The following is a 243793-nucleotide window of genomic DNA, read 5'->3' on the forward strand; positions in this document are numbered from 1 at the left end:
AAGCAGGTTATGGGAGGGGGAGAACAGCAGTTCTGGTGAGAGGATTACTAGGGAGAATGAACGGGGCAGGGATCAGAAATGAACTTGTACATTATCCTGGGAGAGGGTCTGTTCAGGTGGGGGCTCATTCTCGGTCTTAAGAAAGGGGAAGAAAAAAACCATTGTTCCCTTTGGTGGATCTGGATCTTAGGCAGACAAAGGCTTTGGAAGAGATGGTGGCCGTGGGGAGGGCCAGAGAGACCACGAGGCTTCTTCAGCTCAGCATGTCCAAATGCCATATCTTAGGATATTGGTTTCTGAGCCCCAACACCCTGTTTATGGGGTGTGTGTATACATATTTATGTAATGTTTTCTGAACTATTTGAATGTAAGATATTGTAGACACCCGTAAACATTTCAGCACCTCCCAAGATTGAGCTATTGGCCAATATTCCGCAGATAGTTTTCTTTTTTTCTTTTCTTTTTTTGGAGACAGAGTTTCGCTCTTGTCACCCAGGCTGGAGTGCAATGGTGCAATCTCGGCTCACTGCAACTTTTGCCTCCCGGGTTCAAGCCATTCTCCTGCCTTAGCCTCCCAAGTAGCCGGGATTACAGGCATGCATGCCTGGCTAATTTTTGTATCATTAGTAGAGACAGGGTTTCACCATGTTGGCCAGGCTGGTCTCGAACTCCTGACCTCAGGTGATCCACTTGCACTGGCCTCCCAAAGTGCTGAGATAACAGGTGTGAGCCACCGCGCCCAGCCCCATGGATTATTTTCTAACATCCAGCTCATATTCAGATTTCCTCAGTTATCCTAATTTTTTTTTGTTTGAGTCGGAGTCTCTCTCTGTTGCCCAGGCTGGAGTGCAATGGCACGATCTCAGCTCACTGCAACCTCTGCCTCCCAGGTTCAGTCGATTCTTCTGCCTCCCGAGTAGCTGGAATTACAGGTGCCCGCCACCATGCCCAGCTAATGTTTGTATTTTTAGTAGAGACGGGGTTTCACTGTGTTGCCCAGGCTGGTCTCGAACTCGTGACCTCAGGTGATCCACCCACCTTGGCCTCCCAAAGTGCTGGGATTATAGGTGTGAGCCACCACACCCAGCCTTTTTCTCTTTTAAATATAAAGAAGGGGATCTTTCCTAACTTGATAAAGGGTATCTCCTTTTTTTTTTTTTTTTTTTGAGATGGGGGTCTCACTCTGTCACCCAGGCTGGAGTGTAGTGGCGCGATCTCAACTCACTGCAACCGCTACCTCCCAGGCTCAAGTTAGCTCAAGTTATCCTCCCACCTCAGCCTCCTGAGTAGTTGGAACTACAGGCGCATGCCACAACGCCCAGCTAATTTTTTATATTTTTGGTAGAGACGGAGTTTCACCATGTTGCCCAGGCTGGTCTCAAACTCCTGAACTCAAGCCTCCCAAAGTGCTGGGATTACAGGCATGAGCCATCGTGCCTGGCCTATCCTAATTTTTTAAAACAAGGATTCAATCAGTGTTCATGTGTTTGAGGCAGGTTGTAAGTGCCTTTGACTGAGTGGGAACCATTCATCATGGGAAGACTCTGAGGTCACCGTGGCGCTGCCACTCGCCAGGTGGTGAGCCAAGTGCGGGCGCCTTGGGGCTTACACTGAGGAGTTGGCTCTGCCACCGTGGTGAATCTGGAGCCAGGGAGTGTAGAAAATTGTGCCAGACACTCAGCAAAGGTCACTCTTGCTGTTGTTTAACAGACTCCCCCAGGCACCACGTCCTTCCCAGTCTCAGCCGAGGTTCAGGTTCTGGGGATACCCTGGGATAAGGCGGCCCCCTCTGGAGTCTGTCTAGCCTGCCCTCCTGCCTCTCTGTCTCTGTTCTTCCTCCCTCTGTCTCTCCCTCCCTCCTTTGCCCTTAAGAACTTAATCGGACCCACTGAAGAGCCTTCTGGGGGAGCAGCTGGCACTGGGGACAGAAATAGCACCAGCAGAAATCTTGTTTCTGCCAAAGCCTCCAGTCCTGACCAGAGTTGCGGGAAGTGAGGGGATGGGGAGGAGATGACTCAGAACACCCTCCTCCCCTGTGAGACCCTACACCTGGGCCAAAGAGGCTTAGAGCCCACAAAATTCAGGACTCAGGTGGGATCACTCCACTCAGCCCCTGCCATCTGGAGTTGGGGGAGGCGGGTCACAAAGCACCTTCTCTAGCGGCCAGCTCAGGTCGGGAGCCTTAAGCCCAGGGAAGCAGGACCCCATACAGGCTGCACCCCAGACTGTACTCGGGCTTGCTTCTGGCCTTACTCTGCCTTGAGGTGAAGTGTCTGGGGGTCCAGGAGACATGCCACCCTGTGGGCACTTCCCTTCGAGATCAGGCTTAGGGACTGAAATTAGAATTCCCTGCCAGACAGTCGCCCGCCCACTTCCCCACAGAAGGGGCCACTGAGCAGGGCAGACAGCACTGCCAGCGAGCAACCCTAAGTCAGAGGGTGGCAAAGAGGTGGCTGGTTGCAGGGGTGTGGCTTGGCCTTGGAGGTGAAAGCTGGGGTCCCCACACGTATTTGCAAGGCCCCTTACCATGTGGGATGAAGCGGAGGTGGGAAGAGAGGGAGGCAGGCTGAGGGCCGAGAGCAGTCCCAACCCACCTCCCTGTGCCAGAGAAGAACTCTGAGGAGTCCAAGAATGCTGTCTGAATCTCACCCTCCATGTTGTTAGGAAGGTATAGTTCACAAGGGAGGAAATGGAACATACTTTATTTAATAGTTTGTTAGCTTATGTGGCCATGGCATGGATATTCTGCAGTCAATTTGCCCTGGAGGCAAAAGTTTTCTTCAGTGTCTCCCATTTCTTCTCTCACATTTCTCCCGGCCACAGGAGAACCCTCTACTGCCAAGCCACTCTCTTGCTCTCTTCTTTCAGCTCAAATTCAAACCCAGATTAAGAAGAAAAAAAAGCTCCCTAAGCAGCTTTGGAAAATGCCTTCTTGTTCAGGATCAGGTCAGGTCAGGTCTGTGGGGCTTGTTCCTTGATCCAACTGTTATAGCTTCTCCATCATTTATTTGTTCCTTTGTTCGGGCATTCATTCATTCATTTGTTTGCTATTTATTAAGTGCCTACTGACTACATGTCCAGCCCCGGGGATGGAAAGGTGAATAAGGCACAGGCCCTGACCACATACCACACCCGGGGTCAGGGGAGGTAGGCAGTCACGTTCTGTAAAGTGCTCCTGAGCTCTGAAAAACACCTGTGCAGAGTGCAGTCAGGGGACAAGGTAGAGAGTGGCCACATCTACCTCGGAGATGGGAAGGACAAGAAAAGCTTCCGAGGGTGCTGACCCTAGACCTGGTCTCCATGCAGAATGGGCAGGCATTTCAGGCAGAGGGAGGAACACGACAAAGGCATGGAGCTGTGCAATAGCCTAGCACATTCAGTAGCCCTTGCAGGAACAGTGACTCCGCATGCTTGTAGTGCTCTTCAGTGGCTACACCATTCACTCTTTTGGTGCTAAGCATCAACCTAACCCATAGACTTTTAAAAATACAAACACTCCAGGGAAAGTGACACATTCAGTTACAGTTACAGTCCTTGTGCCTGAACTGATGGAATCCTTTAGCCTTAGGCGAGGCTCCTGATGCTCATGGCTCTCTGGCCATGACACCCCCACCCCTGCACTCCCACCCCCCAGTACACACAGTACTACCCAACCTCTTTATTCTGGGCACAAAAAGCAGGTAAGGGCTAAGAAGTAAACGTCCTAGCTGCTACTGACCCCAGGAGTAGGGTCTAATGGTTCGTCCTTTCGTCCCACTCTCCCAGGAAGCAGTCAGCTGTGTAATCCGAAGCCTCCATTGATGATAGGCTTAGGTTGCGTGGAGAATGAAAGTTCTCAGATTTCTTTTTTTTTTTTTTTTTGAGTTGGAGTCTCGCTCTGTCACCCAGGCTGGAATGCAGTGGCGCCATCTCAGCTCACTCCGCCTCCCCAGTTCAAGCGATTCTCCTGCCTCAGCCTCCTGAGTAGCTGGGACTACAGGCATGTGCCACCATGCCCAGCTAATTTTTGTATTCTTAGTAGAGACGGGGTTTCACCGTGTTGGCCAGGATGGTCTCAAACTCCTGGCTTCAAGTGAGCTGCCCTCCTCGGCCTCCCAAAGTGCTGGAATTACAGGCATGAGCCATCATGCCTGGCCTGTTTTCAAATTTCTTAATTCTGTTGGTTGCTAAAGGAGTTGGTCATTCAAGTCTCCATCGGTAAGTAGAGATTTAGCTGTGGCCTTCCAGAAGGCTGCTGCTACCCCATCATAATATTCTCCTTTGTGTCTGATTATCTACATTAACAATTCATTTCTCTGGGTTAAGCCCTGGGGTGCAGGGTGGTGGGAGGGTGGCCTAAAAATACATGTGTCCTCTGGAGGTGACACCTCCTTCATCACCATGCTGTTGAGACTGAGTTCATCTGACCTCTTTTCTCTGCATATGGAGGGTCTAAGCAGAAATGGGATCATTGGTGCATGGAAGGGGGAACGGCTTGGAGGGAGAAAGGTGCAGAAAGGTGAAGTGAGACCCCTCGAAGACCCACTTCAGGCTTTAGCTCGGGAATGTCATTTCCCTTCACTGTTGTCAGAAGCACAGACCACATCTGACAGGTCATGGAGTAGCTCATTCACCCATTCATTCATTCGTTCATTCATCTACTCGGTCTGTCCTTCACTAAATTTGTATTGAGCAGGCCTGTGTGGGGGCTCCATGATGAGTTAGGCTCGCTGCTGTCAGACCTCCACCTGTCTCACCTTGTTCTATGGCCGGATCCTCCCTCCACCTGGGACCCCTTCTCCATCAGCCCATGTGTCTGAAGCCCACACTCACCTCTCAGCCCACTCTGGCCCCTTTCACCACCTAGAGTCACTCCTTCCCTTCCCACATCAGTGCTGACTCTATGCTTCACCAGCAGAGTTCCCTCTCTCCATTGATGTTGCAGCGTTTACTCAACAAATCTTGCCTCTCCTGGAGAGCAGGATCCTGGCATCATCCTTTCATGTTTATGTCCCTCCACAGATGTGTACACAGTGCTTGATTAATGCTGAATGAATGAATGGTGGGTAAGTTGGTTTTTTTCAGGTTAATGTTAATCCATACAGTTTTTTTTTTTTCAGACGGAGTTTTGCTCTTTTTGTCCAGGCTGGAGTACAATGGTGTGATCTTGGCTCACCCCAACCTCCACCTCCCGGGTTCAGGCAATTCTCCTGCCTCAGCCTCCCGAGTAGCTGGGATTACAGGCATGCACCACCACACCTGGCTAATTTTGTATTTTTAGTAGAGACAGGGTTTCTCCATGTTGGTCAGGCTTGTCTTGATCTCCCAACCTCAGGTGATCTGCCCACCTTGGCCTCCCAAAGTATTGGGATTGCAGGTGTGAACCACCATGGCTGGCCAACCCCATAGAGTTCTAAGTGTCTTTCGTCAATAGGCTGGAGGCATTTAGAAACTGAGGATGTTTTCCTGGTAGACTGACATAGGATGTATCTGTTCTGAGTGTGTGTGTGTGTATGTGAGTGTGTGTGTGTGTGTGTGTTCCCCTTAAATCATAGGGAAAGCTTGTGCTCAGCCATAGTCCATGTGTTTCCAGCTTTGTTGGGAGTTAGTGGGGATTCAGGAGGCCCTTTCTCTGGGCACAATCCTGGGGATGCTTTAAGGATCATAATCACAAGAGTCTCTTACTTTTATGTGATGTTTACAGTGTACAAAGTTTATTCACAACTGCTTCTCACAACAGCCCTATCTTGTCTTACAGAATTAGAAATGATTGCTCAGGGAAATTAAGCCACCTACTTGAGGCCACTCAGCTGTTAGGGCAGAGCAGGTCTTCTCCCCTGGGTCCCAGCTCTCCTCTCTCCTCCTTGGGTTCCCAGGTTCCCCACCCTGACTAACAGAGGAGCCCAGGAAAGATGCACATCTGTCCTGTCTCAGCAGGGCCAGGGGCTATGTCTCTCATCTCACGGCTTCGGTGGAACGAGGCCCCATCCCGGCTGTCCACCAGGAGCCCTGCTGAGATGGTGCTGGAGACACTTATGATGGAGCTGACAGGGCAGATGCGAGAGGCTGAGAGGCAGCAGCGGGAGCGCAGCAATGCGGTCAGAAAGGTCTGCACCGGTGTGGACTACAGCTGGCTGGCCAGCACACCCCGGCCCACCTATGACCTCAGCCCTATTGAGCGGCTGCAGCTGGAGGATGTCTGCGTTAAGATCCACCCATCCTATTGTGGGCCTGCTATCCTCAGGTGAGCACTGGCATGGGGACCCTTGCTGGGCTGCAGGCTCCAGGAAAGGTGGCTGCAGTGGCAGGGGCCTGAGGCCACCAGGACTAGAGTCAGGGAGCCTGGATGACCTAGTTATCTGTTAGAAGGAGCAAGAGGGGAAAAGGAGTCTGAAAGAGACCATGAAACGCTGGGCTAGGGTTAGGGGTCCAGCGGGAGGCAGGAGGCAGCTCCTGGAGGCGTGTGAGTTTTGATTCAAGAGAACACAATACTTTTGAGTTTTCTCTTCTTCCTGCCCAGATTGTTATTGTCCTGGATTTTAACTTACCTGGCTTCTTTTCTTTTGTCAGTTTATCTTCAATATTACCTTCTTGGAGAAGTTTTCCAGACATTTCTCCAAAGTCAGATTCTTAATTATCCTAGCTTATGTTAGCTTTCATGCTAGTCTGACCACAGGTGAGTGTGTGTGTGTGTGTGTGTGTGTGTGTAGGAAGGGTTCAAACAAAACCCTGGGGCACTGCACATTTAGAGCTTGGGTGCAACAATGTTCCTTGAATATAAATGTAACCTTACTGAAGCTGTGACCACATGGTCCTGTCTCAGAAGGATCGGTGCTGATGTCAAAGAAGCATCGAGTAATTTCAAAATAACTCAAGTTCTTTGTCTACATTTCTCTTTGTAAAGGAATATAAATCCACAATAAAACATCTTAAAATTCCTGTTAGTCTCCCAAAATCTTCCCTCACCCATCCCTTTAACCAACATATGCATTTATTGTACACCTTTTTCTTTGAAATTCCCTTTAAAAGCTCCTCTCCTTCAGCCCCTTTCACCTTCTTCAGCCCCGTCCACACTCCTTGGTTTTTGCAGAGCTTTTACCACCCCTCCCCTTTCTTCCTCCAGACAGAGAACCTTACTCTCCCCCAGCTCTGATTCTGTACTGTGGAAGCCTCCAAAGTGTATCTATTCCAGAAGCACCTGGGGACAGGGGTGGGTCATGGGGTGGAGCTGCTGAAAAGGGAATCTGGGCTGGCAAATCAAACCTCAAAAGTGAGGGGGAAGGCTGGGTACACACAGGTCATGATTGTCCTGTCTCATTTCCGGTCTCATGTCACTGCTGGGAAGTCCTGACTCTCAACCTGGTGGAGGAAACCTGGTATTAAATAGACTTGCTAACATTAACTTGTGAGCTCTAAGCAAAGATAGCCTAGGCAGAGTAAACAGCTTGGGAAAACACACAGGGCCTTGGGAGAAGCTGGGACATGTCGGGGCCACAAGTGATTCTTCCCAGCTGATGTGCAGGGTCTTCCAGGGAAGTATCAGGGGACCCCTGTGCATGGCAAACAGCTCACCTGGAAGGAATATCACAGGGGCAGTGACATAATCAGATATAGGTTTCAGAAAGATCATGCTGGCCAGTGGGTGGAGAAGAGACAGGAGAGGCTTAGCCAGAAGGCTGCCACGGCAAAGGGCTCCCTTAATGCTTTGTCATCAACAACCTTAGGTAAGTGTCAGGATCTTTACATATCTTAGTTCATTATAGCTCACACAAAGGCCGCTGTCATCTCAGATTACAGACGAGGAGGCTGAGGCCAACCGAGGCCAGAAGTGGCAGAGCTGGGATTTGAACGCAGGATTGGTTGAAGCAGTAGCAGCGTGGGGTGGTTCCTGATTCGCTTCAGGAGCAGAGTAGAGTGGACTAATTGGCCATGAGGATGCACGGGCAGCCCCTCGGGGTTAGACGCCCGGGGTGCCAGACCCCCTGTTGTGGGTGAATGTCCCCAGCGCCCTCCCCTCCCGCCCAGGTTCCGGCAGCTGCTGGCGGAGCAGGAGCCCGAGGTGCAGGAGGTGTCCCAGCTCTTCCGCTCGGTGCTGCAGGAAGTCCTGGAGAGGATGAAGCAGGAAGAGGAGGCCCACAAGCTGACGCGCCAGTGGAGCCTGCGGCCCCGCGGCAGCCTGGCCACCTTCAAGACCCGCGCGCGCATCTCCCCCTTCGCCAGCGACATCAGGACCATCTCCGAGGACGTGGAGCGGGACACACCGCCGCCACTGCGGTCCTGGAGCATGCCCGAATTCCGGGCGCCCAAAGCCGACTGACCCCGGCGGCTTCCCTGCCCAGAAGCGGAGCCTTCTGCAGGGGGAATGATAGGCCGGTGACCGGAGCGCCGGGCCCTGGAACCTCCCCACCTAGGCCTGACGAGGAGACCCAAGAGGCGGCCCCATCCCAAGACGCTGCTATAAAATGAAGCAACTCCCTGCCCCATCCTCTTCCTCTGGCCACAAAGCTGAGTTAGGTCGTAGAGCGGCACCGCCCTCTCCCTCTCCTGCGCTAGTCTGCAGGAGCAGCCCCTTCCCTAACTGGCAGATTCAAGGTTTTGGAAGACAGACCATTGCCCCATCCTCATCTCCTGGTTCTGTCTAAAAGGGGACAGTTGCCCTGCCTTTTGGCAAGACCTAGGTTCTCACCCCAATTTCAGGGATGTCCCATTCACCCCCCTACCCCCATCCCCAATGAGAAGGGACCTGTTGGCTGGTATGCCTTCTTGCTAGTGACTGGCTGAGCTCACCACTGCAGGTGGGTCACACACAGCCTCATAGGCAGGCACAGCTGGAAGGGACCAGAGAGACAATTAGATCCACTCTCTTCAGCTAGTAAATGTGGAACTTGAGGCTCAGAGAGGGACACTTCTTCTGCCTTTAACTGCAGCCAGCTCCTCATGAACAGTGAGATTGTTCCTGCATGAATAGTGTCTGTTCCTGAGTTTGGAATCCTGGGCTATGAAGGGACAGGTCCAAAGGCTACATCTCTACCTACCTGTGGCCTGATCCATCTCTTACCTTGGCAGTGGGATGAGAATCTAAGCTGCTCTCCAAGAAGTGTAGCTAGGGGTGGAGGTAGGTTACTCATTATCCCACGCCACAATGTCATCGCATGGGCTGTGGCCAGTCCCTAACAGCTTCTTCCAGAGGCTCAGCTCCAAGGCCTTCAGATGCTGCCCTAAAGAGCCCAGGTTTCTCAATTCCAGGGTTCCGCTTTCTGCAGCTGGTCACACCTGCTCTCTGGCTTTCTCCAGAAAGTGATGCCCAAACCCCTGACTGACCTTGAGGCAGCTGAGTGAAATGTTCTAGAAGAGCTTCCTGCAGCTTCATTGTCCTTCCCTTTTCTAACATGGTTAGGCCTTGATGATGGGCATGTGGATTACCCAATGTGTGGATCACCCATGGAAAATCTGGAAGGCCGGGAGGCCTTCCCACACACTCTGGGGTTGAAGTGGGGTGTAAGGGGGATGGGTGGGGAAGTGTCTACCCTCAACTACCAGCGCACATGCAGAAAATGCAAGTGGACCTTAATAGTAGCCTAAATAAAATACTCGGAGGAGATATAATCAACAGGGGGGAAAAGTCTGTGTATTCCCTCAGTGGAAAAAAGTTTTTTTGGATGATTTGGTTTTGAACTTCCCTTTTGAAGTTTTTTTGGATTTTCACTTGAATCTGGACAGAGAATCATAGGATGGTGGAAAACCTCTGATCCAACACTATCAAGATGAAAGAGTTGATTGGCTTATTAATGTAATTGGTAGAAGTTGAGAATCACTTAAAATATACATCTTAAACATCTTACGTATTTTATTTGAAGACATAAAAAGTTCACTTGGTTGCCAAACTTTTTTTTTTTTTTTTTTTGAGACTGAGTCTCACTCTGTTACCCAGGCTGCAGTGCAGTGGCGTGATCTCGGCTCACCACAACCTCTGCCTCCCGGGTTCAAGTGATTCTTCTGCCTCAGCCTCCTAAGTAGCTGGGACTACAGGCACGTGCCACCACCCCAGCTAATTTTTGTATTTTTATTAGAGATGGGGTTTCACTATGTTGCCCAGAATGGTCTTGAACTCCTGACCTCGTGATCCACTCGCCTTGGCCTCCCAAAGTGCTGGGATTACAGGCATGAGCCACTGTGCCTGGCTGCCAAACTTTTGATGTGGGTCCAAGCTGTGCTTTTTTGTGACCTATATGTTTTGTCTGGTGGGAGTTCTACACTTAAGTTTTCTTGGTTTGCACTTTAATCATAACAATAAGAACAACTGGCGTAAAAGAGTTTTGGAACAAGCAGAAGTGACCCTTGGTAAGCAGACCGCTCAGCTGGTAGGGGCAACAGTGTTGGGGGAGGATTAGAAAAAGGCCTCCACATTGTGGGTTTTCCGGGTGCCCTGGATGTGGGTCAGCAAATGTTTTAGAGGAAGTAGTTAACCTGGAGGGAGATTCAAAGGAGGCTGGATAAGAGAATGTCTATTTTTCTCCTTCCCTATCACCTTACATGTACCTATTCTCCCCAAAGAGAAGGAAGACCTTAGGCTTTCAATGTGATGTTTTTCTTAAGTTTAAGTAACTGGCTGCCAATGAAAACCTTCCCTTCGAGCCGCAGGCATGTGGACAGAATCCACCACCCTCCTTAGACACTCCTCAGACTACTACAGGCTATCCCCAGCTGGTGGCTCTCAAATTCATGAGGGTCCAGAAGTTGTTCCTCTGGATTCAGGTTGTTAAAGGGACTAATGAGGTCTGCTTCCATTACTATTATTGAAATCTCAATAACCACAAATAAAAGAACAAAAAGTTTGAGAGTGTCCTTGTAAGTATGTGATGAGTGGCTGGTGGTATTTTGGAGGGGACAGGTTGAGTGTGTTCAAGACTACCACAGCCAGCCTGTTTGCACCCAGCTCAATACCACTAGCCACTAGAGGGCGTGGGTGGGAGGCTTGTACTACTTGGTGACTACATTTTTTTTTTTTAACTTATGAAAATCTTCAAACACAAAAACGTAGAGGGAAAAGTTTAAGAAGCCCCATATACCTACCATGAAAGTTTAATAGTTACTAACATTTGGCCATATTGTCTTTATTTTTGTGTGTGGAGTATTTTAAGATAAATCCCAAGGTGTTGTGACAATTCACCCCTGAATACTTCAGTATGCACTACATAGGAATAAAAACTTCTTCCTATATAACTATACTACCATTATCACTCCTAACAAAATTAACAGTGATTCTTTAATATTACCTAATGCCCTGTCCATATTCACATTTCCCTGTTCCCAAGAAATGATTCTTGCCATTTATTCCTTTGAACAAGGATCTAATCAAGTCCCACACTTGACAAGAAAGTTGCAGTTTATTTTTTTGTTGTTGTTATTTTATTATATTTTATTTGCAGTTTGTTTTACAGTGGTCATATAGTATTATGTAATTCCATAATGAAGCATTGCTTAAAGATAGAGTGCTTACGGAACACTCATGTTAACATGCAATAAGTTAGTGACTGAACACAAATGATAAAAATTCTGCAAATTAGCCTAATGATACGCTTTACTCAGATCCTCGTTATGTTATTTGATTAAAATTCTTCCATAGTTGGAACCAAGATTCCTTCATACTTTGAAACATAATGTTAAAAATTGGTAGTGGCCTGGGCATGGTGGCTCACACCTGTAATCCCAGCACTTTCGGAGGCCATGGCGGGGTGGGGGGGCAGATCACGTGAAGTCAGGAGTCCAAGACCAGCCTGGCCAATATGGTGAAACTGCATCTCTACTAAAAATACAAAAATTATCCGAGCATGGAGACACATGCCTGTAATCCCAGCTACTTAGGAGGCTGAGGCAGGAGAATCGCTTGAACCTGGGAGGTGGAGGTTGCAGTGAGCTGAGATGGTACCACTGCACTTCAGCTGGGCGACAGAGCCAGACTTTGTCCCAAAAAAAAAAAAAAATTGATAGTGACAATATATCTAGCCCAACTTTTCATTTGATGAAAATACTTGTCACATCATATGTTTTATTTACTAGGACATGCTTGCAAATAGCAACCTAAAACCTTCTCCCTTTTTCTTGCCATTTAGAAACAAAACACTAACATTTATCAAAATAACTCAGGGGAAATCTGAAGAATTCCAATAGCAGATAATGAAAAAAGTTTGTCTATTTTTGATGCCATTGTTCATCACATAGTTAAATTTCAGTCTATGTCTTAATATTCATATGGTCTCCCCAAAAAACACAATGTTACTTCAAAATTTATTCATAGACAAATTATTTTTAGAAAATTATTTTGATTTATTACCTTGACTCATTTGTTAAAAGGGGAAATTGACATCTATTTCCCTTTACAAATATTATTACATATTGCATCAAATTAGCATTATAATATTAAGGTGCTAAAGACAAAAACAAAAATTATTTCTTTATCATATTCAAGGCAAAAATAATAATTTAAGTTTCTAAAAATGTGCAAGTTTTTATATAACTGTAAAAGGTGTTCACAAGCCAATAGAGGTTGGGAAGTGTTTTCTAAAACATTTTATTGTATTGCATTCCAGTTACAATTCCCTTGTTGAAACAAACACAATATTCTTAAAGCTCGGCAGTAAAACTTGGAAGTTTTCCAGCTCAGTCTCCCAACTCAGCTAGGATTTGATTCAGGGAAAATTACATTCCAGGAACAAGCTGTTCCTCTCTAAGTGAACTGAGCACTGCAGCTAACTGCTTCGAAGCCACTTCTGGCACCTGCTCAGGGCCATAGGCCTCTCTAGAATCCAAGGCAAAGGGGGATACAGTTGAAGTTAGCCTCTCCTTAGTAGAAAAGAAATCAAGCCACTAGGGAAAAAAAAAAAAAGTCTCCAAACTGTAAAAGGAACAGGGGAAATGTGTACTTTATCCAAATAAGCCAGCCCAATAATATTGCTGTGGACAGAAAAGGCTTTGTCATCAAGAAACTCTTTTATTAACATTTTAATGACCCTTTACAGTTTACAAAGTGCTTTCACTCATGTCATCTCACTTGATCTTGACCAGGGATTGAGGTGCATTATGTTTTGTTTCAGATTGGGCATTATGTGGCTGCCTAGAACTGGAAGCCAGAGTTCCTTCCACATGCTGTCAGCATTATAGATCTTTCTGTGTTCTTGGAACAGTCCCCAACTACTCTATCACTGTACTTATCACAAAGTGATGTCAATGCACATGCTTTTGCTGTTGCTTCTTCCTCTCACTTTGCTGCTCCCCCCCTCCAGTAGTTTGTGAAATCCTTAAGTGCAGGAAGTAGGTCTTTTACTTCTGTGTCCCCATCTTCTGGGCACACAGTAGGTACTTTACAAATGCACTTAACAGATAGGTGAATAGGGACACCAACATAGAGAGCTTACCTAGGACAGAGGCAGAGTGAAGAGAGGAGTGAACACTGAGGCAATTATGATACATCTGTATCATTCATTAGATTATACATTCTTTGAGGCACTATGGTGCTCATGTCTCATTTCAGTTTATGTAACTCAAGATATGTCACTCAGACAGTAGTCAAAAACCTAAGAATGTATTCCTTTACTCATCAAATATTTACTGAACAACACCATGGGTAATAATTATAAAGGAAATGGGGCAGAGGTGTGGTTACCCATAAGCCTTCCAGCCAGATAAGACTCTTGCTGTCTTGAAATTATTAATGATTTTTTAACAAAGGTCTCCAAATTTAATTTTGCCCTTATGTAGCTGGTCCTGATGGCACCCATAATTGGGAAGTTCAGGGTTGTTACTGACCAAACCTGAGCGCAATGGAATGTGCTCTCTCTCCTCCTCCTCTTTTCCTCCTTCTCTCAGTCTCTTTTCTCTTCCTCCCCTTCTCCTTCTTTTTTTCCATCTCTTAGCTCTGTCTTCTTCTGGGTGGTAGTTGACTCTTTTTTTTTTTTTTTTTTTGAGACTCCAAGTCTTCCTCTGTCGCCCAGGCTGGAGTGCAGTGGCGCGATCTCAGCTCACTACAAGCTCCGCCTCCTGGGTTCACGCCATTCTCCTGCCTCAGCCTCCTGAGTAGCTGAGACTACAGGCACCCGCCACCACGCCCGGCTAATTTTTTGTATTTTTAGTAGAGACGGGGTTTCACCGTGTTAGCCAGGATGGTCTCGATCTCCTGACCTCGTGATCCGCCCGCCTCGGCCTCCCAAAGTGCTGGGATTACAGGCGTGAGCCACCGTGCCCGGCCAGTGGTTGACTCTTAATCACCTCTTTAGTGTGATCACATCCCTCCCTGCAACTAGAAAAGATGGCTGCTGGTAGTTCAGGCTGATGTGTCCCCAGTTTAGCACTCCCAACACCCATATACTAATCCCAGAGGAAGACCTTGTGGCAGAGCCTGGCGAGTTAGTCACCAAACCTGCTTTTCGTTCTGCTGAACTCACAACTACATGGCATTTCCAGCCTCCCTTTCCTTAGCAGTAGCCATGTGACCAAGTTTGGCCAATAGGATGTGAGCAGATATGAAAGCCTCCATTCCAGTTTGGCCCATTAAAAACCTTCCAAAAGTGATTCTCTGTTCTCTTTCCCCATTTGCTGGCTGAATGGAGAGGACTCTGAGACCTAAGAAGAGAGGGTAGTCACAAGATGAAAGGGGCCTGGGTCCCTGAATGACCACATGGAAGGCCATATTGGACTTATGTGAATTACAAATATACTTCTATTTGTTAAACCACTGAGATTTGAAGTTTATCTCTGCAGATGTTGGAGTAACTGATCTGTAACCAACATACACCTTGATTGCCCCTACTTGGGATGTCTACCACCCTTGGACCAGTTACTATTGCTGGGGAATGAGGTACTAAGAGTGACCTAGCCTGGATCATGTGCCCTTCTGGGAACCTAGGGCACCAGATCACAGCCCCACTAGGACCACATGAAGTGAAAGGGGGGTGTTGTTGCTACAAGAAAGTGGATGGGAAAATATATGAGATGCCCCTGCCGACCCTGAAATCAGCTCCCAAAGCTCTGCCTAAGAGAGCAACCTAAAATCTCAAAGGGTCAAAAGATGTACTCTTTGAAAATCTGAATAGCTTAATATTAAAATGACTGTTGTAATATCATCTCAGTTCTTCCAAAGACCTTAAAATTACCTTTAATCTCATATCAAGGTAATTCGCAGAAGCTTCCATCCTACTTTTATTCTTGCTTCAAAGATGACAAATAAGGTTCCAACTGAAGGTCTCATGGGTGGGAAAATGAGAAAGTTTTTTTGTCTAACTGTCCGTGGCCATATCAACCTTCTGCCCAGGTGTAGATATATACAGGAAGAAATGACAGTCACTCATTGTCCCTACTGTGAAGTCAGCTCACTATTATTGCTTTCTGAGAAACTTTTCGTTTTGTTTTTTTTTGTTTTTTCTCTGCCACTCCATCTTATCTTAAAAAGTTTCCTGTTTTTGTTGTTGTTTGGTTGGTTGGTTGGCTTGGTTTTTTAACCCATGAGCAGATTTTGCTCTTACTCAGGGGGACAAAAGGAATTTAACGGTCTAGATAAAATTGTTTGAATTTTGAGGCTATTGAACATTCTGGATTATAGTTCTGGTGAAATTATTCTGCCACTTACATCTTTGCAAATCATTCACTCTCTTGAGGCTCCTGTTCCTTATCTATTAGAGAAGCATAGATACCTTTCTACTGCCCAGGCTTGTGGTGAGGTTTAAATAAGATCAAATGCTTTCCCAACTATAAAAGAACTTTCAAGTTTAAGATCTTACAGTTGTCTGTGACAGTCTTCTCTTCAATTAGTATGGGTAACTGAAAGTCGATTGAACACACTGAAGAGCACTTTTCACCTTTCTTCCTCTGGAGTGTCCAGACCTGGCTCTTTAATCATTGCCCTTGAGCCCAATTTCCCTCATCTTTTAGATCTGTGGTTCTCAAGCTTGGCTGCACATTAGATTATCTGGCACCCAGGCCACATCTCAGGCCAGTTAAATCAGAAACTTGGGATGGGACTCAGGCATCAATTTTTCTAAAGTTTTCTAGGTGGTTCCATTGTGCAGCCAAGGCTGAAAACTATGGTTTTAGATTATTCTTTCTGGGGAAATCAGGAAATTCTCTGTTGGCACAACTGAATCTATTTAACTCTAACACATGCACAAATGATTTCATTTCAATAGATTAATGCGCTTTGGACCTATTACAATGGTTATGTGATCTTATGTTAGAGATAGATGGTTGCAAAGTAGTTTATCACATAGATGTTTATCAGCTGTGATCGATGTTTATCATCTCCTTAGCAGCATTCAGGAAATGCTTGAAGATGAGATGTATCTTTTTTTTTTTTTTTAGACAGAGTCTCGCTCTGTTGCCCAGCCTGGAGTGGAGTGCAGTGGCACGATCTTGGCTCATTGCAACCTCTGCCTTCCAGTTTAAGCGATTCTCCTGCCTCAGCCTCCCAAATAGCTGGGGTTGCAGGCTATTTTCATATTTTTTTTTACAAATAAAATACCACCATGCCCAGCTAATTTTTGTATTTTTAGTAGAAACAGGATTTCACCATATTGGCCAGGCTGGTCTCGAACTCCTGACCTCAGGTGATCTACCCACCTCAGTCTTCCAAAATGCTGGGATTACAGGTGTGAGCCACCATGCCTGGCCAAAATGTATCTTGTCAAGAGTGCTGCAAATACCATTTTATAACAACTAGAAGATGGAGAGGGTGATAAGATCTGAGCTTTTTTTATAAACCTGCAAGAATACAATTACATAGGATGAAAATTATCTGGTGTCTGTTATGGACACTATTCATAAGGGGTGAGAGAGAGAGAAGGAGAGAGAGAGAGAAAATGAGAAAGTTGTAATCCAGCAGGTAGAAATAGCTGTCTGGGAATGGGTTGTAGGGAACTCTTTCTTTCCTGCTTCTTGTGCCAAGTGGTAGAACTGGGAGGGAGGCAGCTGGAGCTAGTAAAGGTGAGTGGGAGGGTGCAGGTGCTGCCCTTGTCCTCAGAACAGGTAAAAGTGACATGTTTGACCGTTGGGCTTAAAGCCATCTTCAGATGCGAGCCGGTCCTGGGAATCAAGTTTGTTCTTATTTGCAGAGGTCCCGTGAAGGCCCCCTGGTGGTCATGGGCGGCTCAGCCAGAGAGTCCATTGTGCTGGCTGTGGGATCCCCATGGATCAGCGCCTGTACCAGAGCAGAGTGCGCTCTGAGTGCACCATTCTTCTCCAGCCGGAAGCAGCCTCCCTTTGCAGGTTTGCCCAGGATAGCCTTTGGCAGGACAAGAGACCTGCGCCATCACATCCTCTCTCAGCTGCAGACATGGAGCACCTGCTGTGACATCTACAAACAGTGTGACCTTGGCACAGCTACTTAACTTTGCTGAGTCTCAGTTTTCTCATTTGAGTAACAATATTTGCACGACAATGTGGTTGTGGAAATTAACTGATATCAAGGCATATAAAGCTCCTGGAACCAGAAGGGTGTTCAAAGGCTTCTTGCTGTGTTATGTGTGTGCTCTTATTTTCCACTTGCTCACTTGCCTCTGGGTCCTCAGTGACCTGTCCCCATGGTGTAGCCTCTGTTTCCTGAGGCTTAGCTTGGATGCCTCCCACCTACCACCACATCGCATTGCTTTCCTTCAGTTCATTTTCTCATTTGACCTCCACACTAACTCTGGGAGGTAGATGAGGAAGCAACATCCTTTCCAGTGTAGCCAGGAGCTAAGCAATTTGCCCACCATCAAACAGGAAATCACTGGCAAGAGTAGCAAGAAAATGACCCACCATTTTGGGACACTTACTATGTGAGTAAGGCACATGCTGAGCATGGTGCATGCATTATCTCATTTTATCCTCACAAACAACATGGTGAGGCAGGTATTTTTATCTCCATTTTACAGGTACAGAAGCAGAGGTTTAGATGGCTGACTTTTCAAAGTTGTAAAGAGAGTAGCAGGCATAGCCAGAATTTAAACCCATTTCTCATCAGCTGTAGAGGCCTCTCTGCCTCTCTGGCAGTAACTTGAACTTAGTTCTCTTGATTCCTAGAAAACTGCTTCTTTTGCAACATGATGTTGCTCTAGGAACAACTTAGCAAATCCACAGCTACCAAAAGCACAGTGCTTGATTTCTCTTCTCTTTTCCTGGAGACGTTTTTACTTAGGATAACTTACTGCCTAATGCTGAATAGCCAAAAATGTATGCCTCTCAGGACTCAGAATTTTGATGGCCACAATCAGTTGGTCCCCAGAAAAATATCAATCCCCGCTTTGTTCTCACAGGAGAGCTCCAAAAGAGAAGTATAATTCATTTTTTCTTCCTCTTTTCTATTTTCTTAGGTGTCATTCTCTGTTATTCTGTTGGCTGTCATTTTTGTCTTTTGTGGACCAGTTGATATAGACAAACCACCACTAACAACCCAGACAGCCTGAGAATGGATAATACATGTGGCTTGACTGCCTCCTGAGATATTTCATGTCCATTTACCCTGAATGACTAACACGTCTAAGAAAGAACACATACTTCTTTAGCTGAGGATGCTACCCTAACTTGACCCACATAGGAAGCAGATGTTTCCTCCTGGCCATTTGCCCACTCCATGTGACTTGGGCTTTTCACACATGGTGGCTGGGTTCTGAAGGACAGAGAGTGTGCCAAGAGCAAACGGTCCAGGCAGAAGCTACAGGCTTGTTAAAAGCTGGCTATGGACGTTTTAAGACATCATTTTTGCTTTGTCCTATTAATCAAGCAAGTCACTATAGTCAGCCTACTTTTTTGGGAGGGGAATCAGACTCCAGCAGGGAATTGGGGTAGCTGATCCCTCAGCAATATTGTTTTTTTTCTCTCTTTGCTAGTTTGGTAGGATAAAAATGTTATTTTAATTACATTTATTTCATTACAAGAAAGACTGAACATGAAAAGGGACATGTACTGGCAATTTGCATTATCATGTGAATTACCTAGTCAAATATTTTGGCTATCTCTTTCTCTAATTAATCTGTTAGGGTTTTGTCTTAGGACCTTTTGTGTTGCTATGTAGGAGCACCAGACACTGGGTAATTTCTAAAGATAAAAAGGTTTATTTGGCTCATGATTCTGATGACCGGAAAGTTCAAGACCTGGCATCTGCATCTAGTGAGGGGCTCAGGTTGTTTCCTCTCATGATGGAAGGCAAAGGGGAGCCTGTGTGTGCAGAAATCACATGGCAAGACAGAAAGCAAGAGAAGGGAGGACAGAGGCCAGGCTCTTTTTAACAACTAGCTTTCTCAGGAACTCAAAGAGTGAGAACTGACTCACTCCCAAGGGAGGACATTAATCTATTCATGAGGGGCTACCTGCATGACCCAAACATCTCCCATTGGGCCCCACCTTTAGCTTTGGAGATCAAATTTCAACATGAGGGTTGGAGTAAACAAACATCCAAACTATCGCAGACTGCAAATATTAAAAACATTAAATTTTGGTCTATTATATATATTGTGACTTTTTTTTCCAGTTTCAATTTACCTTTTAATTTTTAAAGTTTTTTCTTTCTTAATCAAGACAGGGTCTTGCTCTGTTACTCAGGCTGGAGAACAGTGTGTGATCCTACCTCACTGTGGCCTCAAACTCCTGGGTTCAAGTGACCATGCTGCCTCAGCCTCCTAAGTAGCTGGGACTACAGGCATGCACCACCACACCCAGTAAATTTTTTTAAAATTTTAAACTTTTGGTAGAGACAGGGTCTTGCTATGTTGTCCTGCCTTGGCCTCCCAAAGCACTGGGTTCTTTTAATATTTTACAGTGCTTTTAAAAAATTATCAATTATAAGCTGGGCGTGGTGGTCACACCTGTAATCCCAGAACTTTGGGAGGCTGAGGCAGGCGGGTCACTTGAGGTCAGGAGTTTGAGACCAGCCTAGCCAACATGGTAAAACCCCGTCTGTACTAAAAAAAAAATTAAAAAGTTAGCCAGGCGTGGTGGCGGATGCCTGTAATCCCAGCTACTTGGGTGGCTGAGGCAGGAGAATCGCTTGAACCCCAGAGGCAGAGGTTGCAGTGAGCCAAGATTGGGCCACTGAACTCCAACCTGGGTGACAGAAGGAGACTCTGTCTCAAAAAAAAAAAAAATTCAATTATTCCATTAGATTCCAGTTTCAAATTTTTTTTTCAGCTTCAATAATGTGTAGTTAACAAAAATTGTATATATTTGTAGTACACAATGAGATGTTTTAATATACGTTTAATTGTGAAATGATTAAATTAAGCCAATTAACTTATTCATCACCTGACATACTTATTTTTTGTGTGTGGTGAGAACATTTAAGATCTACTCTCTTAGCAGTTTTCAAGTATACCATGCATTATTAAGTACAGTCACCATGCTGTACAGTACATCTCCAGAACTTATTCATTCTGTCCAACTGAAACTTTATACCCTCTCTATTAGTCTGTTTTTATGCTGCTGATAAAGACATACCTGAGACCGGGAATAAAAAGAGGTGTAATTTGACTTACAGTTCCACATGGCTGGGGAGGCCTCAGAATCATGGCGGGAGGTGAAAGGCACTTCTTACATGGCAGCAGCAAGAGAACATGAGGAAGAAGCAAAAGTGGAAACCCCTGATAAAACCATCAGATCTCGTGAGACTTATTTACTATCATGAAAATAGCATGGGAAAGATCGGCCCCCATGATTCAATTACCTCCCCTTGGGTCCCTCCCACAACACATGGGAATTCTGGAAGATACAATTCAAGCTCTTGTAGGGCAGGCCTGGTGGTGACAAAATCTCTCAGCATTTGTTTGTCTGTAAATGATTTTATTTCTCCTTCACTTATGAAGCTTAGTTTGGCTGGATATGAAATTCTGGGTTGAAAATTCTTTCCTTTAAGAATGTTGAATATTGGCCCCCACTCTCTTCTGGCTTGTAGAGTTTTTGCCAAGAGATCTGCTGTTAGTCTGATGGGCTTCCCTTTGTGGGTAACCCAACCTTTCCCTCTGGCTGCCCTTAACATTTTTTCCTTCATTTCAACTTTGGTGAATCTGACAATTATGTGTCTTGGAGTTGCTTTTCTCGAAGAGTATCTTTGTGGTGTTCTCTGTATTTCCTGAATTTGAATGTTGGCCTGCCTTGCTAGATTGGGGAAGTTCTCCTGGATAATATCCTGCAGAGTGTTTTCCAACTTGGTTCCATTCATCCCATCACTTTCAGGTACACCAATCAGATGTAGATTTGGTCTTTTCACATAGTCCCATATTTCTTGGAGGCTTTGTTCGTTTCTTTGTATTCTTTTTTCTCTAAACTTCTCTTCTTGCTTCGTTTCACTCATTTGATCTTCAATCACTGATACCCTTTCTTCCAGTTGATCAAATCGGCTACTGAAGCTTGTGCATTCGTCACGTAGTTCTCGTGCCATATTTTTCAGCTCCATCAGGTCATTTAAGGACTTCTCTACATTGGTTATTCTAGTTAGCCATTCGTCTAATCTTTTTTCAAGGTTTTTATGTTCTTTGCGATGGGTTCAAACTTCCTCCTTTAGCTCAGAGAAGTTTGATCTTCTGAAGCCTTCTTCTCTCAACTCGTCAAAGTCATTCTCCATCCAGCTTTCTTCCATTGCTGGCGAGGAGCTGCATTCCTTTGGAGGGAGAGAAGCACTCTGATTTTTAGAATTTTCAGCTTTTCTGCTCTGTTTTTCCCCCGTCTTTGTGGTTTTTATCTACCTTTGGTCTTTTGGTGACTTACAGATGGGGTTTTGGTGTGGATGTCCTTTCTGTTTGTTAGTTTTCCTTCTAACAGTCAGGACCCTCAGCTGCAGGTCTGTTGGAGTTTGCTGGAGGTCCACTCCAGACCCTGTTTGCCTGGGTATCAGCAGTGGAGGCTGCAGAACAGCGAATGTTGCTGAACAGCAAATGTTGCTGCCTGATCATTCCTCTGGAAGCTTTGTCTCTGAGGGGTACCCAGCTGTGTGAGGTGTCACTCTGCCCCTACTGGAGGGTGCCTCCCAGTTGGGCTACTCTGGGGTCAGAGACCCACTTGAGGGGGCAGTCTGTCCTTTCTCAGATCTCAAACTCCATGCTGGGAGAGCCACTACTCACTTCAAAGCTGTCAGACAGGGACATTTAAGTCTGCAGAGGTTTCTGCTGCCTTTTGTTTGGCTATGCCCTGCCCTCAGAGGTGCAGTCTATAGAGGAAGGCAGGCCTCCTTGAGCTGTGGTGGGCTTCACCCAGTTCCAGCTTCCTGGCCGCTTTGTTTACCTACTCAAGCCTCAGCAATGGCGGGCGCCCCTCCCCCAGCCTCACTGTGGCCTTGCAGTTCAATCTCAGACTGCTGTGCCAGCAATGAGTGAGGCTCCATGGGCATAGGACCCTCTAAGCCAGGTGTGGGATATAATCTCCTGGTGTGCAGTTTGCTAAGACCATTGGAAAAGCACAATATTAGGGTGGGAGTGACCCGATTTTCCAGGTGCCATCCGTCGCCACTTCCCTTGGCTAGGAAAGGGAATTCCCTGACCCCTTGTGCTTTGACCTGACCGAGCATGCTTTGGTTCATGCTCAGTGGGCTGCACCGACTGTCCTGCCCCCACTGTCTGACAAGCCCCAGTGAGATGAACCTGGTACCTCAGTTGGAAATGCAGAAATCACCCGTCTTCTGCGTCACTCACGCTGGGAGCTGTAGACTGGAGCTGTTCCTATTCAGCCATCTTGGAACCCACCCGATTTTCTTACTTATTATTGGTCTGTTCAGGTTTTGGATTTCTTCCTGGTTCAATCTTGGTAGGTTGTATTTGTCTAGGAATTTGTCTCTGTCTTCTAGATTTTCCAATTTATTGCCATATGGTTATTCATAGTAAGTCATTAATGATCTTTTGAATTTTTGCAATATCAGTTGTAATGTCTCCTTTTTTGTTTCTGATTTTATTTGTATCTTCTCTGCTTTCTTCTTAGGTAATCTGATTAAAGGTTTGTCAATTTGGTTTAACTTTTCTTTCTTTTTTTTTTTTTCCTGAGACTAAGTCTCGATCTCGGCTCACTGCAACTTCCGCCTCCTGGGTTCAAACAATTCTCCTGCCTCAGCCTCCTGAGTAGCTGGGATTACAGGCACCTGCCACCACGCCCAGCTAATTTTTTTTGTATTTTTAGTAGAGACAGGGTTTCACCATGTTGGCCAGGCTGGTCTCAAACTCCTGACCTCAGGTGATCCACCTGCCTCGGTCTCCCGAAGTACTGGGATTACAGGCATGAGCCACCGTGCCCAGCCTGGTTTAACTTTTCAAAACAACAATATTTTGTTTCATTGATCTTTTGGGTTTTTTATCGCAATTTTATTTCTTTCTGCTCTGATCTTTATTATTGCTTTTCTTCTACTAATTTTAGGTTTGGTTTGCTCTTGCTCTTCTAGTTCTTTTTTTATTTTCTTAGCCTCCCTCATGCCCTGCCACCTTCTGGTTCTTTAAGATGCATTGTCAGATTGTTTATTTGAAGTTTTCCCAAAGTGCTGGGTGGCTCACACATGTAATCCCAGCACTTTGGGAGGCCAAGGTGGGCAGGTCACTTGAGCTCAGGAGTTTGAGACCAGCCTTGGAAACATGGCAAAGCCCTATCTCTACAAAAAATTAGCCAGGTGTGATGGCACACACCTGTAGTCCCAGCTCCTTGAGGGGCCTGAAGTGGGAGGATCACCTGAGCCTGGAAGGTCTCAGCTGCAGTGAGCTGTGATTGTGCCACTGCACTCCAGCCTGGGTGACAGGTGACAGAGTGAGACTCTGTCTCAAAACAAAAAAAAGAAAAGAAAAGAAAGAAAGAAAGAAAAGAAGAAAAGAAAGGAAAAAAAGAAAGAGAGAGAAAGAAAAGAAGGAAAGAAAGAAAGAGAAAGAAAGAAAGAAAGAGAAAGAAAGAAAGAAAGGGAAAGTCTTCCTCTTTTTTGATGTAGGCACTTGTAGCTATAAATTCCCTCTTAGTACTGCTTTTGCTGTATCCTATGTTTTGGTATGTGTGTTTCCACAATCATTTGTTTCAAGAAGCTTTTCAATTTCCTTCTAAATTTCTTCATTGACCCACTGGTCATTCAGGAGCATATTGTTTAATTTCCATATATTTGCATAGTTTCCAAGATTCCTCATGTTATTAATTTCTAGTTTTATTCCATTGTGGTCAGAGAAGATGCTTAAATTTTTTTGAATGTTTTAAGACTTGTTTCATAACCTAACATATGGTCTATCCTTGAGAATAATCATGTGTTAAGGAAAAGTATGTGTATTCTGCAGCTGTTGGATGAAATGTTCTGTAAATATCTATTAGATCCATTTGGTCTACAGTGTAGATTAAGTCTGATGTTTCTTTGTTGATTTTCTGTCTGGAAGATCTGTCTAATGCTGAAAGTGGGGTCCTGAAGTCTCCAGCTATTATCGTATCAAGGCCTATCTCTCTCTTTAGCTCCAATAATATTTGCTTTATATATGTGGGTGATCCAGTGTTGGGTGCATATATATTTAAAATTGTTATATTCTCTTGCTGAATTGACCCCTTTATCATTATATAGAGACCTTCTTTGCCTCTTCTTATAGTTTTGGTCTTGAAATTTATTTGTTTGATGTAAGTATACCAACTCCTGCTCTTTTTTGGTTTCCATTGGCATGGAATATCTTTTTCCATCTCTTTATTTTCAGTTTATGTGGGTCTTTATAGATGAAGTGTGTTTCTTATAGAAATAAATCAATGGGTCTTGTTTATTCATCTATTCTGCCACTCTACGCCTTTGACTTGAGAGTTTAGTCCATTTACATTTAATATTATTATTGATAAGTAAGGACTTACTCCTGCCATTTTGTTATTTGTTTTCTGGTTGTTTTGTGTTTTTTTCTTTCTTCTTTTTTATTTTTCTCTTTTTAAGGCTACTCAATCTTTCTTCTTTCCTTCTTGTCTTCCTTTAGTTATGATGATTTTCTTTGGTGATATGATTTAGTTTCTTGCTTTTTATTTTTGTGTCTCTATTGTATGTTTTTTGGTTTGAGGTTACCATGAGGCTTGCTGATACTATCTTATGATCCATCATTTTAACCTGATAACAAGTTAACACCGTTTGCATAAAGAAACAATCAAAAAGAAAGTGAATAAAAACTCTATGCCTTAACTTCATCCCCTTGCTTTTTAACTTTTTATTGTCTCTATTTATATCTTATTTTACCAGCTATGTCTTGAAAAGTTGTTGCAGTTATTTTTGATTGGCTCATCTTTTTTTTTTTTTTTTTTTTTTGAGAATGAGTCTCACTCTGTTGCCCAGGCTGGAGTGCAGTGGTGCAATCTCCGCTCACTGCAACCTCCACCTCCCATGTTCAAGTGATTCTCCTGCCTCATCTTCCTGAGTAGCAGGAATTACAGGTGCCCGGCACCACACCCAACTAACTTTTGTATTTTTTATAGAGATGGGGTTTTGCCATGTTGGCCAGGCTGGTCTTGAACTCTCGACCTCAAGTGATCCGCCCACCTCAGCCTTCCAAAGTGCTGGGATTACAGGTGTGAGCCACCGACTGCACCCAGCCTGGTTCATCATTTAGTCTTTCTACTTAGGATGAGTAGTTTACACACCACAGTTACAGCGTAATAATATTCTGTGTACTATTACCAGTGAGTTTTGTACCTTTGGGTGATCACTTATTGCTCATTAATGTCCTGAATGAAGTACTCCCTTTAGCATTTCTTGTAGAACAGCTGTGGTGTTGATGAAATCCCTCAGCTTTTGTTTGTTTGGGAAAGTCTTTATTTCTCCTTCATGCTTGAAGAATGTTTTTGCTGAATATACTATTCTAGGGTGAAAGATTTTTTCCTTCATCACTTCAAATATGTCATGACATTCTTTCCTGGCCACTGAAAAATCTGCTGCTAAATGTATTGGCACTCCAATGTATATTATCTGTTTCTTTTCTCTTGATGCTTTTACGGTCCTTTCTTTATCTTTGACCTTTGGGAGTTTGATTATTAAATGCCTTGAGATGGCATTCTTTGGGTTAAATCTGCTTGATGTTCTATAACCTTCTTGTACTTGGATACTGATACCTTTCTCTAGGTTTGGGGAGTTCTCTGTTATTATCCCTTTTCAATAAACTTTCTACCCCTATTTCTTCTCTACTTCCTCTTTAAGGCCAATAACACTTAGATTTGCCCTTTTTAAGCTATTTGCTAGATCCTGTAGGTACGTTTTTATTTTTTCTTTTGTCTCTTCTGTGTATTTTCAAATACACTGTCTTCCAGCTCACTAAGTCTTTCTTCTGCTTGATCAATGCTGCTAAAGGGCTCTGATGAATTTTTCAGTATGCCAACTGCATTTTTTTTTTCAGCCAGAGTTTCGCCGTTGTTACCCAGGCAGGAGTGCAATGGCGTGACCTTGGCTCACTGCAACCTCCGTCTCCCGGGTTCAAGCTATTCTCCTGCCTCAGCCTCCCAAGTAGCTGGGATTACAGGTGCCTGCCACCACATCCAGCTAATTTTTGTTTTTTAGTAGAGACGGGGTTTCACCATCTTGGCCAGGCTGGTCTCGAACTCCTGACCTCAGGTGATCTGCCCACCTCGGCCTCCCAAAGTGCTGGGATCACAGGTGTGAGCCATCTTGCTCGGCTGCCAACTGCATTTTTCAGCTCAAGAATTTCTGCTTGATTTTTAAAAATTATTTTAGTCTCTTTTAAAAATTTATCTGATAGAATTCTGAATTCCTTCTGTTATCTTAAATTTCTTAGAGTTTCCTCAACACAGCTATTTTAAATTATCCATCTGAAAGGTCACATATCTCTTACTCCAGGATTGGTACCTGGTGCCTTATTTAGTTCATTTGGTGAGGTCATGTTTTCCTAGATGGTGATAATGCTAGTAGATGTTCTTCAGTGTCTGGGCATTGAAGAATTATTTATTGTAGTCTTCACTGCCTGGGCTTATTTGTATCTATCCTTCTTGGGAAGGCTTTCCAGATATTTGAAAGGACCTAGGTGTTGTGATCTAAGCTGTATCTGCTTTAGGGAGCACCCCAAGGCCAGTAATGCTGTGGTTCTTGAAGACTCATGATGGTCTTGGACAAGATCTGGGAGAATTCTCTGGATTACCAGGAGAGACTCTTGTTCTCTTCCTTTACTTTACCCCAGAGTATTTCTCTTTGTTCTGAGCCACCTAAAGCTGGGTGTGGAGTGACATAAGCATCCCTGTGGCCACCACCACCATGACTGCACCACCACTATGACTGCTGACCTGAAGCCAGCACAGCACTTGGTCTTGCCCAAGGTCAGCTGTAACCACTCCCTGGCTACTGCCTATGTTCGTTCAAGGCCCTGGGGCTGTACAATCAGCAGGTGGCAAAGCCAGCCAGGCCTGTCTCCTTTCCTTTGGGGCAGCAAGGTCCTGCAGGCCCTGGATGAGTCCAGAGGTGCCAACCAAGAGTCAGGGACTAGAGTCGAAAATCTTAGAAGTCTACCTGGCATTATATTGTACTGTGGCTGAGCTGGCACTCAAATCACAAGACATAGTCCTTCCCACTCTTCCCTCCTCTCCAAAGGCAAAGGAGCATCACCCTGTAGCCACCGCCACCCCGGGCCATGAAGCGTACTGCTGGACTATGTCTGATGTTCTCTTAAAGACCAAAGGCTCTTAAGTCAGCTTGTGGTGAATGCTGCCTGGCCTGGGACTCACCCTTTATGGCAGTGGGCTCCCCTCTGGCCCACGGCATGTCCAGAAATACCATCCAAGAGTCAAGTCCTAGAATTAGGGTTTCCATGAGTCCACTTGATGCTCTATCCCCTGTGGCCATGCTGGTTCCTAAGGTGCAAAACAAAGACCCTTTTATTTTTCCCTCTGTTTTTCTCAAGCAGAAGGAGTTTTGCCTCATAGCCATCACAGCTGGTAATATGCTGAGTCTCCCCTGAAGCCAGCAAGTCTCAGAGGCTCACCAAGGCCCTCAATGCAGTACCTGGGTATCGCTGCTGGTTATTCAGGGGCCAAGGGCTCTTCATTAGAAAATGATGAATGCTGCAAGGACTGGGTTCTTTCCTTCAAGGCAGCAGATTCCCTTTTGGACCAAGGTGTGTCTAGAAATGTTGCCTAGGAGCTAGGGCCTGCATCAGGGGCCTCATGACTCTGACCGGTGCCCTATCCTGCTGTGGCTGAGCTGGTATATCCAAGATGCAAGACAAAGTCCTGCTCACTCTTCCCTCTCCTCTTCTCAAGCAGAAGGAAGGGGTTCCTTTTGGAGTGTGAGCTGTGCAGCATGGGACTAGGGGATGGATAATGCCAGCCCTCCCTTAGCTGCCCTAGCTGGTGTCTCAGTAGGTTGCATGGCCCCCCAGTCCACTGTCTCTGGGCCCAGTTCGGCACTAGGACACGCCTAAGAGTTGCAGTCCTTATGGCCTACACTGTCTTTCAAGTTTACTTGGAGACGCAGAGCACTGTAGCCCTCAGTGGTGAGGTCTGCAGGAACTCAAGTTCCAAACACTGTGATCTGTGATCCCCTTTGGCTAGGGCTGGTTTAAGTGTTCCCTCCATGGGCAGGTGTCACTGAGTCTGGTCCAGTTTTCCTTTCTGCTCTACCAGGACAGCACTGAGTTCACAGCCTCACAATTGCTGTGTTCTCCCTCCCCCAGTGCCCAGAGCAGCTCTCTGCACCATGCCACTGCTGCCAGGGGTGGGGAAGGGGTGGTGTTGGCAATTCGGGACTGTTTTTTCTATCTCTTCAGTGCCTCTTTCAGCGATATGGAGTTAAAACCAGGTACTATGAGTGTTCACCTGATTTTTGGTTCTTATGACGGTGTTCTTTTCTGTGTAGATAGTTGTAAAATTGGGCTCCTTGTGGTGGAGATGATTGGTGAAGCCTTCTATTCTGCCATCTTGCTCTGCCTCTCAAGAAAAATACTCTTGGTGAGGCAGTAAAAAGTAATAATTTTATTAAATCTCAAACCTTGAGTATACATCTTTGTAATATTCTGTGTGACAAAATGGGAAGTGTGTGTAAAGTACATCTGCATGCCAAAGTACAGTGGTTTCTCAAGGAAAACTACTCAAACTGATTGAGTTGCAAGCTGAAATAGCTGTTTTTCTCAGAGACCACAATTTTTATTTGAAAGAAAAACTGACAGAGAAATATGGTTATCCAGATGAGTATTTGGCAGAGATTTTCTCTAAAATGAATGAAATGAGCTTCTCATTTCAAGAAAAACATCTGACTGTATTTGTTGCCAATGATAAAACTCAAGGAAAAAATAATTTTGGAAAACACATCTGTAACTCTCATTTCCTTCTTCTCACATCATGAGTTTGACATTTTTCCAATACTTAATGACTTTTCTGAAAATACTGGTAGTGATATTGGTATACAATTTTTATGTTGTATAATTAAATGAGTTAATTTTTGGAAGCTCTGTATAACTCAGCAGACCAGTATTTTTCAGATTGTCCAATGCATGATGTTACAAAATCATGCATGGGTAAAAGAGCCAATTATAGTGCAAGATAGTTCAGTGAATTTTAATGTAACAAAGTATGAAAATCATTGATATAATTTCAGATTCCAACTAACTTCTTTTTGCAACTAACTTCTTTTTCTACCTCTGAATTGCGGGCAATTTAAAAAAATTGTAAAATATACCTAACTTAAAATTTACCATTTTAATTATTTTAAGTGTACAGTACAGTGGCATTAAGTATATTCATATTGGTGATTAAACCATCACCACTGTCCATTTCCAAAGCTTTTTCATCATTCCAAAGAGAAACTCTACCTATTAAACAACGTCCCATTACCCTCCCCTGAGTCCCTGGTAACTTGTATTATACTTTCCTTCTATATGCATTCTAGGTACCTTATATAGATGGAACACTACATTTGTCCTTTGTGTCTGGATTATTTCACTTAGCATAATGTTTTCAAGATTCATCCATATTGCAGCATGTATCAGAATTTCATTCCTTTTTGACTGAATAATTTTCCATTGTATGCGTATACCACATTTTGTTTATCCATTCATCTGTGATGGATATTTGAATAGTTTTCACCTTTGGCTATTGTGAATAATGCTGATATGAACATTGATGTGCAGGTATCTGATTCTGTTTTCAATTATTCTGGGTATATACCTAGCAGTGAACTTGCTAAATCATATGGAAGTTCTATGTTTTTTGTTTTGTTTTGTTTTGAGACAGAGTCTTACTCTGTCACCCACGCTAGAGCGCAGGGGTGCAATCTCAGCTCACTGCAAACTCCACTTCCTGGGTTCAAGCAATTCTCTTGCCTCAGCCTTCCGAATAGCTGGTATTACAAGTGTGTGCCACCATGCCCAGCTAATTTTTGTATTTTTAGTAGAGACGAGGTTTCATCATGTTGCCAGGCTGGTCTCGAACTCCTGACCTCAGGTGATCCGCCCGCCTCGGCCTCCCAAAAATTGCTGGGATTACAGGCATGAGCCACCGTGCCCAGCCTAACTTTTTAAGGAACCATCATGTTTTCCACGGTGGTTGCACCATTTTATTATACATTCCTACCAAGAATGCAGCAGAATTTCAATTTCTCCACATCCTCAACATTTTTTAAAAATTGTTTTGATAATAGTCATTCTAATGGCTGTGTACAAAGATATATCTCATCGTAGTTTTTTTAGTTTTCATGGTTTTTTATTTGCATTTTCTTAATTATTAGTGATGTGCATCTTTTCATGAGCTTATTGGTCAACTGTATGTCTTTTTTGTAAAAATGTCTATTGAAGTCTTTAGCCAATTTTTAAATTTGGGTTTTTTGTTTTTGTTGTTGAATGTTAGGAGTTCTTTATGCTATATTCTGGATATTTATCCCTTTTGAGGATATGTGACTTACAAATATTTTCTCCTTATTCTGTGGGTTACATTTTTACCTGTTGATAGTGTTCTTTAATGCACAAAAGTTTAAACTTTGAAGTTCGATTTGTTTGTTTTTCACAATTGTAGCCTGTGCTTTTGGGGTCATATTCAAGAATTCATTGCCAAACCCAATGTCATGAAGATTTCCCCCTATGTTTTATTCTAAGAATTGCATAGTCTAATCTCTTATGTTTAGGTCTTTGATCCATTAGTTAATTTTTGTGTATGGTGTTGTGTAAGGGTCTAACTTCATTCTTTTGCATGTGGATATCCAGTTTTCTCAGCACCATTTGTTGAAAAGACTGCCCTTTCCCCACTGAGTGATCTTGGCACCCTTGTTGAAAATTACTTGACCATATATGTGTTTGTTTCAGGACTCTCTATTCTATTCCATTGGGCTATATAGTATTTTACACCAGCACTATACTGTTTTGATTACTGTAGCTTTGTAATAAGTTTTGAAATAAAAAAGTGAGTCTTGCTAACTTTATTATTCTTTTCCAGGATTGTTTTGGCAATTTGCGGTCTCTTGATATTCCATGTGAATTTTAGCATGGATTTCCACATTTCTGCAAAAAAAAAGTCATTGGAATTTCAATAAAGATTGTATTGAATCTGTAGAGTACTTTGGGTAGTACTGACATCTTAACAGTATTAAGTCTTCCAATCCATGAACATGGGGTGGCTTTTCATTTATGTGTGTCCTCTTTAATTTCTCACAGCAATACTTACAGTTCTCAATCTACAAATCTTGTACCTTCTTGGTTAATTCCTAAGTATCTTATTCTTTTCAATGCTATTGTAAATGGAATTTTCTTAATTTCCTTTTCAGATTGTTCATTGTTATTGTATAGAAACACCAGTGATTTTTTGAGTGTTGATTTTGTATCCTGCCTTTTTGCTGACTTTGTGGTAACAATTTTGTGGAATCTTCATGGTTTTCTAAATATAAGATCATGTCATCTGTCAGCAGAGATAATTTTACTTTTCTTTCCAATTTGGACATTTTTCCAACTAACATTTAAGAAACTACAACCAGTTGAGTTTTGATGTAGTGCAAAGAAGACTATTCATGATAATCGTAAAAAGCCACTAAAATACAACCTCCCCTTTTCCAGCTACATAACTGATCTGTGTGAGGCTGGATTTTCTTTATGTACTTCAATTAAAACAACATGTTGCAATAGTTGAATGCAGAAGCCAATGTAAGAAGCCATATATAGCAGTTTTCTATTACTGTGTACAAATTATCACTTTAGCAGCTTAAGACAACACTCACTTATTATATCAGTTTTCCATGGGTTGGGAGTCTAGGTTCAGACGAGCTCCTCAGGGCTTTTTCTCAGGGTCTCACAATGCTAAAATCAAGGAGTTGGCCAGGGCTGCAATCTCATCTAAGGCTCAGATCCTTATCCAAGCTCGCTGGTTGTAGGCAGAATTCAGTGTCTTGTAGCACTGAAGGCCTTATTTAATGGCTAGCTGTTGGCTAAGGACTGCTCTAAGCAACCAGAGGTCATCCACAAGTCCTTGCCACATGGTCCTCTCACAACATGGCCACTTATTTCTTCAAAGCCAGCAGGGAAATCTCCCTCCAGTCAGCTATGATAGAGTCTTATATAACATAATATGATTATGGGAGTCACTATATCATCCCTTTTGCCATATTCTTTTGGCTAGAAGCAAGGCACAGATTTTCCTGCACTCACAAAACTCACTGGTAACACCTTAGGGTGTTTGTACCACTCCAGACATTAGATTTGAAAAGTGTAAAACAAAGCTACTGTTTGTTTTGTTGTTGTTGTTGTTTTATTTAAGACAGGGTCTCACTCTGTGTCCCAGGCTGGATGGAGTGCAGTGGTACGATCATGGTTCACTGCAGCCTCGATCTCCTAGGCTCAGGTGATCCTCCTATCTTAGCCTCCCAGGTAGCTGGGACTACAGGCACGTGCTACCATGCCTGTCTAATTTTTAGTAGAGATGGGGTTTCACCATGTTGCCTAGGCTGGTCTCAAAACTAAAGCAATCTGCACACTTCGCCCTCCCAAAGTGTTGAGATTACAGGTGTGAGCCACCACACCTGGCCTAATTATTATTTCATAAACATGTGTATTATTTATGCTAATATATGAGTTTCTAATTGTTATTTTTTTGAATGTTAGAAATTTCTTTATTATTACTTCTTATTAAGTGCCAGCTTAATACTGCAGAAAATTTCAAATAACCCTTGATAACCCACTTTCTTTGCTCCCACCCGAATTCTTGATCAAGAGTTTTTCAAGTAAAGACATGCTCTTCTGGTCTTCTCTCTTCTGTATAAAACTTTATGAAATAAAGGCAAAAGATTGTGTACATCTTGTTGGAAAATGCTGCTCAGGGCTCTGGAGATGGTGGCTGCCTGGGCTCCCTTCACTGTCCAGGTCCTGAAAGACTCTTGTTCATGAACTGTCTCTTCACAAAGCAAGTCCACCACGTGCTGGGTTGATCATTCTGAGGGTTGAAAACTTGCTCACAAAGTCTCAGTCCAGTCTCTTGCCTTAGCTGTTGTAAACAGGCTCTCATCACTTCATCTTCCTGTTTGCAGGTTTGGTATAAATTGCATTAAGTGGAAAACTAGGCTCTCCAGGAATAGGAAAATTATTGATTCCCTGTGTATACATTTCTTTCTCACCTTGGCTTCTGGAATTACACTTTTGGAGTTTCTTCAGACACTCAGAAATGTAGAGAGGTATATATATCAAGGTCCTGTCAGCTTCATTCTTAATTTCATAGTTTTTGAAGAAGACATTGGCCTTGAAGTAATAAATGGCTTCATCCACAATATCTGTATCTTTTGTCTCTCTAGGGGCAGGTCCTTTGAATTGACTTCTGATAGGTAAGAATGCCATGTTTCCAACGAGTTTGTTGTCAGGATCCATGAGAGAAGAGTGGTAAGCCGGCATCTTGGTGGCACCCGGGTTTCCTCTAATTGTTACGTTAAACGAATTAGTAATGAATTATATTTCTTAATTTCAATTTTAATTTCTAAAACAGAAATTAAACCTTTTTTGAGACAGAGTCTCTGTCACCCAGACTGTAGCGCAATGGTGCCATCATAGCTCATAATACAGTAGTTGTTGATAGACACTATTCAGATAAACAGCAGCTCTTTGGGCTTCTTAATAAATTTTAAGAGTATAAAGTGTCGGCTGGGCGCACTGGCTCATGCCTGTAATCCCAGCACTTTGGGAGGCTGAGGTGGGTGGATCACGAGGTCAGGAGATCGAGACCATCCTGGTTAACACGGTGAAACCCCGCCTCTACTAAAATTACAAAAAATTAGCCTGGTGTGGTGGCGGGCGCCTGTAGTCCCAGCTACTCAGGAGGCTGAGGCAGGAGAATGGTGTGAACCCAGGAGGCGGAGCTTGCAGTGAGCCAAGATCACGCCACTGCACTCCAGCCTGGGCGACAGAGCAAGACTCCGTCGCAAAAAAACAAAAAAAGAGTATAAAGTGTCAGAGGGGAGATGGAATGAGAACTATTAATATAATAACACCAAATAGTTGGAATTTTCCAAACATTTTTTGTGATCCATAGAAATGCATTTTACATTGTGACCTAGCACATACATATTACATGGATATATAACTGAGGCAAAGATTTCATGAAATAATGCTTTTTTTTTTTTTTTTTTTCTGAGATGGAGTTTCGCTCTTGTTGCACAGACTGGAGTGCAATGATGCGATTCCAGCTCACTGCAACCTCCGCCTCCCGGGTTCAAGCAATTCTCCTGCCTCAGCCTCCCAAAGAGCTGGGATTACAGTTGTGCACCACCACGCCCGGCTAATTTTGTATTTTTAGTAGAGGCAGGGTTTCACCATGTTGGTCAGGCTGTTTTCAAACTCCTGACCTGAAGTGATCCACCTGCCTCAGCCTCCCAAAGTGCTGGGATTGCAGGCATGAGCCACCACGCCCAGCCTGATTTCATGAAATAATACTTATTCTTATGTGAAGTGCACATTGATATTTTCTACTCTATTGCTTATCTTTTAAAATTTCTGGTCACAGTCTAAATCATTGATTTCATTAAAAACTAAGTAGGTCAGGACCTAAAGTCTGAAAATACCGATTGATCACTGGAACCAGTTGAAAAGCATTAAAAAATACATATTTCCAGGGCCTCAGAAACTGAGATTCTGGTTTTAATGGGTTGGAGTGGGGAACTAAAATCTCTGTTTATTCTGTTTCCCAAATGCTTTGATAACTTTGGAATCACTGCTGTAGTCTAGATTCTTGCTACTCAAAGGGTAGTTGTCAGACCACCATAAACGTTATCTGGTAGCTTGCTAGAAATGCAGAATCTTGAGCCTCATTTTGAGATCTATTAAATAAGAATCTGCATTTAACAAGATCCCGTAGATCAGCGGTTCGCAACCATTTTGGCACCAAGGACTGGTTTCATGGAGGATATTTTTTCCATGGACTGGCAGGGGATGGGGATGGTTTTGGGATGATTCAAGTACATTGTATTTATTGTGCACTTTTTTTTTTTTTTTTTGAGGCAGTCTCGCTCTGTTGCCCAGGCTGGAGTGCAGTTGTGCAATCTTGGCTCACTGCAACCACTGCCTCCTGAGTTTGAGAGATTCTCATGCCTCAGCCTCCAGAGTAGCAGGGACTACAGGCATGTGCCACCACACCCAGCTGATTTTTGTATTTTTTAGTAGAGATGGGGTTTCGTCATGTTGGTCAAGGCAGGTCTCAAACTCCTGGCCTCAAATGATCCACCTGCCTTGGCCTCCCAAAGTACTGGGATTATAGGTGTAAGCCACCATGTCTGGCCAGTGCACTTTACTTCTATTATTATTACATTGTAATATATAATGAAATAATTAATTATACAACTCACCATAATGTAGAATCAGTGGAAGCGCTGATATTGTTTTCCTGCAACTAGGCAGTCCCATCCGGGGGTGATGGGAGTCAGTGACAGATCATCAGGCATTAGATTCTCATAAGGAGCATGTAACCTAGATCCCTCACATGAACAGTTTGCAATAGGATTCGCGCTTCTATGAGAATCTAATGCTGCTGATGATGTGACAAGAGGCAGAGCTCAGGCTGTAATGAGAGTGATGGGGAGTGGGTGTAAATGTAGATGAATCTTCACTCACTTGCCCGCTGGTCACCTCCTGCTGTGCAGCCAGGTTCCTAACAGGCCACAGACCAGTACCAATCTGTGCCCCAGGGAGTGGGAACCCCCACACTAGATGATTAATATTTACATTGAATTTTGAGAAGCACTAGCTGGGCGCAGTGGTTCACACTTTGGGCGGCCAAGGCAGGCAGATCACTTGAGGCCAGGAGTTCGAGACCAGTCTGGCCAACACGGCAAAACCCTGTCTCTACTAAAAATACAAAAATTAGCCGGGTATGGTGGCCTCCCAGCTACTTGGGAGGCTGAGGGAGAAGAATCACTTCAACCCAGGAGGTGCCTTTGAGGCCTAGAGTTCAAGACCAGCCTGGCCAACATGGTGAAACCCCATCTCTACTAAAAATACAAAAAATTTAGCTGGGCATAGTGGTGCGTGCCTGTAGTCCCAGCTAACCGGGTGGCTGAGGCAGGAGAATCGCTTGAACCCAGGAGGCGATGTTGTGGTGAGCTGAGATCACACCACTGCACTCCAGCCTGAGCAACAAAGCAAGACTCTGTCTCAAAATAAATAAAATAGAGATGATAATATCAATAAACCCTTATCAGTGACATACTTGAGAGGTAAAGAGTGCTTCACTATACTTTTTGTAAAATTCCACACAAAGCATTTTAAAATCTAATATATGGGATGTCTTTTTAAAATGGTCACTTCTATAATGTATTTATATTTATAGCACAATTTGTATGCAATAAAAATATAAAATCTACAAATTATGGAATATGCCAGTGTCTCAGTCCATTCCTGCTACTATAACAAAATATCTTAGAGTGGGTAATTTATAAACAACAGAAATTTATTTCTCACAGTTCTGGAGGTTGGAAAATCCAAGATCAGCGCCAGCAGGTTCAGCGTCACTCCCTGCTTCCAAAATGGTGCTTTCTTGATGCATATTAACATGGTAGAAAGAGTGAAAAGGAACAAGCAGCTTCCTTGCACCTTTTGTAAGATCATTAATCCCATTCATAAGAGCTCTGCCCTCATGACTTAATTACTTTCTAAAGACCCCACCTCTTAATTGTAGCATATTGGCAATTATGTTTCAATATATGAATTTTGGGGGGTACATTTAGACCACAGCAGCCAATTTCCTAGTCCATGACATATATGTGAACATCCTGGAATACAGAGGGGTTGGGAGTATAAGTAACTCTCCATCTATGTATTTCCACAATCCCAATCACATTTTACACTCATACAGACACTCCAAATACTCTTTCTCCTCTTTCTGTGTTGGTTTCTAGTTTTCTGGTTAGCAATTGCCAAAGCAGGAAAATAAGAAAGCCCACAACAACGGAACTGTCCAGAGTTTCGTTTCTTTATGCAAGAGTATTGTGTCCTGGCTGGGCGCAGTGGCTCACGCCTGTAATCCCAGCACTTTGGGAGGCAGAGGCAGGTGGATCACTTGAGGCCAGGAGTTCGAGGCCAGGAGTTCAAGACCAGCCTGGCCAACACGGTGAAACCCCATCTCTACTAAGAATACAAAAATTAGCTGGGTGTGTTGGCACGTGCCTGTAATCCCAGCTACTTTGGAGGCTGAGGCAGGAGAATAGCTTGAACCCTGGAAGTGGAGGTTGCAGTGAGCTGAGATCATGCCACTGCACTCCAGCCTGGGCGACAGAGTGAGACTCTGTCTCAAAAAAGAAAAAAAAGAATATTGTGTCCCATTAGTTGAAGAATACAGTAATTTAGTTTTGTAGTTTTATTTATTTATTTAGAGACAAGAGTCTCACTCTGTTGTTCAGGCTGGAATGCAGTGGCTCAATATCGGCTCACTGCAGCCTCCGCCTCCCGGGTTCCAGTGAATCTCCTGCCTCAGCCTCCCAGGTAGCTGGGATTACAAGCGCCTGCCACCACATCCGGCTAATTTTTGTATTTTTAGTAGAGATGGGGTTTCACCATGTTGGCCAGGCTGCTCTTGAACTCCTGACCTCAGCTGATCTGCTTGCCTCGGCCTCCCAAAGTGCTAGGATTACAGGCGTGAGCCACCACACCTGGCCTTTATTATTTTTTTAGAGACAGGATCTGACTGTCATCCAGGCTGGAGTGCAATGGCATGATCATGGGTCACTCACTGCTGCCTCAAACTCCTGGGATCAAGTGATCCTACTGCCTCAGCCTCCCCAGTAGCTCGGACTACAGGTGTGTGCCACTATGCCCAGCTAATTTTTAAATTTTATTTTTGTAGAGACAGGGTTGCACTATGTTGCCCGGGCTTGTCATGAACTCCTGGCCTCAAGTGACCCTCCCACCTCAGCCTCCCAAAGAGCTAGGATTACAGCCATGAGCCACTTTACCTGGCTAGTCTTGTATTTTAATCAATATCTCCATAGAATTTGTACCTATGCTAACAAGGAAATATTATCAATTTGAGTTTTATCTATTTAACTAAAAACTAGGCATTTGGATCCAGGAACATCAGAAATTCAACCGTGATATTTCAGATCTCAGGGAGAGGTTTCTAACTTTATTTTTTAGAGGAAGAAACTAAAGCTTAGAGGGGTAATACGACTTTTCCACGTGAAAGGATAGGGTTTTCTCCCTCCTTTATCCCCTCCTTTGGAAGAGGTCTTTGATGAGGCATAGAAAAGAGAGACTGTTAGCATAACAACCCACTGGAATTATCACAGCAGAAAGTCAGAATTATTAAAAGTGTGTTAGTTTTATAGATATTTCACCCAAACATGATGGAATTATCTATATTGATATTTCAGGAATGAAATCATTTTCATGACTTCTTACTTCATTTTAATCCCTGAATATAATTTAACCTCTTCATTATACAACAAGCTGGGTAATACTAGGTTTTGTGGGGCCTAAAGCTTATACAATTTGAAGGACCCACTAAGAAAAAAGAATAAATACAAAGTCAGGTACTTTTTTTTTTTTTTTTTTTTTTTTTGAGACGGAGTCTCGTTCTGTCGCCCAGGCTGGAGTGCAGTGGTGCAATCTCGGCTCACTGCAAGCTCTGCCTCTTGGGTTCACGCCATTCTCCTGCCTCAGCCTCCCAAGTAGCTGGGACTACAGGCAGCCACCACAACGCCCGGCTAATTTTTTTGTATTTTTAGTAGAGACGGGGTTTCACTGTGTTAGCCAGGATGGTCTCCATCTCCTGACCTTGTGATCCACCCGCCTCAGCCTCCCAAAGTGCTGGGATTACAGGTGTGAGCCACCGCGCCCGGCCAAAGTCAGGTACTTTTAAATGTGAATATTTATGTGCAATGGTAACAGAAATTACAAATTATAAATTTTACTTGACACAGCAGAAATATAACAAAATCCAGAAAAATAACATTCTATTTTTATTAACTGCTTGACATATCTATATATTATTTTTTCCAACTTTTTTGGATGCATACTCTTTGTCACTTCACTGTATGAGTTTGTAATATCTTTTTTTATATATATAGAGAGAAATTCAGTCCTTCCTCTGGCATAGTTGATAATTTTTTTTAATTATAGGATACAAAATTCACAAGTATGTCTTTACACAGCTATGTAGGTACACTATTTGTATTACTGCTGCAGGGTTGTGCTAGGTATTGATGAGACCCAAATCCTCTGCTAACAATTTTTCCAATTTTTCGTATCTGATTATTTGACATTTTCTACAGATTACGTTCTACTAGGTACTTTTACTTTTTTTTTTTTTTTTTTTGAGACAGGGTCTCACTCTGTCACCCAGGCTGCAGGGCAGTGGCATGATCTCGGCTCACTGCAACCTCCACCTCTCAGGTTCAAGCAATTCTCCTATCTCAGCTTCCCAAGTAGCCAGGACTACAGGCGCACACCACCATGCCTGGCTAATTTTTGTATTTTTAGTAGAGACAGGGTTTCACCATGTTGGCCAGGCTGGTCTTGAATTGCTGACCTCAAGTGATCTGCCTGCCTCTGCCTCCCAAAGTGCTGGGTTTACAGGCATGAGCCACTGCGCCCGGCCAGCTCTATACATTTCAAACCCTGTTTTTCCTCTAATACCCATTTAACTTCCAATGCCAGGCAACCTAGGACAGATTCACATTGTGGTAAGACCTCTGGCCCTGCACCTTGGTGTTACGAAAGCATATGACCATGTAAGCCCCATGCTAGGGACCCTCCCAGGGCCTTGGCAGGGGCCCTGAAGCTTAAGCTTCATCAGCTTCCTGGTTTCAGGAAGCTCAGCTGATGAAGAAAATGGAGAGGAAAACAGCTTGGGAGGAACAAATTGGCATGAGAGCGCAGGTCTCCTTACTGTGGTCCACAGTGTTATCCACCAGAACATATTTTAAATCTTTTTAAAATTCTTCTCCATTAAATTACCTCTTGCTTTTGATTTTGTTTACATGATTCTTTCAGTAGATTTAACTTTTATCCCAGAAAGCATTATACCTCTCGAAAGTGAGAGTTTTATTCATAATTTGATCCATCAAAAGCACTATTCATATGGATAAATACAAGCTTGAAATTAAGAACAAATCCAGAGAAGTAATACACTACTTCAAACTTCATTTAGTCAAACTACTTCTGTTATTCTGTCTTCCAGAGGTATGGTTACTGTTTTAATTAATCTACAAATAACAAAAAACGATTTGAAATAATGTCTAATATCTACATTTTATTATGCCCTTTTGAAGAGACCACGGTTTTCCCATAATTATGAATATTAGTTTTCCTGGAAAAAAGAAACAGTCCATTTATAAACTAAAATGCCTTTATTTCTTCAGTAAATAAGAAAATGAAAAACAAACAAAAATCCCTGTATCCTCTGCTGGTACACTTCAGAAATGTCACCATTTCAAACATAAGGAAATAATTTTCTTGATACATAAATACTAGAAGCCCAAGAAAATATGAGGGGGAAATTATCTATAGTCATATGCTAAATATCTCTGTAATCAAAGATAAAGATGCTTAATTTATCTGCAATCCTATTATAATTTACCTTGAGTTAATATCCTTGGGGAAAAGAATCCTTTAAGGAATTCCATTCAGTAAAACACTACATTAGGATAATATGAACAACATATTGTTTTATTTTTAAAAATAGTTTTAGAGATAGGGTCTTGCTCTGTCACCCTGGCTGGAGTACAGTGGTGTAATCATAGTTCATTGCAGCCTCAAATTCCTGGGCTCAAGCGATCCTCCTACCTCAGCTTCCCAAGTAGCCAGGACTACAGGTTGGCATCATCATGTCTGGCTAATTTTTCTTTTTTTTTTTTTTTAGAGATGGGGGTCTCTTTATGTTGCCCAGGCTTGTCTTAAACTCCTGGGGGCTCAAGAGATCCTCCTGCTTTTGGTGTCCCAAAGTGCTGAGATTACAGGCGTGAGCTACTGAGCCTGGCCTACGAACAGCATATTAAATTCTAACATCGGCACAGAATGATACTCAAGATTATTTTTAAGTTGTCTGCCTCAGTGACAACGTAACAGTATCAAAATTTCCAATAAAAAAAAATCAATTAGGCACGGTGGCTCACACTTGTAATCTTCATTTTGGGAGGCCAAGGTGGGGCCATTGCTTGAGCCCTGGAGTACGAGACTAGCCGGGGCAACACAGAAAGACCATGTCTCTACAAAAAAAATCTAAAAATTAGCTGGACATGGTGGTGTGCACCTGTGGTCCCAGCTACTTGGGAGGCTGAAGTGGGAGCATCATTTGAATCCAAGAGGTCTAGGTTGCAGTGAGCCATGATCATACTCTCACACTCCAGCCTAGGTAACACAGCCAAGACCCTGAATACATAAATAAATGAATGAATGAATGAATGAATGAATGAATACAAAAAAAATCAACCTAGCCCTCTCTTTCAACATTTACTTCGAACAGGAGTTTGTTTTAAAAGCAAATGTCAAGTACACAGTTAGATGGGATACACATTCAATCATAAACCTAAGTGAGCAAAAATCCCAAGGATCTATAAAACTATCAAAGGCAACATAAAAGGCTTACCTGGCAAATTGCTGTTTTTGTTTGTTGTTTTTTGTAGACAGAGTCTTGCTCTGGCGCCCAGGCTGGAGTGCAGTGGTGTGATCTTGGCTCACCGCAGCCTCTGCCTCCCAAGCTCAAGCAATCCTCCCACCTCAGCCTCCCGAGTAGCTGGGACTACAGGCATGTGCCACCATGCCTGGCTAAATTTGTGTGTGTGTGTGTGTGTGTGTGTGTGTGTGTGTTTGTAGAGACAGAGTTTCACCGTGTGTGTGTGTGTGTGTGTGTGTGTGTTTGTAGAGACAGAGTTTCACTATTTCGGCCAGGCTGGTCTCAAACTCCTGAGCTCAAGCAATCCGCCTGCCTTGGCCTCCTAAAGTGCTGGGATTACAAGCCTCAGTCACCACGCGTGGTCTGCTTTCTTATTTTATAAAACACTGTGATAATTTTTCTCTTATATAATTTTTATTTTTTTCAACTTTCATTTTAGACTTAGGGGATAGATGTGCAGGTTTGATTCCTGGGTATACTGCATGATGTGATCATTTTTAGACCTGAAAACTTTTTGTTGGAAACCCATAATCAGTGTACCTAATGCAAAGGAACATTACATCATGCTCTAAAAACAAATATCTGAGATTATGAAAACCTGTAATATTTGTTGAAAGAAGAAGACATAATTGCAAATGTAAACATAAAACGCGGGAAGAAAAACTAAGTAAGAAGTACATGGGCCAGGTACGGTGGCTCACACCTGTAATCCCAGCGCTTTGGGAGACTGAAGTGGGTAGATCACCTGAGGTTAGGAGTTCGAGACCAGCCTAGCCAACATGGTGAAACCCTGTCTTTACTAAAAATACAAAAATTAGCTGGGCGTGGTGGTGCACACCTGTAATCCCAGCTACTTGGGAGGCTGAGGCATGAGAATCGCTTGAACCCAGGAGACAGAGGTTGCAGTGAGCTGAGATGGCGCCACTGCACTCCAGCCTGTATGACAAGAGTGAAACTCCATCTCAAAAACAATAACAACAAAAAAGAAGTACACAGAGGCCAAGCACGGTAGTTCACGCCTGTAATCCCAGCACTTTGGGATGCCGTGGGGAGCAGATAACCTGAGGTCAGGAGTTCGAGAGCAGCCTGGACAAAATAGCGAAACCACGTCTCTACTAGAAATACAAAATCAGCTGGGTGTGGTGGCATGGACCTGTAGTCCCAGATACTCAGGAGGCTGAGGCAGGAGAAGCACTTGAACCTGGGAGGCGGAGGTTGCCGTGAGGCGACACTGGCCCACTGCACTCCAGCCTGGGCGACCAGAGTGAAACTCTGTCTCAAAAAAAAAAAAAAAAAAAACATGGAAAAGACTTTATCTTTTTCATGCCATCTGTAAGTCTTCTACCTTGCATAGAACTTTGGTAAAAGTATTTTATACGTAATTAATTAGGCATAATATTCAAGAAAGCAGACTTATTCTCCTCCTTCCCTACAACACACTTGAATATAAAAAAAAAGTAGGCTAGAATTGCCACAACTGGCTTGGACTTGAGGCTCTCAAGTTTTGCATGTGGGCCTTCAAAAACAAAATATAATTTCCAAACTCTTTATTATGTGGTTTACAGAGCATCTGAAGATTGGTTTCATGAGTCTGAACTTGCTGTGAAAGATGTTCAAATTCAAATCCCCAAGCCAGCGCATCAATGTTTTTGTAGGCTTCACAGTGCTGGGCTCTGCATCCTTCTTTGGCCGCCTTACACCAAAACGCTGAGTTTGGAAATCAAAAGGGTCAGCCCGGTTTCAGCCCCTCTGCAGACAATAAGTAGAACACATTAGAATAGATTTACTACCTATTTTATTATACATAATACTTACAGTAGAAAACAGAAATTTTGGACATCATTGTTTTTAGATGAGAACACGTTAAGCCTTGAAAAGTAAGTTAAATTAACACTGGAGCTTTACTTCAAACTCTAAACATATAGTCTTTAAAACGCTAATAATACTATTAATCATCAAGTTTTACCATTAAATAAATGTTTTAGATACAGCGGCTTTATTTCAGACTCCACTTCCTGTGGCCTAAAAAATGGGGAGAAAAATAAACTTCAACTATAACAATCTAAATTTCAAATGATAAGAGGTTATTCTATGTGGAAAAAACACAAACAAGGATTTATAAAGACTGAGTGGAAATGAAAATAACTGACAGTAAATTTCTTGGATTTGCAAATTTTGAATACTTATTTTGAAGGTTGGAATGTTTAGCAACTTTTAACCTTAAATTATTTCAAATCAACCAAGTACTTTTGTGGAAATTTTGTGAGGGTGAGGCTCATTAGTGAGTTTTTAATTCACAAAAATAAAATCCAATTCCAATTACCAAGTAATATTTTAGAGTTATCTTAGATTGTACAACTGGCCACATATTTTAGGGAGGTACAACAGTTTATAATGGGATACAATACTTTGCACATATTAAATGTTAACTCCTATTGTATCTTTATCCTTTTTTCTCTTAAAATTTTTTTTCATTTTATTTATTCTCACTTTATTATAGTTTTCCTTTTTCCCAGAAATCACCACAACATTACAGTCTGGTATTTAGCATATAAGCATATTTGTTCTTCAGCATAGTTAACATTATCCAGTAGTATCTGATGCCATCCTGCTGTTAATTCTGCTGTTAATTCTGCTGCCTAGATTGCTAGACCCCAACCACAGCTTGGCAGAGAGTGAAGGGAGGTTTTGTTTTTGTACCCCTTTATTCTGGTCTAGTGCAAGAGGAAAGAAGAGCTTTCTGCCATTGCAGGTAGCCAGACTAATGCTAGGAAGGGAAAAGGCTTTAGCTCTGAGTATTAAGTTCAGAGTATTTATTATTGCAGCTATCAAGGAGAACATTCAAAACTTGGAAATAAGGTTAAGCGATAGCTGCATGACCTTTTAATGTCATGTTAGGGCACTGTTTAAAAAGGCTGCCTAACAGTCATCTAATTCTCCAGGGAAAGTAATTTTGTTGGACACTGTATTCACTATGGCTTGGAGCTCACATATCTACATAACAAACAATTTTATAGCTAGAGGCTAACTTAAATAAAATGGATGAAGTGTGACAATTCTCTTTTCTGACCAGTAGAAAGGGTAATTTTAAAGATTATACTTTCATTGCCCTATAGAACTGACCAGTTTTGTATCTAATTTAGCAATCTTATCTCAGCATTCCTTTTTCCCCCATTCATTATAAAAAACAATAACCAAGTCTTTAATATTATCATTTCAACTAACTTTTTCATCCTACTGGTTCCCTCACTGAGTTAAATGAAACTTGGGCACATGCCCCCAATCTATTGTATTCTAATTTGAACCTATTTAACTCTCATCTTAGAATTATGTTTCTATGCAGTGGTTCATGCCTGTAATCCCTGCACTTTGGGAGGCAGAGGGCAGGTGGATCAGGAGGTCAGGAGTTCAAGACCAGCCTGGCCAAGATGGTGAAACCCCGTCTCTACTAAAAATACAAAAAATTAGCTGGGCATTGTGGCAGGTGCCTGTTATCCCAGCTACTTGGGAGGCTGAGGCAGGAGAATCGCTTGAACTCAGGCAGCAGAGGTCACAGTGAGCCACGATCGTGCCATTGCATTCCAGCCTGGGTGACAGAACAAGACTCCGTCTCAAAAAAAAGAATAATGTTTCTAAGATTACAAGAATTTTGCCTTGTATCACTGGGGCCAGAAATTGTGCTAAATGGCTATTACTAGCTGTAAGGGAGGCTGGGAATTTGAAGATTCACTTTTTAGTCTTTGTAAGCTAAAAAGAAAAACAAGAGCTTTCAAGAGACCAAACCTATAATAACTGTCACTAAAAATGCATGTGTGGTAGTAATGGCAGGGGAATGGTGAGAGAGAATAATCAAGAATGATCCCCAGATCAGGCTTGGGTTGTAAATCTACTAATATGAAGAATTCTGGAGAAGAAGCAGGTCAATACTAAGCACTGAGAAATTAAAAGCTTTATTATTATTATTATTATTATTATTATTATTATTATGAGATGACATCCACTGATTCAGCCCTGACATTATCCACAATTGTTATATGCTGGAGATTTTCTTTCTTTCTTTTTTTTTTTCTGAGATGGAGTCTTGCTCTGTCACCTAGGCTGCCCAGGATGGCAGTGGTGCCATCTAGACTCACTGCAACCTCCACCTCCCAGGTTCAAGCGATTCTCATGCCTCAGCCTCCCGAGTAGCTGGAATTACAAGCATGCACCACCATACCCAGTAATTTCTGTATTTTTAGTAGAGACAGGGTTTCACCATGTTGGCCAGGCTGGTCTTGAACTCCTGACCTCAAGTGATCCACCCACCTCAGCCTCCTAAAGTGATGGGATTACAGGCGTGTGCCACTGGGCCCAGCCTGTGCTGGAGATTTTAAAGGAAGAAAAGTAATTTATAATTATCCAAATCCTTGTAATAGTTGGTCAGTTGGGTGGCAAATCCCAGCCTATCAATTATATAGTAGAGTGCCCCATCCTAATGAAACAGTTTATGACAGAATGCTTGCATTAGACATTGCTTGCATTAGACACTGGATTTGTGGCCTCCAAGAAAATTTTCCAAGCAAATGACTCTATTTACCTCCAATTTACTACAAAACAAACATTTGCAATGTAGGAATTACTTAGAAATTTTAGTTCAAGTGTGTACTAAACACAAATGAAATGTTTTTATAGAGCATAGAAGAACTGTAAAAACACAATGCAATGTTTATTTTGAGATACAGTTGTGCCTCAGTCGACATGGAAGTTTGGTTCCAGGACCTCCACATATACCAAAATTCACGCATACTCAAGTCTCACAGTTAGCCTTGTGGAACCAGCTGACAAAAAGTTGGCCCTCAGTATATGCAGGTTTTGCATCCCACAAATACTGTATTGTCAATCCACATTTGGTTGAAATAAATTTACATGTAAGTGGACTCCTGAAGTTCAAACCATGTTGTTGAAGGGTTAACTATACTTAACTTTATAAATACCATCAGCAACAACCGTATTACCTTTTTCCTAGGAAAAATATCTGATGGTATTTATAAAGTTAAGTATATTTAAATCCTTTATCTGTCAAATATTAATTTTAGAATCTGATAAGGTTTAATTATTTATTAACCAGATTATTCCTCTTCTACAATTTGACTAGTTGATTATGTGGCAAATAAGGACACCAATCACACCAAGGTGGGTTGATATTATAACACTATAGGGTACCTATGACTTACAAGAGTCCTCTACTGAGTATGAAAACTTGTATCCTGCCAAGTCTGCCTGAAGTCCATCAATCTTTATTATACTTATTTTAAAGGAATCATCCATTTTGCAAAACTTTTAATTTCCAAAATTTGTATGCTTTAAATTTGGGAACTTTGTGCACAGTATTAAAAAACCATTTAGGATGATCCTTTAATAAGATTTATCCCATTAAAACAATGCATTTCTATAAAACTATGTCTTCCAGACTTTCGATATCCAGTTACTAGGTCATACAGATTTTACCTTTGCAATATCTCTTCTATCTGTTCTTTTCAATGCCCCAATCATTGTCTTTAGTCTGATCTATAAATTGGCTGTATTAATATTTATCTTCCTCACTAGGCTACAATAGCTTCCTGTAGGTTTTTTCCTTCCAAATCATTCTGATATTGAATTATATTCCTAGAACAAAGGTTAGAAAATGTCATTTCTGTTTTAAGATGTTCAAATGTTCCCAATGCCTACAGAGTAAAATCCAAACTAGTCCCAAACTACTACTTTGGTCTCATTTCTTACTACATGCCACTTCTCATCTTATGTTCCAGTTTCAACTGCAAATATCCTGATCCAAAATGAACTTTTGTTCCTCTTTACCTTTGCTAATGCTTTTCCCTCAGCCTGGAATGCTCTTTACCCTTTTTTCTGCCTAGTAAAATTTACTCATCCTTTAAGATTTGATTCAAATACCGCCATCTCCTTTGGGGAGGACTACATGATCTACCAATCTGAAACAGATTAATAATTGCTCTGGGCACCCATGGAACTGTACCCTTAGGGAAGTATTTATTTTCTATTAGCTTCTGCCTTCTTGGAGTCCATAGAAAAAAAAGCGTGAATAAATATAAGAAGCATAGTCACAAATACAGACATGAAGTATTCAAGTTCAGATACCATATTAAGCAAGTTAAAGTAATTTTTTTTCTTTTTTGAGATGGAGTTTTGCTGTTGGTGCCCAGGCTGGAGTGCAATGGCACGATCTCGGCTCACTGCAACCTCCACCTCCTGGGTTCAAGCCATTCTCCTGCCTCAACCTCCCAAATAGCTGGGATTACAGGTGTCTGCCACCACGTTAGGATTACAGGTGTAAGCCAGCACACCAAGTCAAGTTAAAGCAATTTATAAATGTATTTGTAAAGCACCTGATTTGTTAGGGCAGATAGTATCCTAAATATTCTGTACAAGATGAAAACCAACTTTGTCATTTTGATCATATTTGAGAGTCACAGGACATTTTTACTTAAAAAAAATTTTTTTTTTGGCAGGTCGCAGTTGCTCATGCCTGTAATCCCAGCATTTTGGGAGGCCAAGGCAGGTGGATCACCTGAGGTCAGGAGTTTGAGACCAGCCTGACCAATGTGGTGAAACCCCATCTCTACTAAAAATGCAAAAATTAGCCAGGCATGGCGGCATGCACTTGTAGTCCCAGCTACTCGGGAGCCTGAGACAGGAGAATCACTTGAACCTGGGAGGCAGAGGTTGCAGTGAGCAGAGATCATGCCACTGCACTCCAGCCTATGCAACAGAGCAAGACTCCGTCTCAAAAAAAAAAAAAATTTTTGTTGTTGTGAGACAGGGTCTCACTCTGAGTGCAGTGGTGCGATCACAGTTCACTGTAACTTCGAACTCCTGGGCCCAAACTATCCTCTCACTCCAGTCTCCTGAGTAGCTAGAACTATAGATGCATACCATCACACCTGGCTAATTTAAAAATTTTTTTATAGAGATGGGGTCTCAGTATGCTGTCCAGGCTGATCTGAACTCCTTGCCTCAAGCAGTGCTCCTGGCTTGGCCTCTCAAAGTGGTGGGATTACAGGCCACCATGCCTGGCCCATTTGTTATTTTCAATAAATGTTTTTTCTAAGGATATTGTAATTCTGTATTTTAATTATATCATGTGACTTCAAGAACATTATATGAAACTATGCTATGTTAATACATATTTTCAAAAATAAACTTTGAAAGAGACACCTGTTCACTGAATGTCATCTCAGGGTACAGAGATAAAATCCAATTGGCAATTTTTAATGCTTTGAAGTATGTGGGATTGCTACTATTCTTGATATATTTAAGAGATGACAATATATATCTAAAATTTAAAGTATGCAGTTTATATAACCAACAAGAAAAATTATACGCATAATATTTACCTTAACATGTCGTACACTGTGATTTGTAAACCAGGCTGGGTGTGATGGCTCATGCCTCTAATCCCAGCACTTTGGGAGGCCGAGGCAGGAGGATTTCTTGAGCCCAGTTCGAGACCAGCCTGAGCAACACGGCAAACCCCCATGTCTACAAAAAATAGCCAGATGTGATGGCACACGCCTGTAGTCCCAGCTAATCAGGAGGCTGAGGTAGGAGAATTGCCTGAGCCCAGGGAGGTCGAGGCTGCAGTGAGCTGTGATCGTGTCACTGTACTTTAGCCTGGGCGACAGAGTGAGACCCTATCTCAAAAAAAAAAAAAAAAAAGTAAACCGACTACCAAAAGTACTGCAAAATAAATTTCTTAAACATGAAACACATGATACCTTGGAAAGGTGACATATGTGGTTGTTTCCTCCTTTTTTTCCTTCTCTTTTTCTTGGTGTTTCATATTTTGTCCTTAAAACAAAAGAAAACATATTAATGATTGCTTCAATAAAAAAAGACACAGACCTTATTTTTTAGTAGTGATTATATTCATGGTCCAAAATTTAAATAGCAAAACATCTCCTTTCCACCTGTCAACCAGCCATCTAAATTTTCCCTTAAGACACTTACGGTTGTTATAACAAAATGCCACAGGTGGGTGGCTTAAACAACAGACATTTCTCACAGTTCTAGAGATTTGGAAGCCCAAGATTAGGTTGTCATCAGATTCAATGTCTGGTTAGGGCCCACTTCCTGGTCTCCAGACTACCTCTTATCATGGTATTCCCACAGAGTTGAGAGAGGAAGCTCTAATATCTCGTCATCTTCTTAATTTTTTTTTTTCTTGAGACGGAGTCTCACTCTTTCACCCAAGCTGGAGTGCAGTAGTACAATCTCGGCTCACCGCAACCTCCATCTCCTGGGTTCAATCAATTTTCCTGCCTCAGCCTCCCAAGTAGCTGGGATTACAGGTGTGCACTACCACGCTCCGTCAATTTTTGTATTTTTAGTAGAGTGGGGGTTTTACTATGTTGGCCAGGCTGGTCTCGAACTCCTGACCTCAAGTGATCTGCCTGCCTCAGCCTGCCAAAGTGCTGGAATTACAAGGGTGAGCCACCACGCCTGGCCTCTTCTTCTTGTTATAAGAGCACTAATCCCATCATGGGGTATCTAATCTCATGATCTCATCTAAATCTAATTACCTCCCAAAGTCCCCACCATCTAATACATCATTGGGGGATTAGAATTTCAGCATATGAATTTTGGAGAAACACATTTAGACCATAATATTTCCCAAAGATAACAAGAAATCTTACAATTTTTTTGCGTATCTTTCCAAAGATACTTGTATGCATTTATAGGCCACTAAATATATATGTTCTTCCCTTCAACACCACTACTTCCATAAATGGTAACATATTTTTACACACCATCCTGTGTGGCTATAACTTGAAGGCCATTCCTAATCAGTAAGCAAAGGATTACTTAGTATTTTTTGATTGCAATATATTCCACTGTATAGAGATGCCAGAATTTAATCAGCCTACTGCAGATGGACATTTATGTTGTTTCCAATCTTTTACATACAATATTGCTACAAATAACCTGTAAAGGTGGTTTTAAAGGTGTGTGAATAAATTACTAGAAGTGTAATTGAGGACTCTGGATTATATATATTCCTAATTTTAATAGATATTGTCATACTGCCCTCCACTGACGCTGAATCAATGTTCTTTCCCATCAGCAGAAAGTACCTACACTTCCCCGAACCTTGTTCCCCATGTTATCACATGATGTGACAACAAACTTTTGAATCTTTTAACTAATTAGATAGGTGAAAAATGACATGTTTAATTAAAATCTTCATTTTTGTTACCATGAGTAAGTTTGGGCATCTTTAAATAAATTTAAGAGGCATTTATATCTTCCTTTTGTGAGCTGTCTGGTCATATCTTCTGCACATTTGTCTACTGGGTTGTAAGACCTTTTAAAATTGATTTTTTCCCCATCCTAAATCACATTTTTAGACTATCTGGTGTGGCCAGCCCTATCGTAAATCACATCACCCAAGGCCTCCAGGCAAACAAAGATACAAGTTGAGTATTCTTTATCCAAAATTCCTGGGACCAGAAGTATTTCTAATCTTAAATATTTTGTGATTTTGGAATATTCACATATACAGAATGAGATATCTTAAGGATAGGACCCAAGTTCTAAAAACAAAATTCAAGGCTGGTCGCAGTGGCTCATGCCTGTAATCCCAGCTACTCAGGATGCTGGGGCAGGAGGATCCCTTGAGGCCAGGAGTTTGAGACCAGCCTGTGCAACATAGAGAGATCATGTCTCTAGAAAAAAAAAAATAAAAATTAGCCAGGTGCAGTAGCATGCACCTGTGGTTCCAGCTACTCAGGAAGCTGAGGTGGGAGGATCAATTGAGCCCAGTAGTTCAAGGCTGCAGTGAACTAGGATTGCATCACTACACTTCAGCCTGGGTGACAGAGACAGATCCTGTCTCAAAACAAATAAATTAATTAATAAAATTAGTTTATATTTCACATATACCTTAAACACATAGCCAGAAGATAATTTTATACAATAATTTTTTTTTTTTTTTTGAGACAGAGTCTCGCTCTACCACCCAGGCTGGAGTGCAGTGGTGGGATCTCGGCTCACTGCAACCTCCACCACCTAGGTTGAAGCAATTCTTGTGGCCTTAGCCTCCCAAGTAGCTGGGATTATAGGCACGCTCCACCACGCCCAGCTAATTTTTGCATTTTTAGCAGAGACAAGATTTCACCATGTCGGCCACGCTGGTCTCAAACTCCTGTGATCCACCCACCTTGGCCTCCCAAAGTGCTGGGATTACAGGTGTCAGCCTCCACACCCAGCCAATAATTTTTTGAGACAGAGTCTTGCTCTGTCACCCACACTGGAGTGCAGTGGCACGATCTTGGCTCACTGCAACCTCTGCCTCCTGGATTCAAGAGATTCTTGTGCCTCAGCCTCCGGAGTAGCTGGGATTATAGGCGCGTACTACCATGCCTGGCTAATTTTTGTATTTTTGGTAGAGATGAGGTTTCACCATGTTGGCCAGGCTGGTCTAGAACTCCTGACCTCAAAAGGTCCACCTGCCTTGGCTTCCCAAAGTGCTGGGATTACAGGCATAAGCCATCGTGCCTGACCTATGCAATAATTTTTAATAATTTTGTGCATAAAATAAAATTTGCATGCATCATACCATCAGAAAACAAAGGTGTCACTACCTCAACCACTACCCATGTGGGTAATCTGTGGTTGATGGGCATCACCATTATTCCTGACTCTGAATTTATTTATTTGCTACTGATAAGGAATCCTTTTCCTATACTTATTCACACAAAAGTACATAACAGCAAAAAATATGACATACCAGTAATAGAGTGAAAAATAATGCATTCAGGGTAACTAAGCAGCACAGTAGCACCACCAGAATACCTGTATCAGCTGTGAAACAACAGCAACAACAAACAATGGCAGGCTTTCAGTCCCCACCTATCATGCTGTGTTTTGATTAAAAGGTTACTATACACCATTTTTCTAAGTTATCAGAAGCAGGTGAGAGACCAAGAAGTGGGTCTTCTAAGGATAAGAAGGCTTTCTGCTGGATGGCTTTTTAAAATGTTTCCTCCAGAGTCATCTGCCTCATTAACAATGCTTTTGATTTAGAAGTCTCTCTTAGACATTATAAACTGTGATGATTTCTTGTTCTTTTATAAATGTACACTGTTCTATTCCTTCAATAAGCCCAGCACACATTTTCACCATTGCTATCATTTGGATATTTGACTCTCCAAACCTCATGTTGAAATCTGATCCCCAATGTTGGAAGTGGGGCCTAATGGGGTGTTTGGATCATGGGGGCAGATCCTTCATGAATGTCTTGGTGCCATTCTCTCAGTAAAGAGTGAGTTCTAACTCTATTAGTTCCCACAACAGTTCACCTAGAACTGGTTGTTGAAAGAGCCTGGTACCTCTTCCTCTCTCTCTTGCCTTCTCTCTCACCATGAGATCTGCAGTTGCAGGCTCCCCTTCACCTTCTGCCATGAGTGGAAGCAGCCTCAGTCTCTTGCCAGAAGCAGATACTGGAGCCATTCTTGTGCAGCCTGCAGAACCATAAACCAAATAAATCTCTTTTCTTTTTTTTTTAGAGACAGGGTCTCACTCTGTTGCCCAGGCTGAGTGCAGTGGCACAATCATAGCTCACTACAGCCTTGAACTTCTGACCACAAGAGATCCTCCTGCTTCAGCCTCCTGAGTAGCTGAGACTATAGGCATGTGCCACCAGGCCTGGCTAATTATTAAAACTTTTTGTAGAGACGCGGTTCTTGCTACATTGCCCAAGCCATTCTCAAACTCCTGGGCTCAAGCAATCCTTCTGCCTCAGCCTCCTGAAGTACTGGGATTACAGGTGTGAGCCACTGCGCCAGGCCAAAGTAAACTTCTTTTCTTTATAAATTAACCAGCCTCAGGCACTCCTTTATAGGAACACAAACAGGCCTAGACAATCATGTTGTCTTTAGGTACTTTTTCTACAGTGTTAACAATATTCATCTTCATTGTCACCATTTTCATGATCACCTTGACTCAGAACCATTTCAGCTATTTCATCCCTGGTCAATGAATGAACAACTGGAGTCTCATTATCAATGTTAAAAACTTCAGTACCCATTTTCTAGCTTTCAGGACTCTGAGGAGTATTTTCTTGCATATATAAGCAGGCCAGACATCATTTTTTCTCATTTGACATATGGAACTCTTCAAAGTCACCATCTTGTTCATCATCACTGAACACAGTCGCAGGCCAGAGGTTGTGCCAAGCATGCACAAATTTGTCTTTAATCACTGTGCTCCAAGTGCTGGCAACAGCATAGATGGTAAACCTCATCCTAAACTCCTGAAAATCTTCCACGGCCATGCCCCTGTTCACTGCTGTTGCATGCAATTCAAGAAAACGTTTTTATATTTACTCTTCATTGATCTAAGGACACACTTGTCACATGGCTGAATTAATAGTCACATTCAGGGGAAAGTACATGACATAAACATTATTTTTTATGAGAACTTCAGCTAGAGTATAAGCAGAACAGTTGTCAAGGAATTTTTAAAAATCTTGTAGTCATCACCCAGTGCAGCTTCTGTGCTGTCAGCCTGAGCCACTAGTATACAATTTTTGTGAAACCTATCAGAAAAGATGTTCCTGGTGATTCAAGCTATTTTGTTAGCATAACGATGGACATATAAGAAATTCACCTACTGAAAACAGCAACGACACAGCTTTTGCCTATCACAGCAAGTTTACACTTAATGTGTGCTTACTGCATTAGCCCATATCAGCAGTTATCCTGTCTTTGACATCCTTAATTCTATAGGGGCTGTGTCATCAGCTGTAGTCACTGTCTTTCCAGGGCAATAATGCCAAAACAGTGATATTTCATCCACATTACAGACTTGCTCTGGCATCAGATTTCATCAGCAATGATTTTGGCAAACTCACCAATAAATTTCTCCACTGCTTCATGGAGATGTTTTATCACCACAAATCTTTAAAAGTTTAATGCCATGTCTTCTTGAACATTTCTGCAATTACCTGTTGAACATTCACAGTTCCCTTCAATTTTCAGTTCATTATTATACATCTTTGTTTCATGACCAGCAAACCACTAACTGCAATGCTGGCAGATCCACTCTTTCAATACACAATTGAGACTTTCATTTTCAGCTTTATGCAGTGTTTTTTTTTTTTTCTTTTTTCTCATTGACTTCTCTTTATCCTTTCAACATAGAACTTCAACAGTTCATGTTTCTGTTTCTTCAGGTCATATATATAATGATCCCAACACCCTATTCTTTTGTAAGACATTTCACATTTACACCACTGTCCAGTTTCTCCAGCCGCATGACTTTCTCTGTTATACATAAACACAAATGCTTCATTTTTCTTATTACTATTACCCATAAGGGTATCTGCAGGCCTTTTTGGCATTTGTAACAGTATCTTTACACCACAGAGAATAAGCAAAACAAAACAAAACCAGAGTGAGTCATGCACGTAGGTCTTGGCCCCATGTGGGGCACTGTGGGGAACCTGCCATTTGGTGTGTGTGGCCTGCACACGTCATTTTATTGTCTTTTGTGGACATGCTTGCATGGGGGAATCTGGAAAAAAGATATACTGCAGCTAAAGTAGGCTGGAGGCGGAGTCTTTATTTCCTTGGGTTTGCTGAATAAACTGTGTTATATCCCTGTGTTTTGACTGCGACCAATCTCAGGTGTGAAATATTCCACTTGTGGTGTCATACTGGTGTTCAAAAATTTTGGATTTTGAAGTATTTCAGATTTTCAAATTAGAGGGTGCTCAAAGTGTACTCCTATCAAGCATGACATTGGGTTTAGAGACCATCGGGCTTACAGATTAATTCCCAGAAGTCAAGGGCAAGGGCTAGACTTCTCTTAGGGCAAGATGAAATTCTTTACTACACACCTACACTATAATTTATCTGTCTTTTCTATTGTTAATAGATATTTGGGTTTCTTCTATTTTTTGACAATTATGAACAACACTGCCAGGAACATTCTTGTACAGGTACACTGATATAAAAATGCATGAGTTTCTCTGGAGTATATACCTAGCAGTATGACTGCTGAGTCTTTGGGCTTCGGCTACATATGTATTCAATCTATCAATGTTTATCTCAGGGTTTGGGGACTTTGTGACATATATAGAAAGCCTTTCTATATATATTTCTTAATCATCTCTGATTAAGATTTCAAAACTTTCCAATGGTTTCTTCAATTCTTTTATGGTTTCATTTCTTTGCATGTAAATCTTTGATCCATCTGGAATCTATCCTAATATAAAGCTGAGGCATGAATTCAGCTTTAATTTTTCTGCAGATAGCTGGTTGTCTCAACATTATTTTTTAAATATGTCAACTTTTCCCTACTGATTTGAGGTGACTGTTATATGCCAAATTTTGTATGTATTGCTTTTTTCCCCTGAGCTATTTCACTGTTCTGTCCATGTAGCCATGTGTCAATACCTCAATATTTTAACTTTGTATTTTTCATATTTTTCAATATCTGGTATGGCTAGTTCTCCCCCTTATTAGAACAATCTATTCTTGCTTTTTTTTTTTTTTAACTAGAACTTTAGAATAATCTTGTCTAGTTCTACTCTAAAATGTTGTGGTTTATTTTAAGGTGGATTTAAATGACATTAAAATTTAACCTAAAAATAGTTGATCTCTTTATGATATAGAGTATTCCTGTCCAAGAACATGGTATGCCTTTTCATTTATTTCACGTATCATTATAGTATTTAAATAATTTATTCATAATAACTTGCATATTTCTCAAATTTATTCCTATGTATCTTTTAAAAATTTCCACTGTAAATAGGATTTTTTTCCATAAAATCTAACTGGTATCAATATATGTAAAGATTATTGATTTCCAAATTCACATTTTCACACAGAAATCTAACTGAATTCTATTAGTTTTTAAATAAACTTTACTTTTTAGAGAAGTTTTAGATTCACAGCAAAATACACACAGCAGAAAGTACAGAGAGTTCCTATATACTTCCTGCCCACATACATGCACAGCCTCCCTCACTATCAACATCCAGCGTGAGAATGGAATATGTTATAATCGATGACCCTGCATTAACAGATGATCATCACCCAAAGTCCACAATCTACATTATGGTTCATTCTTGGAGTGGTAAATTTTATGGGTTTTGACAAGTGTATAATGAATGACATATATCTACCATTCTATTATCGTATTAGGGTTCTCTAGAGGGACAGAACTAATAGGATATACTATTTTATATATACATATGTATATGTTGTATTACTAAGGAGTATTAACTCACATGATCACAAGGTCCCACAATAGGCCATCTGCAAGCTGAGGAGCAAGGAAACCAGTCTGAGTCCCAAAACTGAAGAAGTTGGACTCCAATGTTCGAGGGCAGGAAGCATTCAGCATGGGAGAAAGATGTAGACTGGGAGGCTAAGTCAGTCTAGTCTTTTCACATTCTTCTGCCTGCTTTTCATTCTGGCCTTGCTGGCAGCTGACTAGATTGTGCCCACCCAGATTAAGAGTGGGTCTATCTTTCACAGCCCACTGACTCAAATGTTAACCTCCTTTGGCAATACCCTCACAGACACAGCCAAGATCAATACTTTGCATCCTTTAATCCAGTCAAGTTGACACTGAGTATTAACCATCACAATTATCACATAAAATAGTTTTATTGTCCTCAAATTCCTCTATGTTCTGCCTTTTTGTTCCACCCTCCCCCCATAATTTTTAAAGAAATAAACTTTCAACTGATTCTCTGGAGATGTCTAGGTGTAAGAACACACATCCTAATAATTATAGTAACTTCATCCCTCCTTTTCAATGTATATCTCAATTTAGTTTTAATATTTTTAATTGATATTTCATAGTTATACATATTTTGGGACTATATGTGATATTTTGTTTCTTTTTAAATTTCTTTATTAGCTTATTTGCCAAATCAATAGATGCACAATGTGATATTTTGATACATGTATACGATCTATAATTATCAAGTCAGGGTAAGCGCATATCTATCACCTCAAAAATTTTTCTTTTTTTTTTTTTAAGTTAAAAGTCTTTATATGTAGTTCTATCAGCATTTATAATAAACTTGGTAGGGTCAAAACAAGAAACTATAAAGTTCTACCTTCTGGCTTTGAGGCCCTTCCCCCTCATCCACGGCCCCATCCTCTTGCTGGTCATAGGCAGGGCCTCCCAGGATTCGGATTCTCTTCTCACACTGCTTCTTTGCCACAGTCAGTTGGTTGATGTACCTCTTCATGTTCCTGGCCCTCATTGCCACAGTTTCTTTACCTTTGTGCCTCTTCAGTTGGGGAAAGCTGCTAATTGTAGTCGCTTGGATTATTTCCACTACAATTTGATACCTTGCCCAAAAGTCAGTTGTTGAAAACGACCAGCACACATCTTCTACCACTCTTCTCTATCGTTCCTTCAACAGACCTTAGTTGCTTCAAGAACTCCACATCAGAGTTGCTGTTAATGAGCTTGATGAAGTCTTCATAAGAGGGGCCATAGGTGTAGGCTCTCTTGTGATGTTCATTCATCTGCTCTCTGTACTCCAGCTGGGCAAGCAGCATTTGGTTAATGTAATCTGGATTACTCAGTAACTCCATTACCGGCTTCAGGACTTTTGTTGTGAGAATTTCTGCAAGCATTATAGGTAAGCTGAGAGACTGCACATCCTTTGAGGGGAGGAGACAAAACACCAGAACCCGAGAACACGTTTGTAGAAATCTTACTTCATCATCTGAGTTCCTCAAGCATGCGTACAACACAAAAGGTCTTGGCTGTTCATGTCTGGCATTAGCACCTTTCAGGTCACAGAAATGAGTGAGTAAAGTCCTCACAACATCATTGCAGACAACTTTAACTACATCCACGTGACTCAGTCTGTGGTGCAGCTGTCTGGCAATTTCCCAAAAGTCTTCCAAGAGCACATGGTAAAGTTGTCCCTCATCTCTGCTGAGGTTTCCATACCAGGACAGAATGCAATCTCTGTAACTGTAGTCGAACACTTCTTTCAGAGCTTTATCCATATTATGAGAAATTACTACCCTTCTAAACTGAACTGACTCATGTGAGTTTCCATACACAGGACTCCCAGGAGGGCGGCGGGCGTCTGAGGTCGCGGCCAGCCGGCTCCAGGCGGCGGCGAAGTCGGGCGGCGGGGCGCGCGGGCTCCGGCAGACGAGGGCGAACAGGGTCCCCAGCAGGAAGGTGGCCGCAGCGCAGCTCAGGTACAGGCTGAGCCTGAGCAGGACGGAGCTCAGCCCCGGGGCCCCCGCCGCCTCCCCGCTGCCGGGCCCCAGGAAGGAGAGGGCCACGGTGGCAAGTGCGGCCACCGCCACGGGCTTCCACCAGCTCCGGCCGCCCGGGGCCCCCGGCGCCGCCGCTGCTGCCTCCGCGTCGCCCGGGGACTCTGGCCGCCGCTCGCCCCTGAAGCCCGAGACAGGACGGCGCCGGCGCCTGCGGCCCGCGCGGGGCTGAGGCCGGCGCCGCCACTGTCGGTCGCATCGGGGTGCATGCTGCTTCCTGGGCCGCTAAGGACAGGCACATCTCCTGCCCCGCCGTCCCCCGCCGGCGCTCCAGAGGCAGGGGGAGCCCGCGCTCCTGCCTCGCCCGCGGCCCACGGAGGGAGCGGCCCCCGCAGACGCCGCCGGGCCCCTCTCGGCGACCCCTCAGCGCCGCCAACAGGCGCTGGGCCCGTAGCTGCCGGGCCGGGCGCAGCCAGGGAGCCCCACCGTGTTGTGACTGAAGCCTGGCCAGCCTAAGAATTTATCTTTTCTTTGTGTTGGGAATATTACAATTCTACTCTTCTAGCTGTTTTAAAATATGAACTACATTATTGTTAACTGTAATTTCTCTACTGTACTACTAACACCAGAACTTATTCCTTTTAACTGTATTTTTGTACTCCTTAACCAACTTCTCTTCATCCTGCCCTCTACTCTTCCCCTCCCTGCCTCTCATAGCCATGATTCTACTCTCTACCTCCATGAGATCCAATTTATTAGCTCCCACATGTGAGAGAACAATGTGATATTTGTCTTTCTGTGCCTGGCTTATTTCACTTAATATAATGATCTCCAGTTCCAAATCACATTGCTGCAAATAACATGACTTCATTCTTTTTTATAGCTAAATAATATTCCACTATGTACATAACCACATTTTCTTTATCCACTCATCCGTTGATTGACACTTAAGATGATGCCATACCTTGGCTATTTGTGAATAGTGAGGCAATAAACATAGGAACACCGATTGCAGATATCTCTTTGATGTTACGATTTTCTTTCTTTTAAATATATACCCAACAGTGAAATTGCTGGATCATATGGTAGTTTTATTTTTAATTTTTTGAGGAACCTCCATACTGTTTTTCATCATGGAGGTACTACTTTACATTCCCACAGTGTAGGTGAGTTCCCCTTTCTCTGCATTCTACCAGCATATGTTATTTTTTGTCTTTTGGCAATAGCCATCCTAATTGGGGTGAGATAGTATTTCATTGTGGTTTTGATTTGCATTTCCTTGATGATTAGTGATGTTGGGCATTTTTTTTCAAATATCTGTTGACCATTTGTGTACCTTCTTTTGAGAAATATTTATTCAGGTCTTTCACTCATTTTAAAAATTGGATTATTTGGTTTTTGCTATTGAGTTCCTTATATATTGTGGCTATTTTTGTTTGTTTGTTTTGAGATGGAGTCTTGCTCTTGTCACCCAGGCTGGAGTGCAATGGCACGATCTTGGCTCACTGCAACCTCAGCCTCCTGCACAGCTGGGATTACAGGCACCCGCCACCACGCCAGGCTGATTTTTGTATTTTTAGTAGAGACAGGATTTCCCCATGTTGGCCACGCTGGTCTCGAACTCCTGACCTTGTGATCTGCCCACCTCAGCCTCTCAAAGTGCTGGGATTACAGGTGTGAGCCACCGTGCCCAGCTAAGGTGATTTTTTAATATGGTAAAAGATGGGGATCTAGTTTCATTCTTCTGCACATGGATATCCAGTTCTCCCAGCACGATTTATTTACTTATTTTTATTTTTTAAGAATGATCCCACTCTGTTGCCCAGGCTGAAGTACAGAGGGACACGCACCGCTCACTGTAGCCTCAAACTCCTAAGCTCAAGTGATCCTTCCACCTCAGCCTCCCAAGTATCTGGGACCAGAAGCACACACCACCATGCCCAGCTAATATTTAATTTTTTGTAGAGATGGGGGTCTCACTATGTTTCCCAGGCTGGTCTTGAACTCCAGGCCTCAAACAATCCTCTTGCCTTGGCTTCCCAAAGTGCTGAAATTACAGGTATGCCACTATGCCCAGCCCCAGTATCATTTATAAAAGAGACTACCTTTTTCCCATTGGATGTTCTTGTTACCGTTGTTGAAAATGAGTTGGCTAGAAGTACATGGATTTCTTCTTGGGTTCTCTATTCTGTTCCATTGGTCTGTGTGTCTGTTTTTACAGTACCATACTGTTTTGGTTACTATAGCTTTATAGTATAATTTGAAATCAGGTAGTGTGATGCCTCCTTCTTTTTTCTTTTTGCTCAGGATCATTTAGCTATTCATATGAATTTCAGGATTTTTTTTTTCTATTTCTGTGAAAAATATCACCGGTACTGTGATAGGGATTACACTGAGTCTATAACTCACTCTGGGTAGTATAGACATTCAAACAATATTAATTCTTCCATTCCAGAGCATGGGATATCTTTCATTTTTTTTTGTCACCTTTAATTTCTTTCATTGGTGTCTTATAGTTTTCTTTGTAGAGATATTTTACTTCTTTGTTCTTTAGTTACATTTATTCCTAGGTATTTTATTTTTTGTAGCTATTGTAAATGAGATTGATTTCTTTATTTCTTTTTCAGGCTGATTGCTGTTAGCATATAGAAACACTCCTGATTTTTGCATGCTGATTTTGTGTCCTATGATTTTACTAAATTCATTTGTCGGTTCTAAGAGTTTTTGGTGGAGTCTTTGGGCTTTTCTAAATTTAAGATCATGTTGTTTGCAAACAAGGATAACTTGACTTCTTCCTTTCCAATATGGATGTCCTTTATTTCTTTCTCTTGCCTAATTGATGTGGCTGGGCATTTTTGTTTAATTGAATTTGCTGGTATCTTCAAAACAAGAGATAGCAGATGTCCTTTTCTTGTTTTTGACTGTAACAGGAATGCTTTTAGTATTTCCCCAATCTAAAACTTACAGAAAAGTTGCAAATACAGTATTTCCAGTAAGTTGTCATCCAACAAACAAGTACATTCTCCTATGTAACCACAATTTGAGGTCAAAATCAGGAAATTCACACTAATACATTACTATCATCTAATTTTCAAACAGCATCCAAGTTTTTCCAAGTCCTTTATAGATAAAAGATTGATGTCCTTTATAGCTAAAGGACTCAGGTCAGAATCAGGCACTGCATTTAAATGGCATGTCTCTTTAATCTCCTTCAATCTGGAACAGTTCTTCAGTTTTACCTTGACTTTAATGATGACAGTTTTGAAGATTACAGACCAGTTGTTTTGTAGAATGTCTCTCAATTTAGGCATGTATAATGATTTCTCATTATTAGATTTAGGTTATGGATCTGCAATGGAATGAATTTTCTGTGTCACCTCCCAAAATTCATACACTGAAACTCTAATCCAATATGATGCTATTTGGAGGTGGCTTTTTTTTTTTTTGAGATGGAGTCTCGCTCTGCCGCCCAGGCTGGAGTGCAGTGATGCAATCTGAGCTCAACACAACCTCCACCTCCTGGGTTCAAGCCATTCTCCTGCCTCAGCCTCCTGAGTAGCTGGGATTACACCCGGCTAATTTTTGTATTTTTATTAGAGATGGGGTTTCACCATGTTGGCCAGACTGGTCTTGAACTCCTGACCTCAAGTGATCCGCCCGCCTCGGCCTCCCAAACTGCTGGGATTACAGGTGTGAGCCATGGCGCCCGGCCTGGAGGTGGCAGCTTTGCAAGGTAATTAGGTCATGAGGGTGGAGCCCTCATGAAAGAGGTTAGTGTCCTTATAAAAAGAATAGCTAGCTCTCTTTCTGTCATTTGAGACAGCAAGAAAACCACCTTCTGTAAACCAGGAAAAGGGCATTCACAAAGAACAGAATCACCCTGGCACCCTGATCTTGCATTTTCAGCCTCCAGAAGTGTGAGAAATAAAAGTATGTTGTTTAAGCCACCCAGCCCATGGTAATTTGTTATAGCACTCTGAACTAGGACAACATCTTTGGCAGGAATATCACATCAGTGATGCTGTGTTCTTCTCAATGCATCCCAACAGGAGTCACACAATTTTGATTTGTCTCATTATTGATAATGCTAATTTTGATCACTTGATTCAGTAATGTCTACAAGGCTTCTCCACCACTACAAAATTATTCTTTTTCTCTGTGTTCACTTTCTTGACTTAGCCTTAGAGCCAGCCATCTTACCAAGGAGTAACCAAGGAGTACTAGCTCCTTTTAGTAGAGAATGGTATTTAGAAACCATGAACTGAACACTAGGTGTCTTCATTGCTATTAGGGTACCACTATTTCTAGACCCTTTCAGCTACAGAGGTAGGAAATATTCTAGAAATCCTAAGTTTAAATTGATTAATTTCAAATCTTGATCAAGTCCCACAGGTTCTTCTTTGTCTTCCTCCATTCCGTATTTGTGTCTTCCTTCTTCCACAGTGAAAACCCTGGTTTTTTCAACCACTTCACGTTTATTCATTTGCTCAATCTTACAATAAAAATAATTTAAGAATTACTATACTGATACTAGTAAGAAAAATTCTGTTATTTTACATTTTAATTACTGTATTTTGTTATATTTATTTTATTAGTATTTGATGTGTCTTCTTTTTTATACTTTTGTGGAGGCATAGTATGTATATAATAAAATTTACCCTAAGTATTCAATGATTTTTTAGTAAAATTCAGAGTTGTGCAACCATTACTGCAATCCAGTTTCAGAACATTTCCATCAGCATAAAAAGTTCCCTTCTAGGCTGGGTGCAGTGGCTCACATCATTAATCTCAGCAATGTGGAGGGCTGAGGCAGGCAGATCGCTTGAGCCCAGGAGTTTGAGACCAGCCTAGGCAACATGGTGGAAACTTGTCTCTACAAAAAATACAAAAATTAGCTGGGTGTGGTGGCAAATGCCTGTGGTACCAGATATGGGAGGCTGAGGTGGGAGGACTGCTTGAGCCCAGGAGGTTGAGATTGCAGTGTGCTGTGATTGCGCCACTGCACTCCAGCCTGGGCGACAGAGTGAGGCCATCTCAAAAAAGAAAAAAAGAAGAAGAAGAAGAAAAGTTCTCTCTGCCCATATGCAACAAGTCCCCACTTTGACACCTCACAGACTCAAGCCCAGGTCATCACTGGGCTCCACAGATTTGCCCATCCTAAAAATTTTATACAAATGGAATCAAACAATACTAGTCTTTTGTGTCTGACTTCTTTCACTTCATATGATGTTTTTAAGGTTCATCCATCTGCAGCATGTATCAGTAGCCTATGTTTTATTGCTGAATGATATTCCATTACATGTATATACCATATTGTGGTTATCTACTCACCAGCTGATAGACATCTGAACTGTTTCCAGTTTTTGCCTATTACATATAATGCTCCTATGAACATTCACAATAAGCCTTTGTGTAGACATATGTTTTGGGGGTATAGGGGTGGATATGTAGAAATAAAACTGCAGGTATATTTTTAACTGTTTAAGAAATGGCCAAACTGTTTTTCAAAGTGACTGTATCATTTTATGTTCCCACGAGCAATGTATGAGGGTTCTGATTCTTACTCACCCTCACCAACACTTGGTATTGGCAATCTTTTTTATTTTATTATTGTAGTGGGTGTGTAGTGACATCTCATTGTGGTTTTAATTTGCATTTCCCTAAAGGCTAATGCTATGAAGCATCTTTTCATGTATATATAAGCCATTGTATAAAGAAAACTGTTCTTTAGTTAAAACATAATAAATACTAATTTTTAAATGTTTTTTTATCCCATTTAAAAAACTGGATTATCTTACTATCAAATTATAAGAGTTCTTTATATATTCAGATAAAAGTCCTCTATTACATATAAGATTTGCAAATATTTTTCCCAGTCTATGACTTGTCTTTTAATTCCACTTAATGGTGCCTTTTGAAGAGCAGAATTTTTTCTATTTTGATGAAGTTCAATTTATTAATTCCGTTCTCTTGTGGATCATGTTTTTGTTGTCATATCCAAGAAATACCTGTCTAACCCAAAGTCACAAAAATTTTCTCCTTGCCACTTTCTAGAAACTTTATTTAGCTCTTATATGTAAGTCTATGATCCATTTAGAGTTAAATTTTGCACATGGCATGAGATAATTTTTTTTGCATATGGATGTATAATTGTCCCAGCACCATCTGTTGAAAAAATTATCATTTCCCCCATTGAATTATCTTGACGCTTTTGTCAAAAGTCAACTGACCATAAATGTAAGGGTTTTATCCTGGACTTCCAATTCTGTTTCGTTAGTCTGTTATCTATCCTTAAGCCAACAGCACATTGCTGTGATTACTGTTGCTTCATAAGTTTTAAAACTGGGTAGTGTAAGTCCTTAATCTTTGTTCTTTTTCCAAATTGCATTGACTATTTTAAGACTTTTGAATTCCATATACATTTTAGAATCAGCCTGTCAATTTATTTTTTTTTTAAGCCTGATGTGATTTTAGTAGGGAGGGCATTGAATCTATAGATTAATTAGGATAAAATTGCTATCTTAACAATATACTTAACAATATACATGAACATGGAGTATCTCTCAACTTAACTTAGATCTTTAGTTTCTTCCAGAAGTGTACACGTTTTGCACTTATTTTGCTAAGTTTATTGCTATGTATTTTATTCTTTCTGACACTACTGGGAATGGAATTATTTTTATTTTTATTTATTTTTTGATACAGAGTATCACTCTATCACCCAGGCTGGAGTGCAGTGGCACGATCTCGGCTCACTTCTACCTCCACCTCCTGGGTTCAAGCCGTTCTCGTGCCTCAGCCACCTGAGTAGCTGGGATTACAGGTGTGCACCACCACACCTGGCTAATTTTTGTACTTTTAGTAGAGACAGGGTTTCGCCACGTTGGCCAGGCTGGTCTTGAAATTCTGACCTCAGAATTCATCCACCTTAGTCTCCCAAAGTGCTGGGATTACAGGCATAAGCCACCACTTCTGGTCTTGGAATTGTTTTTATAATTTTGGTTTAGGTGAGTATTACTAACATATATAGATATGATTTCTGAATAGTGATCTTGCTAAACTTGTTTATTAGTGCTAGTAATTTATTCAGATTACTTTGGATTTTCTATGTCTGCAAATAAAGTTTTAGTTATTTTCTTTCCAATATAACTTAATTTTTCTTGCCTTACTGCACTAGCTAGAATTTCAAGTACACGCTGAAGTGTGAGAAAACATTGTCTTTCACCATTAAGCATAATGTTGGCTGTGGGTCTTTTGTAGATACTCTTTATGAAGTTTAGGAAGTCCTCTTCCATGCCTAGTGTGTTGAGAATTTTATCATTAATGGAAGTTACATTTCATCAAACAAATTTTATGTGTTTACTAGGATGACGACGTGGTTTTCCGTTATTAAAGTGGCATATTACATTAATTGATTTTGGAGTACTAAACCATCCTTGTACTCCTGGAATATGGTATATAATCATTTTCTTTTTTCTTTTTTTTTGAGGCAGAGTCTTACTCTGTTGCCCAGGCTGGAGTGCAGCAACATGAGATCTTGGCTCACTGCAACTTCCGCCTCCCAGGTTTAAGCAATTCTAGTGCCTCTGCCTCCCAAGAAGCTGGGATTACAGGCATGCACAACCACACCCAGCTAATTTTTGTATTTTTAGTAGAGATGGGGTTTTACCATGTTGCTCAGGCTGGTCTCGAATTCCTGGTCTCAAGCAATCTGCCTGCCTCGGCCTCCCAAAGTGCTAGGATTACAGGAGTGAGCTACCATGCCCAGACTTCTTCTATTTTTTTATTGGCGTGGTCTCATTCTGTTGCCTAATCCTTCTCAAATGTTGCTGGATTCTGTTACCTAATATTTCATTAAGGAATTCTGTATACATGTTCATGAAGAATACTTGTCTGCAATTTTCCTTCCTTGTGATGTGTTCGCCTGGTTTTGATATCTGAGTAATACTGGTCTCATAAAATGTGTTACAAATTGTTTCCTTTTTATTTCCCCCCAAAAATACTGTAGGATTGGTAATTTTTCTTCCTTAAAAGAAGCCATCCAGGCCTGGGTTTTCCCTTTTGAAAAGATTTCTAATTACCAATTCATTTTAGTCACATTACTTTTCTTCATTTATTATTGTCCTATTGATATTTCCCCCTTCTTCTTGAATCAGTTTTGTTAATTTGCATCTTTCTAGTAATTTGGCCATTTAAGTTGTCTAATTTGTTGACATAAAGTCATTCATAATATTCCCTTATAATACTTTTAACTTCTATAGAGTTGGTAGTGATGTCCTATCTTTTACTCTTAACTTTGGTATTTGTGTCTTTTCTCTATATTTTTCCCTTGCTCAGAATAGCTAAAGGTTTATCAATTGTGTTGATTAAAGAACAATTTTATTGGAATAGGAACAGCTCCAGTCTACAGCTCCCAGCGTGAGCGACACAGAAGACAGGTGATTTCTGCATTTCCAACTGAGGTACGAGGTTCATCTCACAGGGGAGTGCTGGACAGTCGGTGCAGGACAGTGGGTGCAGTGCACTGAGCTTGAGCCGAAGCAGGGCGAGGCATCACCTCACCCGGGAAGTTCAAGGGGTCAGGGAATTCCCTTTCCTAGTCAAAGAAAGGGGTGACAGATGGCACCTGGAATATCGGGTCACTCCCACCCTAATACTGCACTTTTCCAATGGGCTTCACAAACGGCACACCAGGAGATTATATCCCACACATGGCTTGGAGGGTCCTATGCCCACGGAGCCTCACTCATTGCTAGCACAGCAGTCTGAGATCAAACTGCAAGGCGGCAGCCAGGCTGGGGGAGGGGCGCCCGCCATTGCTCAAGCTTGAGTAGGTAAACAAAGCCTCCAGGAAGCTTGAACTGGGTGGAGCCCACCACAGCTCAAGGAGGCCTGCCTGCCTCTGTAGGCTCCACCTCTGGGGGCAGGGCACAGACAAACAAAAGACACAATAACCTCTGCAGACTTGAATGTCCCTGTCTGACAGTTTTGAAGAGAGTAGTGGTTCTCCCAGCACGTAGTTTGAGATCTGAGAACGGGCAGACTGCCTCCTCAAGAGGGTCCCTGATCCCTGAGTAGCCTAACTGGGAGGCACCCCCCAGTAGGGGCGGACTGACACCTCACACGGCTGGGTACTCCTCTGAGACAAAACTTCCAGAGGAACAATCAGGCAGCAGCATTTGCGGTTCACTAATATCCGCTGTTCTGAAGCCACCGCTGCTGACACCCAGGCAAACAGGGTCTGGAGTGGACCTCCAGTAAACTCCAACAGACCTGCAGCTGAGGGTCCTGACTATTAGAAGGAAAACTAACAAACAGAAAGGACATCCGCACCAAAAACCCATCTGTACGTCACCATCATCAAAGACCAAAGCTAGATAAAACCACAAAGATGGGGATAAAACAGAGCAGAAAAACCGGAAACTCTAAAAATCAGAGCCTCTCTCCTTCTCCAGTGGAACGCAGCTCCTCACCAGCAACGGAACAAAGCTGGATGGAGAATGACTTTGACAAGTTGAGAGAAGAAGTTTTCAGAAGATCAAACTACTCCGAGCTAAAGGAGGAAGTTCAAACCAATGGCAAAGAAGTTAAAAACTTTGAAAAAAACTTAGACAAATGGATAACTAGAATAATCAATGGAGAGAAGTCCTTAAAGTACCTGATGGAGTTGAAAACCACGGCACGAGAACTACGTGACAAATGCACAAGCCTCAGTAACCGATGCAATCAACTGGAAGAAAGGGTATCAGCAAATGAAATGAATGAAATGAAGCATGAAGAGAAGTTTAGAGAAAAAAGAATACAAAGAAACGAACAAAGCCTCCAAGAAATATGGGACTATGTGAAAAGACCAAATCTACGTCTAATTGGTGTACCTGAAAGTGATGGGGAGAATGGAACCAAGTTGGAAAACACTCTTCAGGATATTATCCAGGAGAACTTCCCCAATCTAGCAAGGCAGGCCAACATTCAAATTCAGGAAATACAGAGAACGCCACAAAGATACTCCTCGAGAAGAGCAACTCCGAGACACATAATTGTCAGATTCACCAAAGTTGAAATGAAGGAAAAAATGTTAAGGGCAGCCAGAGAGAAAGGTCTGGTTACCCACAAAGGGAAGCCCATCAGACTAACAGCTCATCTCTCAGCAGAAACTCTACAAGCCAGAAGAGAGTGGGAGCAAATATTCAACATTCTTAAAGAAAAGAATTTTTAACCCAGAATTTCATATCCAGCCAAACTAAGCTTCATAAGTGAAGGAGAAATAAAATACTTTACAGACAAGCAAATGCTGAGAGATTTTGTCACCACTAGGCCTGCCCTAAAAGAGCTCCTGAAGGAAGCACTAAACATGGAAAGGAATGACCAATACCAGCCACTGCAAAAACGTGCCATGTTTTAAAGACCATCGATGCTAGGAAGAAACTGCATCAACTAACGAGCAAAATAACCAGCTAACATCATAATGACAGGATCAAATTCACACATAACAATACTAACCTTAAATGTAAATGGGCTAAATGCTCCAATGAAAAGGCACAGACTGGCAAATTGGATAAAGAGTCAAGACCCATCAGTGTGCTGTATTCAGGAAATCCATCTCACGTGCAGAGACACACATAGGCTCAAAATAAAGGGATGGAGGAAGATCTACTAAGGAAATGGAAAACAAAAAAAAGGCAGGGGTTGCAATCCTAGTCTCTGATAAAACAGACTTTAAACCAAAAAGATCAAAAGAGACAAGGCCATTACATAACGGTAAAGGGATCAATTCAACAAGAAGAACTAACTATCCTAAATATATACGCACCCAATACAGGAGCACCCAGATTCATAAAGCAAGTCCTTAGTGACCTACAAAGAGAGTTACACTCCCACACAATAATAATGGGAGACTTTAACACCCCACTGTCAACATTAGACAGATCAATGAGACAGAAAGTTAACAAGGATATCCAGGAATTGAACTCAGCTCTGCACCAAGCAGACCTAATAGACATCTACAGAAACTCTCCACCCCAAATCAACAGAATATACCTTCTTTTCAGCACCACACCACACCTATTCCAAAACTGACCACATAGTTGGAAGTAAAGCACTCCTCAGCAAATGTAAAACAGAAATTATAACAAACTGTCTCTCAGACCACAGTGCAATCAAACTAGAACTCAGGATTAAGAAACTCACTCAAAACCGCTCAACTACATGGAAACTGAACAACCTGCTCCTGAATGACTACTGGGTACATAACGAAATGAAGGCAGAAATAAAGATGTTCTTTGAAACCAATGAGAACAAAGACACAACATACCAGAATCTCTGGGACACATTCAAAGCAGTGTGTAGAGGGAAATTTATAGCACTAAATGCCCACAAGAGAAAGCAGGAAAGATCTAAAATTGACACCCTAACATTACAACTGAAAGAACTAGAGAAGCAAAAGCAAACACATTCAAAAGCTAGCAGAAGGCAAGAAATAACTAAGATCAGAGCAGAACTGAAGGAAATAGAGACACAAAAAACCCTTCAAAAAATCAATGAATCCAGGAGCTGGTTTTTTGAAAAGATCAACAAAATTGATAGACCGCTAGCAAGACTAATAAAGAAGAAAAGAGAGAAGAATCAAATAGATGCAATAAAAAATGACAAAGGGGATATCTCCACCAATCCCACAGAAATACAAACTACCATCAGAGAATACTATAAACACCTCTACGCAACTAAACTAGAAAATCTAGAAGAAATGGATAAATTCCTCGACACATACACTCTCCCAAGACTAAACCAGGAAGAAGTTGAATCCCTGAATAGACCAATAACAGACTCTGAAATTGAGGCAATAACTAATAGCTTACCAACCAAAAAAAATCCAGGACCAGATGGATTGACAACCGAATTCTACCAGAGGTACAAGGAGGAGCTGGTTCCATTCCTTCTGAAACTTTTCCAATCAATAGAAAAAGAGGGAATCCTCCCTAACTCATTTTATGAGGCCAGCATCATCCTCATACCAAAGCCTGGCAGAGACACAACCAAAAAAGAGAATTTTAGACCAATATCCTTGATGAACGTCAATGCAAAAATCCTCAATAAAATACTGGCAAACCGAATCCAGCTGCACATCAAAAAGCTTATCCACCATGATCAAGTGGGCTTCATCCCTGGGATGCAAGGCTGGTTCAACAAACTCAAATCAATAAATGTAATCCAACATATAAACAGAACCAAAGACAAAAACCACATGATTCTCTCAATAGATGCAGAAAAGGCCTTTGACAAAATTCAACAACCCTTCATGCTAAAAACTCTCAATAAATTAGGTATTGATGGGACGTATCTCAAAATAATAAGAGCTATCTATGACAAACCCACAGCCAATATCATACTGAATGGGCAAAAATTGGAAGCATTCCCTTTGAAAACTGGCACAACACAGGGATGCCCTCTCTCACCACTCCTATTCAACATAGTGTTGGAAGTTCTGGCCAGGGCAATCAGGCAGGAGAAGGAAATAAAGGGTATTCAATTAGGAAAAGAGGAAGTCAAATTGTCCCTGTTTGCAGATGACATGATTGTATGTCTAGAAAACCCCATTGTCTCAGCCCAAAATCTCAAGCTGATAAGCAACTTCAGCAAAGTCTCAGGATACAAAATCAATGTGCAAAAATCACAAGCATTCTTATACACCAATAGTAGACAGCCAAATCATGAGTGAACTCCCATTCACAATTGCTTCAAAGAGAATAAAATACCTAGGAATCCAACTTACAAGGGATGTGAAGGACCTCTTCAAGGAGAACTACAAACCACTGCTCAATGAAATAAAAGAGGATACAAACAAATGGAAGAACATTCCATGCTCATGGGTAGGAAGAATCAATATCGTGAAAATGGCCATACTGCCCAAGGTAATTTATAGATTCAATGCCATCCCCATCAAGCTACCAATGACTTTCTTCACAGAATTGGAAAAAACTACTTTAAAGTTCATATGGAACCAAAAAAGAGCCTGCATCGCCAAGTCAATCCTAAGCCAAAAGAACAAAGCCGGAGGCATCATGCTACCTGACTTCAAACTATACTACAAGGCTACAGTAACCAAAACAGCATGGTACTGTTACCAAAACAGAGATATAGACCAATGGAACAGAAAAGAGCCCTCAGAAATAATGCTGCATATCTACAACCATCTGATCTTTGACAAACCTGACAAAAACAAGCAATGGGGAAAGGACTCCCTATTTAATAAATGGTGCTGGGAAAACTGCCTAGCCATATGTAGAAAGCTGAAACTGGATCCCTTCCTTACACCTTATACAAAAATTAATTCAAGATGGATTAAAGACTTAAATGTTAGACCTAAAACCATAAAAACCCTAGAGGAAAACCTAGGCAATACCATTCAGGACATAGGCATGGGCAAGGACTTCATGTCTAAAACACCAAAAGCAATGGCAACAAAAGCCAAAATTGACAAATGGGATCTAATTAAAATCAAGAGCTTCTGCACAGCAAAAGAAACTACCATCGGAATGAACAGGCAACTTACAGAATGGGAGAAAATTTCTGCAATCTACTCATCTGACAAAGGGCTAATATCCAGAATCTACAATGAACTCAAACAAATTTACAAGAAAAAAACAACCCCATCACAAAGTGGGTGAAGGATATGAACAGACACTTCTCAAAAGAAGACATTTATGCAGCCAACAGACACATGAAAAAATGCTCATCCATCACTGGCCATCAGAGAAATGCAGATCGAAACCACAATGAGATACCATCTCACAGCAGTTAGAATGGTGATCATTAAAAAGTCAGGAAACAACAGGTGCTGGAGAGGATGTGGAGAGATAGGAACACTTTTACACTGTTGGTGGGACTGTAAACTAGTTCAACCATTGTGGAAGTCGGTGTGGTGATTCCTTAGGGATCTAGAACTAGAAATACCATTTGACCCAGCCATCCCATTACTGGGTATATACCCAAAGGATTATAAATCATGCTGCTATAAAGACACATGCACACGTATGTTTATTGCGGCACTATTGACAATAGCAAAGACTTGGAACCAACCCAAATGTCCAACAATGATAGACTGGATTAAGAAAATGTGGCACATATACACCATGGAATACTATGCAGCCATAAAAAAGGATGAGTTCATGTCCTTTGTAGGGACATGGATGAAGCTGGAAACCATCATTCTCAGCAAACTATCACAAGGACAAAAAACCAAACACCGCATGTTCTCACTCATAGGTGGGAATTGAACAATGAGAACACATGGACACAGGAAGGGGAAGATCACACACCGGGGACTGTTGTGGGGTGGGGGGAAGGGCCTCAAGCAATCTTCCTGCCTCAGCCTTTCAAAGTGCTAGGGCTACAGGCATGAGCCACTGTGCCCAGCCTGGGTCAGTTCTTCATTTTTTAGGACCATCACTCATACTACAGGACATTTAATATTTTGGGCCCCTATCCACTAAATGTCAGTAACTCTCCTTAGTCTTTATAACAACCAGATCCATACCCGCGAGGGTGGGGGAGTCATTCAAGAACCAGTGACATAGTTAAGAGAGTAACTGCTTGGGCTTAAATATAAGCTCTGACACTACTGAAAAAATATTGGTCAAATTATTCACCCCTCTGTATCTCAGTTTCCTTATCTGTAAAATCAGAGTATTTTAATTTTGTTAAATATTTTTCTATTGAATTTTGTTGTTGTGATTAGCTGATACATATAAAATTCTTAGAATAGTACCTAGAACAGAGCAAGTGCATGATAAATATTAGCAAGTATTATTCCACAAATTCTGTCATCTTAACAAGTTTTTATATGGCAGGACAATATTTTTGAAATATTAACTTATTTTTCTTGTATTAATTCACTTTTTCCTTGCCCTTTCCTTCCATACTCCCTTTAGTCAGCTAGATAGCTATGAGCTCACTGCTTTGGCGGAGAAAAAACCAGATTTAAAAACAGAAAAATGATGTATGCATAAACTTTATTTCTAAAACTGTAAGCCTTTATGGGAATAGAGAAAGTTCCATATATACATAAAATATTTGGGAGAAACATAACTAAAAAGAACTGGGCTTTCTTATCTCCCTGTAACCCCACCCCAAGTTATAACAAGCCTAGAAAGAAATTTCCCCAGACTGAGGAAGAAGACAATATGGTGGGAAAGGGATAAGAGTACAGAAATTGACAGATCCTTAAAAAATGAATCCTCTGCCCTGATTCATGGAGTAGCAAAGAAGCAGTAAAAGTCCATACAAACATGAGGGCTCTAAGGCAGGGAGACGAGGAGGGTTAAATCCTGAACCTTGGGTTAATAATATGATACCAGAGAAGAAACGACTGGGAGATAAGACTATGCTGACCAGGCTTTAAGTAGTAGCCTTGCATTTCATATGTCAGCATAGCAGTGAAGGAGTAGAATTATGTATATGCCCCTACATGTAATATGGAATAAAAGAACATACCTGAAGGTACCAGACAAACAGGAATGACAATATCTTAGTGGCAAATGGTGTGGACCAGTGACTGAGGACCAGAAAGGATGATGGACATCTCAGAAGATACCTGCATGAACAGATAACATTGAGGACTAGGTGAATATGAGTACCTTCTCCCTTGTACTCATCTTGGTATTTGCCTTGGTAACACAGAGATCACCCCCACTTCAAAATCAGACTCAAACTATGAAACTACAAACTGACTGAGATCAGGTTTCCGTCCCCCTCCAATGAACGGAGACTTCAAAAAGAAAGTAAGCCGGGCGCGGTGGCTCACGCCTGTAATCCCAGCACTTTGGGAGGCTGAGGCGGGTGGATCACGAGGTCAGAAATTTGAGACCAGCCTGGCTAACATGGTGAAATCCCATCTCTACTAAAAATACAAAAATTAGCTAGGCGCAGTGGTGGGCGCCTATAATCCAAGCTACTCGGGAGGCTGATGCAGGTGAATCGCTTGAACCCGGGAGGCGGAGTCTGCAGTGAGCCAAGATCGCGCCACTGCACTCTAGCCTGGGTGACGGAGTGAGACTCCATCTCAAAAAGAATAAAAATAAAAATAAAGATGATTCATAGAAAATTACAGTAACATTTCTTGCATAATTTTGTGGACACAGATTCATACCCATATGCACAGAGTTGTTCATATAATTGTAAGTTTTTTAAGCTATGTATCTGTTGATGTAGCCCCTTTTTACTTTTGTTCATATCTCCTTTATTTATTTTTATTAGATTGTTAAAGATTTAATCAGTTTGTTGGGATTTTTGAAAAACCCAATTATTAGATGTATATTCTTCCTGTCTCTTAAGTCACTAAGGTTTTTATCTGTGTTATTTCCTTTATTCTGCTTTCCTTTGAGTTGTGTTTCAGTTGTTTTTTTCTAATTTAGTGATTTGATAAATTCTGTTTTCCTAATTGGACCATGAATGATACAGTTGGTAAATTCCTTTTATAGCTTAAATGAGCAAATACAATTTTTATAACATGTATGGCATGATAAGGCATGTATATATGGCAGAAACTTGGTAGCTATCAGAGTTAAAATTTATCTTCAGGACTATTAAACAAATTCTTGGTAGTAAATACTTACTAAGAAAACTTCTTCCATTACTTGGCAAACATTCAAAGAAGTATTTTAGTCATGATTAGAAGAAATAGAGCAAATATGCACTTAAATAAGACCTTTGTCCACCAACCTAAGGTTTTTCTTACTTGTACTACTGAATTCCCTGAAATGTAAATATTATTTGGACCTTTCTCCTTTATCCTATTGAGGACGGTAATGACTAACATAAATTCTCAAAATACTTGGTGGCAAAAAGACTATTTCCTCTCAAGTATTCCTGTTAAATATCATTATGCATTATGGCCTATACTTTCTTTTCATCATAACAGGATGAATCAAAGTATATTTGGATTTTTAATTTTAATTTCTATATTATCCTAAAATAAAGCTTAGATATTACCAATGGAATATTGTAAAAGAAGTGAAGTAATAACAAAAAGTTTATCTTACAATCAAGAGGGAAAATATAGTGTAAGTCTTACAGAATAAGTATCTTCTAAATTCCAGTCCAGGTGTCTCATAGGCTAGATGAAGAAATAGAGGCCTAGATAGGATAACTACTTCAAGATTAAAGGTCAAAAACAGAAGTTGGTCAAAAAACTGGATTCTTTTTGTTTTTTTTTTTTTTTTTTGAGACGGAGTCTCAAAAGAGACAGTCTTGAATTGCTGATGCCTCTCCTCCTTCATCCCCACTGGCAACGGCCATGTGGCATGGAGAGACATTATACGCACTTGGGGAAGGTAAAGTGCAGCGATTGTGGGACTTTGCTCTGGAACTCAGTGCTTCCATGTCACAGCACAAAGCAACACCGGGTAGAACTTACCCTGGTGTTTAGACAAGCTCTAGCCAGAGGCAAATTACTCATCCCAGGGTCAGAACCTAAGTTATAGCAAGCCCTACCACACAGGCTAAAGAACTCTGGGGTCATAAACTTCAAAGGCAGTTTAGGCCACAAGGACTGCAAGTCCTGGTGCTGTCCTGGGGTTGGAGTCAGTGGACTTGTGGGGCATGCAACCAAGTTACATACCAGCTGTGGTAGCCAAGGGAATGCTTGTACCACCCCTCCCCCAACCCCAGGTATGGCTGCTTGCAGCTCCAGGAGAGACTCCTTCCCTCTCCTTGAGGAGAGGAGAGAGAAGAGTAAAGAGAATTTTTGTCTTGCAACTTGGATACAAGTTCAACCACGGTAGGATAGGGGACCAATCAAGAGTTCCAAGGCCTCCATTACAGGCCCTAGCTCCCAGATAACATTTCTAGACATGCCATGGGCCAGAAGGGAACGTGCTGCCTTAAAGTGAAGGACCCAGTCCTGGCAGGACTAATCGCATACTAACAAAAGAGTCCTTGGGCCCTGAATAATCAGCTGTGATGCCCAAGCAGTACTTGCTATGGGCCTTGGGTGAGACCTAGAGATGTGCTGGCTTCAGGTGTGACCTGGCACATTATCCAGCTGTAGTGGTTATAGGGAGAGATGCCAGCTTAAGAAATGGAAAGGGAGGAGTAAAGGGGACTCCGTCTTGGAACTTCAGCTACCACCTTGGCCAAAGTGGGGTAGAGTACCAGGTGGGCTCTTGGAGTCCCTGATTCCAGGCGTTGGCTCTTGGATGGCATTTCTGGACCTACCCTGGGCCACAGGGGGAGCCTACTGCCCTGAGGGGAGAATCCAGGCCTGGAAGCATTCACTACAAGATGACTGAAGAGCCCCTGGCCCTTGAGTGAACATCAGTGGTGGCCAGAAGTACATGCTGTAGGCCTGGGACGATGGTGGCCATGGGAAGAGACTCTTTTGCTTGTGAAAAGGGGAGGGAAAAGTGAAAAGTCTTGTGGCTTGGATGCCAGCTCAGCTGCAGTAGAATAGAGCACCAGGTAGATACCTAAGGTTTCCAACTCCAGGCCCTAGCTCCTGGATGGCATCTCTGGACCTGGTGGGGCTGAGGGAACTTACCACCCCAAAGGAAAGGACATAGCCTGGCTGGCTTTGCCACCTGCTGATTGTAGAGCCCTAAGGCCTTCAGCAAACATGGGCAGCAGCCAGACAGTGGTTACCATGGGCTTTGGGCAAGACCCAGTGCTGTGCTGGCTTCAGATCTGACCCAACACAGTCCCAGTGATGGTGGCCACAGGGGTGCTTGTGTCACCCCAGCTCCAGGCAGCTCAGCACAGAAAGGGAGAGAGATTGTTTGTTTGGGAGAAAGCAGGAGAAGAGAACAAGTGTATCTTCCTGGTAATCCAGATAATTCTCCTGGATCTTATGTAAGAGCACCATGGTGGTCTATGTTATCGGGCTTGGGGTGTCCCCTAATGAAGATATGGCTGCAATGATTAAAAAATTAGATTACAATACCAAAGTCCCTTTGAATTCCTGGAAAACCTTCCCAAGAAGGATGGGTACAAACAAGCCCAGACTGCAAAGACTACAGTAAATACTTAACTCTTCAGTGTCCAATCACTAAGGAACATCCACAAGTACCAGGATCACCCAGGAAAACATGACCTCACCAAACAAGCTGAATAAAGCACCAGGGACCAATCCTGGAGAAAGACAGAGTTATCTGAACTTTCAGAGAATTCAAAATAGCTATGTTGAGGAAACTTAATGAAACTCAAGATAATACAGAGAAAGAATTCAGAATCCTATCAGATAAATTTAACAAGAGATTGAAATAATTTAAAAGAATCAAGAAGAAATTCTGGAGGTGAAAAATGCAATAGTAATCCCAGCACTTTGGGAGGCCAAGGCAGACGGATCACCTGAGATCAGGAGTTCGAGACCAGTTTGACTAACATGGAGAAACTCCATCTCTACTAAAAATACAAAATTAGCCAGGCATGGTGGCGCATGCCTGTAATTCCAGCTACTCAGGAGGCTGAGGCAGGAGAATTGCTTGAACCCTGGAGGTGGAGGTTGCGGTGAGCCAAGATAGCGCCACTGCACTCCAGCCTGGGCAACAAGAGGGAAACTCCATCTAAAAAAACAAAAAAACAAACAAAAAAAAAGAGGAGGTAGAGAGATATGGTGTAGAAAGTTTATTCAGGCCGGGCGCAGTGGCTGACACCTGTAATCCCAGAACTTTGGGAAGTCGAGGCGGGCAGATCACCAGGTCAAGAGATCAAGACCATCCTGGCCAACATGGTGAAACCCTGTCTCTACTAAAAATACAAAAATTAGCTGGGTGTGGTGGCACGTGCCTGTAATCCCAGCTACTTGGGAGGGTGAGGCATAAGAATCGCTTGAACCCAAGAGGCGGTGGTTGCAGTGAGCCAAGATTGTGCCACTGCACTTCAGCCTGGCGACAGAGTGAGACTCCATCAAAAGAAGGAAAGAAGGAAGGAAGGAAGGAAGGAAGGAAGGAAGGGAAAGTTAGTTTATTCTAAGAGATAATAACAGAGAATTTCCCTAAAGTAAAGAAAGATATTAATATTCAAGGATAAGAAGGTTTAGAACACCAAGCAGAATTAACCCAAGTATTAATAAGACTACCTCAAAACATTTAATAAACACCCAAAGGTAAAGGATAAAGAAACAATCCTAAAAGCAGCAAAAGAAAAGAAACAAATAACATACAATAGAGCCCCTGAAAACCTTACAGGCCAGGAGAGAGTGACATGAGATATTTAAAGTGATGAGGGAAAAAAACTACTTTTATCCTAGAAGAGTATGTCCCGCAAAAATATCCTGCAAACGTAAGGGAGAAATAAAGACGTTTCAAGACAAACAAAGGCTGAGGGATTTCATCATTGCCAGCCCTGAACAAAATGAAATACTAAAGGGAGTTCTTCAATCTGAGGGAAAACAGTGTTAATGAGCAATATGAAATCATCTAAAGATGTAAAACTCACTGGTAACATTAAGTACATAGAAAAACAACAAATATAACACTGTAATTGTGGTGTGTAAACTATATCTTGAGTAGAAAGGTAAAAGGTGAACTGATGAAAAATAATAACTACAACAACTTTTCAAGACGTAGAGAGTATAATGAGATAAAAATAGAAACAATAGGAAGTTAAGCAAGGGAGTAAAGTTAAGCTGTAGACTCCATATTTGTTTTCTCTTTGCTTGTTTGTCAGTTTGTTTATGCACTCAGTGTTAAGTTGTCATCAGTTTAAAATTATGGGTTACAAGATATTATTTGCAAGCCTCATGGTAACCTCAAGTCAACAAACATACAACAGATATACAAGAAATTAAATCATATCACCTGAGAAAATCACCTTTGGTAAATGAAAGACAAGAAGGCAGGAAATAAAGAAGGCCACAAAAACAACTGAAAAACAAATAACAAAATGTCTGGGGTAAGTCCTTACTTATAACACTGAATGTAAATGGACTAAATCTCCCCAGTCAAAAGACAGAGTGGCTGAATGGATTTAAAAAAATAATAATAAGACACAATGATCTGTTGCTTACTAGAAACATACTTCACCTATAAAAACACACATAGACTGAAAATAAATGAATGTAAAAGAAATTCCATGCCAATGGAGACCAAGTAAGAGCAGGAGTAGCTATACTTGTATCAGACAATATAGATTTCAAGACAAAAACCATAAAAAGAGACAAAGAAGATCATTATATAATGATAAAGGGGTCAATTCAGCAAGAAGATATAATAATTTTAAATATATATGCACCCAACACTGGATAACTCAGATATATAAAGCAAATATTATTAGAGCTAAAGAGAAAGATAGACCCCAATACAATAATAGCTAGAGACTTCAACACCTGACTTTCAGCATTGCACAGATCACCCAGACAGAAAATCAATAAAAATAATCAGACTTAATCTGCATTACAGACCAAATGGACGAAATAGATGTTTACAAGAACATTTTATTCAACGGCTACAGAATATACGTTCTTTTCCTCGGCGCATGGTTCATTCTCAATAATATTAATACATCATATGTTAGGCCACAAAACAAGCCTTTAAAAATTCAAGAAAAAAGAAATTATATCAAGCATCTTTGTTGACTACGATAGAATAAACTAGAAATCAGTAACAAGAGGAATTTTGGAAACTATACAAACACATGGAAATTAAACAATATGCTCCTGAATGACTAGTGGGTCAATGAAGAACTTGAGAAGAAAATTTAAAAACTTCTTGAAAGAAATGATAATGGAAATACAACATACCAAATCCTATGGTATACAACAGAAGCAGTACTAAGAGGAGAGTTTATAGCTATAAGTGCTTTTATAGGAAAAGTAGAAAAACTTCAAATAAACAACCCATCTATGCGTCTTAAAGAACTAGAAAAGCAAGAGCAAACCAAACCTAAAATTAGTAGAAAAAAAGAAATAGTAAAGGTCAGAGTAGAAACAAATGAAATTGAAATGAAAATAATACAAAAGATCAATGAAATGAAAAGCTGGTTTTTGAAAAGATAAATAAAATTGATAAATCCCTAGCCAGACTAAGAAAAATAGAGAAGACCCCAAATAAAATCAGAGACTAAAAAGGAGACATTACAACCAATACAACACAAATTCAAAGGATTATTGGAGGCTCATAAGCAAATATGTGCCAATAAATTAGAAAACCTAGAAAAAATGGATAAATTACTGGACACATACAACCTACCAAGACTGAACCAGGAAGAAATCCAAAATCTGAACAGACCAATAACAAGTAGTAAGATCGCAGCTGTAAAAAAGTCTCCAAGGAAGGGTAAGCCTGGGATCTGATGGCTTCACTGCTGAATTTTACCAAAAATTTAAAGAACTAATACCAGTCCTACTCAAACTATTTCAAAAAATTGAGGAGGAAAGAATACTTCCAAATTCATTCTATGAAGTCAGTATTACCCTGATACCAAAACCAGACAAAGACACCTCAAAATAGAAATCTACAAGCCAGTATTCCTGAACATTGATGTGAAAATCCTCAACAAAATATTAGCAAACTGAATTCAACATATTAGTAAGATCATTCATCATGACTAAGTGGGATTTATCCCAGGGATACAAGGATGGTTCAAGATACGCAAATCAATTAATGTGATATATCAACAGAATGAAGGATAAAAACCATACGATCATTTCAATTGATGCTGAAAAATCATTTGATAAAATTCAGCATCCCTTCAATCCTCAAAGAACTGAGTATAGATGGTACATATCTAAACACAATAAAAGCCATATATGACAGACCCACAGCTAGTATTTGCATTGAAGGGGGAAACACTGAAAGCCTTTCCTCTAAGAGCTGGAACATGACAAGGATGCCCACTTTCGCCATTGTTTTTTTTTTTTTTTTTTTTTTTTTGAGACGGAGTCTCGCTCTGTCGCCCAGGCTGGAGTGCAGTGGCGCGATCTCAGCTCACTGCAAGCTCCGCCTCCCGGGTTCACGCCATTCTCCTGCCTCAGCCTCCTGAGTAGCTGGGACTACAGGCGCCCATCACCACGCCCGGCTAATTTTTTGTATTTTTAGTAGAGGCGGGGTTTCACTGTGTTAGCCAGGATGGTCTCGATCTCCTGACCTCATGATCCGCCCGCCTCTGCCTCCCAAAGTGCTGGGATTACAGGCGTGAGCCACCGCGCCCGGCCTCACCATTGTTATTCAACCTACTACTGGAAGTCCTAGCTAGAGCAATCACACAAGAGAAAGATATAAAGGGCATCCAAATTGGAAAGAAAGAAGTCGAATTATCCTTGTTTGCAGAGGCTATGATCTTGTATCTGGAAAAACCTAAAGACTCCACCAAAAAACTATCAGACTGATAAACAAATTCAATGAAGTTGCAAAATACAAAATCAGCACACAAACATAAGTAGTATTTCTATATGCCAACGACAAACAATCTGAAAGAGAAATCAAATAGTCCCATTAACAATAGCCACAAATAAAATAGTGAGGAATTAACTTACCCAAACAAGTGAAAGATCTTGGCTGGGTGCGGTGGCTCATGCCTCCCATCAGAAGGCCGAGGTGGGTGGATCATGAGGTCAGGAGTTTGAGACCAGCCTGGTCAACATGGTGAAACCCCATCTCTACTAAAAATACAAAAATTAGCTGGGCATGCTGGTGGGCACCTGTAATCCCAGCTACTTGGGAGGCTGAGGCAGAAGAATTGTTTGAACCCAGGAGGCAGAGGTTGCAGTGAGCCAAGATCATGCCATTGCACTCCAGCCTGGGCAACAGGGCGAGACTACATCTCAAAAAAACAAAAAAGGAAGAGTTTCCAAGATGGCCAAATAGGAACAGCTCCAGTCTACAGCTCACACCATGAGTGATGCAGAAGATGGGTGATTTCTGCATTTCCAACTGAGGTACCAGGTTCACCTCACTGGGGCTTGTCGGACAGTGGCGGCAGCCCAAGGAGTGTGAGCTGAAGCAGGGCGGGGCATCGCCTCACCTGGGAAGCGCAAGGGGTTGGGAAATTCCCTTTCCTAGCCGAGGGAAGCTGTGACAGATGGTACCTGGAAAATTGGGACCCTCCCACCCTAATACTGCGCTTTTCCAATGGTCTTAGCAAATGGCACACCAGGAGATTATATCACGTGCCTGGCTCAGAGGGTCCCACGCCCACAGAGCCTCACTCACTGCTAGCACAGCAGTCTGAGATCAAACTGCAAGGTGGCAGCGAGGCTGGGGGAGGGGCGCCCACCATTGCTGAGGCTTGAGTAGGTAAACAAAGCGGCCAGGACGCTTGAACTGGGTGGAGCCCACCACAGATCAAGGAGGCCTGCCTGCCTCTGTAGACTCCACCTCTGAGGGCAGGGCATAGCTAAACAAAAGGCAGCAGAAACTTCTGCAGACTTAAACATCCCTGTCTGACAGCTTTGAAGAGAGTAGTGGTTCTCCCAGCATGGAGTCTGAGATCTCAGAACGGACAGACTGCCTCCTCAAGTGGGTCCCTGATCCCCGAGTAGGCTAACTGGGATCCTCCCAGTAGAGGCTGACTGATACCTCATACAGCCCAGTGCCCCTCTGAGACAAAGCTTTCAGAGTAACGATCAGACAGAAACATGTGCCGTTCTGCAATATTTGCTGTTCTGCAGCCTCCGCTGGTGATACCTAGGCAAACAGGGTCTGGAGTGGCCCTCCAGCAAATTCCAACAGACCTGCAGCTGAGGGTCCTGACTGTTAGAAGGAAAACTAACAAACAGAAAGGACTCCACAACAAAACCGCATCTGTACGACACCATCATCAAAGACCAAAGGTAGATAAAACCACAAAGATGGGGAGAAACCAGAGCAGAAAAGCTGAAAATTCTAAAAATCAGAGTGCCTCTTCTGCTCCAAAGGAACGCAGCTCCTCGCCAGCAACACAACAAAGCTGGATGGAGAATGACTTTGACAAGCTGGGAGAAGAAGGCTTCAGATGATCGGTAATAACAAACTTCTCCAAGCTAAAGAAGGATGTTTGAACCCAACACAAAGAAGCTACAAACCTTGAAAAAAGATTAGACGAATGACTAACTAGAATAAACAGCATAGAGAAGACCTTAAATGACCTGATGGAGTTGAAAACCATGGCATGAGAACTATGTGATGCATGCACAAGCTTCAGTAGCTGATTCAATCAAGTGGAAGAAAGGGTATCAGTGACTGAAGATCAAATGAATGAAATGAAGCGAGAACAAAAGCTTAAAGAAAAAAGAGTAAAAAGAAACAAACAAAGCCTCCAAGAAATATGGGACTATGTGAAAAGACCAAATCTACGTCTGACTGGTGTACCTGAAAGTGATGGGGAGAAGGGGAGAAAGGAACCAAGTTGGAAAACACTCTTCAGGATATTAACCAGGAGAACCTCCCCAACCTAGCAAGGCAGGCCAACATTCAAATTCAGGAAATACAGAGAATGCCACAAAGATACTCCTCGAGAAGAGCAACTCCGAGACACATAATTGTCAGATTCACCAATGTTAAAATGAAGGAAAAAATGTTAAGGGCAGCCAGAGACAAAGGTCGGGTTACCCACAAAAGGAAGCCCATCAGAATAACAGTGGATCTCTCAGCAGAAACTCTACAAGCCAGAAGAGAGTGGGGGCCAATATTCAACATTCTTAAAGGAAAGAATTTTCAACCCTGAATTTCATATCCAGCCAAACTAAGCTTCATAAGTGAAGGAGAAATAAAATCCTTTACAGACAAACAAATGCTGAGAGATTTTGTCACCACCAGGACTGCCTTACAAGAGCTCCTGAAGGAAGCACTAAACATGGAAAGGAACAACCGGTACCAGCCACTGCAAAAACATGCCAAATTGTAAACACCATCGATGCTAGGAAGAAACTGCATCAACTAATGTGCAAAATAATCAGCTAGCATCATAATGATAGGATCAAATTCACACATAACAATATTAACCTTAAATGTAAATGGGCTAAATGCTCCAATTAAAAGACACAGACTGGCAAATTGGATAGAATCAAGTTTCATCAGTGTGCTGTATTCAGGAGACCCATCTCACGTGCGGAGACACACACAGGCTCAAAATAAAGGGATGGAGGAAGATCTACTAAGCAAATGGAAAACAAAAAAAGGCAGGGATTGCAATCCTAGTCTCTGATAAAACAGACTTTAAACCAACAAAGATCAAAAGAGACAAAGAAGGCCATTACATAATGGTAAAGGGATCAATTCAACAAGAAGAGCTAACTATCCTAAATACATATGCACCCAATACAGGAGCACCCAGATTCACAAAGCAAGTCCTTAGAGACCTTCAAAGAGACTTAGACTCCCACATAATAATAATGGGAGGCTTTAACACCCCACAGTCAACATTAGACAGATCAATGAGACAGAAAGTTAACAAGGATATCCAGGAATTGAACTCAGCTCTGCACCAAGCGGACGTAATAGACATCTACAGAACTAACCACCCCAAATTAACAGAATATACATTCTTCTCAGCACCACATCACACTTATTCCAAAACTGACCACATAGTTGGAAGTAAAGCACTCCTCAGCAAATGTAAAAGAACAGAAATTATAACAAACTGTCTCTCAGACCACAGTGCAATCAAACTAGAACTCAGGATTAAGAAACTCACTCAAAACTGCTCAACAACATGGAAACTGAACAACCTGCTCCTGAATGACTACTGGGTACATAACGAAATGAAGGCAGAAATAAAGATGTTCTTTCAAACCAATGAGAACAAAGACGCAACATACCAGAATCTCTGGGACACATTTAAAGCAGTGTGTAGAGGGAAATTTATAGCACTAAATGCCCACAAGAGAAAGCAGAAAAGATCTAAAATTGACACCCTAACATCACAATTAAAAGAACTAGAGAAGCAAGAGCAAACACATTCAAAAGCTAGCAGAAGGCAAGAAATAACTAACATCAGAGTGTAACAGAAGGAGATAGAGACACAAAGAACCCTTCAAAAAATCAATGAATCCAGGAGCTGGTTTTTTGAAAAGATCAACAAAATTGATAGACCGCTAGCAAGACTAATAAAGAAGAAAAGAGAGAAGAATCAAATAGACGCAATAAAAAATGATAAATGGGATATCACCACCGATCCCACAGAAATACAAACTACCATCAGAGAGTACTATAAACATCTCTATGCAAATAAACTAGAAAATCTAGAAGAAATGGATAAATTCCTTGACACATACACCTTCCCAAGACTAAGCCAGGAAGAAGTTGAATCCCTCAATACACCAATAACAGGCTCTGAAATTGAGGCAATAATTAATAGCCCACCAACCAAAAAAAGCCCAGGAAGAGATGGATTCACAGCCAAATCCTACCAGAGGTACAAGGAGGAGCTGGTACCATTCCTTCTGAAACTATTCCAATCAATAGAAAAAGAGGGAATCCTCCCTAACTCATTTTATGAGGCCAGGATCATCCTGATACCAAAGCCTGGCAGAGAAACAACAAAAAGAGAATTTTAGACCAATATCCCTGATGAATATCAATGCAACAATCCTCAATAAAATACTGGCAAGCCGAATCCAGCAGCACATCAAAAAGCTTATCCACCATGATCAAGTGGGCTTCATCCCTGGGATGCAAGGCTGGTTCAACATACACAAATCAATAAACGTAATCCTGCATATAAACAGAACCAAAGACAAAAACCACATGATTATCTCAATAGATGCAGAAAAGGCCTTTGACAAAATTCAACAACCCTTCATGCTAAAAACTCTCAATAAATTAGGTATTGATGGGACATATCTCAAAATAAAAAGAGCTATTTATGACAAACCCACAGCCAATCTCATACTGAATGGGCAAAAACTGGAAGCATTCCCTTTGAAAACTGGCACAAGATAGGGATGCCCTCCCTCACCACTCCTATTCAACATAGTGTTTGAAGTTCTGGCCAGGGCAATCAGGCAGGAGAAGGAAATAAAGGGTATTCAATTAGGAAAAGAAGAAGTCAAATTGTCCCTGTTTGCAGATGACATGATTGTATTTTTAGAAAACCCCATCATCTCAGCCCAAAATCTCCTTAAGCTGATAAGCAACTTCAGCAAAGTCTCAGGATACAAAATCAATGTGCAAAACCCACGAGCACTCCCATACACCAATAACAGAGAGCCAAATCATGAGTGAACTCCCATTCACAATTGCTACAAAGAGAATAAAATACATAGGAATCCAACTTACAAAGGATGTGAAGGACTCCTTCAAGGAGAACTACAAACCACTGCTCAACGAAATAAAAGAGGACACAAACAAATGGAAGAACATTCCATGCTCATGGATAGGAAGAATCAATATGAAAATGGCCATACTGCCCAAGGTAATTTATAGATCCAATGACGTCCCTATCAAGCTACCAATGACTTTCTTCAAAGAATTGGAAAAAACTACTTTAAAGTTCATATGGAACCAAAAAAGAGCCCACATTGCCAAGACAATCCTAAGCCAAAAGAACAAAGCTGGAGGCATCATGCTACCTGACTTCAAACTATAGTGCAAGGCTTACAGTAACCAAAACAGCATGGTACATGTAGCAAAACAGAGATATAGACCAATGGAACAGAAAAGAGCCCTCAGAAATAATACCACACATCTACAACCATCTGATCTTTGACAAACCTGACAAAAACAAGCAATGAGGAAAGGATTCCCTATTTAATAAATGGTGCTGGGAAAACTGGTTAGCCATATGTAGAAAGCTGAAACTGGATCCCTTCCTTACACCTTATACAAAAATTAATTCAAGATGGATTAAAGACTTAAATGTTAGACCTAAAACCATAAAAACCCTAGAAGAAAACCTAGGCAATACCATTTAGGACATAGGCATGGGCAAGGACTTCATGTCTAAAACACCAAAAGCAATGGAAACAAAAGCCAAAATTGACAAATGGGATCTAATTAAACTAAAGAGTTTCTGCACAGCAAAAGAAACTACCATCAGAGTGAACAGGCAACCTACAGAATGGGAGAAAATTTTTATAATCTACCCATCTGACAAAGGGCTAATATTCAGAATCTACAAAGAACTTAACCAAATTTACAAGAAAAAAATCAAATAACCCCATCAAAAAGTGGGTGAAGGATATGAACAGACACTTTGCAAAAGAAGATATTTATGGAGCCAACAGACACATGAAAAAATGCTCATCCATCACTGGCCATCAGAGAAATGCAGATCGAAACCACAATGAGATACCATCTCACACCAGTTAGAATGGCGATCATTAAAAAGTCAGGAAACAACAGGTGCTGGAGAGGATGTGGAGAAATAGGAACACTTTTACACTGCTGGTGGGACTGTATACTACTTCGACCATTGTGGAAGACAATGTGGCAATTCCTCAAGGATCTAGAACTAGAAATACCATTTGACCCAGCGATCCCATTACTGGGTATACACCCAAAGGATTATAAATCATGCTGCTATAAAGACACACTCACACGTATGTTTACTGCAGCACTATTCACAATAGCAAAGACTTGGAACCAACCTAAAAGTCCTTCAATAATAGACTGGATTAAGAAAATGTGGCACATATAAACCATGGAATACCATGCATCCACAAAAAAGGATGAGCTCATGTCCTTTTCAGGGACATGGATGAAGCTGGAAACCATCATTCTGAGCAAACTATCGCAAAGACAGAAAACCAAACACCGCATGTTCTCACTCATAGGTGGGAACTGAACAATAAGAACACTTGGACACAGGGTGGGGAACATCACACACTGGGGCCTGTCGTGGGGTTGGGGGAGGGGGGAGGGATAGCATTAGGAGATATAACTAATGTAAATGAGGAATTAATAGGTGCAGCACACCAACATGGCACATGTATACATACATACATGTATACAAACCTGCACGTTGTGCACATGTACCCTAGAACTTAAAGTATTAAAAAAACAGTGAAAGATCTTTACAATGAAAAGAATAAAACATTGATGTAAGAAATTAAAAAGACCACAAAAAAGAAAAAATAGTCCATGTTCATGGATTGGAAGAATTAATATTGTTAAAATATCCATACTCTCTAAAGCAGTCTACAGATTTAATGCAATCCCTATGAAAATACCAAATTGGAAAAAAAGTCCTAAAATTTATACAGAACAAGAAAAGACCCAGAATAGCCAAAGCTATCCTGAGCAAAAAGAACAAAACTGGAGGAATCACATTACTTGACTTCAAATTATACTACAAAGCTACAGTAACCCAAACAGCATGGTACTGGCATAAAAACAGACACACAGACCAATGGAACAGAATAGAGAACCTAGAAACAAATACATACATCTACAGTGAACTCATTTTTGACAAAGGTACCAAAAGGATATATTGGGGAAAAGACATTCTCTTCAATAAATGGTGCTGGGAAAATTGGATATCCATATGTAGAAGAATGAAACTAGACCTCCATCTCTTGCCAGATACAAAAATCAAATCAAAATGTATTAAAGACTTAAATTTATGACCAAAAACTATAAAACTACTACAAGAAAACATTAGGAGAAACTCTCTAGGACATTGGACTGGTCAACGATTTCTTGAGTAATACCCTACGAGCACAGGCAACTGAAACACAAATGTACAAATGGGATCATATGAAGTTAAAAAGCTTCTGCACTGCAAAGGAAACAATTAACAAAATGAAGAGACAACCCACAGAATGGGAGAAAATTCCTTCAAACTATCCTTCTGACAAGGGATTGATAACCCTTGAATATAAAACGAGCTCAAACAACTCTATAGGAAAAAATCTAATAATCCTATTTTTAAATGGGCAAAAGGTCTGAATAGACATTTCCCAAAAGAAGACACACAAATGGCAAACAGGCATATGAAAAGGTGCTCAACATCACTGATTATCAAAGAAATGCAAATCAAAACTATAATGAGATATCATCTCACCCTAGGTAAAATCGGTTTTATCCAAAAGACAGGCAATAACAAATGCTGAGAAGGATGCTGAGAAAGGGGAACCCTCATACACTGTTGGCAGGAATATAAATTAGTATAACCACTATGGAGAACAGTTTGGAAGTTCCTCAAAACACTAAGAAGAGAGCTACCATAAGATCCAACAATCTCATTCCTAGGTATAGACCCAAAAGAAAGGAAATCAGTATGTCAAAGAGATATCTGCACTCTGGTGTTTACTGCAGCATTATTCACAATAGCCAAGATCTGGAAGCAATCTAAACGTCCATCAACAGATGAATGTGGTACAAATACACAACGGAGCATTATTCAGCCAAAAAACAAAAAAAAATGAGATGCTGTCACTTGCAACAAGGGATGGAAATGGAGGTCATAGTTAAGTGACAAAAGCCAGGCACAGAAAGACAAAATTCACATGTTGTGATGTTGTGGGATGTTTAAGCCAAGAGGAAGGCCATAAACTAGAGGAAATAACAGAAACATCAGCACCAGTATCCACTAGGCCCTCAAACTTTTTTCCTTGAATGTGTATGGTGTAGGTGGGCCGTTGTTTAGAAATTACATTAACCCAATAAGCGGCCTTTTCACTTCCGGAGCCCATCCCAGGGCCACGTGTCTTATCTCCTTCGTTTAAAACGATATTAGGTAGTGAAAGCAATTGAGCTTGTTTAACAGCAGTAAAAGAAACAGGAGCTTGGCCTGGGGAGTGTAATCTATCCTAAGCTCTGATACACACCTTTGTTACTTGTTTTGTGGTAAAAGTATCAAAGTTTAATTGGGCATAAGTATCAGAGAAACTATTGGAGCCTGTGAGCTGAGCCTGAGTAACTAGAATGTCATTGCTCCGATTTAGCTGAGCCTGCAAACAGGCCTCCTCTGACCACCAGGCTGAGATGGAGTTAGAACAGCTTTTTGCCAAAAGGTCACAGTCTAAAGGAAGCAAAGCGACCTCAGTACAAAAAGTTTGCAATACCATTTGAACATAAGGAAAAGTAGGACCATACTGAGTACAAGCATCCTTAAATTGTTTTTAAAAAGGTAAGATTGAGCGGCGCATATCGATGCAGACCGGTTGAGGAACTGAAACGACAGGAGGGTCGAGAGGCTGTAGTGGATGGGGGAGGGCCTGGAGAATGATAGGTAAATTGTAGTTTGGTCCCAGAGCCATTAGTTGATGCTGGAGGTTTGAAGAGAGAAGAATTAGCATATCTATGGCACCGGGCTGTGTGAGTCGCAGCCGCAGGAGTTTGAAGTACTGGCTTTTCGTGAGAAGAAGTAAGAAAAGTAGGGGGTAACTTTAAGCCAAAGTTACCAGAGTTAGACATCGAATTTTCAGAATCATTAGGTAGGGGAGGAGTAGCTGAAGGGAGAGTCTGAACGAAGGCCATGTGGGAGAGGAAGGTTGAGAAAAAGGCAGAGAAACTGAGGAAAAGGCAGAAAACTGCGGCAACTGCAGGGGGTCACGAGATTGGCAAGCCACTAAGATGGCATGCACCAAGGCCCAAGCACCCCAAACAGTGATGGGAACATAATACCCTGCCGAGACCAGTTTTTGGAATGCTTTACGAACACAATCACACAATTTTATATACACGGTTCCTTTTTCAGGAAACCAAGGACAGTATTTTTGTACTGCCCTGAATAGAGTGATAACAAAATGACACAATTTTATATACACGGTTCCTTTTTCAGGAAACCAAGAACAGTATTTTTCTACTGTCCTGAATAGAGTGATCATATTTTTCATGGTTACCTGTTTTAACAGGAGTTTCTTAGATTACAAATGACCCATAGTTAACCCAGACCTTACACAGATTACTCACCACTCGTCGGGGAGTTGAACACGCTTATCTGTGGACCAAGCCGATTGATGTTTCACCGCACCTACCAAAGGGAATCGGGTTCCCTCATGCACTTAGGAAAAAAGAAAGACCACGTGGGCGCCAGATATCGGGGGACCTGCCCCGATAATCACGTAGGTTCTTTTCTATTTTCCTAAGCGTCGGCTGGCTTGAGAAATAAAGGGACAGAGTACAAAAGAGAGAAATTTTAAAGCTGGGCGTCCGGGGGAGACATCACACGTTGGTAGGATCCATGATGCCCCACAAGCCACAATAACCAGCAAGTTTTTATTAGGGAGTTTCAAAAGGGGAGGGAGTATACGAATAGGTGTGGGTGACAGACATCAAGTACTTAACAGGGTAATAGAATATCACAAGGCAAGTGGAGGCAGGGCGAGATCACAGGACCACAGGACCGAGGCGAAATTAAAATTGCTAATGAAGTTTTGGGCACCACTGTCATTGATAACATCTTATCAGGAGACAGGGTTTTGAGATCAACCGGTGTGACCAAAATTTATTAGGTGGGAATTTCCTCTTCTTAATAAGCCTGGGAGCGCTATGGGAGACTGGAGTTTATTTCGTCCCTGCAGTCTCAACCATAAGAGACAGGTACGCCCCGGGGGGGCCAGTTCAGAGACCTACCCCTAGGTGTGCATTCTCTTTCTCAGGGACGTTCCATGCTGAGAAAAAGAATTCAGCAACAATAGCCAAGATCTGGAAGCAATCTAAACGTCCATCAACAGATGAATGTGGTACAAATACACAACGGAGCACTATTCAGCCAAAAAAAAAAAAAAAAAAATGAGATGCTGTCACTTGCAACAAGGGATGGAAATGGAGGTCATTGTTAAGTGACAAAAGCCAGGCACAGAAAGACAAAATTCACATGTTGTCACCTATTTGTGGGAGCTAAAAATGAAAACAAATAAACTCATGGTGATACCAGAACGATCGTTACCAGAGGCTTAGAAGGGTAGTTGAAGGTGGGGAAAGGAGGATGATTAATGAGTATAAAAATATAGCTAGAATGTATAAGATTTCGTATTTTATAGCACAACAGGGTGATTACAGTCAACAATAATTTATTGTACATTTAAAAATAACTAAAAGAGGCAGGGCACAGTGGCTCATGCCTGTAATCCCAGCACTTTGGGAGGCTGAAGTGGGCGGATCACATGAGGTCAGGAGTTCGAGACCAGCCTGGCCAACCACGTGAAACTCTGTCCCTACTAAAAATACAAAAATTAGCCAGGTGTGGTGGTGCATGCGTGTAGTCCTAGCTACTTAGGAGGCTGTGGCAGGAGAATTGCTTGAATCCGGGAGGCAGAGGTTGCAGTGAGCCGAGATCGCATCATTGCACTCCAGCCTGGGCAACAGGACAAGACTCTGTCTCAAAAAAATAAAAATAAATAAAAATAAAAAATAAAATAAAATAACTAAAAGAGTGTAAGTGAATTGTTTGTAACACAAAGAAAGGATAAAAGCTCGAGGTGATGGATACCCCATTTACCCTGATAGGATTATTATGCATTGCATGCCTGTATCAAAATATCTCATATATCCCATAAATACACTCACCTACTGGGTACTCACAAAATCTTTTTTTAAATACAAGGAAAAAAATTAGAAACATCGTAAATGTCCATCCACAGGACAATGGATAAATTGTGCTTTATTCACACAATAGAGTATTATATGGCAGAGAAAATTAATGAACTACAGCTACACAAAAATATGAATACATCATAAAAACAAAATATTGTGTGAAAAAGTAGCTAGAGAAAACTGCAGAAAATATATTATTCTTATAAAACCCCAAACCAAATAAGCTAAACAAAATAATATTTCAACATACATCCATTTGTAATAAAGTGATTTTCAAAAGGCATGAGAAGGAGCAACACAAAATTTAGGATATTACTTTTAATGCGAAGGCAAGTGAATAGAAGAAGGAAGAAAAATACTGAAAGATAATCATAATTGGTAATGTTCTAGTTAAATAGGTTCATGATGCTTTATTATTAAATGTCTGTTTTATATATGTTACAAATAGTTCATAAACTATTATATGAAATAAATTTAGAGAAGCAAATTGATAGACTATTTTTGTTAGCATAAAATTATATGTGTATTATATAGTACATAAAACTATACATATTTATTTATATCAATTTTATTTATTTCCATGTGCACAGAGGAAAAATCTAAGGTTGTACAGCAAATACTTGAGTGATAACCATAGGGAAATTAAATAAAGAGAAAAGAGTGTAGCTATTTTACCTTTCATTTAATTTATGTCTCTATTACTTGCATTTATTTCAAAGCACATAGGCTATTTTATAACTATGTTAACACCAAAATTAAAAAGAATCTAAAGAATTGTAATTATAAGGTTTTACCTGTCTGCATAGTTTTCTGAGAAGTATTTGAAAAGCAGCAAAGGACACTATAAGCTTAGCACCATGTTAACTACCATGTTAACCAATCTTTGACTTTTATCTCTTCAAATTCCTTATAGATTCTGTTTCTTAATTAATACGTACAATATCCTCTAATAGCCAAATCTTATTCTTATATTACTCACAATTACTAACCTTTCTTTTTTCCCTCCATTTATTTGTTTTCTCTCTTCTCTTCTTCTTAATTTTTCCCTTGGCAGCACCTAAAAGTTTAAAAAGATTTGGAAGTTTCAGCTCTAACATTAGAAATTATTTTATTGATTAAAGAATTTGAAGGATTAAAATAATTGATATTTTAATCAACTTTATTATGCTTGTTGGAAGAATCTTACAAGATACAAATAGCAGATAAAACTGTTTAATTTGCCAGGCATGGTGGTGCACATCTGTAATTCCAGCATTTTGGGAGGCCGAAGCAGGCAGATCACTTGAGCTCAGGAGTTTGACACCAGCCTGGGCAACATCGCAAAACCATGCCCCTACCAAAAGTACAAAAATGAGCCAGGCATGATGGAGTGCACATGTAGTCCCAGCTACTCAGCAGGCTGAGGTGGGAGGATCACTTGAGCCCAGCAGGTCAAGGCTGCAGCGAGCCAAGATCATGCTACTGCACTCCAGCTTGGGTGACAGAGTGAGGCACTGTCTTGAAAAAAAGAAGAAAAAAGAAAAAAGTTTAATTATAGTTGTATCCCGGTATAAATATATGGCATTTAGGAACCCATCTAAAATACAATACTCTCCTAGGTCCACCAGAATGCAACCTCTAGTTAATCTAGGGAGTATAAGGTGTTATTAGCAGAAACTATGTGAATGCAACTATTAAGCAGTCTATTGGAAAATATAAAAAATGAATTATTTTAATTAGAAAATGGAAAAGGAGGACGGGTGTGGTGGCTCATGTCTGTAATCCCAGCATTTTGGGAGGCCGAGGCAAGTGGATCACTTGAGGTCAGGAGTTTGAGATCAGCCTGGGGAACATGGCGAAACCTCTCTTTACTAAAAATACAAAAATTAGCCATGCATGGTGGTGGACACTTGTAATCTCAGCTACTGAAGAGGCTGAAGCAGGAGAATCACGTGAACCTGGGAGGTGGAGGTTGCAGTAAGCTGAGATTGTGCCACTGCACTCCAGCCTGGGCAACAGAGCAAGACTGTCTCAAAATTAAAAAAAAAAAAAAAAGAAGAAGAAAAAAAAAAAAGAAAAAGAACATGGAAAAGGAGAATGTTAATTTGCCACCACATTAACTACTCCGTTCTACAAAAGACAACCATTTTCCTGACTAGAAGCAAAGGTTACCGATGTGATTTTTGTATTATCCAGCTTGGGAATGTCAGTTTCTTGAATCTTTAGTTGATGTCTTTCATCGGTTTCTGGGAAACTTTTAAGCATTATTCTCTTTATATATTGCTTCTTCCTCATTTGCTTTTCTTTCCTTCTTTGATTCCAATTACAATGTTAGATCTCATTACTGTGTCTCACATGTCTCTAACATTTTCTTCTGTATCTTTCTTTTTTTTCCCTCCTGATGTGACTTCTAGTTTACTAATTCTTTTTGTGTGTGTGTCTAATCTACTGAAAAAATCTATCTAAATTGTTAATTTTAGATAATGAATTTTTTATTCCAGGATTTATACCTGATTCTTTCTTACAGTTGATAAATCTCTATTTTCTTAAATATATTAATCATAACTATTTAAACTTCATTGCCAGCTAACTCAACATCTGGATTACCTGTAGGGCTGTTACTATTTTTTTCTCTTGTTTTTCAGTCATGTAGGCATATCTAGTAATTTTTTTATTAAAAGTTATGTATGCTGTATTAAAAAATTCTAGAGATTCTAGATGATGTTATCCATCTCTCAAGATTATTTATCCTCCACTAGGCAAACAGAATGACGGATGATGATCGAAACCCAACCGGGGACTAGGCAGAGATTAGATTACAATTCCAGTAAGGCTCCACTTACCTCTGATTCATTCCTATCCCTCCTGGGTATTCTACAGAGGGTCTGTGTTACTGGAAGCAGAAGTCAATAACAGAAATTTATGTAATAGTATAAACCCATAACTACAAACTGAATAGGAATTAGCTGCTCATCTTTTTCCTGAAAGTTATAGGTTATCCAGTAAAATAAGGGGAAAATAAAGGAGGAAGAAACAATATGATCCAGAAAATGGGCGACCAAACCCAAAAGAGAGGTAAAGGATATATCCAGAATGAAGACAAAAGAACTTAATATCACAGTTGTTTAACAGGCCTTGAGAACAGTAAGTCCAAATGGAGTATGTTAACTGGATCTAGGAGAGAATCCCGAAATGAAATTAACTGAATACCTGATGTGTCTGAACCTTTTCAAAGGTAATTTATACTACAACACATCACAAACACAGAAAACTAAACAAATTTTATTGACTAGGTGCAGTGGTTCATGCCTGTAATCCCAGCACTTTGGGAGGCCAAGGCAAGCAGATCACGAAGTCAGGAGATCGAGACCATCCTGGCTAACATAGTGAGATCCTATCTCTACTAAAAATAGAAAAAATTAGCCAGGTGTGGTAGCACACCCCTGTAATCCCAGCTACTCAGGAGGCTGAGGCAGGAGAATCACTTGAACCTGGGAGGCAGAGGTTGCAGTGAGCCAAGATCGCACCACTGCACACCAGCCTAGGCAACAGAGCAAGACTCCATCTCAAAAAATAAATAAATAAAATAAAATAATAATAATAATAATAATTAACTGTAAGGAATAAAAAAGTTGTGCTAGAAAGGAACCATTATATGGTTCAGCTGTGAACAGCATAGCATCTACATAGCCATAACAATTAAAGTATTAAATTATCAAAGTTACAATAATGAAATCCTATTTAGGTGGATGGGGGGAAGAAAGTAAATGTAGGGGAAATAGTGGTTTAAAAAGTAGCTAAATTCGGCCGGGCGCGGTGGCTCACGCCTGTAATCCCAGCACTTTGGGAGGCCCAGGCGGGCGGATCACAAGGTCAGGAGATTGAGAACATCCTGGCTAACATAGTGAAACTCCATCTCTACTAAAAACACAAAAAATTTGCCAGGCGTGGTCGCGGGCACCTGTAGTCCCAGCTACTCGGGAGGCTGAGGCAGGAGAATGGCGTGAACCTGGGAGGCGGAGCTTGCAGTGAGCCAAGATTGCGCCACTGCACTCCAGCCTGGGTGACAGAGCGAAACTCCGTCTCAAAAAAAAAAAAAAATGAAAAATAAAAAAATAAAAAGTAGCTAAATTCTAATCATCCATAGAGCCTAAAACTGAAAAATGTAGAAATGATTACATAAACAAATTATGGAATCATATCTATCAGAGATAGGTATCAAAACAGACTGCTGAAAGAGTTTGAAATGCCTGCTTCTGGAAATTGGGTTTGGGAAGAATCATTTTGAAATTATCAATTAGTGGGAGGGTAGAATAATGACATTTTGAGATATGCCAAGACTCAGAAAATTTACTTCCCAGACAACATTTTGTAAAAAGTTATTTGACAGTGTACTCTAACAGTCAAGGCAGAACACTAAGAGAGAGGAAGACATGAATCTAAGAAAACAATGGATCCAACCCAGAAGACCAGTGAGGGGAGATCCTAGGATAAGAGATATAGCAGGCCTTGAGGGTAGAAAATGGTCTAGACTACACTAGGCAGGCAAGAACATCTCCAGAGAAAAGAAATGAACTCTAAGGAATAGTATAATTAAAAGGATGGAAAATCTTTTCATTATGGCAGTTATATGATCTTTTTGTCAACAATAAAAACAAGAGGGAGAACTAGAAACTCTAAGAAAAACAAAAACTATGAGAAAGTGATGGTTCGAATACGAAGCAAAAACTAAGATACAGCATGGTTTTAAGCAACTGATAGAATATAAATGATGTACTTGATGCTGTGACTAAAACATTCTCTTTTGAGAGTCCTAGCAATCATAATATTAGATCCATGAAATGGAAATGCAATTCTTGCATATGACTTGGCACTGTAGTAACACTATTTATATAATGATAGTGATTTAAATGCTAATTATTGGTCTTAAAGATTTAAAGTGAATCTATGAACAAAAAAAGAAAGACAATTCTTGTTGTAGATATTAACTACTGAAAACCTAAAAGAAGACAATGGGGAGAAAAAAATGGAGGAAAGGATAGAGATACCAATATATTTAACTTATGTAAGACAGAATAAAATAACTGACTACAATTGATGGAACAAGAAGCAGAGTTACAAGTATGTTACTTATTAATACCAAATTAGCCGATAGAAAAACTAATTACAACACAACTTACAAACATTGAGAGAGTAAAGGTAGGTGAGACAAAGGAGTAATTTAAAGTGAGCCAGTCAACTGATCTTGTCTAGGGTTGAGTGTGGAGAACATTTGTTATATTTTGATTGCCTAGTATCTGATTCCGCCTCCTATGTTCAGTGAATATTTGTCCACATGCCTTTCACCATCAGTGCTGAAGAAGCCAATCTTGCTTCCCCAGCTCCCTTTGCAGCTGGGACATATTACTTGAATTAGGAACCCAAATGTTAATAGTGGTTAGCACATGCAATTTCTTTAGCCTATAATAAATATTCCGTAATTTCACTTCCTTGCCTTTGCTTGAAAATGCCTATTCATCCTCCACCTCTCAGTTTAGATAATCATTTCCTCTCCAAAGCCCTTCCTTGTCCCCATGACATATGCAGGTGAAGTAATAGCACTCACCTGCATTGTAATGAAGTATTTGCTTGTTTTATTGCCTAATATATTTTCTTTTTTATTCTTTTTAACTCCTCTATCATTCCTAATATTGCTTAATATAATAAAAGTTCCTTGTCTGAAGGGACCATGGCATGTTTACCATTATGTCTGGTACATAGTGAGTATGCTCAATAAATATTAGTTGAATAAACAAAAATTATAACATGTTTAGTATTTTTTTTCTAAATCACCTAACTTATAAATATGAAACCTTAACAGGATGATAAACATACCTTCAATACTTGAATCTGTCTGGCTTCCTGAAGATGATGATGAGGAAGAAGGAAACATAGGATCATCTGAAGAAAAAGATGTCACTGATCTATGTCGGGATCGGTGCTGGTTTTGGTTTTGCTTTCTTCTTTTCTTTCGTTTGTGTTTACCTTAAAGAGATATAAAATGGAACACAATTACTTTCCCAAATATTAGCAACATATGAGAAACATACACATTAATTCATAAAATGTATCTTTAATTACCCAAAAGGCCTTAAAGCAAGCATAAACTCCTACCTTCATATTTGCCAGCCTTGGCATCTTCAGGATTTCTGTGAGTGGACTTCTTATCCATGTCTATTAAACCTCCCTACCATGTCTATAAAACCAAAATATTGACACATTATTAGAGAATTTAAAACGCAAAATGATATTTCTGGGGACAAAGAAAATGAAAATGATAACAACCTCAGCACTAACATTTTGGGCTGGATTATTCTTTGTTGTGAAGGGCTTTCCTATGGATTTTAGGCTGTTGAGCCACATTTCTGGCCTCTACCCACTAGATGCCAATAGCACCTTTATGTGTGATGACCCAAAATGGCTCCAGACATTAACAACTGTCCCTTGGGAGGCAACCACTGTTGAGAACCACAATTCTATTGAGAACAAATGGACTAGAGTAGTAGTAATAGAGACAGAAAGAAGAGGCTGAATTCAAGAATCAGAATCACCAGGAATTACTGGTGGACTGGCTATGAAGGAAAGAAAGAAATAAGGATAACTTCTAGAATGCTGGCATGACCAATTGGGTAGACAACAATACCATTAACTGAGATATGCCAACACTAAGGAAGGAATATGTTTGGAATAATATTCCACTAAAATACAGAACAGAAAATCATAAAGTTTTTCTTTTTGAGACAAGAGTCTCACTCTGTCAACCAGGCTGGAGCGCAGTCGCGCAATCTCGGCTCACTGCAACCTCTGCCTCCTGGGTTCAAGTGATTCTTGTGCCTCAGCCTCCTGAGTAGCTGGGATTACAAGCGCCCACCACCACGCCTGGCTCATTTTTTTTGCATTTTTAGTAGAGACAGGGTTTCACCATGTTGGGTAGGCTGGTCTTGAACTCCTGACCTCAAACGATCTGCCCGCCTTGGCCTACCAAAGTGCTGGGATTACAGGCGTGAGCCATCATGCCCGGCCCAGAAGTTTCTTTTCAAGGCATACCTAAATAGCAATTTAGTAGATGCCTAGAGACTAAGTAAATATGTTATTTACTTCATGTTGACAACAAAGATTATTTGAATAGAGAAAAGGCACTCACAGTAATAAGTCTGAGAATCTTCAGTACAATATTTGAAGCCACAAGGCTGAATGATACCACAAAAGGAAAACAGCACAAATGGAGTACTAAATACTCATCTTTCATAACTGAAAGTCAAAAGATAATGTCTAAGGTGGATATTGTCTAAATTAGGAAACATTACTATAAATATTATTTTAAAATATGTATCTAGAGAAAGAGCTAAAAGAATTGAAGGAAGCTGCCTATGGCAAGTTAGATGGAGTACTGTAGTATTTTTTGGTTTTTAAAATGAATAAATATTATTTTGACAAAAATTTAAAAGTAAATAAATCTCCTCCAAGCACACAAAGAGTAAGTGGGAATTCTCATCCAAGATGCCAGACTTCCTTCCTAGTCATATGAAAATTATGGTTAAGCAATAAACAAAGAAAGTAAAAGGTGAGGAGTATAAAAGTGTGGAAAACTGCAGGGGTTCAAAGGAAAAAAAAATCTCAGGATAAAGCTGTTCAAAGGACTCAAGAGCAATAGTTCCAAATAAGAACAAAATATCAATGGGTTCTAACAAAGTTGTTATCAAGAATACTAGCAACATTTCCCTAAAAACCATGGACTTCAAGAGAAATATAACCTAGGCACATTCCTGAGACTTGCAATGAATAATATTTATAAAGTCACAATAAAATGTTATTTTGAGTTTTTATTTTTTCATTTTATTTATTTTTACCTTATTTATTTATTTAGGCAGGGTGTTGCTTTGCTGCCCAAGCTGAAATGCAGTGGTGCAATCATAGCTTATGACAGCTCCAAACTCCAGGGCTCAAGCGATCCTCCTTCCTACGTCTCCCAAAGTGTTGAGATTACAGATGTGAGCCACTGAGCCTAACTACTTTCATTGGTTTTTAACATGTGAATCCAGTTTACAGAGGAAAACACTGAAGTGTTCATAACAGTTATAGAACAAAAGTTAACTTATCCAATTATAATGCTATAAATGTAAAGGCAGAGCTGTCAGGACACGAAAGGTGGAGAAGAAAAAGAAAAGGTAGCAGGAAAGGAATGCTAATATCCTATGAAACCAAGAGAGAGTGATAAAACTTGTGACAGTGATAGAACAAGAAATATGTGTTTATATATATTAATTGCTTAAGTCTACAAGAGTAAACAAAAGAGAAAATAAAAACACTTTATGAAATCTGTGGAGAAAGCAGCCAGCAGGAGCAGAGGCTGTTAAAATTGAGACGAGCCCTCATCTATCACAGCAGAAACTCAGAGGACAATAAGTAAATTTGACCGAGAAAAAACAGTATGGGCATACTATTTAGAAATGCAGAAACAATCACCAAAATAACTAAACATAAAAAATGTTTATGGTGTTTGTCTCTAGGGATGTGGATCCAGAAAGAGGAGAAAGCAGGTGGGATGGAGACTATTGCTTTTCATTATCAACTCTTACATGCAATTTGATCTTTTAATCATGTGCACATATTATGTTGCTAAATGTTTTTAAAAGTTTTTTTAAAAGAGTGAATTGGGAAGTGAGGAAATAAAAGACAATAAACTATATTTTACCATGAAAGCAGAAAAATGGCATAGTGGTTGGAGGAATTACTGAGGTCGGGGTGAGTTTTTAAAATGAGATTCTAGACTATTGGTTTTTTTCTTAAAAAATTTTTCAGTAAAATTTACTGAAATTTATATACAGTAAATTTATATACAGTAAAATTCACGTGTGTACAGTATTAAGAGTTTTAACACACGCATAGATACTTGTAACCACCATTAACAGGATACAGAACAATTCCAATACCCAAAGAATTTCCTCATGCTACTCCCTGGTAGTGAGATCCTTTCCCCACCTTTAACCCTGGGCAACCACTCATCTATCTGTTCACTGTCCATTTAGTCTTACTTTTTCCAGAATGTCATATATATGAAATCATAAGTATTTAACCATTTGATATTGGTTTCCTTCACTTAATATAACACACCTGAGATTCATCGAAGCTACTGCATATATCAGTGTTTGTTTCTTTTTACCCAGTCCCATTCCATTGTGAAGATGTACCACACTGTGTTTATCCACATTCACTCACTTAGGGACATTTAGTTCATGTAGTTCTTCTTGTTTAGTCTGCTAATATGGTAGATTACCCTGATTAATTTTCAAATGTTGAAACAACCTTTTAGGACATTTTGGGCAATTATAAATAATGCTGCTATAAACATTCATTTACAGATTTTTGTGTTAACGTAAATTTTTATTTCCCTAGGATAAACACACAAAAGTGGAATTGCAGGGTTACATAGTAAGTGTATGCTTAACTTCCTAAGAAACTGCACAACTGTTCACCAAAGTGGCTGTGGTAATGCATGAATGTTCTAGTTGCTCCACATCCTTGTCAGGACTTGGTATTATTTTTTAATTCTATCCATTCTGCTAACTGTTTAATATTACCTCCTGGTTTTAATTTGCATTTCCCTAATGATTAATGATGTTGAACGCATTTTCACATGCTTATTTGCTAGCTGTATATCACTGGCGAAGTGTCCAACTTTTTGCCTATTTTTTTAATTGGGTTATTTGGTTTCTTGTTAGGTTTTGGAAATTCTTTATATATTCTGGATATAAAAGCCTTTGGTCAAGTATGTGATTTGCAAATATTTTCTCCTAACATGGTTTGTCTTTCATTCTCTTTACGGTACCCTTTATATAGCAAAATATTTTTTGATGAAATTCAATTGATCTTTTTCTTTATAGATAGTGCTTTTGTTGTTACCTAATAATTCTTTGCCTAACCCAATGTCACAAACATTTTCTTCTATGTTTTCCTAAAGAATTTTAGGTTTTAGGCTGGGCGCCGTGGCTCATGCCTGTAATCCCAGCACTTTGGGAGGCCGAGGTGGGCAGATCACGAGGTCAGGAGATGGAGACCATCCTGGCTAACATAGTGAAACCCCGTCTCTACTAAAAATACAAAAAATTAGCCAGGCATGGTGGCAGGTGCCTGTAGTCCCAGCTACTCAGGAGGCTGAGGCAGGAGAATGGCGTGAACCCAGAAGGCGGAGCTTGCAGTGAGCCAAGATCCTGCCACTGCACTCCAGCCTGGAGGACAGAGCGAGACTCCATCTCAAAAAAAAAAAAAAAAAGAAAAAAAAAAAAGAATTTTAGGTTTTAAAATCAGGTCGTGTGAATCCTTCAGCTCTGCTCCTCATTCTAAAAACTCTTTTGCTAATTTAGTTCCTTTACCTTTCCTTATCAACTTTACAATCAAGTAACCTATGCCTACAAAAATCTTGCTTGGACTTTGACTGTAATCAAATTCATGGATCTATTTAGGGAGAACTGACATTTTAACTATACTGAATTTTCCAATCCATGAACACTATGGGTCTTCTTTCATCAGCATTTTGTAGTTTTTAGCACACAAATCCCACACACACTTTGTTAGATTTATACCAGAGTATTTCACTTGTGAGGGAGGAGAGTGGGTCAGTTTCCAAATCCCACACATACTTTGTTAGATTTATACCAGAGTATTTCACTTCTGAGGGAAGAGAGTGGGTCAGTTTCCAATTCCCACACATACTTTGTTAGATTTCTACCTAAGTATTTCATTTGTGAGGGAGGAGATTGGGTCAGTTTCCAAATCCCACACATACTTTGTTAGATTTCTACCTAAGTATTTCATTTGTGAGGGAGAGTGGGTCAGTTTCCAACGGTTCATTGTTAGTGTAGAAATAGGATTATGTATGTCAAGCTTGTATCCTGCAACCTGCTAAATTTGTTAGCTCTACCAGCTTTTTAAATAGACTTCTTGAGACTTACTATATAATTGTCATCTGCAAATATAATTTTATTTCTTCTTTTCCAATCAGAATGCTTTTTCTCCCATTTTCTTGACTTACTATAATTGCTAGGATTTCCAGTAAAATATTAAACAGTAGTGGAAGAGACATCCTTGCCTAGTTCCCAGTCTTGGAGGGTAGAGAGCATTCAGTCTTTCACCATTAAATATAACAATAGCTATGGGTTTTGTCGATGACTTTTATTAGGTTCTCTTCTATTACTTGTTTGCTGAGTTTTAAGAATCATGAATGAATGCTGAATCTTCTTAAGTGTTTTTCTGCATCTATTAATAGTATCATGTAGTTTTTCTTACTTAGTCTGTTAATATGGAGGATTATATGATGTTCAAATATTGAATTCCTGGGATGAGACTTCGTCACAATGTACTATTTTTCTAATATACTGCTGAATTCAATTTGCTATTATTTTTTGAGGAAGTTGTATCTTTGTTCATGAGGGATTTTAACTTTTAGATTTGTTTTTTGTATTGTCTTTATCTGGTTTTGGTATCCAGAAAATGCTGCCTTCATAAAATGAGTTAAGTGTTTCTTCCTTTTCTACGATCCAAAGAGCTTGTAAGAGAACTGTTATTTTTTCGTCCTTGAATGTTTGGTGAAATTTGCCAGTGAAATTATCTCAGCCTGGAGCTTTCTTTTTTTTTAAAGTTATTATTCTTTTTTTTTCTTCCTGGCAAGAAGACTCTTGCCAGGGTTTGTTTTTTGGTTGTTGTTTTGTTTGTTCGTTTTTCTCACAAATTCTATTTCTTTAATACTTATGCGACTATTTCATTTACCTATTTTGTCCTGGGTGAGTTTTGGTAATTTTGATAGTGGCCCATTTCTCTCACATTATCAAATTTATAAGTACAGAGGTGTTCGTGTATTGCCTCATCCTTTTTAATGTCTGTTGGGTTGGGAGTGCTCTTAGAGCCCGTATGTTTGTTTCTTTTTTAAATTTGTACTTAAATTTTTATTTGCTGATCTTCTCTGTATCATTCCAATTTTAGTATATGTGCTACTGAAGCAAGCACTAGCACAGATGTTATAGGAATGACTTCAATAAACTACTGAAGACAAGGTAGACCTGCAGCATAACTGATCCTCAAACCCTGTTATCATTGATTTCCTCTTTCAATTCCATATCCAGTCAGATATTTGATTTGTCCTTGTCAATATTTCTTCTGATTTCTCTTCATTCCCAATACTGCTTGGCACAGTCTCCTACCTAAATGATTCCCCTGCCACTTAACTAGTCTCGTTGCTTTTTCCCACTGTCATGCATTTTTCATACTGCTACCAGATTTATCTTTTTAGACCTCAAATGGTTCAACACTGCCCACAAGATAAAGGCCTTCCACATCTGGCTTAGTTCTGGTGTTGTGAATAATACTTTTTCCCTAAATCAAGGGTTTTTAACATTTAAATTTGAGAAGGAGGAGTCAACAAATCTCCTAAAATTAAGCATAAAATGTTGTATGGATGTGAATTTTATTTCCAGAGCAAGATCTACAGCTTTTTAAAAAAAATTTATTTTTAGGCTGGGTCTCATGGCTCACACCTATAATCCTAGCACTTGGGAAGGCCGGGGTGGGTTGATTGCTTAGGCCAGGAGTTTGAGACCACCCAGGCCAACGTAGCAAAACCCATATCTACTAAAGATACAAAAATTAGTCAGGTGTGATGGTGCACACCTATAGTCCCACCTACTCGGGAGGCTGAAGCATGAGAATCACTTGAACCCAGGAGGCAGATGTTGCAGTGAGCCAAGATTGCACCAGCCTGGGTGACAAAGCAAGACTGTCTCAGAAAAACATAATTTTTATATATTTAGAGGGTACGAGTGCAGAATTCTTAGATGTACATATTGCACAGTGGTGAAGCCTGGGCTTTTAGTGTACCCATTACCAAAATTGTGAGCATTGTTCCCAGTATGTAACTTTTCAACCCTCACCCCCCTCCCATCCTCCCACCTTTTGTAGTCTGCAGTGTCTATATGTACGTGTACCCATCGCTTCTCAGCTCCTGCTTTAAGTGAGAACATGTGATATTTGGCTTTCTGAGTTATTTTGGTTAGGATAATGGCTTCCAGTTCTATCCATGTTGCTGAAAAAACATGACTTTTTAATGGCTAAATAGTATTCCATGGCATACACACACACACACACACACACACACACACACACACACACACAAACACCACATTTTCTTTACCCAATCCTCTGTTGATGGAGGGTCTACAGATTTTATCAGATATTCAAAATGAGAAAATTGTACTCTGAATCCTTCAACCTTGTCTCTGTATCGAGAACACACTACAGGTGGGGTGCAGTGGCTCATACCTGTAATCCCAGCACTTTGGGAGGCCAAGGTAGGAGGACTGCTTGAAGCCAGGAGTTCAAGACCAGCCTGGGCAACATAGTGAGACCCTGTCTCTACAAAAAATACAAAAATTAGCCGGGCATGGTGGTGCACACCTGTAGTCCCAGATACTCAGGAGGCAGAGGTGGAGGCTGCAGTGAGCTCTGATCACGCCACTGCACTCCAGCCTGGGTGACAGAGTGAGACCCTGTCCCAAAAACAAACAACAAACAAACAAACAAAAAACACTAAAAACAAACTACAGCCTCCACCTCCCTCAATAGTGAGTACAGAGTTATCACTCCTCTCTCTGAAATTAGATTTATAATATTTTAGTGACCTAGCCTAACCTTAACATTTTACAGATGAGTAAACACATCTAGCACTTTTACCTGATTTGTCCAAAGTTGCTCTTATACAATTTGTATTCTGTGCAACTGAGATGGGATTTATCTGCTATTTTATGTGGCCTTTTTATGAAGGCCTTTTCATGTTTCTCCTTCAGGTCGGAACTAAACCTCAGAGTTCTTCAAAACCCCAATTACCTTTATTGTCTTACATAAGCTAGCTGCCCAAATGTTTGCTGAGAATAGTGATAACCATTGTCATATTGAGGTAGAGGAAGGGGGCTGGTTGGTGGGTACTGGTTTAGGGGTACTTTTTTAAGGAAGCATGAGCACATTTTGGATATGCAAAATATTATTAAGTTTAGAGCTTAGATTTGGAAAAACAACACTTAAGCGTCTGTGTAAGGAGAGCTCTGAGAAAAGGGTTTTCAGACAGAACCCAAATTTCTCAAGAAGAATCCTCTAAACAGCATTAAGGAAAAAAATTCCTCTGTAGAAGCAACTAAGAAAAAAAGGAATACTCAGTATTTGGGAAAGAGAAAGGAATGAATGATAATAACACCAGATTGAGTAAGCTACACAATAAATCCAAATTTCAGCCCTACCACATCCAACCTATGTTGCCTTGAGCAAATTATTAAACTTTTCTGTGCCTCAATTTTCTCATGTCTGCCTACTTAAGGACTGCGTGGGAAGATTAAATAAAATGCATGTAAAGCACTTAGGTCAGTGCCTTACTCTTAAGGCACTCTTAAGGGTTTGAGAAGGAAGGGAGGGACGTGAAGTGGAATGGTCCTTGGTACATTTTTGTTACGCGGCAGTAGGATTCTGAAACAGAGGGCATTAATTACAAAGAAAGTTGGAGTAAGAAGTGGTGGTGCGGGCATCACATTTTCCTGGTGAGTATCTGAGGGCCCATCACAACTGTAGGAAGCGGAAGGGCTAATAAGTGTCAGGCCAAGAGCACACCCTCTAGGGTGCATCTGAGAAGTCGGCGGCCGTCGAGTATTAGCGCTTAAATACTACGAGAGCTTTCATGACAAATTACACATCTTTTGGGGAAACTCAGAGCTTGGGAGCGGCCTCATTAGCGGGGGACCGGGCAGAGGGGGGCTACCAACAGTCCCCTCGGAGTGACCGAATGGAGATTGAGGAAAGAGTGAGGTGGGAAGAAAATGGCGGCGCGGCTTCTACCGGTTTGCCTTCGCACTCTAGCCACAGCCCCGGCTGGAACGGTCACTTACTGGAAACTGCAGAGAAACAACCTATTTGGTCCGACTTGACAACCTCAACCGGACCGAAGGTGCTAAACAACCAGTGCGGCGAGCGCCGCGAAACCCAACGCCCGACCGCGTAGGGAACGTCACAGCGCGCGCACGCGCAACAGTCGACTAGAAATGTCCGGCCTACGCCACAGAGCGGGGCGGGAGCGGAAGCGACTCTTCCGGTCGCGGGAGCCTTAGGCAAGAGCTGCTGGACGGGAGGGAGGGAGGGGAGGGGCGCGGGGACTCAAGCCACAGTTTTTGTGTCCGCGGCTGCACCCCTCTCGAAGCGTTTTCACGCACATGTGAGGAACCTCACACCCTGGGGCCGATTTCTTTAGTAGATTGGCGCCCAAATGGCAAAGATTTCCAGGGATTTGTTTGGGATTCCATATTTTTGTAGATTTGCCGAGATTGGATACTAGTACAATATTGAGAATTCCCGTCCAGCAATGTGGCTATTTTTTTAAATTAATTCAGTTCTCCCTTTGTTTTTCAGGTAAAGCGTTGCAGTTCGCTTGGTGTTGTGCGCATTTAACATTTTTTCATAGCTATTTTTGTTATTGTAGTTTGTTTTACTAATAGACTATTAATCCATTAGTATCCTTGTATAAGAATGGCTTTTGATTGTTGATCTATCTGGACACTTCACTAAACCTTCGTATTCTAAAAATTTGACAGGCAGTCCTCTTTGATTTGTAGGTAAGAATTTATCTGTAAAGAACAATTTTGGCTTTTCCCAAGAATCCAGTGCAACACTGAATAGTAGCCGGAGGTACTTATTTCTTACCAGGAGTTATTTTGGATTGCATCTTAGGTTTCATTCAAGATATCTTCTGCAGGTTTATGGTGTGTGTGTGAGTGGGTGTATAGGCAAATTATGTTCTTTTCGTAGTTTACCATATCATTTTTGTTTAAATCAGCAAATGACTAAGTTTTACCAAGTATTTTCAGTATCAGTCTTTGAGATGATTGTATGGCCTTTTTTCCATTACTCTACAATAAAATAACTACAATAATAGATTTTCTAATGGTGAGCCAAACTTAGAATCCTGGTATGTTATTTTTTCAGTATATTGCTGGATGCAATTTGCTGTGTAGTTAATTTTGGATTTTCATGTATGCACCTAAGTTAGATTGGCTTATGGTTTTCTTTTGCTGTCCTTGTCTAGTTTTGGTATCAGGTTGTGCTAGGAGTCAGACAGGTTAACTTATTTTTGTATGACCTGGAATAGACATAGCATGTGTGAATGATACATTCTTTAGGTTTTGAAGAACTCATCTTTAAAGCCTTCTGGGTGTGGTGCCATCTTAATGGATAGTTTTGTTTTTTATATAGCGTCCATCGTTATTGATACCTAGAATTTTTTCTTTTGCTTCTTGAGAAAATTAGTTTTTTCTAGAAAAGTATTGGCCGGGTGCGGTGACTCACGCCTGTGATCCCAGCACATTGGGAGGCCGAGGAGGGCGGATCACGAGGTCAGGAAATCGAGACCATCCTGGCTAACACGGTGAAACTCCATCTCTACTAAAAATACGACAATGAAAAATTAGCCGGGCATGGTGGCAGGCGCCTGTAGTCCCAGCTACTCAGGAGGCTGAAGCAGGAGAATGGCTTGAACCCGGGAGGCGGAGCTTGCAGTGAGCTGAGATTTTGCTACTGCACTCCAGCCTGGGGGACAGAGCGAGACTCCATCTTAAAAAAAAAAGTATTTCAGCTATATTTTCTAACATTTAAAAAATTTCATATTGTTCTCAACCATTCTTATATATTTATTCTTATATATATATTCTTATATATTGTATTGGAGTCTTTTTCTTGATCATATTTATCAAACCAGCTTTTGGTTTTATAGATAAAAATCTGTCTTAAAAGTAATTTCTCTTTCATTAATGTATGCCTTCATTAATTTCTTCTTATCTCTTTGGGTTTATTTTGTTCTTTTTATAGAATCTTGGAAGCTTAACTTTCCTTTAAAATGTTTAATATGAAATATTACCAGAATGTACAGTTACAGAAAATAATATAATGAACACTTGTATACCGACCATCTAGCTTTATCCCATTTTAACATTTTCTCTTATTTGCTTCAGATTTTAACATTCAGTTAGAGCTCCTTGTGAAACTGCCTGCAATCTCAGTCTCCCTCTCTTCCTCTCTGAAATTAACTACTTCATTGAATTTGGTATCTGTCATTCCCATGAAAGCTTTTATGTATGCTCCAAATACATGTAGCGATGTTAAGTAGCATAAAATACTGTTTTATGCTTTTTAAACCTAATATAAATGATATGCATGTCACTTACTTTTGCCACCTATAATTATGTATGTAAAATTTATCCAGGATGATTCCTGTAGTTCTAGTTTTATTTTAACTGCTGAATAGTATTCCATTGTATAATTGTACCACCATTTATCCATTCTCCAGTTGCTAGCAATTTAATGATTCCTGATTTCTGTCATTATAACATGAGTTAGTTCTTGCACACAGCTTCTTAGACATATGGTAAGAATTTCCTTAGGATAATGTCTAGAAATGGAATTGCAAGGTGGAAGGGTTTGCACAGTTCAACTTTGATATTGCCAAATTGTTCTCCAGTGGTTGTACCAACTTACCCTCCATCAGCAACGTAGGAGAGCTGCTGTTGCTCCATTCCATGCCAACACAGGTTATTTTTTTGCCCCAGTTTTTTTGTTTTGTTGTTTTTTTTTTTGCTGTTACCAACTGCTGACAGTAAATTTTCTTGTACATGTTTCCTGGTACACGTGTGCAAGAGTTTCTCTGACTATAAAGCTAATGCAGTTATTAGCTCTGTTTTGTTTTCGGTATGTTTTTTAAAAGCATGTACATGTCCCCCTCATTTGAGATTTCTCCCTGTTAATACTAACACTTAAATTATTCATAGATATATCTCACTCATTTTTTTCTATGTATCATGCTTCCTGTTCTCTTTACTGCCTTTGGTTTGACAGTCTTTTTTTCCAGTTTTTTTCCCGCTTTAGTGGTTTGAAAGTTATATTTGATTTTTATTCTATGAATAGTAGTTACACTTCTAACTCATTTAAAGGTGTATCTTTATATATATGTGTGTGTGTGTGTTTAGAATTCATCAGTATCCATATGAGGCAGTCTGTGTAGTGGTTAAGAGTGGAGCCTGTGAGGCCAGACTGCCTGGATTCAGATCCTAGCACTACCACTTATTAGCTGAGTAACCTAGAGCTTATTACATAAACTCTCTGTGCCTCAGTTGTTTCATCTGTAAAGTGGGGATAATACAGCATATACCTCATGAGGTTGTTCTAAGATTAATATGTTAATATATGTAACATTCTTAGGACAGTGCCTAATGCTTGGATCTCTTTACCGGATTTTTCGTCTATGGAATGGGCAGAAGACTTGCCTATCAGAGTTGTTACAAAAATTCAGTGCATTACTGTATTCATTCATTTTAATACACTGAGCACCTGCTGTGCACTTTTGAATTAGACATGGTTCTCGGCTTCAGTGGTCTCATAAGGGAACAGACATGAAATGCAATTTCAATACGATTTAACCTTAATACTCTTCCCATGTTCTCTCTTGTCCCCCTTCTAATCTGTGCTCCACATTAAGAGGCAAAACATTAATCAGATCATGCATCCTCTGCCCATAATATGTTAACTTTCATTATATTTTACATAAACCATAAACTTCTCACCATGGCCTGAGCCCTCAGGTTCTAAACCCTGTGCCTCCCTCTCTAACCTCATCAACTATCATTCTCCTGATTTCTACCAAATTCCCACCACACTATCCTCTTCTCAGTTCCTTGAGCCAACACTCTTCAGTGCCCTCTGCTCAGATTACTGATCCACCCTGACAGCTCTTCCCACGACTGACTCATCTTTCAGATCTCAGCTTGATTAGGTCAGGCAGTTCGTTACAAGCAACGGAATCCACTCTGGTTGAGAAAGAAAAGGACTTTAAAAAAATCATGTAGCTCACAGAATCTCTAGGAGAGCCAGAGGCCAAATGTGGAAACAACGGTACCCAAACACACTAGAGGATCTAGTGAGAATCCATTGCTGCTGCCACCATTGACACCAAAACTGCAACTTCCACAAACACTGGCGGTCCCCACTGGTAGCCAGAGTTAGGCATGTTTCCTTCTTCATCTTGCTCACTTTTTTTTTTTTGGAGATGGAGTCTCACTCTGTCACCCAGGCTGGAGTGCAGTGGCATGATCTCGGCTCACTGCAACCTCTGCCTCCCAGGTTCAAGCAATTCTCCTGCCTCAGCCTCCCGAGTAGCTGGGACTACAGGTGCCCGCCACCATGCCCGGCTAATTTTTGTATTTTTAGTAGAGACGAGGTTTCACTTGTTGGCCAGGCTGGTCTCGAACTCCTGACCTTGTGATCCGCCCTCCTCGGCCTCCCAAAATGCTGGGATTACAGGTGCGAGCCACTGTGCCCAGCCTGTCTTGCTCACTTTCAAGTTGAAATTTTGCATTGGCTATGCCTGCTTGGTGGGGCCTAGGTCACATTGCTGTGCTACAAAGGGGGTCAAGGAGGCAAGTTTTCTCATAGGAAATGCCTCAGACTTTATAAGCGTGTTGAAAAGTGCTGGGTATTCAGAAAACATGTCACATGAACATGAGATAATGTGTTACCTCAGCATTAAGGCCTTCTCTGACAACCCCAGTACATTTTCCCCACAGCAGCCCCATCAGTCTTTTCCTGTACTCTGTCATTTTCTTCAAGGCACTTGTCACAACTTGTATTGTTATGTACTTAATTTGTTCAAATGTCTTATAAATTCTGGGGCCATAGAGTCTATGCGTGGAGTTTCAAATAAGTATATTTCAAACAGCCAAAAATAATTTTAAAATGTATTTTAGTCTTTAGCATGGGCCTCTTGAAAGAAAAAAGAATAAAAAAGGCTCTAAGTCACAGTTCCCAGCAGTTTCCGTAGTTTCTGTTTGTTGTTTTGTTTTGTTTTTTCTTATTTCCATGGCTGCTTTTGCAGTGTTTCCATAGTTTCAAATTCCCTCCTCTCTCTCCTTTAATTTTCCCCAATCCTTATGTGGATCTGTTTAGCTACTCTCCATAAACCTTTCCCTTAGAGCTCACCTTTCAAATGCTTTTCTGCCTGTTCTCTTATTTTGCATCACAAACATCCAGAACAGGTCTGAGAGGTACACTTTCTTAGGACACTGGGGAGAGAAGTGGAGAGGCAAAGTCTTTGTCAGCCTGGAGGCTGGGAAGATTTACACACTGATCAGTTTTCTGTACCACTTCTGATTGACCTACAGATTAGAAGTCTGAGGAGGACAGGGACAATATCTGTTCTATTTGTAACTCCCACAATCTGACAAATATGTAGTCAACATTTGTTTTCTGGAAAAAGAAAAGTCGAGCAATTGAGGTATGGGAAAGGAAGTATACAGCACAGAGCAAGGATTCTTGACATAGTGAAGGTGAAACCGCCTTTGCAGAAATTATGACAGCCAATTATGACAGTGAAAGAGATCTGACCTAGCCAACTCCATCTCACTTCTAACCCCCAAGCTGTTCTTGTGCATTCCTGAGTGTAGGCGGAACTAACTTTGGGAGGAACTTAGTTTTACTTTGAAACAAAGATGACAACAGTCCTATCTCAGAACAAACCCCCTTCCTGCCTGGGGACCAGACTTTGTAGGACTAACAAATGAGCCACAACATTAGAAATTATAGTTTAGGAGTCATGCAGCTAGAGGCCACAAGATTCTAAGCCTCCCCAATTGCTCCTAGGGATAACATCACTATTATAAAACCTACGATTGGTGCTCAAGGTATTTTCAGACCCCTCCCTGGATGGATCAGCTGCTCCCACCCAGACTGATGGTCTTGTGGCTTCCACTCAGGAACTGACTCAGTACCAGAGGACAGCTTTGACTCCCCATTTCCTGGGGGACCAGTCAGCACTCCCCACTACCTGCCCCCCATCCATGAGATTATCCTTAAAAACCCCAGTCTCCGAATTTTCAGGGAGACTGATTTGAGCAATAATAAAACTGCAGTCTCCTGTACAACCAGCTGTGTGAATTAAACTCTTTCTCTGTTACAATTCCTTTGTCTTGATAAATCGGCTCTATTTGGGCAGTGGGCAAAATGAACCTGATGGGCAGTTACTAAGGGTGAAGTGTGGGAGTAGGGTTACAGATTAAAGGATAGTTTAGGAAGGCATCCCAGAGGTGAGGCCAAAGCAGAATCTTGAAGGGCAAGAATTATCCAGGCAAAGAAGGTAAGGATAGAGAAGAGTATTCAGGCCAGGCATGGTGGCTCACGCCTGTAATCATAGCTCTTTGGGAGGCTGAGGTGGGCAGGTCACGAGCCTGGAAGTTTAAGACCAGCCTGGGCAACACGGTGAAACTCCATCTCTACAGAAAATACAAAAAAATTAGCCGGGCATGGTGTTGCATGCCTGTAGTCCCATCTACTTGGGAGGCAGAGGTGGAAGGATCACCTGAACCCAGGGAGGTCAAGGCTGCAGTGAGCTGTAATTGCGCCACTGGACTGCAGCCTGGGTGACAGAGTAAGACCCTATCTCAAAAAAAAGAGTATTCCAGATAGACATATAGCACAAGCTCAGACAAATATCAGATAGCTTGGGGTGGTGTAGCTAAATGCAAAGTAGAAATGTCAGGAGGTGAGGCCGGAAGGGTACAAGTGGCATGGAGGGCCTTGTATGGCACTCCATGAGGCTGGGCTTTTTCCTATGGGCTATGAAGCCACAGTGTGGGTGGGGTGGGAGTCATATTCAGATTTTCATTTGAGACGGATCATCAGGTGACACTGTAGAGGTTGGATTTCAAAGAGGCACAACTAAAAATAGGAAGAATAGTTGTAAGTTAAAAAATAATGTAGGCCTGAAACAGGACAGTAGTACTGAGGAGGGGTAAGTAGTAGGAATACTTTTAAAGAAATTATTTGGAGATCAAATTGGCAGTGCAGGGTGGGTTACTGGATAGGGAAGATGAGGGAGGAATCTAAAATAGTGTCCAAACTTTTGGCTCGGACAATGATGTCATTTAGGTAGAAAAAATTGAGGAGTAACAGGTTGGCAGTAGTGGGGAAGGTAGGAAGATTTCCAGTTCCGTATGGTGAAGTGGTTCTTAAAGTCCCTATGGGATTCCTGAATTTAGATGTTCAGCAGGTACTCAGATCAGCTTATGGCAAAGGCCAGGGTCAGAGATACAGACTTGAGGAGAGAGCAGCATGGGGGTGAGAGTGTGTTCAGAAGGGCTGTGGGAGTGCTCTGGAAGTGGCTGCTGTTCCCAGGCTGGCATTTGGCCCTGTTGACATTCTTTTCTCTTCCCACCTTCCTTGGTGTTTCTCTTACCTCTGATCATTCCTTCTCCAAATGCTTTACAGGCTCTTCTTCCTCTTCCCATAGAATGTGTTATTCCTGTGTGATTTCACCACCTGGGACCCCTACTGTGCCTCCATCAAACCTTTATCTCCAGCTCAGAATTCTTATATAAGATTGAGACGTATGTCTCCAACTGCTTTCTAAGAGAAAAGAGGTAGTCAGTAGTGTGGACTGATTATCCAGGGACCACACAAAGGGTTTGTACTTCACTGTCCTATTGTATTCAGGACTGGCACTGTGAATTGATCCTGGCTGTGACTATCTCTTGTTTTCTCTGAAAATACCAAATGTGGAAATCAGGAGTCAGATTTCAGACTTGTTAATAAGCATTATTAACACACACACCCCCACTGTAATCCTTCTGTAACTTATTAACTTCCCCTTTATGCTTAGTGTATTGTTATCTTTTCATCAGGAACCAAAATTAACCCAAAATGGAAATAAAAATTTAAATCTTATTGATACAGAAGAAAAATTACGGTCCTGTTCATAAAAAAAGGAAAAATAGTTTACATGGATCCACCTTGTTTAAAACAAAAATCACAACTCGTTTTGTGAAAAAGAGGTGCTTTTTACTCTAGTATTCCTTGTTCTGGGATCACTTAATCACTATTTCGATGACGAAGGAACTCTGAACTCCTAAGCAAACCATGCCATGACATACTTTATATATATGCACAAAAGTTGGATAAAACACAAAACCAGCATTTTGACAAATTCACTTTAAAATGTTTTCCACATCAACTACTTAAAAGAAGTTACAGCAATATGATCTTCCACTGCTCAGGAAGACAGAGTGAACTTGGATATGATGAATATTAAAAACAAACATACAGAGCACCTGGGTCTGGACTTGTGGGCTAAAGAAATGCTTCCTGAATTTGTCCGAGGTGATGTGTTGAGCAACCGTGCCACAGTTCACCAGCAGCGACACTCTAGTTCTTCAGTATATTCCTGTTGTGAACCTATTTCTTTGAATTTAATCATCTGGGATGATTGCTGCAGTGTGAGTCTTTAGCATTTTGAAAATCCCACAGAAGAGATTAAGAAGGTTCCTCTTCCCAGAAGACACTCATATAAAGCATGCTTCTATAGGGTTAACTGTTCAGAAACTGTAAGGTGCCTGGTCATCACCAGGTAAGCAGCTCTACAGGGGCCCATGGCCCATACTCATCCTTGCGTGCCCAGGGGAGCCAGCGTGCATATGAGCAGTAGGGAAGTGGCATAACAATGCAGAAGGGCTCAGGACAACTTGGCATTTTTGTTGTTGTTAAACTCAGGCTTATCAAGAGTCATAAGGACTCATCTCAGTTTGTATATATACCTTCAGACCCATACAGATAGATGCATAAGAACATGATCATTTCTGTTCTTCACAAAGTACTCAGAATTCTGACAAGAAACATTACAAGTTTATATAAATGCCCATTTGCATAGCAGCTTACAAATTCAATAGTTGTCAGAGGCTTGACGCGGTGGGTCATGCCTGTAATCTCAGCACTTTGGGAGGCCGAGGCGGGCAGATCACTTGAGGTCAGGAGTTTGAGACCAGCTTGGCCAACATGGCAAAACTCCGTCTCTACTAAAAATACAAAAATTACCTGGGTGTGGTGACGGGCGCCTGTAATCCCAGCTACTCAGGAGGCTGAGGCAGGAGAATCACTTGAACTCGGGAGGCAGAGGTTGCAGTGAGCTGAGATCACGCCACTGCACTCCAGCCTGGGTGACAATGAAACTCTGTCTCAAAAAAAAAGTTATCAGAGAATAGTAGATACTGTTTTAGCCATCAGTTTTCGCTGACAGTACTTCTGACACCCATAGGAAATTGTAAAGGTTTTCTCCTCAAGTTGTAAATTCCTTTTATCCATTTATGACATTTTCTCTATCATATACTAAATTCTATCCATCCTCACATTGATTTATTACTGTTACCAAAATACATTCGAACTGTTTGTATACACACATATATAGGTGTATATGTATGTGTGTGTGTGTATATATATATTTATTTGGTTGAATCTTATGAAACTGCTAATTTTTTACCATTTTTGACCTATGAAAATAGTTTTTTTCATAGGGTTGAACCTAATGAAATCTGAACTTTAGCTAGCTGTCTATATCTCATATACTATGCAGTACTTTCTGCTTTACTTCAGCAGGAAGAATGAAAATGCTTACCCCATTCACCAGTTCTTATGCAGCCTTACAAAACTGTGCTTGCAGACTGCTGGTGAATTTCATGAAAATACTTAGAGGTATAGTAATTTTCACATATTTAGCATTTAACTGAAAAAAAAGGTCCAAACTGAGCATATTATCTTTGTAACTACATCACCCACTACTTAACTGGAACAGCCTACCTTATAAAGATGGCTTTTGCAGACTTAAGGCCAGGTCTAGAATCAATAGGCCAAACAATAAAATATCAAAACATTTTCAACTGGGATTCTGCTACCTCCGTGTCCTCCATAACACTCAATATTTAGAGTGCCCGAGACACTGCGCTAAGCACCAGTAAAAGAGAAACGCCCCGGAAACTTCAAGAAACTTACCATCTTTCAAGAAATATAAAAATATAAATAATAAGAGAATATTCTAAGAGTTGTAAGTTTCAAACTGGGACAGAGTAAAATGTAAAAAGACAGCACTTCAGAAGTTTTAAACTGACTTCAAACGTTAAGGAAAAAGGCAAATACAAATGTGCTTTGAGTCTAAATCCAGGTCAATATGATAATCAAATGTGCTCTCCTCCACAGTTCTGGCCCCAAGAAGTCCTCTTATCACCCCATAACAGTGACTAGAGATCCTCCAGGTCAGTTAAGTCCACGGCCACTTTCAAGAACAGAGTGTCATCTTTAATGTAGGCATTCTTGGCATTCTCCAAAACAGAATGAGCCACAAAGCGGGGACAGCCAGATGCAATGTTCATCTCCCCATCAGGTCTTTTAAAGCTGCTGCTATTGGGGTCAGGTTTGAAGGTCTCCATAATGTTCTTTTTGCCACTCTGGTCCAGAAGCATCAGGGTCACCCTCTGCCTGAATGGCCACTGCAACAGTGAGTCAAACTCTCCTCGCATGACCACAAAGTATAGGGACAGGTGTGTCCCCCTCCCTGACCCATCCCCATTCAGGTATGCTCTAGCACAGAGCCGGTAGCCACAGCGGCTGGTGTAGAAGGACTGGCTGAAGATGGACACTGTGTGCCCATCCACCGCCTCTCTCTTCTTCATCTTGTAATCTGTCACCTTCCAAATGAGCTTTCCATTATAGCAAGTACCCTCCAGCAGTTTAAATCGCTCTTCATTTTTACTCAGCTGTGCTTTATGAATATTAATGTGGGTATCATGTTTGTTAGTTTCCTCTTCTAAAACAGCTGCAAATAAGAAAAAAAAAAAAAAAAAGATTCCATAGGCCTAAAAGTTATCTTTAAAATTTTCCCAAAGTGGAACTTTGTTACCTGAAAGAGAATCAACAAAATCCTGCCATCCTAAAGATGAGCCGAATTCATTTGTTGTAATAATATTAACTCAGGGAATATCATGGCTTGGCACAATGCCTCCAAGGAAACCTAGATGTGTACTCTTAAACTCACTGAAGTGTAGAGAAGACACACTGAGCATTCAACTAGCGTGAATCAGCATGCTGAGCCCCAAACTTTTCTAACTAGAATGCTTTTAAATAGCCAAACCCTTTAATATTTTTCCATACCTAAAACAATGATCCCACCACATCTCTCCCTGAGTCTTCTCATTATTTTTCATTCTTCTTTAAAGTCATCAATCCCTTTCTTGGAATTTGCTGGCCTGTTTCCAGTCTTGGAATTTGCTAGCCCAGTCCCTCAACCCCCCTTGTGGCCCTCCCTCATTTTTGCCTGAGTGGCCAGAATCTTACCATTCTCTTTCACAAATAGCAGATTCAGCCATTGTTTATCCTGGACAGATGTGACTCTCTATTTGGCCAGGTGTTTGGTTGTTTCATGAACACATGCAGACAAATGAGTCACCAAAAGAGAAATAAAATATCAGACATACCTAATCTTTGATCATTGTTTTCTAGCAGGGTAATTTTCTGTTTCACTGTATCAACTGCTTCCATCAAAGGTCTCAGGTCAAATTTATTTTGTTGCTGGTTAACCATTTGTAATAATTGATGCACTTGAGCTTCTAGCCAAGCTGACTTGTCAATGTGACTGGCAAAAACCTTTCATTACAAAATGGATAATCATGTTTAAAAAATTAGTTAATATTTTAGCAATTCATTGAGATTAAAATTTTTTTCAATTCAAACATATCACATTTAATCAATTAACAGAATGAAAAATACAAGCCCAGAAAATAAAATTCAATGAAGATCACAGAGAGATGAGCCACCTAATTATCTTCCTCCTCCTCCTCTCCTACCACAGCTCCTGTTCTAAACGTTTGAACTTTTCTTTATCTAATTTTTATCCTCCCTCCGTTTCCCTCTGCTTGGTTCTCCAACCTATCTTTATATATTTATTTTCATGTTGTTTCTCCTCTTGCCCTATCACTTCTTTCTCTTCTTAGAAGTCAATCTCCTGATTCACTCCTGCTCTGCTAGAAGGTGGAGAATGAAATGGAATAGGCCCACCTGTTCTGGCCTGAGCTCTACAGGTGGTGCAGAAGGCCCTGAGTACGGCCTAAACTTTTGACTGCTCTCTCAGGTGGAAGAGACTAAATAAAACTACTCCTCCCTTTTCCTATGTGTGTACAATATAAGGTATGGCTACTCAAAGTACCCATTTTGTTTTTCACTTTCAGTATTTGATAAATTACATGAGGAATTCAATACTTTATTACAAAATAGGCTTTGTGTTAGATGACTGCCCAACTGTAGGCTAATGTAAGTGTTTGAGCATGTTTAAGGTATGCTAGGCTAAGCTATGATGTTTAATAGGTTAGGTGTATCAAACACATTTTTGACTTACGATATTTTCAACTTAATGGGTTTATCAGGACATAACTCCATTGTAAGTCAAGGAGCATCTGTGCATATTAATGTATATACACATGTGCATATATACTTTATATATATTTCACATACATATACATTGTATGTATATGAAGGGTGTGTGTGTGTGTGTGTGTGTGTGTTTAATGTATAATGTGCTGGCCAAGTATGGAAATTATAGGGCCTAGATTTTCTGGGATAACTTAAATTTCAAATATTGCCTACACCACATGTCTTGAAATCTTTTTCACTATAAATTTTATAATCATGATAAAGACATTATTCATCAGAATTCATTTATGGTCATTTAATGTTCATAATTTACAAAGTATTATTTTTGCTATATTTTAGTGATGTTTAAAGCATTTTCTTCCCAAGGAAATTAATAGTTTCACTTGTTGACCACAAAATGCAGAACTACAGATGCTCTCAATGAATCTGCAATCAAGTGATTAATATGGCCCAACATTAATTAAAACCCTAATTGCTATAAATTATATAGAAGCATTCTATCAATGTTAAAGTTACTGATATTGCTAAACGTAATGGGGTTGTGTAAAAGAAGATCTTTATTCTTAGGAAATACATACTGAAGTATTAATATGTAGAGGTAAAGGGCCATAATATACGCAGCATACTTGCAAATGGTTTAGAGAGAGCACGTGCACGCACATGCACACGCACACGCACACACACACGCACACACGCACACACACACATACACGTCGGGGGAGGAGCAGTGGAGGGGAGCATGAATGATGAAGCAAACGGGACAAAATGTTGACCATGAGTGAATCAGCGTGGAGGTTATACAAGTGTTCTTTGCACCATCTTATTCTTACAGCTTTTCTGTATATTTTAAATTATTTCTATTTAAGAAGTTAAAAGAAAAACTCTCACTGCAATTGAAAGCCAAATCTTGGCTTTCAACGCAAAGGCCATTTCTTACCTGGATGTTTGGGAGGAAGCTTCCATTTTTGCCAAACAACTGTGCAAACTGCTTGAACTCCTTTTCAAGTTTCTTTATAGTTTCTGCTAGCTGCTGGATTTTACTTTCTTTCTGTTCTAGGCTCTTGTGTAAGTCAGAAATCTAATAACAGGAATGTGAGGAAAAATAAAGTCACTGAATATAACTGCATGCATATAGTTAAAATATGCATGCACTTGCAGCTAAGAAAGTATTTCTAGGAAAAAATCTACATATTTATTTCTAGGAAAATATTTACAGGTAGATTCCTATATAATTATAGGAAGATATTTACAGGTGGTTCCAAAAAGCCACATCTACAGAATTTCTCATCAGCCTTTTCTATACCTAACCTACTATGATGGTTCACCTAATGACAGACATCACCTGACTGAATTTACTGAACTGGTTCTCTTCATTCATTCAACATGGACTTATTAAGCAACCACAGAAGCCAGGCACCTGTAATCTCAGGTACCTGGGAAGCTGATGGGGAGGATCACTTGAGTCCAGGAGATTGAGTCTAGCCTGGGCAACATAGTGACACCTTGTCTCTTAAAACAAAATAAAACTACCACCAAAGAGTACTGATCACCATACCACATTAAATGTTACATGCACAGTATCAAAAGTAATAATGACAAAAACTTGCTGACTGTCTATCATACCCTTATATTCATTAGCTCTTGTATGCCTCAAAGAACCCTATGAGTTGCACGAATATTAGACTCATTTTTCAGATGAGGAAACAGAGGTAGAGAGTTTAAGTAACCCATCCAGCATACAAGCCAGCAAGTGATAGGCAAAATGCGTGGGTAGCATATTGACAGATTTTATAATCTACTTGAAGGAAACAGATACCTAAAGCTGATCCTAGACAGCTCTTCTCTTATTCCCACATCCATTCAATCTGCAACAGTTGCCAATTTTAACTTTTAACATGACAATAGAAACAAAAAGACTTAAATCCATTTCTCATTTCAGCACTAGTTTCAGTCTTCATTATTTCTCCCTTGGGCTGCAACAGCAGCTTTCTAACTGGTCCTGCTCTACCCATTCTACCCCCAGCACACACCAGAACATAAGTTCCATGGGAGCTGGAACTGCCATGAACCTCACAGTCCACTATGACCCCAGCAACTGGACTGGTGCCTGGTACCAGTAGGTGCTTAATAAATATTTGTTAAATGAATGAACAGCATGAATGCTCTCCCTGGCTTTAGTCTTGTTCTCCTTCAATTTGTACTCCTTACTGTGACCAGAATAATATTAAGAGAAAAATCTGGTCTTGAGCCTTCCCTGCATAAACATTTCTAGTGGCTTGCTTTTACAGGTGACACTGGGCCCTACGTGACCTGACCCTGGCTACACTTTCAGCCTCAAACCCATTCACATTCCACATGCATCCTGCCCAGCAAGACCACACAACTCCTATTTTGTCAGGCTCTGCCCTCTCAGACACCTCTCTCTTCATCTAAAAACTACCACTTTTTAAGCCTCCACTCATGGGTACATCCTCTTGGAAATATTTCCTTACTTGCACCACCCACCGAGACCACCTCTCAAGTTCCATGATACCCTGTCCATATTCTAGTGTATAAATCATCATTATCATGCTTATAACTTGCTTTTTGTAGTTGTTTTGGTCTTCTTCTCCACTAAATTGTATCTTGAGACTACATCTCATTTATTTCTTTATCCTTAGAGCCTAGGACAGTGCCTGGCACAGAGAAGGCATTTGATACATATTTTATGAATGAATGCACAAATGGCTGAGACAATCATTTGATCTCTGGCCCTGGAATCCTTTATTTAGACCCCTAGAGCTGACTTCCACCTACCTGCCTGACCAAAAGCAAACTCCTTGTCTCTCTCTGCACCCTCACCTCTAACATGCTGCAGTTTTGTAGTGCCCATCTTGGTTAATATCATTACCATGTCCCCTCCCTACTCAGCTTACTGCATGTCATTTACAACCTCAGAAGGTCTCTTGATACTCTCTCTCTTTCCAGTCCACTGACATGGACTTGGTTGAGCCTTCACCATCACCACCACCACCTCCAGCATCTTGCTTCCACCTACTATTGAAGTACTTATTATGTGTTAGGCATTGTACTACTAGCTTAACTATATTATCCCTTTTTACCATCACCACAACCCCATTTACAAATGAGGAAACTGGGGATGACAGAAATGAAGTAGTTTGTCCAAACTCATATGGCTAGTGTGCAGCCTGGCTGCAAATCCAAGCATTCTGGCTCCAGAGCCTTCACTCTTATCAATTGCCATGCTATTACCAACTGTCTTGCTTTAAAAAAGAAAAACAAACAAACCGCTTTGGGCGGCTGAGGCAGGCAGATGGCTTGAGCTCATGAGACCAGCCTGGACAACATGGCAAAACCCTGTCTCTACAAAAAAAAATACAAAAATTAGCCGAGTGTGGTGGTGCACACCTATAGTCCCAGCTACTCAAGAGGCTGAGGTAGGAGGATCTCTTGAGCCTAGGAGGCAGAGATTACAGACAGTCCAGATCGTACCAGTGTACTCCAGCCTGGGTGACAGGGCCAGACCCTATCTCAACAAACAAACAAACAAACAAACAATTAGCTGACCAAGTGTTTTCCAATTAAGAAACCTCCATTAGCTCCCTATTATTGAAAAAAACATTAGTTCAAACTTCTGGCCCTTAAAACCTTTCTGAAACAAGGCAGAGTATAAATGAATAAAAAAATAATTGAATGCAGTGTTCAAAACTTCTTAGGCTACACGGAAGGCCACTGCAATCTGGATCCAACACACCAGTCTCTAGGCTTTCTCTATCTCACACTCAAAAGTCCATTCATCCTAAAACCCCATTTCCTTGACTCATCAGGATTTCTTATGCCTCCCTGCTTGGGTGCAAGCTCTCCCTTTTGGATGTCCTTCTTCCACAACATTTTAACTGATGAATCTTTCCTACTTCAAGAGGCAGCTTGGATGTCTTACCTTGAAAGTCTTCCCCAACTCCCCTAGAATAAACTGCTGCAGTCTCTGTACCCCAGACTGAGTTACAGCATGTCCTACAAGGCATGACAACTTACCTGTTTACATTTATGTTAGTTCTTCAAGGGTAGAGGCTACATCTTCCTTGGCTCAGTGTCCCTAGCAGCAAACATTGTACCTGACATACAGTAGGTGCTTCTTGAATGAAAAGATGGATGAATGAGGCAACTGATACAGAAAAAACTTGGGAACGGTTACTAGGGAGCATGCCTTCTACCAAAGTTACTGTTTAATCAGTCTTCCTAATTTTCTCCAGGATCTGACCCTGGAACTCACACACCTACTTTAATAGAAAATCAGACATCAAAAAATCATCTGCAGTAGTAAACATCAGCTCCTTTTCTGAAAATGGATGGTTTTCTTCCCTACCTGGGCTTGAAAAGTCTGATTTTCTGAGATGTTCTAACAAAATAATTAACTTTCCTAAAAATTGCTCAATAGAATCAGCATTTATTGAGGTTAATAGGAATGCCACAGGCACTATGGCAGGCATTTGCATATAATTTCCCTTGATAATCACAACTCAGTGAAATAAGTGTGTATGTATGCATTTATTGGGTTGCAAAGCTTCTGCAAAGGCAGTTTAGACTTATCACAAAATTTATAAAACCCATAGTGCTTAGAATAGATAGTCAACTGTTGTTTCACAGTAATATTAATTTAACTGAAACATCAAATTGCTAAGTGTCAGATATTAACCAAAAGGTGTGTAGACAGGCTATTGAGAGGCAGTTATGGTATACCATGAGGAGTACTGGACTTAGAATCAGAGGACATGGATTTTGAGATTGAATTACGCTACTTACGATTAAAACATATAAAAATTTCTCAGAGTTCAGTTATTTTATCTGTTGAATGAGGAGGATGGACCCAAGGATCCTAAGGGCACCTTCCAATTCTAATGTTCTATAATCCTATGAGCCTGTTTGGCCACTTAATAGAAAAACATCTACCTCTAATTGACTTATACTGAAACAGAGGAGAATAGAAAAATACCAGCATACAGCAGGTAAATCCCAGCAATTCTGTTGCCTCACTTTTTATTTGAACCTTTGAAGATTTACCTGTTCTTCTAATTGGACATTCTTTTCTAAAACCAAACGCATGTGCTCCCGTAAGGCTGAATGCTCATGTTCCTGCAGGTTCCTCCGTTTATCCTTCAATATGAAGAGAAAAATAAGTCAGTTGCTGAGAGGCTCCAAAAATGAAAGAGGTGGTAGGATATTCTGCTAAAATAGAATCTTAACAACTTTGCTTACTTTAATAGTTTAAACACGCACCAGTCTCTAGGTGGGTTGCAGGAAAAATGACTCCAGTGGGTCCCTTTTCCAGCTTTAGTTTTTTTTTTTTTTTTTTGAGACAAGCCTGCTCTGTTGCTCAGGCTGGAGTGCAGTGGTGTGATCTTGGCTCACTGCAGCCTCTGCCTCTTGGGTTCAAGCGATTCTTGTGCCCCAACCTCCCGAGTAGCTGGGATTACAGGTGTGCGCCACCACACTCAGCTAATTTTTGTATTTTTAGTAGACGGAGTTTCACCATGTTGGCCAGGCTGGTCTCGAACTCCTGACCTCAAGTGATCTGCCTGCCTTGGCCTCCCAAAGTGCTGGGATTACAGGTTTGAGCCACCATACCTGGCCCCAGCTTTAGGATTCTACAATATCCATGAGACAGAGAATCAGGCCAATATCAAAATTCTCAGTGCTGATTTTCTTCCTTGCCCTGGGAGTATATGACTATGGGTTAAGCGTAGTTATTATCATCTCTCAACTATTCCCATATAAAACCTATCTCCTTTGTGGGTTATCTTCAAATCAGTTTTGTTTGTTTGTTTGTTTGTTTTTTGAGATGGAGTCTCGCTCTGTCACCCAGGCTGGAGTATGGTGGCATAATCTTGGCTCACTGCAACCTCCGCCTCCTGGGTTCAAGTGATTCTCCTGCCTCAGCCTCCTGAGTAGCTGGGATTACAGGCACATGCCACCATGCCTGGCTAATTTTTGTATTTTTAGTAGAGACAGGGGTTTCACCATATTGCTCAGGCTGGTCTTGAACTCCTGACCTCATGATCTACCCGCCTTGGCCTCCCAAAGTGCTGGGATTACAGGCATGAGCCACAGTGCCTGGCCTCTTCAAATCAGTTTTAAGTCAACGCTAGTTCTTCCTCCTGTCAAGCACATTTCCATGTGCCTCCAATCATGGACTGGCTGCCATGGGCAGGAGGAATGCCACCTGATTTTAATTTCAGCCCATACAAATTTGTTGCCCTCAAAACCATAGACTACATTTGCAAGAAGAAATGGTTGCTTTTTCCCTAATCATTAAAATATTTTTTTTTTGTAGACTGCCTATATTACAGTAAAAGCAAATGTTTGTTAGGTGTTCAAGGTGATCCATGCAGTTTAACTAAATATTTATCATCAATATTCATTCGGGTTAGGGTTGGCTTCTTCGGTGACAGGCTGTCCTAAATAAGGTTCCGGAGAATAACTCCCCCAGCCATCCCAAGCTCTGGTGCTGAGGCAAGTTCTAGAATACAAACCAACTGGAGATTTGGGCCTGACTGTAAAGATCATTTTTAGAGCTAGAAAGCAATTCTGCTTTTTTTTTTTTGAGACAGGGTCTCACTCTGTTGCCCAGGCTGGAGTACAATGGCATGACCTTGGCTCACTGCAATCTCTGCCTCCCTGGCTCAAGGGATTCTCCCACCTCAGCCTCCCAAGGAGCTGGGACTACAGGGTGCGCCACCACATCTGGCTGATTTTTGTATTTTTTGGTAGAGACAGGGTTTCAACATGTTGCCCAAGCTGGACAATTGTGCTCATGCACAAGAAAGGTAAACCCTATTCTTTTTGCAGCCAAGATAACCTCTGGTTTGATATATGACAAATTTATAGACTCTTCACTGATTATTTTTTAAATCCTTCTCAGAATATACATTTTTTCAAATGGTTTTTAAAATAAAAGAAATATGTGCTTATGTCAAACAACATAAGATGAAGAATAAAAAGTAAAAGGCCTCTTCTGTCTATCTCCACACCCACTTTCCTAGTTTTACCAGAGTCAGTAAGGATATACACATATTTTTAACACAAACGAGAACATACTATATTTAATTTTTTACATATATCCCATTTTTATCAGCTACATAGTATTCTAAAATATGAATACATAATTATATAGTTGGTGTTTTAATGATAGACTTACAGGTTGTTTTTAGCTTTGGGTTGTGGGGTTTTTTTGCTATACAAACAACAGTAGAATAAACATCTTTGTGTGTGTTTGTGTATGTGAAATCACTGTATAACTTAAGAAAGGATATCTGTAACATAAATCCTAGCAGAAATGCAGGGTCAATGTGTGGTTTCATTTTTTATTTTCATAGAGATAACCAAATTGCCCTAAAAAAAGTGAGATATCATAAGATGTTTTAATCTGTCAATTTGATGATATTAGGTAAAATTATATTTCTTGTTATAATGTATATTTATTTAGGAGTGAAACTGAGCATCTTTTCTTACATCTATCAGCCAAATGAATTTTTTTCTGGAAATGCCCATCTACTATATTTCTTTGCCTATTTTTCCATTAAGTTGAGTAGGTTATTAACATGTAGGGTTTCTTTGTATATTAAGGAAAATAGCCCCCCCTTTTTTTTTGTCTGATCATATGTTGCAAACTTTTCCCTCCAGTTCACTGTTTGCTATCTGACTTTATGGTATTTTTTAAAATCATACAGAAGTTTTAAATATTTATAAGTTTATCAAAATTATGGCTTCTGGTTTTGTGTTAGTCATTTAAGAAAGGGCTTTTGTTGTTGTTTGGGGGGTTTTTTCGTTTGTTTATTTTGAGACAGTCTCACTCTATTGCCCAGGCTGGAGTGCAGTGGTGCGACCTCGGCTCACTGCAACCTCGGCCTCCCGGGTTCAAGGGATTCTCATACCTCAGCCTCCCGAGTAGCTGGGATTACAGGCGTGCACCACCACACCCAGCTAACTTTTGTATTTTTAGTAGAGGCGGGGTTTCACCATGTTGGCCAGGCTGCTCTCGAACTCCTGACTTCAAATGATCCACCCACCTCAGCCTCCCAAAATGCTGGGATTACAGGCATAAGCCATCGCACCAGCCTCTTTAAGAATAAAAAAATTCACTCATTTTTCCTTCTAGTATTTTCATGATTTCTGAAGTAAACTTCTTATTTTGGAATAATTTTAGATTTACAGAAAATACAGAATAATACAGAGCATGACATATTTTAATGCCTAAAACTTTGCTCCATCTGGAATCTATTAAAAAGACTGAAGTAGAAATCAAATTTTATTTTTATTTTGTGTAATTCATTATTATTTTAAAGTATTTAAAAGGTAATAACATACATATTAAAACACGATTTTAAGTCCATTTTGTTTCAGTATACTTGGTGATATACAAGGGTATATCACCATAAAACCAGGATTTGTAATCATGAGAGGAGTAACCCCAGAAGGTTCCCAAACCAGGTGGAGGCAATGGAATCCAAACCAGGTGGAGGCAATGGAATCAAAATTAGAAATAATTACTGTGGGCCAGGCACGGTGCTGTAATCCCAGCACTTTGGGAGGCCGAGGCAGGCGGATCGCCTGAGGTCTGAAGTTCAAGAACAGCCTGGCCAACATGGTGAAACCCTGTCTCTACTAAAAATACAAAAATTAGCCAGGCATGATGGCGGGTGCCTGAAATCCCAGCTACTCGGGAGGCCGAGGCAGGAGAATTGCTTGAACCCGGGATGCAGAGGTTGCAGTGAGCCGAGATCATGCCACTGCACTCCAGCCTGGGTGACAGAGCAAGACTCCGTCTCAAAAAAAAAAAACAAATAATTATTGTGATGGTTAATTTTATGTGTCAACCTGGCTAGGCTATGGTGCCCAATTGTTTGCTCAAAACAAGTCTTTATGTTGCTGTGAAGGTATTTTGCAGATGTGATGAAAACAATTGGTAGACTTGAAGTAAGCAGATTACCCTCCATAGTGTGGTGGGCCTCATCCAATCATTTGAAGGCCTTCAGAGCAAACACTAAGGTTTCCTGAAGAAAAAATGCTTCTCCTCAAGACTGCAGCATAGAAACTCCAGCCAGAGTTTCCAGATTGCCGAGCTGCCCTGCAGATTTTGGACTTGCTAGCCCCCACAACTGCAAGAGCCAACTTCTTAAAATAAATCTCTCTATATATGTATATATCCCATTGGTTCTGTTTCTCTGGAGAACTCTAAAATAATTAGCCTTAAATTTCTCAGAACTGTATGTCTTTCTCCATCCTCGATGGAACAGAGAGTAAACTGAACTTGCCAAGTGAATTATACAGTAGAATGTATAGGCAGAAACAAAAAGTCATTCCATACCGTTACAGCACAGCCATAGTGCTTAAAAGGACAGTCTTGCTCAGCTTCAGGACATACAGCCAGGTGTTCATCCACCTACGAAATGGATAGTCACAAGCTATAGAAATTCATCACTCATTCTCCAGCTGCAGCAATCAGGGAGCCAAGAGTGGCTTGGGAAGAAGGCAAGGACCAGGAGAAGGAGAGAGACCTGGCAAGAAAGAGCTATGAAGAAAGTTGAAGAGAGTTCGCAGGAAAAAGAGAAGGGAAGACAGATACGTCATGGTCATGCATGTAATTTAAGCCCTGGGCCCTTATCTTTGGGACTGTATCAAACACAGACCACAATGATTACTAAAACGTTATCTTCCATAAAATCTACAGAGAGGATTATTTGCAGTTACCTCAGTTTTTAGAATAATCTTCGCACAATTGTTGGGACAAAATACTGGGTATTCAGGACACAAGTTTTCCTCATGATTCTGAAATAGAGAAAGTGCAATAAAACAAAGGGTTGTCTTTCATGGCCTAACAGTGATTACACCTGTGTCTCTTTGGGGATTATATATGTCACGTGGCTTACTCTCTACAGGAAGTTATTGCCTAATTCCAAAAAAGGATTAAAGATGTCCACTTTCTAGGTGTAAATGAACTTAATTAAAATATTAAATTTTCCAATTATTCCAAAAGAAAGTCATAGAACACAGGATTCAAAGAAGGTAGATTGGGGAACTGCCAGCATAGCTCCTTCGGGACATGTAAAAGGTACCCATGCTTTCTTTTTATGCCGGCATCCTGCCTCCCCAGCTACACTGCAGAATTCAGAGAGTAGACATTATTGTCACCTCCTTGTGACTCAGCACCCAGCATTCATTACACATACACAGCATGTGTTCAAATAATATTTTTGCCAATAATAAATGGAGTGCTACCAACAAGAAGGTTTTAAGCTTTTCACAGAACTTCTCTCCAAAGCGCAAATTCTTTAGACCTAATTCTGTACAAAAATAAATGCAGGAATGTTCTTCTGGCATTCCACCTGATTCACTGTGACCACTCAGGCATAATTTAGCTCCATAAAGATGACTGTTGTATGTGTTGTTTTTCACCTGTAGATTGATGACTACCACATCCTTTTTGCAATAAAGGCATTTTTCCTCTCGAAACTGACAGTATGCACTCAAATGCTCTTTCAGGTCTTTCCGTAGGACTGGTTCCCGGCACTTCTCATTAGAACACTGCACAGCTTGAAATAAGCACTGCTGAAGGTGATCCTGCAACAGATAACAACAGGCCAGTGGGACCTGCTGACCAGGGTGGTAGGAAAGAAGTCAGCTGGAAGGCCTAGGGAGGGAGAGAGAACAGGGTGGGCAGCTGGGCAGAAAGGCTTGCACAGGGCAAGGCAGAGGGTAGGCTCTCAGGGGATGCTGCCCACTGCCTCTGCTGAGGAGAGGGCATGGGGAGGGCTGCTTGTACCAGAGATGGGAAAGCCAGTCTTGGTTGGGGGAAATTCAGAGGACAGGGGAAGATAGGTGAAGAGGGAAGTACACCAAGTTTGTTTTAGATGATCTAATAATGTGCTCATATTCTCAGGTTAGTTCTTGGATATTTTCCTTAATTTACCAGTTCTTCAAGGACATTTTTATTTCTTTTGTGGACTCTTCATCCCGACCTCCAGCATCAAGTATGGGTCTCTGCATAGCAGATGGTAAAAGGACACAGGAAAAGGAAAAAAGGAGAGAAGGGCATATCCTAACTCAAGGAAGAAAGGGAAAGGATTAAGAAGATGAAAAGAAGGGACAGTAAGCTATTCCAGAAATGATAAAGAAAAGGAGACGGAGGAAATATAGGTATGCAAGCCCAAGAGAAGCTAGGAATGGTCAGACTGGTAAAATCAGGAAATATTTTTAACCATTAATAATACTTTATTGGCCACGTGTGGTGGCTCATGCTCGTAATCCCAGAACTTTGGGAGGCTGAGATGGGAGGATCACTTAAGGCCAGGACTCAAGTCCAGCCTGGGCAACACAGTGAGACCCCAATACCTTGTCTCCACAAATTTTTTTTTTTTAAATTAGCCAAGTGTTGCGGTATACACCTATGGTCCCAACTACACAGGAGGCTGAGGTGGGAGGATCAGTTGAGTCCAGAAGTTTGAGGCTGCAGTGAGCTATGATTGTGCCACTGCACTCCAGCCTAGGTAACACAAATAATAAGTTATTTAAATTTTATTTTAAATATTCTCTAATTTTATTTTAAAAGTTATTTTAAATATTCTGTTATTTATTATTAAAAATAAACATTTAATTATTTACATGTAAATAATGTATTTATTATAAACAATATATATTATAGTATTTAATATATTATATGTAATATAATATATAACATTATATACTATTTAATATTATTTAATATTAGAGAATGATTACATGGACAGTGTTCATTCCAGGGTTCTTCACATTCTATTTTATTTTTACTTTTTAAAATTTTATTTTTGAGTCAGGGTCTCTCTCTGTCACCCAAGCTGGAGTGAAGTGGTGCAATCTCCATTCACTGCAACCTCCACCTCCTGGGTTGAAGAGCTTCTTGTGCCTCAGCCTCCAGATTAGCTGGGATTACAGGTGTGCACCACACCCAGCTAATTTTTGTATTTTTAGTAGAGACAGGGTTTCACCATGTTGGCCAGGCTGGACATTCTAGGTTTTTTTTTTTTTTTTTTTTTTTTTTTTAGACAGAGTCTCGCACCGTCACCCAGACTGAAGTGCAGTGGCGCAATCTTGGCTTACTGCAACCTCCGCCTCCCAGGTTTCAAGCGATTCTCCTGCCTCAGCCTCCCAAGTAGCTGGGATTACAGACACCAGCTACCATGCCCGGCTAATTTTTGTATTATTAGTAAAGACAGGGTTTTGCCACGTTGGCCAGGCTGGTCTCAAACTCCTGATCTCTGGTAATCTGCCCACCTCGGCCTCCCAAAGTGCTGGTATTACAGGCATGAGCCACCACGCCTGGCCAACATTCTAGAGGTTTAAAAGCAGGCATATCTCAGTGAAAACCTTTGAATCATTGCAGTTATTGTGATGCTGGCAAGTTAACAAAATGTTAGAGAACTTGTCCCCCTGAGGGTCCTTTAAGACAAAATTGGCAAGCTAAGACTCACAGGCCAAATCTGGCCTGCTACTTGTTTTTATAATTAAAGTTTTATTGGAGAGGAGCCACACCTATTCCTTCACATATTGTCTATAGCTGCTTTGCCTCTAAAATGGGAGAGCTGAGTAATTGTGACAGAGACTGTATGGCCTGCAAAGCCTAAAATAGTTACTATCTGGCTCTTTATGATGATGATGATGATGATGATGATGATTATTGTTTGACTCTTAACAGAGTTTGCTGATCCCTTCTCAGAAGAAAAAGCAAACAGTTTTTTGACAGTGAGATAAACAAATGCAGCTATTCTCCTTCACCTCTGGTAGTAAGAATCATACGGTGATCACAGTTGGAATCCATCTCTTCTCCAAAATTGGTTGATATTACTCCTCAACTCTCACCCAAACAGTCAATATTCATCAAAACTCTGCTACCTGTAAGATGCTACACCTTACCATAGAAGGGGGTGGGTGGGAAACAAGGAATGAGGGGAAATATAAAAGAAACAGGTGGAGAGAAACCAGGCCCTGCTCTCCATAAGCCAGTTTTGGTCACTAAAGCTGTTCAATGGTCCATTTGAGCCTCACTTACTTTTTAGGCTTAGTGACAACAAAGTTGGAAAAAAGGCCTTGCTCTAGGACTCGACTATTCAAAACAAGGGGCAAAAGACACATGAAAACATAACAAAAGTTCTATGAACCTCCAAATAAATTCCTGGATTAACAAGGAAATCATTTACACATTTATAAGCTCAGTCCCTGAGGGATTTGGAGGTGTGATAGAGAAAAGACTGAATCATCTGAAATATGTGTTCCAAAATGTGTGGGTGTGCGGGAGAAATTTCAGCAGCCTCTCAGCAATTCCTTGGAAGTTAGAGAAGCCTGAGTCATGTTCACTTGCAGTGTGATCAAACTTGACCTGGGCCTGCCAGGCAGCGCCACACTTCCAGCTTCCCCTTTAACCACCTTCCCTAGCTGGAAGGAAGAGCAGCTGGGGTCACTTCATTTGAAAGGCATCAATTCCCCTTCACTTACATTTCCCCTACACCTTGTTGGTTTGTCTCTCCTATCAATGCTTCACCTTTAACCCACAGCCTGTCTCTGTCCTGGTCTGAGTGATCTGTGTTAGATCATAAACCCCACGAGGCCAGGTCCCACAGTTGCTGGGAAACACCTACGACAGCACCAAGTGAGAGAGCAAATGCTTTTGGGGAAGGACCTCACAATTGTGTCTTTCTGTAGTCATGCCCTGGGTCCCACACAGTTCCCCCAAAATGGCATATTCTTGAGTGTTTGTTTTGTCCAGCATGTCCCACGCCCTCTCTTTTGGCTCAATGATCCCTACCACACAATTAAGGTCTAGTGGATACAAGATGTCCTCCATGCGCTCCATACAGGACGAACCTCTTCACTCACACCTCAGCCGTAGGTGGGCTACAGCACTGTAGCCACCTGTATTGCTAGACTGGGAGTCCTTGAGGGCAATTCACTGAATCCCTGTACCATGCTTAGCTCAGTAACTGTCACATAAAGGGGTTCAACACACATCCCTGGAAAAATGGCAAAAGCAGATATCGTTCATGAGTAATACCAACCTGGTACCGGCCCAGAATAACCTTGGCATTACATCCAGGAGCATTGCTGCAATATACATATAAGTTGAGGACTTCTCTTTTGCAGCAATTGTCTTTAAAAACCTAAAAGATAAACATAATAGGTCTCACACACTTCAAAGTTTTACAGCAATGTGAATTAAGCTATTACTAATTTGGTCTTCGAGTGTATCTCAGAAGGCAGGTGGAAACTTCCAGACATCAGCTGGAATGGAAATATCACACTTACACCACACTGAAAGAAAAGGCTGTCTCAGATACATGCTTTTGACAAACCATTAAACATACAAGCCAGGTAACAATGCCCTGTGCACCAGGCTGCAGCTAGGTGAATCTCATGGTGAACCTGACCCCACATTCTTAAAGGTCAGGAGGTCAAGCTTGGCCAAGGGTGATGCTTTCAGCTTCCTGTCCCAGGGTAAATGTATTACTTATCAGACAGTATCACTGAGGCTGTGCTGGCTTGCTATTTTAGCGCAAACCAGGAGTCGGCAAACATTTTCTGTAAGGGGTCAGATAGTCCACATCACGATCATCTCTGTTGCCACATTTCAACTCTTCCATACACAATACTTAAATGAATGGGCACAGCTACATTCCAATAAAACACTATTTATGAACACTGAAATTTGAATTTCACATGTCACAAAACTTTCCTCTTTGGATTATTTAAAATGAATTTTTATTTTGAAGTAGTTTAAGACTCACAAAAAGTTGCAAAAATATGAGGGTTTCTATGCACCCACCATTACATAAAAAGAATTTCTTAGCTTACAGGCCATACAAAAACAGGTAGCAGGCTGGATTTGTCCCAAGACTGTAGTATGCCAACCCCTGGATAGTAGGTCAGACAGACACTAAATGCAGCACGGCCCTGTTGTAGGTATTTGCAAAACACCTCATAAGGAGTATAGAGAAGATGTGTGTACAGCAGACTAGAGGCTCAAGGAAAGCTTCTGCTTGAACATCCTGCAACAGAATCTTAAAGGAAGAAAACTGAACTTAAAGAGGAGTTTTAAGGGAGAAAGTCTTCATGACAACGGAACAGACAATGGTTTCTTAGATACAACACCAAAAAAGAACAAGCAACCAAAAAAAGAAAAAAAAATAGATGAATTAGATTTCATCAAAATGAAAATTTTTTGTGCCTCAAACACACGATCAAGAAAGGGAAAAGACAACCCACAGAATGGAAGAAAAATATTTGCAAATCTTAGCAGCCAAATGTCTGCTAAGAGATTTATATCCAGAATATATAAAGAACTTTTTTTTTTTGAGACAGAGTCTTGCTCTGTCACCCAGGCTGGAGTGCAGTGGCATGATCTCAGCTCACTGCAACCCCCACCTCCCAGGTTCAAGCGATTCTTGTGCCTCAGCCTCCCAAGTAGCTGGGATTACAGACATGCACCACCACACCTAGCTAATTTCTGTATTTTTAGTAGAGACAGGGTTTCGCCATGTTGGTCAAGCTGGTCTCAAACTCCTGGCCTCATGTGATCTGCCTGCCTCAGCCTCCCAAACTGCTAGGATTACAGGCTATAAATAACTCTTATAATTCAACAATAAAAGGTAAATAACTCAATTTTTTAAAATGAGCAAAGGAAATAAATAGGCATTTTTAACAAAGAAGATGTACAAATAGCCAATAAGCACATGAAAAAATGCTCAACTTCATTAGCCAACAGGAAAATGCAAATCAAAACCATAATGAAATATATTAGCTGGAGCCAGTGTAGGAAGGGGATGAGGAAGAAGCAGGAGAGGCGACTTGGGGTGGAGGAGGGGTGTGGTCAATAAAGACCCAAACAAGCCTCTCAAACAGGGCTACGAGTAGGGTCTGATGTGACCCCACAGCAGAAGAATATGGACTCCAAGGAAGGTCTCCCTCGACCACTCTCCTGCTCCTATCTCAATGTCCAATTCACTGACTTCTTCTCCATCACCCTGAGAGCTGCTAGACAAAAGCAGTGACTTTCTTACCTCCTGAGATTTGATGACCTCTTTATCTACAGGGCAGATTGGCACTGTGTTTAATTCTCTGGAGAAAAAAATTAAAATGGAGCCAGAGTTAGTTGTTTACCTCAACAGCATTTCCAAGACCAGCCCCAGGGCTCCAGCCATGCTCTAGCCCTGGGCAGGCTGGTCCCTGTCTGCACATGCTGTTCCCTCTACCCAGAAGGTGCCTCCTGTACCCCTCCTTCAGCACCTTCCTGTTCTTTCAGTTTGCCTGAAAAACTTCATGCATCCTCTGGGATGCAGTCAGTGAGTCCCTGGACAGAGCTAAATGCCCCCTGTTCTTTGTTTATCACGCTGTGCCACATTTGTCTCCTCTAGACTGGGACATTCTAGAGGGCAGACATGGGGTCCTGTTCCACACTGTAGCTCTTCAGCATGACAGCACAGAACACACAGGTGCTGAAGGCACAAACACATGAGGGAATGAGGATGCGCTGTAATAACCCCCTTTCAAAGTTTGGCAGGGTAAAATGACTGCCTTGCTTCCTATATAACCCCCCCAAAGTGTACCTGCTTCCACATCTCTCTTGGTATCCTCCCTCAACACAGCATGACCCAGGTCTTACAGCTGCCCAGGAGTGGACAGCATCCATGGCAGCAAGGTCCCTTCTAGGTGCCACAGCACCTCTGCCTCAAGGCAAGGGAAGATTGGGGTGACTACAACACAGACATTGTGAGATTCAAGCCCTTCTCCACAGCCAGCTCCCATGATGGACTGTGTGTCTAGGTCTGCTGTCCCATGCAAAGCAGGTACAGTCTGAATTTTAAGAAAAGGTAAATATCTGTAAATTAGTGACCAAAAAATGATTATTCTTCAGGCCCTCACAGAGGGGATCTGGGAGAGTCCTTCCTTACAGTCATGGTTCTGTGGCCAAGTAAAACAACTCCAAAACCCATGAAAACAGTTGAGTGGCCACAGTTGCCACCTGAATGCTGGGACTGCCATGGCCAGAATTGCAGGCCCTGCCCACTCACCTCAGGGACAGGATGCAGTGCTGGCAGAAGCGGTGCCCACATCCTGTCTGGTGGGGGTTGTGAAGCACCGAGTGGCAGAAGGCACATTTGTAGCGCTCTTCCAACCGCTCCACAAACTGGTACTCTATATTGGGCTCAAAGTCCAAGGAAATGGAGTTGCCGGAATTCTGGCGGATGAAACCACAGGGCATACCTTTATGCTCTTCTGAATAAGCCATTCTGCAGAGGTCAGGGGAGGAGAGGGAAAATTAAGTGTGCAAACACTGAAACAACTACAGCCATCAGATGCTTTGGTTATTTGTCTCATAATTAGTGTACATCATTCACATGGTCATTCTGTTGTGACTCTGAAACAACAGTGACAACCTCCTGCCACTAGGGGGCTCCGGCAAAGGTGCAATGTCTTTGGGGTGCTCAGGTTAGAGGCTGGACCAGATGACTTCTAGCAAGATTCTACGAGATTCAGTTCTTTGTCCATCGATCTTTTACAGGGTGCTAAATTACCCTGTCAGTTTGGCCATATGCTTGGACAAAATATAGCCAGGTGTGTTAATGACATTATAAGTAAACTGGTAGGAATTTTTCTTCCACTCAATGAGAGAATGGAAACACAGGTTTTGTTAAAATTTTTAGAAGCAGACAAATATATTTCTCACCATCTTGGAAGCACAGAGCAAGTGTTTACCAGACATTGAACATGCTGGTGTCTTGAATTTGGACTTCCCAGCCTCCAGAACTATGAGAAATAAATTTCTGTTCTTTATAAACTACCCAGTCTGAGGTATTTTGTTACGTCAGCACAAACAGACTAATACTTTTTTTCTTTTTTTCAGAGACAAGGTCTCACTCTGTAGCCCAGGCTGGAGGCCAGTGGTGTGATCATGGCTCACTGTAGTCACCAATTCCTGGGCTCAACTGATCCCTCCCCAGTAGCTGGGACTACAGGCACACACCACCACACCGGGCCAATTAAAAAAAAAAACACCAACTTTTTTTTTTTTTTTTTTTAGAGACAGTGACATGGTTTGGCTGTGTCCCCACCCAAGTCTCCTCTTGAATTCCCACACATTGTGGGAGGGACCTAGTGGGAGGTAATATAATCATGGTCTTTCCCATGCTGTTCTCATGTGAATAAGTCTCATGAGATCTGACGGCTTTATAAGGTGGAGTTTCCCTGCACAAGCTCTCTCTCTCATTTTGCCTACTGCCATCCATGTAAGACGTGACTTGCTCCTCCTTGCCTTCTGCCATGATTGTGAGGCGTCTGCAGCCACAGGGAACTGTAAGTCCATTAAACCTCTCTTTTTTATAAATTGCCCAGTCTTGGGTATATCTTTATCAGCAGCATGAAAACGGACTAATACAGACAGGGTGTCACTATGCTGCCCAGCCTGGTCTTGAACTCCTGGACGCAAGTGATCTTTGTGGCTCAGCCTCCCAAAGTGCTGGGTAAGCCACCGCACCTGGCCTAAGATAACACTCTTAAAACCTGTGGAGCCAAAGACCCAACACAGCAACACAATATTGAAGGAGAAGAACAAAGCTGGAGGACTGACACTACTCAACTTCAAAACTTACTATAAAGCTACAGTCATCAAGACAGTGTAGTACTAACAAAAGAACAGACAAATAGATCCAGGGAACAGAATAGACAACCCAGAAATAGACCCACATAAATACAGTCAACTGACCTTTGACAAAGGAGAAAAGGCAAAACAATTATGCAAAGATAAGTCTTTTCAACAAATGGTGCTGGGACAACTGGACATCCACATCAGAAAATGAAGCTAGACACAGACCTGACACCCTTCACAAAAATTAACTCAGAATGGATCACAGACATAAACATAAAATGCAAAGCTATAAAACTCCTACTAGATAACATAGGATAAAATCTAGATGATCTTGAGTTTGGCAATGACTCCTTGCACACAAATATATTACTCACATTTTCTATCACTGCCATTGCGGTAGATCGAATGTTTGTATTCCTCCCAAAATTTATATGTGGAAATTCTAACCCCCAATGTGATGGTATTAGGAGGTGGGCATTTGGCAGGTAATGAAGTCATGAGAGTGGAGCCCTCATGAATGGGATTAGTGCCCTTATAAGAAGAGGCCAGAGAAGGCCGGGCGCGGTGGCTCACACCTGTAATCCCAGCACTTTAGGAGGCTGAGGCGGGCAGATCATGAGGTCAGGAGATAGAGACCATCCTGGCTAACGCGGTGAAACCCCGTCTCTACTAAAAATACAAAAAATTAGCCAGGCGTGGTGGCGGGTGCCTGTAGTCCCAGCTACTTGGGAGGCTGAGGCAGGAGAATGGCGTGAACCCAGGAGGCAGAGATTGCAGTGAGCTGAGATGGCGCCACTGCACTCCAGTGTCAGAGCAAGACTCCGTCTCAAAAAAAAAAAAAAAAAAGAAGAGGCCAGAGACAGAGAGAGCAGGGAATGGTGGTGCACACCTGTAGTCCCAGCTACTCAGGAGGCTGAGGTGGGAAGATGGCTTGAACCTAGGAGTTCGAGTCTAGCCCAGGCAACATGGCGAGACCTCCTCTCTAAAGAGGCCAGAGAGGTCCCTGGCCCTCTTGCTGCCATGTGATGATACAGCAGTTAAGTCTGCAGCCCGGAAGAGGGGCCTCATCAGAACCCAACCACACTGGCACGCTGATATTGGGCTTTCAGCTTCCAGAACTGTCAGAAACCTCTGTTGTTTATAAGCTACCTAGTCTATGGTGCTTTCTTATAGCAGCCCAAGCTAAGACAAGTACCAAGCCACATCATTTCTCACCTGAACTAAATATGAGTTCATTAATTGCTTTCTTCTCCAATCCATTCTCCATACTATAGCCAGGATGAGACTTTCAAAATGTCAAGTACAATGTAAGGTTATCTCCCTTCATCTTTTAGTGGCTTCCCAGGTTCTGAGAGAAAGTCCACAATGCTAAGCAGGCTCAAGACTGTATCCTCCCCAGTCCAGCACCATCCTGGACCTCTCTTTCCTGGCTTTCTGTACTCCAGCCACACAGGGTTTTTGTTTTTGTTTTAGTTCTTCTAATACACCACACTCTATGCCACAGGGCCTTTGCACAAGCTACCTGGGAGGCTGAGGCAGGGGGGATCACTTGAGCCTGGGAGGTGGAGGCCACAGCGAGTCATGATTATGCCACTGCACTCCAGCCTGGGTGACAGGGCGAGAGACCCTGTCTCAAAAAAAGAAAGAAAGAAAGAAAGAAAAAAGCCTGGGGTTTGAGACCAAAGCTCCACCTTTTCCCTAGTGTTTCCTGCAAAACTTCAAGGGTGGTAGGTAAGCAGTATAAGATACAAATGTTCCCTCCTGTAACATGGTTGACTCTTGGGATTTAACAAAAGTTTTAATTCTGAAGATGAAGAGGCAAAACATTTTATTTACATGCACAGCCCTAATAACCAAGCCCCACCTTTCTCTCAGAGAACTGGAAGAACCACTTTCAAACTGCTCTGCTCTGCCTTGTGTTCCCTCATTCCTGTGGAGGTTGGCACTTCACATCCTGTGCCCTGATGTCATATTCTATGTCCTTCTGAGATTCTCTTCTGAGGCCAGGCCCAAGTCTGTCACACAGTGTCTAAATCTGGACTCTCTGAGATGTATCCTAAAGCAACAGGCTCATTCAGTCCCCAGAATAAGGCAGTAGGATGTACAAAACTCAGTTCAGGTTCCCTCCACTACACTCTGCACTCTCCCTAACACAAGAATCTATGGCACTCATCTGTGTGTATGTCCATCTTTTGCTACAACAGTAGTTCTCCAACTTTTCGGTCTCTGGACCCCCTATGATTTGAATGTATGTGTCCCCCCCAAAATTCGTATATTGAAACCTAAGGTCCAGTGTGATAGTATTAAGAGGCGGGACCTTTAGGAGGTGATTAAGTCATGAGGGCTTTGTATCCACGGATGGGACCAGTGACCTTAAAATGGACTCAAAGGAACTAGCTAGGTTATTTTGCCCTTCCAACTTTCCCCATGTAAGGACAGTGTTCATCTCTGGAGGATGCAGCAATAAGCTGCCATCTTGGGAGCAGAAAGTGAGCCCTCACCAGACACGGAATCTGCTGGTGTCTTGATTGTGGACTTCTCAGCCTTCAGAACTGTGAGAAATACATTTTTGTTCTTTATAAATTATCCAGTCTGAGGTATTTTGTGATGGCAAAACAAACAGACTAAGATAACACTCTTGTTTTTTCTTTTTTTTCAGAGACAGGGTCTCACTCTGTAGCCCAGGCTGGAGTGCAGTGGTGTAACCATGGCTCACTGTAACCTCCAACTCCTGGGCTCAAGTGATCCTTCCACCTAAACCTCCCCAGTAGTTAGGAGTACAGGTGCGTGCCACCACGCCTGGCTAATTTTTTTTTTTTTTTTTTTTTTTTTTTTTTTTAGAGACAGAGTCTCACTATGTTGCCCAGGCTGGTCTTGAACTCCTGGCCACAAGCAATCCTTTCAGCTCAGCCTCCCAAAGCAATGGGATTACTATAGGTATGAGCCACAGCACCTGGTCTAAGATAACACTCTTAAAACTTGAGGAGCCAAAGATCCATAGGACGGACACTACCCAACTTCAAAACTTATTATACTTGATTATACAGAATATAGAGAATAAAGAGCCCAGAAATAGATCCACATAAATATAGTCAACTGACCCTTGGCAAAAGGGCAAAGGCAAAACAATGATGCAAAGATAATCTTTTCAACAAATGGTGCTGGGACAACTGGACATCTACATTAGAAAATGAAGCTAGACACAGACCTGACACCCTTCACAAAAATTAACTCAGAATGGATCATAGACATGAATGTAAATGCAAAACTATAAAATTCCTACTAGATAACACAGGATAAAATCTAGATGATCTTGAGTTTGACAATGACTTTTTAGGTACAACACCAAGGGCACAATCCATGAAAGAAAGAATGGATAAACAGACTTCCATTCAATTTTGCTGTGAACCTAAAACTGCTCTAAAAGAAAATCTTGTCTTTTTTTAATGGAGGACCCCTAAGAGTTTTTGTTTACGCAAATTATATCTATTCATATTTACCATACTTGAGAGTCAAATTGAGGAATTTTAAAAGTATTTACTTCAATAAGCCAATTATATGTTAATACAAATATTTTTATGAAAAATAACCATTTTCCAAAACAAAAGAATTAGTGAGAAGAGTGCCACCATTTTACATGTTTGCACATCTCTTTAATGTCTTGCTTAAAAGAAGATAGCTGGATTCTCATGTCTGCTCCTACATTCAGTCTGTTGCATATCATATATCATTTAGCTTCAGGAAAACATCTCTGTGCATTTGTAAAAGGAGAGTACAAATGGCAAATGATGTCAGTACTATTATGAAAATACTTTTGACCATGCAGATCCCCTGAAAGTGTGTCAGGGAGCCCCAAGCAGTGCTGTGCTAGTAAACATTTAATAATCTGCTCAACTGGGGGAAAGCTCCAGTTTGTAGCATTTGCCGATTTCTGTGGTTAAACACTTCCACTATGGCTAATTTCAAGGTAACAATGAAAAAGGTCACTGAACTGGAACTGGGAAAGAGATGCACACAATTGGCTCTTACCTGAACTCACCTGAAGTAAGAGTCCATTAAGTGACCTCCTAGTAAGAGCTGCTCCAGCACCCCATGGGCCCTTGAAGCACACTTTGGAAACCACTGCTCTATTAGATGGCTGTGCGGGCCCATGTCTTGTTGGCTTTGTCCTGGCAGACACAGCACATGTGACTCTCACAGTCTCCTTGCTCCTGCTGAACAGCCAGCAGAGGACTGAATGCCCCATCCTTCCTCTCCCCATCCATGTGTGTATTTCCCAGACCTATTCAACAGGCCTAAGTCATTCACTGACCTTGTTCACTCTCTAATCGGTTATTGTCTTGTCCACTATTTGTTTTTATGAAATTGGGTTTTTAATCTCATAACACATTGTAGAAAAATAAGCATTTATGTTCAGCTATGAGATGTGGACTTGAGGTGTCTTTCTGGGTGAGGTTCTGGTATATAAACAGAGCTGTGATGCCTCCCAGGGCAGGATCTGTCTCCTTCTGAAGCTTCCTCAAGCCTGGACCCACTTTGTTCACTGACATGAGAGAGCCCAACAGCAGAACTAGAAAGGCTATGCTTCTTTACCTAACAAATATATTTATCTAATTAATTGGATACTTTCAGCTGGTATTCTGTCATTCCCAGGCAGCTATTTAGCGGAAATGAGTAAGCACTCCATTTTATTAAAATCTTTCCCCTCTGTGTATAACAGCTTACGTAACAGGAACAACAAAGAAGCTCAGTTCTTGCAAGTCAGGAGAAAAAAAACATATCAAAACTGCTAAAAATAGAGCTTATATATCACCTTTCTGCAGTCAATGGCATTCTTATTCTTGCCATCAATGGGATGTACAGTGTGGTACTCCTACTGAAGAGTTGTTAACTCAAGCCAAAAGAGACAAAAGAAAGTCACATCCCATCTATTCCCTAAGAACTCTTGCTGAGTTTCTTTGAAATGCCATCTTCTTGTTTCATAAATTGATGCATCTTTTCCATGAGAATTTTTTAGGAATTCCAAAGGAAAGCTGTGGATGCCACCATTTACATTCTTTACTTACGTATCTCTACGGATTCATTTCTGGAGAACATATGATAAATATTCTCACATTCTGAAGCAACGTGAGCTTAGCCTTCAGTTATAACAAAAAAGATATGTATTTTGCAGAGTTTAAGGTTTAACAAAGAAAGGTAGATCCTGGTCTGTCTATCCATATCCCTGCCAACATCCAGTTTGGATTAATGAAGATTTGAAAAATTGGGGAATTTTTAAATATATTATGTTATAGTGCATAAAACATAAGTCCACAAAATTTGTCTTCAGGGTTTTCAAGTTCTGATTCTTGGGGAATTACTGATTACTACAGGACCAGAGACCTCTGTCTCTGCTCTGCCACTCACCATCCATGAAACCGTGAGCAGGACACCCCACAGCCCACTCATCTGCACATCCCTGCACTGATCCTGGGTTAGGTCCTGAGAATGCAGAGGCTGTGATGTTGCATCTACCCTTGAGTCCCTCCAAGGACAGAAGAAATAAGGCACAAAAATGATCAGTTACAATAGCCCACTGGCAAGTACCACAAACAGAGATTTCGACAAAGAACTGGTACAGCCTAGGTGAGGGGTAGTTAACAATTTCTGAGGTGTCTGTGCTGATTTCACAGAGAAGAAATCATCTCAGCTGGTCTTGAAGAAAGAGGAGGCATTTTCTAGATGAAGGAGATTAAAGAATTTCCTGCTATCACAAAAGTTCTAGAATGGTTAGCAATTAACTGTAGCTGAAGTGGAATTAAGGGAACATGCCAGTCATTTGCCTGTTTGCCCAGATCCACTCCCTACTCTTGCTCTGCTTAGCTCTGCAGCATGAGGTAGGGTGAAATTTGATGCTGCAAACTGTTTTCCAGGCTCCCTGGCTTCTGGTTAGGTTCAGCCAATGAGAGGCACTGGGATGGGAAGAGTGGGAAGAGGGGAAAGCCAGGGGATCTCTCCCCGATCCCTGGGTGCTGGGCAGCATCTCAACAGTGACTGATGCTCCTCCATGGCTCTAATGACACCAGATGGCCCCTCTCTCTGTGGACAGGCTGCCAGAAGGCAAACTGTCCATTTCTCAGCTCTGCTTAGGTCTCGCTGGCAGTGTTGGTCAACTGCCTAATACCCACTTGAGCAGCATGGGAAGGATACAAATATGTTATTCCCCAAACCCACCCAAGGCCCACCAATGGGTCCTGGGCTTAAAGAGGAGAGACTGTGGCTGGTGATAAAGAAAAGTTAAAATGTTCAATCCCAAGATGCAGTGACCCAACAGGTCTCTGGAATCCATGCCCTCGGTGGGTTCCAGGTGCTCTCCTGCTAGGATAGGAAGTTCTCTCTCAAGGTCATGGCTGGCGTTGAATCCTGTGATTCTGCTCTTCCAGGAAGAACAGTTACTACCAGGAAGCAAAAAAAAAAAAAGGGTTGGGGGGAGGCGCAGGGCTGGCACAGTGGCTCAAGCCTGTAATCCCAACACTTTGAGAGGCCGAGGCAGGAAGATTGCTTGAGCTCAGGAGTATGAGACCAGCCTGGGCAACATGGCAAAACCCCATCTCTACAAAAAATACAAAAATTACTTGGCCAGGTGCAGTGGCTCATGCTTGTAATCCCAGCACTCTGGGAGGCCGAGGTGGGTAGATCACCTGAGGTCGGGAGTTCGAGACCAGCCTGACCAACATGGAGAAATCCTGTCTCTACTAAGAATACAAATTAGCTGGGCATGGTGGCGCATGCCTGTAATCCCAGCTACTTGGGAGGCTAAGGCAGGAGAATCGTTTGAACCCAGGAGGCTGCGGTGAGCCAAGATTGTACCATTGCACTCCAGACTGGGCAACAAGAGCAAAATTATGTCTCTAAATAAATAAATAAATAAAATTAGCAGGGTGTGGTGGTGCACGCCTGTAGTCCCAGCGACTTGGGGGGCTGTGGCAGGAGGATCGCTTGGGCCTGGGAGGTCGAGGCTGCAGTGAGCCGTGTTCATTGTTCACGCCACTGCACTCCACCCTGGGCAACAGAGAAAGACCCTAACTTAAAAAAGGAAAGGAAAACGAAGGAGGAGAAAGCACTTTATCTGTTAGGCTATCCTCCTGGCACAAAGGAGAACTGAAATGGTCTCACAGTTTTTCCAAAGCTTCTGTCTGTGATGGCCCAAAGAGGCCTTCCCTCAAAAACTGAAGAAGAAACCCCTTTAACCAGGCAGGTCAAAGACGAAGGCCTTGGAGAAAGGGAGAACCAATAAGGCCATTTTCCATTACACCTAACGTGGCTGGGAGCTCATGCAGAGACCAGGTGACACCACGACAACCAGACAACATGTGACCACAGTCCACCGACGCACTGTTCTTGCCCCAGGATGACTGGCTTTGATGTCTTAGAGGCAGAGATAAGGCTATGTTTTCTTTGCTTTTCCTTATGTCTTCACAGAAGAAAGTTGTCTTGGGAACAGGACAAACAATGATGTGAGTATAATTTTAATTACTTTAAAGAGAACTGTGACTTCTCTCCAAGTTGTCAGGAAACCTCTGGTTCCCCATTCTCCTGGCGGTACAGCAAGCACTGTCAGTGAGTAGATGGGAGTGCAAAGGCTGAAGGGCATCCCTCTTCCCCCAGCCCTCCAGGCTGCACACCCATGCTGGCCTGACGAAAGCTGCTGCTGCCTCAAGTCAGTCCCACTTACAGAGATGCCTTGAGTGGAACTCTTCTCCTCGGAACCATGTAGAGTCTACCTGACTCCAGGTGGAACTTTTAAGGTATCCAGGAGACCTTCAGATTTGCTCTCAGAAACCAGACCAAGAGGAAAAAATAACAAAGAAAGCTCTACTGATCTTCCCACACAGCAGCTTTCTCCACTAGGAAGCCTTGTTCTCCACTAGGAAGCCCCCATCCTTGGCTCCAGCTCTGTAACAGTCCCCGCTGCTACCTAGGGACAGTTCCTCGAGCTCCCATTAGTCCCCAGGCCAGAGTACCCAATAACTCAGATGACTCAATAATCAATGTGGAAACTCCGAGTTACTGTGAGGCCACAGTGAGAAAGGGCCGTGAAGACAATCTAGGAGAGTTCCAATTGAGGCAGAGGGCAAGAGAAGGGTATTAAAAGAAGTGAATGGAGCCTAAGGCTGGAGTCAGATATGGGTTAGGATTACAAGTACTGAGGCTATGTCCAAGCACAGAGACAGCTAATTATATGCATTAGCTCATTTTAACCCCTCAGCCAGGTGTGGTGGCTCAAACCTGTAATCCCAGCCATTCCAGAGGCTGAGGTGGGAGGATTGCTTGAGCCCAGGAGGTCAAGGCTACAGTGAGCTATAATGGCACCACTGCACTCCAGCGTAGGAGACAGGGTGATATATGATATGATATATATATTATCATTATTCCCCTTTTTTTAAAATGAGGAAATGGAGGCCTAGTGAGGTCCTACTGCCAGGTAGTGGTGGAGGCCCTCAGGGGATGAAGAGCTGGGGTTCCTCCCTGCCCCTCCAAGATTCCAAGAGTCAGCATGGCATGACAATTACCAGCATGAATTCTGGAGTAGACTTGCCTGGATTCAAATCCTGCCCATACACCTTCATAGCCACGTGACCTCAGGCAAATTACTTAGTCTCTATGTTTCTCCGTTTCCTCATCTGTAAAACGATGATAATGAAATGCTGGACAGGACATGGAGTAAAGGGAACCCTCGTACACTGTTGGTAGGAATGTAAATTAGTACAGCCACTATGAAGAACGGTATGGAGGTTCCTCAGAAAACTAAAAACAGAACTACATATGATCCAGCATTCCCACTGCTAGGTATATATTCAAAAGAAAGGAAATCAGAATATTGAAGACACATCTGCCCTCTCATGTTTACTGCAACACTGAAGAACCAAGATTTGGAAGCAACCTAAGCATCTATGAACAGATGAATGGATACAGAACATGTGGTACCTATACACAATATTCAGTCATAGAAAAGAACAAGATCCTATCACTTGCAACAACATAGATGGAACTAGAGGACATTATGTTAAGTGAAATAAGCTAGGCACAGAAAGACAAGCTTCACATGTTCTTGTTTGTGGGAGCTAAAAATTAAAACAATTGAACTTATGGAGACAGAGAGTAGAAGGATGGTTACTAGAGGCTGGGAAGGGTAGTTGTGGGGTGGGGGAAGTGTTGGGGAGAGGAAGTGGGGATGATTAATGAGTACAAAAATATAGTCAGAATAATCGTATAGAATACAATCTAGTATTTGATAACAGGGTGACTATAGTCAACAATAATTTATTGTACATTTAAAAATGACTAAAAGAATTGGGATGATTGTAACACAAAGAAATGATAGATGCTTGAGATAATGGATACCCCATTTACCCTGATGTGATTATTATGCATTGTATGCCCATATCAAAATATCTCATGTAGCCAATATACACCTAATACACACCCATAAAAATAAAAAAGTAGGACTTATCACAATTCAAAAAAAAGAAAAATATATCAAAAAACAAAATAAAATGGTGATAATAACAGTAGTTACCACATAGAACTTCTGAAGATTAAATACGTCAATACTATATACATCAGGGGTTGGTCCATCACATGTTTTGTAAATAAAGTTTTATTAGGACACAGCCATGTTCATTCATTTACATATTGTCTATGGTTGTTTATGTGCTACCACAGAGGAGCTGAGCAGTTGCCCCACAGACCATATGGCCCACAAGGCCTCAAATACAGTTACTACCTGGTTCTTTACAGAAGTTTACTGACCCCTCTATGCATGAAGAACTTATAGTGGCAGTACACAGAGGTGTCATAAAGGCTATTATTAATAAGCACTTGCCCCTGAGTCTCTCCATCAATGTCCCCCACTCTGAGATAACCTGACTGCCTGACATGCTATTTGCCTTCTCATTTCACCCAATTTTGAATTCATGGTTACACTGGACTATCTCGCGCTAAACATTTATTGATTCAGTCACTTTTTGTAAATCATTTCTTTGCTGGGAACCTACCATAGGCAGACACTGATGAGGAAACAAAAATGCAGAACATGGGCCCAAATTCCCCACCCCCTGGAGCTCTGGCCCATTCTCCATCCTCAGCCCGGCAATGCCCCATCAACCTCTTTCTCCCCTCTCTCCTTCCCATTCCCAGCTCCAGAGCAATGCCCGATGGAAACACACCTTCCAGGTGGCACCCACAGACCTGTGTCCTTTATCAGATCCCATCAGTGCCTCTCTGAAGCCTCCCTGGCCCTCCCAAGCTTATCTGTACTCTACCTGGAATAAGTCGGCAGGCCCAAATCATCTGGGGATGTGGTATATGAGGCCATATATAGCCTGGGAAAGCATATTATGTTAGTTTGATGATCTAAACTATAATCACATCATCACATTTGCTGACTAGTCTCTCCTAAATCACTGCCCTCCTGCCCTTTATGTGACATTTGGCACTTCCTTCTTGAAACTCCCTGATCCCTTGGCCCTAGGGTTCTGTGTTTGTTGGTTCTCCTCCCAGCTCTGAACCACACCTCTTGGTGGCTCCTTGTCAGCATTCCACTCCTGCAGGGTTCCCCAAGGCTAGGTCAGCCTTCTGCCCTTTGTTCTTGACTCAGCTCAAGAACTTCTCCTCATTGGAAAGGCTTCTCCTCATTGGAAAGGCTACCTACTGCCACCTCAACTACATTCCCAAATGGGGGTGGGTGTGCCCACTGCATGGAGCTATGGGGCTGTCATCTCAGACTCACACTTTTCTCCCCCTTCCCCCTTCCTGACCATCCTCCTTGCTTACAAAGAAGGTACAAAGAGGCCAGGCGCGGTGGCTCACTGTTGGGGTGATCAGACCCAGCACCAGGTCGTGGGGGTGACAAAGTCCAGCAGAGTCAAAGGACTGAGAAAAAGACAGTTTGAGAGATAAAGGTGGGACACCAGAGGGCCATCGCGATTGTGGAGGCTGCGAAGACCGCCAGCTCTGGGAGCCTACGCTATTTATTGGTAATCCAACAGAGAAACAGGTGGTGAGAATGTGGAGGTCAAAAGGACACGTTGCATTAAGCACATGATTTACAGCTGTGATGGTTTAGCATTTATATGGAACATGTTGTGCTACTTGAGATAATGGGAATAGGAGCCTAGGAGGGCTAGAAGCAAGGAGCCAGAAAGTCTAGACATATTCCCAAAGACATTATGCAAGCCCTGCCTCAGTTTCCCTCCCAACACTCAGCTTTTTCCCAACAGCTCACACCTATAATCCCTGCACTTTGGGAGGCCGAGGTGGGTGGATCACCTGAGGTCAGGAGTTCGAGAGCAGCCTGGCCAACATGGCGAAACCCCATCTCTACTAAAAATACAAAAAGCTGGGCGTGGTGGTGCACACCTGTAATCCCAGCTACTCAGGAGGCTGAGGCAGGAGAATCACTTGAACCCGAGAGGCGGAAGTTGCAGTGAGCCGAGATTGTGCCACTGCACTCCAGCCTGGGTGACAGAGCAAGACTCCATCTCAAAAAACAAAAACAAAAACAAGTACAAAGAGCACAAACACTCATAAAGTGAATGAGGCTCCAGGGGCCCCTCGAGCTTGGATGCACAGCCAACAGACAACTGTTTAGATTTAGCTTGGAATTCAGAAACATTTTCAAATGAGGAGTGAGCCCAGGCTTTGCCCAGCCCCACCCTCCATGGCCTCAGGGTACTCTGAAGAAAGGGGAGAAACCTGAGACCACCTTAGACGGGCTACAGAACAGAAATGCCAATGAGTATTTAGAAACCGTGGCATGACCTTTTGGTGACTTTTAGCTACCAAAGGTCAACATCATTCTAGCGGTGCCCCACCTTCCCACAAATGCTCATCCACAGCTGACTTTGTGTAAGTTTATATTTCCAAAGCTGACCTCAGATGTGTGACATACTGCCAGCTGCCTACTACCCAGAGCTGGGAGGACTGTGGCTGGGGTACATGTTGTGAGAGGCACACAGGGCAATTCCCTCCCGCCTGACAGCAAGGCCAGCTCTGGCCCAGTCCACGGAGGAAGCAGACGAGAGACGCTTCCTGTGGGGGGCTACCCCAGACACACCCCAGGCACACCCCAGGTGCCCTGCCCACATACAGGCAGGCATCCTAGAGTCTGGTTCAAAAAATGCAGCCCTCAGGCTGTTGGGACTCAAGGGCCTGATCAGGGCAACAGAAGAGGGAGAGCAGGTAGGGAGCCCAGAGAGGAGATCCAAGAGAAGTAGGTAGAACTGGGGGAGTGGATTCCCCCACCCCACAACTGAGCCTGTCAGCTCTGGAAGGACTTAAGGGATCAGCTACTCAAGGGTTTCACTGTTTCACAGTGAAACTTACCAAACCGAGTTTCATGCAGAAACATCAATAAATGAAAGAGTATACAGAATACCTGTTCTGGTTGAAGCAGGGCCTGTTGGATTTGCTGCAATCCGCAGGCCTCTGGCAGCTCTTCTGGTTAGTCCTAGGAGATCCACAGTTTGGTTTCTCAAGATAATGATGATAACAATAAAACTAAAACCTGACATGTACTAGTAATTTCCAGCCTGCACTTTTACATATAATATCATACACAGTTCCACACTAACCCTGTGGCAATACTGCTATCATCATCATATTCCCAATGAACAGTCCGAGGCCTCAAGTTGTTAAACAACTTTCCCCAAATCACACAGCTAGTGCGTGGGCACAGGGATTTGAATATAGACTTTCTGACTCCAAAGCCAGTGCTCTTCACTCTGTCACAGCTGGGAGAAAACGTACCCCATTGCAGCCAACACCAAACAGGAGGGCTTGATGGCAGGCAGTACTGCTTACTGGTTAGAGACCAGCTCTGCGGCCAGACTGCTGGGGTTCAAACCCTTCTGCCATTCACTTACCTGTGTCACCCCTTCCTCATCTAGAATATGGGACAATATGGGAGGCCAAGGCAGGCGGATTGTCTGAGCTCAGGAGTTCGAGACCAGCCTGGGCAACATGGTGAAACCCTGTCTCTACTAAAAATATAAAAATTACCTGGGCATGGTGGCACACATCTGCAATCCCGGCTACCTGGGAGGCTGAGGCAGGAGAATCGCTTGAACCCAGGAGGTGGAGGCTGCAGGGAGCCAAGACTGCACCACTGCACTCCAGCCTGGACAACAGAGTAAGACTCTTGTCTCAAAAAAAAAGACAATAATAGTACCTGCTACAAAGGCTTGGAGTTAAGATTAAATGAATTAATCCACGTAAATTATTATCACACAATTCCTGGCACATAAATAAGCACTTAATCACCATGCATTTCCACCCTGCCCTCCTAGCCAGCTTTATTCAGTGCCGGTCACATGCAAAAGCTGCGCCCTATTGTATTATGGGAGTGGAGGAGAGTGGGTTACCAGACAGCTCCTGTCCCCAAGAAGTTTTCAGTCAAGGTAGGGATATGCGTATGCATATGCACAAAACTATAGCAGCAGCTCTCTGAGCAGTCAGGGCCCCAGATGCTCTGCTAAGAATCTGTTCTAGAACATGATGAAAATGCTAGCTTGGACACCTTACCCCAGAGGAAGGGGGACCCATTTGTTATAATAGTTTAGCCTTCCCTGATTAATACACTTCAGTATCATGATCTCTCAGTAGCAACTAGAATCTGATTTTCTAGCAAATTCCCAGGCTAGATTCTACAGCTCATGACAGTGTGAGGAGCACCAGTCAGATCATCATGGCAGCTTCCAGGTCACCTTCTCTCATCTCTTGGAGCTTCGGGCTGGTGCTGGACCTGCTCTCTTCTATCTGCACTCATTCTCTGGGTGAGCACGTCCCAGCTCCTGGCCTTACCAGCTATGACTGACAATGCCCTGATTTCTATCTGCAATCTGGACCTCTCCCCTGAGCCCCAGACACACTCCACTGTTTAGTCTATGCCTCCACATTTAATAGGCATCACAAACTTAACACATCAAATCCCCACCCAACCTGCTCCTCCCATAGCCTTCCTCCATCTCAGTGAAATGGTACCACCAATCACAGCGTCACTTGGACCAAAAACTTTGGAGTGATCCTTGGCTCCTCTCTTACTCTCCATCTCACAACACCAAAGCCCATGGGATCTTCCTTCCCAACATATCCCCCGTCTCCTCCTCGCCACTGTCAGCATAATCACTCTGGCCTAAGCTGCCATCATCTCCCCAGTGGTTATTGCATCAGTCTCCTAGCTGGTCTCTTGCTCTGCCTTGCTCCTTTACAGCCCATTCACAACCCAGCAGCCAGAGTGATGCTTTTAAAAACAGAAGCTGTCTCTGCTGCTCCTCTGCTCCAATGGCCCCATTGCACTTGGGGTAGAAGCCAGTGTCCTTAGAGGTCAGGGCCCTCCGTTTCTCTGCCTCTCCATTCTCTGTGTCCTTACTTCCTAGTGCCTTCCCCCCTTGTCTACTCACTCTGGCAACACTGCCTTGCGTCTTCTTGAACAGCAGAAGAGGCTTCTGCTTGCTTTTCCCCTGCCTGGAATACTCTTCACCCTGATATCTGAAGGTCTTGTTCCTTCACCTTAGGAACCTGCTCAAATGTTATCTCACAAGGGAGGCCTTTGCTGACCACCCTACATGGAAAATGCAACATCCCTAGCAGACCCATCTTCTACTGCATTTTTCTCCAATGCACTTATTACTGCCTAACATATTACTTGTTCATGTCTTTGCTCTCTGTCTTCCCCTATCAGAATAGAATATAAGCTCCATCACAGCAAAGATTGTTTCTTTGGGTACTGAGGTCCCAACACATAAAACAGTGCACGTGGCCAGGTGCAGTGGCTCACGCCTTTAATCCCGGCACTTTGGAAGGCCGAGGCGAGCGGATCAGTTGAGGTCTGGAGTTTGACACCAGCCTGGCCGACATGGTGAAACCTGTCTCTACCAAAAAGACAAAAATTAGCTGGGCATGGTGGCATATGCCTGTAATCTCAGCTACTCAGGAGGCTGAGGCATAAGAATCACTTGAACCAGGCAGGTGGAGGTTACGGTGAGCCAAGATCACACCACTGCACTCCAGCCTGGATGACAGAGCAAGACTCCGTCTCAAAACAGAACAAAAACAAACAGACAAACAAAACAGTGCACATGACAGGTGCTTAGTAAATACTTACAGAACGACTGTAACAGCTATTCTCCAGAAAGCAGAGCAGCCTCTCTCCTGCTAAGCACGCTTCTCACTGCCTAAACCTTTTCATTTCACCTGTTTGTAAGTCCTGAAATTCTAACAGTCCCAGCTGGAGAGTGCAAGGCTGGCTCATGATGGCTGACCTGGGGTAGGAGTTGGGGAGTCACTGTAAGGGGTGAGGGGACAGTGTAGCCAACTAGGACCGGAAGAGTAAAGCCTGAGCAGCGCTCCCTCTGACACACTAATGTGAGCTAGCCTCTGGGTGAGGTGCCAAGTGGGAAGCTTTAGCCCAAGGGTAGCAGGCACCTGAGAAAGGGGAAATGCTGAGAAAAATGTATATAGGTAGCCAGCCAATAATTCAATGCAATCAACATTTATGGGGCCCTCATTTAGGTGCCAGGCATTGTACAAGGTGCTAGAGATCTAAAATCCCATTTGCCAGAGTCCTTTTCCAGAGACTTCATCATGCCAACACAATAACATAGCACAAAGCCAGCTGTTCCTTCTCAGCTCATTCTGTTCAATGTTGATTTCAAACCTTTCTCTCCTCCACAAACCTTGACCACTCCCTCCAGTCTCACCAGGAAACTCTACTTCCTTACTGCACAGCAAAAAAAAAAAGCAGAGATCATCAGACCAGACCACCTCTACTTCCTGCCACCACACCTGCAAATCTCCCTGCATGGGGCCCCTGCTCTGCCCCTTCCCTGCCAGGGTGGCGGCAGAGGTGACCTCTGAATTAGGCCAATCTCCCCACCTGTCCTCCACCTCTCCTGGATTCCTGGTCTTTTTGCCACTCCTCATATGAACAGAGAACCTTCCCACCTTACAGCCTTCGCCCTAAGGCTGGGTCTCCCTTTCCTCAAGCTGTTGTCTCTTCCGGAAACATCTTTTCCTCTCTCCCCACCTCTTGCTGAGCTAAACACATACAAGCCCAGATGAAGCCTCACATATGCAGCCATGCCTCTGTGTGCCTCCTCCATCAAGTTAGGGTCCCCCCCACTTATGACATGCCCTTTAACCACCTGTACTTCTCCTTAACAGCACTTGCCGGGAATGTAAATAATTGTTTATGTAATTAATTATCTGTTCAATAATAGTCTTCCCCAGCACGAAGAAAGCAGTGCTGGAATTGTGTCTTATATTTTTCAAGGTGCAGACGCAGAGCAAGCACTTAAATATCTGAGTCAATTAACAGTTGCCACTTGGGGTGCCATAATGTTCTAGATACCACAGGAGCTGTACATAGGTTGTCCCACTTAATTCACACAGCAGCCCACGTTTGCAGACCCTCATTGTATTATTCATCTTCATATTTTACAGATCGGGAACCCAAAGCTGAGGGGATGACACAATGTGTTCGAGGTACCACAGCTGGTAACTCTGGGTAGGGATTCAGGCTTGTCTGCTGTCAAAGCCACCATGTCACACTCACGTCTTACTCGCCACAGCTCACTCACTGCCTTAGATAAAGGAGGTGCTCAATCATGGGGGATGGATGGAATGACCAACTATATCATTTCCTTTGGTCTTTAGTCACCATTGAGACCTACAAGCAAGAATTACAATTCCTTTTTTCCCAATGAGGAAAATGGAGTTTGAGGGGTTCAAAGGGCCACACAGCAGTAGGAGGCCATGCTGGGCTGAAACCCAGGTCTTCTGGTTCTTTGTCTAGGGCAATTTTCTCTACAACATAACTATAGTTAGGCACTGGGAGGACAGGACAGATGAGATTATGAAGGAAAGCTATGCAGAAACAAGTTAACACAGCAAGCCTAATACTGCTATCTCTAGAAAGTTCTGCTCGCAAGGATGGCCCCTGGCTGGTGTCTGGAACATGGATTTCAGTAAGGCTCCCACCACCTGAACTGCTAAGAGTGGCTCACTGTGCTTAAACCATCTAGGTAAACAATGTGTTTTGTTTTGTTTGTTTGTTTTGTTTTGAGACGGGGTCTCACTCTGTCCCCCAGGCTGGAGTGCAGTGGTGCGATCTCGGCTCTCTGCAACCTCCACCTCCTGGGTTCAAGTGATTCTCCTGCCTCAGCCTCCCAAGTAGCTGGGACTACAGGTGCATGCCACCAAGCCCGGCTAATTTTTTGTATTTTTAGTAAAGACGTAGTTTCACCGTGTTAGCCAGGATGGTCTCAATCTCCTGACCTTGTGATCAGCCCGCCTCGGTCTCCCAAAGTGCTGGGATTACAGGCATGAGCCACCGCGCCCAGCCAATGTGTTTTATGTGGAACACCTGTTTTTCTTCTGGAGGCTGGAATTTTGACATGTGCTAGATGAAGGTATCTACATGACCAGCCCTTAGTAAAAACCTTGGGCACTGAGTCTCTAATGGGCTTCCCTGGTAGACAGTGCTTCACACCTGCTGTAACAATGCACTGCTGGAGAAATTCAGCACATCCTGTGTGATTCCCCCTCGGCAGTCCTTTGCAGAGTCTTTTCCAAGACTCTTTGAAGCTTGCACCTGGTCTCCCCTGGACTTTGCCCCATAAGCCTTTTCCCTTTGCTCATTTTGCTTTGTATTCTTTTGCTGAAATGAATCATAGCTGTGAGTATGACCATCTGCTGGACGCTGAATCCTGTAAGTTCTCCTAGCAAATCACTGAACCTGGGAATGGTCTTGGGGACCCCCAACAAAGAAGCCTAACAAGAGATGAATTTTGAATTTGTTTTGAAAAGAGTGGCAGGGGTATGGATTAATGGTTTTGAACAGGAGGCATTCTAGGCAGGAGAAATGATGTAAGAAAAGGTAGGCATAGGCAAGTCAGGTGTAGAAAGGCCTACACCTTTCCTTAGGCCGGGTACGGTGGCTTATACCTGTAATCCTAGCACTTTGGGAGGCCAAGACGGGCAGATCACTTGAAGCCAGGAGTTGAGACCAGCCTGGCTAACGTGGTGAAACCCCATCTCTACTAAAAATACAAAAATTAGCCAGGCCTGCTGGTGGGTGCCTGTAATCTCAGCTACTCGGGGGGCTGAGGTGACAGACTCGCTTGAACCCAGGAGGCGGAGGTTGCAGTGACCCGAGATTGCACCACTGCACTCCAGCCTGAACGACAGAGCAAGGCCCTATCTCGAAAAACAAAACAAGACTGGGCACGGTGGCTCACGCCTGTAATCCCAGCACTTTGGTAGGCCGAGTGGGGATGGGAGGGGAGTGGATCGCCTGAGGTTGGGAGTTCGAGACCAGCCTGGCCAGCATGGTGAAATCCCGTTTCTACTAAAAATACAAAACATAGCCAGGCATGGTGGCAGGCGCCTGTAATCCTAGCTACTCCAGAAGCTGAGGCAGGAGAATTGCTTGAACCCGGGAGGCAGAGGTTGCAGTGAGCCGAGCTGGCGCCACTGCCCTCCAGCCTGGGCAACAGAGCAAGACTCCGTCTCAAAAATAAAACAAAACAAAACAAAACAAAAAAAAGAAGGGCCTAGAGCTATTTAACAAGGCTTGAACAGAATTGATGAGAAAATCTAGCACTTCTGTTACGAGGTAGAAGAGATGAGGGCTAGAGAGGTCCACTTGTTAGGAAGATCCAGTGTAAGTGAAGTGAAAGTGAACCACTTAGTCATACATAGGCCCTATGGGAACTGTTAGTATCAAAGAGGTGGGGAAAGAACTTAGCCTCTGGCTGTCCGCAGCTAATACATGGCAATAAATATCTCTAAGGGAGGTCTGTGGGAATGATACAGATAATTTGAGGCAACATCCCAAAGTACTGACTTTTGAAATAAAACACCTTAACATAAGGAAATCAGTCTGCTCCCAAATAATCTACTTCCCATTCATTAAGGGTGACTAAAATGTTCTTCATCTTTTTAAAACATCTTTGCTCAAGTCCAATACTCCCCCTCCATTTCTCCTATCTACCCCCTCACTCCCTAGTGGGTTATTCCTGGAATAACTCCACCCAATGTTTTAATCACTTCTTTCATTCTGCATCTGCTGAGCATGTAAGCCTTTGCTTTATATTAAATTATTCTGCCTTTAACCCAGGGAGGCATGGTAAGTTTTCCTAGGTTGCATCATAGATATCAACCCAGCCTCTACCTCAGAAATCCTAAAATCATGAAGACAGAAGAGGCACCTTCATGGCTGCTGCTTAGCTTAGCCCCACCCACCTCCCTCCATCCTCCAGGGTCAAGGGTCTCCCTAACAGAAGCCTTAGAACACAGCCTGGCTGTTCTAAGCCATCCGCCTTAGTACAGGAGAACAGAAAGGGCTCTGGGTGGTGGCTTTGCATCAGGTCAACCTTATCCTGCTGTGCCTTCACATTGGATCCGGCTAAAGTAACTGGTCTGCTCCTGGCGATCAAGCCAGAGCTTGTATTTTTGTTTCCCAAATCTGTTTTATTTTTTCCTGTGTTGGCTCTCTGCCAAGCACTATTCTTCCTCCAAAGCTGCCGCCTGCTCTGCCCACAAGTCCTGAAAACTAGACTCCTGCCCTTGAAACCTGGTCCATGGGGCCCCAGCCTCTGAGGCTGCCTGCCCCCTCTGCCTGCCAAGAACTCATCCCAGCTTATCCCACCATACCCTGTCCCAGCCCAGCTTCCCTACCCTGGCCCCTGAGGTCTACCTGGTCCAGAGATGGCAAAGTGGCAGCAATAGGCTAGTTTCAATGATGGTCTACTCGCCCAGGTGCAGTGGCTCACACCTGTAATCCCAGCACTTTGGGAGGCCAAGGCAGGCGGATCACCTGAGGTCAGGAGTTTGAGACCAGCCTGCCCAACATGGTGAAACCCCATCTCTACTAAAAATACAAAAAATTAGCCGGCCGTGGTGGCGGATGCCTGTAATCCCAGCTACTTGGGAGGCTGAGGCAGGAGAATTACTTGAACCCGCGAGGCAGAGGTTGCAGTGAGCTGAGACTGTGCCACTGCACTACAGCCTGGGCAACAAGAGTGAAACTCCATCTCAAAAAAAAAAAAAGATGGCCTGCTCTGACACACAGCAATTCTTCTACTGGTTTTTAATTTAAATTTGAATGCCTTTAGGCTAGGCATGCAGTTTCCAGCTCCCCAGAAACCCCACAATGCTCTATGGCTATTAACCACATGGAAGGAGAAAACCAGTTTTACTGAATATCTGCCAGACTCCAGGCTCTGTGTATATATTGACTCATTTAATCTTTCCAGCAACCCCAAGTGGCACACATTACTATTTCTATTTACCAGTGGGAATACACACACTATGGAAGTTGGGCAACTTGCTCAGATTATATAACTACAACCAGCAAATCACAAACCCAGATATGAACCCAGGCCCACCAGATTCTGAAGTCCACACTGTTTCTACTACACCATCATTGAAAGTAGAAGGTTTTGACTAGGCTATGTATTAAAGAGGCCCCTCTGCAGCAGCATGAAAAGGAAAATTGAATACAGATGGACCTGGGGCAGGAAAATGAGTCAATGCTTAATTAAGGTTGCTCAGGAAAGAGTCCCTGTGGCCCTGAACTGGGAATAGACAGATCAGGACTGGCTGAGGGGGCCAGGATAAAGGTGACTGAGGAACAGCAGCAATTTCTGCAACAGAGAGAACACAGAGAAAGAGGCGGCCTCGGACAAATGTCTAAGGTGCTTCTGAAACATCATGGTGAAGATTTTGAATATTGCAAATCATAGTGGCCAAGAAGATAACTGGGTGAGGGATGGAAATTTGATCAGCCTTTCCTTAAAAGTGTTGGTTTAAGTCTTGGGAATGGCCAAGGGCTCAAGGAGAGAAGCACAGAGAATTGAAATCCAACCTGAGGACCCAGCCTTGGCCCCATACCTGCACTTGCAGGACAGAGGAGGATAAGAAGCTGGAGGTCAAGGAAGGGAATGCTGGTGGGGACGGTGTAGCAACCTCCAAGGAGATAAGTAATAGCTGCAGCGTGGGCTGGTATGGGCTGGTGACTGAGGAGTACCAGGTCCTGGAAACCTACACAGGACAATCAGAGCAGCGCAGCAGGTGCACGGTGCCGAGTGAGGAGCGAGTGCAAGAGCTGTCCACTCTTTACAGAAGCTTGTCAGTGAAAGAAAGAGAAGAGGGACTGGGGAAACATGGAGTCTTCTTACTAACAGAAAACTCAGCTTGTGGGGGAGGGAAGAAGTCTGTGGGAGGGAGGCAGGGAGGGAACCTGCCTCAGAGGGAGGAGGAGAGAGCTGACTTGGGAGTGTAGGTGGAAAAGGTGCTCTCGCCTTGTTCTGGAGGACAGCACTTTCTCCTTGAGAGAAAAAAAAAAAAAAGCCATGGAAAAAAATTCAGGAATGTTCTGAATTGGTAAGGAGGGAAGTTGATGGAGCCTGTGGTGTCAAGAAATGAGACGTGGGGCTCTGCTGAAAGTAAGTGAGATGGCAGCCTTTGCTCCACACAGATATCCTGGGAGGGCACTCACTGGGCTCTGTCACTTAATACTGGGTTTCTAAGACCTGCACATCACACGGATACTGCACAGTGTACAGACCATTTGCATGTATACTGCTTTTGCTACAGCACGATCCAAGCATGCACCACCACCTGCCTCCAGGTACAAATATGCAAAATGTGCTCACCACTGTCACTGTAAACAGACTGAGTTCCTCTGTCAGGACTAATGAGTACTTTCACTTTTATCTCCTGCCTGGTCCTCCATGCCACTTTCTCACAAGATAGGACTTGCTGGAGGCCATATGGGTCAAGGCTGCTGAGTGATCCTTCAAATAAAGCTTTCCTCTGGGCAAGGCAACAAATTCATGCCGGCCCACTCCTGGGTGGTGGCAGCAGCGGCGGCGGCAGCGGCAGCAGCAGCAGAGGCCTGCCAGCTCTGAGGACTCCCTCTGCCCTGCAGCGTGTTCACCTCTGCCCCAACACACACAGATACTCACTTGCTACACCTCTGCTGGAGCTAGAACTCCTATCCAGAATCCCAGAAAAAGCCACAACCTGGGCAGAAAAAAGCTCTTCAGAGACTGAGTCAGACACTGACCCCTGATCAATGACAAAGGTGTCAGGCAGCTTTTGATGACTGTCTCACTGGTTCTCTCATCCTCCTCCTGCCCAGAATCCTGGCTTCCTTTAATTAAGATACTATGGGAAAAGCACAGGAATTGGAGAAAGAAGACTTGGGATTAGGTCCTGCCCCATCCCTACATGCTGTGAGGTCTTTCAAATCACTTCTGAGCCTCAGCTTGCAACCAGGTAAAGTGGAAGGAATAGCATGTGCCTCTCCCTTCTCCTGAGGAGGTAGTGAGAAGTTAATCAGATGAGATGGGCTTCTCGTAAGCTGTACAGTGTTATTCTAATTTCTGGATTTAAGCAAGTCCTGCTGGGAGCTCAACCTCTCTCTGCCAAGCCTACCCAGCACTTGTTCCTGGCAGCTCAGACCCCAAGGGAGACGTACCCTGAATGAATTCAATTCGATTCAGCAAACATCTGTTTAGGCCTACTCTATGCTAGGTTCCAAGACACACATGAAAACAGACACGGGTCTTGCCCAGAGTTTGCCTGGCTAGGCAGAGCTAACAGAGTGGATGTCTGTTCTTGTGGTGGTTAGGCCAGAGTCTCCAGCAGAACTTGCTCCATGTTGCTGGGGACAGACCACAGAGGCATTATCAGAATCTGGGTCCCCTTGCTGACCCCTCAGACGGAGGAAGAGGTGGGCAGATATGGCTCTCTGAGAAGCCAGGGTGAGGGGCCTGGAGCAGGGGAACAAGACACCTCAATGCTCTGATCCTGGTCCAGCAGTGGAGCTCAGGGAGCTATTTACCCCCTCAGTGCTTCACCCTCACAATCTGAGAGATGTAGAGAATAAGCCTGCTCTAACTCATGAGGGCGTCATGGAGGACAAAATGAGAACAAAACGACAAGAACAAAGAGAAAATGCTTTGCAAAGGAACGAGCTTTACAAACAAATAATTATTTTTCCTTCAAGGTCCTCCCCAGTAAAGCTGAGCTAATCAGAGGAGGTTTGTCTAAGTACTGAGGTGCCTTTCCCACTGCAAGCCTAACAAGACTGACTCTGAGGCATCTAGCTCCCCGACTGTGCAAATCATCCCCACTGAAACATCCCAGTCCCTATCGTCAGGACGTTCAGTGGACGGCAGCTCTTTTCCACACTTTTTCCATCGCCCTACTACCCAAGTCCAGCGGGCTTGCTGCTGACAGAGGGAAATACCACCATCCTACCCTGCCCATCACAACAGGCCTCTCAGCCCAGAGGCCGTGGGAGAAGTCGCCTTCTCCATCACTTCCCCTGTTCCAGATGCTGGCTCAGACACTTTCTCCTGCCTCTGTCCAGGAGCCAGGGATCTGAGAGGTGATCCATTCCATAGAGTTACAACAAAAACAGTAACTGTAACAAAATCAAAAACCTTTACAGAAGCTAGGCGTTTTCCACTTCCATCTTACATCCATCGTTCCTGCAGCAATTTCTGTCTTTCTAGTTCAAATTAGAGTTAGGGATGGAAGTGTTTCCACCCAAACCATCAATTACATTAACACCCCTGTTTTCAGCTTTGTGAGTACATAAGGCAGAGCAGCTGCACTGGGATTTGAGAGGTCCTAGCCCAGCCTTTTGCTGCCTAAAATTATCTCGCACACACCCAAAACTGTTCTATTTCCAGAAATGGTTCAACTAATTTCTTTGCATCTCAGGTCTTCCAGAGCCCTTTTAAAATGCAAGTATCTCTGGAGGAAATAACCATATTCCACTGGCCCCAGCCCAGTTCTCACACAGCACCTGCCCAATAAATATTTACAGAATTAAACTGGTTACCAGATGCCTATCCTCACAGGAGGTGGGTCAGAGCCCAAGGCTATGGAGGGTGGGGGCTGCAGGGGCAGCCCTGGCAGGGAGCCTCGCCTGGTTTCACCAACCTCAATGCTCGCCTGAGGCAGCTCTGCCTGCCACAGCGAGATAACTGAGTTCTCATGAAAGTAAATCTGAAATACCCAAATATGGAAACTTAGCAGAAGGAGGCCGAATGAGCAGAGAAAGTCGGCCAGCCAGAGTGGCCCAGTGGGACCCGCAGCAAGAGCGTGGCCCCGAAAATTCTCAGAACCACCAAGACCCTGCAGAACAGGAACAAAGTGGAGACCATCTGGTACGGAGAACTCAGAATCTGCGAATTCTCTGGGTGCCTCCGGGCAACTCCTTCCACCTCTCGGAGCTTTGGTTTGCGTCAAGGTTCCTTAGAGCTCGCCTTCTGGGGGAAGGGGGTAGCTGCTTTCTAAAGGAAGACGCGCAAACGAACAGCTGGTAGAGGCTTCCATTCCTTGCAATCCTGAAGTTTCATTCTGGAGTTGCTTTGATTGGAAAGCCCTGCAAAGGTGGAGAGGGTGCCTTCGGGTGCGGAAGGGGGCCAGGGCCTGGTCTGCAGTGCGGGTGTGCGGGACGTGCCTGAAAGTCCTCCCCGCCAGTGCACCCCGACGGAACCTGGCCCCTCCGGTCCACAGCCGCCCTCTGGATCAGCTCCCCGGCTCGGGACCCCCAGTCTCCGCCCTCGCCACACCTCTCCCCGGCTAAGAAACCCGCTCCGCACCGCTCCCGCTGTCCCCGGGCCGTCGGCGGTCACCTGCCCCGCCGGTCTCCCGCAAGCCCGGGCCCCTCCGCCTCCCCCGGCCCAGCCGCCGCCTCGCGCCCTCCCCGCCGGTCGGGGACCGGCCGGACGCCAGCAGGCGCTTTCGGTTTCAAAGTAACTGGGACGAGATGAAAAGCGCTCGTCGGTGTCCCCACCCCGGCCCTTCCTTCGCGAGGGTGCCCAGGGCGGCGACCCGCCGGACTTACGTGGGGCTCGGCGCGCGGGCTCCGCGAGGCCGGTCTGCAGGCGCGGCTGCTGCTCCTGGCTGCGGCCGGCGGCGGCGGCGAAGCGGAGGCGAGGCCTGGGGCGGGGCCGGGGCGCGGGCGGAGGGGCGCGGGCGGGCGCAGGGGAAGAGCGGACGCGCAGGAAGGGGTCGGGAGGAGGCTGAGACCGTCATCCAGGCGGTTGGAAAGCTAACCTACCCGCTTCAGAACCGTTAGTATCTACAAGTCCAGTCATCTGATTTCCCTCACGTGCGTTTGAATTGTGGCCGTCTTGCTCTTCCGTCAGGCACAACAAGGCTCAGCCCGTCCTCTCCTTTGTTGACCCATTTGCTCAAGGCCTTGCTTGCGATCTGGTTCAAATCAGTCCTTCCCGGACTTTCCTTCAGGGTAGCACAAATTTGCCAGCCCTCCTCTTGCTGTTGGCCTAACACCAGCAATCTCTGAGAGTTGTAGAGCTCCCCGGTTGGCTTCCCAAACATCTCCTGTGGTCCTCAAAACAAGCTGGTGAAGTAGGCCTGGTCATCCCCATTTTACAGGTGAGCTGTCTGAGGGCCAGAGCAGCAACGTGGAGTGACGTACCCAAGGTTAGACACGCTCAGCAAGCTCTGCAGCTGGAACTTGAATCCAGGTCTGCTGTCTGCCTGTCTCTCTCCCTCTCTCTATACGTATTTTTTATTTTATTTTATTTTTTGAGACGGAGTCTCGCTCTCACGCCAGGCTGGAGTGCGGTGACGCGATCTCGGCTCACTGCAACCCTGGCCTCCCAGGTTCAAGCAATTCTCCTGCCTCAGCCTCCCGAGTAGCTGGGATTACAAGCATGTGCCACCACGCCGGGCTAATTTTTGTACTTTTGGTAGAGACGGGGTTTCACCATGTTGGTCAGGCTGGTCTCATCTCTTGACCTTGTGATCCGCCTGCCTTGCCCTCCCAACAGGCGTGAGCCACCGCGCTTGGCCTGCGCACTCTTAGATACGGGCTCTTTCTTACAATATATTCTCTCCAAGGGCAATACATTCTATGTAAATGAAATGGACCAAAATTCCAATTCTATCTAGATCCTTTACTTTCAGTTAGGCCACCGTGGGAAAAGTACTTAACTGCTCTGAGTTTCAGTTACCGTCCTCGTCAATAGAAGGGGAGAATAATACACACCTTGGGAGTCAAAAACTCAGATGTGCACAGGAGCTCGGCAGGAAACATACAGGAGGGAGGCAGAGGTTGTGGTCATGGAGAAAGGAGGGAGGCGCTGGTACACTAAAGAGCAGGTGGAGGATCTAGTGGAGCAGCCACCACCCAGTGCCAGCCTATTGTTACCTGATCTCTTATTTCTCAAAAGAGCCAGAAATCCAGATCCAAACTTTTTTTGGTTGGTGAGTTAGATGAACCGCTCCGTGGGGGAGAGGCACTGGTGGGTGTTGCTTTGGGACTGTAGATCTGTCTCATAATCTTCTCATGAGAATTAAATGAGATGGCACTCCTGTATGCCTAACACAGAGTAGGTGCTTAGTGAACCCAAGTTCTCCTTCCTGTTCTGCCATACACTATACTTTCCCTCTCTTTTTGTGGGTGTGTATTTTTTGAGAGAGGTTCTCACTCTGTCACCCAGGCTGGAGTGCAGGGGCATGATCACAGCTCACTGCAGGCTGGATCTCCTGGGCTCAAGTAATTCTGCCGCTTCAGCCCCCAGAGTAGCTGGGACTACAGGCACACACCACTACGCCCACCTCCCCCAGCTCCTTTTTTTTTTTTTTTTTTTTTTTTTTTGAAGAGATGGAGACTTACTATGTTGCCCAGGCTGGTCTCAAACTCCTGGGTTTAAGCGATCCTCCCACCTCGACCTCCCAAAGTGCTGGGATTAAATGTGCAAGCCACTACGTCCCACCCGCTTTCTCTTACAATTGCCTGCTTCTTGCCTCTCTTCTCATTACTTCCAAGCATAATAAAGTTGATACTGTTTTTTAGAAGTTATATCTCCTTTCACTGGCTGGAACATCAGTGTCTAGTATGCATACATGCAGGTATGCTCAGAATCCCTGGTCCTGTCATTGACTGTAATTTGCTTCTCTCTCCTACTCCTCTCCCCACCAACTAAATAAAGCAGTCAATTGTTCCAAAAATTACATCCAAGCCTTAAATATGATGGAATAAAACCTGGGATAGAGAGGTGGATCTTTATTGTGGTGGGAAATGGGGGCCGCATAACTCGAGGGCTGAGTCTAAGTGGAAAGGGTAAAGGAATTTTAGACGGGTATTAGTCAGAAGTCAGTAACATAGTCCCAATTCCCTGTTGATCATAAAGCAGAATTTGAATCCTGTATGTACATAAATGCACATATAAAAAAACATTAAATACCTTCAAGTGATAACTAACGTTTATTAAGGTTTCTTTTTTTTTTTTAGATGGAATCTCGCTCTGTCACCCAGGCTAGAGTGCAGTGGCGTGATCTTGGCTCACTGCAACCTCCACCTCCTGGGTTTAAACAATTCTCCCACCTCAGCCTCCCGAGTAGCTGGGACTATAGGCGTGCACCACCACACCTAGCTAATTTTTGTATTTTTAGTAGAGATGGAATTTCGCCATGTTGGCCAGGCTGGTCTCAGATTCCTGATCCCAAGTGATCCACCCACCTCGGCCTACCAAAGTGCTGGGATTACAGGCATGAGCCTCTGCGCCCGGCCTATTACGTTTTATATACCAGGTACTGTGCTCAGTGTTTTTTATATTAACTCATTTAATAGTCAACTCCATTTTATAGATGGAAAATCTTATCTATTGAGCAATTTGCCCAGAATCACAAAATTCTTAGTTTGAGAGAGGCAGAATTTGAATTCTGGGAAGTCTGGTTCTGGTACTCCTAGCCACTATACCCTACCCCTCAAATAAATGACTGATGTGAATTCAAACAAAACAACTTAAAGACAAATTTTAGTACTTTTAGTGTTTTGAAAATATTCAGCATTAAGTTCAACATTATATCTAACATTGAACAGAATCCAACCTTCAAACTAAATTCAGCTACAAAATAAGACCAGGGCTGAACTATACACTACAGTTTTATGCAGAAGAAAAGCACTAACCCTTTTATCTGTTGCTTCTAGACACCGTAAGATTGCCCCAGACGCCCGAAGACATGGATTTCAGCTGTTTAATTTGCTGTATAAATTAGAGTGAGAGACTGCAGCCCTGGCTGCCAATGTAAAGATGGTGCTGATGGAGAGGTGAGGACGCCGCCTACTGGAATAGTAGATGGATGCATTATCTTCCTCAGGCTGCTCCTCTGTGACGAGACTGATCAATGTAGTGAGTTAGCTTGCAGGGCAAAAGTTCATACTTCCCATCACCTAGAGATCAGTGAGATCAGATAAGGAGGGAAAATCCTCTCCTTGGGCCATAGATTGCGACTTTGACTCCATCGCAAGTTACAATGGAAAGTCTTTGTCTGTAAACAGAACCACACATGGAAAATGTGATATACTGTAGCAGCAAACCACTTCCAGGCAAAATGCAGATCTCAGGGTCTTGTGCACAGAGAATACTCAGCTTGCTCACTAAGTAGGTGTTGTATTGAGACAATATATGAATGACTGATCCCTCTGCTTCCATCAAATAACCTTTAGCTCAGCTCTGCCTGTCAGTGTGCTGACCACCACAAGAAGAGAGGCGGGGAGTACTGGGATGGGGCAGGGACCGATGTAAATTTTTTTAAGCCTCCCTTTGCAAAAGAACCTGTGTATGTGCATTCAGCAGCTGCACCTTTAACTTAGGAGCTTAAGAAAAAACCATGTTTCTTTTGTTCTACCTTGTTTTACTCTATTGTTATTTACTGTGTTATAGGGTCAGCACCAGTTGAAAAAAGCAGACCTGTACTGTTCCTATGGCCATATATTATGTATTTATTCCAGGGGATCCCCTGCTTGATACATAAACACACCCTTCTTTATTCCTGTTCATGGTTTAATTGTCTGATGGTCAGCCTTGGCTGGAGAAATGAGATTTTTATTGTTTTTACATTAGACCTCCTGTCTTCATTGTACACCTGGCTAAGTATGAATTCTGTCCTCTTTGACAGTTTCTTTAATAAGATTCACACATGCAATTCCTATCACTGCTAGGAAAACATTTTAACATATTAATTCTGCATAATCACCAGAAGCCATTACAATATAGATTTAAAAGTTATTGTTTAGCCTTAGGAATCATGAAGTAAGATAATAGGTTTGATTGGCACAGTTTGGTCTTGGATTTTGTAATAGGTTGGTAACAAGGAAGACCATTTATTTGGTATTTATTTTTGAGAATGGTGCTTACTCTATATGCTGAGATTTCAAGCAATGATCTTGGAACCCTGGTTAGTCACATCTTCCATTTCACAGAAAACAGGACAGAAGCATTAGAAAGAAAGGCATAAGCTCAGGAAGGGCCCATCCTAGGAAAAAACACAAAGTTCAAGGGTCTTTGACTCTAATCACACCTCAGTATTCCATGACCTTGCCACTTCTATCCTCTGAAATCCCATGCTACTTTCTGTTGGCACAGATGAGGGCCTCTCATTGTGATACAGGTTTTGTACAGCCCTTCCAGTTCCATACTTCTTCTTCCTTGTTTAAACAACTTTACTGATGTACTTTGAATAACATAAGATTCACCCAATTGATGAATTTTAGTAAATGTATACAGTTGTGCAGCCATAACCACAATGAAATTTTAGAACAAATCCATCTCCCCGTGTCCATTTGCAGTCAGTCCACACCCCCAGCCCTGGCCTCAGGCAAGAGATCTCCTTTGTCGCTATAACTTTGCATTTTTTTGAAAATTAATATGAATAAGGCCAGGCGCTGTGGCTCACGCCTGTAATTCCAGCACTTTGGGAGGTTGAGGCAGGTGGATCACAAGGTCAGGAGTTCAAGACCAGCCTGGCCAACATGGTGAAACCCTGTCTCTACTAAAAATACAAAAAAGTAGCTGGGTGTGGTGGCAGGCACCCATAATCTCAGCTACTCCGGTGGCTGAGGCAGGATTATCGCTTGAACGCAGGAGGCGGAGGTTGTGGTGAGCCGAGATGACACCATTGCACTCCAGCCTAGGCAATAAGAGCAAAACTTCATCTAAAAAAAAAAAAAAAGAAAATTAATATGAATAAATATGTAGCAGTTTGTGTCAAGTAGGAAAATACTTTTGTCATTGATCCATGTTGGTGCATAAGTCATTAGTGTTTTCTTTCTTATTGTTGACTACCTCATACCATGCATAAAAATTAACCAGATGGAGCATAAGATCTAAATATAAGAACAAAACTATAAATTTCTAGAAAAAAACACCTGAAAATATATCACCAAAGCATGATCCATAATAGAAAAATTGTATTGATAGACCATTTTGTTTATTCCCCAGCTGATAGACATTTGGATTATTTCTAGTTTTTACAATTATAAATAATGCTGCTGTGAACATTTGAATAGAAGTTTTTGTGTGCACATACATTTTCATTCCTCTTTAGGTAGATGCCTAGGAGTAAAATTAATGGGTTGTATTGTAAGTGTACATTTAGTCTTTTAGATGTTGCCAAATAGGTTTCCAAAGTAGTTGTGTCATATTACATTTCTACCATCCATGTAAGAGGGTTCCGGTTTCTTCACATCCCTGACAACACTTGCTATTGTCAGTCTTTTTAATATTAGCTATTCTAGTGGGTGTTACAGGTAGCTCATTGTGGTTTTACTTTGCATTTCCTTTATGACTAATGATGTGATCATCTTTTTTTCCATTTGCATATCTTCTTCGGCAAATGTCTATCCAAATCTTCCACCACCCCGCTCTTTTTGTTCTATTATTGATTTGAAAGAGCGCTTATATTTGAATTGGAAGAGTTTGTTATATATTCTGGATACAAATCTTTGATCAGACATATGTTTGGCAGATATTTTCTCCTGACCGATGGCTAACCTTTTCATTTTCTTGTGTCTTTTGAAAAGGAACATTTTTAATTTTGATGAAATATAATTTATCAATTTTTTCTATTATGGATCATGCTTCAGTGATATATTTTCTCGTGTTTTTTTTCTAGAAAGTTATATTTTTGTTCTTTTTTGTTTGTTTTGGTTTTTTTTTTTTTTTTTTGGAGACAGAGTCTCACCCTGTCCCACCCATGCTGGAGTACAGTGGCGCGATCTTGGCTCACTGCAACCTCTACCTCCTGGGTTCAAGTAATTCTCCTGCGTCAGCCTCCCGAGTACCTGGGATTACAGGCGTGCCCCACACACCTGGCTAATTTTTGTATTTTTAGTAGAGACAGGGTTTCACCATATTGGCCAGGCTGGTCTCAAACTTCCAACCTGAGGTGATCCGCCCACCTCGGGCTTCCAAAGTGCTGGGATTGCAGGTGTGAGCCGCCATGCTCGGCCATTTTTGTTCTTATATTTAGGTCTGTGTTCCATCTCATGTTTATTTTTATGCATGATGTGAGGGAAGGATCAAGGTTTATTGGAGGTTTTTTTTTTTTTTGCATGCAGATATTCTATCACTTCTGCCATTGAATTACACTGACACTTTCATTGAAAATTAGTTGATCACATATGTATGAGTCTATTTCTGGACTCTATTTTGTTCCATTGATCTATATGTCCATCATTACACCAATATCACAATCTTGATTATTGCATCTTTATAACAAATATGGAAATCAGTTAGTGCCAATCACCCAATTTTGTTCTTCTTCAAAATTGTTTTGTCTATTTTAAGTTAGGAGTTGCTGCCTGTTTTTGTAAATAAAGTTTTATTAACACATAGCTATATCTGTCCATTTATGTATTTTCTCTGGCTGTTTTTGAACGAAAATGGTAGAGGCCAGGAGTTGCAACAGTTTGTGGACCACAAAGCCTAATATATTTACTATTTGGCTATTTATAGAAAAAGTTTACTGGCCCCTGTTCTAGGTCCTTTGCATTACCATATAAATTTCAAAATCAGTTTGCCAGTCTGTGCAAAATAAGCCTGCTAGGATTTTTATAAGAATTAGATTGAATCTATAAATCAGTTTGAGGAGAAATGCCATTTTAACAATATCAATCTTTCAATCCATGAACAGTTAGTTATTTAGGTCTTATTTCTCTCAGCAATATAGTTTTTCATGGACAAGTCTTGCACATTTTTGTTTATTCCTATTTTTTGATACTATCATGAATAAAATTTTAATTCCATTCTCAGATCACTTGTTGCCATTATATGAAAATACAATTGATTGTACATTGATCTTGTATCCTCTGATTTTCTTAAGCTTACTATTCTAGTTTTTGCAGGTTTCTTGGGATTTTTTACATACAATTTCATGTCATCTGCACATAAAAACAATTTTAGTTTTTCCTTTCCAATCTGTATATTTTTTTCTTGCCTATTGCACTGGCTATAACCTTCAGTAAACCACTGAATAGAGTTGTGAGTGCAGACATCCTTGCCTTGATTTCCATCCTGAGGGGAAGCATTCCTAGTTTTCTAAGTTTTAATCATGAATAGGTGTTGGATTTTGTCAAATATCTTTTCTGTGTCTATCAACATAATCATATGGCTTTTTTCCTTTATTTTATTAATATGATATATTGCAATGATTCTCAACTGGAGGTGATTTTGCTCCTTATGGGGCATTTGACCATGTCTGGAGACATTTTTGATTCTCAAACTGGGGAAGGGGGTTCTACTGGTATCTGGTGGGTAGAGGCTGAGGATTCTGTTCAACATTCTAAATGCACAAAAAAGAATTATCTAACCTAAAATGTCAGTAGTGCTGATATTGAGCAATATTTCATGTGCACATGGAAACAATGTTTATTCTGCTGTTGGGTAGAATGATCCCACATTTCAACTAGGTAAAGGTGTGTTATTCAAGTCATAGGCTGCAATCAAGGTGTTAGCTGGGTTCTGGTCATCTCAAGACCCAACTGGGGAAGGATCCATTTTCAAGTGCACATGGATGTTGGCAGGATTCAGTTCCTGGCAGGTTGTTGAACTGAAGGCCGAGTTCTTTGCTGGCTGTTAGCAAAAGGCTGGCTTCAGCTTTGTCACATTAGAGGTTCCTTAATTCTGCTGGCTTTTGTCATAAATGTATCCCCATCTGCTGGTAGCTCCTCCTCTGGCTTCCTAGCACTGCTAAGGGTTATTTTGGTTTTTCTATTTCTTGTCATTTCAGTAAGACTGGCGGGGGGAGATTATGGGTAAGAAAAGTAAAAGACTATGTCCAGTCTGTCATCTTGAACTGAAATTAATCTCTCCTTTTTGCACTGCACTTTAATTTTTTTTAAAAAATGAGCTGAGATTGCGCCATTGCACTCCAGCCTGGGTGACAGAACGAAACTCTGTCCAAAAAAAAAAAAAAAAAAAAAAAAAAAGTCACAATACATTTCCCTTATTAAGAAGGGTATGGTATAAGTAGACATGTAAAAACCTCTAACATACATTGGGCAGGTACTACATGCCCCAGTTTATATATTCCTCCCCAAATGAGGAAAATGAGGCTCACAGAGATTAAGTAACTTGTTTAGTGGAGTTGGAAAACTCATTGTGTTAAAGGTTGGTGGGCAATTATTTTGCAAATATAGGCCACAAGCCCTCAATGATTCTGATTATTTTCAAACTCTTTTGGAAAAGATGAAGAGGCAGGATATCAACAAAATGGTCTTTGGATTAAAGGCCTCTTCAAGCCAAATCCTGTCAAATAAGAAAGCTGTTCCAGGTAGTAAACTAGACAGATCCCTCAAGAGATACCTTGTGTTGTGGTATTATTCAGCACCTTCTTAGTTATTGGTAACTGTACCTTACAAATAAGATTAAATTGTACAGAATAAAAATTTCACCTTTCTTAAAATAGTCCAAGGGAAGGAAACATATGAAGCATTCTGTGACATCAACTTTGACCTCATTTATATTGTGAAGACTGTTCTTAGATCTCTCCACTTCACATCACCAGCATTTTTTCCTTAGAGACCCTGCTCACCCAGATTCCTGCTTTAGGATTCTAAAGTTTAGATTACTGCATTGTAAAGACTGTTCTGTTTATTAATAAACAATTGTCTACTTTAAACCAAGTAATGACAATTGGCAAACATCTCAACCCAATATTAACTTCTGATCTTCACTGTTTCTCCCTTAGCTATATAGACTTAGGAGAGCAAAAAAGGGCAGATAAAGCCACACGGCCCTTTAGACACAGACTCACACATCTAGGAGCATTCCTTGTCATGTTTAATTCTCAAACTCCATTGTCACTAATATACTGCTGCAGAACATTCCTTCCCTAAGGCAGTTATGATAAAGAAGTTGTGGGGAGTTACACATGACCTACTCTTTCCTAGGTGAAAACAGTTCAGGTACTACCATAAATCAGATGTCAAAAGTTTCTTGTAGGCATTTTCTAATATGGAATGGTTTCTCAAACTTGATTCTTGGGTTCTTTCTGTATTCATTTATTCTGTTATTTTCTTATAAACGATGTAAACTATAATGAATGGCTAAATTTAAAAACACTTTTTTTCTTGTGTGTCCTCTAATAAGAATGTATTTGTCATTTATTTTGGGCATGCACAAAGAGAAAGATAGATTCTTCTTAGAGTTCTAAGTCAGATTACTATTCTTTTTGAGGAGATCCTGACACCCCAGTGTTAACTAGTTAGCAGTTATTAATATTCGTAAATAACCTTTTGATAACAGGAGGGAACATAAAATTAATACAACATACTTAATAACTAAACTAGGTACTTTAACCCAAGTACAGTCATGCACCACACAATATTTCGGTCAGTGACTGCAAATACACTGATGTTCTTTAAAATTATAACATCAGCAGGGCGCAGTGGCTCATACCTGTAATCCCAGCACTTTGGGAGGCCAAGACAGGTGGATCACCTGAGATCAGGACTTCAAGATCAGCCCAACCAACACGGTGGAACCCCATCTCTACTAAAAAATACAAAACTTAGCCAGGTGTGGTGGCGGGCGCCTGTAATCCCAGACACTCAGGAGGCTGAGACAGGAGAATTGCTTGAGCCTGGGAGGCAAAGGTTGCTGAGCCAAGATCCCGCCACTGCACTCCAGCCTGTGCGACAGAGAGAGAACCTGTCTCAAAAAATAGATATATAAAATATTGTATTTTTACTATACCTTTTCTATGTTTAGATACACAGATATTACCACTGTGTTATAACTGCCTATGATATTCAGTACAGTATATTACTGTACAGCATAGGACTGTTGCCTAGGAGCAAAGGCTATACCATATAGCCTAGGTGTGTAGTTGACTTTGCCACCGATGTTGGTACAAGTACAATCTGATTCACACCACAAAAGAATCGCCTAACAGCACCTTTCTCAGACCATATCCCCGTTGTTAAGGGCATGACTGTACTTGCAATTTTTAATATTCTTAAAAATGATAGTCACGTTCTTGGCTTGCTCTCTACATCTATTCCTAAAAAGAATGTAGGCCTACATTAAGACAAAATTTTATATTATTTCACCTTTATTTTATATTCTATTTTACTCAATTGCAAGCTTATTAAGAACATAAAAAGTTTGATCATAACTTACTCTTACCTCATCCATATTACACTAGAATTAAATCATATAGAAAAACATTTTTTCCATTAGTTTTATAAGATGTATCCACAGTGTGGTTTATTTTTAGTTATGTAATTTTAAAAAACCACTTTGGTGTAGATTTCTCAAAAATGATAACCCTGAAATTAATGAAAATTGTCATTAAAAGATTTCTAGTTTTGCTTTTATAAAAATCATTATTTCGAATTTCACAGTGAAGAGGTACTAAATTCCTCATAGAACATGAAATTATATAAAAATAGAAGACATAGACATCTTTAAATCTTTAATCCTTTGATTAAGCAGCAAGCATATCACTCTTCCAGGCCAAACACTGCTTAAACAAAAAAGAAAAATAATGACGTGCAAAATATTTACAAAATATGCAAAGCACACAATAAAGACATCTCACTATATACATGTGTCATATTACTAATGAAGCTAACGTTTTTCTACTGTGTGCTCTAATGCATGTAAATCAAATTACAGCACATCCCTCAGATACAGCACCTTGGCCCATGTCTGGGATAGAACAGATTTTTTAATGAATCACAATATACTGAACAGCTGGACAGATGCTGGTGCTGACCAACTTGACTGACATATCCCACATACTGTGTACTGAAGGTCTACTGACAAGAGACAAGACAATAAACGCTGTAAAGGTATAGTATGCACATATGTAAGACAATCTAAGTGCTTTAAAAAATGTTTTAGATATTTTAAGATATTTAACTGTCCCCTGTGGCTTTTAAGGAAAAAATAAGTATAAATTCTTGAATATTAAGAATTTTAAATCAGCTAAATTCAGGGCCAAGAACTATTTAAGATGATTCAATGAGAAAGAAAAGGACCTAACCTGGAAAAAGTTTCAGATATGCCAGTACATAGGGTATTTATGGAAATACGCAGTCTAAAATTAAAAATTAAAACTAATCAATGAATTTAAATCTATAGCACTTTAAGGCTGTGGAGCCAACAATAGGGAATACTTTGGGAACACATGATCTTTCAAAACATAAATTAGGGCCTTAGATGTTGACTATTTTGTGAAGTATTCTACACGTGATAAGAATGTGAATGTGCAAACATTTAGCCTATGTCCACTAGTATAGCAATCTAAGTGATCTGTCTGTCCCTTTGCACAAATAATGATTCCAATATGAAATCATTGTATCAAAAATATTAATTACACGTTGTTGAAATACTATCACTTGTAAAATATTCTTTGTTAAGTACTTAATGATTATGGGTTGAATTAAGAAGACTTGATGTCTTTTTGTTTTTCTATAAAAAGGGGTCTCAGCATTTTTAGTTAACAGCACAACTGTGACAATATACTGATACATCTTTAGATAACACAGAACAAATTCTTATTTTATGAAATAATGTTGATGATTTAACCCTACACCAATCCCACGAATACAGGTTGGCTGCAAGGAATACACAAATGTATCCAAATAGTACAATAGATTTATCAAGAAAACACCTTTCATATTAAATGCAGACCATATTATTAAGTATGAGGGCAATTTTAAGTTCAGAAACCAAACACGTAAAGGGTACTGTAAAGAAATGCTTCCATAACCACTGTGTCTACATAACTAACAAAATATAATTCTTCTCTGAAGTCCCCAGATGTAGGCAACTACTAGTTAAAAGCAGATAGCATTTAGAAACAAAAAAAACCAACTCCATTTTCAAGGAACTTAAAGAGATTGTATTTCAACAAATTAAGTCCTCATTTGTATGCAAAATTATTCTTCCAATCCTCTCATTACTGACAGATGATGAGTCAATGACCTTTAAACAAGGACTCTGCGCTAGGACCCTAAACTGTATGTTAAAGGGTTAGTAGGTTCAGTACATTCTTTGTGGTTTTATATAATTGCTTTGCAATTGATTAAATTGCTTTCTTTTAAAGGAATATATTAAAATTCCTTTAAAAAAAAAAGCAACATTTTTTGAAAGAAGGGATATGCAGCTATAATTTCTTAAATATGCATAAAATGAACATATGTCAAAATCGGAAATGCTGGCTATTCTTGCACTCCTAACATAGGAAAATGGTTTTTAAAAAATTAAATTAAAGAAAAAAGCCAAACATCCTTAACTTAAGAAACTTAAGGAGTTTTCACAATTCCTAAGTCAATATTCCTGTACTAAGAGCCTTGACTATGAAGAGGCAGGAATATAAAGAACCTCAATAAAATAAATACAGTAAAAACAAAACAAAAACTTGGTATATAGAATACTTAAATCTTTTTTTTTTCCTTTTATGAGATCAACATTGCTGAACATATACTCTAGAAAGGAGGCTAACTGGAGGCTTTTTGTTGTATAACATTTTAGTCTAGTGAACTGAAAAATTTCTTAGACATCCACTTATGCTAGTCCACTGCCACAGAACTAGTTCGCAGCCTCAGTATCTAGAAATGATTATTCTTTCCTCTTTTTCATCAGTCAGATGAGCATTGGTATAATGATGGGGTGAAAAGTTACTGCAGCTGTGTCCAATTTAATTTTTAGTGCAGTGAGGACTGTGAATCTGTCTGAATTCCAATAAGTGATGGTGGCTGTTGGCCACCAACCGTGGACAACACCGGTCTTGGGTTTAGACGGGGTGGCATAGAATTAGCAGGGCGAATAAGAGGTGGTGGAGGCTGATTTAAAGTTGGCCGGGGCTGGATGAACCGAGCCTGCTGCTGGAGTGGAGGAGGCTGCCGGTGAAGAGCCGGGGCAGCAGGCAGTGTTGGACGAAGAAGTGGTGGAGGCTGGTTCAGAGTGGCAATAGGGGCTGTTGGTGTTGGAGTGGATGATGGGGCAGGAGGTGATGGACCCAGTGTCCGAGGAGCCTGTGGGGTCTGTGCCTAGAGGTGAGGAAACAAAAATACACGTATGAGATGTAAGTCCTAATGAACTTAATACAATATAGTTTGGGCTGTCACAGGAAAAACAAAACAAATCAAAACAAAACAAAAACATAACACCAGTGTTTATTGGAAGCACAAGCTTCTTTTATTTTAAACAAAACAAAACCAAAAACCAAAAACCAACGAGGCTACCAAACAGGCATCTTTATTTGTAAACAGCTTAACACTGAAAATAAAAATAAGACTATGAAAGAACAATACACTCTCCATTCTTCTAGAATCAGAACTTAGCATGTCATTATGACTTAAGAGTCACGAGAGATGCACCACTGAAGAAGTGTATTGTCAACCTTTCATGCTCAATTTAGCTAGCCCTCTTGACAAATTAACCTTACAGAATACCACACAAAATGGTGATTCCTCAACTCATATTAGCTCAAATTCCATACACAAACACACCTCCTCTTCTTCATCAGTGCTCTTCCCTGATGGCACATTAGAAGCACTTTTTGTCTCCTCCCCTAAAGTAGAAGCATCACCATTAGAAGCCTGGGTTCCTTGTTCTGCTTCCCACTCCTGCAATACCTCCTCTAAGTTAAACCGACGCCTGTAGTTTACAAAGAAGTTCTTCACTTGGCCAACAGTCTTGTTGCCAATTACATCTGCAATAGCTTGAAAATCTTTACCATATTTGCGGACACCTGGAAGGCAAAGTAAATAATACACCTGTGAAGGATCAATAAGGAGAGCTGTGTGTACTATACATCATGCACACACAAAAGATACCAGCAATGAAATTCCTTTCTGATAAACTCTGCTCATTTCTCAATTCTGAGATAGAGGCTAAGATATCAGGGTCACAGATGAAAACTATCAGTTATGTCATTTCATCGAGCCAGCCACTTGCCTTCAACTGAACAATCAGAAACTTACCATTTTTTACATACTCAGTTATTTTCTCCAATCCTCTCTTGAACTCTCAAATACAGTCCATTTATTGTAAAGCATTGAATTCTTTGTTCCATCCTCAATTCCACATTCATTTATTTCCCTAGTAGCCAGTCACCTAAATTTGAGCAACATCGTTTGTAAACAAAACTGGATGGGAATGAGCCATCTCTCTTATCCCCTCAATGGACTGAGTGAGTAGCCTTAGGGTTCCCCCATTAAGAAAAGCATTATAATTTTGGTCTTAATACTAACTTCAACATGAATACTTGCCTATAGCACCAGGGTACCAACAAATTGAAATTAGATAAGAACTTAAACATGAAAAGCAGGAGAATCATCACAAGTTGGTGGATTTTGAAAAAAGAGAAGATTTTTTTTCAGAGTCAGTTGGATTTTAACTCATCTAGTAGTTTTAAAGACTGAATGGATGAAAGATGATAGCTTAAAGAATAAGGTAACAGTAATGACTACCTGAAGAGCACTTGTGCTCATCATCACTACCTTAAACTTAAGAAGGGATATTTATTGTTAATTGAGAACCTAACTTTACACTAAGGAAGTTTCATTATAATAAAGGGTAATAATTGATTTAAGAAGTTGAGATTGTTAACTATACTATAGAATTTTAAATAGATAATAATTTCCTCTTAAGGGAATTCTAAAAGAAGTTCACAGACTCATTCTAGAAGGAGATGCACTTAGCTCAAAATAGAAAAGTTGCTGAAAATTTTTATAATTTGATAACTGCTTTTAAAAATACCAGAAAACAGTAACTCACTAATGAAAGAGATGAGAAAGGAGACAAAAATATGGGGGCTTAAATTAATAACATGTATATGATCACAGATGAGAGAATAATATATGGATATGTTAATACCCAGCAGAAATGCTATTCTTACCAATACCAATTAATATGAAATACTCAATTACCCTAAAGCACTATCATGATGTAACAATCCCACTTTTAAATTCTGCTTTATTTTAAATTGAGAATTTGGAAATAAGCATTTCTGACTACATTAAACTAGCTGGGCTTGACTCTAAGGGGAATTCCTTTAAGAGCATTCTGGACAGGAGGTCTGACATTATTATCCTCTAATTATATCCCATTTTTAAGGTAGAGTTTTGGGTTTGTAAGCTATGCTCATTTGCTGTGTTCTCAAAGGAAAATACATGTACATGACAATAAAGTAACAATGATAGACATTGTTTATAATGTTTTATCAGCATAAATGAATTTATACTCCCTTTAAACCCATGAGGTTGATTTCCAGTTTGAACTTCACAGTTAAGTATAAATTCTAATAGTGACTAGATTCCACTGAGAGTTTATTTGGTAATAAAAATCCAAGGTTATTTCACAGGAGTTACTGTTATATATTCAAGTACTTCTCTACTACTTTTACATTTTAGAAAATAGCAACTCTTAGAAGGGTGAGTCTCTGTGCCATTTCTAAATTCTAAACTTGAGTTTGCTGCAGTGAAGAATAACTACTAATTAGAAACCAAATACAGTGTTCTATCAGTTACTAATTTTCATAAGGGACACTTAATTTACATTCTAGCAATGGCCAAACCTACTGAATACATGAGTTTAGAAGTGAAAACCTTAAATAAGTCTAGGATTAGACTGTATTCCTAGGAAGAAGTCACATTAAAACTAACTCTGACTCCAAGTCTAAAGATATTATAAACCTCAGAACACTTATTTTGCAAAACATATTCCAAAACTCTAAGTTGTCCCCAAGTCTAATTCCATTAAATAAGTGCCCCTTCTTCTGACTATACTCCTTTTGATCTTCCACTTCTTAATTTTCCCTTGTTCAATGGACTTTACCTTGTCACCAATATTGTTACATTTGTAAAATTATACACCTTAAACTCAAAACTACTTCCTGTAAGAGCTTTAGTGTTTCTAGAGATGTTCAATGTCAACAACTTTTTCTAACTCACCCAGGTATGCTTATAATTAACTATAATATGCTTATAATTAACTCATGTATGCCAGTCTAAACTCTTAAAGCTCAGACCACACTGTAGACTTCTGTAGTTTGGCTGAGGATTCCAACCTCAGATATTCCAACCTAGATATTCCAACAAATATCTAGGCACATTTGTTCTCATCCTGTTCTCATCCACATTTGTTCTAATCCCCTCATCCTGAAGATGGCTGGACAGGGTCTAGGATGGCTGGACAGGGTCTGGAATAGCTGGAGCTCCTTGGCAGTCTCATTTGGACAAGAGCAGCTTCATCTGCTTGCCCTAGTGTGTTGTGACAAATTTCATAATTTACTCTGTGTACCATGATGTGAAAAAGGTTGGAAAGTACTGTCCTAGAAAATACAAAGCAGCACTAGCATTACTACAATGCTGAGTACACGGGAAGTGCTTAGGAAATAAGGAAATACGATTTTTCTTCCCTATAAAGCCTCATTCTATTGTTCTTCCCTAAACCACAAGAGGTATTAGATATATATGGCTGAATTCTTCATCACCTTCACACTCAGAACGGCATGGCTGAAGAGCACTTTGGTTAGAAGATGGAACTCTTAAGCTCTATACTGTTGCTAGCAACTAAGCAAACTCTAGTGAAACCCCAAATGACTCAATGAGACTGCTCCTTTAAAAGAATCTCCAGTGAGGCGTCTGAAACAACTAGCAGGTGGTAGTGATAAGCAGCAACTAACTTTAACAACTTACGGCATCAGAGCTACCCGAGTTTCAGTCTGTCCCTGGGGGAAGGGCACTCCATTATTTTTTCATAGTTGATAAAATCTGATTACTTTCTCAGGAAGGGAGTTAAATATGATTAAGTCAATCTCTCTTCCTGAAGATGTAAAAGGTATGCTTGAACCATAGTTGTTAAAGTCTCACTTCTAGGAAAAGAGGTCGTTTTCAAAGGTTGGTGGAATAAACAGGCAAATAGTAAGTTTCCCAGGAAGAAAAAAATTGTTTTCAGTCAAATTTCTAAATTTCATTTGAAAGTTACAATGAAACAACTTGGCTTTCTATGCTGGCAGATGATATCTTATAATCTTTAATATGTAAAGTTTTATTTGGGAATTAACATAAAAATATAAGTCATTAGGATATTCTGTTATCATTACATTTTATGAAAGCCCACATATTCCAACCAGGAATCTATATTACCCAACACAAAAACATCTTTTTTAAACATTTCTTGTTAACACTTTTAACTTGCTAAAGATATTTTTATTAGCAGTAGAGACTTTAGCATAGCCATTATCTGAATTATCAGACATTCTGAATTAGTGGAGTCTGTCCATACAATTTTTTTGTTTTAATCTTTGGCTAGTAAGATTGTGGTAACTTCAGGAGAATTTATGTGGTATTTCCCAACTGTGAAAATGGAATCTGAATTTTTTTTTTTTTTTTTTTTTTTATGTTTAGCTAGAAAGGATAGCATGGATAGCTACCTTTGGTATGTTTAAAACAATTTTTTAAAATTTGATTTTGGGGCCAGGCATGGTGGCTCATGCCTGTAATCCCAACACTTTGGAAGGCCAAGGCAGACAGACCACTTGAAGTCAGGAGTTCGAGACCAGCCTGGCCAAAATGGTAAAACCCAGTTTCTACTAAAAATACAAAAATTAGCTGGGTGTGGTGGTGAATGCCTGTAGTCCCAGCTATTCGGGAGGATGAGGCACAAGAATCGCTTAAACCCAGGAGGTGGAGGTTGCAGTGAGCCGAGATACTGACACTGTGCTCCAGCCTTGGTGACAAAGTGAGACTCTGTCTCAAAAAAAAAAAATTGATTTTGGACTACAAAAAAAAAAAAAACAAAAAAACATCCAAAAGACGAAACATGGTAAGCTGCTTATGGGTAGTGAAATTTCAGAGGATTTTTTTTCTGGCTTTCACAGCAAAATTTCTTAAAGTGAACATGTACTTAGTTTAACTGGGAAACATTAATTTTTCAAAAATATATTTTTGAAATAATAGGAATACAATAACATCTAGAAACTCCAGGGATATGATTCTTTTCTATCATTAAGACATACGTTTTAAACTCAAGCCATTTGGGAGCGTGTATTTCTTTCCACTTCCTGTAAATCTCTTCAAGAATTCCATATTAAGAGGTAGAAAAGGTAGCAATAGCAGCAGAACAGTGACTGATGTATACATGGAAGGGGCTAAAAGTCAAAATCACATTATAAGTTACATTCCATTACAAAAATGCTGGAAATTTTGAATCATTAATTATTTAATGTAAGTGTATCAGAGGGCTGACAATTATACTTTTGAACCTCTGTTCTTATGGTGTCTGTTATAATAGAAAAATAATCTCTAAAGCAAAAGGGTGCTTTTCAGATGGAAAGATATGCATCTCCTTGTTCCACTTCCTTTTGATCATTCATGTACTATGTTACCATCCTTTTATTTTTAATCAACTGCCAAATCTACTTTTTCTCCTTTACAAACCCTTCTATCTTTTTGTTAGTACAAGAGAGAAGACAATTTCTAGACTTGCAACTTCATTTATCTTAAAAAGGTGAATGAACTACAAGAAAAGGTAACTTTTACTATAAGCATAAGCCACCTGAACATAGTTCTGTCATTTTCTGTTTTATATTAAAAGGTAGTAACTATAAAAAATAACTAAATATAAAAAATAATTATATAAAAAATAACTAAAGTTGACATCTTTATACAATTGGAAAAAATTTTGTTTATCCTAAAGTAGCATAAATTTTAGTTGGGAAGCATTTTTTTTTAAGCAGTAATGACTAGGAAATGAATATATTTAAGAGGTGGCTTATAATTAAAATGGCAAATACTGTATACCATGCTTCTAGCCTCTACACACTTTAAAAAAGTGTTTTGTACTATAATTTAAATGTCTTGTTTTTTGAAAACAGCTAACCATCATTCCATTTTACAAGGAAAAAAGATACACCTAGAATAATCTAATTCCTTTTTAAATTCTTTTAAATTCCTTTTTAAATTCTTTTTTTTTTGAGTCAGAGTCTCGCTCTGCTGCCCAGGCTGGAGTGCCATCTTGGCTCACTGCAACCTCCACCTCCCAGGTTCAAGCAATTCTCCTGCCTCAGCCTCCCAAGCAGCTGGGACTACACGTGTGCACCACCATACCTGGCTAATATTTTGTATTTTCAGTGAAGATGGGGTTTCACCATGTTGCCAGGCTGGTCTTGAACTCCTGGCCTCAAGTGATCCACCTACCTCAGCCTCCCAAAGTGCTAGGATTACAGGCGTGAGCCACCACACCCAGCCCCTTTAAAAATTCTTAATTTCTGAATTCTGTTTATCATATGAATATCAAGTTGGATTTTAGGATAACTTCTAAAAGCATTATAGGTTAGAAAAAATATGTATATATGTATAAGCTACAAACAGGAATATTTTATCATTAACACAAATATAGAAAGATCATTATTGGTCATAATAAAATTTGGTCATAATAAAAATTTAGATACTTAGGGTTGGAACACATGATAAAAACTGTAGAAATACCTTTCCTGGCAAATATTTTAAGAGGATTAAATTAGCAGTATTAATGATATCCTACCTGGAGACTCTTGAAGAATTCTATTAAAATTACAACATAGGTAGAACTAGAATTAACATAATAAAGTGACTGATTACAAAAGTGTAAACAGACATTCCTATTTGATCTGAGCATGGTTCCCCTCACTTCTGATTAAGAGAGAAAGAAGGGAAACTTATTTAAATGGTTAACATTTAGTTAACAACAATATGAGTAGATGGAACAGGAAAATAAGGTGGGAAATACATATTTAAGCCCTACGAAAGGAAATGATCTCAATATGTTTGGTTTCAAAAGAGTTGTAATAAAAAAGCTTATTTAATAGTAAAGTTGTAAATCTCACTAGTTGCCCAGAGTCAATGTTTTTTTCTGCAGGTCACTGTAATAGTCTTCTACTATGAGCCAGATAAAATAAAGCATTTAACAAATAAGTGTCAAATCAGAAATATATGTGTAAAATGTCTTGAATATAAAGTGCTATACAAATTAAAACATGTTAATATCAAAACAGTTTATTATTACTTTGTAAAACTAAAGTATGAAGGTTTACCATACTTTTTTTTTTTAAAAAAAGAAAAAACAAAAACAATTGCCTGCTAAGGTAAGTACTTCTAGATAGTAAACTGTGTATTAAAAGACCCTGCAATTACGCCCCTTAACTGCACTGAAACTCAGGTACAGGGGACGTTACTACATGATTATACTATTTATAAGACACACTTCTGACCACTATATAAATGCATGGGCACATAAGACAATATGACACTTTAAAATTCTCTTTAAAATAGCTATTTTATATAGGGCACAAATAGCCTTATATAGTTTTATTTTATGTAACAACAACAAAAACCCAAAAATGAAAACAAAAAAATCCAAAGAATAAATAAAACAGACATTAACACCATTAACACATTATTAAGAAAGTGCCTCTGAAATCCTGCGAACATGCGTACTTCCATACAAACTCCTGCATTAGTGTAACTTACAGGGTTACTTTTTAAATGTACATAGTATAATACTGAATATACCTCAGTACAGAGGAAATGTTTGGTTATATATATGACTACTCCTTTTATTTTAATATTTGTAAGTTATGTCCACATATATAGTTCAAACTATATATTTAGATATTACCACTGCTCTTCCTTTGAATGCAGCTTTGGGTAATATCCAACCCAGCCACAAGATTCAATGGACTCTATAACTTAAATTACTCCGTAGAGCAATATCAAATACTGAGTGCTGTGTAGAGAAGTATTAGCCTAGATTTTCCTATGACATTCTTTTCAGAAAATTCTTTCACTGGGAAAATTTCTTAAAAATACAGAGTTAATATACTAATCTTTAAACAACTGAATACTGGAAATCAGGGTTCAGTTTTTACCAGGCTACTAAGATAGAGGGAAATACAGACTTTACATGAATAAAAAGCAATGCCTATTCAAAATGACTATATTAAACATGTAGGCCATTGCTCTAAAGGAATATAAAGCAGCCACTGAAAATGCTAATTTTTTAAACAATAATTTAAATTAGCAGAGTCTAATTTAAAAACAGCTATTTTTGAACATTATGAACTAACTAAACCTTGTTTTGACTCATTCAGAAACTCAGTTCTATAATTACAGATGTGCCCAATGCACATCCAGCACCCTGTGTCATAGTATCAATTCTTTATGAAATGACTGTGCTATGCTGCATAGGCCAAAGCAAGGGCTGACATCATCCTGCTGGCACCCTCCTGTGACATTTTCAAATCATGCTGGCTGGCTAATTCTTACTCTCTCTAATCCAAACTGCGGAGTCATCCATCAGTCGATCAATCGGAATGATGTCTGCACAGCATTTTTGTATTAAGTATGTTCTCTGAAGACTATTTGGCAACATTTTAAAAGGTATGCTTATATGTTTCATTGGGGCCCCACTATCTCACAGTAGTTAACCTAGATTAAAAAAAAAAGCTATTAGCACTCAACACAGAGGTGCTCAGCCAGGAAGAAACAAAATGTAGACCAAACTTTAAACTGTACAATCAGACCTGCACATAAATTTATCATGAAGAGGAAACAAATCTGTAACAATGAATAAAAATATACAACTTGTCTTTAAGTCATTTAAACATGAGAAAATCCAAGTTTATGCTTCCAATTTGCCCATGGGTATTCATAATACAAAAAGTCTTCTACCATATAATTCAACAAAACATTCTTAGAAATAGTGCATTTAAAATGCTGAATGTGATTTTTTGATATCGCTCTTAAGTCTCCTTTAAAAAATATACCTATTTAAAATCAGGTTTCTAAGCATTCAGTGGTACATCTCTTAAGGGAAGTATGAAACACTGAAAGTTAAACATGTAGTTAATATTTTCAATCCTGACATTTATCAGATAAACACTATTTTGCAGAGTAGAGAAATCAGAAACATCTATAGTTTATTGATGCTTTTAACTATGAGTTATCAATGAATGATATATAGTAAGAACGAACCCAACTGCAGGAATACCAAACGAGAAGCACAGAGAGCCCATGTGACTTTTTCATGCTTAATTATCACCATCAATTATTTAGTGCTGAGAATGCATTACGTGCTGTTCAGGACTCAAAATGCACATAGACTTGAGTATGTCACATCCACAAATACAATACAGAATTCCTGGTCACCAGGACTTTGTGATAAACACAAGAGCCCTTTCTTGATCAATTTCTAAAGGAAGGGAAGAACTAGAGTAGTCACCTTTCATGACAAATTAAATAATTATTAACAACAATAACTGCTTATCTTTAATATACCTTGCACTGCTAGAAGCTGCTCCTCTGTGGTCCAACGGGCATTAATTTTCTGATTTGACTACAAAATTAAAGAGAAGTTTCCTAATGAGGATATGAAGACAGACATTTTCCAAAGCGCTTATTTTTTTAAATTTTCATCAAATCACAGACATGAGACTACTACAACTCTGATTCATGAAGATTCCATTTTTAGAAAGATTAAAAATATATATTCTGAGTTACCTTTTACCCATTCAGGAAGATAATGAAAGGGAAATGTACCAATTTGCAAGAAGGAACAACATTCGCATTTATGCTCTAATTAGAGATATCAAAACATGAGAAAGTCTATTAGTTTCCCATTTCCCAACTATAATATTCCTATCACACATTGCAGATACTAATTTTCGCCTCGTTTTAAACATTTAAGAGACTTTCTTTTCCTTTTTTTTTTTTTTTTTTTTGAGACAGGGTCTTATTCTGTTGCCCAGGCCGGAGTGTGCAGTGACATGATCACAGCTCACAGCAACCTCAAAATCCCAGGCTCAAGCAATCCTCTTACCTCAGCCTCCCAAGTAGTGGCTGAGACCACCGGCGCGTGCCACCACACTCAGCTAATTTTTTTTTTTTTTAGAGATGAGGTCTCGCTATGTGGCCAGGCTGGTCTCAAACTTCTGGCCATAAGCAAGAAACTTTATTTTCTTTCTCCCTCTGATGCCCAGGCTGGAGTGCAGTGGCATGATCTTGGCTCACTGCAACCTCCGCCTCCCACGTTCAATTGATTCCCCTGCCTCAGCCTCCTGAATAGCTGGGATTACAGGCACCCACCACCACGTCTGGCCAATTTTGTATTTTTACTGGAGATGAGGCTTCACCATGTTGGCCAGGCTGGTCTCAAACTCCTGACCTCAAGTGACCTGCCTGTCTGGGCCTCGCAAAGCGGTGGGATTACAAATGTGAGCTACTGCACCCAGCTGAAACTTTATTTTCTTTACAGAGGATCTATGACTCTAAAATTTCTTCCCTTCATATTTAAGATTAAACCTATCCTTACTCCCCGAAAACAGTGGTATAAATTATCACAGGACTACAGAACAGGCCTAAGTCCTAAAATTTTTTTTTTTTTTTTTTTTTTTGAGACAGTCTGGCTCTGTCGCCCAGGCTGGAGTGCAGTGGCATAATCTCGGCTCACTGCAAGCTCTGCCTCCCAGGGTTCACGCCATTCTCCTGCCTCAGCCTCCCGAGTAGCTGGGACTACAGGTGCCCACCACCACACCAGGCTAATTTTTTTGTATTTTTAGTAGAGACGGGGTTTCACTGTGTTAGCCAGGATGGTCTCCATCTCCTGACCTTGTGATCTGCCTGTCTCGGCCTCCCAAAGTGTTGGGATTACAGGCGTGAGCCACCACGCCCAGCCAAAATATTTCTTAAAATTTCTGAAGCAGAAAGTGATCCTGGTAAGAATATTTTTTCTCCAGACACCCCCAATATTTCTCCCCACAAAAATCCTAAATTTAGGATTTTCAGTATGGTAATATTACAACAGCAAATATCTAATCAGACTTCATTAGTGTATACCCACTGAGTGGTAAATCAAGGACCTTTGACAGTAGATGGACAGAAATAACTACACCAGCATGCAGGGGTTTGCAGAAGGAACTGCCAAGATAAAGTGGCTTGGTGTAATACCGGGGCATGTTGGGCAAAACAGAAAGAGGGCTTCTTTTGAGAAGGGGCATTTAGGTCTTACTTCACTCATGGTCTTAGCAATAAGAGTTTCTATAGCACACAGAGGTTCTAGGTAACACCAGCTTTCTCACCAAAAGTAAGGAGGTGCAAGTACTCAGGATGAAGAATGAAACAAAAACCCAAAGTTAAAAAAAATTTGTTAGAGGAGAAATGAAAAAGTAAAAAAACGGAGTTAGAATTAAGGAGAGAAAAACCTAAAACGAACCACTGTATTCCAGATGAGGAGATTAAAAAGGGACAGCAGAGCAGGCAAGGTAGTAGACAGTGGATACGCCTCAAGGTTAGGAACCTGGTGAAAAGGCAAAGGAAAAACAGTAAAAAGGAAAAGAGAAAGGGGAGAATAGGACAAAAACTATGAGAGACATAAAGAAACAGTAATAAAAGAGCACAACAAATCTAAAAAAGTTAAAAAAGAAAAAGGAGATAGGAAAAATTAGGTAAACATATGTTCCCCCAAAAGGGAAGTAACAAGAATGGAGGAGGAACTCTATTCAGAAGGGATATATATTGTTAATTGAGACCCTAACTTTACACTAAGGAAGTTCACACTGAGTTCATGCACAGGCAATCTGATGCTACCTTGGCTGTGGAAGGTGGATAAAAAAGGCCCTTGGTACCCAAGGATAACTGGTACTGAAATCAATTTAAAACAGGTCAAAATATTTTATAGTAAATGGTAAGAAAATAAAAGGTTGATTGCAGTTCAATCTGAAATGTGAAACTAAAACCTGTAGAAATTAGTTCTTTTTTAAAAATAGTTAATGACGTGTTTAATACACTTTATTTTTTGGCGTATCTTTTCTGACTATACAATGGTGCAACATCCTTTGGCTTTGAAATTTACATGATCATAAAATGGGTCATTTTTTGTTTTAAAGGCTTATTGAAATAATTTTCTCAAGGGCCTCTCTTAATACTTTGTTCTCAAATTATTCTTTTGTGAAGTGCTTGCCTGTGAGTGATCACTTTTTTCTTTAATGGTTAATTCTGCTGGATACTCATCTGTCAATTCTGTAGGTGACTAATGTCATTCTCTTGCAGTTTAACAGACTTCATGAAGTTTCTCATCTTTTGCAAAGTATGCAATTTCATTTTGGTTTGTGTTGTATTTGCATTGTATTAGCAAGAGAGTGACAGAGAAGGATAATGATGTAGTGAATGGGACAGATAACAGCTACAGCTAATTAGGAAGAGTTGGTGAGTAGAGCCTAATTTTATAAATGATTGGTTTATTAGTCAGTGTTCTTGTTTGGCAATTTTTGCTTCTCCATGCATTAAATGGATTAATGACCAGTTGGATATCGAGGATCTTCTGTACACACAACTTGCAGTAACTATGTTGTACGTTGCTCTAAGGATTAAATATAACTAAATATGAGGATATATTTAGACTATATCTAAAAAGGCATCTGGCACACTGCCTAAGCAAATAAAAGTTGATCAATTCATGTTTATTAAATCTGAAAGAAACTGGAGGGAAAGGTATCATTAATGAAAAGGTAACAAAATGAAAGAAAACATGCATTATGAAAATTTTTTTTCATCTAAACTTCAGAAAGCTTACAAATCAGAAGATGAATGAATACAAATAACTTTAAAGTTAAAAAGTACAGAGTATACAGGGGAATTTCAAGACGGGAGAAAAAGTCACAATGATTTAAGTGGGGAAACAGAACAAGGAAAGGTTGAAGACTGAGATGGGTTTTAGAATAGGAAAAGCTTCTGAAAGGCAAATAATGGGAAGGCAATCCACATGTAAGGGAAAACGGGATTTGTGTCAGTAAGAAGTGATAGCCTGGAAAGTTGGTGATATTTAACTAAATTAAAATACGATAAGGGCCATCCACTTTTGGAAGGGTAGTAAAAATCAAGGTTGATAAGTTCACACAAAATTTAATAAGCAATAGTTGTGTTTTGTTTTGGGGGGCAAGGGGTCAGGGGTGTGATCATAACTAAAATAAGACTTTAATCCTGGAAAGCTGGGAGAGGGACAATGCTGTTAAGAACCTGAGAAATCAAGAAATGCTGATGTGGGAGATGTGGGAAGGTGAGGTTAAGATTTAATTTAATTTGGGATACAATGAGAATGAGGTATTCGACATTCAGGTGGAGTTCAGGTTCCACTTGAGGCTAAAATCAGATTCATTTATTTAAACACAATTTTGAAGACTCTGGGAAATTTTTATAAGAAAAAACAATGGAGTCATATCTTACTCAGGTCTAAAATTGGCCTATAATTATTTTTAAAATTTTTTTTTCAAGATTACTCTTGAAATGTCTTTAAAAAGGTAGCCAGAGACAGGCACACAGTCTGTCAACACACCCACACAGCCAGGTATTCCTCCAGCATTGGAGTGGACCACTAGTTTTTCGGTTAAACCACAGATGAAGCTGTTGGCTTGAATTTAGGGTAGTGTTTTACACACACACACACACACACACACACGCACACACACACTAGAGTCTCCCTCAGTTCAAAGAGACACACAGAAGGCATGCAGAAACTAAGACTGACTGAAGAAATAGTGGATTCTCAATTCTCAGCTCACTACTGCTCACTGTGGGGCATACATTCAATAAACGGAGTGTAAGCAGAATTGCCAGCACTACTGCACTTGCTATTGCTAAATATTCTTTCTCTCTTTTATTTGACTGAATGTCTGGATAAATTTGTGTAATTTAAATGAACATATGATATGACTTTAACACAGTAAAATAATGAGATTGTGCATCCAAGACAGGGGAAATGAATTTGGAGAACAACTTGGAGAATGCCTACATGTATAGAAGACAAACCAGGGAACAGAAGAAGAGTTATAAAAGAGAACATAACCTCTCAAAAGTTAAAGGAAGAAAAAGAAGGGTAGTCATCTATATCAAGGGTTCAGAAAAAGGCAAGGGGAATCAGAAGTTAAAAGTTGTGGAATGTGGTCATCAGTGCCAATGCTAACCTTTATAAGAGGCAGCTCCGTGGAAAAATGCAGAAGGGGCTGAACGTGGTGGCTCACACCTGTAATCCCAGCACTTTGGAAGGCCGAGGCAGGCGGATCACTTGAGCCCAGGAGTTTGAGACCAGCCTGGGCAACATAGCAAGACCCCGTCTCTACTAAAATTACAAAAAATCTGCCAGGTGTGGTGGTGTGCCTGTGGTCCCAGCTACTCAGGAGGCTGAGGTGGGAGAGTCACCTGAGCCCAGGAGATGGAGGTTGCAGAGAGCCGAGATCACGCCACTGCACTCCAGCATGGGTGATGGGAGTGAGAGTGTCTCAAAAAAAAAAAAAGAAAGAAAGAAAAAGAAAAATGCAGAGGGGACGGTTGAAACTGTATAGGATTAAACAGTCAGTGTGTGACAAGTGGAAGCAGAAGAGGGGGAAGAGTGAAGAAAAAATAGGGTCAAAAATTTTAAATATACAGGACTCACATAAGTTATTGATTTTAATATTGTCTTTTAAACCTGAGAAACTTTGGTAGAGATTAAAGAAAGAACTAGAATATATCTAGGAATCTAAAACTACGTGGTAGCTGTAGTTAGCTACATGGTATCACAGAGTATATTCATCTACAAAAACACCTATCTGAAATGCTGTTGATTTAAAAATAACATAATAATATAAAATAAGACAATCTAATATATAATAATATGAAAGGTCCCAAAAAACCTTCTAGAACGATCTATGACACGCTTAGTGAATTCGGCATTTTTACTCCATCCTTTCCCCACTAAATTGTTTTCACATCTTTCCCATTTTCGTGAGTGGTAGATTCATACTATCTCTGAGTTGAAAGAGATGGAAAATGTCACCAAATTAAATCTTCTACTCGATGCTGAAAATTCCACCCAACATCCATAATGAAAGGATGTCGTCTACCTTTGCAGGAAAACAACTATAGATGGGGAATTTACAGCTTCAAAAAGCACTCCTTTTTCAGTTACACTTATTCTTCCTTCTGGATTCATCAATCTTTCCTCCACCTACCCATTTACCTCCATCCAAAACAAATCAAAGCGGAAGACATGCCAGCGACACCCTCAACACTCTCACATACTTTCAAGGAGACATATTAATTTTCTACCTTGCAATGTTCTTTGGGTTTACTACTTGCTTCCATTCCTATAACTAATACCCAACCCTACTGATACCCCTTTATGATTGACGACTTACATGCTTAATATTTTAGCAGCTATCAAGTTTCCCTGTTCTAATTTATCCTGTATAATAATGTCATAACTTTTCTAAAATTAAAAATTTTCTTTACATCCTTCTGTACTAAAGAAACTACAGGGTCTTTCCATTTGACTTAATTTAAAAGACAAACTTCTCTTTCTGGCTTTCTTTTCTTTTTTTTTTTGAGACGGAGTCTCACTCTGTCACCCAGGCTGGAGTGCAGTGGCGCGATCTCAGCTCACTGCAAGCTCCACTTCCCGGGTTCACGCCACTCTCCTGCCTCAGCCTCCCGAGTAGCTGGGACTACAGGTGCCCGCCACCACGCCTGGCTAATTTTTTTGTATTTTTAGTAGAGACGGGGTTTCACTGTGTTAGCCAGGATGGTCTCGATCTCCTGACCTCGTGATCCGCCCGCCTCGGCCTCCCAAAATACTGGGATTACAGGCATGAGCCACCACGCCCGGCCCTCTTTCTGGCTTTCACAAGGACTTTATACTCTGGCCCTGCCCACTGATGTCTATCACAAAGATGCCCCTACTCAACCCTGCTAACATCTCTCATATACCATGTTCATTCCTTCTCTGCATCCAAGTTTGCCTTCCTAAGTAGACAATATGCTTCTTGAGAAAAGACTGTTTTACATTTCCATGGAATCCTCAATAGCTATTAATTAGCACAATAATGAGCACATAATAAGTGCTCAGGGAATACCTGTTGACTCATTTTTAAAAGTGCTTTTAATTTTCTCCTACTAGATTTATATTTTTGAATGTACTGTTCAACACTAAACCATTGCTATTATTCCCTCTGCCTGGAATGACCTCTATGGTCCTTTCTGTATGTGCAAAAAATCCCTCTTATCCTTCAAACCTCAGCTGCAGTATTCCCCCTCTAAGAAGTCTTCTCTAACTGTCCTTGCCAGAATAAATAATGCCCACTTGTTTCCCTGTATATTTTGCTTATAAATCTATCATACAACTTTGATCAGTTTGTCTTATAACATCTAGACTGCAAGTTCTTTTTTTTAAAAAGCAGGTGGAAAAATCACATCATCTTGTCCACATCTTTGTGTTCCCCCTTCCCACACACTTCTCACCGGGCCTAACAGTGCCTCATATGAAACAGTTAATCAATAAATACTTGTGGAAGTGAATGGACTTTCTTCAACCCATTTTTCCCTAAATGAAAATAAGAAATACAACCAAATTAATAAGTAAAGCACTTTACTAACAGCTTACTTTTAGTAGAGTTACTTCATTTGATGGCTTATTGTAATTATTCCAAAGCTTATTAACATTCTTTGATTAGATATGGTTTAAACTAAAGGTAAGGAGATAGATTACCTGATTCTTCAAGTTCTTTACTGTACTTGTTAATCTGAAACACATCTATTCAAGTTGCCTTCCTCTCCAAAGCAGTAAGAATAATATGACAAATATAAGTATATCCTGAGGACTCTCTAGATGATACAACATATATACATTTTTCACATCATATAAGTTCAATAAATCAACCCAAAGTAATATCCAAACTTCAGTATATGGATGGTGGAGTGTTAACATTTTGGTTATTTTATTTTGATCATTATTTTTATAATAAATCAAAAATTACAATAAATGTTTGATAACTTCTCACCCAATAGCTGCATTAAAATGTGGAAATGTAATATATAATTTTGCTATTACATAAAAACTTCCAAATGTAAGAGGCAACATGACATATACTAATATAGAAGTCCAATCAGGACTCTGAAAAGATGAGCTATAGCCAGAGTTTCATTATTTACTAGTTCTGTCACCTTGAACAAGTTGGTTAACCTCCCTGATTTCCAGTTTCCTCATGTAAAATAATAGTATCTGGTTCACCTATCTGTATGGATTTACATAAAAATCAAATGAGATAGCACATAGGGAAGCTATAAAATGCTACTGGACTTTAACATCTTTCTTTATATAAAGTTAATGAGTGAGACTGTCCTATAATTTTATGGAAAATATGAGATTAGAATTATCCTTTTCTTGAAAACTTAGTAAATGTTTTCTGTAAAACTGTCTGGGCCTGGAGTTTTCTTGTGAGAGAAAAATGTTAATTATTCTTTCGTTTTATTTAATGATTACTAATTATTCAGCTTTTCTTTCTTTTTCAGGCAATTTTGATAAGACACATTTTCCTAGGAATTTCTATGTTTTATTTTTCACACTTACTAGTATCAAGTTCTTCCTGCTATTCCCATAATGTTTTTAATATCTGCGGTATTTTATTTACATTTTAGATTACAAAATTATAGACAGTTAAAATTGTTTGCTTTCATGCATTTTAGTGCATAATACAAAATTAAAATAATTTTTGTTGCAATAATATAACAAAATAAAATAGTAATTTTTGGTATTATATTATCCTTAAATAATTGTTACTAGAATGTTTGTCAGTCTACCTGTGGGCCAGGAATGAGATATCAGTCTTTGTATTATTTTTCACTCTTTTCCATAACCTAACCTTCTTGAAAGAGATTATTCAAAACAGTGAAAAACAACTTTTTTCATAAGTCTTCCTTTCTGAAAGACACTGATGACTAAGATGGCATATGGTACATAATTTCTGAAGTACTACTGTTCTGCCTCCCCATAGCCCCTCACATAAATTTCATCTGTAGATGTTTCAGTCAACCAAGTTCTTTTCCCCTTCTGGGGAAAAAAAGTCCCAATAAGACCAAATAAGATTATTTGATTATCACAAACACAGAAAGGCAAATCCAGGATATGAAGCATAATAAGGAAATGTTAAAGAGAGAAAAAAGATATAATAGAAGCTCCTAGAAAAAGACCTGATTGGACCTCAAGGGAATGTAAGTACCCCTATAATTACCACAAGTATCAAAAACATATTTAGGTTTCAACTGAAATAGAAGACTTGAGAAAATGGTCAATCTATACCTTGTTTTTGTAAGTACAAGAATGTAAGTCCACATACTAAAATCATAAGTGGAAGCTGAGCCAAAGACAATTATCTTAAATTAAAATAAAAATTCGTTAAAATAATCTAGCTTGTTTTCATGATATTTTTCTTGCCGTGTTACCAATTCACACAAGCAGGAAAGGGCTTTCAGCAAACATTGCTGTAGACCCAGAAATACACTAGCTTGCTCGTCAATGAGCTTCTAGTTTCACATACACTGTTCCTACTACTATTTTCCCTAATTGTTGGCTTGCTATGAATTTCTAAGGGCAGGAAATAAATAATTTAACTTAAATACAAAATGATTAACCAAGCCTCATAAGATCATCTAAATAAAAAGAGACATAATAAATTATCCATATTATGAAACCTTCAAAGTATTAATGATGCATGTGACCAAAATAGTACTTGGGCACTAGATAACTGAAAAAACAAGTTTTCACTATACTTAATCATATGTATCCTTCAATAACATACCTCAGGAGGTTTGAATTCTTCAATTCCACCTTCCATTTTCTGTTTAAGTGCACTGTTTACTTGCTTAGCATTCTGAACCTTCAACAAAATAACCCCAAATGTGAATCAGATCGCGTACTTAGGTAAATTTGTGAGTACTCAATTAAGTGAAAAGAATATATTCCAAACCCCTCTTAAATTTTATTTTAGGAGAATAGTCATACTAATCACACTTGGGGTATGACATGCCACTAATTTAACTTATACATGTATGAACTAATTAAACATCTAACAGACTAAAACACTCTGAATATCTTTGAATATCATGGTTTTGAATATCTTTTAGCAACAACTTTTATAACCAAAGACAACTGGCATACATAGGAATTAAATTCCATCAATTTTTCTCATTACCATAGTGTTTTGACTAAATAAGAATTTTTCCAATAGTAATGATGATGGTAGCTAACATTTATTAGATATTTATTATATATAAAACATCATTCTCAGTCCTTTATATGTAATAAATCACTTAATTCTCAAAACCACTCTGTGAGGTAAGTATAATCAATTCTGCTATAACATGATAAATACATTAAAAGTCACTGAACTAGCCAGGTACAGTAGCTCATGCCTAAAATCCTACTGTTTTCGGAGGCCAGGAGTCTGAGACCACCCTGGCAATATAGTGAGAACCTGTCTCTATGAAAAAAAAAAAAAAAAAAATTAGCTGGTCATGGTGGCATGAACCTGTAGTCCTAGTTATTCAGGAGGCTGAGGTGGGAGGATTGCTCAAGCCCAGGAGTTCAAGGTTACAGTGAGCTGTGATTATGCCAATGCACTCTAGCCTAGGCGACAAAGTAAGACTCTGTCTTAAAAAAAGGCTGGGTGCGGTGGCTCACGCCTGTAATCCCAGCACTTTGGGAGGCCAAGGCAGGCGGATCACGAGGTCAGGAGATCAAGACCATCCTGGCTAACATGGTGAAACCCCGTCTCTACTAAAAATACAAAAAATTAGCCGGGTGTGGTGGCGGACACCTGTAGTCCCAGCTACTCAGGAGGCTGAGGCAGCAGAATGGCGTGAACCCAGGAGGCGGAGCTTGCAGTGAGCTGAGATCGCGCCGCTGCACTCCAGCCTGGGCAACAGAGCGAGACTCCGTCTCAAAAAAGAAAGAAAGAAAAGTCAGTGTGCTATGCAAAATTCATAATAAAAACCACAGGGCTTGTAGGGTAAAGGAGGTTGGGACACAACATTAAAAAACTTCAATGACACATAAGACAGGAACCTAATAAAAATGGCAACACAGTTTTACACAATCTAAATGATTTGTTTTTAATCCATAAATGCTACAACAAAGACAGTACTTTACCTTGAAAAAAAACCTGAAGGTTGCTTATGGAAGTGGGAGTCAAAATGGTTGTAGTTTGTGAATTATTGTGCAAGTGGTAGGAGGGTTACTTGAAATCAGATGAAAAGTTTTAACACCATATATGTATGGTTCATAACACACAGTGAATTGAGGTAGCTGGTACATGTTTGAGATGTGTGTGCACTCAGTTCAGCTGGGTACATTTTGTTTTGCTGACAAAAATCATACATAAACAAACAAAAAATTCATGTTATGCTCAAATTTTTCCAGAGTATATTAACTGCATTAGGACAAATCCACATTTTCAAAAAAAGTTATAGCAGAACAGACTCTACTTATATTATAACAGTTTTACAGATGAGGAATATAAGGCACAGAGAAGTTAAGAAACCTTCCTAAGGCTAGGAGATACAATCTGAATTTAAACTATACCAAGTTTTTAACTTCTACTCTACTAGCAATATTATTAGTCTCCATTTAGACTGTTAAGGGTTAGGATTGTTTACTTTTTTCCTCTGTTTTTCCCCCCTAGTGTGGACAACGAAATACTTATAATTTATGAACTATTTTCACTAGAGATCTTAAAACCACAGCTAAAATGCATAAAATCTAGGATGGTTCAAGGGTAGTCAGCTGGCCATGTTAGATAGACATACAGAGATAAAATGTAAAGTCTGAATTCTTGAGGATTTCATAGACTAGTGGGGAGATAAGTAAACATAAACCTATGATAAACGCTAAAACACCTAACATAGACTTGGAGAGAGAAAGAGAGAGAATGAGAGAGTAAATGTGCTTCTATATATGTTGATGAACAGGTGGTGGGGAAGATTAGGGAAAGTGTTCCAAAGAAAAGGACAGCTAAACTGAGTTTTAAAGAATTAAACTGGCAGACAAGCTTGGGAGGAGGGACTGCATTCCAGGCAGACAGAAAAGCCCTAAGGCGAAAAGGCAAGAAGTTAGACTGGGGCCAGACCGAGGAATTTTAATTTTGCCTAAAGATTGAAGGAAACCTAAAGGATTTTTAAGCAAGGGAACAAAATGACCATATATGCCTTTTAGAAAGACACTTCTGGTAGTAATGTGAAGAAGAAAACAGGGTAAAGAGGATGGAAATTAATTTAACAATCCAGGTGAGAAATAATAAATAATTAAGAAAACTTTCATTAAAACTGTAGGAATGAAGGAAGGATGGTAGTGGTATGCAGAGATTAAAGAAATACCTTGGAAACAAAATTAAGACTTATTTATTTATTTATTTATTTATTTATTTATTTATTTTTGGAGACAGAGTCTCACTCTGTCGCCCAGGCTAGAGTGCAGTGGCGCGATCTCAGCTCACTGCAACCTCTGCTGCCCAGGTTCAAGCTATTCTCCTGCCTCAGCCTCCTGAGTAGCTGGGATTACAGGCGCCTGCCACCATGCCTGGCTAATTTTTGTAGTTTTAGTAGAGACGGGGTTTCACCATGTTGGCCAGGCTGGTCTTCAACTCCTAACCTCGCGATTCACCTGCCTCGGCCTTCCAAAGTGCTGGGATTACAGGCATGAGCCACTGCACCCGGCCAAGACATCTTTGTAAATACCTGATTGTGGAGAATTAGGGGGAATTGAAGCTAACTGGTCACTGGCTTCAGTAATTGAGAGTATGTGGCACTACTCACTGAGACAGAGAATACAAAACGTGGAACAGGTAACTAGGGTGAGTGTGGAAGAACTCAGTTTGAACACTGCATATGAGATGTTTGTGACATAAAAGTAGCAGTGGTTAACAGGATTTGTAAACCCATGAGTGCAAACCTTTACTGTGTCACACATCAAATGAATAACCAAGTTAGGAAGTTAAAGCTTAAAGTGCCTTCTAAAAAAATCAATAAAAATAGTCCCTAAGTGTAGGAGTAGTAGTACTGAGAATGAAGTATGAATACAGGTGACTGAGTACACTTTATTCCTTTATGTTTTTAGTGCATTTAAAGTATTACAGCAAATGATTTAGAAGTTTTCTAAAGAGGATTGCTGTGGTTTGGAAGTTAGGCATCTTGCATTCATAGTTTGACTAAAGGCTAAGCATTTAACCAAATATGAGATGCGTTGGTGGTATAGTGGTGAGGATAGCTGCCTTCTAAATATGTACTATACACACACATACTCCAGAGAGTCACAGAGTCAAGTGAAAGAAATTCCAAAAAGAAAGACATGGCTGACAGTGTCAAATATTACTGAGTAGTCAAAGGAGCTAAAAACCAGGAAGGCAGCATTAGATGTTGGCCACTTGTTCATAAGTGATTTTTTTTTTCCACTGTAAACCTTGAACTCCTAGGCTCAGGCGATCCTCTCTCCTCAGACTCTCTTGTGTTGCTAGGACTACACTACAGATACACACAACCATGTTTGGCTATTTTTAAAATTTTTTTTATAGAGATGAAGTCTCACTATGTTGCTCAGGCTGGTGTCAAACTCCTGGCCTCAAGTGATGTTCCTGTCTTGGCCTCCCAAAGTGTTGGGATTACAGGCATGAGCCACCATGTCAGCCCATAAATGATCTTCGGAGAGGTGTTTCAGTAGAACTGGAATACCATATGGGGCAGAAACTAGATTAGAAAGGGTTGGAGAATAAGTTTTGGTAAGAAAGCAGAGGAAGCAAATGTGGCCTATGTTAGAGAACCAGAAAAGCAGTTTGGGTGAATAACCAGGACCAAGGAATAGAAAAATCTGAACATGTTTAAGATAGAGAATCTTGATCCCACACTATACTGTTGCAAGGTTCTTACATTTTGTAAGCAGAATATAGTAGTCCTCCCATATCCGCAGGGGATACAGTCCAAAACTCCCAGTGGATGCCTGAAACTGTGGATAGTACCAAATCAAAACATATCCAGGTTGAGTATTCCCTTATCCAAAATGCTTGGAACCAGAAGTGTTTCAAATTTCAGGGGATTTTGGGATATTTGCATAATATATACCAGTTGTACATCCCTAATCCGAAAACCCAAAATCCAAAATGCTCCAATGACCATTTCCTTTGAGCATTATGTCAGTGCTCAAAAAGTTTCAAATTTTGGAGCATTTCAGATTTTCAGATTAGGGATGCTCAACCTGTACTGTTTTTCCCTATATATACATACCTATGATAAAGTTTAATTTATAAATTAGGCACAATAGAGAATAACAATAGCTAATTAAAAATAGAAAAATTATAACAATATACTGTAATAAAAGCTATGTGAATATAGTCTGTTTCTCAAAATATCTTATTGTACTGTACTGCAAGTAACTGAAACCATGGAAAGTGAAACTACGGATTAAGGGAGGACTACTGTAATATTAACTAAATATGCAGTGATAAGCTAAGGATGAATATTGTAATCACTAAAGCAACTATAAAAGCAAAAAAAAAAACCAAACAAACAAACAAGAAAATGCAAAAGATATAGCTGGAAAATGTAAATATGACCATGGTCCACCTTTCCTTAAAGTCCTTTAGCAGTTTCCTAACTCAGGATGAATTTCAAATTTCTTAACATGATTTTCTTATAAATCCCTGTCTACCTCTACTGTAACCTGCTAAAGGCAAGTAGAAACTAACAAAGAGCTTTAAGATGAGTGACAGTGATCAAGACCAGTGCTTTAAAAAGATAACACTGGCAACAATGTGTAACCTCCAGCTAAAGAGAAGTGATAGAAAGAATCAACAAGAGGCCGAGTGTGGTGGCTCATGCCTATAATCCCAGCACTTTGAGGGGCAGGCAGGAAGATCGCTTGAGCCCAGGAGTTCGAGACAAGCCTGGGTAACATAGCAAGAACGTTTCTCTACAAAAAATTAAAATTAAAAAAAAAAGGAGAAAAAAAGAATCCACAAGATAGTTATTGTCAGGCAAGCGATAGCAAGAGCCTAAATGGGCAGTAGTGATGAAATAAAAAAGAGGGAATTGATTTAAAGGAAATTTCAGAGACAAAACTCACATAACTTGGTTACCACTTTGGTTTACATGTGTTGGGAAAGGGATAACAGCAGGGGATGAATAAAAGATGATTCTGATGTTTCAACAGACAGGAAACAGAGAAAAAAATCTTTTGGGGAAGACCTAGCAGGCAGCTGGAACTATAGCTAAGGAGCTTGAGAAAAGCCACAGCTTGAGAAATAAGATTCAGAAGTCACTGGCATAGAGTATAGGGTTGGTTGATACAGACCAAGAAAGTACAGATTTAGAAGAATATCTAGATTTAAGGGATAAGAAAAAAATAACAAAACAAACAAAAAATAGGAAAAGACAACTAAGAAAGGCCAGAGATCTAATAGCAACGAATAACTGAGCTTAATATGTGCCAGGCACTGTTTTAAGCACTTACCATATATTATCTTGTTTAATTCCTCTCAACCACTATACTATTATCCACATTTCCAGATGAGAAAACTGAGGCTGAAAGAAGTTAAAGAGCTCCTCTAAGGTTACACAGGAAGGAGATGGTATAGCCAGGGTTAGAACTTAACAGGTTCACTGACTCTAGATGCTGATTTTTAACTACTATCTGATGATGATGATGCTGCCCTTACAATACTACTAGTACTACTACTGATAATGATGATGATGATGATGAAGACAACAACCATCACTCACTGAGCACTCAAAATGTGCCAAGTACTACTAAACAATCTACATGTATCACTGCAAATAATTCCCAATAACCTGCAAGAGAAGAATGATTATTATCCCCGATTTTATAGATAGAACATTGAAGCTTACAGAGGTTAATTTGCCCAAGACCACAGAGCTAACAGGCAGCAATGCTGGGATTCAAATCTAGAACAGGCAGAGGTATCTTCTAAGTTGGACTTAAGATAAACTTTAAAAAATGAAACCTGCATAAGTGGATGGCTGAGAAAAATCTGCAAACAACTGAGCTCAACCTAGGTAAAAGGTAAAAGCGGATAGCCAAAATGCACAGAATCATTAAAAATATTATTTTTATAAAATACCTGACGTTTTAGAGAGATCAACTCCATGTCCAGTTGCCTCAGGATGGTGTTGGCTGCATTGGGACTACAGGAAACTGCTACCACATCTTCCTGGGTTAAATACATGCCCTTAGGTGGACGGCACTTAGAACGCTGAGAATGATGGCGATGTTGTAAACTCTGATACTCTCTTCTTCCAAGTCCAATCTTGCTAGTTTGGACAGGTTGTTCAGTATTACCCTAAGAGAATAAAAGCAGAATAACAGGTCACTTGGTTTTCACAAATGTATAAAGTGAAAACAGTCTATTAATATTAGAAGTATCTGCTGCAATAAGTACACATAAAAAAACACTTCTAACCAATTATATATTATGTACAAGTCCATACACACACACACACATAACACTCACCAACTGGGAGGAAAAGCATACAACATAATATATCCTTGCTTAATCCACTCAATCAAATGTTTGATTTTTAGGCCCAGAGGACTAGGAATAAGTGAAAAAATAAGTTAAGACTCTAAACTTTCCTATGTACTTCAAGATGTGATATAGTTTCCCTCAGCAATAAAGGGGGGGAAAAGCCACCTTATTAAATGCAAAGTTCCTCTAAAAATAAAAATTAGAAAGAAAAAAGGGGGCAATTTAGAAATTATGACAATAGCAGATTAGACAGCTGGTTAAAGAGAGATAACATTTCATTTTTACTTTACAGTTGCTGAAAGAAAACTACGCCTCTAAAGGTTAAAAGGGACACAATTATCTTAACCCTGAAAATATTTCTAACTTCCAAATCTATGATTAAATAAAATAATAAATATAATAAATAAAATAAATATAATAAAATATAAATAAAATATTTATAAATGATTTTATAATTTATAAATTTATTATAAATAAATTTATTTATAAAATATTTATAAATATTTATAAATTTATTTATAAATAAAATATAATAAAATAAATATAATAAAAATATAATAAATAAAATAAAAAATAATATATATATGATAAAAGTAAATTTATGTCTCGGAAGAGTTAAAAGTATAACAATGATGACTGAAGTTTTAAGCATTATTTCATTATAAGTTGTTCTTAAAGTATGCTATAAAAACACGTTATTCTGAAAGAATAATCTAGAAACTATATCTTTTAGGTTGAAGATTATTTCAATGAATATATTTAATAATCCAATTTTTTTTTTTTTTGAGACAGGGTCTCACTCTGTCACCCAGGCTAAGTGCAGTGGCATGAGCACTGCTTACTGTAGCCTTTTGACCTCCTGGGCTCAAATGATCCTCCCACCTCAGCCTCCTGAGTAGCCAGGACTACAGTTGTGTGCCATTATGCCTGGCTAATTTTTCTTTTTTTGTAGAGACGGGAGTCTCACCATGTTGCCCAGGCTGGTCTCAAACTCCTAGACTCAAGTGATCTGCCTACCTTGGGCTCTCAAAGTGCTAGGATTATAGGCATGAGCCAACACGCCCGGCCTAATACTCCAATTTCTTAGAAAAGGAACTCTTAGTAAAATTCATTAACAAAAAAAAATTTTTTTTTGGTCCCCCAGGCTGGAGTGCAGTGGCACGATCTCGGCTCACTGTAATCTCCACCTGGGCTCAAGCAATTCTCCTGCCTCAGCCTCTGGAGTAGGCACCCGCCACCATGCCCAGCTAATTTTTGTATTTTTAGTAGAGATGGGGTTTCACCATGATAGGCAGGCTGGTCTTCAACTCCTGACGTCAGGTGATCCACTGCCTCGGCTACCTAAAGTGCTGGGATTACAAGTGTGAGCCACTGCACCCACTAAAAATTTATTATGAAGCATAATCCACTTAATTGCTCGAAGCTAACTCCAAGCAACACATGGCGGATCTGATGTTCAGAGAAACTCCTCCCAGTAGGGCACCACTAAAATTGCTGATCAAACATTTTTTAAAGTCTTTTAACATTCACTTCTGAGCTGGCATGGAAGTGAGGAAATTCTTCCGAGGCCAGAAATGATGAGAAAGCAAGAATCCAGAGGGAGAATCAAGTATGCAGTAGTTGTCATTTGCCTAAAGCCAGGCTTCAATGGACAACAGGTGCAGGGCACAGGAGACAAGCCAAAATGCTAAAAGGGGAACTCCATCACTTTGTGAAGTAGGAAAAAAACACCCCTGCTCTGCAGAGGGAGGGGGTGATTAATGGGAGCCATGTCCATCTCACTCTTGGCTGGGTGGAAAGAAACCAAAAAAAAGTCTCCCAAGAGTGCCCCAACCACAGTCCTCCATTCAGGCAGGTTTAGGGCCTAAATTTATATGATCTGTTTGCCTGAAAAACCCCAAATCAAGATTTTAGTTAAAAGTGTCTTAGATTGGTAGTGCCTAGAGACAAATAACAGAAGCAAATGCAAATCCTCTCTAGAACAATGCACTTTAAACCCAGGTCTCAAAAAATCTGTTTATGACCAACAGGTCTTCACTAAATGGGCTTCTAAAGGATATACTGCAGGAAAAAGGAAACTATTTTCAAAGAAAGCCCTTAGATTCAGGAAAGAAGGGTGGGCAAAATAGAAGTTAAAAATGTGGGTAAATCTAAACAAAACGGACTATATGTTTGATTTGTGAGATTTAAAAAACCAAGATGTAACAAACTGTGCACAAAACTAGTATATAAATCAGGATGGTAGTGGATGCAGTCAAAGCATTCTAAGGGCCTTCTATTAATCAGAAAGTCAATAAAGACATCAATATTAGATTTTAAGTTAAATATTCAGGATAAAATTTTCAGAGTATACAATAAGAATAGAAATATAGAAACATCCCGGCTGGGCACAGTGGCTCATGCCTGTAATCCCAGCATTTTGGGAGGCCGAGGGGGGCGGATCACGAGGTCAGGAGATCGAGACCATACTGGCCAACCCGGTGAAACCCCATCTCTATTAAAAATACAAAAAATAAGCTGAGCATGGTGGCATGCGCCTGTAGTCCCAGCTACTCAGGAGGCTGAGGCAGGAGAATCACTTGAACCTGGGAAGCGGAGGTTGCAGTGAGCCGAGATCACGCCACTGCACTCCAGCCTGGGTGACAAAGCGAGACTGTCTCAAAAAAAAAAAAAGAAAAGAAATATAGAAACATCCCAAACAAACACAGAGGGAAAGAAAATAGAGTAAGAGATGGATTCTTAATCCCCAAAAATAGGACACGAATGAAGGGAAAGAAGACTAGGAAAAGCAAGTTGAATAGAAGGTAAAAATAAGAAAGAACAAAAATACATCAGCTAAATGTGATCAATATAAATGGGCTTAACTCTTCAGATAAAATATTAATACATACACCCAGCTATATGCTCCTTATAAGACACATACTTAACATGTGAGGACACAGAAATGTTGAAAGTAAAATGATAAAGATAAACCAGGCAAATACTTAACAGAAGAAAAATGGTGGAGCTATCAACATAACAGATAAAATAATCTTCAAGGCAGAAGCCAATAAAAGAGACCCTACATATTGATAAAAGGCTCAATTCAGCAGCAAGATAAAACAATTTGTATGCACCTAATAACACTAACTTCAACATATAAAAAACTACTTCTCAGTAATTGAGTGATCAGAATAATTGATCACATAAGCAGACAACAAAAACCAAGCTATCAAGTAGGCAAGCAGTAAGAATATGGATTTCAACTACAGAACTGACAAACCTAAATTAATGGACATATATAAAACCTTGTTACCAAGATAATATCCCTAAGCACACATGGGAAAACATTTATGAAAATTCCATACTCTGGGCTTGGAGGTTTAAAACATGTCAACAAATTCCTCAGCATTCCTGCCATGGGGAAGCAGGGGTCTATATTCCTTCCCCTTGATTCTGAACCAACTTTAGTAACTCACTTATAACCACTGAATGCAAGAGAAGTGACTCTGAGTAACTTTCAAGGCTAGGCCAGAAACAGCTGAGTAGTTTCCACTTAGTGCTTCCGGGATTGATTACTTTGGAGGAAACCAGCCATTATGGCAAGAAGTTAGATTACTCAGAGACCACCAAATTGGAGAGGCCAAATGGAATTGCTCCAACCTACAGCTAGTATCAACTACCAGCAATGTGAATGAGTCAAAAACCTTTAATAACAACCTACTTGATGTTGAAACAAAAACGATTCTCTTAACGATCAGAAAAATGTTCCCTATCATATCTTCTATTCAAATTATATTGGTGATACTAACCAGTTCAGCAAGAGAAGAAATAAGATACAAGGACTAAAAAGAAACAAAATAGCTATTATTTTCAGGTAATATAAATCACTATGTAGGAAATCAAAAGTAATACAAATAAGTTATGAAGAGCAAAGGTCCAAGAATAACCAAGGTACACACTCCTTAAGAAGAACCACCAAATAGCAGAACTTACCCTAGCAACTATCAAGACTTATGAGGCTTAGTATAAGTAATTGAAAAAATGTGGGATTAGCAAGGAATATTTAACTGACAACAGAAGCAGAATAGAGAGCCAGGCATATGCGTAAGCCTCATATAAAATAAAGCTGGTATTGCAGACCAGTTGAAAAAGATATTCAATTCCGTATTAAAATAAATAGCCAGGCATGGTAGGGCTCACACCTGTTATCCCAGCACTTTGGGAGGCCAAGGTGGGAGGATCACTTGAGCCCAGAAGCTCAAGACCAGTCTGGACAATGTAGCAAGACCCCATCTCTACAAAAAGTTTTTTAAAAAATTAACTGGGTGTGGTGGTGCATGCCTGTAGTCCCAGCTACTTAGGAGGCAAGAGGATGGCTTGAGCCCAGGAATTTGCGCCAGCAGTGAGCTATGATTGTGTCACTGGCACACCAGCCTGGGTGACAAAACAAGACCCCCAACTGTTAAATAAATAAATAAATAAATAAATAAATAAAGGATCTCTACCTCACAACATGAACTTATTTACTGCTACAGCAAGGACTTCAATGTAAAAAGAGAAAAAGTTTAAAATTTTCAAAAGAAAATGTAAAAGAATACTGGAATTTAAATTTAAAATTGGCCGGGCACGGTGGCTCACGCCTGTAATCCCACCACTTTGGGAGGCTGAGGCGGATGCATCACAAGGTCAGGAGATCGAGACCATCCTGACTAACACAGTGAAACACCGTCTCTACTAAAAATACAAAAAACAAACAAACAAACAAACAAACAAACAAACAAACAACTAGCCAGGCGTGGTGGCAGGCGCTTGTAGTCCCAGTTACTCAGGAGGCTGAGGTAGGAGAATGGCGTGAACACGGCAGGTAGGGCTTGCAGCGAGCCGAGATCGCGCCACTGCACTCCAGCCTGGGCGACAGAGCGAGACTCCATCTCAAAAAAAAAAATAAATAAATAAAATAAAATAAAATAAATAAATAATAAATTTAAAATTTATATGCTTTTGATGAAATAGCTGTTTACTTCCCTGTAGAGAGTAAAAAGACAAACCACAAACTGGCAAAAGATATTTGCTGTTAACCAAAGGACTCGTATCCAGAATATACAAAGAATTCAATAAGAAAAAACTTTTTATATTCAGTCTTTAAGAAAAAGACAAATACGCAGTGGAAAAATGGGTGAAAAAAAAAAAAAATACAAGCCAGGCATGCTGGCTCACGTCTGCAATCCCAGCTACTTGGGAGCATGAAGCAGGCGGATCATTTGAGCCCAGAAGTTTGAGGCTGCAGTGGCTATGATCACACAACTGCACACTAGCTTGGGCAATAAGCAAGATTCTGTCTCTAAAAAAACAAAACAAAAACCTCCACGAACGAAACATATAACAACAGCTAATAAACAGATAGAAAAACATTCAGCCTCAGTAGTTACCTGATGAATGAAACTGAGGACACAATGAAATGCCTTCTCATATTGCCAGATTTGGAACATTTTAAAAGTCTGATCAAGCATTGGCAAGGAAGTACACAATGGGTATTCTCACAGCCTAGTGGAGGTATATCAGCTATAGAAAACAATTATGCCATTACCTAGGAAAGTTTAATGTGGCTATTCCCTAAAAGAGAGTGACTCCATTCCAAAGAATCCTGGGACCCTGTTACTCAGTAAATCACTGTTGGCATTTTGGTGAAACAATCTGTGCTTTGCACTTCAGTATAGTTGTCACCCCTTTCTCCTGCCCACTCGACAACTGAAATGCCCCACAATCACCGTTAACAATGAAAACACCTCCATAATTTCTAAATGTCCCCTATGGGGTCAGTGCTAAACCTAGCTGAGAACTACTGTACCAAAGGAACTCTCAGACATGCGTATCCAGAACATGTTCATATCAGCAGTGTCCGTAATAAAAAGCTGGAAATTAAGTTTATTAATTGGAGAGTGAATAAGTTGCAGTATATGTATACAATGGAACACTATAATATAGCAATAAAAATGAATCGCAAAAATAACAAAAGGCAAGTACTGAAGAATACATACAATATGATTCCAATTAAATAAAGTATGAAATAAATGAAACTAAATGATAATCATATCATCATATGTGATTATATATATGTGATAAAACTATAAAGAAAGAAGTGAATAATTTAGAAATTTCATTATAGTGGTTCCCTCTAGAGAGAAGGTGAGACTATGCAATTGAGGCCGGGCACGGTGGCTCATGCCTGTAATCCCAGCACTCTGGGAAGTTGAGGCAGGCGGATCACCTGAGGTCAGGAGTTCTAGACCAGCCTAGCCAACATGGTGAAACCCCATTTCTACTAAAAATACAAAAATTAGCCAGGCATGGTGACGCATGCCTGTAGTCCCAGCTACTCGGGAGGCTGAGGCAGGAGAATTGCTTGAGCCCAGGTGGAGGTTGCGGTGAGCTGAGATCGCGCCACTGCACTCCAGCCTGGGGGACAGAGTGAGACTCCCTCTCAAAAAAAAAAAAAAAACAAGAATATCCAATTGAGGAAACACAAAACAGGACTTCTGTTTCTTCAGCTCAGTGGTAGATACACTGGTATCTATTATTTTTCTTTAAATAGTTCACAACTTTTAAAAGTTAAAATTAAAACTTTCTATGTAATATGTTAACAACATGCAGAAGCAGCTACAAAGATCTATATTAAAAGCAATAATGTAGTTTCTTTCCCTGCCTGGTATCCTTATTGCTTGGAATGAGCAGAGAAATGAATGAAGCTGCTGACACATAGTGCTAGTCTTGGACCACACCTCTGCAGTATCCTCTTAAAACTTTTTAACTTATACTCCCCTCATATTATTTTCTGGTAAGATGAGATCATAAGCAAATAAAAGACCAAATGAGTATGCATCATCTTGCATAGTTGGGCAAAACTATATATTCCATATATATACATACATATATACACATACATATATACATACATATATTTTCTAGGTAGCAAATTCTTAAGTTTTCAGGTTTATATCACAATTAAGAGCATATAGCATGTATTCTCATTCATTAAAATTTTACTAAATGCTTACTATGCATCAGTCCCTGGGAGTGGAAAATAGTTAAAATATATTCTTGCTCTTAAAGAGCTCACCACGCAGGAAGGCAGGGAGGGGAAACTATGAGTAAACAAGTACCACTCAGTAGAATTAGTACTGCAACAGATTTAAGGAGAAATAAGGAGGTTGTCAATTCAAGATAAGGCACAAGATTTCATAGAGAAGCTACATCTTGTAGAGTTGTGAGGAATTTCCTAGGCAGATTTGGGAAGAAAGGAATTCCAGAAAAAAAGGGACCAACATAATCATAGGACAAAAGCCAGGGAACTAAAAGACATATCTAAAACACTGTTAGTAATCTGAAATAAATGGGGAAGGGTAAGGAATGCCTAACTGGAGAGTTTGTGTTTTATCCTACAGACGACACCATGTAAGGATTGCAAGCAGTGAATCAGCAACTTTACAAAGGATTGCTTTGGCAACAGGGCAGTCAATGGACTGGAAAGGGTGGTGTGGAGAATCTGGAAAGGGAGGCACGGAGATAATCGGAGAGAAAACCGTTAGGATAATTCAGAGGAGACGAGAACCTAAGAAGAAGGCAATCACACAGAGAAGAACAGAGAGATCAAATCTCACAGTTTTTTGAGAGACAGAATTAAAAAGAATAATGATAAAAGGAATAGAGTAAGAAAAAGATGCCACTAAAATTGAGACACAATGGTTAAAAAGGTAGATGGGAATCAGAATGGCATTACGAAAGTCAAAGACAGCTTTTCAGGAAGGGAGCGGTCAGTAATTTGATACAGAAAGCACAAGCAGAATACAACTGATCACTGGATGTGGCATTTAGGAAATTACTGGTAACCTGTCAGCAGTTTCAGTGAAGTGGTGGGACAGAAGCTGCCTGACTAAAGCAAACTCAAAAGTGACGTAGTGCTAAGAAGGATGATTTGTTTTCTAGAGTGGTTAAGACATATGCTTTTTTTTTTTTTTTTTTTTTGAGATGGAGTTTCGCTCTTGTTACCCAGGCTGGAGTGCAATGTTGCAATCTCAGCTCACTGCAACCTCCGCCTCCTGGGTTCAAGCAATTCTCCTGCCTCGACCTCCCGAGTAGCTGGGATTACAGGCATGTGCCACCACGCCCCGGCTAATTTTGTATTTTTAGTAGAGACGGGGTTTCTCCATGTTGGTCAGGCTGGTCTTGAACTCCTGACCTCAGGTGATCTGCCTGCCTCGGCCTCCCGAAGTGCCAGGATTACAGGCGTGAGCCACTGAGCCCGGCCAGAGAAACGCTTTTAAATGGAAGACTTGAACATACTTTTTGGCTGCACTGAAAGGTTGAAAATATGCGAAAGACAAAGGATAACTGGTGGAGAAAGAATAGATACGAAGGGATGGATAGGATCACACAAGCAGTGAAATTGTATAGGAAAAGAAAGAAGATCCTTCTTAATGTGAGAGAGGGATATTAAGGCCCAAGACTGTTCATTCAACAATGATTTATTGAATCAACATTTATTGAATATTTGCCATATACCAGGTACTGTGCAAAGTGTTAGGGGATACAAATGAATAACTCAGTCCCTGACTTCAAAGAGTTAGCAGCTTAGTGGGCAAAATACAGTAACTGTAATATGTTCTAAGTACTAATATACCACAGTGGAAAGGCCAGTATGATAGCACAGAGGTTAGAGGAAGGGCTGGAATTTAAGGGAGCTTCTGTCTGACACTTTCTCTGTGACATGGATCAAGTTACCTGCCAAGTGTTTTTAGGGGTGGAGGGGTATTAGGCAATGTGTAGGAAGGGAAGAATGTTCAAAACAGCTGCCCAGATAAAACAACAGCAACTTGTATCCAAGATTTCTATGTCCTGGGTACTATAAAAAGTGCTTTTATACATATTACCTCTTTGATTCTCAAAACAATCCTATTATTTTCATTTTACTAAGAAAAAAACCTGGAACTTAGAGATTAAAAACTGAGGCACTTAAGGACTACAGTGAGACTGGAAACTGTTTTTCATAGTAGCAACAATTTACATAATTGTATCATTTTCTCCTGCTGCGTCTCTTAGACCGTGAATAGCAACGAATCCAGCATCATGAGGTTACAGGGTTAGGGATGGTATAGCAGAAGGATAAGGGAAGTGGGGAGTTAAAGGAATGGGGAAATGGGAAAGAAGGAGATTCGAATAGTTGATCATTGGGACCACGGCTCTGAGAAACAAAGGTAAGGCAGACTTGGGGGAGAAAATGAAGGAATTAAGGAATTTGAGAATATTTAGCAGTAGAAAGAAAATCAGTAAAACACAAAATTACAGTAGAAGAGAATTTTTAAAATAACATTGATGAAAGAGCTTAAGGTGATGAATGGCCCATGGCATTGGGTTTCTTCAGAAGAATGAGAGTCACTAAATTGAATGAGGTCACATAACTAGTAAATGCTAAGTTTAAACAAACTCAGATCTTTTTCCAGTTTCAATGGTATTTTCAACTTTCAACAACTTGGTTAACTGGGGTTCTAGGTATGACTGTATTGCTAATTAACACTGAAATTTACTATCTCATAAAGCATTACATTAAAAAGTTTTTCTTAATATGAAGTACTGTTCATTCTTTTTCAGCAGATTTGCAGAACAATCACAAGTACTTCTAATGATCATCATTACCTCTTTTTTGGCTTCTTTTTTGGGATCATAATCACTATCATTCCCATCCATTGGATGTGTTTCTTCTACATCATCATCACTGAGAAGAAACAAAAATTAGTACACTTAATTCCCTTTTTTTTTTTTTAGACAGCGTTTCACTCTTATTGCCCAGGCTGGAGTGCAATGGCATGATCTTGGCTCACTGCAACCTCTGCCTCCTGGGTTCAAGCGATTCTCTCACCTCAGTCTCCCAAGTAGCTGGGATTACAGGTGCCCAGCACCACGCCTGGCTAATTTTTATATTTTTAGTAGAGACAGGGTTTCACCATGTTGGCCAGGCTGGTCTTAAACCTGACTTCAAGTGATCTGCCCGCCTCAGCCTCCCAAAGTGCTGGGATTACAGGCGTGAGCCACTGTGCCCAACCAATTCCCTTCTTTTTATTGTATTCTAGTGCTCTTATCAAACTGTAATATATATATCTAAATAATTTTACTAAATATTATTTAACAGAATAAGAGTTGTACTTGGGAAGATGAGCTTTTAATTCAGATTTCTGTAGTGTTCAGAAACATTTATCTCATTGGGTATACAGAATTCTTTTAGCAAACACTTCTAGCTCAAAAACAGAGACCCAGTGGGAAAGGGATTTAAAAAGAAATATCATGTGGGAAATGGGAACACATACAAATTGACATAATACTTAAATTTCATTGGAGAATAAAGACAGACAAAAATGAAACAAAATGATTTTATACTATCAAAAGATTTAGCCTCAATAATAAGGGTTTCAGTTACTCAGGTAATTATAAAAAGACCTTTTTCATAGAACATATTCTTTAATATATTCTAAGTATGTGTATTAAATATATCAATACTAAAAGGAAGCATTTGTGATTAAAATTAAAAGAGATGAAAGAGCTCTTAATATTAAAACTTCTAACCACTTGGCTCTTCTTGTCAGAGTAGAAACATAAATGTAAGAATAAGGAATATTTACAATGTGTTGTGATAACTTTTCTGCCTTAGGAAATGTAAGCAATACAATGCAGTGTCCCTAACAATGTAACTATATGAAGGTAACCAACCTACCTGTCACCCTGATTATGTCTATTAGCTAGTTTACGAGCCTGGCGATCCATCAAACTTGTCCTAGAGCGAGTTTTTTTCCAAGAATAGTAATATTTTACAAGGCTTGCAATTGTCTTATCTGGAAGCTTAAAAAAAATCATGTTAATATCAGCAAGTTTAATTCATAAACAAAATGAATAATTTTGATGATATTCTTTACTATTTAGTAAAGGCATAATAAAAAAATATTTCATGGGTACCTTTATGAATTATAGAGCTAAAAAGTACTACTACAGTCAGTATCCCATATCAATTTCACTGACATTTCTGAATGAATATTCCTATTTGTTCTGGGAGAGGAGGGGAAGAGGTCACAAACTAATTTGGTGAGAATGTCCCCAGAAGTTCCCAGCGCAGCCATGTTAGTATTCAATATATGTAATTCACATAAAATAAAATTCTCTATTTTAAGTGTACATATTAGTGGTTTTGGTGAATTCACTAACTTGTACAATCACCACCTCTATCTAATTCCAGAACATTTTCATAATCTCAAAAAGAAATCCAGTACCCATTAGCAATCATTCCCTATTCTCCCCCTCCACCAGTCCCTGGCAACCACTAATCTACTTTCTGTCTCTATGGATTTGCCTATTCTGGACATTTTACATAAAGGGAATCATACAATATGTGACCTTTTGTGTCTTGCTTCTTTCAATTAGCAAGATGTTTTAAAGAAAAGCTATTCAATTCTTAACAAATTTTTCTGAATAACTTTGTTTTAAATCCAGGTCTTAAAATGGTAAATAATGCAAACAGGCTTTGGCCATCAAATGAAGTCTCTGAGTATTAAAATGACTAATGATCATGCACTGATCTGTCAGAGTGACAAACAAGGATGCAACTTCCCCACCAAAAATGTTCTCTTCCATTATGGAAGACACCTAGATATATTTGCAAATATTATCTAATTTTCATCTACTCAGGTTAAAATCGTTTAATGCAGGAACTTCTCAGATTTACATTATTTTGACACAATACTAAAAATGTAGGAACTAGAAATACAGAGCAGTTTCTCTCCTTTAAAAAAAAAAGAAAGAAAAAAAGCAGCACCATCTGGACAATATTGAAATAATATTTTTTTTGTTTTTTTGTTTTTTTTGTTTTTTTTTGAGACAGAGTCTCGCGCTGTTGCCCAGGCTGGAATGCAGTAGTGCAATCTCGGTTCACTGCAACCTCTGCCTCCCGGGTTCAAGCTATTCTTCTGCCTCAGCCTCCCAAGTAGCTGGGGCTACAGGCGCATGCCACCACACCCGGCTAATTTTTTGTATTTTTAGTAGAGACGGGGTTTCACTGTGTTAGCCAGGATGGTCTCGATCTCCTGACCTCGTGATCTGCCCGCCTCGGCCTCCCAAAGTGCTGGATTACAGGCGTGAGCCACCGCGCCCAGCCTAATATGGGATTTTTTAAAAGGGGCTTCCATATCCAAAAATATATAAATTGGAAAAAATCCTCGTGTCAAAGAGTGAAACATTTAAAAATAAAGTTGAAATTATTTTTTTTCCTGGAACAATAAACATACGAAATAACTCTTATTACATGTATATTATTACATGTTATTTAAGTCAAAATAAAAGCTAATTTACTATAATGCAATAGCACATAACTGTCATGTAAGAGTGGTTGCAGAAAATAGGATTGTATATAAATATACCTACTTACAATTAGTTTTTAAAATTAAATTGAAGAATGTTTTTGTATTTAATAATTAGGAAGTGTTTAATAGTAGCTTAAGATATCATTCACATATGAACCACAGTAAGATTAAAATTACCATACCATTTGCTGAATCCTGTGAAAGCTCTTTCCATGAAAACTAAAGGCTTGTTCAAATAGGACTTTATCTTCCACTGTCCACTCATCCGGAAAGGGAGTGAAATTAGGGAGATCAGCAAGGGACTTCTCAATGTTATGTTTATGCCAGAACAACATGCCAAGTGCCTTTGAAGAGAAATCATTCCCCTTTGGTTTTAATGGACTTATGTTCCATCACACTTAAGAAAGTTAAACACAAATTAGATTAAAATCTTAAGCCTATGACTTCAACTGAAGATAGACTCACAGTTTGGGACTTTAAATCAGGGGCGCCCAGGTAGCAGACCTCATTTATTTATTTCTTTTAAATCAGGGCCTCAGAACAGTGAATGTTCTTACATACCATATTTGCTGCAGAATCTAGGAAAAACAGTGAGCTGAGGAGAGTGACTACAAAGCAGATTTGTAGGTTCACACCAAGAGTTTAACCCACATTTTAAAATTTGTCAATATGTAGGAAAAAATTTGCTAAAAGGAAAATTTCCAATAAATCCATACTTGAATGAAATGATCAGATGCCACAAAGCCAGAAATGCTCAGTTGGGGTTTAGTAGAGAGACATTTAAGTTTTAATCTTTTACAAGTGTATCACAGGCTAACCATGTCCAAGAAGTAAAAGTACCTCCACTGCAACTTTAACAATTTTTTAAACCACATTTACTTATTATCAGAACATATAAATAGAATTATTAGGAGGCATATAAATAACTTCAATGACTTGATTACCAAATCATAACAAAGACTGAAATGGACAATTTCCAAAAATTCCGTAACTTCCCCTTCTATTTTTAGTAGGCCTTTCTCTTTATTATAAGGTATTAAGCATCATTTAGGGCACAAACTTTTATTTTCCAAGAGATATAGGAACTTTATAAATAGTGAGTTTGTTAATTTCTGTACTCTGATAACAGTCCTTTAAAATACACAGGAAAACAAACATATTAAGGTATAGTCCTATTTTAAAGGATTAACTTTCTCAAACATTAAACAGAAAGACAAGGCTTAAAAACAAAATAGGCAATCAAAGGCTTCAAAATCCACAAAAAAGTTAACTACCTTTAGATAGATATAAAATAAACATCTCAATTTCACAAAAACATTCCTTTACCATGTAACTGGACTATAAAGTTAGCTCTTGATAACCCAGGTTACAGATAATTTACCTTTCTTACTTATCTTAAAACAAATCTACCTATTTTACTATTAATTCTGATAAAGGTTGAAATAATACTTAGTTGAAATGAGATTTAAGATCTCTTTCATTTCATTATTCCGTAATTTCCATTCCCTCATTACTAAGGGTAATATACCATATATTTGTCTCTCTCTATATAGTATATTATATATAATAGAGTATATTACATAATAAACATCATATAAATACATTATAGTCTATTTAATATAACTTATCTCCATAACTATGTATGTTATACTTACTAAATTCAATGACATTACTATATTTTGTATGCAGAGAAAGACCAATCTGTGGGTAGCCAATAGATCTAATTATAGTGTAAAATATTGAGATAATTTCTTGATTTTGTTACAATTTTTATTTGAAGAGACTTAACTCTACATACAGACATATATTATATATAGATATATCCTTTTGAAGTTACCTAACAAAAAAAGCCTTTTGTGATTTCATTCAAAATTTAAAAGTCTTAAATATTCCTTTAAATGTAAAGTTTAACTTTTAGATCCTGTAGAACAAAAAGTCAAAAGAGAATTACCCGTATCATTAAAATTTTTAATAAAGAAAAGATTTGTTTTAAAGTTCTATCTATGTACACTTACTCCAAATTACACCAAAACCTTAACTTTTCATTTTGGTAAGCATTTGCCAGAGGAATACTGAAGGCTTCCAGAAACTTTCAGAACTCAAAGTAGAATAAGAAACAGATATATTGAAAGAAAAACATTTAAGCCCTTGAGATGAATAATGTTTATAAAAGCAAACTCCTTAATATTGAAAGGTCACTCTTTGCTAGGACTTTTGTGGTATCTATAAAATAGCTGGTCAAGCTTATGCACGTTGTTAGGACAGAAACTATCATGAGATAATCTAGATTTGGTAAATATTGGGACAAGCCTTACTACTGAAGTGTTTCTCTACATACCTGTTCCACATTGTAGCCATGCTTTTCCTTTGCAATTGCAATGTATTCATCCACTGCAATGAAATAATGTTATATAATTAATTATTCTCATTTACTTCATTTACCTAGGTCTACTTTTGTTCTTAACATAGCAAATTAAAACAATTTATATTCCAGGGTAAAAAAAAAGCCAAAGGCACCTCCCATGAAATGTTACAAAAAGAGACTTATCATAGCAAGATCAGATGCTCACCTGGTTTAAAATTTTATTTAGTATAACTTATCTCTACGACTACACATTATACTTACTAAATTCAATGACACTACTATATTTTTGTATGCAGAAAAAGACCAATCTATGGGTAGCCAATAGATCTAATTGTTGTATAAAATATTAAGATAATTCCTTTTTTAATAGTCTTTATTTGGAGACTTAGCTGTTTAAGACACTTTTACATATTTCGAGTTGATCCAAAGCCTTTACCATTCCATTTTTGATTGATGTATAAAGGATAGTTTATAGTTTTGCCAGCTATACATAATAATGACACATTTATGTATGCTTCAGTACTCTAAATTTTCTTCAGCTCTTCCTGCTTGTTACACAAAGCATGTTTGAGTATTCCACTTTATCTTCCATACGTAATTAAGCCAACAGAATTATTTAGATAAGCAGTTTCAATGATGATAAACTGGCTATTATTTCAAGGCCTCATTGCTGAGAAGTCTGACACATTCACCAGAACTCAGTTTTATGTGAACTCCATATAATCAATCACTCTGCCTTGATTCTAATTAATTTATATATGTGTATGTATGTATAAATTAACTTTTTGGAAATATTTTTGAGAAGCAGTGGTTAAGAATCCTGATTCTGGAACAGCTAGTCTACCTGGGTTTGATTATCGGCTTATTGCTATTTTTTTGACTTTGGCCAAGTAACTTTTGACCTTTCTGTACCTTAGTTTCCTCACTCTAAATAGTTGTTAAAAACAGTACCTTCCTCCTATGATTAAATGAGTTAATAAATGGAAAATGCCCAGAACAGCACCTGGTCCATTTTAAGAATTTTTTAAGTATTTGCTGTGATTATTAGTCAGTATAGTCTTCATATATGAATACACTCTTATAATAATGCTATTAGAATAAAATTGTTAAATGTATGCTATCAAATCTCCCCCCAAAGGGTAAGCTTTTTGTGTAGAAAACCCAAATATTATATTTTGTTTACAGCCCAAAGCACTTAAATACATGACAGGTCTAAATATATGCTGAACAATACCAATTGACCTGTGGTTTCCAAACCTGGCTATGCATTACAATCAGTGTGGGAGCTTTTAAAAAGTAAGACATCCAGGATCCACCCTTGAAGCCTCTAACTTAATTGGTCTGAGAAAGAGACTAGACATAAGTACTTAAAAAAAAAAATTCCCCAAGTGATTCCAATGCACACCCAGGGTTGAAAACCATTGCACTACACCTTCATTTAAATATTCCACATGAACACTACACTACCAGGACACTCTGGCTGAATTTTGTTTTCCACTTTGCTAAGAAATGAACCATTGTGTAAAACAGAACTAAGCCAGCAAAATTCAATGATACCCTGATGCTCAGTTTGTGAATGAAAACCTTTGTCTGTAATGAGGATTGAACCTGGGAAACCAATAGTCTCTTTCAGGTTCTCATTAAACAGTCTCAGGCCAGATGAATAATTTCATGTTTTCTGTTAGGAATGCTTCAAGGGCACACAATTTCTAGATTACCAGCTAGACCTTTAGCTGGTGTTTTATAGCTCTTAAATAGAAAGATTTGTCAGGTAAGCAGAAACATACTCAGTTTTCAATTTTTAGCTCTATTGCATCAATAAGCATGATTCAACTTACTATTCATGATAGGATATCATTAATTTTCATGGGACTAAATAAATCAGACACCTTTAAGATGTTAGTAAATATTCTAAAAAGACAAGTTTATCTTACAGCTGCTAGAATTAACTGTTCAGTGTCGTTGTTGTTGTTGATGTTATTTAATAAACTAAATGATAACTGAATGGAGGGGTGGGTATCTTAGTGTTGTTACCTGCACGTTTCCTATATCTGATGTGCCGCAAAGGATCAGGTCCGCTACATCACATTGAAGTCTAAAGCCACACCATGATTCAAGAAGTGCATGGTCAATGATCCAGAAGGTCTCCGTCCAGAAATGGAGAGCACAAAGATGACCTGATGGCTGCTGAAGTCAGTTCTTTCCCCTTTCCTCTTTAAAATGGTAATGATAGTGGGCTCTTTGAAGTTTGAAGGCATGTCTTTACCGCTCCATATACTGAGGAAAAGCCTGGGCAGATGTCTACATAGTAACTCCCTCCCCTGCTTGAGGATTTAAGCAGCAATGCCATCAGATCCTAGGTTTTTTCATTCTTCATGGGCCTGACACAAATTGGAATGATCAACCCACTATCTTCCAAAAGGAAAAACATTCTAATATAACAACCTCCATTAAAAAAAAAATTAAAAAATAAAAAATAAAACAAAGACAAAACTGTTTTCTTATGAGAATCTATAAGACCCAAAAACAAATGTAAGTCATATTTTGAATTGGCTGATAAACTCCTGCTGACATTAACATTCAACTTCAGAAAACTTACATTTGGCATCTGGGATACTGTGATATGGAGACCATACAAGCATCCCTCCATTGTCTTTATCTGTGTACTTTGTAGCACCTGGGGGAAAAAGATAATTACTTTGAATATGATGGATTTTATTTACACTGAAAATAAGTAGAAACAAAGTAAGCTGTCCAGGCACGGTGGCTCATGCCTGTAATCCCAGTACTTTGGGAGGCCGAGGCAGGCGGATCACAAGGTCAGGAGATCGAGACCATCCTGGCTAACATGGTGAAACCCCGTCTCTACTAAAAATACAAAAACAAAATTAGCCAGGCTGGTGGCGGGCACCTGTAGTCCCAGCTACCGGGGAGGCTGAGGCAAGAGAATGGCGTGAACCCAGGAGGCAGAGCTTGCAGTGAGCTGAGATGCGCCTCTGCACTCCAGCCCGGGTGAAACAGCGAGACTCCGTCTCAAAAAAAAAAAAAAAAAGTAAGCTTTATTTCTGTTTTAGTACAGTACCTGCAAAGGAGGACAAGTAAAGAAAATATAGGAAAACAGAAGGAAAACAGATTTACATTATAACATATAGTAAATATTTTGCTTATAAAAACTAAGGAAATTTTGCAAATGCCGGTTTATCCCTTTTAAACTAAAAAAGACTTTCTTCAGTACATTACATATCTCTCCTTGACAGAAGGTAATAAATCTGATTTAAACTTCCATACATTACTTAGAGATCATCATTAAAAATTCAAGACTTTTAAACGAGAGAGAATGCCTCAGGTATTTTTTTTTTTTTGCCCCATGTCTAAATGGGCCAAGATTGCTGTAATTTTTAAACACTTTTGTCTGCTTTTTATTTAATTTTATTTCTTGCTAAGGGTCTGCCAGCTATTCACTTTTAAATTAAGTTCATTTATTACATCTTATATTTATAAAAGTTTGTGATCTACATTAGAAGAAAAGTCAAGATAAGAAGATAAAAGGCTGGGTGTGGTGGCTCACGCCTGTAATCCCAGCACTTTGGGAGGCTAAGGCAGGCGGATCACCTGAGGTCACGAGTTCAAGACTAGCCTGGCTTACATAGTGAAATCCCGTCTCTACTAAAAATACAAAAATTAGCCAGGTGTGGTGGCGCACGCCTGTAATCCAGCTACTCGGGAGGCTGATGCAGGAGAACTGCTTGAACCCAGGAGGCGGAGGTTGCCAGTGAGCCGAGGTCACACAGCTGCACTCCAGCCTGGGTAACAGAGCCAGGCTCCATCTCAAAAAAAAAAAAAAGTCAAGATAAAAAAGTTAACGCAACTTCTTCTTAATATAATCTGAAAGTCTACTTCTAACCTGGAAGAATAGTAACATTTTCTAATTTCTTTCTTTCTTTTTAAATATGTGAAGTCTTGCTATGCTGCCTAGGCTGGTCTTGAACTACTGGCCTCGAGCAATCCTACTGCCTCAGCCTCCCAAGTAGTTGGGATCACAGCTGCATGCCACCACACCTAGCCTCTAATTTATTTCTAATATTTTATAGCCTAGAAAGTCAGAAAAATCAAGCCCTATTAAAACTTCATATAAATTAAGAATCAATAGCATGAATGAAGGCCTGAGACAGCTATGCCAGAGCCAAGTTACATGCCTGTAGATTCTATTATTTTAAGCATTCAGTGATATTTTTCTGGTCTACCTAATTCTTAGTTGCATTTAATTCATTAAAACTACCAACAAATGAAGCATTGGTGCCACTTTTTTTTTTTGAGATGAAGTTTCACTCTTGTTGCCCAGGCTGGAGTGCAATGGCGTGACCTCAGCTCACTGCAACCTCTGCCTCTCAGGTTCAAGCGATTCTCCTGCCTCAGCCTCCTAAGTAGCTGGGATTACAGGCATGCACAACCACACCCAGCTAATTTTTGTTATTTTTAGTAGAGACAGGGTTTCATCATGTTGGCCAGGCTGGTCTTGAACTCCTGACCTCGTGATCCGCCTGCCTCAGCCTCCCAAAGTGCTGGGATTACAGGAACACACCACCATGCTTGGCTAACTTTGTATTTTTAGCAGAGACAAGGTTTCTCCATGTTGGTCAGGCTAGTCTCGAACTCCCAACCTCAGATGATCCACCCGCCTCAGCCTCCCAAAGTGCTGGGATGACAGGTGTTAGCCACTGCACCCGGCTCATAAATGACTTTTATGTGGTACTGATAATTACCATTAATAGCCAGAATTCCAAAATTACTGACATATTAAAATAATTCTGAGGTTAAACTGTAATCCTTTATAAAGTTATAAGATACTTGGAATGAAGAACATTCATTTCTAGGGGTCAGAGAACTACTATTATAATCTCTAGCTAGAGAAGTTATCTATCAGGCAATAATATAATATCATTAAATATTTTTATTTTTAGAGAAGCATCATATATCATTACTGATCAACAAATTTTAGTTAAAAAATCAATACATTGCTATAAAATATAAATTTATCTTAAAATTCTATGTATAAGGAAAATTAAGAAGAAAAGAGAACTGAAAGAAGAAACACTACCAAAGTATTCGAAAGCCTTCTGTATTTTGTCGTATCTTTAATAAAAAAGGACACAAAAGCATGAGCTGAGAATTTAGGAAAATGCCAAATTAAGGTTCATTATGTAAAATTTATATTCAATGAAAATAAACTGGCCAGGCCCTGTGGCTCAAGTCTGTAATCCCAGCACTTTGAGAGGCCAAGGTGGGAGGATCACCTGAGGTCGGGAGTTCGAGACCAGCCTGACCAACATGGAGAAACCTCATCTCTACTAAAAATACAACAATTAGCCGGGTGTGGTGGCGCATGCCTGTAATCCCAGCTACTCAAGAGGCTGAGGCAGGATAATCACTTGAACCTGGGAGGCGGAGGTTGCGGTGAGCCGAGATCACACCATTGCACTCCAGCCTGGGCAACAAGAGCGAAACTCCATCTCAAAAAAAAAAAAAGAAAGAAAAGAAACTTTGATGTATCTTTTTAAAACTTCAATATTAAGATACATATTTAAGTTTTAACCCTGTAAAATAAAAATATAAACACAAAATAGCCAACCCACTCAATGGTAATAAAAAAAAATCCTATTTAAGTTGGTCAGAAGCCTTTACTTGATTCATAAAATCTAATGTTATATAAAGTGAATATCCTAAACTTCAATCCTTTAACATGGAACTGATTATTCTGCACAATGGTCATGACAATAAGATCATTTAAATCCTACTTAATAGAACACGAAATGCAACAAAGAAAGTTTTCCATTAAGTCCCAAGTCTTAACGGCATATCATGCTAAATATTTAAACATAATTTCCCTGCATCTCATTCTTGCCTTACAGAAAGTCTGAATTAAAATATCTTCATTAAATGTCCCTTCTCAAAGAGATATTAAACTTTTTTAAAATTTTTCCCCATAAAAAGTAACAGCTACAGGCTGGGTGCAGTGGCTCTTACCTATAATCCCAGCACTTTGGGAGGCCAACGAGGGCGGATGGCTTGAGCCCCGGAGTTTGAGACCAGCCTGGGAAACATAGCAAGACCTTGTCTCTACTAAAAACACAAAAAATTAGCTGGATGTGATCGTGTGCACCTGTAGTCCCAACTACTCAAGAGGCTGAGGTGGGAGGATCGCTTGAGCCCAGGAGTTCAAGGCTGCAGTGAGCCATGACCACACTACTGCACTCCAGCCTGGGCAACAGAGCAAGACCCTGTCTCAATAAATAAATAAATAAGTTTCAAAAAAATTATTAGCATTGTAATTAAGGGCCCCATCTGACAGAAACTGGTATCCAAGTTGTGGGAACTAACAGCTCTTCCAATATCGGTGAGCAGGTAGATAGAGGAGCAGCATACATAGAGCAATCCTGTCTGATAGCAGAGAATGCCTAATTAAGCATTTCACAATTTTCCTTCCCTAACTCTGAACTGGACTCTACTATTTTCAATTATATATGTGTCAACTAGGCCCAAGAGATGACTGATACAGGAAGGGATATTTCAGTGCAATGGTTAAGAATATGAACTACAGAGCCCAACTCCCAGAGTCTGAATACCAGCTCTACTTGGTAGCTGTGTCACCTTGGATAAATCTATTTAATCTGTCTGTGCCTCAGTTTTCCTTCTCTCTAAAAATATGGATGATGAAAGTACCTACCTGACAGAGTTGCTCAAAAATTAAATGAATTAATGTAAGTACGTGGCATATGGTAAGCATTACCTAAGACTTAATTATTACTAGTATATGCTTATTGAAGACAGTTCTTTCTTAAGTTCCTTCCTTCTTTATCCTAAAAAGGCTTCTTCTCACCTTATCAACTACAAAATAAATGAATAAATCCTGAAGGGGCTGTATCTCAAAAATGGCTGATGTCCTCTCTCACCAACCCCTTGAAAATGAAATTGAATAGCTGTAAATGACCCATTATGTTTTTCTCACAATTCAGACGTGATTCCTTTCCTATAAAACAGGAGAAAGTAACATGTGCTATTAAAAATAACTTATCTACCTCTTGGGACACTTTGTGTCCAATAAGTTTTACCTTTTTCATTGTAAAAGTCAGAATGAACTAAAACATTGAACAGACATTAACCCCATGTTTGTCTTTAACAGTAACAATATTTAAGATTATACCTCAAAACTATCTGATATTTAGAAACAGTACTGAGACTCAAACCTGACTCACCAACAAAACAACCATGCCTTAGAAGTACCTTATCTTCTGAATAGATTAAAAAACAAACCAAAACCTAGATAGCAAGCTACCATAATTTTAAAAGACTATAGTAGTGTTATCAGTTCTGAAAATGAAATTGTTGAACAATCAGTTGTCTTCAGTTTTAAATAAAAACATTTAAAGGTTAATCCCTTTGAAATTATTAGATCTTTTAACTGGAGTCTTGCATTTATAAGACTACTGGAGAAAACCAACAACTAGGAAAGGAAAATGTAATTCGATAAACTAGGATTTCTACATCAATAAAAATAAAAATCTAGACATTAAAAATAAGGACTTTGACGAAGATCATGGAACAAATATACTATATAAAGAACTTAAATATTAAGAATATTAAGCTGTACTAAACATATTTTAACATTTTACTATTTATATATACTAGGTTCTACATTATATACTTAATATGTACTAACTTCAAACTTGGGTAAACAAAGACTTTCCCAGGGTACACGAGCATGAGAAAATTTTAAGAGAATCAATTTTCACAACTTTAACTTCCCTATTTTCTCTTTCCCAAGACAATCTGCCTGAAAACTCACCTGTGGTCAAATGATAAGAGGTTAGATTCATTCTACTTCCATCATCTCTCTTCACAAATACCCTTCTCTCACTTAAAAAAAATAAAAGGGCACCATCTCTCATGTATTCCAAATCTTACAAGAGTACATGGCCCAAAATTTTAAACCCTCCAGGGTTTCAAACAGGGTGTCAGGAAAACCCTCCTTTACTCAAGGCACCATAACTACTAGAGTTTTAAGCAATTATGCACTAATTGTAATAACTCAAGCCAGAAGAGATTTAACACTCAGAACCTTACTCACAGGTGATCAATAAAGCACTTTTATTTTATTTTATTTATTTATTTGAGACAGAGTCTCGCTCTGTTGCCAGGCTGGAGTGCAATGGTGCAATCTCGGCTCACTCCAACCTCCGCCTCCCAGGTTCAAGCAATTCTCCTGCCTCAGCCTCCCAAGTAGCTGGGATTACAGGTGCCCACTACCACGCCCAGCTGATTTTTTGTATTTTTAGTAGAGATGGGGTTTTGCCATGTTGGCCAGGCTGGTCTTGAACTCCTGACCTCAAGGGATCCACCTGCCTTGGCTTCCCAAAGTGCCAGGATTACAGGCGTGAGCCACCACGCCGGGCCCAATAAAGCACTTTAAAGCACAAAAAAAATTATATACGATAAAATTCTGTGGAGAAAATGCATGGAAATGACTTCAAAGACAAAAAGGAACAATGTAAACTTTGAGAATGTTGGAAGCTTGTCTACATATTTTACAAAATAGTACTATCACATCACTGTAGTATTTATATTTAATTGGATACATTTAAAATACAGATAAAGACTTTATTATCAAACTGTTAATATTTTCAATACACTACAGATTATATTTTTCAACTATTTAAACTCAGTGACAAATAACAGATGTCGACTAAAAATACGTGAATCTTTTTTCAAAATTATTTCATGGATATGTAAGTAAAATATTTTGAAAACCACTACTTTACACACATTAATTTTCACTTAATCTTGTGATATACTTAACATCATCAACCTTTTACAAACGAGAAAACTAAGGCCTAGAGAAGTCAGGTAGTTCATCCAAGGTTATTATGCCATATTAGATTAAAGGCATATGATAAAAAATTAGGCTCTACACACAAAAATTGTTCCTCATGATGTAAGTACAGTTAGTAGGCACTAAATAAAAGTTGGGAAGATCTAGTGAACAACGGAAAGAAAATAATCAGAAATCTAGTTAGTAAAGACATTATTATCAATGGTTCCATAATTAAGGTAAACTGTTCCTAATCTCTTAACTTCAGTAATTCCAATATAAATCTCAATTCTTCTCATATTTCCCAAAATAATCACTTTAATAATTCTTTCTTTTTTTGAGACCAAGTCTTATTCTGTCACCCAGGGTATAGTACAGTGGCGCCATCATAGCTTACTGCAGCCTCAACTTCCTGGACTCAAGTGATCTCCCACCTCAGTCTTCTAAGTAGCTGGAAGTACAGATGTGGTATGCCACAACAGTTGGCTAATTTTTGAATTTTTTGTGGAGACAGGGTCCCACTATGTTGCCCAGGCTGGTCTCAAACTCCTGGGCTCAAGCGATCCTCTCACCTCAGCCTCCCAAAGAGCTGGGATTATACCCATGAGCTATGACCCCTGGCCAATTCATTCTTTACCTGCTTAACTCTTATCATCATCAGTATCACCTTTTCCAATAAAATTAGTCTCTGTAGAAAATCCTCTCAATTTTTCTACATTCTACATAGCAGATTTTACAGTCTCAGCACCCACGGAATTTTTCTTCCAAATGACTTCTAGAGCTATGGGTCAACAATCTCCATAAAGATGGATTGAGTGGCTTAGGAGACAAAGATAATGAGAAAGAGAAGAGAGAGGAGCTAACCATTTCTCAATTTCCATAATTAATAAATATCTTTTTGGCAGGGTGTGGTGGCTCAACCGTGTAATCCCAACACTTTGGGAGGCCAAGGCACGCGGATGACCTGAGACCAGGAGTTCAAGACTAGCCCGGCCAACATGGTGAAACCTTTTCTCTACAAAAATACAAAAAACAAAATTAGCCGGGTATGGTGGCATGTGCCTGTAGTCCCAGCTACTTGGGAGGCTGAGGCAGAATTGCTTGAACCCAGGAGGTGGAGGTTGCAGTGAGCCAAGATCGCACCACTGCACTCCAGCCTGGGGGACAGAGCAAGACTCTGCCTAAAAAAAACAAACAAAACAAAACAAAAAAAACTTTTCATCTATTATTTTTCCCAAGGTAATGTGTTTATATTCTCACCTAATTATACTGATGTGAAAAACTTCACACAACAGCACAACACTTATAAATAAGAATAAAATAGATCAGCAGTATAATGTTGAATGACAGAGGCCCAGTATTTCCCTGTAAAAAAATGCCCAATAACTAATAATCTACATTTGATTGATAAGATTAGCTTTTACCAGATAAGAAAAGCCCTCCTAAGTTTAAATGGTAGCTAGTTTTAATTGTGTCCTTAGGTTTGGCATGCTTCTGTAGAAGACTATTAAGCAGAAAATGAGTAAGTGAACTTACAGAAAGTGATGTTTATCCTTATTCTAATAATAAAATTCAATTACAGTCTGAGTAAATAAATTGAAAATATGACTTCAATGACTTTAAAAATAGTAACATTTCAGTGATTTTTTTCCTCCTCAAATATTCTATTTAGGTTTCAAAATAGGCAAAATATTATCGTCAATTAAGTTGGTTAACAATAGCTAAGACTTGGAACCAACCCAAATGTCCAACAATGATAGACTGGATTAAGAAAATGTGGCACATATACACCATGGAATACTATGCAGCCATAAAAAATGATGAGTTCATGTCCTTTGTAGGGACGTGGATGAAATTGGAAATCATCATTCTCAGTAAACTATCGCAAGGACAAAAAACCAAACACCGCATGTTCTCACTCATAGATGGGAACTGAACAATGAGAACACACGGACACAGGAAGGGGAACATCACACTCTGGGGACTGTTGTGGGGTGGGGGGAGGGGGGAGGGATAGCATTAGGGATATACCTAATGCTAAATGACGAGTTAATGGGTGCAGCACACCAGCATGGCACATGTATACATATGTAACTAACCTGCACATTGTGCACATATACCCTAAAACTTAAAGTATAATAATAAAAAAAAAGTTGTTTAAAAAATAAATAAAGATAAAAATAGCTCCTTCAAAAAAAAAAAAAAAACAAACCAGTGGCTATGCAAAATCACATTAATATTATTCTGTTTAAGTGATTATTCTCAAAATTTTGAAATTTGTTCCAGTGTTTATCCTGAAACAAAAAAGATGCTTTCCAATGATCAGATCAATGCTTTCCAATGTAATGCTATGGCATGTACAAGTTTGTTCCAGCACTAAGTCTGGCTCTTAAACACAAGACCCCTAATCGAACTGTATATAGTTGTCTATGAAATAAATATTGACTCAGAAATCTACCCACTGCGGCAAAAATATAGGTGTGTTTATTAACTTAAAAAATAATTGTAGCTGCTGAGGTATAATTTGGAAATAACTATCACTACCAAAAAAAAAACACACAGACTCCCAATGAAAGCTCCAAATCAGAAAGGTGTGAATATATCCAGAATAATTCTTCATAATTACAAATTTTAATGTTTATAGAATAATTGCCATATGCCCATCATTTAATCCTGGCAAGAATTCCATTAGTTTTTATAGGCTGGGCGCGATGGCTCATACCTGTAATCCCAACACTTTGGGAGGTCGAGGCAGCAAATCAGGAGGTCAGGAGTTCGAGAGCAGCCTGGCCAACACAGTGAAACCCCATCTCTACTAAAAATACAAAAATTAGCCAGGCATGGTGGCGTGTGCCTGTAGTCCCAGCTACTCAGGAGGCTGAGGCAGGACAATCGCTTGAACCCGGGAGGCAGAGGTTGCAGTGAGCCGAGATTACGCCACTGCACTCCAGCCTGGGCGACAGAGTAAGACTTCACCTCAAAAAAAAAAAAAAAAGTTTTTATAGCTAGGAATACTGAGGCTCAGGGAAAGCCTGTGGCTTGCTCAGACCACAAAAAGAAGAGTTGGGAGTTAGGAATTGAATTCAGTTTTTTTTTTTTTTTTTTTTTTTTGAGATGGAGTCTCACTCTGTTGCCCAGGCTGGTGTGCAATGGCGTGATCTCGGCTCACTGCAACCTCCGCCTCCCGGGTTCAAGCAATGATTCTCTTGCCTCAGCCTCCCGAGTAGCTGGGTTTACAGGTGCGTGCCACCATGATTGGCTAATTTTTTGTATTTTTAGTAGAGACGGGGTTTCACCGTGTTAGCCAGGATGGTCTTGATCTCCCGACCTCGTGATCCACCCGCCTCAGCCTCCCAAAGTGCTGGGATTACAGGCGTGAGCCACCGCGCCTGGCCTGAATTCAGTCTCTTAAAGCCAAAATGTGCTCTTTCCAAATGTCAAGTAAATCCAAAGGGAGCAGAGTGGTGTGAAAGTGCCATTCACCTACTCGCAACATCAATAAAGAAAATTAGTTTCATAAAACATTTAAAATTATTTGAAGCCCATCAGTATACACACTGATAGTCTTTGAATAAAATGTATTCCCAGCCAGTCATTTAGAAGGCAACCCAAATCTAGTGAACACTCTTGCATCACTGTTTTCACCTATTAAAAATGAGACTGTCCCGACTCATTACTTTTCATCCTCCTCACTTGGGACAGGAGGAAGAGCTGCAATCTGAAATCCAAATGGTTGGTAAATATCATTTTGCATTGTCTTAATGGGGAGAGGAGGAACAAAAAAACACGCCTCTGTATCCTAATAATTAAACATTGTTTCTCTCCAAGAAAATACAAGTAAGCTCTTTAATATCTAACATAGAAATCCAACGTCTGACACAAACGCAATATTATGGGCACTGGGCAAAAACTGACAAACTGTAAGGAGGAAAAAAAAAGGTGGGTCCCTTTCAAAGTCTGTCCAAAGCCTTAACTGAGAAGGGTCTCAGGCAGGGTGGGGAGAAGGAAACGCGCTCCACTCCGAGAGGCTCCAGCAAGGGCGCCTCCATATGCGGAACTCTCGCCCAATCCCTGCACAGGCTGAAATCTCGTGACCGCCGGGGAGCCTGTTTGGAGAAAAGTAGACAGGGAGCCCGCAAGCTGGGTTGGCAGAGGACGCTGGAACCTGGCTGGTCGGGGAGAAAATGTCTCCTTGGCAGCTGCAGCCACTGTCCTGTGGTCTAACTTCCCAGAGCTGGCTGGCGAGCGAGGTGTGCCTGCCGCTGGCGTCTCCCCACCCCCTTCCCCCACCCCTTTCTCTCCGCGGCTCCTGCACTCCGCAGAGCTGCCGCGACCAAAGCTACACCACCTAGCCAAAAAGAAAGAAAAGAGACAATCCCGGCTGCGCACAGGTCGGCAGGGCTCGCCCTTGGCTTCCCCGGCCGGTGACAGCCGCCCTGGCCTCTGCCACCCGCCCGACAGAGCGCGGCCCTCGGCGCCGGGGCGAGCGAGGTGGCAATTGACATTTGCACGGTTCGTCCATACAGTCCGCACGCCTGCTCCTCCAGCCCGCGGCCTCGGACCCTGGACTCCGCCAAGGGCCGTCTCCCTCTGCTCACCCCGACCCTGCTCCAGGCTCAAGGGTTAGGAAGGCGATGCCACCAGCGGGCAAGTGGCCTCCGAAGGGAACCATGTTAACCTTGCAGTGCACACATCTGCCCACACGCCCAGTGTCACAGCCCGGCCAAGCCTGACAGCCTCCCCGCCACGGATGCCTGCCCAGCCCAACCCCGCATCCCCTCCCGGCCCCATGCCCGGACTCCTAGCCCGTCCACCCCAAACCAAGCCCAGGAAAGGGGATATGAGATTTTGCTTAAGCAAATATACCTGGATCAAATTCAGGGATCCGAGCTTGGTATTCGGCTCCGACTCTCATCCCAACATCTGCAAAGCAATGCCAAAAATATATATATAAAAAATAAAAAAGAAGAAAAGAAAGAAAAAGGAAGAGACACTTAATAAAAAATAAAAATCGCTAGATGGAGGAAAGAAGCGGCGGGTGGATGGGAAGATATTAACTCGGGGCACTCCGGGAGATGGCAGCGGATGGGGGGCGGGGAGCGGGGGGGGGCAAAGGCGGAGGATTGGTCGAGGGCGGAGGGACGGGGGGTCGCGGGGGTGCTGCTGCACTGCACCGGGAGTTCGAGGCTACCGCAGCGCCCAGGCTCTGAGGGGAGGGAGGGCGGGAGAGCGGCGAGGGGAGGGGGCTGGGGGAGGGGAAGAGGGAGGGGGGCAGGCGGGCTGGCGGGGAGGAGTTCGAGGCTACCACCGTGCTCGTCGTCGCTGCTGCAGCCGCTCTCGGGCTCTGAGTAGTGTAGCCCGCCGTTGGTGGACGAGGCGCCGCTGCCGCCGCCGCCTGCCGGGCTCTTGGCGCTGCCGTTGGCCGATCGGTTCTTCCCCAGTAACTCGGGCCCTTTCTCCATCATGCCGGGCATGGTAGAACAGGGGAGGGGGAAAGGTGAGGGGAAGAGGCAGGCGTCAGGGTGAAGGCGGAGATGGCTTAGAGCGCGGGCGGGAGGGAAAGGAGGAGGAGGAGGAGACGGCGGCGGCGGCGGAGGAGGAGGAGGCTGTTAATATGGAGCCGCCATAACCGCCCCGCTCCGGCAGTAGCGCAGTCGCCTCACAACAACCCGCCCCGGCCCCGCCTCTCTCCCCTCCTCCCTCCGCCGCCGCCCGCCCCGCGCAGTCCCGGGCGCCCCTCGGCCGCACCGCGCTCTACGCCGCCGCCGGTATCACTCCGCCCCGCAGGGAGGTTCCGGCCGCCTGGGGGGAGGGGAAGGGGGGAGGGGCGGGGAAACCCCGCTCGCAGGCAGCCGGGCCACCCCAACCAAGCGCTAATAAAATCGCCACCGAGGCGTGGCCGCCGCTCGGGCTTTCTTCCTAGGGGGCGCTCCGGAGCGCGGGCGGGAGGTGCACACGAGGGAGCGGGACTCTTTGCCCTCTCTGGGCGGAAGGAACGCGGTCACCCTGAGAAAGGACCGGCGCGACCCGACTGGGCGACCGAGGGGAGCGGCCCCCCCCTCTGCGGACCGGGCTGCAGGCACGGGCCTGAGCGCGGCGTTCCTCAGATGTCTGGACCCGCAGGCCGCTGTTTCCCGGTGTCCGCTGGCAGCCTCGAGCTGGGGGCGCGCTCTGTCCCGCGGTGCAGTCGCGCCGTATAGCAGGGCGGCCTTGGGGCTCTGAGGCCCAACCGGCGAAAGAAGTAGACTCGGCCCTAACCATCTCGACGCTACAATTTTTGTTTCTGGATCTCTGAAGTAGGGCCCAGTTCCCGAGAGAGAGTCTGGGGATGACGGGATGAGTTTCCGGGGCTGAGCGATGCAACTGTTTTTTGCTGAAGCCCCTCTCCCCGATCCTAACCCTACTGTCATATTCTTACCATCTTTCTTTCCTTTTCTTTCTTCTCTGTTTTAATAGCTGGGGAGTGAGTGCTGTGGAGTGAGGGGGAAATAAGATAAACATGAGACCTGGCCCAGTAGACGCGTTTTCAGTTCTTGCTGACCTGCGGTCTCGGCTTGGAGCGCTGGGGGAGAGGGCGGAGTCCCCCGGCAGAGGTGAAGCGGGAGCTGCTTTCTGGCAGCGTTTCCAGCCTGGAAGGAGTTGTGCTCTGTAATGCTTTTCTGAATTGCATTCGGCGAAAGGAGTAGGAAACTGCGTTTATTCCTTCACCAGATTTGAGGGCATCTGCTGCGTGCCAGGCTGCCTGGCATTGGGGGCTGTTTATGATTTTCTTTTCCTCTTTTTCTCATTTCTTCCCCCCCACTGACGAATAAGTAGAAATAAGTGAGGATTTAACTGTGAGCCTCTAGTATGCAGATGTATGCTGAGCGGTATTGGGGTTCAGCAGATACTCTCCAAACACTTGAAAATACTGTCTTGTAATAATTCTATTATGGGTCAATCCAGAGTGGATCAAACCAGAAATGAACGTCTCTGGCCAGAGCAAACCTTACTGAGAGAAATAATATATCTAACTCAGGAATTGAGCCAAGAAAACCCTGGGAAGTAAATATTTCTGAAGTGAAAAGTCTCCTGTGTGTATACAAAACTATCTGGTTCTAGTAGTAGAGATAGTCTCATCTCTCTATTAAAGCTTAATGTGATTCCATTAAATATTTGAATCATAAAACTGGACCTTTTATTCTGTTCCTTTTCTCAATAAATGCAGTTCTGAATATTATTTTAATTCCCGTATAGTTTTCCTACAAGGAGAGAATGCCCTGGCCAAATGAAATGAATAGCCATTTTCCTTGACAGTCGTTATTTTTCATTACAAATTAATACACTGGTATGTTGGTCTTTATGCAGCAGTTTCTAATGAACATGATTCAGCTTCTTTGGTCCTGTAACACAAAAGCTAGACCCTGTCAAATGCTCCTCACTCTGAGGCCTTTGAGCCAGCCAGCTTTCTAACACCCAATGTTGTGGCACTCCATGCAGTTTCCTGCAGAAGGGAATCTGCATATAGATCAGGAACCAAAACGTTGGAAAGATTTAGGGACCTTTGTAACTTCTGTTTATTAGTAAAACCAGTAAAGTGAGAAGATTCCATTCGAGCACAGCACAAAAGGGCAGACGCAGAGAAGACTGCATTCCACAGTTAGGAAAAGAACCTGGGGGAGAGTATGGCATTTTTTAAACAGGAAAGTGTAATAGGTTTCTATTTTGTTCCTGAAGAAAAGGAAAGCACCTGAAGCTGGCCTGGTTCTGAATAATAATGGACCTTAAAATGTTTCCCAATAGCTAACAAGGACTAATATACAAAGAGAAAAGGTCTAAGGCGAAATCTTGGAAATGCCTGACTGTAATGGGTTAGAAGAGGAAAAGAAGAAGCTGGACATGGAAAGAATGCTTTAGAATGGCTTGATAGGCCAGGCGCGGTGGCTCACGCCTGTAATCCTGGCACTTTGGGAGGCCGAGGTAGGCGGATCATGAGGTCAGGAGATCGAGACCATCCTGGCCGACATGGTGAAACCCCATCTCTACTAAAAATACAATAATTAGCTGGATGTGGTGGCAGGCTCCTGTAATCCCAGCTACTCAGAAGGCTGAGGCAGGAGAATCGCTTGAACCCGGGAGGCGGAGATTGCAGTGAGCCAAGATCATGCCACTGCACTCCAGCCTGGCGACAGCGAGACTCTGTCTCAAAAAAACTAAAAAAAAAAAAAAAAAAGGGTTAATAAACAGTGTCCACTGATGCAGAATCATGAGAAGGGCTTAAGAAAAGGCCTTTGGATTTAACTAGAAGGCTGTTGTTTATTTTTTTGGCTGGTGTTTTTACTGTATTTTTGAAAGTTTTACTAGGTGCATATTTTAAATTTGGAACAGAATACTTTCTCATAGTTATAAAGTCAAAAGATAGCATGTACTTCAGTATTTTACTACAGATTCCAGCAATGCATAAAGGCAAGGAAAAATGTATAAGGATTGGAAAGAAATACATAAACCTGTTATCTAGAGAAAGCATGATAGTCTATCATTTTATGCATAAAATTACAATAATCTACACACTTAGTATTAAGTGATTTTAAGCAAGTTGCTGGGTACAGTTAGCTATAAAAATCAATTAAATTTTTATGTGCTAGCATTAAACAATTAGAAAATGAGTTTTTGGCCAGGCATGGTGGCTCATGCCTGTAATCCCACCACTTTGGGAGGCTGAGGCAGGCGTATCACCTGAGGTCAGAAGTTCGAGAGCAGCCTGGCCTACATGGTAAAACCCTGTCTCTACTAAAAATACAAAAATTAGCCAGGCGTGGTGGTGGGTGCCTGTAATCCTAGCTACTTAGGAGGCTGAGGCAGGAGAATCACTTGAACCTGAGAGGCAGAGGTTGCAGTGAACTGAGATTATGCTGTTGCATTCCAGCCTGGGCAACAAGAGTGAAACTCTGTCTCTAAATAAATAAATAAAATTAGCCAGACATGGTGGTGCACGCCTATAATCCCAGTTACTTGGGAGGCTGAGGCAGGAGAATCGCTTGAACCTGGGAGGCAGAGTTCACAGTGAGCCGAGATCACGCCACTGTACTCCAGCCTGGGAAACAGAGTAAGACTCCATCTCAAAAAAAAAAAAGAAAATGAATTTTTAAAAAATGGTATACAAATGCATCAACAATTTCAAATATCTAGTGTTTGAGTTTCCTATGGCCATTGTAACAAATTACCACAAACTCTGTGATTTAAAACAAACTTATGGCCAGGCGCGGTGGCTCACACCTGTAATCCCAGCACTTTGGGAGGCTGAGGTGGGCGGATCACCAGGTCAGGAGATGGAGACCATCCTGGCTAACATGGTGAAACCCTGTCTCTACTGAAAATACAAAAATTAGCTAGGCGTGGTGGCATGTGTCTCTAGTCCCAGCTACTCAGGAGGCTGAGGCAGGAGAATCCTTTGAACCTGGGAGGCAGAGGTTTCAATGAGCTGAGATGGCCCCACTGCACTCCAGCCTGGGTGACAGAGCGAGACTCTGTCTCAAAAAAAAAAAAACAAAAAAACAACGTATTCTTTCAGTTCTGGAGACCAGAAGTCTGAAGTCAGGGTGTCAACAGAGATGTGCTCCCTCCAGAGGCTCTGAGTAAGAATCTATTCCTTGCTTTTTCCAGTTTCTGATGTCTGCTGACATTTCTTGGCTTGAAGCCACATCACTCCAGCCTCTACCTCTCTTATATAAGGACAATGTGATGATATTTAGGGCCCACCTGGATAATCCAAGATCATCTCCTTGTCTCAAGATCCTTACCCTAATCACATCTGCAAAGACCCTTTTTTCAAATAAGGTAACACTTATAGGTTCCAAGGATTAACACCTCATGTCTTTGGGGATGTGATTCAGCCCACTACTCTTAGGAATAAATCTTATGAAAGATGCGTAAGAACTCTATACTGAAAATTATATTATTGAGAAAAATTAAAGACCCAAATGAATGGCTGTACTCATGGATCGGAAGACTAGATACTCTTTTTTTTTTTTTTTTTTCTTTTTTTTGAGACTGAGTCTTGCTCTGTCACCCAGGCTAGAGTGCAGTGGCATGATCTCAGCTCACTGCAACCTCTGCCTCCTGGGTTCAAGCAATTCTCCTGCCTCAGCCTCCTGAGTAGCTGGGATTACAGGCATGCACCACCACGCCCGGCTAATTTTTGTACTTTTAGTAGAGATGGTTTTTTTTTTTTTTTTTTTTTGGGACAGAGTGTTGCTCTGTCACCGAGGCTGGAGTGCAGTGGCACAATCTTGGCTCACTGTAACCTCCGCCTCCTGGGTTCAAGTGAGTCTCCTGCCTCAGCCTCCCAAGTAGCTGGGATTACAGGTGCCTGCCGTCATGCCCGACTAATTTTTGTATTTTTAGTAGAGACAGGGTTTCACCATGTTGGCCAGGCTGGTGTCGAACTCCTGACCTCAAGTAATCCACCCGCCTCGGCCTCCCAAAGTGCTGGGATTACAGGCATGTGCCGTCATACCTGGCCTAGAGATGGGATTTCACCATGTTGGTCAGGCTGGTCTGGAACTCCTGACCTTATGATCCACCCGCTTCGGCCTCCCAAAGTGCTGGGATTACAGGCATGAGCCACGGCGCCCGGCCTGGAAGACTAGATATCCTAAAGATACTGTTCTACCCAAATTGATTTAGTAGATTTAGGCTAATCTCTACTAGAATACCAGCAGGGTGTGAGTGAGTGTGTGTGTGTGTGTGTGTGTGTGTGTGTGTGTATTAAATTGCAAGCTGATTCCAAAATTTATATGGAAATTGGGAAGGTCAAGAACAACCAAGACAATCTAGAAAAAGAACAAAGTTGGAGGATTTATACCCCCAGATATTACTGCTAAAGCATCTATAAAAATTATTGTGGTACTGGCATAAGGATAGAAAATAGAAAAATGGATCTGAATAGAGTTCCCAAACAGGTGCTTATGTGAACATTTTATTTATGTAACGGTGACACTGTAGTAATGTGGAGAAAACTTGACATGTCAGTAAGTAATGCTGGGGCAATGCATATCATGTGGAAAGAAAGTAACCTTGATGCCTACTCATACTGAAAAAAAAAATCAAAATACATTGTGGACCTCAATGTAAAAGGTAAAACAATAACACTTTTATAATTTCAGGTAGTCAAACATTTCTTAAACAGGATAGAGAAAGCACTGTTTATGCCGGTCGTGGTTGCTCACACCAGTAATCCCAGCACTTTGGAAGGCCGAGGCGGGCGGGATCACGAGGTCAGGAGATTCAGACCATCCTGGCCAACATGGTGAAACCCTGTCTTTACTAAAAATACAAAAATTAGCTGGGTATGGTGGCACGCACCTGTAGTCCCAGCTCCTCAGGAGGCTGAGGCAGGAGAATCACTTAAACCCAGGAGGTGGAGGTTGCAGTGAGCTGAGACCACGCCACTGCACTCCAGCCTGGGTGACAGAGCAGGACTCCATCTCAAAAAAAAAGCACTATTTATAAAGGAAAATATGAGCATTCCAGATACAGAAAATAGTATGGGAAAGGCAAAGAATATTGAATTAAGATGTTATGTCAGAGAACTAAAAACGGTTTTGTATTCCTAGAATATGAAGTGAACTCAGAGTTAGGCAAGTTCTGAATCACATTAAGTCTTTTATAGCATTCGAAAGGGTTAGGCAATTTACAGATAATGAAACAGGATCAGAGAGATCTAAGCAGGAGATTGGGTCCAATTGGTATTTTAGACGGAATAGAATTTGTACCCCCCCCTCAAAAAAAAAGGACACTATTGAAGTAATCAAGAAATGATGAGGCTTAAATTACAGCAGTGGTAGCAAGGCTAGAGGCAGGGACAGATAGAAATATTTAGTAGCTAAAATTAGCAAAATCTGGGGACCAACTGAATATAGAAAGACAAAAGGAAGGGATGAATTTAATCTGATACAAGGATTTTGGCTTGGGTGTCTGGATAGATGATTGTGTCAACAACTGAGATGATGAATACTGAAGACTTGCCATTTTATGGGACAAGAAGGATGAGTCGCCGGGTGCAGTGGCTCACGCCTGTAATCCCAGCACTTTGGGAGGCCAAGGCAGACAGATCACCTGAGGTTGGGAGTTCGAGACCAGCCTGACCAACATGGAGAAACCCCATCTCTACTAAACAAAATTAGCTGGGCATGGTGGTGCATGCCTGTAATGCCAGCTACTCGGGATGCTGAGGCAGGAGAATCACTTGAACCCAGGAGGCAGAGGTTGCGGTGAGCCAAGATGGTGCCATTGCACTCTAGCCTGGGTAACAAGAGCTAAACTCTGTCTCAAAAAAAAAAAAAAAAAAGAATGAATTTATTTCTGGATATATTGGGTACTCCATAGTGAGATATCCAATATGCAGTTGGATATAAAATTAATATCAGCACTGGAGAGAGAGGAGTTGCTAGTGATTGATTGTAGCTAACCAAGGTTGTAAGACCTGTCTTAGTCCATTCAGGCTGCATAACAAAATACCTTAGAATGGGTCATTTACAAACAATAGAAACTTATTTCTCACAGTTCTGGAGGCTGGCAAGTCCAAGATCAGGGAATCAGCAGATTTGGTGTCTGGGGAGCATTCTCTGCTTCATAGATGTTGCCTTGTTGCTGTGTCCTCACAAGGCAGAAGAGGCAAGGCAGTTCCCTTCAACATCTTTTATAAGGGCACTAACCCCACTCATGCCTTAATCGTTTCCCAAAAGGCCCCACCTCTTAATACAATCACAATGGGTACTAAGTTCCAACATATGAATTTTGGGGGAACACATACATTCAGACCATAAAAAGACCTAACTAAGTCACACAAGAAGAACATACAAGATGAAAAGTATAATGAGCCGAGAATGAAAAGCAAGGGAACACCAATATTAAAGAGTGTAAAAGAGGAAAAAAAAAAAATCCATGAAAGAGAGTGAAAAGGAATTGAGAAATAGGAAGAGAACTAGGAGACTGTGCTTTACTGAAACCAGGGGTATAGAGAGATGCAAAGAGAAACAGGGTCACCAGGCCAAGAGAGATAAGACTTAAATGCTTATGCAAGTAAGAGGTCATGAATGATTCTGGTAAAAGCAATTTTACTGGGATTAATGGGCTGAAAAGCCAAGCTGCAGTGGATTGAGAAGTGGAGGAAGGAAATAGGAACAAAAAATGTGAGCCTACTCCAGAAAAGTACTCATATGGATAAGGAAAGGAACACACACACACACACACACACACGCACGTGACAACACGTAGTGTCTTGAAGCAAAGTGACTATAGAGGTACAGCCAACAAGATGTATATATCTAACATTTTATTTATTTATTTATTTATTTATTTATTTATTTATTTATTGAGACGGAATCTTGCTCTGTTGCCCAGGCTGAGTGCAGTGGTTCGATCTTGGCTCACTGCAACCTCCACCTCCCAGGTTCAAGCAATTCTCCCATCTCAGCCTCCTGAGTAGCTGGGACTACAGGAGCACACAACCACACCTGGCCAATTTTTGTATTTTTAGTAGAGATGGGGTTTCACCACATAGTTCAGGCTGGTCTCGAACTCCTGACCTCAGGTGATCCACTCGCCTTGGCCTCCCAAAGTGTAAGGGTGTGAGCCACCACGCCCAGCATATATATCTAACATTTTAAAGTTGAAGTACAAATGCTATTTCTCCACTATTATCGTTTCCCCCCGTTATCAGATGGATGTTTAAAGCTGCAACTTTATGTTAAAAAAAAAAAAAGAGTAAAGAGTAAGTAATTGGGGCCTGCGTATGTAGTAGATGCTTTTTTTTTTTTTTTTTTTTTGAGACAGAGTTTCAGTCTTATTGCCCAGTCTGGAGTGCAGTGATATAATCTCAGCTCACTGCAACCTTCACCTCCTGGGTTCAAGTGATTCTGCTGCGTCAGCCTTCTGAGTAGCTGGCATGCCCGGCTAATTTCTGTATTTTTTTAGTAGAGACAGGGGTTTCACCATGTTGGCCAGACTGATCTCGAACTCCTGACCTCAGATGATCCTCCCACCTTGGCCTCCCAAAGTGCTGGGATTACAGGTGTGAGCCACCACGCCCGGCAGTAGATGCTTATTCAATGTTTGCTGAATTGAACAAATTGAGTTCTAAATGTAAGCTTCTGAAATATTTTTCTGTAATACAATTAAAACTTTTATCTGTATTTTTGTTGTTGCTGTTATTGGTTTTTAGCCTTTAAAATTAACACACACACGCATACATATAATAGGGTGAACGTGAACTTTTCAAAAAGAATGAAGCATGTCTATTTATACCAATATAGAACAATCTTAAAGATATTTTAAGTAAAAAAGTCAATGTTCAAATATAAATAAAGCATTCACATATTTTCATGTATACTTGTGTGTATATATATATTATTTCTAGCTGCCTATACATGTTCAAAAAAATATATATATATATATATATATTTTTTTTTTTTTTTTGAGACGGAGTCTCACCCTGTTGCCCAGGCTGGAGTGCAGTGGCACGATCTTGGCTCACTGCAACCTCCACCCCCGGGTTCAAGTGATTCTCCTCCCTCAGCCTCCTGAGTAGCTGGGATTATAGGCATGTACCACCACGCTTGGCTAATTTTTGTATTTTTAGTAGAGACTGGGTTTCGCCATCTTGGCCAGGCTGGTCTGGAACTCCTGAATTCGTGATCTGCCCCCCTTAGCCTCCCAAAGTGCTGGGATTACAGGTGTGAGCCATCGCACCCAGCCTCAGAATATTTTTGAAAGAGTACATCAAAACTGGTTCTCTCTGAGGAAGAGGTGTCACAGTCTGGGATGGAAAGGGGGACTTTATCTTCCTCTGTATTTTTTTGCATGGTTGGACTCTTACCATGTATAGGTGTTACTGTTTCAAGGAATAAGTGTTTAAAGAATCAACTAATAGACAAAACACAGATATTTATAGTAAAAAAATTAACATAAAAGTAAAGTTATAACTAATTGAAGTTAGAAAGTAGAATGGAAGAGGCAAGATGGAAAGAGGATGGGGTGTTAGTATTCTCATTTTAAAAAATAAAAAAAAAATTCAGCAGGGTAGTCATTGTGGACTATACCTTGATTCACCAGCTGTACTAGGCACGTAGGAAAGGCCTCAATTGAACTCCTATTTTATTCATATTATTCAGGTTAATTATGATTTTCTTTATGCTACTAGTTATGCTGAAGAGTTCATTGATGTGTTCTTTGGTTTTCCTTCATTATTACTTTTTTTTTTTTTTTTTTGAGACTGATCTTGGATCTTGCTCTGTCACCCAGGCTGGCGTGCAGTGGCATGATCATAGTTGACTACCACCCCAAATTCCTAAGCTCAAGCAATCCTCCTGCTTCAGCCTCCTTCCTGAGTAGCTACGACTACAGGTGTGCACCACCACACCAAGCTAATTTTTAAAATTTTTTTTTTGCGGCAACAGGGTCTTGCATGTTGCTCAGGCTTGTCTTGAAACCAACTTTGCAAACATTATAACTGAGGAAATTATGACAGTGAAAGAGATCAGACCTAATCAACTCCACCTTCCTTCTAACATTTAAGCTGCCCTTGTTCATTCGTGGGCGTAGGTGGAACTAACTTTGGGAAGGAATTCAGTTCATGGTTTGACTCCGAAAGGAAATTGATAATAGTCCTTTTTTGCCTGGGGACCAGTCTGCCTTTGCAGGACTGACAAATTAGCTACAAGGTTAGAAATTAGGGTTTAGGGGCCATGCAGCTTCTGGCTCCAAGAGTCTAAACCTCCCCAAATTGCTCCTGGGGATAACATCACTATTGTAAAACCTAACATCAGTGCTTGAGATATTTTGCAGACCCTGCACTGGATGGATCAGCTGACACCACCCATACTGGTAATCTGGCTCAACCAGTTCTGCCATCCTACCTAGGAACAGAAGACAGCAAGAAAAACTCACTTGGCCCTCCCCTATGATTACATCTCCAACCTGACCAATCAGCACTCCCCACTTCCCAAGCCCCTACCCCACACATTGTCTTTAAAGACTGATTTGAGTAATAATAAGACTCCAGTCTCCCACACTGCTGGCTCTGCGATCATTACGTTTTCTCCATTGCAATTTCCCTGTCTTGATAAATACCTGGCCTCAAGTGATCCTCTCTCCTCGGCCTCCCAAAGTGCTGGGGTTACAGGTGTGACCCACATCATGCAGCCTAATTATTACTTTAGAAGTGTTGGTCTTAGAATAAGTTTAACTCCAAAATAGAATCAAGTGATCCTGAGCAGCATGGCCAGGGGACTGCCTAACATTAAGCCAGCTCAAGTTGGACACAAACATAATAGGGAGAAGGAACTTTAATTTTTTAAATTTTAAAATTTTAATTTTAATTAATTTTTTTAGAGCTACTGATCCCCACAGCCAGAGAAATCATGTAATCTTAAGAGCTGATAGGAACTTTAGAGGTCTGGTAACCTTCTTTATCTTCACCTCCTGGAATAGTCACCATTTCTGAAACTAGAAATTTAAACAGATCTTCATTTGAATATCTCCATTTAAACAGATACAGAGATAGATAACTGCATCACAGAGTAGATCATTTCTTTCTTTCTTTCTTTTTTTTTTTTTTTGAGACAGAGTCTCACTCTTGTCCCCCAGGTTGGAGTGCAGTGGCGCGATCTCCGTTCACTGCAACCTCTGCCTCCCAGGTTCAAGCGATTCTCCTGCCTCAGCCTCCCGAGTAGCTGGGATTACAGGCGTGTGCCACCACGCCCAGCTAATTTTCGTGTTTTTAGAAGAGATGGGGTTTTGCCATGTTAGCCAGGATGGTCTCTATCTCCTGACCTCAGGTGATCCGCCTGCCTCGGCCTCCCAAAGTTCCACTGTGTGAGCCACTGTG

At 40.9% G+C, this 243793-nt stretch overlaps 5 protein-coding genes and 1 pseudogene across 25 annotated transcripts; 1 reads left to right on the forward strand and 5 right to left on the reverse strand.

The window, feature by feature from the left end:
* The first annotated feature begins 5768 nt into the window (after positions 1-5768).
* On the forward strand, positions 5769-10814 carry RD3 (RD3 regulator of GUCY2D). The gene is made up of 2 exons (XM_054658393.2): positions 5769-6223; positions 8005-10814. The coding sequence occupies exons 1-2, from the start codon at positions 5892-5894 to the stop codon at positions 8294-8296; spliced, it is 624 nt and encodes a 207-aa protein (XP_054514368.1). The 5' UTR covers positions 5769-5891; the 3' UTR covers positions 8297-10814.
* A 22287-nt stretch (positions 10815-33101) lies between these two features.
* On the reverse strand, positions 33102-33779 carry LOC100615627 (actin-related protein 2/3 complex subunit 3-like; annotated as a pseudogene).
* A 9717-nt stretch (positions 33780-43496) lies between these two features.
* Positions 43497-108698, reverse strand: LOC745816 (putative uncharacterized protein encoded by LINC00467 homolog). 3 transcript variants are annotated; one of them, XR_010150639.1, is made up of 8 exons: positions 108550-108698; positions 99743-99824; positions 99464-99613; positions 94600-94667; positions 74712-74811; positions 49737-49809; positions 47452-47610; positions 43497-43713 (listed from the first exon to the last, which is right to left on the reverse strand). XR_010150639.1 is itself a non-coding variant. In XM_009441432.5 (5 exons), the coding sequence occupies exons 2-5, from the start codon at positions 99798-99800 to the stop codon at positions 74746-74748; spliced, it is 342 nt and encodes a 113-aa protein (XP_009439707.1). In that variant the 5' UTR covers positions 99801-99824; positions 108550-108681; the 3' UTR covers positions 74711-74745. The 3 variants fall into 3 exon arrangements, 1 of the variants encoding a protein (XP_009439707.1); XR_001712323.4 differs by lacking the exon at positions 47452-47610; XM_009441432.5 differs by lacking the exons at positions 43497-43713; positions 47452-47610; positions 49737-49809 and having other exon boundaries at positions 74711-74811; positions 108550-108681.
* Positions 56524-59722, reverse strand: LOC104004708 (sorting nexin-25-like). The gene is given in 3 exon segments (XM_016949943.4): positions 56524-58331; positions 58408-59425; positions 59428-59722. Coding segments are annotated over 3 exon segments (1347 nt in total). The 5' UTR covers positions 59492-59722; the 3' UTR covers positions 56524-58066.
* Positions 108699-116508: 7810 nt separating the features above from the next.
* Positions 116509-164794, reverse strand: TRAF5 (TNF receptor associated factor 5). Of its 10 annotated transcripts, XM_063792438.1 has the most exons (12): positions 164518-164613; positions 163829-164052; positions 138034-138252; positions 137023-137080; positions 135025-135126; positions 131393-131557; positions 130688-130765; positions 130305-130379; positions 126002-126094; positions 121878-122018; positions 119989-120157; positions 116509-119330 (listed from the first exon to the last, which is right to left on the reverse strand). In XM_063792438.1, the coding sequence occupies exons 3-12, from the start codon at positions 138249-138251 to the stop codon at positions 118756-118758; spliced, it is 1674 nt and encodes a 557-aa protein (XP_063648508.1). In that variant the 5' UTR covers position 138252; positions 163829-164052; positions 164518-164613; the 3' UTR covers positions 116509-118755. The 10 variants fall into 10 exon arrangements, with proteins under 10 accessions (XP_063648508.1, XP_001170017.6, XP_016793675.3 ...); XM_001170017.8 differs by lacking the exon at positions 163829-164052 and having other exon boundaries at positions 164518-164794; XM_016938186.4 differs by lacking the exon at positions 163829-164052 and having other exon boundaries at positions 131393-131590; positions 164518-164749.
* Positions 164795-175390: 10596 nt separating this feature from the next.
* On the reverse strand, positions 175391-232659 carry RCOR3 (REST corepressor 3). 10 transcript variants are annotated; one of them, XM_054658365.2, is made up of 13 exons: positions 232235-232640; positions 231793-231849; positions 224085-224180; positions 220660-220737; positions 218034-218086; positions 215878-216039; positions 214060-214184; positions 212988-213066; positions 202911-203129; positions 196587-196664; positions 187261-187318; positions 178450-178691; positions 175391-177987 (listed from the first exon to the last, which is right to left on the reverse strand). In XM_054658365.2, exons 1-13 carry the CDS (start codon positions 232398-232400, stop codon positions 177643-177645), a joined length of 1758 nt encoding a protein of 585 aa, XP_054514340.1. In that variant the 5' UTR covers positions 232401-232640; the 3' UTR covers positions 175391-177642. The 10 variants fall into 10 exon arrangements, with proteins under 10 accessions (XP_054514340.1, XP_063648547.1, XP_063648553.1 ...); XM_063792477.1 differs by lacking the exon at positions 224085-224180 and adding an exon at positions 220095-220441 and having other exon boundaries at positions 232235-232625; XM_063792483.1 differs by lacking the exon at positions 224085-224180 and adding an exon at positions 220095-220441 and having other exon boundaries at positions 232232-232597.
* Positions 232660-243793: the final 11134 nt, after the last annotated feature.

This window comes from Pan troglodytes, chromosome 1, assembly GCF_028858775.2.
Source record: "Pan troglodytes isolate AG18354 chromosome 1, NHGRI_mPanTro3-v2.0_pri, whole genome shotgun sequence".
Taxonomy (NCBI): domain Eukaryota; kingdom Metazoa; phylum Chordata; class Mammalia; order Primates; family Hominidae; genus Pan; species Pan troglodytes.

Excerpts from the sequence above, each read along its gene's own strand:
- RD3 (XM_054658393.2), top strand. The coding sequence starts at position 5,892 with ATGCACATCTGTCCTGTCTCAGCAGGGCCAGGGGCTATGTCTCTCATC. Across the intron at positions 6,224-8,004 it reads TGTGGGCCTGCTATCCTCAG|GTTCCGGCAGCTGCTGGCGG; the intron begins GTGAGCACTGGC and ends CCTCCCGCCCAG.
- LOC745816 (XM_009441432.5), bottom strand. The coding sequence starts at position 99,800 with ATGGATAAGAAGTCCACTCACAGAAATCCTGAAGATGCCAAGGCTGGC. Across the intron at positions 94,668-99,463 it reads GACAGATTCAAGTATTGAAG|GTGCTGCCAAGGGAAAAATT; the intron begins GTATGTTTATCA and ends TTAAACTTTTAG. Across the intron at positions 74,812-94,599 it reads AATGGAGGGAAAAAAGAAAG|GTATCTTCTGAGATGTCCAT; the intron begins GTTAGTAATTGT and ends CTGTTCATGCAG.
- TRAF5 (XM_016938186.4), bottom strand. The coding sequence starts at position 164,708 with ATGACGGTCTCAGCCTCCTCCCGACCCCTTCCTGCGCGTCCGCTCTTC. Across the intron at positions 137,081-138,033 it reads CACTGCATCCTGTCCCTGAG|AGAATTAAACACAGTGCCAA; the intron begins GTGAGTGGGCAG and ends TTTTTTCTCCAG. Across the intron at positions 119,331-119,988 it reads AAACAATGATCAAAGATTAG|CTGTTTTAGAAGAGGAAACT; the intron begins GTATGTCTGATA and ends TCTTATTTGCAG.
- RCOR3 (XM_054658365.2), bottom strand. The coding sequence starts at position 232,400 with ATGCCCGGCATGATGGAGAAAGGGCCCGAGTTACTGGGGAAGAACCGA. Across the intron at positions 196,665-202,910 it reads TGATCTCTCTAAAACGTCAG|GTTCAGAATGCTAAGCAAGT; the intron begins GTATTTTATAAA and ends ATTTTGTTGAAG. Across the intron at positions 178,692-187,260 it reads GCAGCTTCTAGCAGTGCAAG|GTGTCCGCAAATATGGTAAA; the intron begins GTATATTAAAGA and ends TTTGCCTTCCAG.